The sequence below is a fragment of the Sceloporus occidentalis genome, unplaced genomic scaffold (assembly GCF_023333645.1).
Source record: "Sceloporus occidentalis isolate IW3139 unplaced genomic scaffold, rSceOcc1.0.p SCAF_4, whole genome shotgun sequence".
NCBI classification, from domain to species: Eukaryota; Metazoa; Chordata; class Lepidosauria; order Squamata; family Phrynosomatidae; genus Sceloporus; species Sceloporus occidentalis.
The window spans coordinates 197,887,524-198,098,487 of NW_028316984.1; the positions used below are offsets into that span (position 1 = coordinate 197,887,524).

At 42.8% G+C, this 210,964-nt stretch overlaps 1 protein-coding gene across 3 annotated transcripts; it reads right to left on the reverse strand.

Annotated features, from left to right (window-relative positions):
- Nucleotides 1-17,661: 17,661 nt before the first annotated feature.
- On the reverse strand, nt 17,662-188,721 carry SLC35F4 (solute carrier family 35 member F4). 3 transcript variants are annotated; one of them, XM_089523631.1, is made up of 8 exons: nt 188,586-188,721; nt 41,843-42,031; nt 34,065-34,362; nt 32,929-33,148; nt 22,434-22,559; nt 20,173-20,365; nt 18,791-18,880; nt 17,662-18,123 (listed from the first exon to the last, which is right to left on the reverse strand). In XM_089523631.1, the coding sequence occupies exons 1-8, from the start codon at nt 188,686-188,688 to the stop codon at nt 17,882-17,884; spliced, it is 1,461 nt and encodes a 486-aa protein (XP_089379757.1). In that variant the 5' UTR covers nt 188,689-188,721; the 3' UTR covers nt 17,662-17,881. The 3 variants fall into 3 exon arrangements, with proteins under 3 accessions (XP_089379757.1, XP_089379758.1, XP_089379759.1); XM_089523632.1 differs by lacking the exon at nt 188,586-188,721 and adding an exon at nt 61,382-61,741; XM_089523633.1 differs by lacking the exon at nt 41,843-42,031.
- Between the last annotated feature and the right edge of the window lie 22,243 nt (nt 188,722-210,964).

Genomic DNA, 210,964 nt, shown 5'->3' on the forward strand with positions numbered 1-210,964 from the left:
GGCGCTAAACATTAAACTGGTCCGAAACATCCTGGGAGGCCAGTGTTCAGTATCAAAAGCACAAGAGAAAAGCTGCTGCCCCACTCCAGAATTAATGTAGTTTGACACTGCTTTAACTGTCATGGCTCCATTTTATAATCCTGGGACTAATAATCCACCAGAGTTCTCTGACAGAGAAGGGTAAATATCTCACAAAACTACAAATCCCAGAATTTCATAGGATTGGGCCATGGCCATTAAAGCGGTGTCAAACTGCATTCATTCTGCAGTGCAGATGCAGCCCAAGAGGACACAAGCATACCTTAGTTAGCCTATGATGAAGATGCTCCTTTTTATATAGTCTTTTTATGCCTGCCCAGTCACAACATTGGGATTGGGAGGATGGTGAAGGAGGGCTGGAGAAACACAGATTTTCAGTGTGAGGTTGCAGTAGCATGCTTGAATTAAACAATGCAATGAAGCTAAAGATGGGGAAAGTGGAGTTTTAATCTAGGCAATCCTAATGTAGCTGTGTGTGCCTGCTTACAGCAGGGAAGGTGAAGAACAGCTCCCTCCAGAATCTCTTATTGAGAATTCAGGAAATCCAGCAGAACAGGTAAGCCTGCCTTAACAGCAAAGCTCAGCATGCTTTGAAAGAAAAATAGCATAGATCAGTAAGTTTGGCCACAAAAAAGGAAAGCATCAGAAGGGGGAGGCTGGTGAAAGAATTATCCCTGGATGCATTTTGGGACAAGCCTTCAAGAGGTGGACATATTTTTGTTCACTTATATGCAAAGCTGACAACAGTGTCAGAATGATATCCAGGAACTTTATCGCACCTGTTTTTTTCTCCATTTCAGGTACGGAAAGAGGGCGCTTGTGTGCGCGCGTGACCTGAAAAAAACACATTTTATCGCACACAAAAACATCCTCCAAAAGGCCCCGATCCGTCCCCTGGCGCCCAGCCATCCCCGTCCAGTGCTGAGGCGCATGAAATCTCCTGGTCGGAAGTCCTCTTTCCATACCTGAAACGGAGAAAAAAACAGGTGCGATAAAGTCCCTGGAGAAGAGGTGGTTAGGAGGTGATATAATAGCCCTGTTTAAGTATTTGAAGAGGTGTCATGATGAGGATGGAGGAAGGTTGTTTTCTGCTGCTCCAGAGAATAGGACCCGGAACAATGGATGCAAGCTCCAGAAAAAAGGTTCCACCTCAACAGCAGGAATAACAGTAAGAGCACACTCCCTCAAAGTGTGGTGGAGTCTCCTTTTTTGGAGGTTTTTGAACAGAGGTTGTATGACCACATGTTGGGGATGCTATTATTCTCTCTTCCTTCATGGCAGAATGGGGTTAGACTGCATGGCCCTTGGGGTCTCTTCCAACTCTGTAATTCTGTGTTTTTTTTTGTGGGTTATTCGGGCTATGTGGCCATGTTCTAGAAAATTTTCTTCCTGATGTTTAGCCAGCATCTGTGGCTGGCATCTTCAGAGAATGCTTGCCTGGAAAAAGTGGGTCTATATATACTGTGTGAGCCTGGGAATGCAGGAGTGATTTGCATGTGTCTTGTCCTGTGCTGATGGCAGGCCTCAGGCTGGAAGGCTAATGCAAACGAGGATTAATATCTGCTAATTGGTGATCATTATCTGCTGGGAAATCCCCTGACTCTGAGTGGTTTCCTATTTGCATTTGCTGCGTCCTTATTTTGCTATTCCTCAGGACTGGTAGCCAAATTTTGTTCACTTTAAGGGTTTCTTCTTTCCGGTTGAAATTATCCAGATGTTTGTGGATTTCAATGGCTTCCCTGTGCATCCTGACATGGTAGTGGTTGGCATGGTCCAGAATTTCAGTGTTTTCAAACAGTATTTTATGCCCAGGATGGTTTGTGGCATGTTCTGTAAGTCTGTTCTTCTAAATGAGAAGGCATTTCTCCCCCATTCCTGGACTCCAGTTGCTAACGTTTTCATTTCTGCAGCACTGTGGTGCACCTTCTCCCCTGGATTTCTGATGTAAATGATTGTTAGAAGAGCAACTTGTGAGCCTGAAATGAACATTTTACCATTGCTGCATAATGCCATAATGAAATGTATGTCTGCAAGCAACATCCTCCAGCACAGGTTATTTACTCGCACAAAAACTCTGTTCATGCTTCATCAATTTAATGTTTATCCCACTGAGCATTTAGTGCATGGATAGCTCTCCTTCTCAAGCAAATGAAAATCGCTTCTGGGAGGAAGGTGGGCTAGCTAATTGGCAATGGAAAGGAAAAGTGAAGTTCAATTTGGAATCATTTTTGCCTTCAACAAAAGTTTCAATGGAGCCTCTTGTCAGCCCCACTGACAGGGGGCTCTGGGAGCTGCAGTCCAAAAAAGTAACTGTAGTCACTTGGGTTTCTGATACTAGGCAAATGGGTTTTAGAGTCCTTGCTGGCAACATGGCCAAATGTAAACAGCTGCCTGATAGCATGAAAAGATTGATTTATATTGGTGACCTTGTTTTTGCATTTGCTTTGCAGTTTGTGGTTGGGTATTTTCCCTTGTTATTAACCTACTTTTGCAGGTGTCACAGCTATTGGAGGTGAGAGGGGACACACTTGCAAACTTTGATTTTGTTTGCTTCAGCTTTGGGAATCCTTCCACCTCCTTGGGAATCCATCTTCCATTGGCCTTATGTCATCCAGCCTTTTCCCACCAGAACCAGGGATTGGGCCCTCCATTGTCTGGACTGATCATGGTGAGGATGAGAGGAGACTATGGCCCGAGACAGATGGCCAAAAGCACTGTCGTGGGGCCCATTTTAGGGCTCTGGAGGGCTGGGCATCCATATGCGCCCAGCCCTTCTCACAGGACCTGTGCAATATCTTGCCGATGCCCCACCCACACAGGGCGGCAACGATGACACACAGGCATCCGCATGCTCAAACAGAAGCAGCAGTGGCAGCAATGCACACGAACGCCAGTATGGTGCTTCTAAAAAGAAGCTGGTCTAGGTGACTTCTTTTTGGGGCATGCATTGGTGCTGTGCTGTGGGGTTGGCATGGCACCAACGAGGGGCAGAAATGGATACCATGGAGGCAGCTGTCTCTACCGCCTCAAAATTATTTGGCCCATGCAAATACAACCTGAGTAGCATTTGTTGGGGGTCCCCCATTCTAGCATGTTAGGGGATGCTGGATGCCATCAGCTAAGTGGCTAAAATGCTTCTCTGCTGTTCCATCAGTTGCATCATTTACCACCAATAAAGCCAGTGTGGTGTAGTGAAGCATTGGCCCCAGACTCTGGGAGACCAGGGTTCAGTTCCCTACTCAACCATGGAAACTCACTGGGTGACCTTGGCCCAGTCACACTCTTCACACTTGTGGAAGGCAATGACAGCCTTACTCTGGACAAACTTTGGCAAGAAAACCCCATGATAGGGTCCCTTAGGATCACCATAATTTGGAAACAACTTGAAGGTAAACAACAACAACCAAACCTGTGTACAAGGCATCAGCCACCCCAGCTTGGAAGTGTAATCTGTTTTGTTCCTTCTTTTGCCGATTTATTTCAGTTAATTTTGTTGGTTTCTTCTTTTACAGTGGTGGTCATAGACCATAATAAAGATGGAATAGGGCCTCTTTACTCTGCTTTGGTCAGACCTCACTTGGATTCCTGTGTCCAGTTCTGGGCACCGCAATTCAGAAAGGATATTGAGAACCTGGAGCATGTCCAAAGGAGGGTGACTAAAATGGTGAAGGGCCTGGAAGCCATGCCTTATGAGGAGTGAGGGAGCTGGGTATGTTTAGCCTGGAGAAGAGAAGGTTAAGAGATATGATAGCCCTGTTTAAATATTTGAAGGGTGTCCTACTGAGGATAAAAGAAGCTTGTTTTCTACTGCTCCAGATAATAAGACACCAAGCAACGGATTCAAACTACAGGAAAAGAGATTTCAGCTCAACATTAGGAAGATCTTCCTGGCAGTAATAGCTGTTTGACAGTGGGACACACTTCCTCGGAGGGTGGCGAAGTCTCCTTTTGAGGTTTCTCAACAGAGGCTGGATGGCCATCTCTCAGGGGTGCTTTGATTGTGAGTTCCTGCATGGCAGGGAGTTGGACTGGATGGTCCTTGTGTCTCTTCCAACCCTATGATTCTATGACACAATAGCAGCAACAAAACTTATGCTGTAGAAGTAATGTGTGTCAGTTTTCAGCACTGAATGACCTCCTGGGAAAGCCTAGGACTTTTTATAATCAGTCATCAAGAAATTCTAATGTTTATGGAGAGGTGTTGTGCATTGTCCCTCTGCGAGTCTGCATGCTTACAGAGATCTTCAAGTTAGTGTGAAAGAGTTAACAATTAAATTAATCCCTAACAAGATTTTTTAAAACCCTAATTCAATTGCATTTACACTGAAGATTTACTTGAAGAGGGATTGTTTTTAATGATTAAGTTAATTTTAGATTGGTGTTTAATTTATGATGTCTAGGATCTTACATTAAGGAATCAAACTTTAACCTTATGCTCATGGAACTCTGCACAACAGAATATATAAACAAAGGTGAAATTCATAATTGGCATGTGCAGCGCACAACTTACAAAGGGGATCTGCAGGTGCAATGCTCAGTGGCCTCATGTGCTCAACTCTGTTTTCACAACCTTAAACTAAATAGAAGAGGCCCATATTATCCAAAATCATCAAACCACTTCTCATAGAATCATGGAGTTGGAAGAGGACAGGTAGCTTTCCAGCCTCTTTTTCAAGACATCTAGAGAAGGTGACTCCACCATCTCCCTAGGAAATTGGCAGTGATGTAGACTTGAGTCAATTGATTCAGACGTGACTTGGACTCAGGTTGTTCCAATGGCTTGACTTGGACTCACTTTGGCAATAAATGGTGTATTGAGTCTACTGAATTTGAGATGTGTATTTTTTAACAACCTACTTGCTGGCCTAACTTCATACAGAAACAGCAAGTGCATTAAGCAATGGGCTTGAGGCAAGGGTTGATGTCTACTCAGCAGCCTCTCCCTTTTGCACATTAGAGGAGATGCTCAAGCTTTTGAAAATATTTAATAGGATCCTACTGCCTCCAGTCTGTTGCCTAACACATTTGCTATTCTCCTTTGAGAATCTTCCCCCTAACTTTGTGCACATCTTCTTGATTTTCTAATTATTGAAATCAACCCACTCCCACACACATACACCACCTCCTTTTTTCTGTTAAAGTTGGCTCCCAGACTTGAGACTTGGTTTAAAACTTGACTTGAAAGTATCTTGCAAGGACATGAGGCTCAACTTGGGACTTGATGGTTCAGACTTGAGACTTGACTGGAGGCTTGGAGTAAAAGGCTTGAATACGTCACTGGAAATTGGTTCCACTGCTGAACCGCTCTCAAAGTTTCATCTAATGTTCAAATAAAATCTACTCTCTTGCAACCTAAAATGACTAGACCTAGTTCTACCCTCTGAGACAACAGAGAACTACCCTGTCCCCTCCTCTTTGTGGCAGCCTTTGAGATATTTAAACAGTGTGATCATGTCACTCTTCAGTCATCTTTTCACCAAGCTGAACAAGGCTAACTCCTTCAGCCTCTCCTCTTATGTTTTGTTCTCCATGCCTCTTATCATCCTTGTTGCCTTTCTCTGAACTCACTCCAGCTTGCCTATATCTTTCTTAAAATGAGGCGCCCAGAACTGAACACTGTACTCCAGATGAGGCATAATCTGCACAGAATATATCAAGACTATTCTTTCCCTCGATTTGGAAACTGTGCTGCTATTCTATTTTAATATAAGCTGCTTCGAATTTTAATATAAGCCACATTGATCGTTTAGAGGAGTGGGATATAAATAAAATTTATTATTATTATTATTATTATTATTATTATTATTATTATTGCAGGCTAAGATAGCGTTTTTCTTCTTTCCTGCAGCATCACACTGTCGGCTCATATTATCTCATGATCAACAATAATCCAAGGTCCTTTTAACATGTAGTACTACATTTGTGCATTCAGTTTTTGTAGCCTAAATCTAGAATTTTGCATTTGTCTCTATTGAATTTTGTTTAATTTCAGCCCAGTTTTCTACTTTATCAAGGTCCTTTTGAGTTCTGTTCCTGTCTTCCAGTCTGTTAGCTACCCCTCCCAGTTTTGTATCTTCCACAAATCTAAAGACACTCTCCGCCCAAACATCTAAGTCACTGATAAAAAATATTTCAGTCACGGTCACAGGGCAGAACCCTGTGACACCCCACTTGAGACCTTTTCCCATCTGAAGCACAGCCACTGATGACAACTTTCTGAACATGGTTTTCCAATCAATTATAGATCCACCTGATGATGTTTTTATCTATTCTGTATTTGGTCAGTTTGCTAATTAAAATATCATGGGGGAAATCTTATCAAATACTTTGATGTAATCCAAATAAATGATAGCCACAGCATTCCCACCATCCACTAAACTAGTGTCCCAATTTTTAAAACAAGATATAAACTTAGTTTAGCAAGATTTACTCTTGATACTTGCAAACAGACTCCTGTTTATTCCCTTCTAATATTTTTTCTGAGGTCAGGCTGACTGGACCATCTTTATTTGCCCCTTTTTAAAGAGAGGGACAATGTCGTCTCATCTCCAGACCTCTGGAACCTCACCCATTCTCCAAGATTTCTAAAGAATGATAGGAAGTGGCTCTGCAAGTACTGAGCAGTTGTGCCTTTTCACTATGATCTCTTAGCATTTTACCATCCATGCTGAGCAGCAGCTCCACTATTTCCTTCATCATTCTCTTGCTTTGAACGTATTTGAGAACCTACGTATGTATGAGTCACTAACAGAATGCTACACATTCTAAAACCTTTCCCAAAATTAAGAATGGAAAATTCCACCTATAATTTCACTCCTCCCCATGTTCTTATTTCAAGTTTAGGAAAGAAGGAAAGAACTATGGTCCAAAACACACTGCAGAAACAATCCAGTTTGAGACTGCTTTAACTGCCCTGGTTCAGTGCTAGGGAATCCTGGGAACTATCATTTATTGTGGCACCAGAGCTCTCTAACAGAGAAGGCTAAATGTGTCACAAAACTATAGTTCCAAGAATTCCCTAATATTGAGCCAATGTAGTTAAAGCAACCTCAAACTGGATTATTTCTGCAGTGTGTTTTGGACTTATTGAAAAGCCACATTTCTGACAGCCGGTGTCATGTAGTGGTCTGAGTTATGTGTGGTGTAGTGGTCTGGCTACAACTCAGGAGACCAGGGTTCGATTTCCATTTGGCCATGAAACCCTCTGGGTGACCTTAAACAAGTCACACTCTCTCAGCCTCAGGAGAAGGTAATGTCAAATCATCTCTGTATAAATTTTGCCAAGACAACCCCATTATAAGTTTGCTTTAGAGTCACCATAAGTCAGAAATGACTTGAAAGCACACAGCACACACACATACCCATTTCTCACACACCCCACACAAACGCTTGCTTTTGCATTTCCTTGCTTTTTCTCGTATATTGCAACATGACGTAAACAAATGTGACAAGTGCACTGATACATGATGTGCATTGCACAGAGGTGTGCAACAATGCAGAATGTAGAATGGACAACAGAGTGGGCGTTGCACAATTATGTGAAATAGCATAACTCTGCCTTTGTAACCTTCAACTGAATGTGGCCATTATGCATTTCCCAAAATACAGTCGGCCCTTCTTATACAGGGATTTTTTATACACGGATTCAAGCATACACAGTTTGAAAATGTTCCAAAAAAGTATAAATTTACCTTGATGTTCCATTTTTTATTAGGGACACCATTTTGCTATGTCATTATATTTAATGGGACTTGAGCATACACGGATTTTGTTATACACAGGGGATCTTGGAACCAAACCCCAGCGTATAACAAGGGTCCACTGTATGTAGAGTCTAAGACACTATGCTAAGACATCAACATGATGCCTGATCTTACCATTTCTTTTCAGTTTAGTAATTCTCCTGTAGATTCCAGCAAGTCCCAGGAAGAAGAGCTTCAGAATTCAAATTCCTTGGGGCTTGTAAATGCACTGCCCAATACAGAACACACAAGAACCAACTGGATGCAAAGAAGATCTTGCCACTTTCTAATCTGCCTTTACTACTTGCAAATTAAATGTTCTACAGCATTTTGGCTTTTTAAAAAGAAGAAGAGAAGGAAGAGGAGCAGAGGAGATATTTTTGCAAAGAGAGTGAGACTTTGGCTAAAGAACTGATTAAGATTAAGCTGAAATGTATTGGCTCTTTAACACTGTGTCTCAATTAATTCATATCTTAATTCTGTAGAAAGGTTAATGCTAAAATTCCAAGTTAAATCAATTGGTTCCACTTTTAAAAAAAATTAATTAAGTTGGCCCTTTCCTTGGCCAATTTCCAACATAATTGATAAGGTAATTGTCTTTAAGTCATTCGTTTTTATCACTGCACTTTTGTTCTTTTCAGGACTAGGCACAGACATTATGCTCTCTGAGATAAAGGACAAGACAGTGGCTCATTCTGTGCTATGAATAGACACTGTGTGCACACCCTCCAGCTGTCCCACTTTGGTTGGGAAAGTCTTCATTAATCCTCTTCAGTCCCACTTTTTCAGTTGCTTTTAAAAGTCCCCAGTTTCTCTCTCCTCCTCCCACTTTCACCCTTTGTCCTCAGCTTCCGTCAATTGCTGCAAACTGAGCACTCGGTTAACTTATCAAGGACAGAAGTGTGTTGGGATCTTGCCATTTCCATTTTGTTATTATTTTTGTGTGTCTTCAAGTCATTTCTGACGTATGGCGACCCTAAGGCAAACCTATCACAGGATTTTATGGGGCTGAGAGTGTGTGATTCACCAGCAGTCACCCAGGGGGTTTCCATGGCCAAGCACGGAATCAAACCCTGGTCTCCAGAGTTGTAGTCCAACGCTCAAACTACTGCACCACACTGGCTCTCTTCCTTCCCAGTAGGCTCAGGCAAAGGCAAATAGTGGCAGCCTCTGGCTTGTGTATTAATAGCCTTTGCCATCTTGACCAGTCTGCTATTGTTTGGCCACAAGTGTTCCAGTTTTCATCTATGAAATGGTACAAAGTATGTGGGGGCCACATGGAGTCCACAGAGTACACTTTCCTTGGCCTTGTTTTAAATATGGGAACCTTACCATTCATGTATTAAGCCACATTAAGTCCCTATACAGGGAGGAAGATGGGGTTATAAAAGGATGATGATGATGATGATGATGATGATGATGATGATGATGATGATGATGATGATGATGATGTAGCAAAGAGGAGAGAGAGGAGAAGATTTATTCCTAGCCTCAATTCATCATCTGCAACAGCCTGTCACAAGACTTTCAGTCTTCAAGCAACAATGAGTCTGCATCAAAACCTTCTCATTGCATCAGTCTGGAGCCTAGACATTGCAAAACACAGCAGAGCACACTCTTCTCTCATAGGTCTGCTACCTCCATCTGTCTTTATCCCTTCCCTCCCTCCCTCCCTCCCTCCCTCTCTCCTTTCCCTTTCCCTTTCCCTTTCCCTTTCTCTTTCTCTTTCTCTTTCTCTTTCTCTTTCTCTTTCTCTTTCTCTTCTTTCTTTCATTCTTGCATCTGCCTCTGCATCTAGCAGGTAGAAAATAAGCAGGCAATGACTTTGTTGTTGTTTTTCCTCCCCTCTCCATCCCAGAAGTATCTTCATGATTTCTGTTTGCTGAGTCCAGCTATTCACCTGTGCATGATATGAAGCCCTGAGGAGATAACTGACAATAGTGAGGATCAGCTGTTCTGCAAGAAGAGGAGGGGGAAGTTAAGGTCTGGGTACAAGCGACCCCTGAAATTCTCGAGAATATTTGCAGACAATGTTGCTTAATGGGTCTGATATCAGTGGACAATGACTCCATTCTGGATTTTAGTTTGAACTTTAAAGGAGCTGCCCAATATGGAAACAGTTGGAAGGGACCCCCAAGGGCCATCCAGTCCAACTATGTTCTGCCATGCAGGAAGACACAATAAAAGCGCCCCCAACAGATGGCCATCCAGCCTCTTTTTAAAAACCTCCAAAGAAGGAGATTCCACCACGTTCTGAGGCAGCACTGTCAAACAGCTATCGCCATCAGGAAGTTCTTCCTAATGTTGAGGTACAACCTCTTTTTCTGTCGTTTGTATCCATTGCCTGTGTCTTAGGGTGACTACACTGGCCAACTCCTCTGGACTGTTCCCATAATATTCTGGCCCCAAAGCTGTCCTGAATTCCACCTGGTACCTGGGTACTCCACAGCAATGCCCAGTGGCTGCCTACATGGGCATCACGCTGGCACCACTGCCATGGGCATAAATTGCTCTTTCTGAGGTCAAAAATGAGGCACCCAATGCCTGTTGTTGTTATTGTATGCATTCAAGTTGTTTCTGACTTATGGCAACCCTATCATGAACCTATCATGGGCTTTTTTTTTTTTTTTTTGAATGGTTTGTTCAGATGAGGTTTGCCATTACCTTCCCCTGAGGACAAGTGAGTGAGACTTGCCCAAGGTCACCCAGTGGGTTTTATGGACAAACAACAAATTGAAGCCTAGTCATAGAATCCTAGAATCCTAAAATCCTAGATTTGGAAGAGACCACAAGGGCCACCCAGTCCAACCCCATTCTGCCATGCAGGAACTCACAATCAAAGCATCCCCAACAGATGGCCATCCAGCCTCTGTTTCAAGACCTTTAAGGAAGGAGACTCTACTACACTCCGATGAAGGAGTGTGTTCCACTGTCGGACAGCTCTTACTGTCAGGAAGTTGCTCCTAATGTTGAGCTGGAATCTCTTTTCCTGTAGCTTTCATCCATTGTTCCAGGTCCTATTCTCTGGAGCAGCAGAATACAAGCTTGTTCCCTCCTCAATAAGACATCCCTTCATATATTTAAACAGGGCTATCATATCACCTCTTAACCTTCTCCAGAGTCATAGTCTAGTGCTCAAACCTACCTTCAAATCCAGTCAGTTATCCTGAGCAATGGAGCTCTGGGTCACTGGCAAGTGGGGTATTACAGGATGCCATGACCAGCTCCCTTCTGCCATTGAGGACAGGACAGGGGTTTTATCACAACTGTCCATCACACATTTGCTCACTGCATTGCTTGCTCACCAGTGAAGCAGGATTTCATTGCTCAGACCAGCTGACTAGCTTTTAAAGTGAGTTTCAGGGTTTAGAGCAAATGGCAGGCCATAGCCACAGTACTGTAGCTACACTTCTGATCCAGGATCTCAAACAGCGTGTCTAGCAATATATTTTGTGTGTATGGCTCAAACCCATTTTTATTCAGACAGGCTTTTAAAACAGAAAGTTTTTAAAGAACGGGCTAAGGGATGCTGTAATGTTTAAACAACTACTTTTATCTTTTTTAAAATAGCATTTTATTCTTTTATTGTGTGATTTGTTTTAGCACTATGATATTTTAATTCTGTTTTAATGCTTGCTTTTTGTATTTTTTTTTCCATTGCATTGTTCATTTAAAATGTAGGAGATCAGGGTCCAATTCTCTGCTCAAGCATAAAAACCTGGTGGGTGACAAGTCACACTCTCTCAACCTGAGAGGATGATAGGTTTGCCTTAGTGTCGCCATAAAGTAAAAAATGACTTGGAGTCACACAACAACAACAACAACAACAACAATGTATAACATATAATATACGATATTCTATATACAGTAGTATATTATGTATTATATATAGAATATTATAATGATAATAAAAGCAATTCCAGTATCTTGCTGGGTGTTGTGGGTTTCACTGATTTGTTCCCATAAACCCAAGCTGTATCAACAAGTTTGCAGGGCAGAGGCAGGTCAATTTAAACAACAATAAATTCTTGCACAGACACTGCTGTGAAAGGCCGTCTGTGTTGTCAGAGCTTCCTTCCTGGGTGCTCGGAAATGCATTATGTTCTGGGACAGTTCCCAAGCTGGCGTTATGCGCCACACGTTTTGTTTTCCTGCCAGAGACAGTCTTGATTGCCCCTTACGTGCTGAAGAATGTAATCTCACAGCTGCCTCATTTCTCACATTGTATTTTCTCTGTCTCTGTCTCTCTCTTTTTCCTTTTCTCTTTTAGCCAAGAGCCTAAAGGCAGTTCGTGTCTGACACAAAAATTAAGTTACCAGACTGCTTTCCTTCCAAAAGTCTGAGGACTGTCTGCAAAGGAGGAATCATGCTGTAGCTTTGCACAAGAGTAAACGTTTGTTTGGGTTGGACTGCTTTGGGCTACAGGAGAAGTTCTGCAGAACAAAATCTCTCCTTCACTGACATCCAAAGTCATCTGTGAAGGATTTTCCTGTGATCTTAGTCTCTCTGCCACGGTAGGTGAGTGTCTTTTCCCTAGCCTCCATTTGACAATCTTTCTAGCAAGAGGTTTGTGAAGGAACAGAGGTGGGACCAAACCCCTAAGCCAGGATCCTGTCCAAGATGGTGGTGGTGGTGGTGATGGTGGCAGGAATCCACTAGGTTATGAATGCATAAGTTAGAGTTACACATTTGTGAATGTTTAAGTGACACATAGGGACCGTGACAGTCCCCCAGTCCCCACTTTCAGGGAAACAGATGCTGCAATCAATGGGTGTCTGTTCCCCTGTTGATAACAGAACCATAGGACCATAGGACCTTACCGCACAGGCTCCAGGCATGGGACGAGAACAGTCCAAAAGGGTCCGGGAAGGGAAAGGAACGAGGGGGGAATGCATTTTACTGCACACAGAAGTCCCCGTTCCATACCCTTCCCTTCCCAAACTGTCCCAGAGGAGACAATTTTTAAGAACTGTTCTGAACAGTTCTTAAGCACTCCTGAGAGATGACCATCCATATCATATTAGGAAATTTGGATGGCTCAGCATGGGGGAAGCCAAGGTACTTATCCGTGATGGGATCGCCCAAGATCAGAATCAGCATAATCCCTTCACCAAGGAATGTGACGGTGGATGCTGGACCTGGTGGCTGTTTGCAGATAAAGGGAGTTTCTTTCTGGGAATTAAACTCTTTTTGTGAAGTTGAAGGCTTTCATGACTGGCATCCATATATTTTTGTGGGTTTTTTGGACTATGTGGCCATGTTCCAGAAGAGAACATGGCTACATAGCCTTAAAACCCCACAAAAATCTATGAAACTCTTTTTGTTTGAGGACATACATGCTGATTCTCTGGTTGTTCTCTCATGTCTAATTCTATTCTTCCCTCCTGTGAAAGTCATTTAACTCCTAATAAACCATTTAATTTCTGAAACACTGCCCCAGGACCCATTTCTTGCTATAAATACAGGAGTCTAGATAACAGCAATTCAGTCTAGTTTGAAGTTGCACAGAATCTCTGTTCGATTTCAACAGTTCACCACTTTAGCCAGCCACCCTATGTGTCACAGGTGACTCCTGAGCCATCTCCATTCCGGTAAACCCACAACTGGAGCTAGGCTTCAGGATCAGTTTAGTAGTGCTTCTTTACAACCCTGCAGCTCGCTGTCTTGTACTGCCTTTGAATCATGAGCTCTTGTGTGTATGAGAGAGAATGTGATTAGTATGTGTGTTTATTCCCCCTTTATAAATAAACTAATTTGGAACCTGCTTCTGTGGGTTTGGAACCGATATACAAAGGCTTAAGATCTCAGCTTTACATTACCAAAACCCTCTAGTAGCTTCCTATTGAGCTAAATTAATTTCCCCATTGAATGCAATTTTTGGGTGCCCTTTAGGGACCCCCTGCAATTTAGGTAACATTATGTATTTGTAACTGCCCAAGTGAATTCCAGCTGATATTTATATCCCACCCTTTTCCCAGTTCAAGACTCATATCTAACATTCACTAAGTTATGAATGCATAAGTTAGTTACACATTACACATTACACGTAGAGTTACACACATCTAAAAATTCACAGCTCACAAAAGTTAAATATGCAATTAAACTACCAAAAAATTAAAAGCTGTTAAAACATAAGCAGTGAAAAGCAAATTGGAAAATGGAAAATCCAGCACATTATGCAAAGTCCTTTTGCCTTGAGATATCAGTCTTCCAAGATCTGCCAAAACAAACAACAAACAAAAAATCATTAACTGCCTGTGGAAAGATAGCAATGAGGTTTATCCACCCTCAGCAGGGAGTGTCAGAGCTTGGGACTGTCCTAGGCAGTGTCTGATGAGTTGAATGGCTTATCCTTCTTTCCCAAGGGAGAAGAATGGGGTGTGATATGTGGTAATGGATGGATTTGTCCTCGGACAAAGGGTGACCCAATCTCTGAAGGAAGCTTCCTCTATCTGGGGTACACAAACAAGTGGTACATCCACTTTTCCTCTATCACTCTCTTCTGTGAAGGGATTATGATTCTGAGAGATTCTGGCTAAGTGCTTTCAGCTTCCCACATGCTGAGCCACTTGGATGCCCACATATAGTGTGGCTACTTTCCTTCGCTGGGGAGCCTCTTGTGCTCTCTTGCCTAAACTTTTGAAATTATTTTGATTTCATGGTTATAGAGAAGTGACTGAGGGCTGGTTCTTGGGCTACAGTGGTCCTTCAAATAACTTGGAAGTGAGCCATTTAGGACTTTATAATTCATAACTAGCCTTTGAATTGTGCTGGGAAACTGACCAGCAGCTGGTGAAGCTGTTGCAACAAGGGAGCAGTGTACTCCTTATAGTCAGCTCCAATTAACAATCTGGTTGCAGTTCTTTAGACCAACTGACGTTTCCATATACTATTCAAAGTAACCCCTACATAGCTTCTGCATCAGGAAATGTACATTTTTCACAGAGATGCACCTCCATAGCTACATCTCCCAATGTTGTCCCTTCTTAAACTCACCTTGTAAGCAGCACAGCCCTCTCAACATGGTAATTTACATGTTATTTGGGTGGAAGGAGCGCTTTATAAATAAAGGTTAATAATAATAATAATAATAATAATAATAATAATAATAATGATAATAAGCATGTGTCCTGCTATTTTTCCATATCTGGACACACTGCAAGAGTCATCTACAGAAACCTCCAGGGGTACAATTTCCTTTCCTATCTCAATATGAATTTCCTAAGACCATCGAGGAATTGTCTTCTTCTCTAACTTACAAATACATCCTGAACAATTTATTCCTTTTTCCACCATAATGTCATATCACATTAGCTTGGCTTAATATAAATACTAAATATCCCAGCACCAATAGCCACTTCCCTCACTCCACTGCCAATGCATGATGGTGATCTTGTCTCATCTTTACTGGGGGGAAATCTGGAACCCTTCTTGTTTCTCCAAACCAGACATTTATAACTGAAGAATATTTTGTATGTCACCAACCCTAGCAACCAATGCAAGAGTAACAAACTTTATTAGAGCAAAAAAGCAGATTCAAAATGTCGTGAAGGGTCAGTGGCAATGGTTATTTGTGTTGTCTTGTGCCTTTATATCAATTCTAGGACAGGAGACCCTATCCTAGGGTTTTCTTGGCAAGGTTTCTTCAGAGGGGGTTTGACATTGCCTTTCTCTGAGGCTGAGAGAAAGTGACTTATCCAATGTCACCCAGTGGGTTTCCATGGCCAAAATGGGATTTGAACTGGTGTCCCTGAATCCTAGTCCAACATTCAAACCACCAAAAGAAAACAGAGTTCTCTATAACATTTATAGAAGCGCATTCATTACTGTAATTAAAATGGAATCATAATGCATTTCACCACACTGAGTAAGTGAAGAGTGTCCTGCTTGATCCATCTGTTGATCAGGGCCCAGATCAGTTGGATGGTTAATCTAGCCCAGGTTTGAGTCTGTCCAAATTGCTCAATCCTTTTCCAGGTTCAGAACATTGGATAGCTCCTTTGATTAAAACTGGAAATTTTGGATGAAAATTGAAAGTGGAGTCATCATTTCCTTCCTCCCAACATGGGAGCTGCCAGTGGGCACAATAATTAAATGAATAGCTGGCATTCTGCTTGGAATCTCCATCTTCGTACATGGCCTTATATGTGTGCAATATTTATTTGAGCACTTTTGCAATGCCCATATTCATCTAGGGACTGCTGTGGATTTACAATGTGTGGGCATCCATTGTGCATTAGTGAAGTGACTGACGTGCTATGGCCTGATGCACCATGAACACCAATTTACATCCAGGTGCTCCCTGTTGTGCATTTGGACAGCAGCTGCTGGCGCACAACAGATGTGCCCAATACACATCAGAAGTGTCCAGTTTGCACTGGAACACTTTGGCCAGTGCCTGGATGCCCATCATCATAAATCATTAACATTTCTGCAAAGTAGGTAGAGATTTATAAAGTTAAAGAATGTAGACTGTGATGTAGGATCTCAGCCAATGTTATTAAACAAATACATACATATGTACATACACACAAACATGTAATATACCAGAGCAAAGAAGACTGTCTGTGGAATTTGAACTATAAACCACAGACACAGTGCAGACCATAGCTGAGCACTCACACATGCGTTTATCCAGCAGTAAGTCTCATGGAGGAGAGTTCTGTGGATACTGTGGACTGCCAAAAAAACCCAAATCAGTGGGACCTAGTGGGTATCAAGCCTGAACTCTCCCTAGAAGCCAGGATGTCTAAACTAAGGCTGCTATAGGTTGAGCATATTATGAGAAGTCATGACTCCCTAGAAAAGACAATAATGTTTGGTAAGCTAGAAGACAGTAGGAAAAGAGGGAAACTTCTTTCCAGATGGATAGACTCAATCTAAGAAGCCATGGCTCTGAGCTACAATACCTGATCAGGACAGTTGATGATAAGAGGACTTGGAGGTCTTTCATGTCAAGGAAATGCAACATGGGACATGCAGTTATAGAAATAAAATATGTATGTGAGAGTCAGAATGACTAAGCATGAACAATTAAGAAATCACACAGGTGTAAAGGATGATATAATTTAGAAGTCTTGGGAGCCAAGGACAAAATTATGGAATGTACATTGGTAACACCTGAGACTTGTTACATGTTCAAGGTGATCAGATGATGTTCATGGGTTAGACTTGAGTATGGGATGAACAAAAGTCAACCAATCATTGTGATTGTACACACCCACTGGGTGGTAACTGTCTAGTGGGTGGTAACAAACATTTGCTATAATAATTGCCAGTTTTGCTAATGTAACTTGTGGATAGTTGTGGAGTATTGGTAGAGTGTAGAGATATTGTGGATTGTTGGGCATATAGAGATAGTAACTGTATATAGTAGAATAAAGTAGATCTTTTATCTAAGACTACTGAGTTGTGTTGGTGTCTTGAGTGAAGATACAAGAACCAGCAGAATCCTGATGGTGTTTGGAGACATCTGAAGAGGAAGAAGAGAAGGCTTGGAGAAGTTTGTCAGGGTCTTCAGCCTATTCTCAGAAAACTCTGCTGCTTTGAGATAAAGCAATAACCATTGGCCAAAGCTGGTCAGCTCAGCTTCCTTAACAAGGTGGTGAGTTACAGCCTGAGGTGAAGAGCAACAACTCCCATCATCCCTGACATTTCATTCATGGGGTCACCATAAGTTGGAGTCAACTTGATGGCAGTTAACAGCAAAGTTTCACAGCTTCAGTGGGTTTACTCTTCTTAGGATAAGCATGCCCACAATTTGTCAAAATCTGTGAGATGTAAATGTTCTCTTACATTCCACTCTTACACTCCATTTCTTTTTCCCCTAATAAATTACTCAAAAAAGCTGTATCGTTTTCTTTTTTAAAAAGCAGTTTATTGTGGTTTAATTGCACCGCCTCTTGGTTCCGTGTACAAATGTAAACAGAGGTTCTTTTTGTTTATGTATTAATGTATTTAGCGTTAAATGTACATTCCATCCCCCGTTTTTAAAATAATGACAGTCATTTTTAGCATACAGGTGGGGTGAGAAAAAAATTATTAAATCATATTCACAGAATATACATGGCCGTGCAGTTAAGCAGTCACACCAGCTCTATCTAAGCCAGTGGTATAGAAACAGGCCCATTTGCTCTACTTCTGCTCCGGAAGTGAACACTGGAATCTGTCATGTCTTCAGCATGATCCTCATTTTTCTTTTCTTTTAAGCTGTTGATGAACCTCAGAGTGATTTCATCCCATTCTTCTGGAAGGAGAAGCAGCAGGAAACCAAGGCAGATGATTATGGTTGCCCCCAACCTGACAACGCTGAAGATCACCTCACGTTTCAGAAGATCAACAGCTGCATGGAGGGGGAAAGAAAAGAAAAGAGGAATTTAGAAGGATAAGAGTTGGAGGGACCTCATGGGCCATTAACCCCATGCTCAATGCAGGACAATTCCCAAACTTTGGTCTTGTAGATGTTTTTCACTTCAGCTCCCAGAATTCTTGACTGTTGGCCAAGATGTCTGGAGCTTCTGGGAGTTGAAGTCCAAAACAGCTGGAGGACTAATGTTTAGGAACCACTGAGCTAAAGCAGCTCCAGCAGTTGGGTGTCCAGCCTCTTTTTGGAGATGTTTTGGACTCCAGCTCCCAGAATTTCTGACTGTTGGCCAAGGTGGCTTGGGCTTCTGAGAGCTGAGGTCCAAAACATCTGGAGGACCAGATGTAAACCATCATTTACAGAAGCTACATTTGGATGACATGCTGACTTGAGACTTTTAAGATCTGTGGTCAAAAAGTAGCTTCCACAAGCTGTGGAACAGGGATGGATAGGATATCAGAGCATAGGAGTTACTTTTTAGACTGCAAGTCACAGAATCCTCAAAATCCCCAGCCAGCATTACAACCACAGCAGATTCTAGGTGTAGTAATCCAAGGCTATATTTTCCCAAGCTCTATATGATGGCTTGCTGGTTTCATGAGCAGATGAATCAGTAGACAGACAGACATGTTTGTATTATATATACCTGCATTGCCAGGAACACTGAGCACCGTCCCAATAGATATTAAGATGGGGTATGTAAGTACGACACCAACATTCACCAAAATGTTAAAAGCTAGAAAACAAAAAGAAAAAGTATGAGGTCATAGAAACGGCTCTTCCTGTCTACCTGGATCAGAATCTGCAAGGAAATATAGATCTTTAAATTTAATCTGAGGTATACTGCCTCTGACTGTGCGCCTTCCATTTAGCCATCCTGCCTAGTAGTGGTTGGCTGCCCTTTCTCAGCAACCAGCACATTGGACAGCAGCAAGAAAGAAATGGGTCTGAAAGCAAATCAGGGCTGAACTCCTACTAGAAGCCAGAATGTGCATCAGGCTCTACCAATGTGTACTGAATTCCCTAGTTTAGTGGTTCTGGACCTTTGGTCCTCGAGATGTTTTGGACTTCAGCTCTCATAATCCCTGACTGTTGGCCAAGTTGGTTGGAGCTTCTGGGAGCTGAAGTCCAAAACAAAAGGAGGACCAAAGGTTGGGAATCACTGCTCTAGCTGGTGTCTCAGTGCACAGTGGGATCCATGTGCACCAGTCTTGTTGTGTTTCACTATCCACTGTGCATTAATCCCAATATGACTGTGCATCAGACTCAATGCTCATGGGTCATTTTGCCAGCTTCCCTATGTAGTATGTATGTATGTATTTCTTTGATAATTTTCTCCCAAAAAGGGAACCCAAGGTGGCCCACAAATAAAACCATTTAAAAATTTTACAATAAAAAAATCTAAAAGCCAATCAACTAGCTAAAAACAGTATAAAATTACATAAACATACAAAAGTTAAAAATGCAACTAAAGCACACATCCCGTATAAAAACTTTCCTGACATGATTATATGTTAAAAACCAATTAATGTACCAACAACCTCCTGTTGGGTATGGATGTTACAGAATTGCAGAACTCTAACTACTGCAGAAGTAAGTCCCCAACAGGACTCCAACCATAGCTTTTAATAAACAGGAAGGGATTCATGCTTCTCAGATTTCCTCCTATAAATGCCAGATAAGAAGAAAATACACTGGAGAAATGTCACATCCAACAAAAAGACAAGGCGAGTTCCTTCTTGGGTTGCATCCACACTACAAAAATAATTTGGTATGACACCACTTTAACTGCCATGGCTTAGTGCTATGGAATTCTGGGAATTGTAGTTTAATGTGGCCCCAGAGCTTTGTACAACAAACTACCATTGCCAGAATTGAGCCATGACAGTTAAAGTGGTGTCAAACCAGATTATTTCTGTAGTGTGGATGCAGCTTTAGACAGGAATCTGGGATGGGTAAAGGCCAGATGCTTCTGCTACTAAGTTCAAAGATGCAATAGAACAGTGAACTGTTTCCTTGCAAACATACCCAGCCAGAGTCCTGCAATTCCACACAGATAACCCCAGGGCACCGCTGAGAAGGGAGACCAGTATTCCACCTTGGTGAAATACAGGATCACGGGAGTAAAAGAAAGGAAGAACAAGTTGAAGAAGCCAAGGGTGGAGATGAAGTGGGCAGCTTCTCCAAAGTTGGCACTTCCAAGGAACATCTTAAACAAAACCTGAGGAGAGAAAGAAGAAGACAACTGAGGATGGTTATGGAGGAAAAAACTCCCTGAAGTTTAATTCCCCACTTAGGAAGTTTGCGACAACAATTTCTTTGCCTATTTATGTACAGCCAGCCCTCCATATCCAGAGATTCAATCATCCATAGCTTGAAAATATTTTTAAAAATATATAAATTCCAATAAGCAAACCTTGATTTTATGAAAGGGACATCATTTTACTATGCCATTGTATTTAATGGGACTTGCACATCCATGTATTTTGGTATCCATGGGGGATCCTGGAACCAAAGGCCCACTGTATTTAACTTATATCCCATTATTTCTTCCGAATGAGATTCACCCATGAATTAGAACAAGGGACATGAATTTAAAATTAGTAATAAAAACATTTTTACTGGCTGTTTAATCGATACCAAATCATTCAAAACTATGACAAGAACAATTAAAATTGAAGCATGCACAGACTATTGAAGACCTTTCCACATAGTCACTTAGGGCCAAAGCATGCGGCAGAAATAATCCAGTTTCAGACCACTTTAACTGTCCTGGCTTGATGCTAGGGAATTCTGAGAACTGTAGTTTTGTGAGACATTTAGCCTTCTCTATCAGAGAGCTCTGGTGCCACAACAAACTAAAATTCCCAGGATTCTGTAGGACTGAGCCAGGACACTTAAAGCAGTCTCAAACTGGATTATTTCTGCAGTGTGTTTTGGCCCTTAGTCCCCAAATGCTTGTTCAAATAGTAAAACCTTTACCTGCTGCAAGAAAGAGAGCAGGGAGAGGGCCAGCCTTGTCTCCTGTGGCAGAGAGTTCCATAGCCTGAGAGCACCCTTCCAAAAAGCTCTTGAAGGTGGAGGGATAATAGAATCATAGAGTTGGAAGAGACAGCAAGGGCCATCCAGTCCAACCCCATTCTGCCATGCAGGAACCCCCAATCAAAGCACCCCCAACAGATGGCCATTCAGCCTCTGCTTAAAGACCTCCAAGGAAGGAGACTCCACTACACTCCAGGGAAGTGTGTTCCACTGTCGAACAGCTCTTGCTGTTAGGAGGTTCCTCCTAATGTTGAGGTGGAATCTCATTTTCTGTAGCTTGCATCCATTGCCCCATGTCCTATTCTCTGGAGCAGCAGAAAACAAGCTTTCTCCATCCTCAATATGACATCCCTCTAAATATTTAAACAGGGCTATCATATCACCTCTTAACCGTCTCTTCTCCAGGCTAATACCCAGCTCCCTAAGTCTTTCTTCATAAGGTATGGTTTCCAGGACCTTCACTATTTTGGTGGCCCTCCTTCCAACATTCTCCAGCTTGTCAACATCCTTTTTGAATTGTAGTGCCTGGAACTGGACATAGTATTCCAGGTGTGGCCTGACAAGCAGAGTATAGTGGCACTATGACTTCCCTTGATCTTGATGAAGAGAAAGATCCCTCCTGAGTTTCTTAAAACTGAGGATCATAGGGCAAGATATGGTATTTCAGATAGTTTGTACCCAATTGTCACCAAGAGAATGGTAGAACTGTGTGTCAAATCACCTGTGGATGTACTGCACATAATAGGGACCCTATGAATTTCACAGGGTTTTCTTAGGCCAGAAATACTCAGAGGTGGTTGGCCACTGCCTTCCCTTGAAATACAGCCTACAGCCCTGGTGTTCCTTGACAGTCTCCCATCCCAGTACTAACTAGAGCTAACCCTGGTTAGCTTCCATGGGATCTTTGGGGTATTTTAGCTCTCTATGTTTCTCTGTTGTGGCTGTGCACAGCAGATCTCACTCAAACCACGCCAATAAGCGCCAATGCAGACAGTGTAGAAGAACTCATCAATGTTAATCTCTCTGTCCTGAAATAATAGAGTTTTCATTAAGACTTGATAAAGGGAAGTCAAACTGAATCCTTGGTGGCTGCAAACTAATTATCTTGTTGGTTCTAAAGTTGTGCCGATGCCACTGGCTCAGAATGTAAATGAGGCAACCCCATCATTTCAGACCAATCTTGCTTTGTTCTTGCATTTGTGTGTATTGTGAAGTGTTATAAGAGGTAAGGAAACACAAGAACCTACTTTATAGAGTGCAGAGGTTGACGCAGATCCAACAGCATATGCAACACCGATAATTGAGTCGCCATGGACCCCATCTGCATAAGCCATCATAACAATTCCGGTGATGGCCATTATTGCTGCAACTATCTGTGAAAACCAGAAGGAAAGAAATTTATATGGCTTTATGATCTGGAAAGAGATGTGATGCAATTGAGGTGTACGTGTTTCTTTTACCTTTTAATCTTCCCAAGTTTCCTATTAAAAAGGCAATTTGAAGACACAGAATGGGAATAAAGCCTTGTAATAGAAGCACAGACTATGCACTTCCTCACAGAACCACAGAATTGCAGTGCTATTATTTCACTTTAATTGTCATGGCAACATCCTTTTGAATCCTGGGATTTGCAGTCTACAGAGGGCTATTTAGAATTCTTTACTACTCTAGTGCCTCATCAGATTACAAATCCCAGGATTCCATAGGATCAGAGATGGCCAAAATCCTGCATTGAGCCATAGCAGTTAATGTGGTATCAAACTGCATTATTTCTGCAGTGTGGATGCAACCTACAATGAATAACTTTACAAAGGTGTAACTATACTACAGACATGACATACAACCATGATAGTGAATTGCAAAAATGCACAATAAGGCATTGTGTAAGATGTTTTGTTGTGCAAGGTGAAATTCCTGCATGCATTGAAAAACATTGTGCACTGGGACACATCATGCGTCAGGACCATTACACAATGGCAATACTGCCAGCTCTACTTGAGCAATGGTCTCTATGGAATAACAACAACTCCTCTCCTGAGAATATGAACTTTACACAATGGCGCAATTCAATTTTATGCTATTATAAATCAATTTACAATATAATCTCCCAACAGGAGATTATGCCAGACCTCATATATATCATAACCTTTCCCCAAAAGTAAGAATCAAGGCAACTGGTATGCAGCCATGGCAGTTAAAGAAGAATCATAGTGCTATCACATAGCATGAAAGGGCCCTATATTATCGAGACAGGATCTTTGGGTGCATCCACATTGGAGAAATAAAGCAGTTTGACACCACTTTAACTGTCATGATTCAATGCTATGGAATTCTTGGATTGGTAGTTTTGTGAGATATTTGGCCTTCGCTGTCAGAGTGCTCTGGTGCCACACCAAACTACAAATCCCAAAAGCCCACAGCATTAAGCCATGGAAGTTAATGTGGGGTCAAAATACTTCATTTCTGCAATGTGAAAGCAGCTCCCGTTGTCATCTACATTCTCTTCTTGTGAAACTCTTGTTACTGTTATTATTACAATTCCTTTAAAATGAGATTGCTCCAAGATCAGAAGCTGTGGTTTGCAAACCTTCTGAGGGCAGCCTCAGAAAGGATAGCTCCAAAAAAGAGGAGAGAGAGGAATGAGATCAGAACTGGGGAAAGTTATGTCCTAGAATCCTTCAGCCAGTAAGACCAATGGGATTCTGGGAAAGATGGTCTAAAAGAGTAATGGTCAGCACTCCTATTGGTGTCTTATGGTTGCATAAGGGCTTGGACGTATTTGCCCAATGCAGACTGATCATATTTCATTCACCATTGTGGAACTGCATTGTGCAGCTCCATTTGCACATTCCAATTCACGAATGAGGTGGATTTTATGCACCAGCATAAAATTATACTTTTTCTCCTCAGCCAAAGCTTCGGAAGCCAGCCCTGACACCAGAAAATTACAGCTCAATGGGAACCTCACCTTGCGCAACAAAACATCTTGCACAATGCCTCATTGTGCATTTTTGCAATTCACTAGCATGGTTCAAACTAAAACCCAGAGCACAGTCACTAAACTAATGATATGGATTCCAGCAGGCACGACTGGGACAAGCAACCTCCTGTTGTGGTGGATTAAAAAGAAAAAAGGTCAGGTATTAAATATCAAGGAAAGTGAATTTTAGGACTGAGCAAAGTACAGTCCAGATGGTGCTGGACTGTAACTCCCATTAGCCCTAGCTAGAACGCCCAATATCAAGGAACGCTGGGAATCCCACTATCCAACAGGAGTCATACTCTTTCCATCCCTGCCTTAAGCAGACTTTACTGCTATAAGATCTGAAGGGGAGAGGACAAGTTTCATGAAATGTTATCTATCAAAGCACTGGATAATAGGGAACCCCTTCAGTGTGATCATCAAGAAGTGACCAAAGGCATGAACAACAAAACAGAGAGAGAGAAATGAGAGCAGATACACCTGCCTTACTAGCTTCATGTTTAAAAGCATAGATCTCTAAGCTTGGCCACTGGAGGCTGGTGAAAGAAAAGGTCATCCGTAGGAGACATTTTGGAGGAAACCTTCATCTGGTCCCTAAAAAGTTCAATGTGTTTTTATTTACTTATGCAAGATTTACCTGACTTGGGTGATTCCATCTCTCGGCTTAAACTAAATGCAGTTTATCATTCTATCTAAACTGGGAACTGCAGTTATTTAAGCCAGCCTACCACAATTTAGCTCCCTCCACATGCATTGAATTACAACTCCCACCATCTTCAAACTGTGGCCTGAATTCGGTTGTTAGTTTCAACTAGTGTAGACCCATTGAATCAATGGGAATACATCAACATATCGACTCATCACCAAGAACAGACATTATTCCATTTGAACTGCTACAATCCACACACGCAGAATAAACAGAATAATTAAAATCTGCCAACAAATATGGAAAATGAAACAGCGGTCAACAGATTGGAAATGATCAATATCTATCCCCATCCTCAAAGCGAGGAGACACAAAAGATTTCCGCAACTACAGGACAATTGCATTATTTTCCCAGGAATTATTCTGCAACCATGTATAGAACAAGAAATCTGAGATGTTCAAGTGGGTTCAGGAAAGGAAGAGACACTAGGAACCACACTGCAAACATACAATGGATAATGGAACACACTAGGTAATCCAGAAGAAACTCACCACCTGCTTTAAAGATTATTGCAAGCTTTTGACTGATCACAACAAGCTATGGCTTGCTTTTTAAAAAATGGCCACGGCACGAAATCTGATAGTCCTGATAAGAAATCTGTACTTAGGACAAGAGGCAACTGTTAGAAGATAATATGAAGAAAAAGAATGGTTTCTAGACAAGGCTACATTCTATTTGTTCAACTTGTATGCAGAAAATATCATACACAGAGCAGGTTTAGACACAGAAGGAGTGAAGAGGAGTGAAGATAGAAGGAAAAAACATCAGGGCCGTGTTCCCACTACATTTAAATCCAGATCGTGACCTGGGTTAAATGGGCATGGTTCCCACTGAATCCAATTTCAGAAATTAATTCAGAAAGGAGAGGCATGCTTTTTGCCCATTTTTGCCCATTTAACCTGCGTCAAAAAGACGCTGGGAAAATGGGGTATTTTTTGGGCTGAATCCAGTTATTTAGAAATAAATCGATTCAGCCCAAGTAATAACCAGACGGATTCAAATCGGAATCACATCTGCCCTGGTTCCCACTGGCAGCCCAGCCCAGGGGAGGAGGCAGCTGGCATGGCCAAGCCTCTCCTGGCCCCCAAATCCCCGGCCCAGCCTCCTTACCGGCTTCTTTGGCTGCTGACCGGGTTCCTTGGACTTTTTAAAAAATTTCCCTCGGCTGGGAAGGCCAGAAGGAGGTTGCAGAGATGCCAGAACCCTTGCAACCTCCTTCCCAACTTTCCCCTGGCTTCTCTGCGACCTCCTTCCAGCCTCCCCGGCTGCAGGACATTTAAAAAAAAATGATTCCTGAAACCAGTGCAAACATAGTGGGAAGGGACATAGCCAAGGGGGGGGGGGTCCGTGGGGTCCAGATCCCCCCTTCCGCCTGGACGGCCACCATGAGGAAGAGTGGGTGGGTGGGTGGGAGAGAGTGCCTAAGGTGGTGGCACTTCATCTGGACCCCCCTTCCCAAAATCCTGTTACATCCCTGTGGGAACTATGTTTTTTCAGAACCGGTTTCAGGAATTGGTTGAGGAAACAGATTTTCCGGTAAGTGGGAATGGGCCCCAGCAATCTAAGATATGCAGACTGCACCATACTGGTAGGAGAAACATCACAGACCTGGAACAATTACTAAGTAAAGTTAAAGAAGAAGTGTTAAACATAGCCCTGGGGTGATGAAAAGGCCCAAATTTGGCCTGAAACATCTTCTCTGTCATTTGGACAGCTCACTGTGAAAACTAGGTGAAACTGTTTTATTTGGCCCATGCAGACACACCCCTAGTTGCTTAATTTCACATGTGCATAATGTTACTTTTGAGTAAAAAATTTAGAGAAACATGCCAAACTACTCTTCATTCTGCCTCTTGTACCAAAGTGTCTGTTAAAAATGTAATGTCCAGGAATACACTGACTGAGGTATACCAAAACAATTGAATCCCTAATGACTTTTCCCCAGGTAAAGCAACAGGAGATGTGACTAAGGCGTTTATCAGACGGGGTCTTTGCAGCTCAGATCTGGGGCATTTGCAGATCGGGCCATTCACACTGACATGATAACGAGATTGTTTTTTCATACCTGGTCGCCCTTCCGTTGCTCTTCCGAACTGAGGGGGAATCGAATCGAAGGAAGTCACGTGATGCGGATTCAGGCAAAGAGGAGTGAGTGCAAATTGTATTTCCACACCAGTGCAGACCATGGGGGATTCAACAATTTGAATTGGAACCTTTGCACATGCTCAGTGGGGCCCTGAAGGCATCCTGAACCTTTGCACTTCCGGGGCTAAGAAGGGAGCCTGGCTCCACTTTCATGCGAATGCTAGCCTCACCTGAATGACAGCTGCCCTTTTTTTCTTCCTCCCTTCTAGTTTCCCTTCCCTGGCAGCCAAATTCTAGGGGTTCTCCGTGTCAGAGCCTCGATCCATTTCATCCACATCTACATCTATCCCAGTGGTCCCCAAACTGTGCCCTTTAAAGGATCCTGGACTTCAGCTCCCAGAAGCCTCAGCCATGTTGGCCAATAGCCTGGGATTCTGGGAGCTGAAGTCCAAAAGCCCTTAAAGAGCTATATCTATATCTCTATATATCTACATCCATCCTCCTGTCATTCAGTTGCCTTCTCTTAGGTTGCATCCACACTGGGGAGATAATCCAGTTTAACTCCAGTTTAACTGTCCTGGCTCAGTGCTATGGAATTCTGGGAACTGTAGTGTCCAGAGAATCATAGAGTTGGAAGAGACTGCACGGGCCATCCAGTCCAACCCCCTGCCATATAGGAAATCCAAATCAAAGCATCCCCGACAGATGGCCATCCAGCCTCTGCCTAAAGACCTCCAAGGAAGGAGATTCCACTACACTCCAAGGAAGGAGTGTGTTCGACTGTCGAACAGCCCTTACTGTCAGGAAGTTCTTCCTAATGTTGAGGTGGAATCTCTTTTCCTGTAGCTTGCATCCATTGTTCCGGGTCCTGTTCTCTGGAGCAGCAGAAAGCAAGCTTGTTCCCTCCTTAATATGACATCCTTTCAAATATTTAAACAGGGCTATCATATCACCTCTTAACCTTCTCTTCTCCAGGCTAAATATTCCCAGCTCCCTGAGCCGTTCCTCATCGGACATGGTTTCCAGACCTTTCACCATTTTAGTCGCCCTCCTTTGGACATGCTTCAGTTTCTCAATGTCCTTTTTGAATTGTGGTGCCCAGAACTGGACACAATATTCTAGGTGGGGCCTGACCAGAGCAGAATACAGTGGCACTGATACTTCTCTTGATCTAGACACTATACTTTTATTGATGCAGCCTAAAATTGCATTGGCCTTTTTAGCTGCCGCATCGCACTGTTGACTCATGTTCAACTTATGGTCTACTTGGACTCCTAGATCCCTTTCACATGTAGTTTCATTCAGCAATGTGTCTCCCATCCTATATCTGTGCATTTTATTTTTCCGCCCTAAGTGCAGTACCTTACATTTCTCTGTGTTTAATTTCATTTTGTTAGCTTTGGCCCAGCTTTCTAGTCTATTCAGATCATTTTGAACGTTCATCCTGTCCTCTGGAGTATTAGCTATTCCTCCTAATTTGGTGTCATCTGCAAATTTGATAAGTATGCTCCCAATTCTGTCATCCAGGTCATTGATAAAGATGTTGAATAGCACTGGGTCCAGGACAGAGCCCTGTGGGACCCCACTGGTCACTTCTCTCCAGGATGAAAAGGAGCCATTGTTGAGCACCCTTTGGGTTCGGCCGGTCAACCAATTACAGATCCATTTAACAGTTCCTTTGTCTAGCCCACATTTTACAAGCTTATTTGCAAGAATATCATGGGAAACCTTGTCAAAGGCCTTACTGAAATCAAGATATACTATATCCACAGCATTCCCTTCATCTACCAAGCTGGTAATTTTATCAAAGAAAGAGATCAGATTTGTCTGGCATGACTTGTTTCTCTGAAACCCATGTTGACTTTTTGTGATCATGGCATTGCCTTCTAGATGTTCACAGACATTGAGCCTTCTCTGCCAGAGAGCTCTGGTGTGTGTGTGTATACATGTGAGTGTGTATATATGAGATAGATGAGGAGATTGACAGGAGGATGGATGTAGATGTGCATGAAATGGATGGGGGCTCTGACACTGAGGATCCCTTTGCATTTGGCTGCCAGGGATATGTGTGTGTGTATGTGAGGGAGAGAGAGAGGCAGGGAGGGAGAAAGCGCTGCTGGCCAGGCTGCCCTGCCGAAATTGCAGCAGGGAAGAGGAGGGAAGCAGAGAGAGAGCTCCAATGGAGCGATAATCGCTCCCCAGCCCTGGTTGCCCTGAAAGTGAAAAGAGCCACCGGAAGAAAATGGGGCAAATTGCAGCAGGGCATCATGGGAGATTTGCAACCGGGGTCTTGCGATGGTGGTCAGGAGCACAAGCAAATTGGGATTCCACACCAGACCAATTTGCAGTGAGATCGAACAGAACCCCAATGCGAATCGCATCAATCCACTTATTTAGCGCACTTGCCAAAACACGCCAAAATGAGGAGCCAGTAAGGATTCAGTTCGGAAGTCCCGCGGAAGGGGCTCACATTTAAAGCTAACAGGTATGAAAATACATTCTTGTTATCACATGAATGCGAATTTCCCAATCTGCAGATGCCCCAGATCTGAGCTGCAAAGACCCCGTCTGATAAACGCCTTAGAAATTAAGAGGGGGATGGTGCAACCCATAGATCTTGGGAAACTCAGGAAATTGGAGGAATTTGGCTTTTCAACCCCACTGAGATGCAGAGGGTGAAATCCTTATTCGTGGGGACCTCATGGTCCCAGCCAACATTTTGTCAGCCACCATCTTGTTCCAGAAGGCCTGGGAAAGCATTTTCTCCATCTCTTATTGCACTACAACCCATTAAACCCATTTCATGAAGGCGAACGATGGGAAATTCAGGACAGTTAAAAGAAAGCATTTCTTCATACAGCACATAGATTGATGGTAGCATTGACTGCCGTTGGATGTAGCAATATCCTACAAGGCAGAGATGGCTGTAAATACCAGTAATAGGAGAACTACTGAAAAATATAGCAACAACAAAAACAAAGTGGCCAGAAGCCCACAAATAATAATAATAATAATAATAATTTATTTATTTATTTATTTATTTATACCCCGCTCTTCAGCCAAGGCTATCAAATGATTCTCAAAAATGAATTCTTTAAAAAGACATTAAACAGTACAGTAGAGAAGCCTTGCAGTTTACTCAAGAACTAAATCGTTGCACATATAACTTTCCGGGAGCAACAATTCACCTTTTTCTTTGGCCAGGAAAAGATCAGTCCAGAATTCTGGAGGTGTCATGAGCCACAAAAACATCTTTGAGGGCTTCACATGATCCTATGCTCACACTTTGCCCACCCAGGTGTCTTCCAGACAGAGCATGGATCAGTAGACCCCACTGAATCAATAGGATTGATTTATTGACTCGCCAACAAGAATTGATTGAATGGATCTACTTTAGTTGGGACTAACCAGCAGAAATTAGGCCTGTGTTCTTCAAGTATTAACCTTAACTTTTTTAAAAAAACTAAAGATGGCCCCAAATGGCCAGTACTCATGAATTTCCCCTCTCCAGTAATGTTTCTGTAATAATTAGTAGATGCTACTTGTTATGCAAACACAGTACCATTTTTGTTGTTGTCTTTAGAATGACCCTCCTCTCTCAAATACACAAGGTGTTACCCCATTTGAATAATGAGTAACTTGAGTAGCAAATAACAGCCTTTTAATTCCAAGGCACTGAGTAGTAATAGTGCCCTGTTTTGAATATTAAAAAAACAACACAAACCTTAATAAGAACCAATGAGATGCATGGCTACCCCTCCACATCTGCATTGCAGAAAAAATGCCATTTGACAATACTTTAATTGCCATGACTCCATCCTATGGAATCCTGGGATTCGTAGTGTGTTGTAGCACCAAAGCTCTTTGACAGAGAAGGCTAAAAATCTCTCAAAACTACAGATCCCAGAATTCCATAGCACTGAGCCATGGCGGGGTCAAACTGCATTATTTCTGCAATGCAGATACAGCCTACGCTTTGTTTCTTGTTGTTAGTGTGTAGTAGTCTTCACAAACATACAACCTCTGCATAGTTTTGCTGTTGTATTTGTTGTTATTAGCCATCACATTGGCTTCATTTTATGGCAGCCTTATGAATGGTAGCCCTCCAAGAGCCCTGGCCATCAATTCCCCTGCTCAGGTCTTGCAAATTCAAGGCTGTGGCTTCCTTGATTCAACCCACTGGTACAGTGGTCTCCCTCTTTTCGTGCTGTATTCTATTTTTACTAGTATCATCATCTTTTTCTATGAATTATGTTCTCTCATGATATGTACAAAGTACAGCAGCCTCAGTTTAGTCATTTTGGCTTCTAGTGCCTAATTTCCTCTCTATTTATGGTGCACCCTGGCAGGGACGTAGCCAAGGGGGGGTTCTTGGGGTCCGGACCCCCCCCTTCCATTAGAAAAATGAATGGTGTGTGCTGCTGCGCCACTGCACCCAAGCGCCATTATAATGGTGGCACTTAGTCTGGACCCCCCCCCTTCCTAAAATCCTGGCTACGTCCCTGACCCTGGTTTGCTTTCTCTGCCCTGTTTGGGATTAACAACAGGCTTTAGGCCATTGCTGTACTTGTTGTTGATAAGTAACAAGTAACATTAAGTAATTTGCTGTTGTTGTGTGCCTCCAAGTTATTTTCAACTAAGACAAATCTATCCTGGGGTTTTCTTGGCAAGTTTCTTCAGGGGAGGGGGGTTGCTATTGCCATCCTCTGAGGCTGAGCGTGTATGACTTACCCAAGGTCATCCAGTGGGTTTTATGATCAAGTGGGAAATCAAACCCTGATCTTCAGGGTAGTAATCCAACACTCAAACCGCTACACCTTGCAACTTGTAGGAAATACCAACAAATGAGTGACATATTACCTTTATGACCAATGTTTCCCAGTTTTATCACCCCCATGGTAGGTTCACCCTTGAACCTTGGGATAATTTTGTGCCCTCTGGAATGATCTCAAATGAAGGTGGGTTGAGATATGCCATCATCCCTGACCTGCTACATCTAACCTGGAAATCACTGCATGAGAACACTAAATTCAGGACTATTTCAAAGTAATGAGTAGACACCACATGTATATCCTTGTGAGGAAAAGTTAAGTTGGTTAGGTTTCTTTTATTTGGGAAGCTTTTGAACTGGGAGAATGGCATGGCCTTCTCTCACGGCAGGGAATTAAACCCAATGTCTTTCTGGCCCTTTTAAAGACTGCTGATGATGGATCTGTCTACTCCATGAATGTTTGGCTATGCAAGCAGAGTCCACAAAGCCAAGATATTGGCCTCATTCCCACTTGATTCGGTTTCCACTGATTCAGGCAACCAATCTGAAGGTGTTATTTCATGGAAGGAACTGGCAAAACCACCTCTGAGTACAGTGGGCCCTTGGTATCCACTGGGGTTTGGTTCCAGGATATTATGCTCAAGTGCTATTATATAAAATGGCAAAATCAAGATTTGGGTTTTTTTGAAATGTTTGCATTTTAAAAATGTTTTCCATGGAGGTTGCTTGAATCCATGGATAAAAAAAAATCCGTGGATATGGAGTGCTGACAATGTGGCTTATGACTGACATTGTCATAGTTTTCTTCCTCCAGTATGATTTTTAACATCTTTGCCTGAGAAAGAAGCCAGTGGTGCTTCAAAAGCTTGTAACATGCTCTTTGTGCATTTTGGTTGGACAATAAAGGTATCATTGTTTTGTGGATTTTGGATGTTATTGTGCTTTACATTATAGGTGGATAAAGTCAATCAAGGAACTGAGTCTGCAGAACCTGAGCAGGGCTGCCAATAACAGGATGTCTTGGAAATCTCTCTTTCATAAGATTAACAAAACTGAAAAACAACCTGAGGGAAAAAACAATAGCAAAGCCATAGAAGAGGCAAGAAGGTAAAGAGAACCCTGCTGGTTTGGAGAAAAGGATAGAGAGTGGATGGAGAGTGAAAAGATGAATGAGAAAGAACTAGGGAAGTCATTACCCTTACACCCATGAACCTGTCTTTCAAGACAATCCAGGAGAGGAGGAAGACAAAGGCTTTGTTACAGCAGAACAGCGCAGAGACATCCGTGGCTGTCAGTTTCTTCAAAGCCAGCAGGTAAAGGTAATTGCTCAGAGTCCAGAGAATAGAAAAGGGGGCTGTCCTTTTAAGAAAGAGTTTCAGCGTCAGACCATCTTCACCAAAAATCCGACTGCATTCCCTGTAAAAAGGGAGAAAGAGATGGATAAGTCACAGTACGGACGAATGTATTATCATAAATTTTTTAAAAACAAAATGTCATAATGCCTTCTTTTTCTTTGCTCATTAGGGAGGAATGAGGAATTCCTCCTAACTTTGCAGTTTGCACGACAGGGATGCCGTCTGTCAAACCAACTGGCACTTTTGCTTTAGAAGGCCTGATAATCTTTTATTTTTATAACACTCTTACAGCCAGTGGTAGCCACATGCTCAAATGCATATACAGTGGGGCCACTCTGTCAGCAGCCTAGCCACCCACAGATTGGAGCTCCCATAGAACATCCCACCTCATAATAGTAAATGATAAAGCACCGACATGGGTATGCTCACATCACCGCCCATTGACTAATATGGGCTTGAGCTCCCATGTTTAAACTGCTGCAAATGAGCAGCCCTTTAAGATTTCTAGCAGAAACTTTTGTCACCACCATCCATGCTAGTCTCCTGCCAATGCTACTTTTTCGCAAGAGATGCCAGGAGACTTGAACCTGAGGCCTTCTTCATGCAGGTTCTACCACTGAGCAGTGATATTCTTCCTTCAAAGGTATGCTTTCCAGATACCAAGAGGAAGGTGAATGCTCATGCACAAGTTCTTTCAGCTATTTTTTTAACTTATATTGCAAAGCGCTTTGGGTCCCATATCAGAAAAAAGGAAAAGTATAAATAAATTAATCAATTAAACATTTTTAGAAGGTATTGTAAACACTAAAGCGAGGCAGTGGGTTATGCAGAGCAAAAACCAGAAAACAGTAGCCAAAGAAACATTAAATATGACATGACCCATATTGCAACTCTAGAAACTTGAGCATGTTTTCAGGAGAGAAGAGTATTGTTAGAAATATGTCAAAAGGCACTGTCAGTATCATTAAAAGGCCTACCTGAATTTTTTGATTGGCGATTGCTTTTCTTGTGCAGTTGCAAGGTGCCCCGAGTAATAAACAGGAAAAAACATAATGTTCCAGTTTGTGGAAAACCAAGTCATGAATAGCGGACAGTCAAAGTTCTTGTATGTGATTTTGACAATCTGCGTTGTTCCAACCCAGGAGGATGACACGGACAAAATAATCAGAAATCCCCAGACGATCTTGAGAAACGTGGACGTACAAGACTCACACCTGGTCTGCGGGTGGTTCTCTTGGCTGGCGTTTTCACCGTGACCTTGAGTCCCTTCTTCTCCTACAATGAAAGGCATCAGAGTCTGTTAACAGAACCAAGACCAACATGGACACAGGCATAACTCAGTAAATCATGTAGGTGTGTTCCTACACATTATCTTTTTAATGGAAACTTTGCTACAAGAAATAACATGGAAAGATGAGCCTATAGGAATAGCAATTTTGTAGTTCCTATACCACAAAAACAAGAGCACTTCAACATGTTTCAGCAAACTTTTTATCCCTAACAATGTGTATATAGCAAATGAAAGAAGCAGGTCAGAAGACCATAGAATCATAGAGTTGTACGAGACCCCAAGGGCTATCCATTTTGGGAATCCCATTTTGGGAGAAAGGCGGGATGTGAAATCCCTAAATAAATAACTAAATCCAACCTTATTCTGCCATGCGGAAGACATAATCAAAGCATTCCTGACTGATGGCCATCTAGCCTCTGTTTAAAAACCTCCAAAGAAAAGACTCCACCACAATTCAAGGAAGCATCTTCCACTGTTCAACAGCTCTTACTGTCAAGAAGTTCTTTCTAAAGTTTAGGTGGAATCTCTTTTCCTGTAGCTTGAATCTATTGCTCCATGCCCTAGTCTCTGGAGCAGCAGAAAACAAGCTTGCTCCATCCTCAATATGACATCCTTTCAAATATTTAAACATGGCTTTCATGTCACCTCTTAACTTTCTCTTCTCCAGGCTAAACATATCCAATTCACTTGACAACTTCTTTCAAAATGTATCCAGGGATGACTTTTCCTTTCCCAGGCCTCCACTGTGTGGTTTCTATTTTGATGGCCAAATCTATAGATCAATGCTTTTTTAACATGCTGGATGGGGAGGGAGGTGTACCTGCTGCAGGGTCAGGATCAGCTAGAGTAGAGAGAAGGCATGCTTTATTAGAAAAGATAAATGCTAGGAAAGGTGGAGGAAAACAGAAAGAGAGGAAGGCCACATGCTAGATGGATAGACTCTATTAAGGAGGCCACAGGTGTGAATTTACAGGACTTAAGCAGAGCAGTGCAGGTCAGGCAGTCTTGGAGATGTCTCATCCACAGGGTCGCTGATGAGCTGGTGAGTTGATGTGAGTTGATGTGTATCAAATTGCTTAGTATTCAAAATGTAAGAAAGCTTTGTAAAATTGTATACCATATACTAAAGTCTTTCTTTGGGTGGAGAAGCCTCTCAATTGATTGAAGCTGCATAAGATCATATAAGGAACCTCTGAGATTCATGACATAAGTGTTACAAAAGAGGGGAGGATCATTTTTCCAGGTCCTCCTCTCCCCTTAGCAATTGGAACTATTAAGTCACTAGGAATAAATTCCAGTATTCTACATCAGCTAGACAGTTAAATATGCAAAACTGAGCAGCATTTCTTGGCACAATCCCCATACTGGCCCATCTTAAGAGCCAAAAGCAGCATCAGATGAAGGAGCTGCAAGGAACAACTTCGTTGTTACGCCGGATTATTAATACATCTTTGAGGGAGGGCCAATTTCCATCAGAACTCAAATTGGCCATTGTAAAACCTATTCTGAAAAAGCCCTCCCTCGACCCCCTGGTATATAATAATTATCGGCCAGTTTCGCTGCTGCCATTTTTGGGGAAGGTGATCGAGAGGGCGGTTGCAATCCAACTTCAGACGGTCTTGGATGAAACGGATTATCTAGACCCATTTCAAACTGGCTTCCGGGCGGGTTACGGGGTTGAGACGGCCATGGTCGCCTTGGTCGATGATCTCCGTCTGGGTATCGACAGGGGAAGCGTGTCCCTGCTGGTGCTCTTGGACATCTCAGCGGCTTTCGATACCATAGACCATGGTATCCTTCTGGGGCGCCTAGCGGAGGTGGGAATCGGGGGCACTGCGCTCCAGTGGTTCCGGTCCTACCTCTCTGGGAGGTCCCAGATGGTGCAGCTGGGAGACGTATGCTCCGACGAGAGGCCCCTTAAAACCGGGGTCCCTCAAGGGGCCATTCTGTCTCCCATGCTATTTAACATTTACATGAAACCGCTGGGAGAGGTCATCCGGAGACATGGGGCGCGGGGTTATCAGTACGCTGATGACACCCAAATTATTTTCTCTATGTCTCCGACTGATGCAGTGACTGGGGATGGTGTCTCTCCTCTTGTGGCCTGTCTGGAGTCAGTAATGGGCTGGATGAGGGAAAACCGACTCAAGCTGAATCCAGAGAAAACGGAGGTACTAGTGATAGGTTCCCCTGGTCCAGGAATGGTGGTGGTTCCACCTGTCCTGAACGGGGTCACGCTCCCTGTGAAGGACTCCGTGCGCAGTCTGGGGGTGCTTCTGGATTCGTCGCTTCACCTGACTGCTCAGGTGAGTGCGACGGTCAGGAGCACATGTTATCAGCTTCGGCTGATTCGCCAGCTGCACCCATACCTGGCCCAGAGGGACCTTGAAACGATCGTACATGCTCTGGTAACCTCAAGATTGGATTTTTGCAATGTACTCTACATGGGGCAACCCTTATACCAAACTCGGAAGCTACAATTGGTGCAGAATATGGCAGCCCGGCTGGTCACTGGTGCTCCCAGGACCAGCCATATAACACCGATTTTAAAAGATCTTCACTGGCTGCCTATTCGCTTCCGAGCTCAATATAAGGCGTTGGTAATTACCTATAAAGCCCTAAATGGCTTGGGTCCAGGATACCTGAAGGACCGCCTCTCCCCATATATTCCGTCCCGCACCCTCAGAACATCTGGGCAGCAACTCCTGAAGGTGCCAGGGGCTAGGCTTTCTTCCGTCACTAAGCGGACGTTTTCCATCGCCGCCCCGGCCCTCTGGAATACGCTGCCCGCTGAGCTCCGCTCGACTACCTCCCTGGCCCAATTTAAGAAGGATTTAAAGACCTTCTTATTTCATCAAGCATTCCCCCCATGAACATCTTTTTAGGGCCTCCCTCCTCTTCCGTGGCCATGAGGAAGGGCTAATTGGGGTTTTATCCTTTTTATTGTTTTTATTGTTTCTTTGATGCACTGTTTGCGCGCGATTTGTTGATTTATGTATTTTTCACTGTTGTAAACCGCCCTGATCTATGGAAGGTTGCGGTATATAAATAAAACTTTTATTATTTATTTTTATTAAGATTACGTTTCCACATCCACTTTTACCAGGGATTAAGGCTGTGACAAAGACTTGCAACAATAGTACGGCTATTGAGGGTCACAGCCTCACTTGCTGGTAGGAGGGAGCTGGAAACATCCTCCTTCTTGAATCCCAATTAGAACCTGAACTGAACATCTTCACTCAGTTTTTAAGTGAAGTGGTTTTTAAGAGGGGCTGGAGCAGCATTTAGGCAGATTTACGGTAGGGCTACTGTAAGTTGCTGAAAACAAACCAGTGAGTCTCAGTTCAAAGGTGCTACAAGATCTCTCTACATACTAATTCTACAAACTAACACTGCTATATCTTTGACTTCTGAAAACAAACCAGTTACAGAACCGTAACTCTAGGGGCTTGTCCCCACTATGATGTAAAGCAAATTGCAGATTGATTTATATGCTCCCTTGCAGCGACACCTTTGGCATTACCCAAGATGTTACACTGCTGGCAAAGCTTCTAACCCCACTTCCCCATGCTATATATACTACAGGAAGATCCCATCTTGATTGGATCCAGCCTACTCCCAACTATGATTTAAAGTGAATTGCTGATCAGGTTATATGACCATCGTTTCCATTTAAAACCAGTTCCGACCCTACTTTGATCAATTTCTGTCACAATAATGTGAGGCAAATGCAATAAATCTGTTTTTTCCAGACACTAGTTTCCTAGCAGTTCTTTTGAAAAGAATAAATTTTGAAACCTGCTGAACAAACAAGTGGGAACGATGGATCTGAATCTCATCATTCTGGAGGGGAGGGACTAATGGTAGAGGGGTGTTTATCATCTCTGCTCAGTTTGTGGTAGATCCACCATCCCCCTCCCCTCAGAGTTGTCTTTGTGCTTGTGGTGTGACCTATGGGCACATGAATTTTTTAAAGATTCAATTCAATGATTTTGCAACTACTTGCAATCAGTGAGGCGAGTAGTTGCAAAACCACTGAATCGAATCTTCCATCAATTTATTTTAAATATATATGGCCCGGTACAGACAGTGCACCCATGATGTGCTAGGGTTGCTCAAGGGCAGGGCGTGCACACGCCCCACAACCCTAGCACATCACGGGTGCGCCACAGCTGCGCAGTGCTGTACAGAGGTTGCGCACAGCAATGATGTTGCAGCTGTGCCACATCCAAACAACGTGGCACAGCTGCGAAGTCACCACAATGTCTCTGGCATTTTGTGACATTGCAGTGGCGCTGCAAAAAGTAGTTGCTTCCGGGCGCTCCTTTTTTGCTGCACAGCAGTGCCAAGCAATTTGGTTGTTACAGTGCTGCTGCGGAGCAAAGAGAGGCACCTCCCCAGTACCTCTTTTTGGTGCACTGTACTACATCTATAGTTCCTAAGACAGGTTGCCCGGGCTGCCGCTTATGTCACTGATGATGCACAGATGATTGGCATACATTTTTAAGCGGTGCAAAATAGTTGGGATGACAATCATGCCAAAAAAGAAGTGATTACAAGGGGATAATGAAAAGATCTGCTTTCATAGTGGGAATGACGGACCTTTTGGAATTGATTTACCAACACGGAGCGAAGGCGAATCAGAAACCAGTTTAAATGTAAGTGGGAATGAGCCCCTGGTTACAAATCTATAACTGCAGTACTGAATGTTATCCAGGGACTTTATCCTCCCTACGTCAATTGGCTTGGAGAGCCAATTTCTTCAGCTTGCTAGAATTTTCCAAGACAATCATTGCTTCCCCTCTTCCACCCCCTTTTCACTACTAAGAAAAATACTTAAAGGGATGGGTTATTTCTGTCATGATTTTCCACCTTTATTTTTATTCCAAGACAATGACTTGAAAAGTTACTTTGTTGGATTAGAACTCTCACAGTCTGCTAGTCAGAATGGCCTCTCTTTTAAAGTTACAACAATACAATATAGCAAAGAATGACTGAATTTGACTGCCAGCCCCAACCAGAACAGACATTAGTGCAGTGGGATTTACCTATGTACTGACTCATTGTTCAGTAACACACCTAATGTATCTACTCTAGAAGGAACTAACCAAGGGGATTCATGCCTGTATCCACACACAGCCTGCAGAAAATATCTCCTCTGCATCCTACTAGTAGAGTGCATGGAAGGGTCTTCTTGGTTGCTGCACCTAAACATAAATCATATGTATCATATGATCATATAAATAAAGTAAATAAATAAAAATAAGTTTAAGCACTCAGGTCTGTGACTCAGGTCTGTCCCATGCCTTCTTTTGTTAGCCTGCCTGTTCCGACAGGCATTTGATCTCTCCATCTGCCAAATTTTAAATCTGATTATGTTTTAATCTCCTTGTAATTTAGCTGAATGTGCAAATATTTTATCTTTTCATTGCTGGAATAGGTTTGTGTATTTTATTCTGCCATTTTGGAAGCTGCCTTCAGACAAAATAACCAAAGAAGGAGCCAGCTGCAAGATTCAGGTACTTCAGTAAATTGTTTTCTAGAAAACCGTGATGGGTCTCTTCAGCATGCCAGTGAAGCGATTCAAGTAGTTTTGACTGTCTCCATACTATGTAATTCAAACAGAATTAGTGCTCATCCCCTCTTCTGAGTGAACCCCAATGTGGATAGTAGTAATCTGAATGAAGAGGAAGTAGGAATCATTATCAGAGTGTTCTTTAAGGGAATCCACGATAGCCAAATAGGTTTAAAATTTAAGTGTGAATCAAGGGCACAGCTATGGTGGGGACAAAATGAGGGCATTCCCCTCCAAATAAGAATTTTGCTCTCCCCCTATGACATTTTCCTTCAGTCCTCCTATTTCTAGCATTACAATTGGGATGAGCAAGCTAAAGTGGAAAGGAATGGGGCATTTTGAGTCAGATAATTATACAGTGTTTTACTCAGGAAATAAAAACACTAAGAAGAAATGGGGTAGCATTAATAGTGAGGAAAGTGTAGCAAAATCAGTCAAGGGATATAATGCAAAGTCTGATCAAATCGTATCAACAGACCTCAGAGAAAACCCACAACCATAATCCAAGTTTATGCTCCAACCACAGAGGCAGAAGAGGAAGAAACTGAAAGATTCTGTACTGGAGTCCAGGAGGACATTGATCACACAGCAAAATAGGACATGGTGATCATCATACATCATTGGAACACAAAAGTAAGAACCAGACCAGACACAGACACTGTAGCAGAATTTGGCCTAGGTTCAAGAAAAGAAGTAGGAGAGTGACTGCTTGAATTGCAAGGTCAACAGTTTGTTCGTTGCAAGCATATTCTTCTGGCAACCAAATAGGCAACTGTATACATGGACATCACCTGTCTATAAGTGATATGTTTTAATAATGTAATAGTTTAATTCCATTTTAGTGCTCACTTTTGAATGTTTTATTTGTATTGTTCTTTTAAATGGTAAGCCACTTTGAGTCCCAATTTTGGGGGGAAAGTGGGATATAAATATAATCATCATCATCAACTTAAGACTTCAGTTGAACATTTAGAAATACAGTTTAGGCATCCAAAGAAAAGGGGCAGACAAAGTGACCAGGGAATGTGAACACAGCCAATATAGGTTTTTCAAGGTCTCATTTTCTAGAATATTAGAAATTTGAGGAATGAAGGAAAGTGTCATGGAGGGCAGAATTCTTATTTGGAGTGGCAATAACCTCATCTCTCCCTGCCCCCAATAGCTATCCTCCTAGTATAGATGAGGTCCGAAACCCCATCTAAAGTCACATCAACACTAACATAAATTACAGATTGTTTCAGTTTTCCAGAAAGTCACCTTTGAATCTACTGATCTTAGGAGCATGTGGTTCTCTGAAGACTAATTTCTTGGATTCTTTCTGGGGACAAACTACTCTAAATCTCCACTGCCATGATGTTCTTCAGGATCTCCACTTGGGCTGTTCTCCTCCCATCTACAATTCAGAGGCGATCCCTTGGAGTTCTACAGAAGACAGAAGAAGAGAAGCAATCTTGTTTCTTCAGCTGTGACACCAGCTGTGACTTTTATAGGGAAAGGGAGTGAGGGTGGAAATCATGTTTGAAGAAAGGTTTTTACACCTTCCTTAGCGTATTCCTGGTCATCCAGATTTGACTTTTTGTGAGCATCAGTGAGTGGCTCTTCTGCCAGTGTTTTCTGTTCTTCCTCTTTAATTCATGGCTTGAATGAAATGAAGGACTGATGTTTTTGACAACCCATGGTTTTCTGTGGGGTTTTCAGGCTACAGTTGCCAGCCACAGTTGCAGGCAAAACATCAAAAATAAATTCTTCCAGAAAGTAGCTACATAGCCCCAAAACCCCACAGAAAACTATATCATTCATTGTTTGGCAGAACATTGGAAAGCCTTTGGCTTCAGCTGAGGCTCAAAGGGGAATCATGACACCTAGGAAGCCCGCTATCATATGCCTACCTGATCTGTTCTGCCTCTCTCCTCTGCCGTGCCGACAAAATCCAGAGGGACTCCGACTCTGCAGCTCTAGAATGGGAGCAGCAGAATCTTCAGCAGCGGAGAAAGGGGAATGCTGCCTGCGGATGCCACGCTGCGTACCGGGGCAGTTGGCTCCTGGCTTGCATCGGACGACAGAGGATTGGGAGGCACCTAAGGAGAAAGAGGTTGCATCAGTTTGGTGGGTATTTGTTTATTCAATTTGGAGGGGGCTGAATCATATTTTTGGATTGCAACCAGTGAGAGATGGCAGCTTCCAAGTCAGTGGGGCATTTAAGTCACTTTGGTTTTTATAAAAGAGTTCTCCAGGATGCTGAATTTATGCAGCACCTTGGACAGCTCTTTCATAAACCTGAATGTGGATCAGCCATTCCACTGGCATGGAAGCCACCAGCCATTACTGACTGCCATTCCCCAAAACTTCCAGCCAATATGGGCAACAGCCACATGTTATTACTGAGTTTCTCTGCAACCTGGGCTTCTTCAGTACAAGATCCGTTCAGCCAAATAATTTGATTTGCTAAGCCCAATGGCCATTTTGGCTAGGAAATTTTGGAAACAGTAGTCCAAAAATTTTTTCCCCCAAACTTTGGTGCTGGTGTATTAAAACATCCTGAAACTATGCATGTATGTATGTATTTGCAGCATCCACCTGAAAGTAAAACAATTTACTGGAGGAGAGTTGGGGGAGACAGAAAAAGCATGTTGCAGGAACTAAATGTCAAAAATTAAGTTCTTCATCTCAGCAATCAAAGTGTCATATTATGACCACTCAAGGTCCAAGGAACCACAATTTCAACAATCATGCTATCATTTGTCCTCTCTCTAACAATGGAGCAAAGCGGAGGTGAATCCCTGTAAATGCATGCAATTGTTACTATGTGACTGACCATACACACTAAAGCCTCTCTGCACATGTGCAGCCAGGGAACAAAAGAATGTGTTTCACAATAGCCCACTCAAGTGGTTTCTGAAGATCTTTCTAATTAGATAAGTAAATCTTGCTGTGGATATACTGATTACATTTCAGGAATGCATCCCAGCCAGGGTGCAATTTGAGCTCAAGACTAGGCATTTTATTTCAACATTAGGGATCAGTCTTGGAACATGTCACAGTAAAGCATAAAGTGCTCCTGAGCATGTGCAAACGTCCCTTCTCCTCATATCTGGGCAACCTCACACACATCTGAAATTTAGACTTCCATGAGGGAGTCTTAGCAATATATTCCGTGAAGCAGTAATGATCCACACTGGCACTCATATTGGCTCATGCCGCCTTATACAAAAGGAAGCAAGAATGACAAGACATGAATCCATGGTGGTTCAACTAGAAAACATCTTCCCATAATCTTCTCTTGGTCGCCATTTTGACTCATGCCTATTGTCCATGTTTCCACATGGAACAGGACTTCACAGAAGCCTTTGTCAGATTTGTGGCCTCTCTCTGAAACTGGTCTTACTATTTTCTTCCCTTGAAAACTAAATCCTTCAAGATGCATGCAGAGGCAGCCTAGGATTTCCTAATCTTCCATGGTGGTTGTCTTCTTATCTTAGCAAATGTGCTTCAAGCCTTGTGGAACGTGTCAGATCATAGTCCAGCTTGTATATGTAACCTGATTATGATCTCTTGCTTATGCAAACAGAAAGTCTGAAGCTGAGGAAAGCATCATCTCATTTTCCAAAGCAAAAAGTTGCAGAGGCAAAAGAAAAAACAGTAGACACCAGAGCACAATGACATATATCTGAAGCACACCAAATATCCAGTTCAGATCTCAACACATCTATCCAACAGAGCTTAGGAAAGTTCCTTCTTTAAACTACAACCCCCAGGATTCCCCAACCCAGCCTGGTCATTTGAATAATTCTGGGAGATGTTATCCAAAATAGTAACTGTCCCTAGCTCTGATATCTGTGCGTGCTAAGGAGGAGAAAGCCCCACTGAACACAGAAAACTTTATTTCTGCGTCTCCATGCTTGTAAACAGGTTATGGGCCCATAATACATAACATTTACATATTGAAAAAGATATATTTTTAGAATTTACACAGACAAATCAATGCCTACCAGCCAATCCATAAAATTAATAATATATTCAATACAGTCATCTCTCTCTCTGGCTTTGCTTCATGAACGAAGATTCAGGAAGGACTCATCCCGCGCTTTGTACAAGGGCGTTGGTGACTAAAAAACAGTCATATACAGATATTATAAAATCACCTAGAAATGACAGCTGACAATCCAAATTGCAATTATGGATTCATAACCTAGAGTACTCAGTAATTCCATGGCTTCCCAGTCATGGCACTGTTGCCACTGTAAGAGCCAACAGCCACACTGAGCAACGGAGGACTGTTCAGCTGGTGACTGAGGGCTGCAGGAGGATGGCGTTTCCAATCACAGAGGCTGAAGCAGAATTTCTCTCATAATTGTACCCTTTCTTGCTAGAAGGAGAGGGCTGGACATATCCTCCTGCCACTCTCCATATGTCAGTTGAACAGACCTCCATCACTTGATGCGACTGCTGCCTTATTGAGATAGGTTTAGGCTAGGAGATGCCACATTAGTTAGCTAAGTAGGCAATAATAGCTATCAGTAAATCAACAGCAATGGCAATAGCAGTTTCATTTATATACCACGTCATATCACACTAAGCAGTCTCTAAGCAGTTTACAACTGTAAGCTAATTGCTCCCAACAAACTGGGTATTCATTTTAGTGACCTCAGAAGGATGTAAGGCTGAGTCGACCCTGAGCCCCTGGCTGTCCGGGAAAGCAGCCAAAGGGCTGATAAGGCAGCTAGTTCTCAAACAAACAAACCCCCTCCCAGCACAGCAAAGTCAGTGTAAGCTACACAGTCCTGGAGATTCACAGTAGTTCTACCAAAAGGGATTACCAAGAGAATTGTCAGACGGTCTGAGGTTCAGGGTAACAGATAGGCAGGTCGATAAAGCAGTCCAAGGTCAAGGTTTCCGGGTAGTCAAGACAAGAAGCCAAAGGAGCCAGAGACAGAGTCTTTCCTCTAAAAGAGTCAGATATCCACTGGCAAAGAACCACACATGCTCCAGGTGCTTAATAATAATAATAATAAATAATAAAAATTTTATTTGTATACCGCCCTTCCAATGATCAGGGCGGTGAACAACAAGTTAATAATACAATATAATACAATACATATTAAAATACAATACACTAAACAACACTACTAAAAACAGTATTAAACCCCATCAGCCAGCAACCCTTGCTGTCGGAGGGGGGAGGGCTAGCTGGAACTTGATTCAGGGAATGCTAATTTGAATAGGAAGGTTTTTAGCTCCCTCCTAAACTGGGCCAGGGAGGTGGCCAAGCGGAGCTCTATGGGCAGCGTATTCCAGAGGGCCGGGGCGGCGATGGAGTATGACCTCCTCGTTGTGGAGGCTAGTCTAGCCCCTGGAACCCTCAGTAGTTGCTGCCCAGATGTTCTGAGGGTGCGGGGCGGAATGTATGGAGAGAGGCGGTTCTCCAGGTATCCTGGGCCCAAGCCATACAGGGCTTTATAGGTTATTACCAACACCTTGTATTGTGCCCGGAAGCGAATGGGCAGCCAGTGCAGCTCTTTAAGTGCTGGTGTAATATGACTGGCCCTGGAAGCACCAGTGACCAGTCTGGCTGCCATATTCTGTACCATCTGTAGCTTCCGGGTGTGGTACAAGGGTTGCCCCATGTAGAGCGCATTGCAGAAGTCCAATCGAGAGGTTACCAGAGCGTGTACCACCGTTTCAAGGTCTCCCTGGGCCAGGTATGGGCGCAGCTGGCGAATAAGCCGGAGCTGATAACAGGTGCTCTTGACCGTCGCATTCACCTGAGATGTAAGGTGAAGCGACGAGTCAAGAAGCACCCCCAGACTGCGCACGGAGTCCTTCACGGGAAGCGTGATCCCGTTCAGGACAGGTGGAACTACCGCCATTCCTGGGCCAGGGGAACCTATCACGAGTACCTCCGTTTTCTCTGGATTCAGCTTGAGTCGGTTTTCCCTCATCCAGCCCATTACTGACTCTAGACAGGCCACGAGAGGAGAGACGCCATCCTCGGTCACTGCATCAGTCGGAGACATAGAGTAAACTATTTGGGTGTCATCAGCGTACTGATAACCCCGCGCCCCATGTCTCCGGATGATCTCTCCCAGCGGTTTCATGTAAATGTTAAATAGCATGGGAGACAGAATGGCTCCTTGAGGGACCCCAGTTGTGAGGGCCCTCTTATCGGAGCACACGTCTCCCAGCTGCACCATCTGGAACCTCCCAGAGAGGTAGGACCGGAACCACTGGAGCGCAGTGCCCCCGATTCCCACCTCTGCCAGGCGCTCCAGAAGGATACCATGGTCTATGGTATCGAAAGCCGCTGAGATGTCCAAGAGCACCAGCAGGGACACGCTTCCCCTGTCGATGCCCAGACGGAGATCATCGACCAAGGCGACCATGGCCATCTCAACCCCGTAACCCGCCCGAAAGCCAGTTTGAAATGGGTCCAGATAATCCGTTTCATCCAAGATCGATCGAAGCTGGATTGCAACCGCCCTCTCGATCACCTTCCCCAGAAATGGCAGCAGCGAGACTGGCCGATAATTACTATGTACCAGGGGGTCGAGGGAGGGCTTTTTTAACAGCGGTTTTATGGTGGCCAATTTCAAGCTGGTTGGAAATTGCCCATCCCTCAGTGATGTATTTATAATCCGGTGTAACAACAAGGTTACAGCCGGTCCCCCCTGAGCCGCTAGCCATGAGGGACAGGGATCGAGAGAGCAGGTTGTCTTCCGAACACTTCCAAGGATCTTGTCCACATCATCGGTACTTACCAACTCAAACTGATCCAGTTTAATAGAGTCCACGGAGGCTCTGGATGCCTCTACCCTCGGTTCTGCACTAATGCCGGCGTTAAGATCTTCGCTTATCCGAGAGGTTTTATCCGCGAAGAAGTTGTTAAATTGGTCGCAGCAGGCCTTGGAAGGTTCAAGGATCTGGTTCGGGGCGGGAGGGAGCTGAGTTAGCTCCCTGACCACCCTGAACAACTCTGCTGGACGCGACTCCGCGGACGCGATACGAGCACCATAGAACGAATTCTTAGCTGCTCGTATCGCCTCTCCATAGTCCTCCAAAAGGCGGTCTAGGAGAGCCTTGTCGGCTAAGCGTAGGTGTTTCCGCCAGCGGTGCTCTAGCCGTCGCAGAACCCGCTTCCTCGCCCGGAGATCTTCCGTGTACCAAGGCTTACATTTGGAAGCAGGTCTGAGAGGGCGCTTGGGAGCGATACTGTGTATAGCCCTAGAGAGACCGGTATTCCAAATACCAGTCAGGGCATCAACAGAGTCGCCGTCATTTCCAACCATGTTCCCCTCTAAGGCTTCTTGGAACCTTTTGGGTTCCATCAGCCTTCGAGGGTGGACCATCCTAATAGGTCCACCACCCCCGGGGGGGATCTGGGTAGAAGCCTTGATTTTCACCTCCACGAGGAAATGATCCGTCCATGACAGGGGGGAAATATTAGTTATTTCCGCCCACGGATTTTCTGCATCCGTACAAAAAACCAAATCCAGTGTATTACCCGCAAAATGCGTTGGACCCGTAATCAGCTGGGACAGGCCCATGGCCGCCATGGTATCCATGAATTCCCGAGCCGCACCGGATGGAATATAGTTGGCCGCGAAGGGGATGTTGAAGTCGCCCAGGACTAACAGCCTGGGCGTTTCCAACATCAGCTCCGCAACCAGCTGTGTCAGCTCGTTAAGGGAGTCCGTTAGCGCACGGGGTGGCCGATACACCAACAGAATCCCCAGACTGTCCCTAGCCTTTAGGGTCAGGTAAATACACTCGATGAAAGAAGTTTGACGGATGTGGTTCCTGGTGAGAGACAAGGTGTTCTTGTGAACCAAGGCAACACCCCCCCCCCGCCCACCTAACCTGGGCTGGTCCTTGACCGAAAACCCGGCAGGGAGGGGCAAGGAGCCGGCCTTCCGCTGTGTCTGATTACGAACACGCTTCTGATAAAGCCTCCAAGATCTTCGAAGGCCCTCTCTTTCTGCTCGACGCTCCTTGAAGGTAGGCACACTGCCCCGATCCTCCTCCATGTCCACAGCCTCGGCACCAGGCAAACTTGACTGCTGAACCTCTGGAGGGGCCACAGACTCTGCTCCAGCAGAACTAGGGCCAGCCTCTGGCTCCTCCATTACAGGTTCAAGCCCCAGGGGCTCTGGCTCCTCCATTACAGGTTCAGGTCCCAGGGGCTCTAGCTCATCCTCTGAGTCCTCCAAGCCGTCCTCCAGGCTGGGCATGACACTGGCTGAGACTGAGCTCAAAACCTTGTGGTTTGTGAGTGAGTGGCTGCAGTACTGGCATTTAACCACTGTGCCACCAGGGTTCCTATTAATCTATCTACCCATCCATCCATCCATCTATCTAATCTATTCATAACTAATGTCTATTATTAGTTGCTCTATTTCTATAATACATTAATATCTCCATGATCCCCCTGTACACTCAGGTCCTCTGAGGGACATTGACTTCAACCATGTCAGGACTACACTGGCAATTGTCAGTCAAAGGATCTTTTCATCAGCTACCTCTAGACTGTGGAATGGCTTGCCAGGAGAGACTTGACAGCTAAGCATGCCGTGTGACTTAAAAACCTAGTATTAAAGACCGAATATAAAATATGGATTTTAAATTGGTATTTTTTCAATTTTCTGTTTGGATGGTTTTAACGTGTCCTATGTTTACGTGAGTTAGCATAGAATCGTAGAGTTGGAAGAGACCACAAGGGCCATCCAGTCCAACCCCCCTGCCATGCAGGAAATCACAATCAAAGCATCCCTGACAGACATATGTGTTTAAATGATTTTACGCGTTTTAATCTAAGTTGTAATCAACCTCAAGCTTTGGAGAGAGGATAATAATAATAATAATAATAATAATAATAATAATAATAATATCCACTACACCACAAATGCAGTTGATTAGTTGGAGGTCCATCTTTAACATTCAATTCTTGAAAATACAGTTACATTAGAAATGAGTTCCAAGTTTCTACACAGTTATTCTCTTTTCATTTCTCCTCTCACCATATGAAAACTGCTGGTTAATTCTTCTGCAAGAGCAACAGACCACAGTCTGTTCAGAGATCTGTCAAATGAAAGTCCTTGGGCAGTTTTCCAGGTTCTGGAAATCTCTGTTCTTGACATTTGGAACATGAATTTAATACCTTGCTGCCTTCTTCCTTCCTACCTTTCCCCCCACTTTTGACAGCTAAAACCAAGCACTTTCTTCCCTCTCCTCAAATTAAAATGGGAGACATGCTCAAAAAGACGCATGCTTAGAGCAGAGGTGGGTCACTACAACAGGTCCAGGGAGCAATGTCCTGGCTCTGGCACTGTTCAGGGAATACACACATTGCCAAGAGTGTCAAGAAGTGAAGAAAACAAAGCCAGAAATGTCCTGCCGTCCATTTCTGGTTTTCAAAAATTGATATTCACAGTGCAGGGGGCCCTTTTAATGTATTTAAATAGTGGGTTGCTTCTCCTGAATAAATCATAAAATCGTAAAGTTGGAAGAGACCCCGACAGCCATCCACTCCACCATCCAGGAACACACAATCAAAACACTCCAGACAGATGGCCATCCAGCCTCTGTTTAAAAACCTGCAAAGAAACAGAATTCACCACTCTCCAAGGCAGTGTATTCCAAGATGAGAAATTTGGTAAGAAGTCACCCAACAATCAGCCTCTTCTGAAGCCGGATAATCCCATTGATTTTTGGAAACACCAAACAACTGAACATTCACAATGCAAAGATTGAGTAGAACTAGCTAGCACTCTGTGGAGGCTGGCTGGGAGGAGACGAGGCAGAAATGCTACCTCACGACAGCAGTCTTCCAAGGAGATCCTTGATGTGGTTCCACATGAACCTGAAATCATCTCTAAGTCCACCAGGGACAGGGCTTAATATTGGCTCTCACTTGATTTGCAGCTTCCCCACATTCGCATGGGTTCTTCACCCCTAACCCCAGAGAATGTGGAGGAACCACTGTACATCTGTCAGGCTTTAACAGGTCTTTGCTGGTTTTCTTGTAAGAAGCTAACATGGCTACTTGGATGAATAATGCTATAAACAGGGTTGTTATAAAACTAAAACAGCACAACCCCATGTAGGCTACCTTGAGCTTTTTTGGAAGCTGGTAGAAAACAAATGGACTCCCATTCTTTGAAGGCTGGATGGGCATCTTTCAGAAGAGTTATATTTGGGTATTCCTTCATGGCAGATGATTGGGCCAGATAGGCCTTGCAGTCAATTCTATGATGATGATCATAGAATCATAGAATCATAGAATCGTAGAGTTGGAAGAGACCGCAAGGGCCATCCAGTCCAACCCCCTGCCATGCAGGAAATCCAAATCAAAGCATCCCTGACAGATGGCCATCCGGCCTCTGTTTAAAGACCTCCAAGGAAGGAGACTCTATCACCTTCCGAGGAAGTGCATTCCACTGTCGAACAGCCCTTACTGTCAGGAAGTTCCTCCTAATGTTCAGGTGGAATCTCTTTTCCTGTAGCTTGCATCCATTGTTCCGGGTCCTGTTCTCTGGAGCAGCAGAAAACAAGCTTGCTCCCTCCTCAATATGACATCCTTTCAAATATTTAAACAGGGCTATCATATCACCTCTTAACCTTCTTTTCTCCAGGCTAAACATCCCCAGCTCCCTAAGTCGTTCCTCATAGGGCATGGTCTCCAGACCCTTCACCATTTTTGTCGCCCTCCTTTGGACACGCTCCAGTTTCTCAATGTCCTTTCTGAATTGTGGCGCCCAGAACTGGACACAATATTCTAGGTGGGGCCTGACCAAAGCAGAATACAGTGGCACTATTACTTCTCTTGATCTAGACACTATACTTCTATTGATGCAGCCTAAAATTGCATTGGCCTTTTTAGCTGCCACATCACACTGTTCACTCATGTTCAACTTGTGGTCTACTTGGACTCCTAGATCCCTTTCACACGTAGTTTCATTCAGCCAGGTGTCACCCATCCTATATCTGTGCATTTTATTTTTCCACCCTAAGTGCAATACCTTACATTTCTCTGTGTTGAATTTCATTTTGTTAGCTTTGGCCCAGCTTTCTAGTCTATTCAGGTCATTTTGAATCTTGATCCTGTCCTCTGGGGTATTAGCTATTCCCCCTAATTTGGTGTCATCTGCAAATTTGATAAGTATGCTCCCAATTCTGTCATCCAGGTCATTGATAAAGATGTTGAATAGCACTGGGCCCAGGACAGAGCCCTGTGGGACCCCACTGGTCACTTCTCTCCAGGATGAAAAGGAGCCATTGTTGAGCACCCTTTGGGTTCGGCCGGTCAACCAATTACAGATCCATTTAACAGTTTCTTTGTCTAGCCCACATTTTACAAGCTTGTTTGCAAGAATGTCATGGGAAACCTTGTCAAAGGCCTTACTGAAATCAAGATATACTATATCCACAGCATTCCCTTCATCTACCAAGCTGGTTATTTTGTCAAAGAAAGAGATTAGATTTGTCTGGCATGACTTGTTTCTCTGAAACCCATGTTGACTTTTTGTGATTATGGCATTGCCTTCTAGATGTTCACAGACTCTCTGTTTAATGATCTGCTCCAGAATCTTTCCTAGAACTGATGTCAGACTAACTGGACGATAATTGTTGGGATCCTCTTTTTTCCCCTTTTTGAAGATGGGGACAACGTTTGCCCTTCGCCAGTCTGCTGGGATCTCTCCTGTTCTCCAGGAGTTTTCAAATATGATTGCCAATGGCTCCGATATTACTTTTGCCAGTTCTTTTAATACCCTTGGATGGAGTTCATCTGGTCCCGGAGACTTAAATTCATTTAGATTAACAAGGTGTTCCTCTACTATCTCTTTACTTATTCTGTGCTGAAATTCCCCTATTCTGTCCTCTGCTCCATTATCCTCAGGTTGAGCACCCTTTGCCTTTTCTGAGAAGACTGAGGCAAAGAAGGTGTTGAGTAATTCTGCCTTTTCTCTATCTCCTGTTAGCATTTTGCCAACTTCTCCACGCAGTGGCCCTACCGTTTCCTTCTTCTTCCTCTTGCTGCGGACATATCCAAAAAAGCCCTTTTTATTGTTCTTAACCTCTCTAGCAAGCCTGAGTTCATTCTGCGCTTTAGCTTTTCTGACTTTACCCCTACACATGCCTGCTATTTCTTTGAATTCCTTTTTTGTGATTTCCCCCTTTTTCCATTTCTTATACATGTTCCGTTTCAAACTTAGCTCGGTTGAAAGTTCCTTGGTCATCCATCCTGGTTTCTTGAGACACCTCCCGTTTTTCTTTCTCACTGGAACTGTTTGAAATTGTGCCTTCAGTATCTCCCTTTTGAGAAAGTCCCATCCGTCCTGAACTCCTTTATCTTTTAGTATTTCTGACCATGGAATCGCCCTCAATACTTCTCTAAGTTTACTGAAATCCGCTCTCCTAAAGTCTAGGATGCGTGTCTGACTCTGCCTGGCTTCTCCTTTCCACTGTATTACAAACTCCAGGAGAACATGGTCACTTCCACCTAATGATCCCACCACTTGCACCCCATTAACCAAGTCATCCTTGTTGGTTAGGATCAGATCTAAAATAGCTGACCCCCTTGTTGCCTCTTCCACCTTTTGGACCATGAAATTCTCTTCCAGGCAAGTGAGGAATTTGCTAGACCTTGAGGATTTGGCTGAGTTTGACTTCCAGCAAATATCAGGATAGTTGAAGTCACCCATCACTACTACATCTCTCTTTTCTGACTGTGTGGTCATCTGTTCTAGAAAGATATCATCCAATTCCTCAGTCTGACTTGGGGGTCTGTGGTAGACTCCCACCGTAACACCCTTGTTGTTTCCCTCCCCTTTGATTCTTATCCAGATGCTCTCCACCTGGCTTCCATGATTGATGTCCAGGATCTCCTCACTGGTGTAAATCTCTCTGACATATAGTGCTATTCCTCCTCCTTTCCTGTTTGGCCTATTTCTCTTAATAAGGTTATACCCCTTTATTTCCACATTCCAATCATGAGACTCATCCCACCAGGTTTCAGTGATGCCTATTATATCATATTTGCTTTGTTGTACTAGGAGTTCGAGTTCATCTTGCTTATTTCCCATGCTCTGTGCATTAGTGTAGAGACATCGCAGACCATGGTTCCCTTTTACTTGCTGCCTGTGCAAGTTTTTTTGCCTCCCACGGTTGGGTCCTTGCACTGTTTGCCTTGTTTCCTCTATGTCAGTTTGACTATTTTCGCCATCCCTTTCGCCTTCCTTAATATTGTCTCCCTTCCCCTCGGAACTCAGTTTAAAGCCCTCCTGATCAAGTTCTTGAGACTGTTGGCAAAAACATTTCTTCCAACTGGCGTGAGATGCAACCCATCTGTTGCAAGAAGTCCCTCCTCATGGAACCGCAGCCCATGATCGAAGAATCCAAATCCTTCTTGGCGGCACCATCTGCGAAGCCAGTTGTTCACATCCGCTATTTTCCTCTCCCTTCCTGGACCATGCCCTTCAACTGGCAGAAGAGATGAGATGACAACCTGTACATCCATTCCTTTCAGCTTCCTACCAAGCGCCTCGTAATCCCTTTTGATGTTCTGAATGCTGTGTCTTGCAGTATCATTAGTTCCCACGAGGACCAAAAGGAAAGGGTATTGGTCAGTAGGCTTGACCAGTCTTGTCAGCCTCTCTGTCACATCCCGGATCTTTGCACCTGGAAGACAACACACCTCTCGAGACATCTTGTCAGACCTACAAATCACTGCTTCTGTACCCCTCAGCAAGGAGTCCCCCACTACGACCACATGCCTCCTCCGAGGCTTAGCAGCGACTGTTCCCTCGGGTGGGACTCTCAGGCTCCCCTGCTCTGTCCCTGAAGTCTGTCCATGCTGCTCTTCTTCATCCTCCTTGATAAGGGAAAGAGCTTCGAATCGATTCTCTAGCTGCAAGCTCCCCGAACAATTCCTTCTTGGCTTACTTCTCTTTGTGACATTCCTCCAGCTGTCTGCCTCCTCTGTTTGGCAAGTGACCTCTTCCACCCTAGCATCTTCCTCTGCATGGTACTCATCCAAGATGGTTAGTTCTATTGTGTCCAGGAAATCCTCTTGTTCCCTAATATGCTGAAGTGTAGCTACTCTGGACTCCAGCTGCTGCACTTTCTCCTCCAAGAGTGCTACCAACTTGCACTTGGTGCATGTGAAGTTCTCCACTTCTGTAGGCAAGAAGAGAAACATCCCACAAGAGTTGCAGGTGACTGCGGCAGATCCCTCGTTGTCCATACTGCAAAGTCTTTAGTAATAAATATAACAGTCAATCTACTGGGAATACTTCTTTAAAGGTAAGTACTGACTGCTATCTTACACTTAAAGGGAAGGTTCTGTTTCAATATCTGATTCTAACCTGATGCCACTTGAGCAGAGTTATTGAGTTAAAGAAAATGAAAATTCGCGCGCGGCTCTGGAAGGTGGTATAAAAGCTAGTTTGCTAGCTCCGCCCCCTTGTGACTCACAGATGTGACTCACAGAAGCTCCGCCCCTTCAGCAACGAGCACACGGTCTCGAGCACACGGTCTCAAAATGGCTGCCAAGCAGCTCCTCTCCTTCTCCTCTCTCTGGCCGGACTGTTCTGGAAGGCTCTGGAAGGTGGTATAAAAGCTAGTCTGCTAGCTCCGCCCTCTTGTGACTCACAGATGTGACTCACAGAAGCTTCGCCCCTTCAGCAACGAGCACACGGTCTCGAGCACACGGTCTCAAAATGGCTGCCAAGCAGCTCCTCTCCTTCTCCTCTCTCTGGCTGGACTCAAATGATGATGATGATGATGATTTATATCCCGCCCCTTTGAGGTCAATCGGGGAGGCTAACAGTAATAAAATACAATACATTATACATCAAAATCTACTTCCCTCTCCCCTTAAAAAGTTATTAAATCAATTATAATTAAAACCAACAAATTAAAACAACATCAACGCACACATGTTATTACAAAACAAAACAGTGAACTGCAGTAGCATGCTACTTAAATTTCCAGGGAGGACCTTGGGGACTCTCATGAGAAGAGGGTTCCTGAGGCCGGGTTTATCTATCAGGAAAGGCCTGCCGGAAGAGATTCATCTTGACAGCCTTTTTAAAGCTGTCTAAAGATGTCAATTGATGGATCTCGTCCGGCAGGTCATTCCACAATCTGGGGGCGACAACAGAAAAAGCCCTCTGGGAGGTAGCCAAAAGCCTAGCTCTTTGAGGCTGCAGCAAATTCCTCCCAGAGGACCGGAGTGTGCGGGGAGGATTATATGGGAGGAGGCGGTCCCTGAGATAGTTTGGACCCAAGCCATTTAGGGCTTTAAAGGTGATAACGAACACCTTGTACTGGGCCTGGAAACTAATAGGCAGCCAGTGGAGGGACTTCAATACCGGAGTAATATGGTCCCTCCTCGATGTTCCTGACACTACTCTGGCCGCCATGTTCTGCACTAATTGCAGTTTCTGAATCAAGCACAAGGGTAGCCCCATGTAGAGCGCATTACAGAAATCTAGACGTGAGGTTACCAGCGCGTGTACAACAGTCTCGAGATCGCTTACTTCCAGAAAAGGGCGCAGTTGGCGTATCAGCCAAAGCTGATAACAGGCGCTCTTGACTGTTGCATTTACCTGATTTGTCATCAGGAGCGACGAGTCAAGGAGCACCCCCAGACTGTGAACACAGTCACTAGAGGAGAGTGTGACCCCATCCAGGACTGGAGGTTGCAACCCAATTCTTGGTTTTGGAGCCGCTACCGTGAGCACCTCTGTCTTGTCCGGATTCAGTTTCAATCTGTTTTTCCTCATCCAGCCCATTACTGACTGGAGACATTCATTGAGAGAGGAGATGATAAGGCCTATAGTGTTTCCCATGTCAATGAATTGGTGAATCCACTCTGAGTTTTACTCCAGCGTTTCAAACAGCTGTTCTAGGAGTTGAAATTATTTGGGAGGATGAGACTCGGGACCTCAGATAGTTCCTTTATAGTGGAGCATAGGGAGTGATGGAGATGGCTCATCCTAAGGTCTCCATGAGACAAGGTCAGCATCCACAGCAACAGGATAAAACATGCAGCATAACATATTTCAATGGCCTAAATACCCTAAAGGCATTAGATCCCATCTGGTTTTGGAAGCTAAGCAGGGTCACCTCTGGTTGGTCCTTGAATGGAAAACCACCAATGAATACTAGATGTTGCAGGCTAGACTTCAGAGGAAGGAACTCTGATTATTCCTTGGAAACCCTACAAGTAGTGGTTTGAGCATTGGACTATCACTCTGGAGACTAGAGTTCAAATCTCTACTTGGCCTTGGAAACCCATTGGGTAGCCTTGGGCAAATCACACTCTCTCAACCTCAGAGGATGGCAATGGCAAACTCCTGAAGAAACTTGCCAAGAAAGCCCTTTGATAGGTTCACCTTAGGATCACCATAAATTGGAAACGACTTGAAGGCACACAACAACAAACCATAAGTCAACAGACAACTTGAAGGTACACACACACATACAAACTTATCATATTTCAGGCTTGACCAGTGGCGTCCCTGTACTAAGTATCACTTGGTGCACAGGTCAGGGCTTCCGGAGAGCATTGGGGTGCTCCCTTGCTCTGTGCCACCCTAGCCTTTTCCTGATAACGAAAAGGACAGGATGGCATGGGGAATGGGAGCATGTGGGGGCAAGTGCAACGATGGCGCAGGATGGTGGGAGTGCACACAGGGACAGTGCATGGGGGGAGCAAAGGATGAGGGCCTGACCAGGTGTCATCCTCCCTTCTGGGGTGTCACTCAGTGGTGGGCCGCACCACCAAACCCCCTAATGATGCCACTAAGCTTGACCTAGATGTTATGAGGCATTGGCTGTCCACAACACTCCATCTCCTCTGTCACATCTCTGATGCTGTCAAACTTGCAATGACACCACCAAGCTTTATGTCTTCCTGTCCCTGACCCAGTTCACTGTTGCTGCCTGCAGGTCCACATCTCCACAATAACTCATTGGAGCCTGGCTGTGACAACATTCTGTAAATAGTACCTGTGCTCCTTCCTACCTTCACTGTCTCTCTCTTTCTCTCTCTTTTTTAAGGACAAATTTAAACTTGAACTCCAAATGGGCCTTTCACGTAACTGAATAAGACAGCTTGCATTTCAGCTGCAAATTACAGAGCTGGTGATATATATGCTGCTGCAGAATTCAACTCAGAAATAACTTGGAAGGGAAAGGTAAGACAACCCAGCTGCAGAACAGCCCAACCTGCTATTTATCCACATTTCTGAAACCCCAAATATTTAGAAACTCTGTAACAAAGGACTTGTCAGTCTTCCTTCCCACCCATCCCCTTACTTTTGCAATGAAGAGAAGGAAGGCACTTGCCCCCAATTTGCAGACCCTGTTTGATCCACCCAAATCTTCTTCCCTAGTGTTAAGGAGAACAACAGTACATCAATATTTCATCACAGTGGCTGCAAAGTCCAGGACAGTGTACTTTCAGAGTGCCACAGCTCAGCGCCTTGCTAGAATGTGCTCCAAACCGCAAAGCGACAGGGTGCACTCCAGCCAATATCTCTAAGACTTTTTGGCTTTTATGTATTCACCACTCACTCCAACAACCCACTGCAGATGCTCCTGGAGTCACTTGGCACTTTGTACAAACAAATGAGAGGGCAGCCAAGGCAAAGGAGGGCAGAAATCATTTCCTTTATTTTTGCAGTGCAGATGCTTCATGCATCAGATGCCTTGAAAGCTGCTTTATGTCTCTTCAGATAATTTCTCCAGTTTAGGACTATATTTCTGCTCCAACTTGCAGAGGCTCTCTTGAGATCTCTGAGAGTTGAAAGTCTTTCCCAAAAGAAAGTCTAGCAGATCCAAAATGCTACAGCTAGACCACTGACTAAGGATGCATCTGCATTGCAAAAATAAAGCAATTCGGTACCACTTTACCTTCCACACCTCAATGCTATGGAATCCTGGAATTTGCTGTTCGGTGGGGCACCAGAACTCTCTGATAGGGAAGGCTAAATATCTCATATAAAAACACTGCATCACCAGCTTCAAATTTTTTCTGCCATATGATGAAAAATCAATCAAACGCTTGCCTAAATAGAAAGATTTTAGCCCACTGGCAGAAAGCAGGGAGTGGGCTAACCACCAGAGTTCCACCACCTAGGACTAAGCATTACTGGTTGCAACGATGTGCCCCTGTTGAACTCATTTTCACACTTGCATTAAGAAAGGAATCTTTGGCATGACATTGGCGGCAAAAGAACTTGTGGGTTCCTGGTTCTACTGTAAAAAATATTCTTGTTATGAGCAATTCTATGGTTGCTGGTGCAGCTCAACCAGCCTTGAGCTTAGGTTTGTTTCTGATCTGGATTCCTGCCAGTTGACCACAAGTGGAAATATCAAGCTGAAGTAAAATTATCTTGGGCTGATATACCCCATCTAATAATGGATGCTGTACTGATTCCTGCTAGTCTAGCCATCAGACTAAGAAATTAGTCAAGTCTGCAATTCGACTAGCAGAATCATAGAATCATATAGTTGGAAGAGACCGCAAGGGCCATCCAATCCATCCCCCTGGCATGCAGGAACTCTCAATCAAAGCATCCCCAACAGATGGCCATCCAGCCTCTGTTTAAAGACTTCCAAGGAGGGAGATGTGCAAAATCATTGCAAAACAAACACACACATGTTCTGCATCTCCAGGCAAGACCCTACATTGACACAGAGTGCAACACTACACTCACAGAGTTAAGTGAACAATTGTGCAGTAGTGAATTACAACACAACTGAATGCACAATTGTAACACACAATGCACATCTGCACATGACATGAACAATGCCATCACATAGTGCTGCATATTCAGCACTGCTTCTTCAACCATGAACTGAATACAGACATTATGCCAAAAAAGGTAAAACCTCATATATAAAAGAACTTAAGCACTATGTTCAGTACTGGGCACCATAATTCAAAAAGGATATTGACAAACTGGAACATGTATAGAGAAGGGCAGCCAAAATGGTGAGAGGTCTGGAAACCATCAAGTCTGATGAGGAGAGACTTAAAGAACTGAGTATGTTTAGCTTGGAGAAGAGAAGGTGCAGTGATGATTTGATAGCCCTGTTTAAATATTTGAAGGAGTGCTATATTGAGGATGGAGCAAGCTTGTTTTCTGCTGCTCCAGCAACCAGGACACAGAGCAGTTGATTCAAACTATGTGAAAAGAGATTCCACCTAAATATTAAGAAGAACTTTGTCATACTAAAATCTGTTCAACAATGGAATAGGCTGCCTCAGATGGTGGTGTAGTCTCCTTTGGAGGTTTGTAACAGAGGCTGGATGTTCATCTGTTGGGGGTGCTTTACTGTGTATTCCTATATGGAAGGGAGTTGGACTGGATGGCCCTTGTGGTCTCTCCCAACGCTATGATTCCATGATTCTAAAACAATCTGCAAATCAAAACAAATGAACAAAACCAAATACAAGCAGCTGGCTTCAAACTATTCTAATCTAATTCACTTTAACTTCTTAATTTGTTGTCTTTGAACTGTTTTTAACTTATTTTCTAATTTAAAAACAGTCCAAAAGCAACAGTTTAACAAGTTAAAGTAAGTTAGCATAGTTTGAAGCCATGTACTTGTACAGAGTTGGATAAAATAATCATCCCTCCCCCAAAAGTTTTGATAAAAATGATCTTTTAACTTGGTACAAGAAGGAAGCCAGCATCAGAAACAAGTGGAGGACATTTCACACACCAAATGCCAAAGCAGAGAAGTCTCTCTTCCATGTCCTTCCACAGAGGAAGGGTCCTCCAACAGATCTGGATTCTTGGGCATGCACTCCTTGGAAGTATCAAAATCGCAAACCATTTAGGTTTTGAATGTCAACATGACAAAACCACACTACCAGTCAATGGACTTCCTAGACAGCCAGTGTCATTTTGTCTGTAAGATGTTCAACAGCAATCTAGATGCTGCACTGCAATACAGCTTCTGAGTCATCCTCAAGGGCAGGCCCACATAAAATGTATTGCAATAGTCTAATCAGGAAGTTACTGGTGCATGAATTATGTGGCTAGATTATCTCCAGGCAGGAAAATAATGACCAATTGCACAATGAGCAGACAAGAAACTGTTACTGCTAAATGTTGTGAAAACTGCTTTACAACATTATTTTCTGTACAGGAATGTCATTTTCTGTACAGAAAAAGATGTTTCCGGTACAAGGGAGGGGGGGAGCTGTTTCCTATGGAGGAAATGCTGTTTTCTGCACATATGCACAAATGTGCGAATTTTGTACACAATTCTTTGCAAAAAGGCTACGTGTGAAGTTAATGCAGAATACACTCTCAAACTGTAAAGATTCTCATCAGTCCAGGCTTCTCTTCATCAGCCCTCTTTGGCAGAGAAGGCTAAAGACCTTGTAAAACTATAAATCCCGGGAATCTATAGGATGGAGCTACAAGCACTTAAAGTGGTGTCAAACTGCATTATTTCCATAGTGTGGATACACTCATAGTCTTGCACTTGGAGCTCACCAAGCAAACTGCATCTGCAACTCATTGGCAACACCAGCCCTTGTCCAAGCTAGGAACCATATCGGAGGAAATGACCCAACACTGTCTCCGCCTGATCAATGGATTCTCGGTTGACTCGCTCACTCCGAAGTTGATCCAAACTGTCTCCAGATGGCAGACAGATGACTTTCCTCTTCCTTTTCTCTTCCTACTCCAGGGAAATACAAAGCTTCCTGGTAATAATGGTGGACATTATTTGGGAACATTTGGGAACACCTGGGATGACACCCAAAGTGCATGCAGGTTGAAATGTGAACAAAATTAAAAAGCATAACTCTGACTTAACATTCCAGACTGCACTGAAGTCACGCATGTCTGCACCGTCTTATAAAAACACCCCTTCAACTCCCCCTCTTCTTTCCTTTTCTTAATGCTGTTTTAACTTATGAGCCCTTCAAGGTAGACAGGTAATCTTTGCAGAGTGCCACAAGATAATACAACCTTTCAAACTGGGGAAACTAGGGAAAGAGAATGCACAACTTTGCAGTGCAATATGATCAAATGATAACAGCCAAACCAAAAGAGATGGTTCTGCAGCACACCAGGAACCCAAAATAAGAAAGATGAACAACTTTTCTCCTCCTCTGTTTGGTTTCTATCACCCCCACCTTCCTTCTCCCCTTCTCTCCAGAAACAATTCTTTTATACCCAGTCAAAGCCAGACATTTTGAGACTGCAAAGGAAAATGAAGAAATAAAAAGTCTGTTAAACACATCCAACGCTTTTAAACAAATGGCCCTTTTGTAACACAGAGATGGTGTCTTCCCCCACCTCTGCCCTCCCTCTCCCTTTTTATTTTAATTACTGTTTTCAGGAGAACACAGAATAAGATGGAAGCTTATTCCTTTCCTGAGGGAGGAAAAAAAAGACATTTACCGTCTGATCTAGGTGAATTTAATGTGGAAAGACAGAGAGGTTCTACCGGTGCCACTCTCGCAGTGTGCTTCTTCATTCTCTGGGATTGTTCGCTCTGTGATGCTACAATCTCTTCTTCGCCTTTTGCCGCCACATTGTTTTCAGTGCCCCCCTTTTCTCTCCAAAATATCACCACAAGGTACCTCTCTGCTGCTGTGTCTAAAGATAAGATGCTGTTCAGATGATGCCGCAGCAAGCTAGGAGGACAGTTCCCCTGTTTCCCGGGGAAACCATTTGCAATACATCCAAACAATGCTTGACCTCAGAAGCAACCTTTTTGCAGCGGCCCGGCAGGACCAGTGGTTCAGTAAGCAAGACCCTAATTATATCTTAGCCTACCTATCTCTGCATGTTGCCCAACCTACCCTCCTCCAACTTCGAAGATGGAGTAAGCCCATTCTGAATCAAAGCACCCGGTTTGCACAAAATAACATCCTTCCCAGCGTGCCCACGAATCAGGCGTGCGACGGCAAGGGAAGGAGGCAAGACAATTTGCTGGGGCTTCGTGCTACGAAAACGGATGAGAGGATATGGCAGCTGCAAAACCTGACAACCTTCTCTCCTTCTAAGGTCTAATATTTGGGAGGGGGGGGGGAGAGAACAAGGTTTCTTAGTTAAATAATTGACAGCTTTTCCTAACACCTTCCATATCTGAGCTCCCATCAACTCCAAAAGTAGTGCACCTGGTTTTTACCACTGCCCCAGTTTTATTCTCACAATAATCCTGAGAGGTAGCTCAAGCTTAGAGATAAATAGGGGCCCGCTGTCAAGAAATATTGGCCCAACGTTTGCCTAGTAAAACCCTCTGAAATTAATGAGCTCATCATAAGTCAACAGTCACTTGAAAGCACACAGAGAGAGGGGGGTTTGAACCCAGTCCAGTTGAGCATTGTAATCATCATGCCACAGTCTCCTACTTGTTTATTTATTGGTTTAATTAATATTTCTCCTTTCTCCCAGCAGAGAACGCAAGGTGGCTGGATCTTTGACCTGCTTAACTGTGGAAAAGCCTTCCCACATCAGGCACTTGACAGGCTCCTACATCAGAGTTGTGAAAAATCTCTGCATGCAGAGTTACACCTTAATGGTCCTGCATAACTTTTGTGTTCAATGGCGCAACCACACAACTGAACCAAGGCAGCAAGTTTGCATCCAAATGCACAACCACTGTCAGTCACACTCATTCACAATGTGCATCCATGTCTAATGTCTATCCATCCATAATGTGGATATGCACCCATCTCACAATGCACAGCCATCTGCAATGAGCACCCATGCACAATGGCAGAACAAGTTGAACCCTGCTTCCGCATCACTGGATTGAATATGGGCATTCTACATTAGACAAAAATGTCCAACCACTTCTGTAGGGGGATGTGCACATGCATAAGAGGATGAAATTGGCAAAACCACCTTTGAGTGCTCCTTGTCTATGAAATTAATGGGATAATCATTAAGTTGATAGGCAACTTGAAGGCACACACAGTCAGCCTTCCATATCCACAGATTCTTTATCCATGGATTCAACCAGTTATGGCTTGAAAACATTCAAAAAAATATAAATTCCAAAAAGCAAACCTTGATTTTGCCATTTTTATATAAGGAACACCATTTTACTATGCTACTGTATTTAGTTGGATTTGAACTTCAGTGGATTTTGGCATCTACAGGGGGTCCTGGAACAAACAGTGGATGCCAAGGGCACATTATAACACACAACACAAAAGAAACCAACATGATTCCAGATGGTGAATACTTACTTCACACCATCCAAAAAAGGGCCATACATACACATAACCTGGGTTTATATGTGCATAGGTTCCTATCCATAGAAATCCTTAGAAAAATGAGAAAGATTTATTCAATCTGATGAGAAACTAGAGTATTATTTAATGTCCTCTGCACTTCTCTGTTTAACTTAAACCCATGTCCAGCACAACAGGCTCAGTCTTCAGATAAGAATACAGAACAGACAGAATGAGAAATACTTGCAGAAGTGCATGAATGTCTTTGGGACCAATGGTTTCTAGCAGCTCAAACTAAGAGAATTTTCTAGTGCCTGGATTCCCTAAAGAAGGAACTCTATGGCCCCCATAACAATACTCCGGTCTTAACAGGTTTGAGATGGCGATTTTGACAGCTCCTGCTCCAGCTTCAGTACAACCTAGTCAACTTAACAATTTGATGGGCATAGGTTACTAACAGAATTCTGGCCTCTATGAGTATTTCATGAGCATATTCTTGCATTCCTGTCTCAAGTTGCCATACGTCAGAAACAACATGAAGGTATACAATTACAACAAGAAGCCACTAACAATATTTCAGCTGCAAATATTCTGGGATAAAGGAACTTCTTTCCCATCAAAGGGAGCTTCTGAAGAGCCCTTGAATTCCTCAGATACTCTCTTGCCATCCCTGAGTGATCTTATGAATACAGAAGTGCACTTGGTGCTAATGCTATTGTCTTTCAAGCACCATACATGCTTCTTCACAATAGTTTATTTTTAAAATATTCAAAGCATCCGACCCATCTCTGCATTTTTCTCTGCTGCCCTCCTCATGTTTGGATTGGATATTGTATTTTTAATTGGTTGTGTTGTTTTGATTGCTGCAAACCGTTGTGCAAGGCTTGCGATGAGAGGTGGCATATGAATAAATACCTACATGATGGCCACTTCCACTCCTCCACCTTTCAAAAATGTTGGCTTTTCATACAGAGTGCCTCTAAATGTGTGAAAAACAGAGCTTGGGAAATTGCTTTATAAAATGGAATCAATAGCCGTTAACATCCCAACCCTCTCTTCTCTAGGAGTTAGCAACTGGCACAATTTTAGAAAAATAACTGTAGTCCCAGGACTTTAAAATAACTATAGTTTAGCAAAAATAACCATGAGAGCTTATTGTAGTCACTTTAGGGAAAAAAAACATGTGGGGATCATCAATACTGTAAAAATAATGCATTTTGACACCACTTTAAATGCCATGACTCCCTCTTCCAGAGTCCTGGGATTTGTCATTTTCTGAAGAACCAGCACTCTTTGGCAATGAAGACAAAAGACCTTGTAAAACTATAAATCCCAGGAATCCAGATGTTGGAGCCATGGCAGTTAACATCGTGTCAAACAGCATTATTTCTACAGTGCAAATGCAGACTTTGGTTGGCCAATAAAAGTATCACTCTTTTGGGGATTTGGGGGCCAAAATTAGGGCTCGGGAGTGCGGAGTATCTGCACCCTCCCAAGCCCTAGCATGTGATGCCGGCGCCATCATGGTGCGACCCTGCCCACATGGGGGCCGTCATGATGACGCAAGTGCAGTGCAGCATCCACACGTTGCAGTGCTGTGCGTGTATCATCAATGCGTGACAGTGCACCAACAGTGTGCTCATTGCAGCAGCCGCGTGCGCCAAGAAGACACAGAGGGAGCTGCATGGTTTGGTTACTGCAGGCTCCCTCAGGAGCAAAAACAGGCAGCTCCAGCCCACTCTTTCGGGTCAGTCTGTTGAGCCCCAAACTGAGGCTGTCGTACTTTGGCCACATCATGAGAAGGTACAACTCACTGGAAAAAACAATAATGCTAGGTAAAGTGGAGAGAATTAGAAAGAGAGGAAGACCACATGTTAGGTGGATGGACTCAGTTAAGGAGGACAAGGGAACGAATCTGCAGAAACTTGGAAGAGTAGTGGAGGACAGGGGGTCTTGGAGATTTCTCATCCACAGGGTTGCCATGAGTCGAGATTGATTTGAAAGTGGTTAACAACAGAAGTATTATTATTATTATTATTATTATTATTATTATTAAAGTTAAAGGGCATTATGATGGCTTACCAAAAACTAACAGACAGTGCCCTGAAGATTTGCATCATTTTTTTCTGGAATGTTCTTTGTATTTGGACCTGAGAGCCCAATACCTTGACTCTCTTGTTGTACACATCAGAAATGCTGTTCCCTTAAAACAAGTGATATTATTACAGGCAGGAATTGATTACTATGTGTCCTATCAAATGGCCAAATATATTAAGTTAGCCCTGTCCAAAAGAGAAGCTTTTAAATTGTTTAGTGACAAGATATAATCTCAGTTTTATTTTGTATATTTTCCTACTGATTTAATTGTCCTATTTTAGGTTTAACATGGTATTGGATTGTTTTATGGTTGTATGCAATGTAAATAAATAAACTAGATGATGATGATGATGATGATGATGATGATGATGATGATGACGACGACGACAACACTTTTTTCCTGAAATTGGGGCATGAAGTGGCTTACAAATGAAAGGTTAAAAGTAAAGGTTTTCCCTTGACAAGATTGTCTAGTTTGGCATAGACAATTCCATGGCCATGTGGCTGGCCTGACTGCATGGATTAAAACAGTACAATTAAAAACATACAAGTGCACATAAGTAAATCATTTTAATCTGGTTTAATGGAGGGATGGGCCAGATTCAGTGAGGAACTGGCCTCATGTCCCAAAGGCGGTCAGCATTCAAACTGGGGCTTTGGACATTGCATCATGTAGACACAGTGCCATGAGGTTGGGTGGAAACTGGTTTGTTTTGGCCTGTGTAAACATCCCCTAAATGTGCCAAACAGCTACTGGGCAGCAGTTGTAGTGGAGGGTGTACTGGATGGTGGCACTGGTAGTGGATTTCTCAGGGACAACAGAAGTGGCACCATAGCTAATTCTAAAGGAGCTGGTACTGCACAAAAGAAGGCAATGGGAAATCACTCCTAAACATCTTCTGTCTTGAAAACCCTATGAGAGAGTGGGGAGAGCCCTGGTGGTGCAGTGATTAAATACCAAGACAGCAGCCACAACGCTGTGAGTTCGATCCTGAGGGGCTCCAAGGTTGACTCAGGCTTCCATCCTTTTGTAGGTTGGTAAAATGAATAGCCAGCTTGTTAGGGGCAATTGGCTTATAAATTGTGAACTGTTTAGGGACTGCTTAGTTCAGTATGAAGTGGTACAGAAATGTAAATGCTATTACTATTGTTGTGAGATTGACCCTGACTGCGCTCTGTTACTCTGCAGCCTCCAAGCATCTTGCGTAGGGTATCGCCTGTGCTTCCCAACTATGGCATCCTTAGCTTCATCTTTAATCCAGCCCTTTGTGAAATAACCTTTGCCAAGGCTCGCTGGGACTAACTGACTGGTCAGTCGGCAAGTGGGAAGAAAATTGCTCACGTTGGCTGTCACTTTGTTCAGAGCTTTTAAGGACAAGCAGTAGTCAGCAGATGACAAGCGACAGACCCATTACCAACTCATTTCACGGGGCTGGAATATTAATGTGATTTATGGGGCAAAATAGCCAAACAATGCAATCTCAGTCAGAAAGAGAGGCGTGAATGAGATACTAAGGAGATGGTGGGCACCTTTGCTCCACAGTAAACACACCCTGAGAGCAAGGCGACGTGGTTTTAAATTTCCATTTCAATCAACACGCTTATTTTATTTTGAAAAAAGAAGAATTCCTTAAAAAATCCCCTAAGGATTCTAGAAAAGAAGCGGATTAAGACTGATCATGCATTCAGTTGACAGATGTGTCAGATTTGATTTGATGTGTTGCACTAGAGATGGGGTCTACAGATACCATGGACTGCTAAAAAGAGAAATGAATGGCTCCTAGAGTAAATCAGGCCTGAACTCTCAGTAGAAGCAAAGATAACTAATTGAGGTGGTCATACTTTGGATATATCACAAAGCAACATGTCTCACTGGAAAAAACACCAATGCTTTCTAAAGTGAAAGGCAGCAGAACAACAACAAAAAAACTATTGGTGGATTTCTTCTTTCAAGGAAGCCACAGCCCTGAGTCTGCAAGACCTGAAGAGGTCAGTTGATAACTGGGGTTAGTTGGAGGTTTCACATTCATAGGGTTGTCATCAGTCGAAGTCGATTTGACAGTGAACAACAACAACCACAACAACATTAACACTAGTTTTCAGTCTATGAATTTTGACAAAAGCTTCCACCTCAACGTTAGGAAGAACGTCCTGACAGTAAGAGTTGTTTGACAATGGAATATGCTGCTTTGGAATATGGTGGAGTCTCCTTTGGAAGTTTTTAACCAGGCACCATCTGGCATTCAGTGCGCAGTTCAGTAGAAATGTTGTGTAAAAACAAATATTGTGTAAAGAGGTACTAGATAATTTCTTACGCAATGTCAGAAAAAGTAGTTATGCTGGCATAACACACGGTTACACTGGCCTAAATTGCCAAGAGGATTCCAGCATAGCAAAGCTAACCCTGATTTTTTTTAGTTTGTTTCTCTCTCATCTGTCCCTGACCCACATATCACACATGCTCACATGTACTGCAAATACTGCAAGGAGTGCATGCCTGATATGATTGAATGTATCGTTGCTACCAAGAATCTTCTTTTCTGCTGCTTTACCAGTGAGGAGGAGCCCATTTATGCCCAGTATAACACCGCACAAAAAGAAACATGATGCAACACTACGTATGGTCACATCAGTGGTACTTTTTCTGTACTGTATCCGCACACATACATTCCTTGGGAAAACTGAGGTGGAGAAGACTGAAATGAGTGGAAAGCTGTTATTTAGCTGATGAGGAAGCTTTGATTGGATTCCTGTGTATTAGCAATAGCAAGTACATTTCTATACCACTATCAGTACACTTAAGCACTCCCTAAGCAGTTTACAAAGTGTAAGCTAATTGCCCCCAACAATCTGGGTACTTGTTTTAGCAACCTCCTCAGAAGGATGCAAGCCTGAGTCGAGCTTCATCCCTTTTGCTGGTATTGAACTCACAACCTTATGGTTTGTGAGTGAGTAGCTGCAGTACAGGCATTTAACCACTGTGCCACCAGGGCTCTTGTTTAGCTGAATAGATTACCTGTGGATTCTTGTGCTGGCAACAATGCCAACTTGTATCTGTGTAACCTAATGTACAGTCTGCCCTTCTTATCCGCAGATTTTTTTTATCCAACAGATAACAAGGAGCCACTGTATTTGATTTGATTTTGTTCTGCTACATAAACTTTGTCGTTTCAAAATATTTTGGAGAGGATTGTTGGAACAATGTTCCTTTAAATTGTGGTGAAAATGTTTTGAGCAATCATGCTGAGTAGCACCAGGTGATGACACTTAGCCATCTCAGTATATAAGTGCACTGGGAGTCAGAGCACCTGTGGGTTGGTGTTATGTGGGTTAGATTGTTTGTGGATATTTGGAACACTGCACAGTTACTACAGACCGTGAATGTTGATGGGAGTCAGTGAGGAGAGCTTGTAAATATATCATAACTCAACATAAGGAATCTCCAAGGACTTGGAAGACATCAACTGTGTCTGTGAGTTTGTTTAAGTGTGGAATGTGATCAGTGCACTGCCAATACAGTACTTTAATCTGGACTGGTGTTTCCATACTCTGTATGGCCTCTCAAGTGGGCCAAAGAGTTTTGTTTTCATTACTGCAAAACCAGATGGATTGGAGAGAGCCAACATACACTGGGGTAGGGAAGGTGCAGATGGACCCAGTTTTGTGGTATGTGAAGTGCCTCTGCTACTGTCACAGTCAGCATTATTTTCAGCATACAGAGGGGTCTTGCAGCACCTTTGAGACCTTCTAGATTACCACACCACACTCTTATAGCGTTGCTATTCCATTTTAACTGCTATGGTTGCCTCCTGTTGCATTCTGGGATTTGCAGTTTAGGGAGGGGGCATTTAGAGTTCTCAGCTCTTAGGCCTCACTGACCTACAAACCCCAAAATTCAACAGGAGGCAGCCAGAGCAGTTAAAATGGAACAGTAGCACTATAAGAAGGTAGTGCAGTAATGTGGTAACTGTGAGAAAGAGGTTGTAGCATAAGCTTTTGCAGACTTGGTCTACAGATGAATGGTGTGCAGTGGTGCCCAGGAAGGACTGCACTTGTCCATCTTCTAATGTTATACAGTTGGCCCTTGGTATCAGCTGTGGTTTGGTTCCAGGACCCTCCATGGATACCAAAATCCATGGATGCTCAAGTCCCATTCATTATAGTAGCATAGTAAAATGGTGTCCCTTATATAAAAGGGCAAAATCAAGGTTTGCATATGGAAATTTGTATATTTTTAATGTATTTTCTAGCCATGGATGCTTGAACCCGCAAATTAAAAAAAAATCCATGGATAAGGAGGACTGACTGTATATGCCACAACAACACCCTTCAGCACTCTACATTGGGCAAACAGGCCAGTCTCTGTACCAGAGGATAAATGGACATAAATCAGATATTAGGAATGGGAAAACAAAAAACAAAAAAAAAACCTGGCTGCAGAACACTTAAAACAGCAAAATTGTAATATATTCACAAACTCCAATCCATCAACAGTGAGTTGGACAAAAACAATGGCATCCCGACACATTACACATATTATAACACTGGTTAACACTCCAGCCTCACCAGGATGCTATCACATCTCTTCTGGTTCCCAGCCTGCACACAACAGATTCCAAAATGCCCTCCATCATTCATATGGTCAGCCACCCACCTTGGCTTTAGGCAACATCCTTCCACCTGCCTTTGTCCCTCAGTGATTAAAGTTAAAACTGAACTTGTCCCCTCATCATCATCATACCCACAACTTTTGCATTTCTCTGGCTAGTCATACAATCTGATTATAAAGGACCTTCCTGAGCACCAGTTCATTCCAAGCATCTGAGGATGACATCATCTTCCAGGATTTCATCTGTCCCTGACCCACGTATCACCCACGCTCACATGCAAAAAGTGCAAGCTGGATATGATTGTATGTTTCATTGCTAGAGTCTTCTTTTCTGGTGTTTTACCAATGAGGAGGAGCCCATTTGTGGCACACCTATCATTCTGTGTTGAGGTACAGGAGAAATGCAGCCTTTCTGTGTCAGGCTGCAACAGTGTGTTTGCCATATACAACATAATAAAGCTTCAGTGAGGGAAAAACAGCATTCTCCGCTACCTGATCCTTTGTACCTATGTTCACCTGCATGCAACAGGTATACCCCCTCCCTGTGCATCATATAAGTATACCCTATACAACAGGTATACCCCCTCCCTGTCCCCCTTCCCTGTCCATCGAAAAGTATAGAAGTATGACCATCAAAATAGAAATCACAAGCGAAATAGAGGCTGGGAAAAGAAAAGAAAAATCCATCTGTGAGCTTTCAAGTAAGCTGGGTATGTTTACCCAGGACAAGAAAAGGTTAGGAGATTATGTGATAGTCCTGTTTAAGTATTTGAAGGGATGTCATATTGAGGATGGAGCAAGCTTGTTTTCTGTAGCTCCAGAGAATAAGATCCAGAATAATGGGTTCAAGCTACAGGAAAAGAGATTCCACCTCAACATTAGGAACTTCCCAACGGTAATAGCAGTTTGACAGTGGGATATGCTGCCTTGCAGTGGTGGACTCTCCTTCTTTAGGGTTTTTTAAACACAGGTTGGATGGCCATCTGTATTCCTGCATGTCTTCCTGCATGGCTGAATGGGGTTGGACTGGATAGCAACTGGGGTCTCTTCCAACTCTATGATTCGAAGACCCACAGAATCAACCAAATTCATCTACATGTGGATTCAGTGTTCAACAGTTGATTCGGTGGATTTACACTAGTTGGAACCAACAGAGAGGGTAGAAGTAAGAGAGTTTTTCTCTTTTTGTCTTGCAACAAAATTGCTTCAATTGGTTCAATGGGCCCACCACAGTCAGGACCAGTGAATTAGGCCACTATGTTCTATTGTTTCTGGACTAATAACAATTTACTATTTGAATATTTATCCATTAATTTATCCATTGTTTCTAGTTTTTGTTTTACTTTTCCAGACCACTGCATAACTGAAGTCCTCTGCGCATTGTGCAAATTAAAAACATAAAATAGAAAGTAGCATATTGCAATAATAAAACAAGTCAGATACAGGCAAGATAAAACTACCAGCAAGACACAATAAAAGGCAAAATAGGGATAAAACAGTGCCAAAATCTAAAAGTGCTTCTTAAAAAAAACAGTTCCTGGAATAGCTGGGAAAATTTTAAAAGGTCTTCTTCACCTAATGCTCAGGACAATAAATCTACTCCATAGTTAAAGTGTAATTTCTAGTGCAGTTTACAAAAACAAAGTGAGCTTTATAGAGAGCATAAATGATATGTTTAAAAATTCATTACTCATTAAACTACATTAAAAGGACAGGAGAAATAAATGTTTCTTTCGTATGGTGCTGGAAAGACAGCAACGCTGGCAGTAGGCAAGAAAATGCTCGGCGGGGGGGGTTATGTGAAATGATTTTGTGTGTTTATTGGTGGTGCAGAGTGTTGGACTACAACTCTGGAGACCAGGGTTCAATTCCCTGCTCATACATGAAACCCAATTGGTGACTTTGGACAAGTCACATGCTCTCAGCCACATGGGAAGAGAATCACAAACCTCCTCTGAACAAATCTTGCTAGGGAAACTCCATGATAGGTTGGCCTTAGTGTCACCATAAATCTGAAACAACTTGTAGGCACACAACAATAACAACATGGTTGCCTTCAGTGATCCTGAATCAAGGGTCCCTATATGTCAAAGAACTATAAATTCCATCATCCTCAGGCACTTGCCATGCTGGCTCTTGGGGGGAGTTGTAGTGCAAAAGAACCTGAGGCCCCAGGATTCTTTTCTTCTATAGCTTCATTCACACACCCTCCAGCTTGCCCCAGTTTGGCAGAGACAATCCCAATTAACCCTCTGCCAGCCCACTTTCTCAGCTGGTTTTCCAATGTCCCAGTTTTTCTCTCTTCCTCCCACTTTTCCCTTTTGTTCTCAGCTCACTTCAGTTGCTGCAAATTGAACTCAAAATGCAAAAGTAGTTTCTATTTAATTAACTCAGCAGGGAGCAAAGGAGAGGAATCTTGAATGAATGAATCATTTCAGTCACAGATCAGAATATGGTGGAATCTTGTCCTTTCCAGTAGGCTCAGGCAAAAGCAAACTGCAGCAGCCTTTCCTAGCATTTGTGTTCATCCTTGTTAATAATTTTTGCCATCTTCACCACATTCTGATGTGGTCAGCATCATACTCTCCAACATTTCACAGATGAAAACCTACCTTTAGAAGCACTACCAGCAAGAGAGCTGGGGTTACCTGTTTTGCCATTCCTCGGATGGTGCCCCTCTTTGCCTGCATTTATCTCTTAACTGGTTACAATCCAGGTCCCAGGCATGGACTCAAGGAGGGTCCCAGATCCACCGTACAATCCCATTTCCATTTAACCAGATGTGACGCGGACCACTTCTCTTGTTCCCGAGAGTGAAGGAACACTCCTCAAGTTGAGTGCTAATTCATGGTAAATAAAGCTAATCCACCTCTGTTGCCCAGGCTGATTAGAGCGAGTTTTTCTAGCCCCTCTTCCAGATTTTATATTGTAGTTACCCCATAATCCCCCTCCTATCCCTTCATGCAGTCCAGAAGGCTATGTGGTGTTATCTGCTTTGTACAATGTGCTGAGAGAAAGCAAGATTTCCAGTGAAGAGCATTAAGGGAGGATTATATGGAGATTAGACAAGAATTAGAATGAGGGAGGGAGGGGAACAAGGCTGTGTGTTGTTTGCAAAAGGAATTTGGAACTGCATCCTTTCCAAACCCTTGTTTTTGTCTGGTATGACTGCATTTCAGGCTTCCTAGTATGCTGAAGCCCCAAAAATAAAGAATTGTGGACACGAAAATGGTTACGCAGCAACTTACATCTTTCTCCCACCCTGGGATGCCAGGGCATACTCAAGCTCAGTCTTCCACACACCTACAGTTGGCCCTCTGTAGCCATGGATTCTTCATCCACTGATTCCACCGTCCATGGCTTGAAAACAGTTGTGTTTTTTTTAATTCCCAAAAGCAAACTTTGGCCTGTTACAGACTGCCAAAATAAAGCTGCTTCGGGTCTCTTTGGAGGTATGCTATTTAAATGATGCATGGGTCCTAAGAGTCCGGAGGTCGTGCCAAAGCCACACTCCATTCCTAAGCACTGGAGTGCAGCTTTGGTGCAGCTTCCAGATTCTTAGGATGCATGCATCCTTTAAATAGCATACCTCCAAAGAGACCCGAAGCAGCTTTATTTTGGCAGTCTGTAACAAGCCTTTGATTTTGTCATTTTTATATAAGGGACACTATTTTACTATGCCACTGTATATTATAAGACTTGAACATCCAAGGATTTTGGTATCCACAGAGGGTCTTAGAACGCAACCCCAGCGGATACCAAGGACCCATTGTACTTAAAAGAAAATCCCAGTCTCCATTCTAGGGTATAAAAATGCAAGCCAAAGGAATTAAAATTCTGCACTAAGAATTATGAAACCAGACAGGAAGAATTCTGCAGGGAATAGAAGGCTAAATTCCCACCATGGTTTAAACCGGATCGTGATTCCAAATGATTCAGTTTCAACCACCATGGTTCTCACTTAATTCAAATCGCTGAAGTGATTCAGAAATGGGGACCATGGTTTTTACCCATTTAAGCCGTGTCAAAAAGACGCGGGTAAAATTAGGTGTTTTGGGGGCTGAACTGATTTATTTAGGGCTCCTCCCTCCCCAACTGTCATCTTTCGGCCTCTGAGGGAGAGAGAAGGCTGGCCCAGTACCATCAGGGGCTAGCCTGAAGAAAGAGGCTCCTCCCTCCCCAACTGTCATCTTTCGGCCTCTGGGGGAGAGAGAAGGCTGGCCCAGTTCCATCAGGGGCTAGCCTGAAGAAGAAGAGCCCTCCCTCCGGTCCATCTGCCTTGGTCCAGGCCTCAGAGGGAGAGAAGAATGCTGGACCTGATTCCCTCCCTCCCTCACCATTCCCTTCTCCTTTTGTGTTGTGTCTTTTAGATTGTAAGCCTGTGGGCAGGGAACTGTCTGTTATCCCCTCTATTGTAAACCGCTCGGATTTCCAGTGACTGGGCGGTATATAAATAAAACCTATTATTATTATTATTATTATTATTATTATTATTATTATTACAGTATTCCAGATGGGGCCTGACCAAAGCAGAATAGAGTGGCACCGCTACTTCGCTCGATCTAGACATCACACCTCTACCGATGCAGAAAATTAATGTTTTCTTTCCTTTTAAAACTGAAATGGTAGTCTTCTACCCTCTGACATTTCACACATGAAAGCTGGGACACTTGCAGCCAAGCAACATCAGAATGTAGTCAAGATAACGTGAGTTATTGATGAGAAAGAACAGGTAAGCTAGGAGAGGCTACAACCATTTCTTTTGCCTGAGTCTACAGGGAAGGGCAAGATTCTGTTCTTGCCTCTCCTCTCCCATTGTTGAATTAACAGAGTGCAACTACTTTTCTACTTTGTATTCTGTTTGAAGCAATGGACGTAAACTGAGGAGGAAGCGGGAAAGTGGGAGGAAGAGAGAGAAACTGGGATGTTTTAAAAACAGTTGGAAAAGTGAGATGACAGAGGATTAACTGAGGGTGTTGCTGCCAAATTGGTATGGTTGGTGGGTGCGCTGTCTCTGCAGCAAGAGATTTTTCCAATTCTAGGCCATCAGCTGGAACTGAAAGATGCTGAGCCAAAGACATTGTGTTGAATTGTGTTGATTATATATGAGAGCAAGAGAGAGAGAAAGAGAGAGGTCACACTGCTGCCTTTGCTCTGTTCCCGCGAAAGAGGCTTCGCCATAGATATCCCATGATAAAGAGAAGACATTTCATAAGTGCAAAATTAGAAGACTTAAGGAGCTTTGTCATCCACCCTGGATTTGTTCATTAATAATTCTTTGACATCTAATTACAGCTAAATTATTCCTGTCACCTCTCACGAAAATAATAGAATCTTGTTGCCTTTAAATCTTTTATTATGTCCAGCAATGCAATATTACACACTTGAAATTAATAATACAAATTTATCCTCTGCTGATGGCACCAATCACTTTTCCCCTCAAAGGCAGTTTATTCACACCACGTGCCGTTGGCAGGGAACAGCTAAATTACTAGGTTGAGGGATGAAGAAACCCATAATCTCTCTTTCAACAAGAGGATGCATTGAGATGCCCCACTCCTCAAAACAAAAAGTATGTAAGAGGTGCCTACTTCATAAAGCAATGTCAGAAGGACTTGGGTGTTTGCTGAGTGGTGAACATTTTAAATCTTAAGGCTTCCTCTGTTCTTACTAAACTGGCATGAAAGGAGGCAGGAAAGAAATTTGAGTCAATTCTGCAAGATCAGGCCCGATAACACAATTAGTTTGTTGTTTGTTCATGTAGAGTGCGTCTACACTGTGGAAATGATGCAGTTTGACATTGCTTTAAGCTCAATGGTTCTCAAACAGTGGAATGGGACCCAAGGGGGGCATGAGAGTTGCTCAAGGGGGATGCACAAAATTTGGCAGTCCTGATCTTTTCCTTCTTCCTTTTTCCAAACTTTGTTACATGTAAAATTTACACATGCTGAATGCTGAATTTATTTAAATAAAACTGTTCTGTTTTGAATGGTATTTCCTTATATAATGTTAAAATATGAATATTAATGAATTTGAAAATAAAAATATACACACTAAATATACAAAATATTTGTATTCATATGCTACATTGAGTGGTGGAGGGTGTGATGTCATGTGAAGATGTAAAGGGGATCCCAAGAGTAAAACTGAAAACTAGTGTGATGTAGTGATTTGAGTTCTGGGCACCACAGTTCAAAAAGGACATTGAGAAACTTGAGCATGTCCAAAGGAGGGCAACTAAAATGGTGAAAGGTCTGGAAACCATGCCCTATGAGGAACGAATTAGGGAGCTGGGGATGTTTAGCCTGGAGAAGAGAAGGTTAAGAGGTGATATGATAGCCCTGTTTAAATATTTGAAGGGATGTCATATTGAGGAAGGAGTAAGCTTGTTTTCTGCTGCTGCAGAGAACAGGACCCGTAACAATGGATGCAAGCTACAGGAAAAGAGATTCCACCTCAACATTAGGAAGAACTTCCTGACAGTAAGGGCTGTTCAACAGTGGAACAAACTCCCTCGGAGTGTAGTAGAATCTCCTTCCTTGGAGGTCTTTAAACAGAGGCTGGATAGCCATCTGTCGGGGATGCTTTGATTGTGATTTCCTGCATGGCAGGGGGTTGGACTGGATGGCCCTTGCGGTCTCTTCCAACTCTACGATTCTATGAGTGTTGGCCTACATCTTTGGAGACCAGGGTTCAATTCCCAGCTCAGCCATGAAACCCATTGGGTGACTTTGGGCAAGTCACACTCTCTCAGCCTCAGGGGAAGGCAACGGCAAACCTCCTCTGAACAAATCCTACCAAGAAAACTCCATGATAGGTTTGCCTTAGGGTCACCATAAGTCTGGAATTACTCAAAGGCCCTATACAGACAGGCCAAAATAAAGCTGCTTCAGGTCACTTTGGAGGTATGGTGTTTCAATGATGCATGCGTCCTAAGAGTCTGGAAGCTGCAGCAAAGCTGCACTCCAGTCCTTGAAGCAGCTTTATTTTGGCCTGTCTGTATCAGGCCAATGACATTCTACAGCAAAAACAAGGGTAAAAAGTTTGAGAACCACTGCTGTAGCACCATCCTATGCAATCCTGGGATGTATAGTTTTACAGGGTATTTAGCCTTCTCTGCCAAAGGGTGCTGGTGCTTCCCAAAACTACAAATTCCAGGCTTCTGTTGGATGGAGCCATGGCAGTTAAAGTTGTGACGAACTGCACTATTTTGACAGTGCAGACACACCCTTAGTTACATTTATATCTTTCTTTTTTTACCGAAGAGCTCAAAAAGTTATAAGGGGTCTACTTTATCACATTCTCCTCACAACAACTCTATAAAGTGGGTCAGGCTGAGAGAGAGTGACCAGCCCAAGGTCTCCCAGTGAGTTTTATGGCTCAGGTGACCAGACCAAAAGAACAAGACAGGTTTCTTTAAAAAGAAAATGACACAAACCAGAAAGAAGAGGGATTGCATTTGGGAGAAAGATATAATATACTATAAAACACTATAAAGAGTGTATATAAAATTCATAGTAGCAATACAAATACTGTTAGTAAAGCCCCCCAGTGTCTCTCTGCTTTGACAAACACACAGTCGTCAGAAATGACTGTGAATGCAAGACGTATACATATATATAATGAATGTATTTGTGAGCTGCCTTGGGTCCCTTTCTGGGAGAAAGCCAGCATAGATAGATAGATAGATAGATAGATAGATAGATAGATAGATATGAATCTGAGATTAATAAGGCTGCATTCCAAAATCTGGAAAAATTATCTACAAAAACCTCAAAACAGCACAGAACAACAACCAGGACCTTCCAGATCCAAGCCCTACAGTGACCATTATACCACACTTTCTCTCTGTAGTTTGAGGGCCCCTGAGTTAGAGATTTCCCATAGCAATTATTACCAATTAGAGGTGACACTGTTTGGTGCATAGAAGTAATGCTTTGTCACTTCTGGCTACTATTTAAATAGAAAGTAAGGCTGTTGAAATAATCTCGCATGCATCTACGCTACAGAATTAATTCTGTCTGGCATGTTTTAATTGCCATGATTCGACACACTGGAATTCTGGGACTTGTAGTGTGGGAGCTATTCAGCCTTCTCTCTGAGAGAGATCTAGGCCTGTTACAGACTGCCAAAATAAAGCTGCTTCAGGACTCTTTGGAGGTATGCTATTTAAATGATGCATGCATCCTAAGAATCTGGAAGCTGCACCAAAGCTGCAGTCCAGTGCTTAGGAATGGAGTGTGGCTTTGGTGCGACCTCCGGACTCTTAGGACCCATGCATCATTTAAATAGCATACCTCCAAAGAGACCCGAAGCAGCTTTATTTTGGCAGTCTGTAACAGGCCCTAGTGTCAGGACAAACTACAAATCCCAGGATTCCATAGGAGGGAGCCATGATTTTTAAAACAGTGTCAAGCTGCATGAATTCTGCAGTGTGGCAACAGCCCTAATCTTTGCCCCCATGAATGAAGGAGTTGGGGGTCCCAAAATTGTGTTTTATGGGTGGAAACAAAATGGCAGGGATCCATAGGGCACCTGACCATTCCCAAAGGCCACATGTAAGCCTGTAAAAAATTGTACATGGTCTGCAGGCCACACAGTTCCTCCTTCCCCAGAAGAATAGGATTTTGACCACCATAGCCGACCAGTTGCCCATGGGCAACACACCAGTGGGCTGCGTGCCCAACTGAACTCTCCAAAAAAAAATTCAAGCTATAGCCAAGTTTCACCCAAACCACTTTTCCCTTCTAATACAGCTAAAACTTCAACCCGATTCCCCAGAGGAGCTGTAGCCCTCCCTCAAAGGGCTGCATCTGCACTGCAGAAATAATGCAGTTTGACACCACTTTAACTGCCATGGCAAAATGCTACAGAATTCTGAGATTTGTAGTTTTGTTAGATATTTTGTCTTCTCTGTCAGAGAGCTCTGGCAACAAACTGCAAATCCCAGGATTCTACAAGAGGAGGAGGATTAGTAGTAGTAGTAGTAGTAGTAGTAGTAGTAGTTGTAGTTGTTACCTGCCCCTCCCCATGGATCTAGATAGGGAACAACAACAATTAACAGACAAACATTGGTTTAAAAGACATTAATTAAAACACACATCAGTTAAAAGGACAAACAAGGTGTACACATCTTAAAACAATCTACAATTAAAATTCATAACGTAAAATGATGATGGACCCATGGCAGTTAAAGCGGTGTCAAACTGCATTAATTCAGCAGTGCAGATGCAGCCTGGGGCATTCTAACAGCTTTACTCTCTATTTAAATAGCAGCCAAAAGTGATGAAGCATCACTTCTGTGCTCCAAAATGGTGTCACCTCTAATTGCTAAGAACTGCTCTGGGGAATCTCTCTCTTTTCCCCCCTCTCCTGGCATTTTCTAAAGAGGATTGGTCCTTATAGAACCTACATCCCAAGATGCAGCCCAGATCACTTTTAGCAGCTTTTCCAAACTCTTAACCTTCTTCCATTGCTTCAGGCAACAACACATGAGTTTTAAATTGGGATTTGGCTGGCAGTGTTTCAGGCAGAATGAAAATAAGAAATGGTGGAGGCATACAGAGGCAGAGGACTTATGGCAACCCTAAGGCGATTCTCTCCAAGGGTTTTCTTGGCATGTTTCTTCGGAAGGGGGTTGCCATTGCTATCCTCTGTGTGACTTGCCCAAATTCACCCACTGGGTTTATGTAGCCAAGCTGGGAGTCAAACCCTAGGAGTTTATCAAACGGGAGGAAATTCTCCTAAATTCAAATGACAAGAAAGTGGGGCCAGAACGCATTTACATAAAGTTGCTAGTTTTGCGCAATTATGTGAATACGCATTGCATTCGAACTGGCTTCCCATTGCCCAAAAATAGCATGCCATTGCCCGAATTTGCATGTGGCAGTTTATCACGCAATAACGTGAAACCACATGATTGCATTCGGACTGACTTCGCATTGCCCAAATTTGCGTGTGGTGGTCTATCATGCAATAACGTTAAACCCCATCATTGAGTTCAGATTGCCATTGGATTATACTTCCAATTCCCCTTGTCTCATAAACTCCAACGTTTCCAGAGTCATAGTCCAACACTCAAACCACTACATCACGCTGGGTCTCTATTTTCTTGTTGCGTGCCTTCAAGTTGTTTTCCAACTTATGGCATTCCTAAGGCAAGCCTGGGTTTATTTGGTAAGTTTCTTCAATGGGGTTTGCCATTGTCATCTTCTGAAGCTGAGAGAGTGTGACTTAATACATAACTGTCTATTAGGTAATACATGTTACTTAATGTCATCTCCAAGGGCTCTCCCTTGATCTCAGGTTTTAGCTCATAAACCTCAGGGTCTGGGATGATTCTGAACTGGAAAGCCAAGACAGCTCATGGTTGCATAGCAGCACAATTGTGCATGCAGTACACATTTGGTTGTGCATTCAGCTACATCCTCCCTTGTGCATTTAATGGTGCAAGGTTCTTTTCATCATAAGGACCACATAGGAGAGAGTTACACTTGAGAACTCCTAAGTAGGATGAAACGTCAGGAATAAACCTTTCTAGAACACAGCCTCATAGCCTGAAAAACCCACAAAAGTGGGGCCTCTGCTAGATCATGGCATCCTGAGTTTTGCTCTCTATTTGAGTCAAAAGTAAGTGTTTGCACAGACCAGAGCTGGCAAAAGACCAAAGCTTGCGAACATTTGATTCTAGGCATTGTGGACCCCAAAGCAACTTTTCCAAGTTCTGATGCAGACATGCACCATCTGATCCCTCCACATCCACTGCACTGACAACTCTTGGCTCCCATGTCATTGCCGGAGTTAATCTGCTCAAGGTTTAAATCCCAACTTTAAACACACCATCCAAGGTGCTGAAGCTTATCCCCCAAACCGGTTCCACTGGCCATTTCTTTCCTCTGCAATTTCCTCTCTATTATCCCCTCTGTTGTAAGCCACCCAGATTCCCAGTGATTGGGCGGCATGTAAATAAATCCTCTCTGCACTTTTGGTGAGCAATGCTTCATGCTCTCTTTCAAGATCAGCTCTTCACCTTGGCAAGAGTGTGACTGTTCCTAAAACGAGGTCCATTTCTTTCTTTATTTTTGGACAGAGTGTAATACTGAGCTGAGCTCACTTGGACTTGGCAGTCATAAATCAGAAATATTCTGCAACAGGGCTCGATTCAATTAAATGGGAGGAGCGCATCCCTTTAAGAGAACAGCCTGTGTTTAAAAACACCGTGTCCCGGTGCAATACATTTTCCTGTCTGAACATTTTGGCTCTGACCTCCTCTGAAGTGATTAACACTTAGGAGAGTCATCATTCTTTTTCTAAAGATCAGGAGCAAATGCATTTGTTTTTTTTTTAAAAGGGGTCAGGAAAACGATATATACTCTTATATAAGGCTAGAAACATTAGTCAAAAAATGATCCCCAAATCCATAGGTCAATGTTAACTACTAATAACTATTATTATTATTATTATTATTATTGGGTAACTTTTGCGAGCAATGGCTAGCCCTCAGTGACTCAGCTAGAATATGCTTGATCAATTCCATATTTGAAAAAAGCCTCCCCACCCCAGGCCTTAAAAGAACCCAAGGTTATGAAAAACATTGTAAAATTGACTCCATGATCCCTAGAGAGCTTTTCTTTAAGGTTTTTTTTTTATTATTTAAAAAAATACATTTGGGGGCTTTCCCCTTCTCCCCAAATATTAAGACTTTAAGAGGCCGTAAAACAATGCTGGAGCTACATGGGGCCTGAGATAAAGATTTAAATCTTGAGTCAAGGATTTAAGTATAGTTGGCCCTCCACATTTGCAGCTTTGATTTTTGAGAATTTGGTTATTTGCAGATTTGATTGATATGTTTCCTCTAAGAATTTCTAGTCCTCCAGTGCAACTGTTCTGGAAATTGACTATGGAGTTGCTCTGGAGGACCTTGAGATTACTAGAAACGTTTTTCTAACCATTTGTAGGTCCTCCAGTGGGATTCTGTGGTTATCTTCTGGCAGATAGTGACACTATTGCCATGATCCTAACTCTTCCCTCTATTTCACTGGGCATCATGTGCATAGAGAGAAGGAGGTCCATTCTGCCAGTGATCAGAGCACAAGTGAATGACATTTCCATCATGTTTTAGGAGCTGTCAGGCCAGGTATTACATGTAAAATACTACCCTTAGGGTAAAAAAATGAAATGCATCGATATAGGATGGGGGACCCCTGGCTTGACAACAGTACATCCAAAAGGGATCTAGGAGTCCTACCAGACTGCAAGTTGAACATGAGCCAAAAATGGTAGAATTTAAAGATATAGCCATGTTAGTCTGTAGAATTAATATGTATAAAGATTTTGTAGCACCTTTGAGACTAACTGAAAAAAGAAGAAAAAAAGAAAAAGAAAGAAGTTTGTAGCTTGAGCTTTCACAGACGTTAGTCTACTTCTTCAGATGCTTATGGTGGAGTGGAAGCCAGGGACAGATAGGAGTGCAGGAGTTTAACTGAACAAAACTGAAAAGGAATGTTGGCTACTGCAGACCCATTCAGCATGAGTAGAACCCATGAGCTCTATATGATACAGAGTTTGCAAAGGGCTCCCACATATATGTCCTTAGGATTGAGAAAAATGGAATGTCATTCCTAAGGATCTATGTGCGGGAAGCCCTTTGCAAACTATGTATCATGAAGAGGTCATGGGTTCTACTTATGCTGAATGAGTCAAGCTCATGAGTTTAAAAAGCCAATGAGATTCTGGGCTGCATCAATACAAGTACAGTGTCTAGATCGAGAGAAGTAATAGTGCCACTCTATTCTGCTTTGGTCAGGTCTCACCTGGAATACTGTGTCCAGTTCTGGGCACCAAAATTCAAAAAGGATGTTGACAAGCTAGAGCATGTCCAGAGGAGAGCGACCAAAATGGTGAAGGGTCTGGAAACTATAAAGCCCTATGATGAGAGACTTATAGAATCATAGAATTGTAGAGTTGGAAGAGACCACAAGGGCCATCCAGTCCAACCCCCTGCTATGCAGGAAATCACAATCAAAGCATCCCTGACAGATGGCCATCCAGCCTCTTTTTAAAGACCTCCAAGGAAGGAGACCCTACGACACTCCGATGAAGTGTGTTCCACTGTCAAACAGCTCTTACTGTCAGAAAATCCTCCTACTGTTTAGGTGGAATCTCTGTTCCTGGAGCTTGCATCCATTGTTCCATATTCTAGTCTCTGGATGGGCAGAAAACAAACAAAACAATGTGACTTAGGACTTAGGGAACTAGATATGTTTAGCCTGGAGAAGAGAAGGTTACGAAGTGGTATGATAGCCCTGTTTAAGTATTTGAAAGGGTGTCATGTTGAGGATGGAGCAAGGTTGTTTTCTGCTGCTCGAGAGATTAGGACATGGAACAATGGATGCAAGTTACAGGAAAAGAGATTCCACCTGAACATTAGGAAGAACTTCCTGACAGTAAGGGCTGTTCAACCATGGAACACACTCCCTTGGAGTGTGGTGGAGTCTCCTTCCTTGGAGGTCTTTAAACAAAGGCTGGATGGCCATCTGTTGGGGATGCTTTGACATTTCCTGTATGGCAGGGGGTTGGACTGGATGAACCTTGTGGTCTCTTCCAGCTCTATAATTCTATGATTCTAAATAGCTGTGTAGAAGATTCAGCACTGTTTCCCCCCATCCCCAGATAAACATGGATAAATATTTGGAGAGAGTCACCTAAACAGTTTTGCAGTTTATACCATATAAGAGAAGAAAGCCCTCTGGTCTCTAACCCATGCTGAGACTGTGCAGAAGCTGATAGCTGCCTGGCAGACTAATCTGACATTCAATCACCTATTACAGGAGAGAACCGGGTGCCACTAGCTGGCAGTATTTGCTTCTCCTTCAGCACGTAGCCCCTGATTTTCTGGGTGCACACACCGCCTCCAGCAAAGACAGCGGACGGGCTGCAGTCTGAGAGAGCTGCCTCCAGAATTAAGTTAGGCCTGTGCGGTTGTGACCAGAATGCTGATGATGGAACCCAGCACTTGCAGAGAGTGGTGAAAGCAATGACCAGCAGCATTTACCTTCATCTTTGCAGTGAGCAACTAGCATGCACCAAGATGCACACAGGGTTAAACACACATGCAAAACAGCCATGGCAGTTAAAGTGGTGTCAAACCAGATTATTTCTGCAGTGTGGATGCAACCTACATCACATTTACTCCAAGGATTTCATATCCCCCCGCTCCCGGATTTTGGAATATTTGCTTATACATAATGTGAAACCTGAGTCTAAATATGAAGTTCATTGATGTTTCAAATACCCCTTATACACATAGTCTGTCAGTACCTTTCTACACAATATTTTTAATAATTTTGTACATGAAACAGTGAACCATCAGAAAGCAATGGCGTCACTATCTTAGCTATCATGTGGAAAATTTTGGATTTTGAAGTACAGTTGGCCCTCCACAGTTGCAGCTTTGATTTTTGTGGATTTGATTATTTGTGGTTTTGACTAATATGTTTTCTTTAGGAATCTCTAAGTCCTCCAGCGCACTTCGGCCAGAAGCTGGCCATAGAGTTGTGCTGGAGAACCTAGAAGTTCCTAGAGAAAACATTTCTCTCAACATTTGGAGGTCCTCCACCATGATTCTGTGATCCAACTTCTGGCAAATGTTGACCACTGAGTTGCACTGGAAGACCTAGAGATTCCTTGAGAGGTGTTCTCTTAGGTAAAAAGAATAGTGGTTTTTTTATTTGCAGTTTTTCCACATTCACAGGGGTCCTTCACCCCTAACCCCAGTGAATGTGGGGCGACCCTGTACTTCAGATTTTGGAATTCCAGATAAGGGGAACTCAACCTGTACAAATATACCTCCAGAGTATCATAGACAGTGTACGGATGAGAAGGTGGAGGAACGTTTTCCATGCACCTTATGATGACAATGACAAGTAGAAGAGCTGTCCAGTCAGAGAAGCGTCTCCATTCCTGCCATGGTGCTATTTCTCCCCCTGCCCCAAAAAAGTAAACACCCAAGCTTTTTACAAATTGCCAATCCTCTGAAGATACGGCAGTGACCACGAGCTTTGAAATCCTAGCTCCTTGGTACACCCCTTCCTAGCTTTTCTGTTAGCATTTTATCACTTTGTCACAGTAAATGGCCTTCCATGAATCAATGGGCAGCTTTTTGCAGGGAGAGGTTAATGGACTTTTATTCATTCCCCCATCTCTGTTCTTCACTGGAACAATACAAGAAACAAGGCTGAAATACCACAGGAATGCACATTTTTCGAGGGTCATGCAGGGCTGGCTCCTGCAAGTGTGATTCAGCAGAAGACAATCTCATCCCATAACAGTAAAATGCAAGATGCAAAGGGATCTTGTAGCACCTTTGAAAGTAACTATGCAAAAGAAATTGTAGCATAAGCTTTCACAGACTTGGTCTACTTCCTCAGATGTTGATCATTAAACAAAAAGCGGCAAAATAAGCCGCTTTTTTGCCCAGTGGGAATGGGACCAAATGTGAAAAATGCACCTACATATAAATGATCTGGTGCCAGCATAGGACTGAGGCAAAGCAAAAATGCAAAAGTACAACAAAAGGGCAGGTCACCAATAATGCAATATCTGTAATCACAACATACATAAACCAGGCAGTCCAACAGGGAAGCATGGGATAAAGCGGGGTGAAGGAGGCATGTATGCAGGGCCTCCATGATTGTGGTTTGCCGATGTATCACTTGTACATTGATGCACCAATGCACTGTACATGCAGTGCACCGCATGTGTGACTGTGCAGCTGATCAAAGGAACAGGCATCCAATGGGACAGCACTGGCAGAAAGTGGGAGATAATTGGAGATTGCAGGTGGTGCGTTCATGCAATGGTGCACATGCATGACAGGGAAATGACAAAAATAATAATGATGCAGCACAACATGATGCTGCGTCATGTGGACTGCCCATGCGTGTTCAGTCCACCTTGGGAACGGGCTGTGCAGATAGCAGGGTTTCGACCCACGTTCAGAAAACCCAGGATTGAGCCACTTTTTCCTGTCCATCTGCTACAGCCTTAGAATACATTTCACTGAAGGAAGATGAGGAATTGAGGTACCTTATGACCTCAGCCTTCAGCTCTGGACTCTTTTCCCCATCATCGCCTGGACCTACAAAACCATGACAGCAGCAAAGCCTAAACCAGTTTTTTGTCCCAAAAGCAAAGCACTCACTTGTCATTATGAAGCATCCCAGGACAGAGTCCCAACTGGGTGGGGGAACACCTGACCACAAATTGGAGCTGCATCTACACTGCAGAAGGAATGAAGTTTGACACTGCTTTAACCGTGGCTCAGTGTTATGAAATTCTGGGGCTTGTACTTTTGTGAGATATGTAGCCTTCTCTGTCAGAGAGTTCTGTTGCCACAACAAACTAAAAATCCCAGGATTCCATAGGATGGAACCATGACACTTAAAGCAGTGTCAAGCTGCATTCATAGTCAAGAACAGAGCTCCCACTACTTTGTTGTTATGAAGGAGAGGCGACCAAAAGCCCCAGACATCAACTACCCTGCTCAAGTCTTGGAAACTCCGAGGTAGTAACAGCTTCTTTGATTAAATCAATCCACCTGTAGCATGAGCTTCCTCTTGGTAAAGCCTCTAGCTTTACCAAACATGATCATCTTCTCCAATGAGTCCTGTCATCTCATGATATGTCCAAAGGACAGCAGCTTCAGTTTAGTCACCATTGCCTCTAGTGAGAGCTTTGCCTTGATTTGCTTTAGGGCCTATTTGTTTGTCTTCTGCGCTGTCCATGGTATCCATAGCTATCTCCTCCAGTTTTTGATGTTGTTGTGTGACTTCAAGTCGTTTGTATAGCAACCTTTAGGCAAACCTATCATTGGGTTTTCTTGGCAAGATTTGTTCAAAGAGGGTTTGCCATTGACAACATTTGAGGCTGAGAGAGTATGACTGGTCCAAGGTCACCCAGTGGGTTTACATAGCTGAGCTGGGATTCAAGTCATGGTCTCCAGAGTCATAGTCTAATGCTCAAAACAGCATCATACATCAAATTAATTGATTTCCCTCCTTCTAGCTTTCTTAAGTGTCTAGTTTTCACCAATCTCCAGGTTTCAGAACCATACAAAAATATCAGAAATTCTATGACCTGGATGACTCTGACTTTGGAGTTTAATGATATATATTCATACTTGAGGATGTTATTTAGCTCCTTCATGGTTGCCCCCCTAAGTCCTGGTCTTCTTCTGATTTTATTTAATTTATTTATTTTATTGCATTCTCTATTCTGATTAATGACTAAACCAAAGTATAGAATTTTTTTAAAAAAACTATTACAGTATCTTCATTGTCTATTTTAAGGTTATGTAAATCATCCGTGGTCAATATTTTTATTTCCTTGTAACCCTCCCTTTGCACTTTCTTCCTTCCCTTTTTCAACAGTCATTTCAAACATCTACTATTTTACAAGTAATCAGTATATCTTTAATTTTTCATGTTCCTTCCCCCAATTTTCATGCTTGCTTCCACTGAATCTAGCGCTGCTTTCCGTAGGATATGTTCTGCATATAAATTAAGTGGAATTAAATTAAGATAGGGTGATAAAATGCAGCCTTGTCTGACCACTTTGCCAATGAGGAACCATTCTATTTGTCTATATTGTGCCTTGACTGTAGCCTCTTGTTGAGAGTATATGTTACATGTTTGGAGAATCAGATATTGTGGCATTCTCATTTCTTTCAGAATGGAGGCTACTGATCTGCCTCCACTGACTCCAGGCTGCCCCACACAGCTCTCCAATATGTAAAGGTGGTGTGAGATTTTTAACCCCATCCAAACTGACAGGTATGTCTTCCCTCAGATAATTTAGACTCCAAGCATTCTAACTGCTTGGCTCACAAAGAGATGACACTTTTAGTTCAACCACTCAGATTCAGAAGTTCCATCCACCAAAAGCAGATTGCAGTATTGACAGGGTCACTGCATTCATTTCCCAAGCAAGCAAAATCATGCACAAAATTCTACAGCAAAGACGCCTACCATAAATGGATTGAGAAATCCCAAAGGCATAAACTGGGTTCAGGAAAGGAAGAGGCACTAGGGATCACACTGCAAACATACGATGGATATACCAGGGAATTCCAGAAGAAAACCTCCATGTGCTTCATTGCTTACAGCAAAGCCTTTGACTGCATAGATCATGAAAGGCTATGGCTTCTTCTTAAAGGAATGGAAGTGCCACTACATTTGACTGTCCCGATGAGTAATCTTTACTCAGGACAAGAAGCTGCTGTTAGCCCAGAATATAGAGAAACAGAATTATTTTCAGGCCCCATTCCCACTACCTCATTTGCCCTGGATAGATCCGGTCCGGATTCACTAAGCTGGTACCGAATCTCCCTGGAAAGAAGTTCAAACTACCTTTACCCCAATTGAAGCCCCTCAGTGCAATTTGCCCCACTGACGTTAACATTTGCAAAGGAGCGCTTTAAAATGGAGCCTCCTTGTTGTCAATCAAATGATTTCTAAATCACTTCCGCTCTTGTCATTGGTCACATGTCATGCAGCCATTCGCCAATGGCATGGGTGCTTCCCCCCTCCTTTTTTAAAAAAAAATCTGGCAGCAGTTCACATATTCTGTCAATTTGGCACATAAGAAAAGAGAGAGAGAGACGGAGAGCCTTGGCCATTGGGGCACCTTTGCCTTTAGTGCCTTTCAAAAATAGTGCCATTAGTGTCTTTTTTCAAAAAGATTCAGTGGCAACATTGGTTAATGGCATGAGTGCTTCCCTCACCCTTTTTTAAAAAATCTAGTGGCAATGTTCGCATAGTCTGTCAAATTGTGAAATTAACAACAACAAAAAACCCTCCCAAACGTCCTCCCTGGCAATGCCCAGGGTTAACCCCAAAACATCCCCCCTGGTGAAAGCAGAGCCAAAAGCACTGCTTTTATTTTGGCTGCCATGCCGGCAGCAAGCAAACAAAAGGGAAATGTAGCACAAGCATATACATTCTATCAATATGTATCAATCTGCAGCACAATCATTCACATAATCTGTCAAAAATAAAAATTACAAAAAAGACAGAGAAAGCTGCTTGCAAAGTGACCGGTGCAAGAGGGGAGGCATGTTCTGCCCACTGCCCACCCTCTGACCTAAATCCCTCCCCTGAACTTGACCCGATCATGACTGGAGCCAAGTTCACATTTGCCAGTAGCAGGGAAGAAATGGGTTTTCCAAAAAGAACCGTGAAATAATCCACTTTCGGAAAAACTACTCTATGGGGGATTTGCCCTGAATCAGGTGTGCAAACCCCTGATCCGGATGTGTTAAAACTGGCACCAGTGGGAACTTCCCACTTTTAATCTGGATTACAATTTGGTGCAAAAGGTAGTCTGAATGGCCCCTCAGTTGGCAAAGGGGTCTAGCAAGTCTGCAGTCATTCTACCTTTTCAACTTATATGCAGAAAATATCACGCATGTTTAGACTCAGAGGCAAAAGTAATGAAGATCGGAGAAAGGAACATTAACAATCTAAGATATACAGACAATACCACAACACCATACTACTATCAGAAAACCACAAAGACTTGGGTAGTTAAAGCTGACAATGCAAAGGCAGGCTTAACATTGAACATTAAAAAAACAAAAATAATGGCCACGGAAGATATACAAGAATTCATCCTAGATAATGAGGAAATCAAAATAGTCAGAGATTTCCCACACTTTGGATCAAACACTGATCAGAACAGGGACTGCAGTCAAGAAATCAGAAAAAGACTATGAAATAACTAGACAAGATACTAAAGTGTAAAGATATGAAACTGAACACTGAAGCTAGGGTTCAAAAATATAGCCATGTTAGTCTGTAGAATCAGTATGTAGAGAGAAATTAGGCTCATCCAAGCCATTGTATTCCCCATCACCATGTATGGATATGAGAGCTGGACAGTGAAGAAAGCAGATAGAAAGAAAATTAACTCATTTGAGATGTGGTGCTGGAGAAGAGTGCTGAGGATAAATACCATGGACAGCCAAAAAGACAAACAGATGGGTCCTTGAACAGATCAAGCCTGAAATCTCCCTGGAAGCTAAGATGATCCAACTGAGGTACTTTGGCCACATTGTGAGAAGCCGTAACTCATTTAGAAAAGACAATAATGCTAGGAAAGGTAGAAAGCAGCAAAAAGAGAGGAAGACTGCTTCCCAGATGGCTAGCGTCAATCGGAGAGGCCATAGTCTTGAATTTACAGGACCTAAGCCAAACAGCTGGGGATAGTGGAACTTAGGAGTTTATCACATGAAGGAGATTGGGAGTTTATCCATGAATATCCTGGAAAAATTGTGTAATTACACATAATGATTTCACATGACGTCGCACAAAACCCACCATTAAAGTGGTCACAAAGAAACATTAATGCGCATCTTTTCACTTTGGGGATTTCAGCAACAATGCATTTCCGATATCACTTTATTTGCACAATTGTGTGTGATAATCATTTGCGCAGTTACTCCCCATTTTTGCTTCATTTGTGGAATGCTTTAAATGCACTTTAATCTCTCTTTAATGTTGAAATCAGCCCCAGTGTGATAAACTCCTTAGATATGTGTTATTCACAGGGTCACCATGAGTTGAACTAAATCCAAGGGCTGTTAACGACAACAACAGCAATATTGACTTCCCCATATGCTTTTAAAATAAACACCCTCTATTTGTTTTGGCACCACTCAAGCTTTTGAAATTCATGGCTGCACATCATCAGGGCCAGGGGAAAGCATGAAATACACCCTTTGCACATTCCCAAAATTTCCCCCACTTCAGATTCAATGTTTTTCTCTCGTCGGCAAGATTAAAAAATCAAATGCCTCAGGGCAGCCTCATTGCCCAAGGTGGTGATACGCTAGCACCAAGCTAAGCAAAGAGACTGCTGTGTTGTGAGGACACCTCTGATTTGTGCATATTTTTATATTCTGGAATAAATTTCCATAAAGAGACAACGGTGATGGAGAACAACAGTTGCCTCCCCTGAGAAGGTGACAGTGCTCCAAATAATGTCCCAAACATGCTGAGAATATTGACTGTGTGTGTGTGTGTGTGTGTGTGTGATGAAAAAACTAAAGGATCTTCCTCAGCTAGGTTATGGTCTAAAATGTCTTAAGAGCAATGGGGGAAATCCCAAGACCTAGCTCCCAATACACACACTCCCAACAACCTACCATAAACAATCCCTCTCTTAGTTTTTGCAATGTGAAAAGGGCTTCCTGATTCCTTCCAAGAACTGTCAACCGCCTCAGCTTGATCCACATCAAGACTACGGGTGATGCTTTTAACACTCAGCCTTCTTTTACAACAAACATGTCAGCCTTCTGCATGCTCATATCTGTGTGGAGCAATCTAACACAATTTAAGGCTCTAAACATCTTGGGACATTGATACTTTGAGAGAGTGCCTCTCCCTATATATGCCTACTCAAGAATTGAGAGGTAACATGGTGTAGTGGTTTGAGTGTTGGACCAGGACTCTGGGAGACCAGGATTCAAAACCCCACTCAGCCATGGAAACCCACTGGGTGATCTTGGGCAAGTCACACTCTCTCAGCTTCAGAAGAAGGCAAACACAAACCCCTTCTGGGGGTTGGAAATTTTTCATCCAAAGGGTCGCCGTGAGTTGGAACCAACAAAAACAAAAACAAACAAGATAAATTTTATTTCTTACCCACCTCTACCCAAGGCTTGAGGCAGTGTACAACATATATTAAAACACATAAAACATTTAAACACATGTTAAAACACATAAACATACATTAAAATCATCCAACTTAAGATGAAAACTAAACCAATTTAAAATTCACAGTTTAAATCAACTGGGTAGGCCTGCCAGAAAAGATAGCTCTTTAATACTGTTTTAAATTAAGATAGCAAGTTTAGCTGCCGAATCTCTTCTGGCAGGTCATTCCACAGTTAGGGATGGCTGAAGAAAATGGGTGACAGTTGCAAACCTAGTCATAGCTGACTAGAGTAAATGTCCCCCAGAGGACCTGAATACATGGGACAGTTTATAGGGGGAAAGGCGATCCCATAGGTAATCTGGACCCAAACCACGTAGGGGTTTAAAACTCCAGAGATTAGGACACAGAGATTAGGACACCATGAGTTAACACACCAGGTGACACCAACCCTAGGGACACCACCTGGCTTGGACTGGATGACCCTTGGGGTCTCTTCCAACTCTAGGATTCTTGGATTCTATGAAGCATCTGATCTCCATCACTTGGGAGTAGTGAGGATGGACATACCGCTGCCTTAAGTACATTTTCAGCAACCCTGTATATTATTTAACTCTGGTCTGCCTGAAATTAAAAACTGTCCCCCTTTTAGTCTCTTAATATGCAAACACAGGGAACATCTTAAATCAGCACAGCTACACCGTGTAATTATGTGGAGGGAGAGAAAGAAAATCTGTACCAAGGCATGCAGTTAAAAAGCTGCTTTGGGGAGCACAACCTGACTTGCCTGCAATTAAAACCTATGCTTTGGGTTTGAATTAACATAACATTTGGGATTTAAAGGAGAGAAAGAGAGGAGGGAAACTTTCATTTTAACGAAAGCTGCAGTTCTTGGTGGACTCTCCACAGCCTGAGTAATTATTTATATTCTTTTCCACCTTTTGGAAAAATGTAAAGAGTAGTGTTTTGATCTTTTCTTTCTGCCCTCTTGCTTCCAATTACCCCTTTGGAAAGAGCATACAATACCAGTACCAGCAATCCTATAAAAATGCTTAATTAGTCTCATGTGATACGCAAAGCCCACTGTTGATTCAGCCCATGCTAATAATGAATGGCAAATTAAGTTACATCCAGGGTGGAATTTTCCTATGCAGCAGATTTGAACAATGGCTAGGAGCTTCCAAATCAGCGGGGCTGGGAATCCAGTCCACGTTTTAAGGAGCTGACCTCGGTAATGGACCCAAAGTGCTCAAGCATTTCTTAAAGCCTTTAAAATCCTATGTGGTTTGGAACAAGGTTATCTATGAGGACCTCCTTCTTCTGTATAATCTTCCCTGTAAAAACTAGGCTGATAACTGCTATCCAGAGGACAATTCCCTTGGGTCCACCCACCTTACACTGCGGAAGGACCTGATGGAAGAGATGCATCACCTTGATACACTGCAACTACAAATCCATGGCCTTACAGTCATCCCTGATAGATAAGCCCCCCCTGAAGTAACCTGGCCTGAATCATCTCTGACTCATTTCACAATGCTATGTCTCTCTCCATGTGACATACAGCCATCTGATTTCCCTTTTTAGAAAAGAAGAAATTTAAAAATATTTAACCTATGGATGAAAAATCTTGCTTAAGAATTTTGGGCTCAAATTAAGAGGCTGGGGAGTTCTAAGTGAAATCATAGCCTCCTAGAGTTGGAAGAGACCCCAAGGCCATCCAATCCAACCCCATTCTGTCAGACAGGAGCTCACAATCACAGCACTCCCCACCGTCTGGCCTCTGTTTAAAATCACTAAAGAAGGAGAATCCACCACACTCCAAGAGAGTGACTTCCACCATTGAACACCTCTTACCATCAGGAAGGTCTGCCTTATGTTCAGGTGGAATTTCTTTTCCTTATTTTGCATTCACTGTTCTGTGTTCTAGTTTCTGGAGCAGCAGGGGGGGAAAGCTTGCTCCCTCCTCAATATCACATCCCTTCAAATATTTAAACAAGGCTATCATATCACCCCTTCATCTTCTCTTCTCCAGGCTAAACATACCCAGTTCCCTAAACCTCACCTCATTGGGCTTTATAGTTTTCAGACCTTTCACCATTTTAGTTACCCTCTTCTGGACATGCTCCATCTTCTCCACATCCTTTTTGAATTGTGGTGCCCAGAACTGGACACAGGATTCCAAGTGAGGCCTGACCAAATCAGATTAGAGTGCCACTATTATTTCCCTTGACCTAAACACTATACTTCTATTGATGCAGCCTAGAATCACATTGTCCTTTTTAGCTGCCACATCACACTGTTGACACTGTAGGACTCCTAGGCGGGTTACACACCGCCATGAAAGTACGGAGTCAGTCCGTACCTTCCTAACCCTAGTACGGACTGAGTCCGTACAAAATGGCGGCCCCCCTTCCACATGGGGGCCGCCATGATGACATCATGACCGCGCCGCCTCTATACGGGGTGGCGCGGACGTGACATCGTCGGTCCGCGCCAGGACGCTTAGTGCGCCCTTTCCGCGGACCAGGAAGGAGCTCCGTTTCAGAGCTGCTTCCTGGTTTGCGGCGCCGCTTTGCCTCGCTGGGCGCAGCCTTCAGACGGCTGCGCCCAGCGAAGCAAGGGAGAAAGGGGCCAAGCGGCCCCTTTCTCCTTTTCCCCGCCACCGCAGGGTGTCCTTGGGGCTTGAAGCCCGTTTTGCCGCTTCCCCGCAGCCTGAAAAGCGGCGGATCGGGGCCTCAGCGGCTGCCATTCTGGCAGCTGAGGCCCCAATACACTGGGGAAAGGGGCGGGTGCAGCCCGCCCCAAATGGGCGGTCTATAACCCGCCCTAGATCCCTTTCACATGTACTGTTGTCAAGTCAGGTGGCCCCTGGAAAGGTGATATTGGCACTTTACAGAGCGCCCAAAAAGGGCACTCTGCCGGCGCCGGTGGTTGCTGCGTCAGGGAACCACAGCGGACAAACCACATGATTCCCAGATGCAGCAAAAAGAACCCGCAAAAAGTGGGTTCTTTTTGCGGCGCAGAAATGACGCCGCAAGGCGGCAATGGCGCACTCGTGGTGTCATTTCCGCTGCGCAACGTGCAGACGTTAAGCATCCACGACGTCAAAATGGCGGCACCCATGTAAAATGGGCACCACCATTTTGTACGTGCTTGGCACATACTAGGGTTAGGGGCGTCCGGAAAGGATGCCCCTTTCTAACCCTAGTATGTGCCAAGCATGTACTTTTTGCGCGTGTGGAATGCGCCATTGTTTATCTTTCATAGCCGCATCTGTCTGTCTGTCTGATTATCTATTTATTGCATCTATATATCTACCTGGTTGTCTATTTACATATTCTATCTATATGTCTGTTTGTCTATCCATCTATCTATCTCATTATTTATTACATGCATCTCTTCAGAATTAGAATTAACAGAATTTTACATGCATCTGAGGAAGTAGGCTCAGCTCTGCGAAAGCTCATGCTTCCAGCTTCTTCCTTTCAGTTAGCCTCAGAGGTGCTACAAGATCCCTTTGCATATGATATATCTATATATTTATCTACTGATCAATTCATCTATAAATCTATTTGTGTATTTATTTTATCTGTCTATCTGTCTATCTACAAATCTGTCCATCTGTCTATTGATTTTCTACTTCTGGCATTATGGTTTGGATGTTGGACTATGACTGTGGAAACCAGGGTTCAATTCCCAGCTTGGCCATGAAACCCACTGAGTGACCTTGGGCAAGTCACACTCTCTCACCCTCAGGGAAAAGCAATGACAAACCTCCTCTGAACAAATCTTGCCAAGAAAACTCCATAATATGGAGTTAGGGTCACCATATGTCAGAAATGACTTGAGGGCACATATCTCATCTAAAAATCAATCTATCTATCTATCTATCTATCTATCTATCTATCTATCTATCTATCTATTATCTATCTATCTATCTATCTATCTATCTATCTATCATCGAATTGTTTGCTGATTCATTTCATGTGGAACATAGGATTGTCAATCTTTTGGGAAATGTGGGCAGGTTCACTGGCTGGATATGGCCTACTGTAAATCCACAATCCTCCCCAATTTATATCCAACTGAGAACAGAGGCCTTGATTTAGTGGGCTATCCCTTTAAAAACATGCATTTTCATATTTTTTATATTATTCTTGAGTTTTGGTCTCACTTTTTAAAAAAAGAAGAGGAAAAAATCAAACACAAAACTGAGAGTTTTGTGCTTGACATTAGCTCAGAGCAAGAAGAGAAATCAGAGGGAATTTTAATGTAGTTACAAAAAGAAGGGTTTTGATGATGACATCCCTGTTTGACGGTGTTACTCAAACTCACTAAGAAGCACAGCTGTATTGCTAATCCCCAGGCTATGATACAAACTGACCTCTGCCGTGCAGCTAAATAAAAACTGCAGGGGAAGGTTGTGAAAGGTAAAAGTCCTCATTGATTTTTCAGTGTGTTTAAAGAGGCAGAGAACAGAAGACCGGGCTGCAGAAGGTTGACAGAAAGGGAAAGAAGAGAAAGAGGACTTTCTCTTTGTTCTGTAAAAAACAAACAGAAAAAAATATCTATATTTTTCTTGCATCTACTAATGCGCAGGTTGTGGAATTCTACACTGTGGTGTGCATTGCATAACTTTACACCGACTTAGTTATGCATCAGAAGTGCTACAAACTCTTCCCAGTGAATTGTGAAGACACATTAGTGCATTGGCAAGAGTGTCTCAATGCACACTGGGCTCTACTGCTGCACACTAGCACTCCTTGGCATGTCCAATGTACATGGGAGTCAGAACTGGCTAAATCCTGTAAATCGGTCTTCAGCAGGTGAAAAAGTAAGCTTTATTTCTGAAGCTGAAGAGATGCTACCAGTATAATATCTTGGTTAAGGTAATAAAGGCTAAGCCCACGTACGTCAAACAAAAGCATTCAAAACGCATTGGCCTCACCTCACAAAATTGGCAGGCTATAACTTTCCTCAGTTTCCATAACAACTAGTTCACTTTGCTTTGGGTTTTTAGAATCATAGAGTTGGAAGAGACTGCAAGGGCCATGAGTCCAACCCCATTCTGCCATGCAGGAACTCTCAATCAAAACATCCTTGGCAGATGGCCATCCAGCCTCTGTTTAAAGATCTCCAAAGAAGGAGACTCCATTCCACTCTGAGGGAGTTTGTTCCACTGGTGAACAGCTCTTACAGTCAGGAAGTTCTTCCTAATGTTGAGCTGGAATCTCCTTTCCTGTAGCTTGTATCCACTGTTCCATGTTCTAGTCTCTGGAGCAGCAGAAAACAAACTTGCTCCATCTTCAATGTGACACCTCTTCAAATACTTAAACAGGGCTATCGTATCATCTCGTAACCATCTCTTTTCCAGGCTAAACACACCCAGCTCCCTAAGTTTTTCCTCATAAGGCATGGTTTCCAGGCCCTTCACCATTTTGGTTGGCCTCCTTTGGACACACTCCAATTTGTCAACATCTTTTTTGAATTGTAGTGCCCAAATATAGACACAGTATTATTCCAGGTGAGGCCACTAAAGCAGAATAGAGTGAGACTATTACGTCCCTTGATCTAGACACTATACTTCTATTGATGCATCCTAAAATTGCATTGGCCTTTTTAGCTGCCGCATCGCACTGTTGACTCATGCTCAATGTGTGGTCTACTAGGACTCCTAAATACCTTTCACATGTAATCTCCTTAAGCCAGGTGTCACCTATCCTATATCTGTGCATTTCATTTTTTCTACCTAAGTGCAGTATCTTACATTCCTCCCTGTTGAAGTTCATTTTGTTAGTTTTGGCTCAGTTTTCTAATCTATTTGGGTCATTTTGAATTTTGATCCTGTCTTCTGGGGCATTAGCTATTTCCCCTAATTTGGTGTCATCTGCAAATATGATAAGTATACCCCCAATTCTGTCATTCAAGTCATTGATAAAGATGTTGAATAGCACTGGGCCCAGGACAGAGCCCCACTGGACATCTCACTGGTCACTTCTCTCCTGGATGAAAAGGAGCCATTGTTGAGCACCCTTTGGGTTCGGCTAGTCAACCTTGTTATACGCTGGGGTTTGGTTCCAAGATCCCCCGTGTATAACAAAATCTGTGTATGCTCAAGTCCCATTAAATATAACGACACAGCAAAATGGTGTCCCTAATAAAAAATGGAACATCAAGGTAAATTTATACTTTTTTGGAACATTTTCAAACCGTGTATGCTTGAATCCGTGTATAAAAAATCCGTGTATAAGAAGGGCCGACTGTACATATAATAGATACATATTAAAAGCACACACATATCAGCCAACACAAATTAAGGCAAAGAATTATGTGACCAGGCCTATAGCAAATACATATCAGTGTGCACACACATTGCAAAACCTTCTGTCATAGACTTTCTATATCACCCCTAGCCATGTAGAACTAAACATTACCTTTGGAATCAAGCTGGAATCATACATAGCATGGACCCACAGCACAATAATCATGGCAGGATTAACTCAATCCTGATACTGGGCCTCAGTGCATAATGGTCACTTTGTTGGCTTCCCTATGCTGCTCAATGTGGACATTGCAAAACTGCTAATTCTATTTCCCATACTGATTTCTAGCTGAAAATACTATATCCACAAAAATGTAGGCTCCACAAAGGGGCTAATATCAAATGCTTATTAATTGCTACTAGCCAAAATGACACTGGCCACCATCCCATAGAGGAGTTATGTAAACTAAATCTCAGCATACAGAGTTATAGGCAGCCTAAATAACCTAAAGGCACCAGATCCCATTGGACCTTGGAAGCTAAGCAGGGTCAGCCCTGGCCTGTTCTTGGAGGGGAGAGCTCCAATGAATACCAGATACTGCCAGCTATATGTCAGAGTAAGAAACTGGCAAGCCACCTCTTTAGTACTCCTTGCCTAAGAAAACTCTATGAAATCCATGAGGTCGCTAGAGGTTGACTGGTGGCTTGAAAGCACATACACACAGAGACTTACAGAACTGATTGTGCTATGGAAACTTTGTGTTGAATGGGAGAATTGTGCAGCTGAATGCACCAATGAATATGAATGAATGTGTCCATGTGCGCTTCTATGTGCACCTGAATGCACAATGGGCAGCACATATGCAGTACTGCTTCCACAACATTGAACTTGATAGAATCACAGAATCCTAGAGTTGCAAGGGTCATTCAGGCCAAGGGCCATCCAGACCAATCCCATTCTGCCTTGCAGGAAGACACAAACAAAAGAGATAACCATCCAGCCTCTGTTGAAAAACCTCCAAAGAAAGAAACTCTTCACCACACTCCAAGGCAGTATATTCCACTGTCAAACAGCACTTACTGTCAGGATGTTCTTCCTAAAGTTGAGGTGGAACCTCTTTTCCTGTAGTTGGAATCCATTGCTCTGTGACCTTTAGACCACCAGAAAACAATCTTGCTGCTCCATTTTCAATATGAAATCCCTTCAAATATTTAAACATGGCTATAATGTCACCCCTTAACCCTCTCTTCCCCAGGTTAAACATACCCTAAGCTGCTCCTAATAGGACATGGCTGCCAGATCTTTCACCATTTATTTGCCCTTGTCTGGACCTGCTGCAGCTTGTGAACATCCTTCTTGAATTGGGGTCTCCATAATTGGACACAGAATTTCAGGTTAGGTCTAACCCAGTGGTTAGGGATGCCATAACCCGGTGGCCCCCGTGACCAACCCGCTTTTGGGGGGCCCCTCCCGGTCCCGGTACGGTTTGGCCCCTAGCCCCCGGTTCGGGCTTCCCCTGCCTCCTCTCCGTCGTCCTGCGCGCGGCTGTGCGCCACTCTCCCCACCTGGCGCACTGGCGTAGCCTAGAGAGCAGCTCTTTAAAACATCTGCCACTCAGAGCTATTATATACCAAGTGAGCCCACTTGGTATATATACCCTCAGGAAGCCTTACTTTCCAGGTTACAGTGAGCAAAGAAAAAAAGGCCATAAATCGTTCATGTTTCACTGGGAGTTTAATTGCCTCATCTTTTAAATGTCTACTGCTTCAGTATTCTTGTAATTCTTTATCACAGTGTCATTTTTGAGGCCCTAAACACCTTTAATTGTAATATGCAAATTTATCCTGAAGCTGACCAATGGGAAAGAAGCAATCAGCCCTCCGCTTGGGTTGGTTTTCAATGGCTTGGTAAAGGAAGAGCTTTTGCCCTGCTTGTAAATAAGAAGGGCTTTGGGGTAGCAAAAGGCTCCCCTCTTAAACATCCATGGCTCAGTGCTATAGGATTCTGGGAAGTGTAGTTTCTTGTGGCACCAGAGCTCTTTTGACAAAAGGAGGCTGAATAGTCCACAGAGGAGGCGTTGCCTGAGGGCAGAGCGGTGGAAGAGAGGAGGCTGCTCCGGATGGTCCTGGCACTTCCCTTGGCTCCCTCCCTCCCTCCGCCTCCTCCTCCTCCTCCTCCTCCTCCTCCTCCTCCTCCTCCTCCTCCTCCTCCTCCTCCTCTCGGAGCAGCCCCACAGCCAAGCTCAGTCACACTCCCAGGCTTTTCTCTCCCCCCCCCCCCCACTGCACTTTGAGACCCCTTTAACTGCCAAAGCTCAATGCTCTGGAATTCTGGTGTCTGAGGCATTTGGCCTTCTCTGTCAGAGAGCTCTGGTGCCACAATAAACTACAATTCCCAGGATTCCCCAGCACTGAGCAGTCTCAAACTGGACCATTTCCTCAGTGTGGATGCACCTGGGGAGGAATTCTGGGCACTGCAGTTCAACTAATTTTGGAGAGTTATGGGGCTCCCTGTCAGAGATAGCACTGGGGCCACAGTGTACTACAATTCCCAGCATTCCCCAGCACTAACCCAGGACAGTTAAGTCACTCTCAAACTGGATTATTTCCTCAATGTGGATGCAGCTTTGGTGAAGAACTCTGGGCATTTCAGCCCAGCATTGTTTTATTTCTACAGTGTATTTTGGACCAGAGACAAGGTGACCAGGCATCCTCATCCTTTTCCAGGACATGTCCTCCATTTGGATCATGGCTAAGAAGCATGGATTTATAATTACATGGGTGTTTTTAGCTTTTATTTTGGGCAATGTCCTACATTTTTTTGCTTGGGTGCCCTACATTTTGGGGTGAGGGCATTGGTCACCTTGGTCAGATAGCTTTCCAGGGGTTTAACTGCCATTCTGCTGTGGTGCTGGAACAGACCACCATTCCCAGAATTCCATAGCATTCAGCCGAGGCAGTTAAAGTGGTCTCAAACCAGATGATTTCTCCAGTGTAGATGCAGCCCAAGCCTTTTGCCTCTCTTATGCCTGAGATTTCAAAGCCCAGCCCTGGCACCACAACAAACTACAAATCCCAGGATTCCGTAGGATGGAGTGATGAGAGTGAAAGCAGTGTGCAGCAGCCTAAGTTTGCTTAATGCAGTTCTTAACATGGTGCACCTCTTGCCTACAGAGTCTCCCAGGCCCCAGCGGGGCCCTAGAGTCCTCCAAGGCCTCGCTGGGGCTTGGGAGAGGCTGTCTCCCAGGCCCAGCGAGGCCTTGGAGAAGGTTTAATAATAATAATAATAATAATAATAATAATAAATTTTATTTATACCCCGCCTTTCCAAAAAAATGATCAAGGCGGCTTACAAATGTTAAAAACAGTTACAATAGGATTTACAATACAAATTAAATTACAATATAAAAGTTAAAACATTACTACAAAGAATAGGAACAGGAGTCAAATAATACACATATCAGGGTACAAACAATCAATCACAAATATTTCGGAGTCAAAGGAAGAAAACAAGGGCAGAGAAAAATCAATTAAACTAAAAATGTAGGACCTTTTTTTTTGGTTAATTTCCTGGCCAGGGAATTTTTAAAAAAATGTCCTACATTTTAAGCCTTGTCCTACATTTTTTCCCAGTTTTGAGGTCCCCCGGGATGGCAACCCTACCAGTGATCCCCAAACAGTGCCCTTTAAGAGATTTTGGACTTCAGCTCCCAGAGGCCTCAGCCATGTTGGCCAATTGTGTGGGATTCTGGGAGCTGAAGTCCAAAATCCTTTAAAGAGCACAGTTTGGGGACCAGTGGACCAAAGCAGAATGCAGTGATACTATTGCTTCCCACAATCTAAATTTAATACAGATGCTACAAACTGAACAAAAATATCTAGGGAAAGGAGTGCAATAACCTATATTTTACCACTAGTATCACTAAATCAGTAGCTCCAAGAGCAAATCAAACCTGAATTCTCACTAGATACCAAAGTTACTATAAGGAGGCTATTTTGAATATACCATGAGATGATGTGACTCACAGGAAAAGATTTGTTGTGGTCAGTTGTCAAGTCAGCTTCAACTTATAGTGACCCTATGAACAAGAGACCTACAGATCATCATATTTTCAGCCACCCTTCTCAGAGCTTGTAAACTCGGTGTTGTGGGTAATTTGACTGCGTGGACCCATGTGGTTTCCTTTTTGTCCTCCTGCCTTCCACTTTATTGAGCATTGTTGCCTTTTCTACTGAGTCTTGTCATCTCATAATAATGCAGATCAACATAAAGATTTTACCCCACCAAGCCCTCAGTTTCATGCTCTCTAGATGTTTGTCTGGGGTGTTTGTGGACCAAGAAATGGTATAATCTGTCTCATTTCAGTACTCGTAACAGCCCTTTTGTAATTCATGCAATCCAATGTAAATGTAAGAAATTACACGTTGGAAGAACATCAAGACCTATCAAGCAAATAATAGCAGAACATTTGTCCAATTTGAAAAATAAAAGAATAGGGGCACCTCTGGTTGGTCATTTTGAACCAATGAAATATTTAGCAACTGATATATTCTTTTGGGTACTGGAGACAATAAGTAACACAAATGAGAATTGTTTGAAGAGGAAAGAGAGAAGAGGAAAGCGAGAGAATGGATTTTGAAACTTGAAATGTTACCACCAGGAGTGTGAAGGAAGATTTGGAAATAATAATATTTAAAAATCCACAATAAATAGGTATAGACTGCATCAGCTAGGAAAAAGAGAGCTGAGTAACTCTAGGGACAGATTACATCATATGTCTTCTCACTGGTTCTAGACGGAGCCATGTTTAAAAATCCATAAATACAGTGTGCCCTCACCTTACATGGGAAAACTTAATCATTCTGCAAATGATTAAGCCCTGTTCATTTGAATGGGGCGCACTGCCGCAGAGCATGGTGTGGCATGCGCCATAGGCACGTGCCCCATTCAACATACTGTATTAGGGCTCAACATCTGTGTGACCTCAAGTCCGCATATGGCGAGCCCACATACGGCGCGGGTGCGATGTATGAATCCATTGGTAGATTTATTTCCTTTTGCCTACTAATCAATGATTCACTTCTATAGAGATTGCAGACTGCAACTCCATAAATTTCTTTGAATTGGTATATATATATAAAACACATTTACTTTGTATGTGATGTGTGAGACCACACATAAAAAAGCTCTTTAAAAATTCTTTAAAATTAAACCATTCTTTTTATATAAAATAAATGGTTTCACTTTTAAGAACTTCTCTGAAGATGCCAGCCACAGATGCTGGTGAAACGTCAGGAAGAAACTCTTCTAGAACATGGCAACATAGAATCATAGAATCCTAGAGTTGGAAGAGACCGCAAGGGCCATCTAGTCCAACCTCATTCTGCCATGCAGGAACTCTCAATCAAAGCATCCCCATTGACAGATGGCCATCCAGCCTCTGTTTAAAGACCTCCAAAGAAGGAGACTCCACCACACTCCGAGGGAGGAGTGTGTTCCGCTGTCGAACAGCTCTTAGTGTCAGGAAGTTGCTCCTAATGTTGAGGTAAATGTGTTTTTGTTTATTTTAGAATAACCCCTCATGTAGGTCAGCTGGTGATAAGGTCCAAACTTGGGCTTTTTAAGAAATGGAAGTTGTTTCTTACCATTGTACAGTGAATATGTGTTTTTAGGGGGGTTTTTTCTTTTTGTTTTGATAATTGTAGTCCAATGCATCTGGTGAGCACCAGGCTGGAGAAAGCTAAAGGATCAAGTTTTCTCCATCTCCAAGTAGAAGTCTATCTGCTGAAAAAACATGTCATGAAGAAATTGGGACTTTCTGTTACCTGGAGCCATCTGCTTCCCCTGAAGAAGAAAAATCTATTTCTGGGTGAGCGAATAATAGAGCGTGCACCAGTCTCTCCCAGGACGATAAGGATGAGACGGGGGAATATAAGACTCCGCTCAGAGATTGAGGATGGTGTGGTTTTTCTGCAGGGTGGGGAGGAACAGCTAATTTGCAAGTGAAGGTCCCAGGGCATTAACTGCAGCATAGCTTTATGGCCAACAAGCACTGGCTGCAGTGCACCTTTTAATGTACATAGGGTTGCCATAAGTCAGGACCTCCAAACAGGGACAAATGTAGGGCAAATGTAGGACAACCTTTTCAAATGTAGGGCACATTTTATAAAAATGGAGGACATGCGGAAAAAATTGATGCTTTTTAAAAATGTTAATATAAATGCATGTTTCTTAGGCATGATCAAAATGGAGGACATTTGGGCATTATTCCTAGTCAGATGGCAGAAATGGACTTCCTTTTCTGCCCAAACCACCCCCCTCCATTCCAAAACACACACAACAGCACATTTGGGCACTTCCCGTGGCTTTACTTAACATGGCCTCTTGCATAGTTCAGAGGCTTATTCCATAATCAAACCCCTTGAGTTTAACACTTAGCATGGTTTAACATGGCTATGCATATTGAACATGTCAAGGTGGTTTCACAAGAAGTGGATTTGCCGTTTCAGGTTTCTTGCACCAACTCTACTTCTCAGAAGTGTGTACTTAGTCAAGGGACTTTGATTTTTTTTCACTGCACATGAGTTTGTAAAAATCAGAGCAGCTAACATTGGCCATGCCTGAGAGGCTTGCTGATATCAATATCACCATCACCATCATCACCATCATTGTCACAACAAGGGAGACTTGTTAGCATTAAAAGCACAAAAAATACACCAAAACCACACTTTGGAAGGTGACACTCTCTCAACTTCAGAAGCTGACTCAAATCACATCATCACCACACTATCCTTGTTGAAGCAAGGGACAATTGTTAGCATTAAAAGCATCAAAAATACACAGAAAAGGCACATTAAAATGCACTTTAAAAATACAGTTTAAAAAATACAGCTTAAAAATGCACTTTAAAAATACAGTTTAAAAATACACCTTAAAAATGCACTTTAAAAATACAGCTTTAAAATGCACTTTAAAATACAGTTTAAAAAATACAGCTTAAAATGCACTTTAAAAATACAGTTTAAAAATACAGCTTAAAATGCACTTTAAAAATACAGTTTAAAAATACAGCTTAAAATGCACTTTAAAATACAGTTTAAAAATACAGCTTAAAAATGCACTTTAAAAATACAGTTTAAAAAATACAGCTTAAAATGCACTTTAAAATACAGTTTAAAAATACAGCTTAAAAATGCACTTTAAAAATACAGTTTAAAAATACAGCTTAAAATGCACTTTAAAATACAGTTTAAAAATACAGCTTAAAAATGCACTTTAAAAATACAGTTTAAAAATACAGCTTAAAATGCACTTTAAAATACAGTTTAAAAATACAGCTTAAAAATGCACTTTAAAAATACAGTTTAAAAAATACAGCTTAAAATGCACTTTAAAATACAGTTTAAAAATACACCTTAAAAATGCACTTTAAAAATACAGCTTTAAAATGCACTTTAAAATACAGTTTAAAAAATACAGCTTAAAATGCACTTTAAAATACAGTTTAAAAAACACATACAGTACTTCCTCCTTCTCCTTCTCCTTCTCTTCCTCTTCATCCTCCTCCTCCTCCTCCTCCCTGGCACCAAAAAAGGGCAAAGGAAATGGCCCTTTCCTTTCCCCTCTGGCTGCAGCCCAGCCCAACAGAGGAGGAACTCCTCCTCCTGAGTCTGGCTGGCCAATGGGGGCAGACTGGGGCTGGAACAGCCCCGCCCCCTGCCAGCCCTCACAGGCTGAGGCCTGGAGAACCCAGCCTCAGGAGGAGGAAGTCCTCCTCATTAGCCCTGCGTGCAGCTCTGCAAGGGCCAGCAAAGGCAACCTCATCCACCCGGGACAAGGAGGAAACCGTGCAGGGACACCCCCTAGTGGTCAAAACCCGGGATTGTCCCGCCCCCAGCCGGCTTATGGCAACCCTAAATGTACATGACAATACAATATCCACACTTGGAGATGTTTGCCTTCTGTACATGTGGCTGAATGACACACAGTGCATGCTACAAGTACAATAAGTGTCAAGTGCAGATGCTGAATTCCATGAGAGCCTCTGGGCTGCTTGCATGTCATTGTCAATAATTATGCATCATGGTTTTTATTACTGATATACTACCATTTTATAGTACATGGTGATTTACAAAGCAGGGTATCACACATATGCAAGTATACCCAAATTCCAGAATCAACATCCCTGCTTCTCAATAATGTACAGTTTACAGTCCAGAAAGTGGGGAAACAGCAAAAATGAAAATGAGCAGAGGCCAAAACTGTCTCTCCAAAAAGTTCCTCAGAAATTTGGGGAAATAATCTCCATTGGCAACAGCCAGCATGGCAAATGGTGAAGGATGATAGGAGCTGTAGTTCAATAGATATGGTGAGTAGCACTCTATGAAAGGTAGGAGATGCCAAGAATTACATACCCAAAATGTTACTTTCACACTACACAGTTATAGTACTTTGATACCACTAACTGCCATGGCTCCTTCCCATGAGGTCTTAGGATTTGCAGTTTAGGGAGGAGTACTTAGAATCCTCTACCAGAGAGCTCTAGTGCCTCCTCAAACTACATGAGTCCTTTAGAAACAGCTATAGCAGAATCAAAGTGCTATTTCTGTTTCCTGTGAAAGGGACCATAATGAACCACCCACACTGGTACAAGAGTTATCATCAGTGCTGAACCAATTTGGGGAATATTGTTCAGCACCTTGAGCAGCTGCCACAATACATTCCTGTAAAACCTGGAGCCTAAATACCTAAAGGCATCAGATTTTGTCTGATTTTGGAAGCTAAGCAGGTTTGGCCCTGGTTAGTACTTGCATAGGAGACAACCAATGAATAGCAAATTATATAGTCTATGTTTCAGAGGAAGGAACTGGTAAAATTATCTCTGAGTATTCTTAGCCTAAGAAAGCCCTGTGAAATTCATGGAGTTACCGTTAAGTTGACAGGCAACTTGAAGACACATACACATCTCCTGGGAAATCCAGCACAGTTTCACTAACCTGAAACAATTAAGCCACCAGCTGCTGTTACTCCTCAGTTCCTCCCATGATGCTGTTACACTTAGCTTTCATAAGACATGGAAAGTGCAAGTCTAACGGAAGGAAAGCTAAAGGTCTTCTTTGCCCATCTCTCTACGTATGATACGTTGGTATGTAACCACTACGACCACCACACACATTTAGGGACTCATAGAAATGGATGCATGCATCCACGTTGTTGTTGTGTACCTTCAAGTCATTTCTGACATATGGTGAACCTAAAGCAAACCTACCATTGAGTTTTCTTGGCAAGATTTGTTCATAGGTTGTTTGCCTTTGCTTTCCTCTGAGGCTGAGAAAGTGTCGTTCGCTCAAGGTCACCCAGTGGTTTTCCATAGCAGAGCAGGGATTCCAACCCAGCTCTCCAGGGTCCTAGTTCAATGCTCAAGCCACTACAACATGGTGGCTTTCATGCACCCACATTATGTTCTTTTACTTCATGTGGGTACTTTAGTTTGAGGAATGCTTGTTGTGATTCCTTGAGTTTGGCATCCCTCTCTTGTGGGTCTGAGCACATGTGGTTGTGTTGGAGGGCTTGACTGTAGACTATGGATCTGGTGGTGTGTTCAGGGTGGAAACTGGACGCATGTAAGTGCATGTAGTGGATTGTTGGTTTGAGATATAGTGTGGTGCTTAGACATCCATTTTGTAGCTGTACTGTGGTGTCCAGAAAATGAACTTGTTCTCTTCCAGGCTGAGGTTGATAGTGGGGTGGAAGTTGTTGAAACGCTGGTGAAATGTCTTGAGTGAGTCCTCTACATGAGTCCAAATTATGAAGATATCATCATTGTACCTCAGGTAGAGGAGCGGTTTCTGGGTGCAAGAATAACTCTGTGGAATGCCTTGGAAGAGGAAGTTCTGCAACTGGTTTTTGTGTATTCCCATTCCTAATGTCTGATTTATATCCACTTATCCTCCTGCACACAGACTGGTTTGTTTGCCCAATGTAGAGTGCTGAAGGCCATCCTGTGTCAGTACAATTACAGTACTTCACCTCTATTACTCCCATTAGTCTCCTATTGTCCTGAATCTGCTACTGTTGCTAGTTAGCGTCACCCACTACTTCCATTCCAGGTTTTATTCCAAAATTTAAGGGAGCTATCCAAGTATCTGAACCCCACACCACCCCAAACAGGTTAGCATCTTACCTAGATCCTTTAAAGTTTGGACTAAAATCCAGAATAGATTCATTCTCCCACTGAAATGGGAGCAAGCAACCATCCCACTGATAATCAGGTCTTTTGAATTTGCAGGCTGGCCATTGTAAGAACTGTTTTAATTTCAAGTAGTTCCATACGCAGTTAATTCCTCTCTACAAATAGTTTGGAATCATTATCCTTAATGTTGGTTCATAGTGCTGATTCCCGGAAATTGTTATTATTCCTTGATTCTGGTTTTTTTTATATATACCATTTGAGCTGTATCGTTTTTAAGCACTGCTTTCTATGGTAAAATGACAGCTAAAAACCAGACACAAAGAGTAAACAACAATGAAATCTTGTGCACGTTTCCTCCAAAGTAACTCCTGCTATATTCAATGGGCTTTCTTCCAGGTCAGTGTGCACAGGATTGCTGTTCAAAGAGTATTTTAAATGATGGGAGGGTGGGAAAGAAGCAACTCTGCTTGCACTGATTGTATCATTCTGCATTTGAAACATTCACATTTTGGCCCATAAATAATTCATTGCCAGGAATTTGCCAATACAAGAACAGCCAGGCTCTGCCAAGCACTCTTAACTAACACGTTTAGCCCATTTATTTAACCCATACTGATGCAAAATGGAGGGTGCGCTTATTTTTAAGCTCCTAAGCAATGACCTAAAAGCACCAGATGCTGTCCGATCTTGGAAGCTAAGCAGGGTCAGCCATGATTAGTACTTGGATGGGAGACAAACAACAAATCCAAGGTATTATAGGCTATATTTCAGAGGAGGGAACTAACAAAACCACCTGTGAGTATTCCTTGCCTAAGAAAACTCTATGAAATTCATGGGGCTGCCATGGGTCAACAGGTGACTTCAATGCACATATCCAAACACGTCACTATCAGGATGCCAGCCCTAGTCCAAATAAGAAAGGTTTCCAAATTCTGTCCATGCATATACATCTTGTTTTAACACCGAAACTCTTTTTCTGAAACTGGGAAGTGACCTTCCAGTTACTTCTAGTTTTATCAGAAAGACATACAGCCCACATGGATTTAGAGTGCATAGGAGATGAAGCAGAGATTCCCATGGCTATCCATCCCTACAATAAGGGATCAGATGCTGGTAACTGTTAATGCAATTATTCTCCAGGCATCAGATCTGTCTGATCTTGGAAGTTAAGCAGGTTTAGCACCAGTTAGTACCTGGATGGGAGACTGCCAACGAATACCAGGCTCTGTTTCAAAGGAACAGACTAGCAAAACCACCTGTGAGTATTCCTGGACTAAGAAAATCCTAGGAAATTCGTGGGGTTGCCATAAGTCTACAGGCAACTTGAGGGCACATGCACACCCAAGCAATAAAACTTGAACCCAACAGGAGAACAAATAGGCCCTTGATTTAGCAGCCAGCCATCCCCACTCCACTGAAGCTGAGCTGTGGAAATGCTTTGCCTGTCGCAGTGAATTGACTAGCCATTGTTTAGACTTCTTCTAATGATCTTTCCCCCTTAACACAGGCATTTTGAGCATAACATATGGCAAACTGCAAGCTCAGTCCTGATGAGTCAATTGAAAGTGCTGGCGGGGGGGGGGGGGGTTGGCTGACACATTGTTTTTGCTGAGTGTGGTCAAAAAAGGAAAAAAAATATGAAGGAGGCTTCAACAATAAGGCCAACGGTAATTTTGTTCAAGAGCTACATGTTTGGGATAGATCCAAATCAAAGCTCAGAAGAGTTACTTTTTGGACTACAATTCCCAGAGGCTTCCAACCAGCAGAGCTTAGAAATGTTGCTTTTTAGATGAAAACTTCTCAAATGTATACACTGTACAAGTGGTTAAAGTGTCCAAAGGAGGCGACTAAAATGGTGAAGGGTCTGGAAACCATGCCCGATGAGGAATGACTTAGGGAGCTGGGGATGTTTAGCTTGGAGAAGAGAAGGTTAAGGGGTAATATGATAGCCCTGTTTAAATACTTGAAGGGATGTCATATTGAGGAGGGAGCAAGCTTGTTTTCTGCTGCTCCAGAGACTAGGACCTGGAGCAAGCTGCAGGAAAAGAGATTCCACCTCAACATTAGGAGGAACTTCCTAACAGTAAGGGCTGTTCGACAGTGGAACAAACTCCCTCGGAGTGTAGTGGAGTCTCCTTCCTTGGAGGTCTTCAAACAGAGGCTGGATGGTCATCTGTTGGGGATGGTTTGATTTTGATTTCCTGCATGGCAGAATTTTCCTCCAGTATCACCTAAACTGAGAGCAGGCACATCTTGACAAAATGCAGGCTTGTGACAAATATTGTCATTTTTTTTTCGCCTACATGATTTTTAACACTTTTGCCTGATGAAGAAGCCAGTGGAGCTTCAAAAGCAGGGGTCGGCAACCTCCACCCCGCGGAGGGCTTTCAGCTGGCCCCTGCAAACTCCTGCCGCCGCCACGGATTGTGGCTTTTCGCCGCTCTGGATGCCGCCATTTTGTTTCTCAAAATGGAGGCGAAGTCTCGCGCAACCTTTCCTTTCAAAATTGGCGGTGGCCTCTAGGTGGCCCGTTGTGGTCACCAGGGCCCTGCTGCAGGGCTCCGACAGTGGCAGTGGGCCTCTGGGAGGCCCGTTGCGGTGGCCAGGGCCCTGCTATAGGGCTCCGCCGGCGGCAGCGGGCCTCTGGGAGGCCCGTTGCGGTGTCCGGGGTCCTCCAACAGGGCTCCAGCGGCGGCAGAAGGCCCGTTGCTGTCACTGGAGCCCTCCAACAGGGCTCCGGCAGCGGCAGCGGGCCTCTAGGGCTTTTTTGCCGGCCTCTGACGGGGCCTGGGGCCCCGTCAGGGGCTGGCAAAGAGGAGGAGGCCTCCAGCGCTGGCGGTCCCCGCCGGCTTTTTTGCCAGAGGAGTCCTCCAGCACTGGCGGCCCCCACTGGCTTTTTTGCCGGCCTCTGACGGGGCCTGGGGCCCCGTCAGGGGCCAGCAAAGAGGAGGAGGCCTGCCCCCGGAGGGTGGAAGCTCCGCCCCCCCGGCATGTGGCTCCACCCCCGGAGGGTGGAAGCTCCACCCCCGGCACGCGGCCCCGCAGGGTGGAAGCTCCACCCCCCCAGCTTCGGCCCCCCCAGTTGTCTGAGGGACAGCAACCCGGCCTCCGGCTCAAAAAGGTTGCCTACCCCTGTTCAAAAGCATGCAAGATGTTGTTTTGTGCATTTCAGTTGGCCCAATAATGGCATTAGTGTTTTGTGGATTTTGGTGGATGTTATTGTACTTTGTTTATATGGTCAACCCATTTATATATTAACAAAATTAAAGGCAGTTAAAAGCATAACCAAGTATAAATAACACAACATATTAAACACTTTTTTCCTCCTGAGCAGTCAGCCCTCAAAGGCCTACCAATACAAAAAAGTCTTCTGATGCCTATGAAAGAATAGCAAGGAATGCACAAGTCTAACCTCTCTAGGAGGGAGTTCCAGAGCCTGGGAGCAGCCACCAAGAAGGCCCTCTTCTATGTTTTCGCCAGATGCACCTATGAAGGTGTCAAGCCACAGAGCAAAGCCTCATCAGAAGATCTCAAAACACGGGCAGGCTCTACGGGAGCATATGGTTCTTCAGATACCATAAACCAGAGCTGTATAGGGCCGTCTGTTGAAAAGCAGTGTTGTGCAACTGAATGCACAGCTAAATATGCAATTAAATGTACAACCAAATGTTCAGGAACAACTGAATGTATATGCACACATACGCATGTATGCTTCTCAGTCATAAGGGTGTGTGTGTGTGTGTGTGTGCCTTCAACTTGCCTGTCAATTTATGGTGACCCTATGAATTTCATCGGGTTTCTTAGGCAAGGAATAATCAAGAGGTGGTTTTGCCAGTTCCTTCCTCTGAACTGTAGCCTACAGCACCTGAGATTTGCTGGCAGTCTCCCATCTGAATACTAACCAGAGCTGGCTCTCCTTAGCTTCTAAGATCAGATGGTATCTGGTGCCTTTAAGGTATTCACAATGGCTCATTGTTGTATGTCTCCGTGCTGTTTCCAACTTATGGTGATCCTAAGGTGAACCAATCATAGGGTTTTCTCAGTAACTCACACAAAATCCTGCAACCTGGAATAGGATACAGATGCTCTGCATCAGAAAACTGTCCAACTGCTTCCAGAGGGGAAATTACACATGAGTAAGAAACCAACAGGATTTCAGCCCAGGTCATTGTGAAATTAAAATGCACTGGTCCCAATACAAATCCTTGGGAGCACCCATTCCTCATACCCCCTCCGTTGTGAAAAATCTCCATTTATCCCTACTCTCTGTTTCATGTTCTAGAACCAGTTCTCTTTCCACAAGAGGGCCAAATATTCCAATCCAGAGATCAAAAACACATGTGAAACATGTTATCGTATCTCTCAGTCCCTTGTTAACACATTGCATCTGCTCGTACTAAGCAATTTAATATGTTTGTAATCACTGTCATTGCAGAAGCGTTATTAGCTACTCTAATGATCTAAAACAGCTCAGATCATTTTCATCAGCAGGTGTAGCTAAGCACCTGCTCCTGTGATTTTTCTAAGCATCGGCAATTTCTTTTTAATGTAAGCAAATTGTAAAATTGCTCAACAGATCTTAAGATGAATCACTACAACAGCAGGAAGCAACTATGACTTCAATCTCAAGAGAACGTGTTATGTTTTTAAGTTTTGTATGTTTTTATGTTAACTTTATATTGTTTTAAATAGAAGGTTTTGTTTTTAAATTTTTACTGTGAAGTTTTTGAAATGTTATTATCTTGTAGGCCACCTTGGGTCCCTTTCTGGGAGAAAAGCAGCATAGATATGAACTAAATATACTCGTCCCTCACATTTGCTGAGGTTAAGGGCACGGGACCCCTGTGAATGTGGAAAAACTGCAAATAATAAAAACACTATGTTTTTACCTGAGAGGACACCTCTCTAGCAATCTCTAGGTCAGCCAGACATAGAATTGCACTCAAGGAGCTACAAATGCCTAGTAGAGTTTTCGCTCTAGGAATCTCTAGGTCCTTCAGTGCGACTTTTGGTAAACATTGAGCACCGAGTTGCGCTGGAGGACCTAGATATTCCTAGAGATAACATATTTATAAAATCCATGAATAATCAGATCCACCAAAGTCAAAGCCGCAAATGTGGAGGAACAAGTATAAACAAATAAACAAACTTATCTGTACTTTGTGGACCACCTTTTCTTCTATATGCTCCCCCAGCCACAACCTTCAACTTGTGCTGTTCTATTATAAGCTCCCTTGCCAAATGAGATTGGGTCGGCGAGTATAGGAAGCAGAGTGTGTATGTATGTGTGTGTGTATATTTATTTTCATTGATACATAACACAAAGCACATGACATCCACAATCAAATACAGTGGGTCCTCTCTTTACGTGGGGGATCTGCGCAGGCACAAGCATCATTGTTTCCTATGGGCTGTGGCTTCCGCATAAGCAGGAAGCTGCGTATAGTGCGCCCACGTATGGTGCAAGCACACTGTATATCCACCCAAACTCATACAATACAAACATTACTTTACATTACATACATTACATTATATACACCACAGACATTGCCAGCATTACAAAAATAACAAATACCGTTTCAAATACAACTTAAACACACATACCTAACCCTACAACCTAGACATTTTAAAAGACTTCCCGAGACTCACAATATTCTGGTGTACTTTTCCTAGCAAAGCCCACGTGGGGTGCATAAGAGGCTGCCTTTCACAGTGTTATCAACTGCATCACCCAGTAACACTAGAATGAGAGTTGCAGCCCAACAACACCTTGACAGTTGCATGATTTTCACCACAGTTATAGTGTGTCTTCAACACCAAGTGCCTTCTTGTCTCCGTTATGTGTAGTCACAGAACATTAATGGTAATAATCAAATGATAGAATCCTAGAGTTGGAAGAGATCCAACTCCAGTCCAACTCCCTTCTGCCATGCAAGAAGACACAATCAAAGTAGATGGCCATCCTGTCTCTGTCTGAAAACCTCCAAAGAAGGAGACTCCACTACTCTCCAAGGCAAGGTCTTCCACTGTCAAACAGCTTGCCATCAAGATGTTCTTCCTAATGTTGAGGTGGAAACTTTTTCCTGTAGCTCTTAAAGCTTGAGGTAGATTGTATAGGGGAAAAGGTCAGACCTCGCCTAGAATACTGTGTCCAGTTCTGGACACCACAATTCAAAAAGGTTATTGACAAGCTGGAGTGTGTCCAGAGGAAGGTGACCAAAATAGTAAATGGTCTGGAAATCACCAAACCCTATGAAAAGTGGCTTAGGAAGCTGGTTATGTTTAACTTGGAGAAGAGAAAGTTAAGAGCTGACATGATAGCCATTTTTACATATTTGAAGGGATGTCAGTTTGAGGATGGAACAAGCTTGCTTTCTGCTGCTTCAAATACTAGGACACAGAACAACGGATTCAAGCTACAGGAAAAGAGATTCCACCTAAACATTAGGAAGAACTTCCTGACAGTAAGAGCTGTTTGACAATGGAACATTTTGCCTTGGAGCATGGTGTCGCTTTCTCTGGAGGCTTTTAAGCAGAGGCTGGATGGCCATCTGTCAGAAGTGCTTTGATTGTGTCTTCCTGCAAGACAGAAATGGGTTGGACTGGTTAGGTATCTTCCAACTCTATAATTCTATGATTATAAAGGTAAAGGTTGTCAAGTCATGTCCGATTGTAGGATCAGTGCTCATCTCTGCTAATAAGCCAAGGAGCCAGTGTTGTCCGAAGACAATGCTGGTGGTCATGTGGCCAGCATGACTGCACAAAACACTGTTACCTTCCCACTGAAGTGATACCTATGTATCACTACTTGCACTTTTAAATGCTTTTGAACTGCTAGGTTGGCAGAAGCCAGGACTAGTGATATCTGCTCACTCAGTCACGCAACGCTTGGACCTTGATCTGCCAACCTGCCGATCTTGCAGTCATAGTCAGGATCTTAACAGCTGAGCCGCTGTATCCCTTATTATGATTCTAAGGGATACTGTGATTGCTAAACCATTGCTGGGCCCAGGCTATGCAAGAAGCATACACCCATTATCTCTCAGAGCAATAATTTGCCTGGCTGTTCATTATCTTAATGAACTGCTTGAGCCAAGGAAGGTGGGGGAGGGGAGTTCCTTTTTAAATGTTTATGCTGTCGCATTGCTCACTTTATGATGTCTGCCGTATGTGCTGGAGCTGCTCTGCTCAACAAAACATACGTTCTGTTCCCTTGTTATTGGGCTTGCCATGCTTCCTTTTTAAAAGAACAGTAAACTGAACACAAACATCGAGGGAGGGGTGATTTTGCAGACATGCTTGTCTGCAAAAAGGCTTGCATTTTTTGTAGAGATCCTGGAACTGGCACAAGCTCTTGCCAGTGTTCACAACACAGTCAATAGTATTTCCAAAGGAGCTATGCTGTCTTGAGACTATAGGGGTTGAACAGACCGCCCCTAAGGGTGGCCTGCAGCTTCCTCTTTCGTTGTCAGACGGGGGCCGCAGCAACTACACACCACACCCCTGATCTGGCATTTCCACAGGGCTAAAAGGAGCCACAAAAAGACACGGTGCTAAAAGGAGCCACTTGGTCAGTTTACAGACCAACCAAGAAAATCCTTTGTTGCGGTGGTGGCACATTTTGCTGCTCCTTTTGGCACTGCGTCATCTGGACGCAGCACCAAAGGAGCGCTGCCACACTGCCTACCATGTGGTTGGGCACACGCCATGACAGCGGCATCAGGGCAGCATCAGGGTGTGCATTGTGTGAATGTCATGTCCCTACTTGGCCCTGAGGCCAGTGTATAACGTTGTTTCAGTTTGTGGATGACTAGGACATTCTTGGATGTCCTAGTCATCCGCAAACTGAACCAACATTTGGGTCGCACAATACACAGAAAACGTACACATATGGACAGATACCTGTACAAGAACTCCAACCATCACTCAGGACAAAAAAGAAGCACAATAAAACACTGGTAGACCAGGCAAAACGCATTTGAGAACTCTACTTCTTGGAAGATGAATTGAAGCACCTAGACCCGGCTCTATAGGCTAATGGTTATTCCAGCTCAGACATCAGAAGGGCTGCCACAGCCTGAAAAAATCAACACAGGGGTGAAGACAAACAACCACCCAAAGGGAAGGTATTTTTACAATTCATCACAGGAGTCACAGACAGAATAAGGAAAGTGGTGAGGAAAAAACAATTGCCAAATGGTTTACAGACCAACAAAGAAAATCCAGCAAATGCTTCGCTCAGCCAAGGACCAGAGAGACCCCCTCACAGCCGCAGGAGTTTACCGCATACCATGCAGCTGCAGACAAGTCTACATAGGGACCACCAAACGCAGTGTGCAAACAAGAATCAAGAAACACAAGAGACACTGCAGACTGGGTCAGCCAGAAAAATCAGCAGTAGCAGAACACGTTATAAACCATGCAGGGCAAATGCTGTTTGAAAATACTGAAATTCTTGACCATGCCAACAACTATCACGTCAAAATGCACAGGGAAGCCATTAAACTCTACAAACACTTGGACAACTTCAACAGGAAAGAAGAAGCCCTTAAAGTAAACAAAGTTTGGCTACCAGTCCTGAAAAACACCAAAATCAGGACTCAGCAAATGCAAATGAGAAACCACTCCAGGTTAGGGGTTTTCCCAGCAGATAATGATCACTAATTAAGAAGATGCTAATCGCCTTTGCATATCCTCCCACCCTGAGGCCCTGCCATCAATAACAGAACAATACACAGATTAACATGGGAACCACTCCTCCATACCCAGGGTCACACAGTATATATATAACCACTCTCTTCCATGCCAGTATTCTCTGAAAATGCCAGCCATGAATTCTGGCAAAACGTCAGGAATAAACTCTTCTAGAACATGGCCACATAGTCCGAAAAACCCACAAAAAACTGTGGATGCCGGACATACTACTATGGATGCCAGCCATCTGGGTAGTTCAGACTTTACAGGATATGTCCAAGCTGCTAAACTATCAATAGGGATGTAGCATCTAGATCGAGGGAAGTAATAGTACCACTCTGCTTTGATCAGACCTCATCTGAAATATTGTGTCCAGTTCTGAACTTCAAAAGGGAAGTTGACATGCTGGAGCATGTCCAGAGGAGGGCAACCATAATAATGAAAGGTTTAGAAACCATCAAACCCTACAAGGGGCAAATTAGGGATCTGGGTAAGTTTGGCCTGGAGAAGGGCAAGTAAAGAGAGGACATGATAGCCATGTTTAAATATTTGAAGGGATGCCATGTAGAAGATGGAGCAAGCTTGCATTCTGCTGCTTCAGAGACTAGGAGACAGAGCAATGGATTCAAACTAGAGGAAAAGAGATTCCACCTCAGCATTAGGAAGAACATCCTGATAGTAAATGCTGTTAAACAGTAGAAGATGCTGCCTCGGAGTGCCTCCTTCTTTGGAGGTTTTAAAATAGAGGCTGGATCTGTGACAGGGAGTGCTTGGATTGGGTATCCTGCATAGCAAAGGGTTGGACTGGGTAGCCCTTTGGGTTTCTTCCAATTCTACAGTTCTATGATTCTGATATTCACCGTGCTGATTGGGTCTCTGAAACTTTAGACTGAAACCCAGAGTGGATGCACAATTCCACTGACATAGACGCCACTACTGGTGCAATCCAACAGTTATGATGGTACAAGGGCTCTCTAGCTAGGAGATAGATATTTCTTTGAGGAGAAACAAATCCATTACATTGCAGCATCTGAGCCTTTGCCAGTTCCCGCTAATAGATAGGGACAGGCAATTTACTGTAAGGGCAACAGAATCTCATGCAAAATGCTCCCTGACATAAAAGATCATGTCGTCTCTGCCTGTGATTGGAATACTGGAAGTGTATTTGAAATCCCAAAAGTAATGTTCTTTTCCTGAGCAATGTTCTTGTTGTAGAAAAGGAGAGCTCTTCTCCATAGTTATGGCAGCATGCAGCCAGGGAGCAGGAAAAAAGGCTGGGGAATTGGAGTCGGAGTTGTACTCACACCACTGTTGTTTTCAAAGGCATAGACATGTTAGTCTGGATCAGTACACAAAGGGATCTTGTAGCACCTTTAAGGCTAACAGAAGGAAAGATGTTTGTAGCATAAGTTTACCTAAGCTGCATCTGCACTGCTGAAATAGTGCAGTTTGACACTGCTTTATCTGCCCTGTCTCAGTGCTGTGGAATCGTGGGATTTGTAGTTTGTTGCGGCACCAGAACTTTCTGACAGAGAAGGCTAAATATCTTACAAAACTACATACTGTATATCAGAATTCCATAGCATTGAGCCCTGGCAGTTAAAACGGGTTCAAGCGGCATTATTTCTGCAGTGTGGATGCAACACTGTTCATCAAAAAACAGAAAACAGCCTGAAAAGAGAAGAGTTTGATACCGCCAAGATGACAGCAAAACTGCAAGAAGGCACAAGAAAAGAAGAGACTTTGGCTGTGCTCTGCTCTGCAGACTTTTAAAACCAATCTATAATTCATATGTAACATAATTAAACACTTTTCGTTGGCCACATAAGCATTTCTCACTTTCGCCCCAAGCTCCACAAATGCTTGTCAAATGGTTCGTGAAATGTGTCCGAAATACCACTGCCTGCTTGCAAAGAGAGGGAAAGGTTCATTCCCAAAGGGTAGATTGAGCAGCTTAAAATATGGGACATTTTGGATGAAGTCACCATCCCAGGTTCCACAAAACTCTGCCACTTTGCCGTAATATAATTTAAAAGCAATGCAATCGTGAGACAATGTTGTGTAGTGGTTTGAGTGTTGGACTAGATTGCTGGGAGACCAGGGTTCGAATCCCTTCTCAGCAAGTCAAATCGTACTCTGTCAGAGGAAAGCAATGGCAAACCTTCTCTGAAGAAATTTTGCCATAAAAACAGGTTTGCCATAAGTCAGAGTCAAATCAGAGGCACAAAACGACAATAGTTTAAAAGAGCTGGTAGTGGTTTGGGTGTTGGACTAGGACTTCAGGAGACCAGGGTTCAAATTCAGCATTCATAGACTGGATTCACAAAGCATTATAGTAAACCAGTATGCATCTGTGCCAGACTTGTTTTATGTAAACCCTGAAAATTCTGAGGATTCATCTACGGTACATTGTAGAAAATATGCAGTTTGACAACACTTTAACTCCATCCTATGGAATCCTGGGATTTGTAGTTTTACAAGATCTTTAAATCATATCTGCCAAAACTACCAGTCCCATGAGTCTGTACGATGGAGCCGTGGCAGGTAATGTGGTGTAAAACTGCACAATTTTTACAGTAGGTGCACCCTGAGTTGAGCACACATAACCACATAACACGCAGATAACAGCAACAAAAACCTTCTGTGGTGTACAGAAACTCAGCACTACAGCGCACACTCACAGACACGCACAATTTCCACACCTTTCAAATCACGGCTCCTTCAGGTTCCCCCAGCAAGACGCTGTGAATGATTTCATTTCACTAAAATAGGTACATCAAACTCAAAGCTCACCCAGGATTTCTAAGAATACCTCTTTGATTTCCAGATCATGAAACTGCTGGGAATTCATATATACTCATTTGTGGAGAGGTCTGTAGTTCTCCCCGATTTAAGTCACAAATGGTTGAAAGTGAAAAAGCTGAGCAGCAGAAGGCTGGGAGGCATTGCCATTATTAGCCCTCTACTGGCTCGCTCCACTTAAAGCTATTATTACAGCTTCACAAAGTCTGCTTTTGTTCCCTGGGAATATTTTCTTCTCTTCTCAGGGGAGTTCCATCAGCCTTGGAGAATTCTGCTTCCAAACTTGGAGCTAAAAGCTGACATAAGAGCTGTGCATCACTCTAAGTCTGCATCCGCACTGCAGAAATAATCCAGTTTAACACCACTTTACAGCTGTGACTGTATGCAATGGAATTCTAGGAACTGTAGTTTTGTGAGACATTTAGATTTCTCTGTCAAAGAGTTCTGGGGTCGCAACAAACTACAGTTCCCAGAATTTCACAACACTGAGCCATGGCAGTTAAAATGATGTCAACCCTGGATTATTTCTGCAGCACAGATGCAGCCTAAGTGGTGTACTTAGAAAGTGCTCCCAATACTAATTGCTCTCCTTGAGATCACAGATTCCTCAGAGTGTGTCCCAACCATAGTTTGCAGCGCCAGAATCAGACCATGGGAGTGTTGCTTTTGGCACCAATGCACCAATTCACAGAGATACTCCCCATGCTAGTTAGGGCAGGTCAATGGAGGGGTGACACAATAAGAGGCCAATTGGGGGGGGGGGGGTTACTGCACCAGGTGTCACCACTCCTCTATGATTCTATGAATTTGCTGTCATATTTATCTATACACTGCCTTTTGTTTCCAAAACCTGGAGTCCTTTCACAATACACAATTACAGTACTGTGTTCCCACTTTAACTGCCATTATTCCATCCTATGGAATCCTTGGATTGCTAGTTTAGGGAGGGGTATTTAGAATTCTTGGCCAGAGAGCTCCTCAAACTATAAATCCCAGGATCCATATGATGAAATTATAGTGCTTACAATGGAGCCATAGCGGTGTCATTGTGTAGAATGAAAGGGCTCCGGATTCAAGGTGGCTTCCTAGTCCACTTGGCTTTTCTGCATGGAACAGAGGTGGCAATAGCGGCTTGTCTTTTGCCTGATCTGCACAGCAGAATTGATGCAGTTTGATGCCACTTTAAGTGCCATGGATCCATGCTATGGAACCCTGGTATCCGTAATCTGTTGTGGTACCAGAAAGCTAAATAGCTCATCAAACTACCATTCTTAGAATTGTAGGATGGAGCCAGAGCAGTTAAAGTGGTGTCAAACTGGATTATTTTTGCAGTGCAGATTAGTCCTCAGGCAGAAAACTGTCTTGGGGCAGCCCCATCACCTATCACTCACACACAGACACACACACACATTTGTTGTTGTTGTTGTTGTTGTGTGCTTTCCAATTTATAGAGATCCTAAGGAAAACCTATTGGGGGGGGGGATTGGCAAGTTACTTCAGAGGAGATTTGCCATTGCCTTCCTCTGAGGCTGAGAGAGTGTGAGTTGCCAAATGTCAACCAGTGGATTTCCATGGTTGAGCTGGGATTTGAACCCTGGTCTCCAGAGTCATAGTCCAATGTGCAAATCACTACATCATGCTGGCTCTCCCTCACACATTTAGGATACATTTTAATAAAATAAATGAAAAAATACTCAGAAAAGGCAGCTGCCTTGTGGGATGGTGGGCCTTTCACTGAGCATGGCAGACATGGCAACATTCACCAAGGTAGTCTGCAGAAACCGAACTGGGGCGGGGGGGGGGGGGGAGGAGGCTAAAGAGAATTCCAGCTCTGAGGACTCAGGGACCTGAAGCAGAACGGCTCCGGCTTTCATTTCACACAAGAGCGCACGACACCCCCTTTAGCTGTCAAGTTGCTTTGTGCCGAAGAAATGGTGCCGCACCTGGCCACGGCATCTATTTGCAACATGATTTCTGCTTATATTGAGGTTAAAAGCAAGGATTCTGGGGAAAGAGAGGACAATTTATGTAAGAAGCGAGTGTTGTTGTCTGGAAAATTCCTCTGGTTCGAAACCTGTCTCTGCCACGAATTCACCAGTGGCCTGCACCAAAGCAGCCAGAATCCTCTTGGTAACTTGTGCCAACATGACGCCAGTCTAAAGTGCACAGCAACCACAGGGGGCAGGGGAAAAAACTTTTTGGCTACCAGAGACCCCCCCCCCCCAGGATGAGCCATCTCCCTTGACAAACACAACTTTCTATGCTCTGTGTGTGTGTGTTTGTGTAATCCAGCGTTCTGTATCCATGAATTCTTTATCCACAGATTCAACTATCCATGGCTTGACACTATTCCCAAAAATACAGTCAGCCCTCCGTATCCAAAGATTTAAGCAGCCAGGGTTAGAAAATATTTTTAAAATGCGTACATTCCAAAAAGCAAACCTTGATTTTGCCATTTTATTTAAGACGTGTCTTTTTGCTGTGCCGCTGTATTTAATGGGATTTGAGCATCCATGGATTTTGGTATCCACGGGGGACCCTGGAACCAAACTCAGAGGATAACAAGGGCCCATTGTATATAAATTCCAAATAGCAAACCTTAATACTGCCATTTTATATAAGGGACACCATTTTACTCTGCCACTGTATTTAATGGGACTTGAGCATCCATGGATTTTGGTTACCTGGAACTCATGGTATGTTGTTTCATGTTGCCTGTCGACTTATGGCGACAGTTTGGATTTCATAGGTTTTTTGTAGGCAAGGAATACCTGGGAAACAGTTTTGCCAGTCCTTCCTCAGAAAAAGAGCCCTGATATTCATTGGCAGTCTCTCATCCATGTACTAATTAGGGCTGACCCTGTTTAGCTTCCAAGATCCAAGAAGTAGATTCCAAGAACAGCTAGTAAGAGCTGTTTGACACTGGAATATGCTCCCTCAAAGTGTGGTGGAGTCTTCTTCTTTGGAGGTTTTTAAACAGAGACTGGATGGCCATCTGTCAGGGGTGCTTTGATTGTGAGTTCCTGCATGGCAGGGCATTGGACTGGATGGCCCTTGAGGTCTCTCCCAACTCTTTGATTCTATGATCCAACAGGATCTGTGCCCTTAACCCAGAGCTAAGGTGGCTACTGTTGTACTGCACTTGTACTGTTAATCACTGTCACCTACACTGCCATAGTTATTCTAGCCAACAGGATTATGGTCTTCATTGGTAATATTAGGATGTAACCATGGCTAAAGGGTGGAAGATGTTACATATTACCAAAGTCCAGCGATCCAGAAGGGGCCAAGTACATAACTTCCAACTATCCTGATTTGCCAGGGGCAATCTCAAGTACTGTAATCCTCTGCCATCCCACTTTTTCAGCGGCTTTCAAATTGTCCCAGTTACTCTCTTCTCCTCCCACTTTCCCTCTTTGTCCTTAAGTGTCCTTACTTCAATTCCTGCAAAATGAGTTCAGAGTGAAGAGGTGACACGATCTCCATTTTTGCATTTTTGAAAGGATATCCTATGGAAGAAGGAGCAAACCTGTTTTCTGCTGCTCCAGAGATTAGGATTCAGAGAAAGGGATTCAAGCTACAGGAAAAGAGATTCTACCTAAACGTTAGGAAAACAGTAAGAACAGTTCAACAGTGAAAGGTGCTGCCTCGGAGTGTGGTGGAGTTTTGGAGGCTTGTAAAGAGAGTGCTGGATGGTCATCTTTCAAGAGTGATTGTGTCTTCCTGCATGGCAGGGAGTTGGACTGGATGATCCTTGGGATCCCTTCCAAGTCTAGTAGCCTATAATTGTATGAACACTTGAAAAAAAATGCAAAATAGTTTGCACTCCATTACCCATCCTTGCATAGGAAGGCACAAATCTGGGATGGCAAAGCACCCAAGGTGGCAGTTCACACACCTGTCTCTTTTGCTTTTATTCGTGTTCCTTTTTGAATTCTGTCTCATTTACGAATATATTTGCAACCTGTGGTGAGCTCTTATTCAAAGAAAGCAAAATGCTTGCTCATCCTTAAATCAACCTTTCTAGTTATTTTTGAGACTATGTAGTGGCCGAGAATGTGGTCAGCTTGTCGAGTTGGACAACTACACCTTTCAGGAAGCAGGCAGAAGTTCAACAGATGTAATCTCTGTCTTTCCTTGGCAAGTGACATTGTGGGGATTAGTTTTTGCTTATTGTGACACTTTAGAAATGCACAAGAGCCCTGGCAGGGGAAAAAATAAAGTTGGCAAATCCACTAGAGAGCCCAAAATACGACAGGAATTTATTGACAGAAATGCTTAGCTAGTGAACCATCAAAAATAAAATGCAACCAGAGAACAAGAGGGCAGCCTGCCAGTCTAAATTGTAATGGATGAGAGCTAGGCTTAGCCAAAACACTGGAGCTTTTCCATTGCTGTGGCACCTCATAGCAAGACAACACTGCCCTTCTACTGGCAAGCCAAGACCTTTTTATTTAGCAATTGACCAGCTGTTGCAGAAGAAGGATTTGCCAAATGGTAGATTGTTTTACTGATGGGTTCTTAAATGTCTCTCAGTTAAATTGTTCTATAACTGTTTAAACTGGTTTAGGTGTTTTAACTGATGTTATATGTTTTTAATCTCTTGCTGTTCACCGCCTCTATCCATAGGCAAAGGCGCGGGTAAGAAATAAACATAAAAATCATCATCAGCATTGTTGTTCTTGTAATTTAATGACTGGAATCCTGGCCATGTCATACACCTGTGTAAGTTTTCTGGGTTGCCAGATCTCAGGGCCTGGCCTTGAGTCCCCAGTTTTTGTGCATCATCTCCAGGCAAGAGATTCTCTTGGATCATTTCCAAGTAAGAGGAAAGGGCTATCTGAAAAATTCCAACTCACACACTAGAGCACTAGCTTCCTACCATTTGCACAGTTTTACTGATTTCTTGCTGCAGTGTGCAAAGACTCTCCAGGGGCTGTCTATATTTACTTAGGTTCCTCTTTACCATGTCATCATTGTGGTGCCAGGGCTGACCCTCCACTCTGCTCTGCATCCACCTTCTGGCTAGAAGCACATAGGATAGATTAGATGTTCCTTCTCCCATCTTCCCTAAATAAGCTAGAAGGCACAACTGCTCACTTCACCTTGATTTGGGAACATCCCCTTTAGCTAACATTTCTGTCTCTGAGTGTTTGAATAACAAGCAATTGTGGTTGATACTTAATACACTCAGTGGCATATCAGATCTCATATTTTGGCCTGGGAACCTCGTGGGACATTGCTGTGATGGGTTAGACAGTAGAAATGGCTATTGCTCAGACACAGGGTGCCGAGATAATACTGGAAGGGAGGCAAGCCTGAGCCAAGCTGTGCAGGATCATTTCTGTGAAAGAATCTAGCTGTAACAACAAAAAATGGAGTGGTGTGGGAAAGAGAGGAGAAGTGTGTTTATTAACCTGGAATCTGAAATTGTGTGCAATGCAATTAGAGAATGTTAATGTTTGTTGGTCAGTTCTGTCAATGAACTACAAGGCACCAACACAATTCTGGTCTTTATGTATCTTCTTCTTCTATTACTACTACCACTGCCATCATCATCATCATCATCATGATTAGCATCATCATCAGTTGCAGTCCTAAGGGAAACGTGGAATGAAAATCAAATAAACAAGAAAAATAAAGAAATTATAAAGTTTAAAATAAAGGAACAGAAGAAATCTCTCTAGAACAGGAACTGTGAACACTCTTCTATGCATTATTGATGGGGGGGAGTCAATGTTCTTTTTCATTTTCTTTTCAGATCCTTTGGCAATTGGGAATTCAGCCTCTTCTGGAAGAGGCTGTCTTCTTCATAAAACTGCAGGTACATAGTCTGGGAATACTCTGTGGTAGCAGCGGTGGGCACTGGTGGAAAATCTTTCACACCACAAATGATCACACTCTGACACCACTTTAACTGCTGGAGACGAAACTCCTGCAGTTTCTCAAGGTATTTAGAATTCTCATCCATGGAGCTCTAGCGCCTGACAAAGCTACATAGTCCAGGATTCTGTAGGATGCAGCTATGGGAGTAGTATCCTACGTGCTATAAATGCATAGTGGGAAAGAGGCAAAAGGATGGTTTTGCAAAAGTGTACTTTATAGGCCAGCTATGGGCTTCTTGAGCTGGCTTGATTTTTTTTTTTTTTATTGGGATTTCAAAATGCAATATAAAGAAAGGGAAAAGGAAAAAAAGAGTCAAACACAAGGACATAAGATATGAACAGTGGATAAGCATAATCAGCCGTATGAACCAGCCATAGATCCAGAAATTGTTGGCATCTGTAAAATATACATTTATGCATAACTAAAGCAGCAGTCATCTGATGACTTAACAGCAGATGGTGAATGTTTGACAGAAATCCTGATAATGCCTTAAGGCATGCATAAAAGCCAGAATGGCATCATGATTTGAGTGTTGGATGGCAGCTCTGGAGATCAGAGTTCAAATCCCATCTTGGCCATGAAACCCACTGGGTGACCTTAGGTAAGTCACACTTTCTCAGCCTCAGAGGATGGCGATGGCAAAATCCCTCTGAAGAAATTTGCCAAGAAAACCCCATGACAGGTTTGCCTTAGGGTTGCCATAAGTTGGAAATGACTTGAAAGCAGGCGACAACAAAGCTCCCCTGCAGAAGCAGTTGGACACTTTTGTCTCGGAAATGGATGCATTCAGTTCAAAACTGCACTCCAAAGTTCCACCTGTGGTGAAATAGTACATGGATGTGTCACACCCGTTGTACTCTGCACATTCAAAGGTGCCTGCATGTTTCGTCGCACTACACCACAGTTCACTAACCAGGCAGCATCACAAAACCACCACATAATTCCAGGAGTGTAAAGATTTTGATCTTGTCTTTCCAACCTTCTAGCGGAAGTCTTTTAGTAACAGTAAAAGCTTGCCAGATCCAGCCACATCAGCATCTGTTAAATTCCAAGTCACAGGGATATAATTTAATGCTACCTGTGTGTCTCCAAATGTCCAAGATTTTTCTAATACAACATAATATGCAGAAAGATCTCCAACCAGAAAGAACTGGCTATTGAGTACATCCATATTACATGCTGCAAGAAAGCATTATCTGCATCATATCACCAACATTTAGCCGAAGTATATTATTTCTTTCTAGAAGGGCTTAGTGGTGCCCAGTATATTCCAAACTTCCGTTTTTGCTTCACCAGTTGCAGTTCTAAGCCTGAAAAGATTTTAGATTTAATAGACAAGTTCAACTAATTGTATATATGTGTGTGTGTGTGTGTGTGTGTGTGTGTGTGTACCTACACCCAAACAAACATGTTCTATATTTAGACAAAACCATACAATATCATTGGTAGAATTCAGTATTCAAATCCTGTTCAACCTTCTTGAAATCCCTCTTTATTTTGAGTTTACATCGATTCAACATATTTATAAAAATTCTGATTGTTTCATTGGAGTTTATTACACTGGGGCTAATTTTGGCATTAAAGAGAGATTAAAGCACATTTAAAGCATCCCGCAAATAAAGCGAAAATGGCAAGTAATTGTGCAAATTATTATCACATGCAATTGTGAATATAAAGTGATTTCGGAAATGCATTGCCTCTGAAATCCCATAAGTAAAAAGATGTGAGTTAATGCTTCTTTGTGACCACTTTAATGGCGAGTTTTGTGCGACATCGTGTTGAATCATTTCACGTAATTACGTGATTTTTCCAGGATAAACATCCAATCTCCTTCATGTGATAAACCCCATTTTTTTTAAACTTTTGTATTTTGTGGATTTTTAGCAATGGTTTTAATCGTTCTAAGTAGCCCTCTTCTGTACAAATCTTGCCACGAAATTGTTAGAAACCTCAAGGCACACAACAATAACAGCAGCAGCAGCAGCAACAACAACAACAACAACAACAACTACTGAGCTTATTTGAGCTCCAGTCTAGGGGAAAAGCAGTATATAAATCAATGTAATGAATTAATTAAGGGACATGAAATTCCCTTGGATTCTCCTACTTTCCTGGGTGTTCAAGAGCAGTCAGAGATCATCCAGGTATACCAATGCAGGAGGCAGCTGATCAATGGCCAGGGAAGCACCTATGCCTAGGAGCCATCCAATGGCCACTGCCATTGCTCACTCAGCACCAAGTTATTGCGCTAAGAAATAATGAATATCTTTTTGTGAAGCACCCAAGTAAGTACTTTTTCTGGCATAACTGGGGGCCAGCACAAATCCCAGCACAAACCCCAAACAAGATGCTTGCCAAAGCCTGTCAAATTTCTACCTACTATGTGCTGCTCTTCACAATCTCTGGTGCACTTCTTGGAAAGAAGTGGAGGAAAGAAAACCAGAATTTAGAAAGTTGCTTGCTTGCTTGCTTGCTTGCTTGCTTGCTTGCTTGCTTGCTTGCTTGCTTGCTTGCTTGCTTGCTTGCTTGCTTGCTTGCTTGCCTGCCTTCCTTCCTTCCTTCCTTCCTTCTTTCTGAGTACAACTCCCAGGATTCCTCAGCCAACATGGCCACTCCCTGAAGGGTTCTAAGAGTTATAATGTTTTTGTGGTGTGCCTTCGGGTCATTTCCAACTTATGGTAACCTTAAGGCAAACACATCACAGGGTTTCCATGGCAAGATTTGTTCCCAGGAGATTTTCCACCATTGCATTCCTCTGAAGCTGAGAGAGTATGACTTGCTCAAGGTCACCCAGCAGGTTTTCTTTTCTGAACAAGGATTCTAACCCTGGTCTCCCAGAGTCCTAGTCCAACACTCAAACCATTGCACCGTACAAGCTCTTTAAGTTAAAATGCAGATATATATTTGTTGATAAATATACAGTTTCATTATATTATTTATAAATAATAAAAAGTAACTTTTTGCTGCCCTGAGCCCGTCTATTGGGGAAAAGGCAGGATATAAGAAAATAAAATTATTATTATTATTATTATTATTATTATTATTATTTCTGGGTGGAAAGACAGGTGGCAAATTAATTTTGAAAGGGATATAGTTTGGGTGCAAAATGGTCTGACTTCTGGCCCAGTATCTCTATCTAAAGGTAATCCAGCTAACAGGGCTGTGAAAGGACCATTCTAAACCATGCATACATAGAATCATAGAGATGGAAGAGACCGCAAGGGCCATCCAGTCATACCCCATTCTGCCATGCAGGAAATCTCAATCAAAACAACCCCGACAGATGGCCATCCAGGTCTGTTTAAAGATCTCCAAAGAGGGAGACTCTACCACACTTGTAGGAAGCGTGTTCCACTGTCAAACAGCCCTTACTGTCAGGAAGTTCCTCCTAATGTTGAGGTGGAATCTCTTTTCCTTCAGCTTGCATCCATTGTTCCGTGTCCTGTTCTCTGGAGCAGCAGAAAAGAAGCTTGCTCCCTCCTCAACATGACATCCCTTCAAGTATTTAAACAGGGCTATCATATCACCTCTTAACCTTCTCTTCTCCAGGCTAAACATCCCCAATTCCCTCAGTCATTCCTCATAGGACATAGTTTCCTTCACCATTTTAGTCGCCCTCCTTTAGACATGCTCCAGTTTTTCAACATCCTTTTTGAACTGTGGTGCCCAGAACTGGACACAGTATTCCAGGTGGGGCCTGATCAGAGCAGAATAGAGTGGAACTATTACTTCCCCTGATCTAAACACTGTACTTCTATTGATGCAGCCTAAAATCGCATTGGCCTTGCTAGCTGCTGCATGGCTCTGTTGACTCATGTTCAACTTGTGGTCTACTTGGACTCCGAGATCCCTTTCACACGTAGTTTCATTCAGCCAGGTGTCCCCCATAATCCTATATCTGTTCATGTCATTTTTCCTCCCTAAGTGCAGTACTTTGCATTTCTCCGTGTTGAAATTCATTTTGTTAGCTTTGGCCCAGTTTTCTAGTCTGTTCAGGACATTTTGAATTTTGATCCTGTCCTCTGGGTTATTAGCTATTCCTCCTAATTTGGTGTCATCTGCAAATTTGATAAGTATGCTCCCAATCCTGTCATCCAAGTTATTGATAAAGATGTTGAATAGCCCTGGGCCAGGACAGAACCCTGTGGGACCCCACTGGTGACTTACATGGAGAGGTTAACTAGATCTGATGGACTACTGTTCTGATCCAAAAGATATTGACACTGCAAAGTTATAAGGAGTTTGACACTATTTTAAATGTCATGGTTCCATCCCATGAAATCCTGGGAAAGTTCTTCTGAATAGAACTCACTGGCAAAGAATTCTAAGTATCTCATCAAACTGCAGAAGCCAGGAACCTGTAGGAAAGAGTCATAGCAGTTAAAGTGGGATTGGAGGGATTGCATGTAGAAGATGGAGTAAGTTTGTTTTCTGCTGCTCCAGAGATTAGTACACAAACCAATGAATTCAAATTACAAGAAAAGAGAATCTACCTAAACATTAGAAATAACTTTTTTGCTGCAAAAATTGTTTTAACGGTGAAATAGGCTGCCTCAGAGGGTGGTGGAGACTCCTTCTTTGGAGGTCTTGAAACAGAGGTTAGATGGCCACCTTTCCTGGGTACTTTGATTGTGTATTGGCAGGGGGTTGCACTGGATGACCCTTGTGGTCCCTTCCACCTCAAAGGTTTTATAATTCCATGAACTTATATAACGATGTAGTTCTAGCTCTCCCTGTGTCTAGGCAACTTTATGCTTTAATTTGGCTTTCTATCGAAGCAACACTGCCATGAAGGGACTCAGCAGTAGCAATAGCAGCAGCATATAATTTACTGCAAATTAAGGTAAGTGCAGCAGGCCTCCCAAACCATTTACTCCCTTTTGACTCTGGTTGCCCATGCCACCCATTAGGCATCTCTCTCTGCTTCAGCAGACCTTCAGAACCAAGCTAAGATTTGCCAGTCATGCCTTCCTTGAAATATTCCCCCTGGGAAATTTAGCTCTGCAACTCTCTTATAAGTCAGCCATTTAAATATAGAATGAGGATAGTGACCTACATTACATGTAAACAAGCTCCTCTGCACAATTCTGGCATGCTGCAATATTATTAACATCTTCATATGCAGCTCCTGGGCCCATGGGGTGTTGTTTCTTTTTGGTATGGTTTGGCTTTGATCTGGAAATTGGACACTCTGAGCTTTGCTGAGACAAATTCCAGAGGAACAGCCACATTAATCTGGTGTAGCAAAAGCAATGTAGGGTTTTGTGGTACCTCAAAGAAGGACCGGGCAGAAGGTAGATCTGGACCAACTGGTACAGCTTGGGTGGGGACACTTGGTGGCTTCATGTCACTGGGGAGTGAATCTACTCCAGGTTTAATCTGAACTTTACAACTTTTTGTTGGAAGGTTTGGGGGCCAGTATGGCATAGTGGTTTGAGTGTTGGATTACAACTCTGGAGACCAAGATTTGATTCCCAACCTAGCCATAAAACCCATTGGGTCACCTTGCTCTCAGCCTCAGATGCCCAAATGCTCTCAGGCCTCAGAGGAAGCAAAGGCAAAACTCCTCTAAACAAATCTTTCCAAGAAAACCCATAATAGCGACACCATGTTGGAAATGACTTGAAAGCACACAACAATAACAACAAGACTTCAGGTCATTTTGAGACCTAAGGTGATCCTATCATGGGGTTTTCTGAGGCTGACAGTATGTGACTTGTCCAGGGTCACCCAGTGAGTTTCCATGGCTAAGCAGAGATTTCAACCCTGGTCTCCAGAATCATGGTCTAATTAATGCTCAAACCACTATGCCACGCTGACCCCAAACCTATCTACTTACCTACATACCAGCTGCCAGGTATTGGAGGAGATCTATGCGATCTATAGTCCTAAATACCTGAATGTTCGTCTTCTTAGCTGGGACTTAGGAGGACTGGTGTACATGACCTTTGGAGGTACCCAGATTTTTCCTCCATGGGTCAGGGTCCTCTTGTTGCTAGCTGATTTGTTTTGTATCACAGGAAGGTACAGAGAGGCCTTTTGTTATTGCTTACCGGAGGAGGACATGCACCTCCAGGCAGGGTTTCAATAATGAAAACAACTGCTTTCCTCCTCTCACTCATTAGACAGTATTTTATGGCTGGTGCTTCATTGCCAATGAAAATGCCCAGAGGATGCTTGTAAGTGAGGGTATGAACCTGCCAAAGTTGAACATTTTCCCACCCCAAAGCTTAAAGTGTGCCTGAGGAGTTAATTCGTATGACAAAATTAGCTCCTAAACAATGGCTTACATGGAGAAAATAGATAAATATTTTCTTCTCTCTCTTTTGACACTAGAACCTGGGGTCTCATCCACTGAAACTGGCAGCAATGAAATAATCACATGAACCTAACAAAACAAAACAATGCACATACTGTATTTTGGAGTAAATTGGGATGAGGAAAGTTCTTAACCACCCGAGGTTTCCTAGAACACACCAAAGGGGGATTTAAAAAAAAAGAAGCAAAAAGCAAATGGTGAAAGATCTGGAAACCATGCCCTAGGACGAAAGGCTTAGGGAGCTGGGTATGTTCAGCCTGGGGGAGAGAAGGTTATCTGATGGGATGGGATGTAGAAGATGGAGTGAGCTTGGTTTCTGCTGCTCCAGAGACTAAGACATGGAACAATGGGTTCAAACTACTGGAAAAGAGATCACACCTAAACATTAGGAAGAACTTCTTCACTGTAAGAGCTGGACTCTCCTGTATTCAAGGTCTTTAAACAGAGATTGGATGGCCATCTTTTGGGAATGCTTTTACTGTGTATTCCTGCATGGCAGGGGGTTGGATTACACGGCTTTTGTGATCCCTACCAATTATATGAATCTACGAAAAAATACATGAAAACTGTTCATACAACTGCCAAACAACCTGACCCTCCCTGAATCCTCCCAGAACGGGGGGGGGGGGGGGGAATGGCCCAAAGTGACCAAAAATAAATCAAAACAGGAAGGGACTTCCAGTCATCCTAACTTTGCTGAAAACACAGTTGTGCAGTTCACCAGATGCTCACTGGCAAAACTTTATCACTGTCCCATGCAGTTGCCTACCCCTAATGTTACTTTATTACCTAAAGATCCAGATTCCACGGAAACAACAGCCCACTCATTTCAATTCTGCCTTATTCCAAACTGTACTATGGTTTCTCTAATATTGCCTGTTCTCACTCAGTTCAGTGCAGTTATCCTTTGTGTGTTTTCACTCCTGGCATCCTCTCATCACTCTGCAGAACATCATTGCCTCTGCACCAGCCAATGATGAAGCATTCTGCCCATTAAAAGGGCTCCAGGAACAATTAACAATCATGATAGTTCTTTGCATCAAGTTGAATGTGTCTCTTTATTACTCAGCCAGAATGTTTGTCTCAATAATTGCCATCAAGGGATTCCTAAATGTCTTTGTTGTCAAAACACAACACAACAAAACAACATAAAAATTGAAAGGGAAGGGGAAAACAGCACAAATGAAGGCGGACACCTTGCAACAGCTTGCCAGATCCCTTGATTCATGTGTTTATTATGTCAGTGCCAGATGGGAGCAAGGTTTAGGAAAGACAAAGTTTAAGTAGCTAGGCAGTAGGGAAGGCAAGGTAGTCCGCATTCCCCAGTGAGATGAGGTTGATCAACTCCCAGTTGTTGTTGTTAACTGTCATCACATCAACTTGACTTTATGGCAACGCCATGAATGAGAGTCCTCCAAGTCACCCTGCCATCAGCTGCCCTGTTCAGGTCTTGCAGACACAGGGCTGTGGCTTCTTTGTTTGAGTTCCTCCATCTGGAACACAGTCTTCCTCTTTCCTTCTACCTTACCAAGCATTGTCATCTTTTCTAGTGAGTCATGTGTTCTCTAGAAGCCAAGATGACAAAAATGAGGCTGTTGTACTTTGGCCACATCATGAGAAGGCATGACTCATTAGAAAAGACAATAAGGAAATGTGGAAGGTACTAGAAAGAGAGGAAGACCACATGCCAGATAGCTGGAGTCAATTAAGGAGGTCACGAGTTTGTATCTGCAGGGCAGTGAAGGCCAAGTGGTTCTAGAGATATCTCATCCACAGGGTCATCAAAAGTTGAGGTCGATTCAAAGGCAGTTAACAACAACAGGTTTTCTCATGATACGGCCAAAGTACAACAGCCGCAGTATAATCATCTCAGCTTCTAGGCAGTGGTGTTCCCACACCGGGAACTTCTGGGAGGCAGGACTTCCGGGCTGGGACAACCAATGGGGTTTCCAGAGGCAGGGCACATGGGACAGAATTTGCATGTGCAGACCCGAGCTGTGCATGTGGAGGAAGGACCGGGACACAGAGAGACAAGAGCACCCTGTGCACACTGACCAGAGCCATATGGAGGGGCATATGTGCACACAGACCAGAATACCATGCGGGAGGCGTGGAGCAGCACACACATGCATAGGTGTAGTGGCCCATGCAAATGATGCATGGGGGCTGACCAGGTGTTACTTCCCCTTCTGGGGTGCCACCTAGTGCATTCCGCTCCCATTGCATTCCCCCCCGCCCCCGGCTGATGCTACTGCTTCTAGGAAAATTCAGACTTGATTTGTTCTAGGACAGTTTTTAAAACACTGTGATTAGCCATCATGTTTGTTTTTTTAAAAAAAAATACTTCTGCACAACCGATTAATTACCAAATGCCTGTTAAAAAAATTTTAAAGTCTTTATCTGCCAGGAAAAGGAAAATAGGGAGGATATTCTTATGGTGAATAAGAGTGGGTCTTGTGACCTGCTGATGTAGAGTCTACAGGCAGCCAGGATAACAAAACTAAGAACATGGTGCTGCTACCAAAGGTGAGAATCCCATCGGGCATTTTTCTTCAACTTTCCCATAGCCTGTACTAATGGAAATGTAGACATTAGGCTATCAGGTTGTCCCTCCACAATTGTCAAGTCCTGCAAGATACTAAGTTCAGAAAATTAGGCTTCAGTAGTTAAAACTCAGAAAATCTGTATTTAAGAAACAATAGATCCAGTCCAGTCACGTTCAACATCAGAACTGCAAATGTTAAAGCTGCCTAATTAAACTACACAAAATTTCAAACTTCAGCCAGGATTAATTCTTCTTTGTTATAATTAATAAACACACTTCTCCTCTCTTTCTCATAACTGGTAGGTGACAACCAGATTCACAGAAACAACCGTGAATGGGCTTAGCTTATGCTTGCCTCCCTTCTAGCATTATCTGAGACCACCACAATTTAATAATACCACTTCTACTGTATCACACTTCATTCCCCACAATTTATGGCAGGCAAGGTGTCTATGCACCTCCTGACAACTCCACATCTAGCGGCTGCTGGAAGAAAGAAATCCTACAACTTGAAAAGGTCCCTTTCGTGGACTATAACTCCCAGAATCACGTAGCAGGGAGTTCTGAGAATTATAATCCAAAGAAAGAAAGAAAGAAAGAAAGAATTTTCTACACTTGGAGGAATTCACAATATGATGCTGCAACATCATGCATTTCTACTTTGACACATTTCACGGAACACAAGTCAGAAGTCAGCAAGGAGTTGGAGGAACCTGGAGTTGTGAAGGACCACAGCTGTGAATCAACAACTAGAAAACTGGGGGATCAAACAAAGAAATCATGAATATAATGCTAAATAATGCAATCAAAATGTGCAAAACTCAAAAGAGTCATCCCAAACAGTGTAAAAAACCAGCTGTATAGTGTACAATAATTTAACCACATACAATGTAATAAAGGAAGCTAGATTGTCAATAAAAGTTCAAATGTCAATGCAGAAGTCCATGATAACCAAAGAAGACATAAACACATTACAGTCCATTTTGTACCTATAAACAGAAAGGCCAACTGTTACTGTTTATCACGCAGCTGCCTTGTTATATTGTTAGGAATTCATCTTTGAGTTTTGCAGTTTCATTACATTGTTTAGCATTATATTCATAATTTATTTGTTTGTCATCCCCCTCCGCCGCCCTTTTCCCAAACGTTTCTGCTTGCTGCTTTGCTTGTTTTGAGACCCCACTGTGTTTTCTGTGTTAGAACCACAGCTGTAAATGTGTGCATAGCTTTCATGCAATAAATTGATGAATATTAAAATTCCATGTTCAAACTTCAGGATCTCTATGTAAAACAGAAAAATTCCAAGCTAAAACAATATGAGGGAGTAAAATGGGATAAAACTCCTGTTCTTTTCAGAATCATAGAGTTGGAAGATCCCCCAAGGGCCATCTAGTCCAACCCCCTGCCATGCAGGAACTCACGATCAAAGCAGCCCTGACAGATGGCCATCTACCCTCCATGGACTCTCAAAGATTGGGACCACTAGAAAAAATTCATGAATTCCACCAGCAGATTAAGACTGATCTGTTCACACAGGATTTTAAGGAATTGCTATAAGGACAGCTGATAGTTTGTTTTTTATATATATAATTTTATCTTTTTAAAATGTGTTTTATTGTTTGAATAACTATCTGTTTTAATATTGTAATAATTTAATTCCTTTTTAATGTACTTATTCTATGTTTTTAATTGTATTGTTTTAAAATGTTGTGAGTCCCAGTTCAGGAAAAAGAGTGGGATACAAATAAATATAATAAACAAACATACAAATAATGCTATATCTGGTCCCTGTCACTACTGGATAAGCCTGTGACCAGGGACCTATGTACATAGGAAACCAAGATGCTTGCTTGTCTTAGGTGGAGTCTACAGCTGGCCAGATGCTGTCTTCCATTCTGTGTTCAAAGCTGGCCAGATTCTGGGGTGAAATAGATCAGCAGAATAGATCAGCTTCCAAAGCTGGATTGGGCCACAGCAACCACATGCCATGGCCCCAATCTGCCTTGAAGCCACCTGAAAAAGGAGCAGCAAATAGCCGCTCCTTTTTGGTGTGTCAAAAAGCCATCATTTCCACCTGCGCTGTGGCTGGAAGCTGGCTTCATGATGCTCCAGTAGCATGAGGTGTATAAACGCTGCACGACCAGAGTGTCATGACACCACTGCCGTGTAAATGGCCGGGTGGCTTCCAGGTGACTTGGGAGTATTTGGCATGTAAATGTCACGCTTCAAAACCACCTGGAAGGCAGTGCAAAGGGGCGGTTTGTTTCACCCCTTTGTCTTCCATTCTGTGTTCAGAAAAGACCAGATGCTATCTTCTGTTCAGAGCTGGCCAGATTTTGTCTCCCATTCTGTGAATTCTGTTCAGCTGAACAAACTGGATGTTGAACAGAAAATCATGAGGAGAATCATTTCCTCTTTTTTACCTGAAGGCATCAACACAGGTGAGGGAGCACAGGGACAAGCTTTGCTGCACTTACAGCTCTGAATCGTATGAGTAATCCCAAACAGAACAGATCCACAGAGTAAGTCATTAAATGGTGAATCAACAATTATGTAAATCCCATTGAGTCAAGACATCTATTTCAGTTGGGGCTAGCAATAGGATTCTGGCCTCCGACATCTCATTTTTGTTCTATGCTCTCCTGGCATCTGCTGCCTGGCTTTGTCAAAAATGACTTTGTCAAAAGTAAGGACCAGCCTCTTAGGAGAGGACTCACCAGTGATGGCTCCCTTGTCAGCAGAGTGGCTAAACTCACTCTGAATCTTATGGAGCTATCCATGGTGCTGAACCTGCTTTGGCAAAAAAGTACAGTATTCTGGACAGCTCCTTTAACATTTGAACAAACACAGAATTGAAATTAGAACTCCTTTTTGAATTAAAAGCCATCGCTGGGACTCACTCAAAGTCACTTCCCCTGATGCCCTGGAATCCAGGGAGGAAACTGGTGCTGAATTCAGGAATGCTACTCCAAACCTGACATGAACCACATGCAGTTGAAATCTCCCCAAGTCCTGGGCCTTTCAGTCAATGCCAGCTGGTGCCTGCTACTTTTTGAGCAGCTGTGATGAAACCTATTCCTTAAATTGTGGGCAGCTTCTATACAGCTCAGGGGAAAACCCAGCACACTGACATGAACATCACCAGCCTTCAACATACCATAGCAGGGGAGAGGGAAAAGATTGCCAGGAACATCTGCATATCTAAAGCATACAAGCTATATTTACTAGTACAAGAACCAGGATGAATGTTACCATTCACTGCAGGAGTTGACTATTTCCAGCTGATAGTCTATTCTTGCCCTACCCATGGTAAATTATTTGTGAAGTGTGTCTGAATAGCATTAAGTGCTAACTTCATAATATGCTTTTTTTCCCCCCTCCACCCATCAAACAAATACTTCTGAGGCTTCGGAGCATGAAATAAGCAAGCTCCACCGAGAGTGCGGTATTTTTAGCTTCTTCAGGCATGTGATGAGGCTGCAGCTTCTGTTGGGATCATCAGTATCACAAATTTAAAATTGATTGAAGCAATAGGAGCACTTCCAACACACATACAAACAGAGATGGTGCAGGCTAAAATGAATAAAGGTTCCCAACACTTTTAATCATGTAGTAAGCCCAGCTAAGCAAGACACAGACGTGGCAAGACGATTCTTATTTTCTCTGTTCTGTGCAGCAGCTGAGACAACAGAGGATAAAGCATAGAAAACAGGCTGGCCATACATTCCTTCCACCACCACCTCTGATCTTTTATCTCCTAGTACCTTTCCTTGCTAAATCAGCTGTTACCATATCAACAGACTCCTTCCTTCCAGAGGTTTTACTGTACATAGAAAAGCCTGGCAAAGTTATTTTTTGACTATAACTCCTAGAATTTCCTCAGTGACTTAGTTGGCTAGGGGATTCTGAACTGTCGAGGCTCTGGATGAAAAGAAGAGGGGTGACACGGTTGCATGCTTTAAATATCACAAGGACTATCACAGAGAGGAGGGTGCAAGCCTAGTCTCTGTTAAAGGGGAGGGAAAAGTCTAATGGTTTCAAGGTGTACATGTTCAAGGTCCCAGCCACCAAAAGAAAGGAAATCTAGCTGTTTATCATTATTTATGAATTTTAAGTATGTTTTAATTTTAATCTGTTTAATTGTATTTTAAGGGGGTGGGAATGATTGTTTGGGAATGTATATTTTAATGTTGTAAGCCGCCTCGATTGCATTTCATAGAGGGATGGGAGATAAATAAATTATTATTATTATTATTATTATTACTACTACTACTACTACTACTACTATTGGAGGGTAGATTTCAATTGAACATTAGAAGGAACTTCTTGAGAATAAGAGGAGTACGAACAACTGGAACCAATTACCAAGAGAGGAGGTGGGAATGCTGTGGTCATGCTCTTAACTGCGAACAAGGTTCTCTTGGAAAATTTCAGCATTCTCTCTTCCCTCCCTCTTTGCTATTTTAGAGCAAGTGGGATTTCAGCAGCAGAGTATTTCCTTCGTGTAAAACTCATTTCTTTCCTCATTTTAAAACCTCCCATTTGCTCCCTTAGCATTGAATTACATGGTAATAAATACCTTTTGTAACTCAGTAAAGAAACCAGGTGATTCAAGTCACCTCCTTTTCAGAAGTTACTCACACAAAAGAGATTTTTCTCTCTGTGTCAGATCACCATCTCTTCCCTCCCACACATCTTCCTCCAAAAGATAGTAAGCCCTAAAGCTTTCTTCTTTTACCTGATCTTTCATTAGGTAGTTAGGATGTAGACTCCCCATAAATATGTAGATTCAAGCCATTAGAAAACTTTTCATTAATTGCAAGCTACCAGTCTTGTTTGTTTCTGAGTCCCTTTCAGTTCTCAGAGGAGCATAGTCAGACTGTTACTCTGCAAATGAAAGTTAATCTCTAGTAGTCTCAGCTTTAATATTTTGACATTTAAATAGTTTGTTTCCTAAACAAAGGCTGAAACCTTAGGAAAAGTGAATTGCCCAATAGGTTCAGGGGTCCAGAGTCAGTAAGTCATGGTCAATCAGAAACCAAGAACCAGTAACCATTGTCAGAAATGAAAAGTATCTGGTGGTCAAAAAGTCCAGGATCAAAAATGCTGTATATCAGTGTCAGGATACCAGGAAGCAGTGGCAGCCAAGTCCTTAAACAGTTCAGGGATCACAAACCTCTTAGATGCACTTTCACAAGCCAAGCTACCAAGAAGAAGACTGAAGTTGTACACAGAGAGCTAGCTGGTACCTTCCTTTTATAGGCAGCATGTTCAGCCAATGCCCAGATCCAATGCAATATTTAGGGAGACCATTCCACAGCTGTCCTCCTCCTGATGCTTTCATTGCAGCCTCTTGGTTCATCTGTGGAGAACTGACTGGGCCTGATGCCTGAACTTCCACCTCTCATCCTGCTCTGAACCCAACCTGATCTGCTAAACAGAAGGAGGACTTAGCTGGCTATCAGGCATCTGTTCTGGCATCTCCAGTAGTAAGTCTGGTTAATGTTCCAATGAAGATGAACTCTCAAGGGGGTAAGGCATGACAGGAGTCTCCATCTCAGGACCTCTTCAGAAAAGCTGGTCAGCTACCTGCTGGGGTTGCTTTAGTTGGAGATCCTGGTGGCTGCAGCCGCTCACTCACAAACCACAAGGTTGTAAATTCAATCCCAGCCAGTGGCTCAGGGTCGACTCAGCCTGGCATCCTTCTGAGGTTGCTAAAATGAGTACCCAACTTGTTGGTGGCAATTGGCTTACACACTGAAAACCACTTAGGGGGTGCTTAAGTGCACTGATAAGCAGTATAGAAATGTACTTACTATTGCTACATTGAACAAGAACTCAATGGACTCAATGGCCCATGAGAGACCTGTCCAGTTCTGTGATTCTATAGATAAGCAATTGGCAGCCCTTGGACTCAGTCTGACTCCCAACTGTATTCCCATTTTTATTTCAAAACAACTAGAAACCCTTGATGTACTCTTCTATATTATTATGTGCCTTCCTTTCCACCCCACAGGAGCTGACATGAAGGTCAGGGACTCTTTCATCCTCCATCATCATCTCTTGCTGCCAGCTTTGCTGCCTTGTTTTTGGAAGCACAGCTCAGAAATAACATGTTGATACTGTTGTAATAATCATGCTTTAAACAGAGCAAAGGAAAATATTTTGAGTGACATGCAACATGTAGTGATATGTATTCTATGCGACCACCGCAGACAGCTGAGTCTTGACTGCATGGCATAGGGCAAAGTTAAAGCAAGCTTGCATCATGCTGTGTGACGCAGAGTGAGCCATCCACTTATATAAGTGGGCCAAGAGACTGGTCATTTGTAGAGTATTAGTTGGAGTCACTGTTGGAGATAGTTGGAGTAATAGTTGAAGTAGGTGGTTGAAAATTGGTGGAGTCGGTGTGTGTGTATGTATGTATGTATATTTATATGTTGTATTGTACACAGCATAACTGAAGATAAAGCTTCCAGAACATTTGGATGAACCACTACATCTGTGAGTCTTCTTTTGTGTGTGAGAACCGGTCAGAACATTGCCAGTACCGATAGCTGGGTTTTTGATTTTGTTTTTCTGCTGCCACAGTATTGTTTGGCTGCATCTGAGTTGACTTGCCCCCAGACTGTGTCGGTAGTTGGCTTTTCCCCTCGCCAAGTACCATGTAATATGTGCCTTTTGGAAGTAATGGCACACTATTTTTATGAAGTAAGACAAAGACAGATAAGAATATTGATTTTTTTTAAATGAAACAAGTATGCTATCTTGTTACTCCTAAAATGATGCCTTTATAAGTCCGTTTGGGAGATATGGGCACTCTTTTTTTTTAATTTTTAAAGGACATTTTTCTCAAATAAATAGTAAACAAGTACAGTGGGCCCTTGGTATCTGCTTGGGTTTAGTTCCAGGACCCCCCATGGATGCCAAAATCCATGGAAGCTCAAGTCTCATTAAATACCTTGGCATAGTGAAACTGTGTCCCTTATATAAAATAGTAAAATCAAGGTTTGCTTTCTGGAATTTATATATTTTTAAATATTTTCAAGCCATGGATGATTAAATACATAGATAAAGAATCTGTGGATATGAATATGAAGAGCTAACTGTAATGCATTAGTAACTAGCATATTGTTGCTTTACTCTGGACTTCTCTGCCTTGTGACAATGCTTAAGTTGACAGAGTGTGACTTGCCCAATATTACCAAGAGTCCTAGTCAAACACTACTACACCACACTGGTTCTATGCTTACTAATGTACCGTTTTTGTTGTTATTATTGTTATTGTTGTGTGCCTTCAAGTCATCTCTTACTTAAGGTGACCCTAAGGGAAACCTGTTGTGGTCTTTTCAGGGGCTGAGAGTGTGTGATTCCACCAAGGTCACCCAGTGAGTTTTCATGGCCAAGCAGAGAATCCAACACTCAGCCCACTAAACCACATTGGCTCTCTTTTTGACACCAGGTGCAATATATAACCATCATGTTTTGCCATGAGCTTTCATGATTTATATAATTCTCTTCCTTAGATGCATGTCTAAGTACAATATACAAACCTTAGCTACAGAGGAGCAATGATATGGGCCTCTTATTAGTCCTAACTAATGTAGAGCCATCTATTAGATTTATTTATATGTGGACTCATTAGTCCACAGTTGATCCACGGGTCTCTATGGGTCTGTTCTACTGGGGACTAACCATCGACTTTATTACACAAGACTAAAAAGCAAAATTTTGACAGAATAAAAGCATTGATTGTGGTAACAAAAAGCGGGATATAAATTTTAAAAAATTTAAAAGTTTTATTCATTTTTGCTCAGTACACTTATCACACGATGTTGTGTCCATCCTACTGCTGCCTTGCATTCCATTAGTTACTGTAGTGCACCTTTTCAGTGTTAAGCAAAACCTGTCAATAGGCTCTCCATTTGCTCTTATTCCAGTACTGCCTTGGTGCGACAGATCCTTTCCACTGCAGTTCCACTTCTTAGACAGTCACACGGTGTGAGTGGGTATGATTCTGCTCCTCTCCCCTCTCCCAGCGATAGCAGCTGCCAATGCCATCCCAAAACTAGCTGCTGTGTGCACATACACACAGCAGCCTGCTTCAGGAAGGTGTTGGCAGCTGGAATTGCTTGTCTCCCAGCTTCTTCCTGGGGCATGGGGCTGCTGTGTAAATGTGCACACGGCAGCACTGAGCTTTAAGAGCAGGGAGGACGAGTGCCCCCAGCTACCAATACCTTCCTAAAGCAGGCTGCTGTATGCACAATCACACAGCACCTGGCTTCACAATCGCTTGTCCCTCCCTTTTCATCCAGAAGCTTGACACTGCTGTGTGTCCATTCACACAACATCCCTGCGCTTTGGGAAGAAGGAGGGGAAAAAGTGATCCTGGCTGTCAACACCTTCCCGAAGCTTGCTGCTGTGTCCATATTCATATGGCAGCCAGCTTCAGGAAGTGGTTGGCTTTTGTAACCACTCATCCCACCTTTCCTCCTGAAAGACAGCATTTGGCAGTGCAGAAAACAGAACACACGACCATGGATGGCCAAAGCACTATCATGGGAGAAAGTGCGATAAGAAATGATGCCAAACCCGTATGCTTCCATTCTTAAAACTAGCAGGATTGTGGTGGGACAACAGACTGGTGTGATAAAATCCCATAATTGTGGGTTGCAGGGGTGGCATCTGTGTGAAATGGGATCCAGAAAAGCACAACATATATTAGTCACACTGGTCATACACCTTCAGAGTCAAGACGGATACAGAAAATGACAATTGCATTATTAACACTGGTTATAAACCTTCAAAGGGCTGGTTGGAATAAACATCTTGGCATCTGTAAATTAGATGCAGAGGCTGGTAGGCTGCTAATTGCCTCTGAAGTATTAGGGCAATATATCCTACTTTCAGATTTATTCTCTTGAAACAGAGACCTTTCTTTTAAGAAGAAGAAAGAAAGAGGCAATGAATAGCCTAGCAGTCATGTGTTAGTTTACAGATGCCACAATTATTTATGCTAAACCATCTATTTGAAGCTTTATGGCCAGTGTTAATAATGCAATGGCCATTTTCTGCATCCCACTTGATTCTGATCTCACCCTCACAAACAATGCTGCAGTACATATTTATCTGAAATACTCCATCAGTGCCTTAACAAAGTGGAATGTAATCCATGGAAGCTCATACTAAATAAATCTTACAAGGGGCTTCAAGATTCCCTTTTCCCATTTACACACTGAAAGAGACTAACATGACTACCTCTCCAGAAAATGGCTACATGGTCATCTGTCGGGGATGCTTTGATTGAGAGTTCCTGCATGGCAGGGGGTTGGACTGGATGGTCCTTGTGGTCTCTTCCAACTCTATGATTCTAACCACTTATAGCCTCTCTTGCCCTCCCTTCACCCTAGTTGGTTATTCTTGGTATCCTCACATATGACATACTTTAACTTTGCCCAATGCCATGCACTCAAGACTCAGCTGTCTGTGGTGGTCACTACATATCACTGCATGTTGCATGTCATTCAAAATATTTCCCTTTGCTCTGTTTAAAACATTAAAAACCAAAAATAATGACCACAGAAGATCTACAAGAATTCATCCTAGACAACGAGAAAAACTGAAATAGTCAAAGAATTCCCATACCTTGGATTAAATATTGATCAAAATGGAGACTGCAGTCAGGAAATCAGAAGACTGGGATTAGGAAGGGCAACCATGAAAGAACTGAACAAGATCTTAAAGTGTAACACTAAAGTAAGGATCATTCAAGCCATTGCATTCTCCATCGTTATGTATTGAAGTGAGAGCTGGACAGTGAAAAAAGCAGAGGAAGAAAATCAATGCGTTTGAGATGTGGAACTGGAGAAGAAAGCTGAGGACACTGTGGGCAGCCAAGAAGACAAATAAATGGATACTTGAACAGGTCAAGCCTGATCTCATTCTGGAAGCCAAGATGACTAAATCGAGGCTGTCATACTTTTGCCACATCATGAGGAAAAAATGAATCATTAGAAATGACAGTAATGCTAGGAAAGGTGGAAGGCAGTAGAAAGAGAGGAAGACCACACACCAGATGGTTAGACTCGATCAGGGAGGTCACAGCTCTGGGCCTGCAGGACCTGAGCAAGAGGGTGAGGCTTGGAGATGCTTCATCCACAGGGTCACCATGAGTGGAAGTCGACTCAAGGGCAGCTAACAGTAATATTTTCCATCTATCTGTATATTTTTATTTGCAACTTTTTTTATTTTGCAAGCTGTTCTGAGTCCCATGTCAAGAGACTCTGGATGTTTGTGTGTCTTCCAGTGCTTACAAAGAAGCTTTTGTGCCTCTTTGATTAGCCTAATAAAGATATCACCACAATGTGGACTTTAACATCTCCAGCTCCAATAAGACTAAATCACATTGGGCTTCCATATGGTCCCTTAAAGAAGTCCATCTAGGAAGGCTTTTGTTCTCTTTGTTGAAGCCAACCTGGTTTTTCCGTGGTGATTCCCCAGGTAACTTTCTAGCCAATTTGTGATTTTAAGCCGCAGACCTATGCAGACCTACCCACACATATGCTAAGACTTCAAAATCTTCTATACCTCAGCTCCATCATTAGTCAAAATGGAGGCTGCAATCTAGAAATAATACTTTGAAAGAACTAGGTAAGATCCTCTAGGGTAATGATATCTCATTAAATACCAACGTCAGGATCGTCCATGCCATCATATTTCCAGTTTTTATGTATGGTTGTGAAAACTGGACAGTGAAAAACCAGATAAGGAGAAAATTAACTCATTTTAAATGTGGTGCTGAAGAAAAATTCTACAGATACTGTGTACTGCTAAAAAGACAAATAAATGGCTCCTAGAGTAAATCAAGGCTGAACTCTCCCTAGAAGCCAAGGTGATTAAACTGACTATATATCCAAGGGTGGCCAGGTTGGCTGCAAAGCAAAGTGCAATCTGGATCTCAAAGGAGCCTGTTATGTTACTAAGAGAATTTAACATTTATTTCCTCAACTTTGTCTCCCAGAGACCACATGGTTGGAGGGACTAGTGGCCGGCCTGCATGAATATCCCTCCATATCATCTTTTAAAAAAAGTTTTGAGTTTAACTCACATAAATAAATAAAGTCATGAAATTTCTGACAAGTACAAACAAATAAACAAACACACAAACAAAAACAACTTCGTCAATAATTATCTTTCTGTACCATTCTTAATTACATTGTACAAAATGTAATGTATACTCTCATATTATATTTTCCCAATGTGCAATCTTCTATACATTCATTCCACATCATTCATTTGACTTCCTAGTTTTCATTACCTGAGTTATACAGTGGGTCCTTGTTATACGTTGGGGTTTGGTTCCAAGATTGCCCATGGATAACAAAATCCGTGGATGCTCAAGTCCCATTAAATATAATAATAATAAATAATAAAAATTTTATTTATACCCCGCCCTTCCAAACGATCAGGGTGGCTTACAAGAGCACCAGAGTGCAAACATCATACAAAGTTAAAAACAGCCAAGACCAAAAACATAATAACAATCCTTAAAAACAATAAAAAGCCCCTTAGCCCAACCTCTCGGCCACGAGAGAGGAGGGAGGCCCGTAGGATATTTAGTCGGGGAATGCCTGATTAAATAGGAAGGTTTTAAGACCCTTCCTGAATTGGGCCAGGGTGGTAGATGAGCGGAGCTCCATGGGCAGCATATTCCAAAGGGCTGGGGCAGCTGTGGAAAAGGATCTTCTGGCAGTAACAGCCAACCTGGCCCCAGGCACCTTCAGGAGTTGCTGCCCAGATGTTCTGAGGGTGCGAGGCGGAATGTACGGGGAGAGGCGGTCCTTCAGGAAACCTGGGCCCAAGCCATTTAGGGCTTTATAGGTAATAACCAACGCCTTATATTGAGCTCGGAAGCGGATGGGCAGCCAATGGAGATCTTTAAGCACAGGTGTTATATGGCTGGTCCTGGGGACACCAGTGACCAGCCGCGCTGCCATGTTCTGCACCATTTGCAGCTTCCGAGTTTGGTATAAGGGTTGCCCCATGTAGAGTACATTGCAGAAATCCAATCTCGAAGTTACCAGAGCATGTACGATGGTTTCAAGGTCCCTCTGGGCCAGGTATGGGCGCAGCTGGCGAATCAGCCGAAGCTGATAACAGGTACTCCTGACCGTCGCATTCACCTGAGCAGTCAGGTGGAGGGACGAGTCAAGAAGCACCCCCAGACTGCGCACGGAGTCCTTCACGGGGAGCGTGACCCCGTTCAGGACAGGTGGAACCACCACCATTCCTGGACCAGGGGAACCTATCACCAGTACCTCCGTTTTCTCTGGATTAAGTTTGAGTCGGTTTTCCCTCATCCAGCCCATTACTGACTCTAGACAGGCCACGAGAGGAGAGACGCCATCCCTGGTCACTGCATCAGTCGGAGACATAGAGAAAATAATTTGGGTGTCATCAGCGTACTGATAACCCCGCGCCCCATATCTCCGGATGATCTCTCCCAGCGGTTTCATGTAAATGTTAAATAGCATGGGAGACAGAATGGCTCCTTGAGGGACCCCGGTTTTAAGGGCCCGCTCGCTGGAGCACACGTCTCCCAGCTGCACCATCTGGGACCTCCCAGAGAGGTAGGAGCGGAACCACTGGAGCGCAGTGCCCCCGATTCCCACCTCAGCCAGGCGCCCCAGAAGGATACCATGGTCTATGGTATCGAAAGCCGCTGAGATGTCCAAGAGCACCAACAGGGACACGCTTCCCCCGTCAATGCTCAGACGGAGATCATCGACCAAGGCGACCATGGCCGTCTCAACCCCGTGACCCGCCCGGAAGCCAGTTTGAAATGGGTCCAGATAATCCGTTTCATCCAAGACCGCCTGAAGCTGGATCGCAACCGCCCTCTCGATCACCTTTCCCAAAAATGGTAGCAGCGAAACAGGCCGATAATTATTATGAACCAGGGGGTCGAGGGAGGGCTTTTTTAGGATCGGTCTTACTATGGCCAATTTAAGATCCGATGGAAATCGCCCATCCCTGAGAGATGTATTAATTATCCGGCGTAGCAAAGACGTTACCGCCGGTCCCCCCTGGGCCGCTAACCATGAGGGACAGGGATCGAGGGAGCAGGTCGTCTTCCGAACACTTCCGAGGATCTTGTCCACATCCTCGGTACTCACCAACTCAAACTGATCCAGTTTAACATAGTCCACGGAGGCTCTGGACACTTCTACCCTAGGTTCTGCCAAAACGTCGGCGTTCAGACCTTCGCTTATACGAGAAGTTTTATCCACGAAAAAGTCGTTAAACAAGTCACAGCAGGCCTTAGAAGGTTCAAGGATCTGGTTCAGGGTGGGAGGGAGCTGAGTTAGCTCCCTAACCACCCTGAACAACTCTGCCGGACGCGACTCCGCGGACGCAATACGAGCACCATAGAACGAATTCTTTGTTGCTCGTATTGCCTCTCCGTAGTCCTTTAATAGTCGGTCTAGGAGAGTCTTGTCGTCGAAGCAAAGGTGTTTCCGCCAACGGTACTCTAGCCGTCGCAGGACCCGCTTCCTGGCCCGGAGATCTTCCGTATACCAGGGCTTACGTTTGGAAGCGGGCCTGAGAGGGCGCTTGGGAGCGATTCTGTGTATAGCCCCCGAAAGACCGGTATTCCAGATACCGGTAAGGGCATCAACAGAGTCGCCATCATTTCCAACCGTGAGCCCCTCTAAGGCTTCTTGGAATCTCCCAGGTTCCATCAGCCTTCGAGGGTGGACCATCCGAATAGGTCCACCACCCCCGGGGGGGATCTGGGTAGAGGCCTTGATTTTCACCTCTACCAGGAAATGATCCGTCCATGACAAGGGGGAAATATTGGCTATTTCCACCCACGGATTTTCCGCCTCCGAACAGAAGACCAAATCGAGAGTATTACCCGCACAATGCGTAGGACCCTGTATCAGCTGGGACAGGCCCATGGCCGCCATGGTCTCCATGAATCCCCGAGCCGCACCAGATGGAACAAAGCTGGCCGTGAGGGAGATGTTGAAGTCACCCAGGACAAGAAGCCTGGGCGTCTCCAACATCAGCTCAGCAACCAGCTGTGTCAGCTCGTTAAGGGAGTCCGCTAATGCACGGGGTGGCCGATACACTAACAGAATCCCTAGACTGTCCCTAGCCTTTAGGGTCAGGTAAATACACTCGATATAGGTGGTCTGTCGGAGGTGGTTCCTGGTGAGGGACACGGTGTTCCTATGTACCAAGGCGACTCCCCCCCCCCGCCCACCTAACCTGCGCTGGTCCTTCACCGAGTACCCGGCAGGCAGGGCCTGAGCCCACACAGCATCCCCTTCAGGCCCCAGCCAGGTCTCGGTAATGCAAGCCAGGTCGCACTTAGAATCCTCCAGGAAGTCCTGGATGATGTGGGTCTTGTTATTAATGGACCTGGCATTGCACAGGAGCAGCGACAGGGTTTGTGGCACGGTTGGAGAGACCCTCAGGTCCTTCCGGTTGGGAGGGGGACAGGAAGGCGAGATAGATAAGATGCATCTATCCCGCCTTCCCCTGGAACGGAAGTCCCTTCTCCCACCGCCATATATAATGACATAGCAAAATGGTGTCCCTTATAAACAATAGAAAATCAAGGTTTGATATTTGAAATTTATACCTTTTTTTGAACATTTTCAAACCGTGGATGCTTGAATCCATATATAAAAAATCCATGTATAAGAAGGACACACTGTACTTTGATATTGGGGCTGTACAGATTGGGCTGAAGGGACAGCAGGACGCTGCTCTTTTCACCCCGGATTGGGTCCACAGCAACCGCATACCGCAGCATTGATCCAGCCTCTAGAGGAAGCTAGAAAAAACGGCTCCTTTTTGCATGCTCTAAAGGGTGTCATAGCCATGACGAGGCGGTATAATGATGTCCTTTCACCGCTGCACTGTTTGAGCACAACACTGGAGGTGCATCATCATGGAGTGCACCATGTAGACTGGTGTGCACCAAAATGGTATCCTGGCAGCGGTGTAAGGACGTCAAGCATGAGGACACTCAGCCCTGATTCTGCCCACAGGCCCACACTTTTTGCCGGTCTGTACAGGGCCATAGTTCCTATTGTCAGTGTTTCTGGATTTCTTTCACATGACCAACCCTAAAATAGTTAAGTGAGTAATATTCGATAAAGAAGATATATATATTTATATACACACTCGTATCTATGTATATATATATGTATGTGTGTGTGTATAATTACAAGTAAGAGAAAAAATAACCTACAATAATATCCTTATCTTTTTATTTCCTTGTTCTTTTACATACTTATATTCTTTCCAATATCTTTCCCCTGGTAAATTATATTTTCTTATTCCATCTGCTTTGAACTTCTTTTTTCCTATTTTTATCCTATAGTTTCCCATAGGATGGATACTTTCTTCCATTCGTTTTCATAGAATTGTGTTGACATATTACTTATTACTATTTGTGTTGACTTACTACTTATTACTAATTACTATACCATCTTAAGTGAGAGCGACAACTACAGCAGCAGCAATGTCTTGTCAAAATGCAGGCCTGTGACTAACATCGCTATATTGTTCTTTCTCCCAATATGATTTTTAACCCCTTTGCCTGATGGGAAAAGCCAATGGAGCTCTGATCTGGTGGCTCCGCTTTGGGGCCACCACAAACTACAATTCCCAGAATTCCATAGCACTGAGCCAGGGCAGTTAAAGAAATGTCAAACTGGATTATTTTTGCATTGTGAATGCAGCCATTTGCTATGAGATTGGTGGACTGAGAGTCAACATAATTGTATTATGCCCCCAATAAACCCCATGGGGCATATATATGTAATATAGGTTGAGTATCCCTTATATCCAGAATTTCAAAATCCAAAATACTCCAAAAAGCAACACTTTTTTCATGGGTGGCTGAGACAGTGACACCTTTGCTTTCTGATGGCCACATCATGAGAAGGCATGATCCATGTCCACCGTTTCCATAGAAGTCTCCTCCAGCACCAAATTTCAAAGAGTTGATTCTCTTCCTGTCAATTTATTTCCACCTATTCAGCTTTCACACCCATACAGAGAATTGAGAAATCCCTTGGCCTTGATTATTCTGACATTGGTATTTAATGGTACATGTTGAGTCTCCCTTAGCCGGAATCCCAAAATCTGAAATATTCCAAAATCCAAAATGGTCCACACGGGTGGCTGAGATAGTGACACCTTTGCTTTCTGATAGTTCAGTGCACACAAACTTTGTTTTTAAGAGCCGGGTCCCATCTTCAAGATATTTCATTTTGTACATATTTGTAAATGCAAGCATTCCAAAATCCAATAAAATCTGAAATCCAAAACACCAAGCATTTGGGATAAGAGAGATTCATCCTGTGTAGTATAGATATGTACAGGTCTGCAATTGTTTTTCTTGGAGCCAGGACTCTCACAGGGTCAAATTGCCAAGATGTCTTGAACAGCAGGGACAATGGCAGCACCTGCCATTCCCCCTTAGGCTTCTCTCTTACTTCTAAGTTCAGGTGCAATTTTCACCGTAGAAGGAAGGGTGAGATGCAACCTTTCCTTGCAATAATTTTTCTTGTAGTATCCTGTTACTATGTAAACATTTTAGGTAGCCTGGCCTAGAATAGTTAAGACCCGTGAACTTTACAAAACACTTGCCCAGTGGAGCTGAAAGGTTTGTTAACATTAAATAGTTTGTTAATACGAATCAACACAATTGCTTACATTTTTGGACTCTCGGGGTGAGGCTCATCTAAGGGAATACCACAATAACTCCCTGTGCTTCAAACTTTTATCTCTACACCGCTGAGCATTTCACTGATAGGTGTGATAGAAGGGGAACTAAATGAGTTTCTTTGACTACTATTTTTAACCTTTACAGCTGCTTTCCTTAAGTGTTATCTCTTGACTTTATCTGTGCCTTGTTCCATGGTGATCATTTGCTTCTGCTGCAAGTTTTTAATAGTGTTTTTTTTAATGGTATTGTGTTATTAGTCATGTGAACCTTTAGGAAAGGTAGTTGCGGCAATGAATGACTCCCTTATGAGTGGGCTGTTGCATCTGCTTTGGGTTTTAGACTGAATTTTAAAGGCGCTATCCAAGGTGATAAGGGTTCAGCCCTCTCGGATGGCTCCTCTTAAGTTCCAAAAATCAATTACAAAGTCACCTTGTTGTCTCCGGTTGTAATAATCACCCGCGCTCCTCTAATAGTCGAGTTTCTACCTGGGAAGCAGCCGTATTATTCCTGCAGCAAATCCCCGTGAGCGAAGGTGACCATTTTTAGCCTTCTGTGAGAACAGAAAAAGCAAGCAGTGAACTCAGGCTAAACAATGCCTACACGCATTATGAACAACCCAGTTCCCCTCTGTTGCTTTCAATTTTTGCAAATGAGGCCTTGCAGAGGTAATTACCCAACAAGGAAAGAAAATCAATTATAGCCCAGAACTCTGATGGACAGATACCTGCAAACAAGCGTCAGCTGAGTTCGGAATTAACTCCCTTTATGCACCAGCAAGTTTAGTCTATTTAGAAGAGGCCTCTCAAATTAAACAAATTGCAGCAAAAAAAGAAGAGCAGGCAAGGAAAGGAGGGTGAGGAGAAGGCAACTTTGCCCGGCAAAGTCCTGAGTTAGGCAAATCTTCCATTGATTTCAGCTGCAAATTTTGCTGGTGTCAGGAGAGAAATTTGAAAGTTTAATTAGAGCTGAGCAAACAGTTCCCAAAAGAGCTGGTTTCTTCTGCAGTCGCTGTCCCACCCTGCCGCCGTTCTCCCCTTCCACCTTCAGAAAGTGACTCCTTTTTTTCCCTCCCCGCCACACTTGGAATTATTTTTAGATTGAAAAAGGATGCTAGACAGGCAAAAAGCACATGTTCCAGCCCTAGTTATCAGCTAAAGCCCCCATTTTCAGATCCTTGGTAATTCAGCATCCAAGGTCCCAAAGGGAAAAAGTCACCCAGCATACCTAGGCAAAGAGTCAAAAGCGGTATAACCTAGTTGCCATGGTCAAGGGGCATCATTAGTGGTGTGTAGTGTGTGTTGACCACACCGGGTGGCACCCAAAGTGAGTGATGCCACTGCTTTCTGAACATCTGCCCTCTGGCATAAATGGGCTGTGGCATTTGCCTGCATTCCTTTAAAACAATAAAGAGATGGTGTGAATGGGGTGAGGCTCAGCTGGAAGAGAAAAGAGAGGCTCCAGGTTTTTTAAAAAAAGTAATAATAATACAATTTAAATTTTTTAAAAAGAACGTAAAAATTTAAAATTTTGTTCTTTTAAATTTTTCTTTAATACATCACATTTTATAGATGGCTCTCCATATCTATGGATTCTTTATCCAAGCATCCATGGTTTGAAAATATTCAAACAATACTGTATATACATCCCAAAAAGCAAGCCTTGATTTTGCCAGTTTTATATTAAGAGACACCATTTTAGTATGCCATTGCATTGAATGGGACTTGAGCATCCACAGATTTTGCTATCTGGACCGTGTGGGGTCCTGCAACAAAACCTCAGCAGATTCCAAGGTCCCACTGTACAAAATTTTCACTTTAATCACATGAAACTATGTACATATAAATACATCTAGACTGTGTGTATGATATTATAAAGGAAAAGTATAATTTTAATTTTGCTAGTTGTTTATATCACAGATATTGCCATTGTGTGTGTGCATGTGCATGCGTGCATGTGTATGTGCACCTTCAACGCATGGTGACCCTAAGGTGGCCCTATCATGGGGTTTTCCTGGCAAGATTTGTGCAGAAGAGGTTTGCCATTGCCTTCCCTGAGGCTGAAAGCATGTGACTTTCCCAAGGCCACCCAGTGGGTTTCATGGCTGAGCAGGAATCGAACCCTGATCTTTTGAGTTGTAATCCAATGCTCAAACCACTACACCTGCTGACTCTTTGAATTACATATAATTGCCATTGCATTCAGAGATATATTGGAATTATGATTTGTGAGTAATATTAGTAAAAAAAATAGCACTAAGCATTCTGTAGGGTGTGGTTTGGGAGGACATCAATGGGAGGAATGACTACATAAGTTACCAAATCCCCTCACACTCCTAGTAATGCCCTGTCTCAGAGGATAGTGGAGTCTCCTCCTTTAAAGGTATTTAAATAGGGGTTGGATGAGCATCTCTCAGGAGGGCTTTAGTTGTGTATTCCTGCATGGCAAAGGATTGAATTAGATGGTCTTTGTGGCACCTTCCAACTCTATGATTCAATGATTCACCATAAACACATGCAGATGGCTGATGTTGACTCTCACCATTAAACCCATAAATGGCAGAAGGCAGATGTTATGTCTACTGACTGATAGAAATTTAGGTGATCTGCTATGCAGAAAACTGGTAAGAATTTCTGTGCACTCTTTCTCTGAACTTGGAAAAGTTACTTTTTTAATTCCACCTCCCCAAATCCCCTAGCCAGCATGGCCACTGGGAATTGTTATTTTTCCTCCAGAGTCGGCAGAGGTGGTCCTCTTTGGAAGGCTTCCATTTTCCACTGCAACCCTTGGTATCTGCTGGGGTTTGGATCCAGGACCCATTGTGGATACCAAAATTCATGGATGCTCAAGTCCTACTGGTGTAGTAAACATCCCAAACATCAAGGTTTGCTTTTTAGAATTTGTATATATTTTTAATATTTTCAGTCCGTGGATGGATGAACTGTGACTAAGGACTCCATGGATATGAAGGGCCGATTGTATTCACCAACCAAATCTTAAGTTGATGCAGCACATGTTGCTTGCTTGCTAAGGCGGCAAGGAAGAGATGGATTGATTTGCTGTAATCTGATCTGAAAAGCATCTCAGCAAATTTAGCACAAGCTGAGAACAAACCAAAGTGGAAATACAAAGCCAAGGCAAGGAATAGGAGGGGGGAAAGCCGTCTCAAACCAAAATAGCAACCTTCTTCAAAGGGATGTCAGACTTTGCACCGCTTTGTTGAACAGTCACTAAAAAGGTTTCTTGCTCTTGTTCTGTGTTGATACAGACTAAAATCATCATCCAAGGAGTAGTGATGGGAAGGTGGTTCAAGAGAGGAGAGGAGGACATAAATAGAATATATTAAAATATAGTCCCCCAAAAACTTTGAAGTGCAAACAAAGAAGACTCAGTTTAGACATGCTGGGGCAAAAGGAGTCTGGTGGGAATTCACCAGACGAATACTGTGTGTCAATTGTTCTACTATGCTGATCACTTTCATAGAGTCATAGTATCCTAGAGTTGGAAGAGACTCCAAGGGCCATCCAATTGAACCTCCTTCCAAGCAGGATCAAACACTCCCGACAGAATGTGAAAGAAGAGATGGAGAGAAGGAAAGAAATCAATGGAAAAATTAGAAGAGATTACATGAAGGAGAATAAGAAAGACTAGGGAAGGAAGAGAATGAGAAGGGGAAAGGAGAAGTAGAGAAGGTAAGAGAAAGAGAATAAGAAGAGTAAGAGAAGATATAAGATTGAGTTGGAAGAAACAGAAGTTTAGGGTAGGTAAGAAACATCTTAGAGTACACTGAAAACATGGTAAGATTCATAAAAATAAAATGATTGTGTGGATGGGGATGTTTGTAATAATGTACAGAGCATCCACGTCATATGCGGGCGCGATATAGGCAGCTTTCAGCCGGAATAAGCCATGGCACACCCCAGAAGAAGCAATGGGGTGTGTGCCCATGGCGCGCGTGCCATGCCGCGCCACAGGCATAAGCCTCATTATTTTTAATGGGGCTCTAGCATACGTGGGACACCACCAGTCATCATCTTAGGACATAATTATCCTGGGCTGCTCAAGAACAGTGAATTCATTTTCTTTTTAAGCATGTGAAAGCTGAAAGAAGTAAGAAGAAAGAAAAGAAAGGAAGCCCTTTTGTTTTTGATTCTCAAGAGGCACCAACCTATTTGTGTGCGTAATAACATCTTTGCATAAACTTAAGGTATGATTGTCTTTCAGAAGCCCAGACAAATGAATGGTAAGTTAATAAGCAAACTGTTGGACATGGGGGGAAATTTGATGTGGGATTTATTATTTCAAAGAAGTACCAATGAGCCTCATGAATACAATTGCAATGTGCATTGTGCAATGGTGTGCTTCGTCTCTCTGAGGAACTCTAATGCTCAGAGAGCTTACAAAACCTACAGAACCACACAGGGTCCTGGAGTGTATCCACACAATCTAATTATAGCACTTTAATCCCCCTTTAACTGTCATGGCTCCATTTGAGGGAATCGTTGGAGCTAGAGTTGGGTGAGGCGTATTTAGAATTCTCTCTCAGGGTGAATCTGCATTGTAGAAATCATGCACTTTAGCACTACTTTAACTGCCATGTCTCCATCCTACAGAACCCTGGCATTTGTAGTTTTGTGAGGCACCAGCACTCTTTGGCAGAGAAGGCTAAAGATCTTGTAAAACTACAAATCCCAGTTGGTATAGTTCAGGGACGTATGAATGAGAGGAACTCTCTGGCAGGGAATTTGCCTCAAAACTACGAATCCCAGGACCCCGCAGGATGAAGCTATGGCAGTTTAAAAGTGGATCACAGTGCTATAATTGAGCTGTGTGGATACAGCCCTGGGCAAAGGTTTTGCTGTTCTGAATGTGAACCTGACCCTGAATAGAAAATGGTTAGAGGGCAGCCTGGGCAGCGTAATGGTTTGAGTGTTGGTCTAGGACTCAGAGTTGATGGTTGGTAACTCAAGTTGACCTCAACTCATGGCAACCCCTCATCACTCTCCACCAGTCACATGGGTACATGGTGATGGGCAATACAATGGCTTAGATGATTCCAACTTTAGTGCTCAGATGTATATCTTTGCATTTTAGGATCTTATCCAGTTCTGTCATGGCTACCCTTCCCATTCTGATTTCTTGACTGCAATCTCCATTCCAATCAGATCCAAGGTATGGAAACCCTTTGACTTTTCACGTTTCTCCTTATCTAAGATAAATTCTTGTAGATCTTCCATGGTCATTATTTTTGTTTTCTTTTATAAAAAGCCTCATGTGGCGAGATCCAAAGGGATGTATGAGGGGAACATCTTCCCTTATATATTTTCCAGATTTTCAACAAGGATCTTCTTATATAATGATTTTTTAAAATTTTTCTTTACCTTCTCTTTATTAAACCAAAGATAAGCATGCCACCCAAATCTGATTTCTTCTCCCTCCAAGTTTAATAAACTAGTATTTTGTGACAATACTCAGTTTCTGATCCATACCAGATATGCTGCTCGATAATACCATTTAAAATTAGAATGTCCCAAGCCTCCCCTTTTCTTATTTCTTATTATTTTGGTTTTCTTGATATTCAACATTAAGCTATTTTCGTGCTTTCCTCCTTGACCTTCTTCAGTAATTGCTCCAGGTCTTTATTGGTTTCTGCTAACAGTATAGCAAATAAATTGATTCAGCCCAAAAAAACACCCCATTTTACCAGCGTCTTTTTGATGTGGGTTAAATGGGTAAAAACCATGCCCCCCCCTTTCTGAATTGCTTTGGTGATTCGAATTAAGTGAGAACCATGGTGGCTTAAACCAGATCTTTTCGAATCACGATCTGGTTTAAACCATAGTGGGAATGAGGCCAACCTGCAAGCATGCAACAAGAACGGCCTTCTGGTAGCTGTAGTCTAAAAGAGGTAATTTTTCCAGGCCCCAAAGTGGGCTCTGCCATGTTCTCCTCTTGACATGGGGCTGCTATGTTCTCAACTGGGGTCTCAAGGAATTAAGTGAAACACCAGCAATTCCCTTATATCCCCCAGATGAGGTTTTAGAGTTCTCATCACGCCCAAGTCTCTTAAGTGTATTCCAATGTCTTTAGAGTTATTCATGTCAGAAATTGATGCATGGACTAAGAACAGTTATTTTTAAGTTCAGAAGCATTTACTGATTAATAAATGAATGCCTTCCATACATAAACAACTTCCTGAAATCACACTTTACCTGCCCCAGCCTCCCCCAAGCCAGCACTCTGTCAGATTATCAAGAGGGCAATTTGAGAGCTGGTGGAGCATGTACCTACAAATTAGAAGGTATGCCATTTGAATCATACCGCTTGGAAATGTTACATTTCTGAATGACAACTCCCTGAATCTCACAGCCGTAAGCACTGAATAAGTCCTCAGTACATCCTTTCAACTATTTCAGTGGACTCTAAAATGCATTCTTAGTTCATTTGGATGCCAAGTCAGAGGCAGTGCACAGTGACTGCAACATTGCCAACCCCCTATATACTGAGAATAATATAATCTTAGAGCTGGAAGGGACCACAAGGGTCACATAGTCCAACCCCCTGCCATGCAAGAATACACAGTTAAAACATTGCTGAAAAATGACCATCTAACCTCTGCTGAAAAACCTTCAAAGATGGTGAGTCCACCACCCTATAAGGCAGTCTATTCCATGCTCAAACAGCTCTTACAGTAAAGAGTTCTTCCTAATGTTTAGTTGGAATCTTTCTCTCTCTTCTTCTTCTTTTTTTGTAATTTGAACTCAGTGGTTTGTGAGTTCTCTCATCTCTGAAGTAGCAGAAAACAAGCTCACTACATCTTTTCCATGACATCCCTTCAATATTTAAAGATGGCTATCTCACCTCTCCGTCTTTTCTTCCACAAGCTTAAGAGGGCCCACTAGATGCTAAAATCCACCTCATACCCAAATGCTGTATATGTCTATAGGAGACAAAGAAATTATTGTTATCTAATACTGGAAAGATATTCAGGGGTAGACACAATCCACAAAAAAGCAATACCTTTATTGGCCAACCAAAGTGCAGAATATATATCATGCAAGCTTGCGAAGCTTCACTGGCTGCTTCATCAGGCAAAGATGTTTAAAGTCATACAGAATAAGAAAAGTGATAATGTTAGAATCACAGGCCTATATTTTGTCTCAGATGTTACTAATGGAGTTGAAATGTTATTGTGTTTGTGTGTTGTGTGCTTTCAATTCATTTCTCACTTATGCTGATCCTAAGGCAAACCTATCATGGGGTTTTCTTGGCAAGTTTCTTCGGAGGGGATTTGTTATTGCCATCTTCTGAGGCTGAGAAAGTGTGACATACCCAAGGTCACCCAGTATGTTTCATGGCTGAGCAGGAACACAACCCTGGTCTTCAGAGTTGTACTCCCATACTCAAATCACTATACCACATTAGCTCTCTGAAATTTTATAACCTGTCTTTTATTGTCTTTTGTCCCTGGTCCCCACTTGGCCAAGAAGGAGTGATCTCTGCTTGCACAAAGGTCCCTCTAGATCATCTTGACTGACAACAGAAGCAACACATAAGATAAATGCAGATCTGCGACTCTTATCATCATCACTTTTCTTCTACTGAATGATTTTTAACATCTTTGCCTGAAGAAGAAGCCAGTCGAGCTTCAAAGGCTTGCATGATATATTTTCTGCCTTTTGATTGCCCTTTTATAGATTGTGGATTTTGTTGTTCTCTAACACTGTAATAATGTAGTCTTCCATACAAATCTTTATACTAAAGGGACCCTGCAGTTGTGTTGTTTCAGGGTGGTAAACTCACATAAGCCATACTGTGTTTCACAGAAGTTTTACCAGAGTTGACCATGGTGCTGAAACCTATTCCAAAATGAAAGCCAGCACCTTGGATAGCTTCTTTGAAAATCAGCATGGATGCAAACAGCCCAAAGCAACAGAACTAAGAGTCCCTTGTTTTTCATAATATGCAGTTCCTGGAATTCTGACTCCGTAACATCTAGGATCCTTTCACACTACATAATTATAAAATCATAGAATTCTAAAATCTTAGAGCTGGAAGAGACTCCAAAGGCTATCCAGTCCAACTCCCTTCTGCCATGCAGGAATACACAATCAAAGCCCTCCCAACAGATGGCCATCCAACCTCTGTTTAAAAAACCCCAAAAAAATGAGACTCCAAGGCAGCATATTCCACTGTTGAACAGCTCTTGCTGTCAAGAAGTTCTTCCTCATATTTAGGTAGAATCTCTTTTCCTGTAGTTTTCATCCATTATTCCGTGTCCTGGTCTCTGGAGCTGCAAAAAACAAGCTGGCTCCATCCAAAAGAGGGCAGCTAAAATGGCAAAGGATCTAGAAACCATGCCCTATGAGGAACGACTTAAGGAGTTGGGTATGTTTAACCTGGAGAAGAGAAGTTTAAGAGGTGATAGAGCTGAAGGATTGTGTTTGCAGCTTGGGAGTGCTCCTGAATCCGTCTCTCCAAATGTCAGCCCAGGTAGATACGATGGTTAGGAGTTGATACACCAGCTGCGCCCCTTCTTAGATCTGGAGGACCTAAACATAGCGATGCAAACACTGGTAACCTCAAGGTAGGATTTCTGAAATGCGCTTTACATTAGGCTACCTTTGTGCCAAGTTCAGAAACTTCAGTTGGTTCAAAATATGGCAGCCAGGTTGGTTACAGGAACATCCAGGAGTGAACATATTACACCCATACTCAAGTCACTCCATTGGCTGCCAATTAGTTTCTGGGCAAAGTACAAAGTGTTGGTTTTGATATTTAAAGCACTACATGCTTTGGGTCCAGGTTATCTACAGGACTGCCCTCTCCCGTACAATCCGCCCCGAACATTGAGGTCTTCTGGGGGCAACTGCTACAGTCTGCAAGAACCCGACTGGCAGCCATTACCCAAAGGACCTTCTCATCGGCTGCCCTAAGACTCTGGAATGGCCAGCCAGAAGAGATCCGACAGCTAAACCAGCTGTCAGAATATAAAACACATTTGAAGACCTATCTCTTCCGGCAGACCTATCCAGGCAGTTTTTAATCATGAATTTTATATTTAATTATTGTCCTACATATTGTAATATAAATATTGCATAAAGATGCAGCTTAATATGTATATTTTATGTAATTTTAACTATGTTGTGTTTTAAACACAACAATTGTGTTTTAACTATGTTGTAACCCGCCTTGAGGTGCATAAGAATTATTATTATTATTATTATTATTATTATTATTATTATTATTATTAGATAGCTCTGTTTAAGTATTTGAAGGTATGTCATATTGAGGAGTGAGCAAGCTTGTTTTCTGCTGCTCCAGAGACTAAAACCTGGAGCAATGGATGCAAGCTACAGGAAAAGAGATTCCACCTCAACATTAGGAGGAATTGCCTGATAGTAAGGGCTGTTCAACAGTGGAACATGCTTCCTCCAAGTGTGGTAGAGTCTCCTCCTTTGGAGTTCTTTAAACAGAGGCTGGATGGTCATCTATCAGGGATGCTTTGATTGAGAGTTCCTTCATGGCAGGAGGTTGGAATGGATGGCCCTTGGGGGTCTCTTCCAACTCTATGACTTCATGATTCTATGACCCTCAATATGACATCCCTTCAAATATTTAAGCTATATAACTCCTAAACTAAGGGCTATCATATCACCCCTCTACCTTATCTTCTCCAAAGTAAACATACCCAGCTCCCTGGATATGTTTTTTTACCATTTTGGTCACCTTCCTCTGGACACCCTCCAGCTTGTCAACATCCTTCGTGAATTTTGGGGCCGAGAACTGGATGTAATACTCCAGGTGAATCGTAGTAGAATGTTTCCAGTCTTACTGTCATAGATTCATCCTATTGAATTCTAGGATTTGTAGTTTAGGGTGTGTTATTTGGAATACTCAGGCATCAAGCTCTAGGGCCTCCCCACATTGCAAACCCCAGAAGTTTATGTGACTGTGGCAGTTAAAGCAGAACCACAATGTTACTACTATGTAGTGTGAAGGGGCCGCTGATCTCAAAAAGCATTTCATGCTTTCTAAAAAAGTAAACATTTTATTAGAAGTTCCTCCACCCAGAAAAAATGTGTAAAAACTCCCCCCACAATCTACCCCATGAGCCTTTACATCTCTAAACCTGCCTTTCGTCCAATTAAAGTGGCATATATCACTCTATTTTTCTTCACTATAACCCTGTGAGGTAGATCAGGTAGAGAGAAAAGGAGACTTTCAAAGTCATGAAACTGGCTCAAGGTCACAGCTCAGTATGGCCCAGGAGCAAGCAGAAGCTTCTGTGTCCAGTGAATCTGTTCCACCTTTTATTCCAGACTTTGGAAGACCTTTGTCTCTAAAATAGGTTCAGAACCTTGGAGATCTCCTTTGTAACCTGGAATAATAAAGTCTGACCACGCTATGGACATAAAATCCATCAGGTGTCTCAGAGGGGATTAAGATGTTCTCGAAATCTCAGTCTAACTATAACTACTACACCAGGTTGGCTGTCATTTAAGTTCACTTCCATTGCCTACTGTCTCTTCCCCTATTTGTGTCAGCATCACCAACCCACATTAAGAATCTGAAGAACTTAGAAAAGAAATTAGCCATTTAGGTACCTGTTCTGGATCACACTCGCAATCTGGTTTGAGACTTTGCCCATCTGTTTTTCCTCCCAAATTAAAGTGACCAATTTAAGCATGCTGTCTAAAAACCCTTGTTTAGTATAAAGTATAATTATAGTTTAGTATACTATAATTCTACAGGCCTTGGAACAGAACAAAACCTGGTCAATTCAGTGATTGGATACACTGGTCAATCTCCCGCATCACGGAGATTCAGAGCGTTATGCAACAATCATACATTAATGAAATGTAGCACTAGCAAACCGAACGTACACATAAATGTACCATGCATCATTGCAAGGCACAAGGCATACCTACATGTGCTACACACAAGGCACACATGAAAGGCACAACAGCACCACATGTCCAATGGCATTGCATGTTCAACTCTGCTTCTGCAACTTTCTACTGAATATAGTCATTAGCTCATTGTCAAAAAGTACAAGCACATGTATAAGGGAAGCTATGCATGTTTATCACCATATTCTACTTTGGTCAGATCTCACCTGGAATACTATGTCCTTTCTGGGCATCACAATTCAAGAGGGATGTTGACAAACTGGAACATGTCCAGAGGAGGTTGACTCAAATCTTGAAAGGTCTGGAATCCATAATGCCCTATGAGGAGTGGATTAAGGAGCTGGACAAGAGAGTTAAAAGGTGACATGATAGTTTAAATAAGGGATGTCATTGAGAATGGAGAAAGCTTGTTTTCTGCAGCTCCAGAGATGGGCACACAGAGCAATGGATTCCAACTATAGGATAAAAGATTCCACCTAAACGTTAGGAAGAGCCTGGCGGTAAGAGCTGTTCAACAGCGGAATACGCTACTGCTTTGAAAGGTGAAGGAGTCTTCTTCTTTGGAGGTTTATAGAAAGGCTGGATGGCCATCTGTCAGGGGTGCTTTGATTGTGTATTCCTGCATGGCAGAATGGGATTAGACTGGATGACTCTTGGGGTTTCTTCCAACTCTAGAATTTGATGATTCTACAATTCTATGTCTAACACAATGCTAGCCAGTAACTGCAGCATCCTCTCTTGTCTACTCCTTCATTCCCACTATTTGTACTATGCTGTGGGGACTGACTAGTCAGCAAACAAGCCCCAGGCTTCAGCATAAGCAGTAACTAGAGTGCTCCAAGATTTGGAAGGCAATGCAAGACACAAAGCTTCTTCCTATTGAGTAAAGGCTTCAACATCATCTATTAAGGGATCCCGAACTGTACAGAATTATGTGGCTCTCACAAACACCCCACCCCCAAATAGTCCCTTCTGTTCCTTCCAGATCCTAACAGCTTGAAGCAAAATGTCATGAATTATATAGTACAAATGAGATCAAACTGTATTCTCCAAGAGAAGGAAGCTAGAGAAAGTTATTGTGATGGCTTTTTCCTGGGACTATGCAGAGGCAGAACTTCTGCTCATTGCTAGGGGAAAGGAAGAAGAGAGGGAAAGCCCCTGATACATGAAAAGATGTGTATGTTCTGTGTTTAGAACTGAAAGCTGCATGCTGCAAAGTTGTGAAAGGAGAGTGGCACATGGAGGGGATTTATCAGTAAAATGGAATGTGTTGATACTAAGCAAGATCCTACATCAGGTTTGCATAGAATAAATATTGCATAATATTACACATTAATGGTGCTGTGCAACTCTTGTGTGGAATGGCAACCCTATGCAAGTTAACAAAAACTCCAAATGTGTAGAATGTCCCAGTCCATGGACATCTGTGCACAATGAATGGCCATGCCCAATGTACAAAGAGTATCTATGCACAATGGCACCACAGCCACAGCTCTGCCTCTTGTACAAAATGCAGACTTTCCAAATCAGATAAAAATGCCCAACTGCACCTCTAGGAGAACTTACATATGTGTAATACTCCATTAGGATTCTGGCCATTGGCTTAATACAATGCTTCCCAAAGTTTGGTCTAGGTGTTTTGGACATCAGCTCTCTGAACATCAGCCGAACTGGTTGGAGCTTCTAGGAGATAAAGTCCAAAACACCTGGAGGCCCAAAGTAGTGGAAGCTGGTGGCTTCAGGTCACTGGAGCAGTGAATTTGCTCTGCATTTTAGTATAAACTTGACAGGAACTATTTGAGGAGCTGAACTCTCCTTTCCCAGAACAGATTCATCAAACTGGAAATCTCCTTTACCAAAACCCAGGTGCTATTCACCATCCCATGGAAATGAGAGCCACTGCCCATTGCTGAATGGGAGTCTTGGGCTCTGACTTAGGGAACCTAAAGAAGCACACAACACATGCCCAGAGGCAGATTTTGATTTGATTGTAGGAACAGAGTATGCAAATAGAACTTTTAGCACTTTGGATACTAACTGCAAGAAAAGAAGTTTAGCATAAGCTTTTGTAGACTTAGGGTGCACCTACACTATAGGAATTTGACACCAATTTTAAATTCTGTCACTCCATCCTATGAAATCCTGGAATTTGTAGTTTAACAAAGTCTTTAGCTTTCTCTGCCAAAGAGAACTGGTGCCTCACAAAGCTACAAATCCCAGGAATCTGTAGGATGGAGCCATGGTATTAAAGAGGTGTCAAACTGGATTATTTCTACAGTGTGGATGCACTCTTGGTCTACTATGCTCAGTTACTCTTAAGAATGCTACAAGACTCTTTTGCATACTGATACTCCAGACTAACATGGCTGTGTCTCTGAACTCTACCCCTGTAGGAAAATAGAAAGAAAGAAAGAAAGAAAGAAAGAAAGAAAGAAAGAAAGTCAACAGTTTAACGTATTAACAATTTCATGCATAATTCTTTCCAGCCTCTCCCCTGCAGCCACATCTGTCCATCCACCGTTCAAAAATACTACTAACCATTCTGGCCAATAATATGCTGGAGAAGAAGGGGAGAAGTAATCTTGGGAGGGAGTTTTCCATTGTTTCATGTGTTTTGGAGCCATTTGGTTTGGCTTGGCTTGGCTTGGCTTGTGGAGAAATAACCCAAAAGTCACACACCCCAAAGAGAAATAATTGTGCGGTCTGAGTGGTTGTGAATGCCCCTAAAGTGGGATTTGGAGGCCATTGGCTTAATAGAAGCAGTGTCTTCCATGGGGCATTTTCCTCACCTGTGCTAGTGTGCATCTACACTGTAGAAACAATGTGATTTGATGCCACTTTAAGTGCTGTAGCTCCATCCTACGGAGTCCTAGGATTCGTGATTTTACAAGGTCTTTAGCCTTCTCTACCTAAGATACTTCACAAAATTATAACTCCCAGAGTTTTGTATCATGGAGCCATGGCAGTTAACATGGTGTCTAACTGTAATATTTCTACAGTGCAGATCACTCTTATACAGGCAAACATAACTCTACGCTCCACTCAGGTGGCTACTGCCATCTTAGGCTCAGCCCCCCCCCCCCCTCCCCAATTACTACAGCCGTTAAAGGATGCCATACTTATCCTGTAGCCATTTCAATTTTGCAGTCACCAACTATTTCTTGTATTTCGTGGCATTTTGGCCTCTCAGTTGGTTTTTTTTATTATCCATGTACAAACATATTTTGTGGTGCTGATGAAGTGGAATATAGATCACAAAAGTTCTTGCCACGTTGAATCACAATGCTAATTCTTTTAAGGCAAGATGTATGACACCTTGCCATTGCTGCTGGTTTGTAACCCAGAGGTCTGGCTTTTCTGTTTTTATTTCCACCGCATTTCAAGAGCGGATATCTTTTCTCCAAGCACAGGTGCAAAATGCCCTCCTTTTGGACTGACTGTCACGAACTGTAACCATAGGAAGCATGATTAAAGATAGGTCTGCTGACTCATGGACAAGCAATATTGTGGATTTCAAGAATTCATCTGCACTCAGTCACAAAAGAGTCATACCAAGATGCTTGTATATACATTCCAGCTGGGCAATTCTAGGATTGGTAGCTCAAAAATATAACTGATCCATGCTCTGAGCAAGATATGAATACAACCAATCCATCCATCAAGGAAAGTAGGTAGGTAAGTATGAAAGGTAAGCCAGGTTTGGTTTCCCACTTGTTCCTCATTTCCAGTCCCCAGATTTAAACTTTTCAAGTGGGAATGACCAACTTCTATATTAATGTTCTCCTTTTTATTTTAGATTAGTGGCCAGGTTAACTACACAGTTGTATCAGAAGGAAGGAAAATATGTGTGTGCCTTCAGGTCACCTGTCCACTTATGGCAACTCCATGAATATCATAGGGTTTCCTTAGGCAATAAATATCCTGAAGTGGTTTGCAATTTTGTTCGTCTAAAATATGGCCTACAGCAACTGGCATCCCTTGACAGTTTGCTATCCAAGTACTAACCAGCGGTGATGTATTCAAGTCTTTTAGTCCAAGCCTTTAAGAGAAATAGGCCAAACATTATAATAGCATTATAAATCAGGGATGTTTATACCTGTGATGAGATACAGGACTTAAATCCTGGAAATCGTGGAGAGCAACTGGATAAAAATTAATGGGAAAGAAACAACAGGGATGTTATGGTGGGAGTCTACTACAGACTCTCAAGTCAGACTGAGGAACTGGATGATGTCTTTCTAGAACAGATGACTACAAACTCAGAAATGAGAGATGTAGTAGTGATGGATGACTTCAACTATCCTGATATTTGCTGGAAGTCAAACTCAGCCAAAACCGCAAGGTCTAGCAAATTTCTCACTTGCCTGGAAGACAATTTCATGGCCCAAAAGGTGGAAGAGGCAACAAGGGGATCAGCTATTTTAGATTTGATCCTAACCAACAGGGGTGACCTGGTTAATGGGGTGCAAATGGTGGGATCCTTAGGTGGCAGTGACCATGTTCTCCTGGAGTTTGTTATACAGTGGAAAGGAGAAGCCAGGCATAGTCAAACACGCATTCTAGACTTTAGGAGAGCGAATTTCAGTAAACTTAGGGAAATACTGGGGGTGGTCAGGAATACTAAAAGAAAAGGGAGTTCAGGACAGGTGGGAGTTTCTCAAAAGGGAGATATTGATGCACAATCTCAAACTGTTCCAAAGAGGAGGAAAAATCGGAGGTGCCTCAAAAACCAGGATGGATGACTAAAGAACTTTCAACTGAAATAGGTTTTAAATGGGATAAGAAATGAAAATGTATAAGAAATGGGAAAAGAGGAAAATCACCAAAGAGGAATTCAAACAAATTGCTAGCACATGCAGGGGCAAAGTCAGAAAAGCTAAAGCACAAAATGAGCAAGATTTGTTCAGAGGAGGTTTGCCATTGCCTTCCCCTGTGGCTGAGAGAGTGTGACTTGTCCAAGGTCACCCAACGGGTTTCATGGCCAAGCTGGGAATCGACCCCTAGTCTCCAGAGTTGTAGTCCAACACTCAAAGCACTATGCTAAGTTGGCTCTAATTCATGCCAAATTTGAAGGACACCATGTTTTTTAAATGAAAGCACCAAATAAAATATCCACATGATTTTCATCTCATCTTCAGCCCGTGAAAACAACATGGCTAGTCTCAAATTCAGAACACGGAGAATAATTATTTACAGTCCTGTGTAAACTAAGAACGCACAGAAGTCCTACGTCTTGCCAAACTAAACAGCTACTCCTAAAGGATGCTACCTGGAATGCAAAGTGCAGCATTTAGGCAGTGGAATGATTATTAATTTATACAGCGCTATCAATATACATAGTGCACAGCCAGAGAGATTATGTAATACCTTTTTGCCATGAATGTCATGTACTAACAGTTTACTTCCAAACTAAATTCAAAGTGCTGGGTTTAACTTCTCTCTCTCTCTCTCTCTCTCTCTCTCTCTCTCTCTCTCTCTCTGTGTGTGTGTGTGTGTGTGTATTAAAGGAATGCATTCTATAAATGGATTATCTCTACATCATTTATATATATTTATTTATATTTTTATATACTGCTGATTTCACCAGCAGACCAGAAAAAAATAACCTCTGTGAGGCTGCATCCGCACTGCAGAGATAATGCTATGTGACACCACTTTAACTGCCATGGTTCAGTGCTGGGAACTTTAGTTTTGTGAGACATTTATCCTTCTCCAAAAGAGAGCTCAGGTGCCACAACAAACTACAGCAAACTACAATTCTCAGAATACCATCGCATTGAGCCATGCCAGTTAAAGTGGTGTCAAACTGGATGATTTCTGCAGTGCGGATGCAGCCTTAGAAGCAGTTCCTTTGACACCTATACTGTGAAATCCCAAACCTAAGGAAACTGACAACACCTCTTCCCCTGTGTTTGTATGCTGTTTGTTCACAAAATCTGGCAACACATCTTTATGCTGTCTATCACTCTGCTGCCAAGAAAGGAGAACTAGCTGCCAACGCCTGTATATTTCAGCTTTTTTTTAAAAAAATCTTTTTACAATATTGATTTCCAATACCAGGTACAGTACTATCTCTTTGGTGGTATACATTTTTCAATACACCCTTGGGAGTCTTTACATTAAAATTTCTACATTAGTGAGTTAGTTAATATTCTAAAAAAAAATACTTACAGTTTACAGCCAACCCTCCGTATCCATAGGGATTTTATCCATGGATTTAAGCATCCCATTGTATTTGAATGGCACTGCTGCCACACTGCTGAATTAATGCAGCTTGACACCACTTTAACTGTCATAGCACCATCCTATGGAATCCTGGGACTGTGGTTTCTTGAGGCAACGGAGCTCTCTGACAGGGAAGGCTAAATATCTCACAAAACTACAAATCCCAAAATTCCATAGCATTGAGCCATGACAATTAAAGCACTGTCAAGCTGCCTTAATTCTGCCGATGAAGCCTGACACAAGCTAAAGATGACCCTTTGACATTATCTTCCTTTATAGAGAGATGTTATCTTGGGTGGTTTTATGGTTTAAGGCTAGCCGTGACTAAATTTGGATCCCACCAAATGTGCAGTCTTTCACAGAATTACAAAATCATAGCTTAAGATCCTACACTAAGCCAAATCTCTGTATGTGGAGTTATGCATGGACTGAACTGCACAACACTTGCATTGAACAACAAAGCAACACAACTGAATGCACACACGTTGACACATGCATCTGAATGTGTGTCAACATACACACCTACATGCACAATAGGACTACATGCACAACTTTGCTTCTTGAACCTTCTACAGGTTCAACCTTCTACATTTAACAAAAATGTCCAGCCAGAGGAACTGATCTGCACATAAGACACCAACCTGGTCCTGGCCTTTGAATTAGAGACTTGGAAGAGTACCCAGGGCCATCTACTCCAGCCCCTGCTAATGCACATATTTCAAAGCAGTGCTTGGTCCATCCTGCTGAATTTAAGGGCCCTTTTGCTCATTCTGGCAAGTGGAGCACTAACCATCTGGCCCAGAGTCTCACCTTTATGGTGCCATTTTCCTGGAAGCATTATAGTTGGTGATGGGAGACACCTGTTCAAATAGCTAAAACTTTGGTCTGATTTAGCAGAGGTCCTTCCATATCCTCATGCAAAGACTTCAGTTGCTAAAGCTAAGATTGCCAAAGTATCTGAGCCGACAGGCTGACACTTGGGTTTGAAACCTCTTAGTAGCACTTTGGCTCCGTGAACAACTGCAGATATGTGCCTCGCCTCTGCATTGGAGTGCCTGGGTTGGCAGTGTTCCAGTTCAGACAAAGCAAAGGATTCACAAGCCAAAAGCCTTCTGCAGTGTTGCCTGCATGCTCCACACTGGGCAGCGCAATCTGCTAACTAAACATTTGTTCCTACAGGCAACTTGACAAAACAGCAAGGTTCCTTAACCACAAGGTAGGACAGAAACCACAGCATTTTCTGTGGCTCACCTTGAACAGGAACGTATCATGCACATAAAAATAGCTCTTACAGTGAATACTTCTTTGCATTTATTCATGCCACCATTATCTACTGAAGGGCTGTAATGATATTTGCCAGAGATAGCAAAATACAGTGTTTTGTTGTGCGAGGATTAAGGGAGACCAGGGTTCAAATACCTGCTCAGCTTTGGAAACCCACTGGTGACTGTGGGTAAGCCACACTCTCTCAGCCTTGCAGGACAGCAATGGCAAACCTCCTTGGAAGAAATCCTGCCAAGAAAACCCTAGGACTAAATTGCCATAAGTCAGAGGTAAATGTACACACACAACCTGACAGCACATAACAACAAACATGCAATTGGTGTTTACTAATTTAAATCCTAACTTCTTAGATTTATTAAATTTTAGGCTAACAAGGTAATGTAAAACAAATGCATTTCCAAGCTACCTAATGGGTAGCAGAGCTTGGAAAAGTTACTTTTTTGATAACGGTTTCCTGAATCTTTCAGCTTATTTGGTTTGCGTTTTTTTGGAGTTGTCATCCAAAAAGGCGACTCTGTGTGATATTATATATTAATACCTATATTTGCAAACAGCCACTAGCCGCACTAATTCTGAGGTTCTGGGAGCAGAAGCCCACAAAAAGCAACTATTCCAGGTTCTGCCAGGTAATTCATGTTAATATATTTGTTGTCCAATGAGCTGGCACACCTCCAAAATCTTATCCAGATGATCCTTCGATCACCCAGCTTCCGAGAGAGGATGCTAATAGCTGTGGGAAGAGAAGAGATCAATTTTCCATGGCAGACACAATTCCAGCGACAGCAGAGAGGCATGCTTGGCTTTCACCCAATGTCCATTTCATTGCTGGGTTTTGTGTCCAGACTCCAGAACCTACAGAAGTGACTTCTTTTTCAACAAGCCATGTTGGCTGTGTGATTCTCCAAATTTCAAGCAAAAAAAACCCCCACTTTTCCAAAATGAGTAATACAATTGATAAGAATTCTGTATAAAACTTACAATCATAAAATCATAGAACTGGAAGGGACCTCTTCAAGTCCAACCCTCTGCCATATAGGAATACTCAACCTTTTCTGAAAAATGGCCATCCAACCTCTGTTTAAAGAGAGTCCACCACCCTCTGAGGCAGTCTATTACACTGTCAAACAGCTCTTGCGATAGAAAAGTTATTTCCAAATTTTAGGTATTTTGAATACATTGGTTCATATTCTAATAATAATAATAATAATAATAATAATAATAATAATAATACTGTTTATTTATAGCCCGCTTTTCCAAAGAGATCAAAGCGGGTTACAACAAGGGTACTAAACAATGTACAATTTACAACAGTATCTACATTATAAAATTACATAACAATACATCAAATTTTAAAAACAAGATTAAAAATTACAAACATTAAAAACCAAAACAAAACTAGCTGGAAGACAACTTATATGATGGGGAGAGAGCAGATATCACGACACATGGGGGAAAGCCTGTTGGAAGAGATAGGTCTTGAGCTTCTTCCTAAACAGATCAAGGGAGGTGACAGAGCGGAGCTCCCTGGGAAGGGAGTTCCAAGGCTGCGGGGCCGAGTTGGAAAACGCCCTCTGTGCAGTCAAGGTGTACTTCGACTTAGGAACCCTCAACAATTGCTTCCCGGCCAATCTGAGAGTGCGGGGCGGATTATATGGGGAGAGGCGGTCCTCCAAGTACCCTGGGCCCAAGCCATTTAGGGCTTTATAGGTAATAACCAACACCTTGTATTGTGCCCAGAAGCAAACAGGCAGCCAATGAAGATCTTGCAAAATAGGTGTTATGTGGCTAGTCCTGGGACATCCAGTGACTAACCTTGCTGCCATGTTCTGTACTAATTGAAGCTTCCAGGTTTGGTACAAGGGTTGCCCCATGTAGAGCGCATTACAGAAATCCAACCGACAAGTTATCAGAGCATGCACCACCGTTTCAAGGTCCCCCCGGCCTAGGAAGGGTCGCAGCTGGCAAATCAGCCGAAGATGATAACAGGTGCTCCTGACTGTCGCATCCACCTGAGATGTGAGGTGGAGCGACAAGTCCAGAAGCACCCCCAGACTGCGAACTGAGTCCTTCAGGGGGAGCGTGATCCCATTCAGGACAGGTGGAGAAATCTCCTTTCCCGGGCCAGGAGAACCTATCACGAGTACTTCCGTTTTCTCTGGATTCAAGCTGAGTCTGTTTTCCCTCATCCAGCCCATTACCGACTCCAGACAGGCGTCTAGAGGAGAGACGCCATCCCTGGTCACTGCATCAGTCAGAGACACAGAGAAACATATTTGTGTGTCATCAGCGTACTGATAACACCGCGCCCCGTGTCTCCGGATGATCTCACCCAGCGGTTTCATGTAAATGTTAAATAGCATGGGGGACAGAATGGCTCCTTGAGGGACACCAGATGTAAGCGCCCTCTTATCAGAGCAGATGTCCCCCAGCTGCACCATCTGGAATCTACCCAAGAGGTAGGAACGGAACCACTGGAGCGCAGTGCCCCCGATACCTAACTCCCTCAGGCGAAGGAGGATACCAGGGTCAATGGTATCGAAAGCCGTTGAGATGTCTAAGAGCACTAACAGGGACACACTACCCCTGACCATGACCAGACGGAGATCATCGACCAGGGCGACCATGGCAGTCTCAACTCCATAGTATTCTAGTCTTTGGAGCATCAGAAAAGAGGCTTAATCCATCTCCTACACAACACCCTTTCAGAAATTTAAAGATAGCTATCTTGTCACCTTTCAGTCCTCCCCAAGTTAAACATACCCAGCTCCTTCAGCAGTTCTTCATAAAGCTTGGCTTCCATACCTTTGATCATCTTCATAGAATCATAGAGTTGGAGGAGACCACAAGGGCCATTCAGTCCAACCCCCTGCCATGCAGGAACTCTCAATCAAAGCATACCCAACAGATGGCCATCATCTTGGTCGTCCTTCCCTAGACATGCTCCACCTTGTCAATATCCTTCTTGAATTGTGGTGCCCAAAAAAGGGCACAGAATTCCAGATAAGGTCTGATCAAAGCAGAATAAAGTGGTACTATTATTTCCCTCAATCTGGACACTACATTCCTATTGATGCAGTCTATGATCATATTGGCTTTTTTAGTTGCTGCCTCAAGCTGCTGACACATGTTTAACTTATGAGCCCTAGATCCCCAGATCTATATACTGTATTAACTCTCCCTACCAACATGGAATTTAGTACTATGGTTACATGTACTAGGAAGCAAGCCATATTGGATCCAATAGGATTGATCTCATGAGAGCCAGTGTGTTGTAGTGGTTCAAGCACTGGAGTACAACTCTGGAGACTAGGGTTCAGTTCCCTGCATGGTCATGGAAACCCACTGGGTGACCTCAGGCAATTCATACAATCTCAGCCCCAGAAAACCCCATGATAGATTCACCTTAGAGTCACCATAAGTAAGAAACAATTTGAAAGTACACAACACAAAACATGAATAGATTTGTGAGATACTTGCAGCAGGAAGGGACTCTTATACTAACTTTGCTGAGATCCAGTTTGCCTATGAATTATGCCACTGAAATTGTCTATTTCATAGCTTGCAAGCAGTTTGCTATTGCTGCTGTGTGCCTTCAAGTCATTTCCGACTTATGACAACCCTAAGACAATCCTATCATGAGGTTTTCTTGGCAAGTTTCTTCAGAGGGCGTGTGCCACTGCCATCTTCTGAGGCTGAGAGAGTGTGACTTGCCCAAGGCTGAGCTGGGGTTTGAACCCTGGTCTCCGGAGTCCCAGTCCAATGCTCAAACCACTACACCATGCTGGCTCAGTACTAATAAGTTTTTAAAACTTCCAAATCCACCTCCGCAGCAAGTGGTTACAAGATTAAGTAGCATACGGTATCTTTGCTTCTAGATATCACTGATTTAAAATAAAACAAACCAACCCTGAAGGCATGACAAATGGAAATTTACAGCAGGATTTGTCTAGCATTCATATTGCATAACATGGAAAGGGGGGGGGGAGCCAAAGAAGCTGGTGGGAAAAAAATGCTTATTGAGAGGCTTTTCTCAAACAACAACAGAAGCTTACCAAACTTGGGGTCTTTTTGCAGAAATAAAGCACCATTATAAATAAAACGCTTTGGTCCATTTGAGCTTCTGGCTTCTTCAAAGACACAAAGAGAAGCAAGTTCAGCTGAGTGATGGGAAATGCTTAGCATATATTTTTTTTCATTGCACAACAAAACACCTCATCCTTTAAAAAGTAAATAAACCCTTGGCAAGTTATACCAAGTAGCATTATCAGTTTAATTCAATTCTAAAGCAGAAGAGGCTGAACCAATTGCACGGAAATTTTACAAGAGGGAAACTTTTTGACTAACTGAGTCAGCAATGGGAAAGAAAGAGAGAAAGAAAGAGAAAAGGGGGTGTGCAGACAAATGCCAGTACAGCCATTTCACAAATGAGTTTTCATTACTCACAGGATGACCCTTGTCAGCTAGTCAGTGTGAGCATCACAACTAGGACCAGAGCTGTGTTGCTCGATAGCATCTCAGACCCAGAATTTGAGAAGCAAAGAAAGTGGGGAAGAGAGTTTTACGGCACTTTTAAGACTGTTTTATTTTAGCTAACATATTCAGGGGTAACCAAGTTGACCATGCAACAAAATACAACAAAATCCAAAATCCACAAAACAGTGCTACATTTATTGGCCAACCAAAAGGCAGAAAATACATCGTGCAAAATTTCAAAGCTTCACTGGCTTCTTCATCAGGCAGAGATGTTAAAATTCATGAGCGAAGAAACGTGATGATGTCATAGTCAGAGGCCAACATTTTGTCTCAGATATTATTTCTGTTCATAGAATTATAGAATCATAGAGTTGGAAGAGATCCCAAGGGCCATCCACAGATTGGTTGTCCAATGAGATGGCCATGCAGGAACACACAATCCAAGAACTCTGTTTAAAAACTCCAAAACTTCTGTTTAAAAACCACCAAAGAAGGAGACTCCAACAGTTCATACTGTCAGAAGATTCTTCCTAATGTAGTTTGCCTCCATTGCTCCACATCCTGTTCTCTGGAGCAGCAGAAAACAAGCTTGTTCCATCCTCAATATGATACCCCTTCAAATATTTAACACTATTAACCTTCTCTTCTCCAGGTTAAACATACCCAGCTCCCTAAATTGCTCCTCATAGGACATAGCTTCCACCATTTTGGTTGCCCTCCTCTGGACACATTCCAACTTCTCAACATCTTTTTTGAATTGTGGTGCCCAGAACTGGACATAGTATTCCACAGAGATTCAACCCAGATTATTTGCACTGTCTGAATAATCCCTTACTTAGACAGTTCCCTTACAGTTCAAATGAAAATCAAATGTACTATTCTTAGACACACACACACTGGCATGGGCACCACCAGCTGCCAATGAATCTTCTTGAGTTCAGCAGGGCCTACTCATGAGTTTGGTGGGTCTAAAACTTGTATGGGTCACAAACCAACCTTTTCAGCATGCCCAGTGTTTTCAGTATACACTCCTGTTTGGGAATAAATCTCACACTCAGATCAGTGGTGCTTACTTCTGAGTAAATACATCTAAAATCCATCAAACTGTGATACCTTTATTGGGACAACCAAAATGCACTACATACAGGTTGCAAGCTTTCCAAGCTCCACTGAGTATGGTTTCTGAGTCAATGTGTACCCGTTAGGGCTGAATGCATGATCTCCAACCTTTCACAGATGAAAACTGGGACAATGTTCGAAGGATGAAGGGGAATCATCCTCTTAAGAAGTGTCTCATCCACCCCTTACCTTTAGGCAGGGGTGGCAATGGAAATGTAGCCGGGTCCCAGCTTGGCACCTACCTGATGCCCATGGGGGGAGCCCTGGACTTGCACTTGTTTGCTCACTTCTGCAACTCCATGCGTCTCTCTGTGTGTGTGGTTCCCGATTTAGTATCGCCGCGGAGGCTGGAGCAGTGGCAAAGGAGTCATGCTTTTCCTGGCAACCGACTACTGTACTTTCAAATAATTATGCATGAGTCATGTCACCTTCAGTGAACTGCACTCATGACCCCTATAATAATTTATTATTGTTTCCAATTCACTTGGGCTGTAAAACACTTAGCTCGCTAGAATTTAGCTGGGATCTCTCATTTTTGGTTCCCAAGTGGTTCGGCAAGCCTGACAAATTTTAACAACCAGTTTAGGCACAGTGGTGCAAACTGGCTGAATGGTACCCAGTGCTATACAACTGTAGTCTATGATCTCCCATTGTCTTTCTGTGGCTGAGATGAAGTGAGAGCTTGGAAACCTTACTTTTTTGAACTGGGACTCCCAGGGTTCCTCTGCCGGCAGGGCTGTGTGGGCTGGAGGTTTTGAGAGCTGTAGTCCAGAATAAGTGACTTTTGTCAAACTCTAGCTCTGACTCAGATCAATTCTACAGAGGATCTGTGTTCCAAAGTGACCATCAGCACATGCAGAGACATGCACTTTGAGTTCCATATATAAGCCAAATTCCAATTACAGAAAGCACCCCAAATAGTAATAACGGCCTGGACCTTTAAAAAGAAAAATCAGCAGGAGTGTCACTAAAAGAACCAAAGCCTGTACTTTATAAAAGATTAAGTGTAACATTTTCTAAATTACTCAAATGACTTTAAAAGCCTATGTACCTTTTTTCATTCCTTTCTCTTTGTCCTCCTCCCAAATAGACAATGCAAAACCAAACCACTATGTGATATGTACACAGTGTGGTATAGTGTTCTGAGCGCTAGACTAGGACTCTGGAGAGCAGGGTTGGAGTCCCCACTCAGCCATGTGTCGCCTTGGGCAAGTCGCACTCTCTCAGCCTCAGAGGAAGGCAAAAGCAAATCCCTCTCTGAACAAACCTGGTCAAGAAAACCACATGACAGAGTCACCATCGGGTTGCCATAAGTCAGAAACTACTTGAAAGTGCATAACAACAACAAATACACTATTGGAAATTAATTGTGCAAATCCTAACCTTTTCCCCATACACTATGGCAAAGTTCATAGATTCAAAAATATGGGGAGGAGGTATTGATTCTGTATTTAAAGGCTGCTTTCCTGCTCTTTGACCAAATAATGGAGCCAAAGCATTGGCAGCTTGGGGCTTCCATGTTTGTAGGATGGCAAACATCCCCTGATTTTACTTTGAACTGTAATGATTTCTAGAGAGCCACTGTGACATAGTGGTTTGAGTGTTAGATTGAGATTCTGGAGACCAGGGTTCAATTCCCAGCTCGGCAGTGAAACCCACTGGGTGACCTTGGGCAGGTCACATGCTCTCAGCCTCAGAGGAAGGCAATAGCAAACCTCCTCTGAACAAACCTTGGCAAGAAAACCACATTGTAGCTTTGCCTTAGGATCACCATAAGGTGGAAACAACTTGAAGGCATACAATAACAACAAATAAAGTTTTCTAAGGCATAATGTTCAGCATCTTGGATGAAAGTTCATATTAAAACCTAGAGTAGGATTCACCTACCCCACTGGCATGGAATTAAAGGGACCTCCAATGCTACTGAAACTAGAGATGTACAATTTTTTGCTGGCCTTCATAGCCAATCACACATCTTTTTTGTTTGTCTCACACGTCGTTTGTTTGTTTGTTTGTTTGCATGATGATGTGAATCATCTCACTCACACATTCCAAGTTTGTTATTCACACTATGGAAACGCATCGCTCCACGTCTCTGTGAGTTCAGTTGCTCACATGTGCAAGCATTTGAATAAAGATGGAGCCGACAATGCGAATCCATTCGGAAGCACTTTTTTGGTATGCAGCATTTTATCCCCAGTCTATTAGCATCGGTTATTCACACTACTGACAATGCAGATCTTTTTAAAAAACTCGGGGGAAAACTCCATATCGATTATCCTGGATTAAGTGGGGGTTTTGGCACCCCCCCCCCCAAAAAAAAAAAACCTTAATCGGGTGCATTTGGGAACCATGTGAACCATGGAGATTTAACCCAGTTTCATCCTGGATTACTTTCACAATATGAATAACCCCAAAGTTTGTGTTTGCCACACTCTACTGCCCCTTCACCTCACCCAGAAGGAGGTTTAAAGTCACGTTGCACTCAAGGTCCACAGTGACCACAAGGTGGGGAAAACGCCCTCACCTTCCCATTGAGTTGACTCAGAAGGACTGGATCTACTATTAGGCAGAGTAAAGCAGAGAGTGTCAGGACCTGAAGTCCTGCCACTAGCCATATGTTTTGCATACTTTTTATAATACTGGATGATGAGTTATGCGGTACTAATGGTGATGCTGGGTGGAGAGCTTGTTCTTCTTTTGGGAAGCTGGCTAATGAGCAGATGGGAGTGATATATAAAAACAGATGAAACACAAAAATAGTTAAAGCGGCTTTAAAGGCATTAAAGCTGCTTTAAAAGCTTCGTTTAAGCCGCTTTAAAACCAAATGCATCTGAGGAAGTACACTTACTGTAAGTCTACAAAAGCTCACGCTGCCAACTTCTTTCTTTTTTTTTAAACTTCCATTTTTATTAACAAATCAAATCCAATAATCCATAGCACATGCAATACATATTAATATTAGATACAGTGAATTCAACAGATTCTGATCTTAAATAAATTGCAACCATATATATTATTTCACAGATCCATGAATTTGGTATATATGCATAGGTTGCTGTGCCTGCGAATTATGTATCTTATTAGACTTCTCTAGTCTCTCCAATGTGTGACTTGTACTTAAATTATTTTCTACTTCAGTTTCTAGTTCATTTATTCAGTTACTTCAATATAAGCCCAGATTTTTACATTTTCCTGACTTTCAATTATTATAATTGTTTGCTTTTTGTTTCTTGTTTTGTCTCGTTCAACTCCATTTGTTTTTATTGTAATCAAAGATACACTCCATTCTTTTTCTGTTTTTTCAATTTCTAAAATGTCTATCGTTTTAATTAACCAATCCTCTACAGTTGGAATATTTTTCAATTTCCAATTTTGAGCCAGAAATAGTCTGGCAGCTGAAATCATGTATGACAATTTCCTCCAGTTCGTTTTTACAGTTTGATTTTCTATTTTATTTGTCATATTTAATAAGTATATTTCTGGACGTTTGTGATAGTTTGCTTTTAATCTTTCACAGTTTGTTCAATGGATTTGTGACAAAAATCTTTTAATTTGTGGGCACATCCACCATAAATTATACCAGGAGCCTTTTCACATTTTCAGCATTTGGTTTGATCTGTCTTGTATATTTTAGCTATTTTAACCAGTGTTAAATGTCATCTGCATTCCACTTAAAACTGGTACGTATTATATGTTGTCTATTTCGGTGCTCCTGGTTCAGCAAGGATCCATCCCTTTTGACCAGGACTGATTTATTGCAGTCCTTAATCAATCCAAAGCCTTCCTTCCTCCATCATCATCAAAGAAATGTATCTCGGTGGGCTTTCAACCTCCTTCCTAACAACTTAAATTTGACTGCCAGGACCTCAGAACTATGTCTTCCCATGTACTGATGCCAACATTCACCACAACTGATGCCTGCCAAGCATCATTTACCAAGCTACGGACATCAGTGCTGCCCAATATGGTGGTCTATAGAGTGGTGCCACAAGCCATCAGCTGCTGGTCCATGGTGCATTTTCAGGGAGTTCAGCTAATATGAGGGAGCCAGCGTGGTGTAATGTTTTGAGCGTTTGACTAGGACTTCAGGAGACCAGGGTTCAAATCCCTTCTCAGCCAAAGAAACCCATTGGGTGACCTTCAGCAAGTCACTGTCTCTCATCCTAAGAGAGAACCCTGCCAAATAAGAGCATTTTAGCCAGAGATTATCAAGGATGGAACTTGTGACTTCTTGCATGTTAACTACCATCAACTCCTTGACCCTACATGTTTGTTAAGGAGTCCAAAAGCCTACCATTGGACTAGGATTCTGGAGGCCAGGGTTCAAACCCCAGCTCAAGCATACAAACCCACTGGATGGCCTTGGGCAGGTCACACTGTCTCAGCCTCAGAGGACGGCAATGGCAAATCCACTTTGAAGAAACTTGCCAAGAAAACCCCATGATAGATTTGTTGACGGTACACAACAGCAACAAATCATACACAGGGCAACCTCTGAAAGGTTTCGAGAGAAGTTTAAACAAAACTCTGAAAAATTATTTTGGGGCACTGCAGTCCAAAAAAGGAACTTTTTGACATTCTGGACTTGCAGCACTTGGCGGGTGTTGTGCACACATTTAAACACTTCCAGGCTACAATGTCCTCCACTTTTTCGTTTGTTCTTAAAAAATGGCATCCTCTTTGCTTCATCCCCTTCGCAGGCCCACAGCTGGCAGAAGACAAATCGGCAGAGGAGACCAGCCGACGCATCCTGCAAACAATCATCTTACATAATCATCTCTCCCAGATTTTTTTTCCTGCCAGTTTGCTGCAGAAAGGGTACAGTTATTTGATGCCAGCTTATCTTCCCTTTCATCAGCAGCAAACAGGGCTTAGGAAGGAGGGTATCTTATCTTGTCCTTCTTTCATTTACTGCTGATTATCTGCACTGCTCCTTTGGGAAACAGTTTCCCCTTGCCTTCTTTTCTTTCTTTCCTTTTTTTTCCAGCTAAGACTTCTAATAACCAATTTTTATAAGAAGGAGCCAAGCAATTCTAGTCCTTTCACAGCTGCAACTATTGCCCTGGACATCTTTTGAATCTCCATCTTTCCATCGAACCTCATCCACAACTGTCCCAGTAGAAATCACTCAAAAAATGAACAAGATATTGGGTCATTTCCCAGTGGGTTGTGTACAAAAATGAACCATTTCTTATTAGGCACATGCAGCCGCATCTCCAGCTTACAGAAACAAACAGTGCCAGGTCATTTCCAGTTGTGTGGAAATTTAAAATACTGCCTCCACTCTCAATTTCTCATGCGCACGCACACACACACACATACATTCACACCTGCCCACACAATCTGCTGCTGGTCACACACTGTTCTGAATTGAAAACTTCCAACGCAGAGGTATTCGATCGTCCTGGCTCTTAAAAACTGACAGCTCTTCTAGCTGGAGAAGTTCTGCATGGAGGCAGTACAAAGAAAACTCATTCAGTCATTCATCACTGCAGAGTAATCCTACTCCAGTTAATTTAAGCCTTGGGTGGGAAATAAATAATGCAGCTCCAAGGCTTGAAACAAAACGACAAGAAGCGGAACTTTTTTGCTTCAGCCTCGTTCAAATATCAGAAGAGGCTTTTCCCTGTGTCAGGTTGTCGTTCCACTTTGCTCAGCATTGTCTATGTTATGTAGCAGATCCTCACCAGGATGTGAATTGCTCAGCCAGGCTGCACCTGCACTGCAGAAATAATGCTATGGACTTCTGGGAACTATAGGCTTTTTTGTGGCACCAGAGCTCTCTGACAGCGAAGGCTAATGGTCTCAGAAAACTACAATCCTCAGAATTTTATAGCATCGAGCCATGGCAGTTAGTGGATTATTTCTGCAGCATGGATGCAGCCTCAGAGGCCCCATTCACACTATGAAAATAATGAACCTGGATTATTTCCTTAGTGGTCACATTCATCCTGAATGTACTTAACCCAGGATATTCAATGCTGGGTTTTTTTCCTGAGTTTTCCTGAAAGATTCACGTTGATCCACATCTTCGGAAGTGTAAATACACTTCCAAATAGATTCAGATCACTCTGCATCATTCAAGGGAATGGAAGCGGCTCCATTTCATCCCAAAATGATGGCATGTGTAAATAACACTAGGGTTAAAATGACTCAGAGAGATTTGTGGACCCAAAACATAATGAGAACAATGCTCCCGATATGCACCAGTGTGGCGATCTGCATCTTCTCAGAACAAAAAACTGAGTGTGAATGCCTCTCGGTGACTGAACCTGAGACCTTCTGTGTGCAAAGCGGACACCCTCCTATTTTGCTGCAGCCTTCCTGCAACTGAGCATGGTGTCCTATAAGGGATGGACCTAGTCTTCACATTGATGCAGCTTTCCCACAACCTAGGATCCGCCAGCTTCAAAGTTAGTGGGGCAGTAAATCCATTATGGGGTTTTGTATGGAATTTGAAGGAACTATCCAATGTTTTTCACGTATTGAGTCCTTTGAAGTTCTCACTAAAAGGATTCACTGCCCCACCAACATGGAAGCCACTCGCTTACACATGCTCCAAATTTTCTGAATTACAACTCCCATCATGCAGCCTCAGTAACTGAACCTGAGACCTAGGCTTAAAGCCTTATCAGATTAAAGGAATCCCATTCAGAAATGGGATTTTAAAAGTAGAAAAAACTGTAAGGACCTTATTACACTAGATGAATCCCGTTCAGAAACGGGATTTAAAAGCAGAAAAAACCTGCAAATAAGGGATGTTTTTAGACACATTTGTACCAAACAGCAATAATGCGAAAATAAAGTGAACAGAAAGTCAACAAAAATGACACCTTTTTACTTTCAGGAAGTTCCCGAAAGTAAAAAGGTGTCGTTTTTGTCGACTTACTGTTTGCTTTATTTTCACGTTACTGCTGTTTGGAAGAAATGTCGTCTGAAAAACCTCCCGCATTTGCGGTTTTTTCCTGCTTTTAAATCCCGTTTCTGAGCAGGATTCATCAAGTGTAATAAGGTCCTTAGAGTTTAGGCAGGGTGACCAGATGTCCTCCTTTTCCAGGACATGTCCAACATTTCCACCTTCTGTCCTGGAGGAAATGAAAACTAAGGAACTAAGTACTGCACCTCTATATCCCTCTTGACTGCATTCTGAGAACACATCATCAGAAGTATTTATGAAACGTATACTAACCTACAGTGATATTCTTGTACAGGTTGAGTCTCCCTTATCCAGAATTTCCGAAACCCAGAATACTCCAAAATCCAAAACTGCCCACATGAGTGGCTGAGACAGTGACACCTTTGCTTTCGGATGGTTCAGTTTACACAAACTCGGTTGTGTGCACAAAATTATTAAAAATGTTGTGCATAAAATTATCTTCAGGGTTTTTGTATCAGGGGAGTCAATGTGGCGTAAAGTTTTGAGTGTTGGACTACAATTCTGGAGACCAGGGTTCGAATCCCCACTTAGCCATGAAACCCACTCTCAGTCACATACTCTCAGCCTAAGGGGAATGCAATAGCAAACCTTCTCTGAAGAAAACTGCCAATAAAACCCCATGATAGGATCATAGGATCACACTATAGCATCACCATAAGTCAGAAGTGACTTCAAGGAGGCACATAACAACTACATCGATAAAGTGTATATGAAACATAAATGAATTTCATGTCTAGACATGGGCTAAGATATCTCAAAATCAAAACATTTCAAAATCTCGGGAGGGGAATCCAAAACACATCTGCTCCTAAGCATTCTGGCTAAGGGATACTCAACCTGTATCACCATGAATCCCTAATGGCACGTTCCCCATAGGCACTCACAGTGTGTGTCTGTCTATTTGTCTGTGTAAATTAACAACTTGGCGGTCCTCAACCACAGTTACAGGGCCTTGTCATACTCTTAAACACACTGTTGGATGCTTCCAGTTGGAACTGGTGAGAAGCAGAGGCACTCCATCTGAATTTCCATTAACAGTGAGTGAGGATGCCAAGACCTGTCAGTTAGAAGATTTAGCCACAATCTTATTGTGCCAGCGACAAAACACTTTTCTTCCTCAGCAGAAATGACAAAATTCTGGTATATTTAGATTGCATTGGTCGTTCATAAATGTGATTTCTTTCTGCAGTGGGAATCAAAGCCATGACAAACTTTCCAGACCCTTCCTTACCTCTTGGAGTAGGGCTGCCAACTTTTTTTTCCTGGCACAGTTCCTGCAACTTTGAGAACTGTGGAAGAAGCAGCAATGTGAGATTCCTTTTCTTTCTTGGCATGAAGATAAAGGAACTGGAAGAAGTTATCATGCTCAAATTTTGCTTATGAAGCTGCCGAAACACAGCACCACTGAAAGATAAACTTTATTCTCTAATGTCATTGCTCAATGTGCTGAAGGCATTGCTTTGGGGTTGGCAAAAATGATAATGCTGCTTAATATCATCATCATCATCATCATCATCATCATCATCATCATCATCTATGTGTCTTATTATATAGTTTTTTGTGGGTTTTTCAGGCTATGTGGCCATGTTCTAGAAGATTATTATTGTCTTATTATTTATCTATTTCTAATCTGGGACACACACAGTGCCTTAAAAACAGTTAAAGAAGACATGGGGTGCATCTTTTGTTGTTGTGTGGCTTAAAGTTGTTTCCGACTTATGATGACCCTAAAACAAACCTTTCACAGGGTTTTCTTGGTACTTTTCAAAGGCCTAATGTCAATTATCTTCTGACAGAGAAGTGAGGTAAAAATAAAGTTTATTATTATTATTATTATTATTATTGAAATTTTCAAAAGTCTTAACCAGCCTGCAGAAAGATAGGTATCAATCTAACCTCTTTTGGGGTCCATTGTGATGGGTTAAAATGACCCCAAAAGGCCCAGGTTTTGTTCCTGTTCTTTTTTATTTTATTTTGGAGATCCATACATGTTTATTTATATTTCCAGAATATTTTCTGTCAGCTCCCAGTACAATCAGAAACTTTTCATACCACCTCCCTATGTCAAGTTTCTTTTAATCCATCATAAAACTGGAAATGAGAGCCAGCATGGTATAGTGGTTTGATAGGTTTGCCTGAGCATCTCCATAAGTCGGAAACAACTTGAAGGCACACAACAGCCATGTGTGTTTATGGTGGTGTGCTGTATTATTTAAATATCTAATCTTTCAATGAAATTATATTGGAAACATATTTCAAGTGTTTTTAATTGTTTTTATTTTTGTTTTTTAGTAAAGCTGTTATATAATTAACTTTTTTTAAAAAAAATCTAATCCATGTTTTAACTGTTACTGTTATTTAAACTATTGGAATCCATCTTGAATCCCATTTATGGGAGAAAAGCAGACAATTTGTTCAATAAATATGTAAATAATAGCATTATAGGGTCAAATCCAGCAGCATCTGCCTGCCAGTCGAAGGAGATAGAAAAGCCACTATTAGCAAAAGATGCATCTACACTGCAGAAATAATAGTTTGACACCACTTCAACTGCCATGACTATCTCCTGTACAATCCTGGGATTTGTGGTTTGTATTCAGCCTGATCTATTGGAGAGCTCTGGTGCCTTGCCAAACTACAAATCCCAAGATTGTACAGGCGAGAGTCCTGGCAGTTAAAGTGGTGTCAAAATGCTTTAATTCTACATTGTGTGGATACACTCAGGGTGGGGTTTTCTACCCCAGCCTGTAGTACACCTCCCCAAAAATCTCTCCTTCTGGAAAGAAAGATATGGGGAAACAGAATGCAAAAAAATCTAACAATATATGAATCAAGGCATTTTTCCATTTCTTTTGCTGAATGCTTTCTGCAGAACTGAGCTAGAGGTGCCTAAAATCAATGCATCTTGAAACTTTTCTATCTGTAAACTGAGGAACCAGGACAGAGGGGGCAAAAGTAGTTTTGGCCACTTGGACACCGTATTAAAAACAACTTCCAGCACAACCCCATCAGCAGAGGATGGCCAAGTTATTTATTCGCCAGGGGATTCTGGGCAATGTAGTCCCAAACATGACCATTCCTGACTTTTGCTGACAATCACTCCTAATCCTACACTTTGCCACATCTGTGCCTTTGCCAAACTCAGGGAGGGCACTTGTTGTCACTCTCCAAATGTCAGTAGACTGCAACTCCCACCCTCTCGCATCATTGGCTGTGCTGGCTGGATCTGATGGGAGTTGTAGTATCCCACCTGTGCGCCAACCCTCTTTAAAACCATAGAACCTACTGCCTATTGGAAATGAGAGGTTTCTTCCTTGGCTCTCTTCTGAATCTCTCACCAATTGATTTTATTTTGTGTCCCACTAAACCATATCTTATCTGATATGATAAGATTATCATCATCATTATGATTATGATTATTTCCTATATCAAAATTCATGGGTGGGTGGGACATGGAATAAAAGTGATTGGTTAAAGATTCAGAAGAGAGGAGAGGAGGAAATCTTTCATTAAACAAATGTTGTTGTTGTTGTTGTTGTTGTTGTTGTTGTTACTTCACTTTTCCCCAAAAAATTGGGACACAAAGTGGCTTACAAGTATTTTTTTTTAAAATATAATTAAAATATGAAATGGAGGGGGAACAGCCCTAAATCCAGGATGGGCTTCAGGCCACCCTTCCTGATGCTCAAGGACTACAACTCCCATCACCCCAAGACAGCCCAAACAATGGTGAGGCATGCTGGGATTTGCAACCCAACAGGGAGGACTGTAGGATTGCCACACTACCCAGTGGCCTATTCTTGGCTCCAAATATGAGCAGCCCAAGTGGGACCTTGGGAACTTGTCATCCCAACATTTGTGCAAATTATGCAAGTTCAGTTAATGCTATGGGTCTACTCTAGTTGGGCCTAACAATGGCCAGGATCCACTTTCTCAACCTTTTAATCTCCTGCTACATCTGAATTTACACTGTTGAAATAATGCAGTTTGAACTTGAACTGCCACAGCTCCATCTTACACAATCCTGGGATTTATAGCTTGGTGAGGCACCAGCTCTTTTTGGCAGAGAGGGATAAAAAAGCCTAGTAAAACTACAAAGCCCAGAGTGGAACTAGAACTCTCAAAGTGGTGTCAGACTGCATTATTGCTACAGAGCAGATGCACCCTGAGAATCCAGCGCAACACCTGAAAATGCTCCAAAATGATACACGTATTACACTTTCAACCCAAAAGAAATCCTTTGGAAAATGCTGATCCATATTCTGGGATGCAAGATACAACATGCCCACATTCAAGAAAGATGCTCCCATTCCCACTCTAAGGTTGTATCCACACTGCAGTAACAAAGCACTTTGACACCACTTTAACTGCCATGGCTCTATCCTACAGACTCCTGGGATGTGTACCTTGGCGAGCTCTCTGGCAAACCAGGCTGAATACCTCACCAAACTACAAGTCTCATGATTTCACAGGATGGAGTCCTGACAGTTCAAAGTGCTGTCAAACTGCTTTATTTCTGCAGTGTGGATGAGCTCTAAGGCTGCAGAATTAATACAGTTTGACACCACTTGAACTGCCGTGGCTCCAACATACACCATCTGGCATGTGTAGTTTTTGGTGAGGACTCCATACTCTTTCTGGAGAGAAGGCTAAAGACTTTGCGAAACTACAGATCCCGGGATGCTATAGGGTGGCGCTACAGCATTTAAAGCGGCATCAAAGTGCATTATTTCTGCAGTGTAGATGTTCCCATCATCATCCCAGGAGAGATTATGATGATGCTTACAGATGTCCAAATACTAAGAAGAGTCCATTCTCATGTGCAAATCTCTGCTCCCCCTATTACTCTCCAGCTCGATGAAGCATCCCTTTCCCAAAACTACATCTCCCAGGATGGTGCAATATCCTAGGATGGTGCCCAGAATTTATATATATTTCTTTCCTTTATTTCAAGGATTATATACCCCACCTTTCTCACACAGTGGGATTCAAGGCGGGTTACAACAGTTGAAAAAGACACAAGTTAAAAAGTTAATTACCAAAGTTTAAAAAAAAATAATTAAACATAATTAATAGTAAAACATAAGTTAAAACAGACAGGTAAAAAGTCCATAGCCTGGAACCATGGCCGTCAAAGCAGTGCCAAGCCAGATTCATAACTGCAGTGTGAATGCAGCTCGACACAGTCTTTGGGAAAGGACTCTGGTTCCTGGGATGTGTAGTTTGGCGAGGCCCCATCATGCCAGAGCAGAGAAGGTTGGCAAAACTACACATCCCAGGATTGCTTGAAACCAGGGCAGGCTCAAGTGGTATCAACCCACATTATTATATATGTGGGCACAACTTAAAAGGATGCCCAAGAAGGATGCAGAAGGATGCAAAATGTTGAAAAGAGAGGAGAAAGAGGGGGACAGGAGAAAGATCCCCATTTCTTCCTCCACAAATGCCCCTTTTCTTCCAAAATACACACACACAGTGCCTGCGACACACAAAATAAGGAGGAAAAAAGGAAGATGCTAGGGATGAAGAAGAGGAAAGGAAAGAAGGAGTTGGGACCTACTAAAACAAATGACAGCACTTCCCCATAGGAAAGCCATATTTGCCCATAGTAAAACATAGGAGAATACTTGCCCTATGGAATCACTTATGGATTCCTTTTTTGGTGTTGAATGTTTTATATTCTATATTCTCTATGGGCAAGTATTCTCCAATGATTCCTTATGGGCAAGTATCCTCCAATTATTCTTTATGAGCAAGTATTCTCCTCTTATTCTCTATGGGCAAGTATTCCCCTATTACTTTCTATGAGCAAGAATCCCACTATTCTCTATGGGCAAGTATTCTATTATTTTCTATGAGCAAGAATCCCATTATTCTCTATGGGCAAGTATTCTATTATTCCCAATGGGCAAATATCCTCACTGATTCTGTATGGGCAAGAATCCTATTATTTTCTATGGGCAAGAATCCTATTAGTCTCTATAGGCAAGTAGTCTCCATTGCTTCCCTATGGGCAAGTATCCTCTTATTCTTCTCTATGGACAAGAGTCCTATTATTCTCTATTGGCAAGTATCCTCCTATTATCCTCTATGGACAAGTTTTCTCCAATGATTCAGTATGGGCAAGTATCTTCGTATTGTCCTCTACTGGCAAGTACAGCATCCTATTATTCCCTATGCTAGTATTCTCCTATTATTCCCTATGGTCAAGTATCCTGCAATGATTCCCTATGGGCAAGCGTCCTCCTACTATCCTCTATGGGAAAGAATCCTATTATTCCCTATGGGCAAGTATCCTCCTATTCTTCTCTATGGGAAAGAATCCTATTATTCCCTATGGGCAAGTTTTCTCCAGTGATTCTCTGTGGGCAAGTGTGGTCTCCCTCTCATTTCTTTGAGTCCATCCCCTCTCAAGACTGTCGGGTTGCATCCGCACTGCAGATATAACCCGGTTTGGAAGCGCTCCTAAACCGGGTTATATCTGCAGTGCGAATGCACCATGTCCAGCAAGACCCTCCGATCTGAAGGCAGAGCAGTCCTGTGTGCAAGCCAAGCCCTCCATCCCACCCAGAACCCAGTGGTGCATGCATGCATGCCTTACTTTTCTGGCTGGAGTAGCCCGGGTAGTAGCCATAGTAGCCGGTGATGCGGAGGATGCGGTCCTCGATGGTGGCCACCCCGTTGGGCGCCGCCTTGACCTCCATCGAAGAAGGAAGGAGCCCAGCGCTGCAGCAGCTGCCTCCTTCCTCCTCCTCCTCCTCTGCCCTCCGCGGCGCCTCTTCCTCTGATGCTGATGCTGATGCTGCTGATGCTGCTCCTCCTCTTGGTCCAAAGGGAGGCAGGACCAGGCTGCGGCCGCCCAGCTCTGCCTGCCTCCTTGGCCCCCAGTGGGCTTCTGAGATGCTCTAGAGAAGGAGAGAGGAAACTTTCCTGGCAGGTTTGGGGATCCCCCCCCCCCCCAGTGTTATGCCAGGTTTTGGAACCAGCAAGAAAAGGGACCTTCCAAATTCCTGCATGCAGCATCCCAGGTGAGGTCTGACCAAGGCAGACTATGAGTTTCCCAGATCCAGACATTATGCTTCTATTGATGCAGCCTAGAATTGCCTTGGCTTTGTTAGCTGCTGCATCACAGTCTTGGCTCATGTTCACCCTGTGGTCTGCTAGGACTCCAGGATCCCTTGAACACAGCCTGACTAAAGCAGACTACACTATTACATCCCTTGATCTCTAGACACTATATTTCTATTGATGCAGCCTTGAATCACATTGGCCTTTTTAGCTGCTGCATCATGCTGTTAACTCATGTTCAACTTGTGGTCTACTAGGACTCCTAGATCCCTTGCACATGACCTGACTAAAGCAAAATAGAGGAGTACTATGACTTCCCTCTGTCCAGACACTATAACTTGTCTCTCCATATTCACTAGGGTTAGGGGCACAAGACCCCCGTGAATATGGAAAAACCGCACATAACAAAAACACCATGTTTTTACCTGAGATGACACTGCTAGGAATCTCTAAATCCTCCAGTGCACCTCTGTGGTCAACGTCCGACAGACACTGACCATAGAGTTGCACTGGAGGAGCTACAAAGGTCTAGTAGAGTATTCTCTCTAGAAATCTCTAGATCTTTCAGTGCAACTTTTAGTTTAAGTTGACCATAGAGTTGCGCTGAATGACCTAGATATTCCTAGAGAGAACATGTTAATCAAATCCGTGAATAATCAAATCCGCAAATATCAAAGCCACAAATATAGAGGGATGAGTGTACTTTTATTGATGCAGCCTTGAATCGCATTGGCTTTGTTAGCTGCTGCATCACACTCTTGGCTCATGTTCAATTTGTGGTCCACTAGGACTCCTGTATCCCTTGCACACAGTCTGACTAAAGAAGAATAGAGGGGTACTATGACTTCCCTCTATCCAGAGACTATACTTCTGTTGATGCAGCCTTGAATCACATTGGTCATTTTAGCCACCGCATCACACTCTTGGCTCATGTTCAACTTGTGGTCTACTGGGACTCCTAGATCCCTTGCACGTGGCCTGACTAAAGCAGACTAGAATGGCACTATTACTTCCCTCAATCTAGACACTTACTCCTATTGATGCTGCCTAGAATCGCGTTGGCCTTTTTAGCCACCGCATCACACTGTTGACTCATGTTCAACTTGTGGTCTACAAGGATTCCTTGCACATGGCTTGCCTAAAGTAAAATAGAGGGGTACTATGACTTCCCTCTGTCCAGACACTATTTTACTATTAATGCAGACTAGAATCACATTGGCCTTTTTAGCTGCCGCATCACACTCTTGGCTCATGTTCAACTTGTGGTTTACTAGGACTCCTAGATCCCTTGCACGTGGCCTGTCTAAAAAGATTAAAAATTGTCAGCTCTGCATGGACCCAACAATATATCTATTAGGAATGGTAAATGAAGAGTTAGGGGGGGAAATCAGGGAGGATTATGTTTTACATGATTGCTGCGGTAAGATCTGTTTTTGCAAAAAGTCAATAAGAACTATAAATTCAGGAATGGTTAATGAAACTACAAGAAATAGGGTTTAAAAAGTACAATAGCTTTAGAGGATTAAAACTAAAAATGGTCTATATATCTGCGTAATAATGAGATGTATATATATTTGAAGTAGACATCCAATACTATAAAATGTTGGGATATGACAAAACAAGGGTGGAATCAAGTCAGAAGAGGAACAAAGGGTTCATAATGAACAAATCAAAAGCAGAATTCAGACAAATAAATATCTGCTACAAATATCGGTTATAAATATTTGTTATACTTAAAAAAGTGTGAACTACAGAAATGGAAGGAACTCATAAAAGAAACTGTGCTCCAGGCAGCCAAATATTTGGCTGGCTCTAGCGGGAGAAAAACTTATACATATATGCAGAGAGCTTTTTTCCTGTTCCAGTTTTGACTTGGGTGTCAACAGCAGGGGATCCATGACACCCCCATCTCAGGATCATCCTCCCTAGAGACACTTGCCTGGGGTCCACATTATTTTCTTTTAAGCTCCAGTCGAAATCCTTTTTTCATTCTCCCAGGCTTTGGAAGTCTTCCAAGCGCTAAACCTCCTGCTAATTGCTCTGTTGGTATCTGCAACTGATGTGCCAATTCTGCAAACTAGGATTCTGGCACTGATGTGTTCATTATGCAAACCAGCCGGGACCCTAGAGTCGCCTGTGATCTGAGCAAAATAGCAAGTCGAGGTTCCCCACCACTACCATCATAAGACTATGGAGTTTATCACACGGAGGGCAAATTGGCAAAATCCCGTGCAGAAACAGGATTTTAAAATCCAGGGGTTGTTTCTTGGATGCATTGGCATGAAAGAGAAATAACGCAAAAATAATCCAAACGGGAAGCTCCTTTGTACTTTCGGAATTTAGCAAAAGTAAAAAGGATTTGGTTTTGATGACATTGCATTTGGGTTGTTTTCGCCTCATTGCTCTTTCATGCAAATGTCGTCTGAAAAACATCCCGCAAATGCAATTTTTTCAACTTTCCCTTCAGGTCAACTCCGAATATTATCTGAAAAACACCTGCAGGTTGTTTTCAGTTTAAATTTAGCTTCTCTGTGTGATAAACTCCTATGCGTATACCAGCATACAAAACTCAGCTTACGCTGGCCATTCGTGGCTTCCCTGTTAGTGATGTTGGGAAAATTCCAACATTCTCAATCCCATCTCTCTTCCTGTTTAGACTAACTGGGATTTAGACAGGATAGCATTTTTTGCATGTGAAATCCTTCTGTTTTTCCTCATCTAAATCTTTCCATTCACTCCTAATATCCTTTGAAGTGCATGGTTATAAATACTTTTTTGTAACCAAGCAAATAGGCCATTTGCAAAGCAAATGCGTCAATAGAAGTGGTCCAGGACACTTCCTTTGGGATGTTTATCACATAGACTTCCCTCTTCTCAGTCTCTCCCCGTTCTTCTGTTTGTGTCTTGTATGCCTTCAAGTCAGTCCTGACTTATGGCAACTCTAAGGTGAACCTATCATGGGGTTTTCTTGGTAAGATTTGTACAGAGGATGTTTGTCATTGCTGTTCCTTGAGGCTGAGAGTGTGTGACTTGCCCAAGGCCATCTAGTAGATTCCATGGCCAAGTTGGGAGTCAAACCCTGGTTTCCAGTTCATAGTTCATAGTCCAACACTCAAACCACCATGCCACACTGATCAGGCAAGAACACCTAGTTTTGGTGGTGGGCCTTCAAGTTGTTTCCAACTTATGGCAACCCTATGGGGTTTTCTTGGCCAGATTTGTTCAAAGGAGCATTGCCATTGCCCCTAAGGCAGAGAGTATATAATAATAATAATAACAACAATAATAATAATAAATTAATAATAATAATAATAAATTTTATTTATGTTTCCCCGCCTCTCCCATAGGATCAAAGCGGGGTTACAGACTATTAAAAACCATTACAAACAATCTCATAAATAAAATCCAATAGTATAAAAACTCTTAAAACAATCATACAACATGCATATCCAGGGTAGGCAGAGGATCGATGGCATCAGAGATACAAACTTCATTCTTCAGGGGGGAAGAAGGGAAGGAGGGGAGATGATAGCCCTGTTTAAATATCTGAAGGGATTTCATATTCAGAATGAAGCAAGCTTGTTTTTTGCACCTCTAGAGACTAAGATCCGGAACAATGGATGCAAGCTACAGGAAAAGAGATTCGGCCTAAACATTAGGAAGAACTTCCTGATAGTGAGAGCTGTTCAATAGTGGAATATGCTGCCTGATCTGGAAGAGTGGTAGGAGTTTATCAAACGGGAGGAATTTCTTTTAAATTCGAATGAAAAGAAAGTGGGGCCAGAACGCATTCACTTAAACTCGCTAGTTTAGCGCAATTACTCCTTTTCTGTCTCTGTGGACAACATTTCTATTCAACCAGTCCAGCAAGCCCGCAGTCTTGGTTTTATCTTTGACTCTTCTCTGTCGTGTATCCCTCAGATCCAGACCACAGCCAAGGCTTTTAGATTCTTTTTGTACAATATTGCCAAAATCTGACCATATCTCTCCGCCTCTACTGCCAAGATCCTGGTCCATGCCCTAGTGATCTCCCGACTTGATTACTGTAACATCCTCCTGGCTGGGCTTCCTCTTTCTCACCTCCGTCCTTTAATTTCTGTCCAGCATTCAGCTGCACGCATTATCACATCCGCCCACTGCTCTGACCATATCTCTCCTGTGTTGGCATCCCTTCACAGGCTCCCCCTCCCTTTCCGCATTCAGTATAAGCTCCTGCTGTCAACATTTAAAGCCCTCCATGGACTGGCCCCTCTTTACTTATCAGACCTTCTTTCTCCTCACCTTCCCACTAGGGCCCTCCGTTCTGGTAGTCAAGGTCTGCTGTCCCAGCCCAGGATTTCCTCTGCCCCATCCCGGATTCGCCCCTTTTCACTTGCTGCCCCTCACTCCTGGAACCTTCTTCCCCCGCAAGCAAGAGCCATCACTTCTTTAACCAGCTTCAAAACGGAGTTGAAGACCATCCTGTTCAGAGAAGCGTTCCCAGGCCTTGCTTAATTGTCACTTGCTATTTGATGTTCTTTTGTTGTCTGTTTTATTGAATCATTTCCTGTATTGCTATGTATTTTATATGTATTATCCTATTATTTCTTAGATTGCACGCCATAGGCAGGTTTACTCTTTTATATTTATTGTTTTATGTACAGTGCTGTGCAAATCTACAGTGCTATATAAATAATAATAATAATAATAATAATAATAATAATAATAACGTGAATACGCATTGCATTCAAACTGGCTCCCCACTGCCCGAAAATAGCATGCCATTGCCCGAATTTGCGTGTGGCAGTCTATCACGCAATAATGTGAAACCACATGATTGCGTTCAGACTGACTTCCCATTGCCCAAATTTGCGTGTAGTGGGTTATCACGCAATAACATTTAAACCCCACGATTGCATTCAGATTGCCATCGGATTATACTTCCAATTCCCCTTGTCTAATAAACTCCGTAGAGTCTCCTTCTTTGGAGATATTTAAACAGAGGCTGGATGGCCATCTGTGCTTTTTGTGTGTGGCAGAACTGGGTTGGACTGAATGACCCTTGTTGTCTCTTCCAACTCTAGGATTCTGGGATTCTGTGTAGAATTGCATTCAATTGCCTATGCCAATGCAAAGCCATTAGTAAATTTTTCAAAGTTTGTAATCTGAAACTGCCTGCCTTATTTATTTTGAGTCAGTTCCAGTTTTTGTTTGCTCCACTGCTAAAGAAGGGTTCCTTTATTGGGCCAACCAAAATGCACAAACTATATGCTGGAAGCATTTCAGTTGTTCCAATAAAGGTATCACCGCTTTGTGGATTTTGGATGTTATCGTGCTTCACTACATGGCTACCCCTGGATAGGTTTGCTAAAGAATTCCTAACAGTTTTAGCTTTGATATTTGTAATATTTTCTTTCCCAAACAAGGGCTGACACCCTAAGACCCTTTAATTTCCAACTAGTGGATTGGAGGGCTCCTCTTGGGATTTAGTCCAGTTTAAAAGAGCTGCAAAGTGGCACCTTGGATGGTAGCACCTTTAAAATGCATAATAAACCCTGAGCAGATTCACTGCCCATCTGGCAGGAAGCCATCAGCTGACATAGAAAATCTTTCCTCTCATTTTGGTGCTCTCATGAAACAGGCATGTGGCCATTATCTGTATTTATTTATTTGTTTGTTTGTTATATTAATTTGTGTCCCATTTTATTGGAAAACCCCATGCAAATAACAGGCTTGTTCTGAGTTAACTTTTGGAAGAAAATCCAGGCAGGAAAAGCTTACAGGAAGAGAAGGTGCTGGCTTCTTCTTCATTGGAGATTTTTGAACAGAGGTTGGATGGCCACCTGTCAGAGGGTCAGCTAGCTGACCCTTTGGATCCCTTCCAACTCTGTGTTTCTATGTGAAGTCAAAGGCTTTCACAGCCGGCATCCATAGTTTTTTGTGGGTTTTTTGGGCTATGTGGCCATGTTCTAGAAGAGCTTATTCCTGACGTTTCGCCAGCATCTGTGGCTGGCATCTTCTCGGAAGGCGCCGGTGAAATGTCTGCAATAAACTCTTCTAGAACATGGCCACATAGCCTGAAAAACCCACAAAGAAACTATGTCTGTGTTTCTATGTTTGCAATCCAGTGCCCTCCAGCTCAGGTAGACTACAGCACACATCCTCCCCAGCCAACATGCATTGATGGGTGTTGCAGTCTAACCCACCTGGAAGGGGAACGGGTAGGGAAAAGACTGCTGTCATAAAGTCTATGATTTCATTCATTGGTTTGTGTTTGCACAAGCCTTTGCTTCTGTTTGCGACGTCTAAGCACGCAGGAGCCATTTGGGACCTAATGATTTGCACCTCAGGTCCTAAGTGCTGTTTTGATCTTAATTGTTTTCCTTTCCTTGCGCTGACAGGGACAGATTGCTGATCAAATCTGGTGCTCCTCCAAAGGGAAGAGAAAGTTCCTTTGCCTGTCAGTGGGAGGCAAACCAGATCTCTGATTTCCATTAATTCATTGGCGAAGGCTTTAATTGCAGATTAACCCCACAAGCACCAGGTTGATAAATCTGCGAAGTTGGCAACAGGAAAAGTCTGTAAGGGTTTTAAAAACTCACTCACAGTATGGTCCTCTCGCCCTTCAGACTGGATGAAAAACGAATGGGCAGGTCATAGTCCAAAAAAAGAACCAGAACTTGGACAAAATTCTTTTTCAGATGATCACTCTCAGAATCCCCCAGTCAGCATGGAAACTGGCCATGGTGGAAACTGGCCATCCACACCATGGCTGGTGGATTCTGGGAGCTAGAGTTCAAAAAGGTAACTAGGTAGAGTGCATGCTTTCCATGCAAGTGGTCACCAGTGTTATTTCCAGCATCTCCAGTTAAATAGACCAGACAACAAGTCATGTCCTACCCAGTGGTTGAAACTTAAGTGTGTATGCCTTAAAGTTGCCTGTCAATGTATGACAACCCCTTGAATTTCATAGGGGTTTCTTATTCAAGGAATACTCAGAGATGGTTTTGCCAGTTCCTTCCTCTGAAATATAGTCTTGCAGCACCTGGTATTTGTTGATGACCTCTCATCCAAGTACTAACCAGGCCTGACCATACTTAGCTTCCAAGATCGGGTATGATCTGGGGGGTTTAGGGTATTTAGCCCCAGCTTGAATGTAAATTGTTACAAGTAAGACATTACTCTCAATTAATTGCTATCTGCAATGGTGAGAGCACAACTAAGCTACAATATGCTTTTAAGAGGGCAGAATTCAGAGACATAGGTCCAGTCCACATTGCTGAAATAATCCAGTTTGATACTGCTTTAATTGCCCTGGCTTAATGGTAGTGAATTCTGGGAATTATAGTTTTGTGAGACATTGAGCTTTCTCTGTCGGAGAGCTCTGGTGCCACACACTTCCCAGGACTCCATAGGATGGAGCCACAATAGTTAAAGCAGTGTCAAACAGGATTACTTCTGCAGTGTAGATTGGATCATACTCATACTACCTTTGAGACAGAGAAAACAAAAGTTTTGACATAAGCTTTCGTTGACTTAGTCTACTTCCTCAGATGCACGCTTATCAGATTTGCAGAGGGATAGCCAATACCCCAGAAGACAGGATCAGATTTCAGAATTACCTAAACAGATTAGAAAGTTGAACCAAAAAATAAAATCAATTTCAAGAAATGTAAAGTACTACATTTAGGCAGGGGAAAAAATGAAAGGCTCAGATATAGCCTGGGGCCACTATGCAAAAGTATCTAGGACCACAAGCAGAACATGAGTGAACAATATGATGCAGCAGTTAAAAATTCAATGTTATTCTAGGCTGCACCAATAGGAGTACAGTGTCCATATCAAGGGCAGTAATGGGACCAATCTATTCTGCTTTAGTTTGACCTCACCTGGAATGTTGTGTCCAGTTCTGGGCAACACAATTCAAAAAAGGATGTTGACAAGCTGGAGCATGTCCAGGAGAGCGACTAAAATGGTGAAGGGTCTGGAAACCATGAAGCCCTGTGAGAAACAACGTAGGGAGCTGGGTATGTTTAGCCTGGGAAAAAGAAGGTTAAGAGGTGCTATGATAGCTCTGTTTAGATATTTGAAGGGGTGTCATGGTGAGGATGGAGCAAGCTTGTTTTCTGCTGCTCCAGAGACTAGGACACAGAGCAATGGATTCAAAAGGCACAAAAACAGATTTGTTCATGATGTTCTGTGTGTTTGCAAAGCGTCCTTCCTCCCAGTGGTGGGTGATGGCTCCCATGTTGGTGGAACAGTGAAACCTCTCTGGGGTTTTAAAAAAGCTCTCCAAGGTCCTATTTGAGAGATAGGTTTCAACACCATGGAATTCTGGGTGCTGTAGTTTGGGGAGATATTTAGCCTGTCAGAGAGCTCTGGTGCCACAACAAACTGCAGTTCCCAGAATTCCATAGCACTGAGCCATGGCAATTAAAGTGGCATCAAACTGGATAATGGCTGCCATGCAAATGCAGCCAAGGAAAAAATGCTGGACTCAAGGTCCAGATGGAATCAAGTCTGTTGCTATTGTTGTTGCTGCTGTTGTATGCTTTCAAGTCATTTCCAACTTATCGCAAGCTTGAACCTATTATTGAATTTCGGAGGGCTGAGAATGTGTGACTTGTCCAAGGTCACCCAGTGGGGCTTCCATAGCCAAGCAGGGAATCTTATAGCAGCCTTAAAGTAACCCTAGCAAGGGAGTTTCTTGGCAAGATTTGTTCAGAGGATGTTTACCTCTGCCTTCCTCTGAGGCTGAGAGCATGTCCAAGGTCGTCCAGTGGGTTTCCACGGCCAAGCGGGGGTTCAAATCCTGGTCTCCAGAGTCATAGACCAACCATGCCATGCTGACTCCCATAGAATAGAGTGTACGAGAACATTATCCACATTGATCTCAGCTTCAAAGTAAAAATCCGAGGTCAGGGGGAAAAAACTTTGTTGGAGGAAGAGAGAAAACAGTGGCATCGATTTGCCTCCTCTGAAGGTTAAAACTAATAAAGCAAGGAGTGAGCCGCAAAGCTCGGGTTGGTTTCTTGACCCTTCCATTTGAAGATCTTTCCTTGGTCTTCCATGGGCATGCTGTGCATATATAAATACCTCTGATCATAATGTAAAGGAAAGATTTCCTGCAGAATTGATGCCATGGTTAAAGTTACAGCCCCCGCCAAGCAAGCAAGACTATTGATGCCAAGGTACAAGAGCCTCTCTGCAAGAGTTGGAGGCTCTAGGTTAATTTCAGCACAATCTTGGTTGTCAAGGCCAAGCCCCTGACATTTTGTTGCCTGAGGCAGCGCAGCAAATGGCATTAACTCACCCCAAACAAAGCCTGTTATGGTTGCTTCCATGTTAGAGGAGTGGCGAATACTTGTGAAATCTCTCCTTTGGGTTATGATCAAAGATATTTATATATGCGCAGCAGGCCCATGAAAAACAAAGGAAAGATCTTCAAATGGAAGGGTCAAGAAACCAACTCGAGCTTTGTGGTTTGCTGTAGGTTTTAAGGTTTTTAATAACTTGGGCTTCTCTCAAGTTATGGAACTTCATTCCCCAGGAGGTCCAGGTGAGCCCTTCACTACTGCTTTTTCCATCAGCAGGTAAAGATCTTTTTATTTAAGAAAGCATTTGATTTTTATCCAAACACATCTGAGGAAGTAGACTTAAGTCTACAAAGACTGGTGCTGCCACTTCTTTCTTTCAGTCAGTCTCAAAGGTGCTGCAACATCTCTCCATATTTGATTTTTAGTGAGTTGTGACAGATGATGCTTTTTATGGCGGGATATAGTGCTTTTATTATGTTTTAAGCATTTTAGTACTATTTTAACTTGTTTTTAAATGCTGCTTTTAACTTGTTTTTAACTTGTGCATTTAAATATAAATATTCAGTTTAACTGTGTATTAACTTTTGTACTGAGAGTTTTTTTAATTGTATTGTGCATTTCAAACATTGTAAGCTGGGTTGCCATAAGTCAAAAATGATTTGGAAGCACCCAACAACGACAAATGCTGCCTTGGATCCCAAGCTGGGAGAAAAGCAAACTATGAAATTAATTAATAAATATTCAAATCCCTCCTGGCCATGAAAAACCACTGGGTGACCTTGGGCAAGTCACACTCTCTCAGCCTCAAAGGAAGGCAACACCTCTGAGCAAATCTTGCCAATAAACCCCATGATAGGTTTGTCTTACAGTTTCCGTATGTCAAAAATGGCTTCAAGGCATGCAAGAGCACAGTTTTGTATGAATGTCATGGTCCTGGTATGATCGGTATGTCTGTATTTTGCTCAGTTATTATCGTATACACTTTTTATCTTACTCACTTTTATCAAAACCATTGGGAACCTTTGGAATCTGGTACCCAATCTGAAGAATGCAATACAAATTGCTAAAATACTGAAGCACACATCTACCTGTACATACATATCTCCCAAAACAAACTGTGTAGTCACTATCGGGAATTTGACACATTCAGGTTTCTGCTGATACAGTCATTTCCGCTGCTTTTTCTTTGCTTGGTGCATCTTCCGAAAAATGATATGCCTTCCGACATCGCACTTCTGCCTTCAAAACGTAAAGGACAAAACCGCCCTAACAGGATGGGACTTGGTTTCTCTTGTCCCTTTGTTTTTGTTTGTTTGTTTTGTTTTGTTTTGTTATCTAGAAATTAGTAGAAATACTGCCTGGTGGTGGAACTTGCAGCTATGCTAAATTACTACCTTCAGGGCAACCAAATGATATGCATTAACTGGGATGAAGTTTAAATGTAGCCAGGAACACTCTCTCAGCCTCAGGGGAAGACAATGGCAAACCCCCACTGAACAAATCTTAACAAGAAAACACAGTAATATAGGTTCACCTTGTTGCTGTGTGCCTTCAAATCATTTGTGATTTATGGCAACCCAAAGGCAAACCTTTCCTAGGAGTTTATCACACTGGGGCTAATTTTGGCATTAAAGAGGGATTAAAGCTCATTTAAAGCATTCTGCAAATAAAGCAAAAATGGTGAGTAATTGCACAAATAATTATCACACGCAATTGTGCAAATAAAATGATATCAGAATGCAATGTCTTTGAAATCCCAAAAGTAAAAGGATGTGTGTTAATGCTTCTTTGTGACCACTTTAATGGTGGGTTTTGTGCAACATTGTGTGAAATCGTTTAGTGTTGTTATGCAATTTTCCCAGGATATTCATGGGATAAACTCCCAATCTCCTTCTTGGCAAGTTTCTTCAGAGGGGGTTTGCCATTGCCATCCTCTAAGGCTGAGAGAGTGTGACTTGGTCAAGGTCAGCCAATGGGTTTCCATGGCCAAGTTGGGATTCGAACCCTGGTCTCCCAGTGTCCTAGCCTAATGCTCAAACCACTGCACCACACTGGACCTTAGGTTCACCTTAAGGGTTGCCGTGAATTGGAAATTACTTGGAGGTTCTTCTTGTGTTTAATCCATTAATCATCATCCACAGTTGCAAGCTTATTCACAAGTGTTTCTCTTCTCTAACTCTCTAGTTCTCTCTCCTATACACACACACACACACACACACACACTGGGGATGGAAAGAATATTCACAAGTATTCAAACAATACAGTGGTACCCCGGGATACGAATGCGCCGCCTTACGAAATTCCCGGGTTACGAAAAAAAATTATTTAAAAAAACTGTTCCGCGTTACGAAAGTTTTTTCGGGTTACGAAAAAACTTTTGGTGCTTTTCGGCGCGATTTCACACCAAATCGCGGCTTTTCCCCATTAGCGCCTATGGCAATTCGGCTTGCGAAAGTCTTCCGGGTTACGAAAAGGGCAGCGGAACGAATTAATTTCGTAACCCGGGGGACCACTGTATGTGAATATAAATGAGGGGGGGGGGCTTTGTGAATGCACACCCCAAAATGGATACATGCAAAACAAAATTAAAAACACACGGTGATCTTTTGCAATGAAAATGGCCCTTTTTTGCCCAGGATTGTTTTCTGCAGAGAAAACACGTTTTTCACCCAGGATACAGATTTCCTTTGCAGAAAGCATGACTTTCCTCGTGGAAAAAGACATTCCTGTGAGGAAAAAGCTGTTTTCTGTTCAAAAGCCAACTTATTGGGAATAACACCCAAACTGCAAATAATGCTCAAAGGCTGTGAAGGACTTTCTTGCAGTAGGGATAAAACTGATGACATTATTCATTCTTTCCTAAGAGAATGAAATTAATGAGGATTTACAACCCGAACACAGAGAGAGTCTATTATCTCCTAACTCTGACATGAGGTTGCAGACTTCTTGATCTTTTCTGTGGCTAAATCTAATTTGAAGACAGGGTTCAAAATCTCATCTAGGCCTTTTTTAAAAGTTCTAATTGAAACCTAAAGCAAATGACGCACACACAACTTTTGATGGAGAAACAACCGTCAGCCACCTCTGAATGAAATTCATGACAAGTGCAATTCCATGGCATTCAGCCATGGAAGTTAAGCCAGTGTCAAATGGCTTTATTTCTGCAGTGTGGCAGAAGCCTTGAGGGCATACACACAAAACTGTACTGTATTCACAACTGCAACTTATATGCTGCTATTGTGATGCCCTCTCCCAAACAACTTTTCATGGAGAAAAGGAGACCCATTCTGCTGGCAATCAGATCACGGCTGAATATTTCCATGAGGTTTGGGGAGGTAGTGATTGGGTCAGGACTGGAGAAGCCAGTCAGTCAATGCATCTACACTGCAGAAATAATGCAATTGGACACCATTTTAAGTGCTGTAGTTCTATCCTATGGAATCCTGGGATTTGTGATTTTGCAAGGTTTTGAGCCATCTCTGCCAGAGACTACTAATGCCTCTCAAAAGTACAGATCCTAAGATTCTGTCAGATGGAGCCATGGCAGTTAAAGTGGTGTCAAGCTGCATGATTATTATTATTATTATTATTATTATTATTATTTAAAGTTAAATCATAATAACTGAAGAAGATGAAGTTAAATAATAATTAAAGTTAATTAATAGTTAAAGTGGTGTCAAACTTCATTATTATTAGGGGGCATCTACAGTGTCGATGCACCCTAAGTAGCTGATGCAAAATCCAGGCCCAAGATACTTGGGGCCATTTTAAAAGATGGTGTGAGTGCATGCATATACACATGCAATTTAAAATTCAGGACTTGACTGTAGCCCTTATTGTAACAGGAATTGCTTTTAAAAATGCTATATTTTAATGTCAACATAGGATCCCATTCCTCAAGGAGGAAATTTACATAATAATTGGCTGGATGCCCTGAGTGAAATAGCAAGGAAGGGTCGATTCACTCTTCTTGGGACACTCTTCTGCACAAAGAACAACAATCCTGTTGGCTCAGGATGATAGGAGCTGCGATCCACCACATTCAGAAGGTACCAAGTTAGGCATGGCTCTCCTAGCCCAGCAGCTTCACAAGCTGCTAAATCCCAGCCTTGCAAAAAATGCATGATCTGGTACCTAAGTCTTTGGTCAAACACCTGCCATGAACAGAGAGGAGAAAGTTGCACTGTAGCAATTAAATAAAATCATTGAAATCCCATCTGTGCTGGCATGGCCAAGAAGGATCTCCCTCTGCTGGTGATTTAAAGCTTTCTGGGGCTGCCGGGTTTATTTTTTCCCCCTGTGGAGACATTTTAATCAAGATTCCTCTTACCGTAATCTCTCTGCAGAAAAAACTGTGTTCTCTGCTCTTTGAGGGGACAGCTTTGTTGTTGTAAATCACCGGGCAATAACTCAATTATATCACTGTTGACACAGTGGAGCCAATAATAAATTATCAGCCTACCAGGGATTTAATTGTGGCATAAATCATCAGTGGAGTCCTTCCACAAGTCAGAAAGAGAGAGAGAGATTGGGAATCAAAGCCAGGTTGGTGTAGACACAGAGCTTGGGAAAATTACTTTGGGGACTGCAGCCCCCAAAATCCCCTGTAGAAAGATTCTGAGAGTTGTAGTCCCCAAAGTAACTTTCTCAAGCTCTGGGTGTCATGGGTTTGAGAGGTCTCTAACTGGCCAACAAGTTACACCACACATTCATTGTCCTGGATCCTCAGTTACTTTTCTGTTCCTTTTGGGGTGGTGGAGTGGGATAGATATTTTGGGGAAATGCCTCACCAGACCATATCTCACGCTGCTCCTAAGAACACCTAGTTGTTGTTTTGTTGTTCGTGTGTGCCTGCAAGTCATTTCTGAGTTATGGCGACCCTAAGGCAAATCTATCATGAGGTTTTCTTGGTGAGAGAAGAAAGGAGAGGCCCAGATTTTAAATTTTAATTTAAAAATAAAATATTTTTTAAAAAAATCTTTAAAAAATCACATTTTACCAAATTTTTATTTCAACCCCATGAAACTATGTATATGTAAATACATTTAAGCTGTGCATGTGATATCGTAATTTAAAGATATAATTTTAATTATGTCACAACTATTACCATTACATTCAGTAATATATGGGAATTACCATTAATGAGTAACATTAGTATAAAAAACATTACTAAGGATTAAGGTCAGTGAGGGGGTGACAGTATGAGTTACCACACCAGGTGACACCAAACCTAGTGACGCCACTGCCTGGAGACACTGTCAAAGAAACATAGGCCAAGATCCTACAGTGTGACTAGGGCACTCTACAGACAAGACACTGCCACTTTCAGCTCCATAGCAGGGCCAGGGCAAACACATGCCTTGGTCCCAATCTGGCACTTTCCTGGCTCTAAAAGAAACAGCAAATGCTCCTTTTAGAGCCAGCAAAAAAGGCACCTTTGCCACCGTCATGGCACTTTTTGGTGCTACTTTCAGCATGCATCATATAAATGCCGCACCAAAGGAGTGCCATCATGCCGCCCACTGGGCGGGTGGCATGATGCCAGTGTGGGGGTGCCATCAGAGCATATGTCATCAAATTGCCATGCCACCCCCACGCCGGCACTTCAAGCCGGTCTATACAGACCCTAGAACTCTGGGAGACCAGGATTTGGATTGCCACTCAGGCACACAAATCCACTCAGTGACCTTGGGCAAATCACAGTGTGAGCCTCAGAGCATTGGACTCAAGGACGTAGCCGGGGGGGGGGGTTGGGGGGTCGGAACCCCCCCATCAGGCCCTGGGGGTGTTCAAGCTCCTTCCTCCCCCCTCCCCTCCATTAAAACCACGCCGAGGGAACAGAGAAAACACAAAACAAAAGTTCCCCTTTTCCCTCTGCTCCGTGGCTTTAATGAGGGAGGAGGGAGGAGGAAGGAGCTTGAACGCCAGTTGCAAGCTCAGAGAGAGAGGGGGGAAAGAGAGAGAGAGAGAGAGAGAGAGTCCCTGTGACTCCTTTCGCTTTTGTTTCCTTCAGAGTCTGGCTTCCACTCCTCCTCCTCCGCCTCCCCCTTCCTCCCTTGTGGAGAAGGAAGAAGAAGGGAAGGAAGGGAAAAAAAGAAAGGAAGAATAAGAGGGAGAGAGAACTGAAGAAAAGGAAAAGAAAGGGAGGAAGAGGAAGGGGAGAAAGGAAGAAAGAAAAAAGGAAGGAAGGAAGCTTCTAAAAGGAAATATAAAAGAAAGAAAAGGTGACTTCTAACTTTTAGCTGTTATATCCATGTACAATATAGTATAATAATAATAATAATATCCCTTACCCAAAATGCTGAGGATTAGATGTATTTTGGATTTTGGAGTTTTTCAGAGTTTGGTATATTTATATACAGTATTATGTCTAATGGGATATTATACTGGGAGATGGGATCCATGTATGTCTCATATGCATCTCATAGACATAGACTGAAGGTAATTTAATGCACAATATTTTTAAAATAATGTTGTGCTTCTGCACACTGAGCTTCAGCAAAACCCTGAGACCACTATGCCTTGTATAATTCAATAATTCAGTAACTGATCTAAACCTTCAGGATTTCCAAGTTTCCTTGAGTTGGGGGTCAGACCAGATGCTCTCAGGGTCAGTTTGGGGTTTTGGAAGTCCAGAGAAAGGAGACTCAGACTCTACTCTGGACATTTCTCCTGAGAATGGACTCATGTTTTCAAAAACTTTCTGGATTTTTGCAACAACAAAAAAGATGCAAATCTGTGATGCAAAAAGGCAAGAGGCTTCCTTCCAGCCTTGTTTTTTCTCTTTTTTAAAAGACAAATAGAATAAAATACAGTTAGCTGGCCCTTTTTCAGCATGTCAATGGGGATGCTTTGATGGAGAGTTCCTGCATGGCAGAATGGGGTTGGACTGGATGGCCCTTCGTGGGGTCTCTTCTAACTCTATGTTTTTATGATTAATTAATTAATATATGGAATCAATCTAAGATGATGAATCGTGGCTGTGGAGTCCTATGGCCCTGCTCCAGGCAATGCTAGACTGCAGGCCCCATCATCCAGCAGCACCACAGACTGATGGGAACTGCAGTTTAATAAGGCTGCACACTGCAGAAATAATCCAGTTCGACACTGCTTTAATGCTATGGAAAATCCTGCGATTTGTAGTATGTTGTGCCACCAGAGCTCTCTGACAAAGAAGGCTAAATGTCTCACAAAACTACAATACCCAGATATTGTTGTTGTTGTTATTTTCTTATATCCCGCCTTTCTCCCAATATACAGACTCAAGGTGGTGATTTTCCATAGCATTAATCTATAGTATATCTTTCTACAATGTAGATGGACACCTCCATTACATAATTTGTTGAGGATGCTTTGACTGGGAGTTCCTGCATGGCAGAATGGGGTTGGACTGGATGGCCCTTCTAGGGATCTCTTCTAACTCTATGATTCCATGATTCTGTAGCACTCTGAGCCTACTGTGATTTCAATAGTTTTTAAATGTATAAAGGTATAAAGTCTTATAATGTAAGCCATGCACTGATGGACTATTGCACTATAATTTTTTATTGATTGATTTTATACTCTGCCTTTCTCCCAAAATAGGATTCTCTTAAAGGGGTTTGTTTAATATAAAAAGATAGGAACCTATAATGGCTTGAAATTAATATGGTAGATAGATAGATAGATAGATAGATAGATAGATAGATAGATAGATAGGTCGGTCAGTCTTGGAATTAAAAGGTGTGTGTGTGTGTGTGTGTCTGTGTGTGTCTGTGTGTGTCTGTGTCTCAAAATTAAAAATCCCTCTTGGAAGTGGGAATGAAATGTGTGGATGCAGCCTGGGTTCGTAGCTCAGCTCAGATGTTGGAATACAGTGTCTCAAAGCATGAGCAGAGTGTCTCTGATCATGAACAGAGTGGCTGCCGCTCATTGCTCGAGCAGCTGCACTTTGCTTTATCGAGCTGAATTTATCTGATGTAAACACCTTCAGAGGAAGGACTCAGTTTGCATCTGCACTGAAAAAATAATCCAGTTTGATGCCACTTTAACTGCCCTTGGCTCCATGTTGTGAAATGCTGGGATTTGTAGTTTGTTGTGGCACCTGACAGATGACTCAACTACAGTTCCCAAGATTCCATTGCACGAAGCCATAACGGAAGTTAAAGTGGTGCCATCAAGGTGTCGAGGGTAAATGCTCGACCCTCTTTTTGTGTCTTGGGGGGGGGGCTCTTAGCCTCTCAAAATGGTGGCACTTAGTCTTGACCCCCCCCCTTCCCAAAATCCTGGCTACGTCCTTGTTGGACTATGACTCTGCAGACCAAGGTTCGAATCCCAGCTCAGCCAAGTAAATCCACGTAAACCACTGAGAGCAAGTCACACACTCTCAGCCTCAGAGGCAGCAATGGCAAACTCCCTCTGAAGAAACTTGCCAAGAAACCCCTGTTAGGTTCCCATTAGGGTTGCCGTAAGTCAGAAATAACTTCAAAGTACACAATAACCACAAACGCAACACACATAGAGTTCCTCTCATTTCTCTTGGGGGCCCTAACCTCTATAAATTATCTGTCCCTGCTGTATATGATTGATAGTAAGAGCTGAGCTGCTTAATCCAAGATATTGTTGTTTCCCAGGGAGTCTTTTGTTAGAATATGAGCAGCAAATTGACAGTGTGTGTTATTTGGCATATTATTTAATACATTAATGAAATAGTGATATGGAGAACCTTGCTTTGTAGGCAGTTCTGTCAGGAGAGCCATAAAGCAGAACTATGCTTTACAACAATATATGGGATGATGATCAATTTCGGAACCATCGATTTTGGTGAAACTTTTCAGAATTACTCCCAAATCTCAGATCCAACTCATTGGCCTGTTACAGACTGCCAAAATAAAGCTGCTTCGGGTCTCTTTGGAGGTATGCTGTTTAAATGATGCATGCACCCTAAGAATCCGGAAGCTGCACCAAAGCTGCACTCCAGTGCTTAGGAATGGAGTGTGGCTTTGGCACAACCTCCGGACTCTTAGGACCCATGCATCATTTAAATAGCATACCTCCAAAGAGAGCCAAAGCAGCTTTATTTTGGCAGTCTGTAACAGGCCATTGTATTTTTACCATCAGGGAGGGATTTCCTGCCCTTCAGGTGTCCACATAACTTGGTTAACTTTCAGTGCTATTCACCTGAATTCGGAAGGCACAGGAGAGAAGTACTAGTTGCTCATACTCATCAGTACTTCCCAGATAAGAACCAAGACACATGATTGAGGTCAAGATGGCAAAAATTATTAATGAAAAATATACACACTAGAAGAAGCTGCAACGGTTTGCTTTTGCCTGAGCCTAGTGGGAAGGACACAATTCTGGTCTTCCTCACCTCTCCCCCTTGCTGATTTGATCAAGTGCAAACTCCTTTTGCACTCTGAATTAAATTTGCAGCAACTGAAGTAAGTTGAGGGGACGGGGGAAAGTGGAAGGAGGAGAGAGAAACTGGGACATTCTAAAAGCACCTGGAAAAGTGGGATGACATGGGATTAATTGGGACTATCCCTGCAAAATCAGGACAGTTAAGTGGTAGGACTGAGGCTCTCAGACAGTCATATTTTTTGGGCTGGCTGTGTGCAGAAGATTTTGTTGTTAGGCACTCTTTAAAACCTAGGTGCTACTCTTACTCAAAGTGTAGCCAGATAATCAAAAATGTTTTCTCATTGCCTTCTTGAAATTCAGTCATGGAATATCAATATGCTGTATCTGTAAGTGGAATTTTATTAATTACTTTGTTTGCATTCCATTAGCACAGTGCTTTGTATGGAGGCTGAAAATAAATCATATGTACTAATAGCAATCTCAGCTCTCCAAGTATTTGTCCTATTATTGCCAGACTAACAGCACATATGCTCAGAAAGGAGATACTAGAAGGTTCAGAGGAATCTGACTTTTTCAGAACTGGGGAGAGACATTGAGCTTGGTGAGCACCATTACCACTGAGCATGCTAATAGAACATTTGGGATGATGATGGGAAACTAGCAAAGTAGGGAGGGGAATGAAGTGTCCTAGGAGAGGATACAGCTGAATGGAAACGCTTAGTACTGAAATATTTTAATGCAGTTTCTATTTATAAACAACAAATGGAAATTGGATTTGAAGGGTTGCACATTTGGGGTCCCACCTGGATGCCTTTCTCCCAGTCAACTGAATGGCTGAGTGAGAATTTTAATCTGGGTTTCCCAAGATATGTCTCCTCTCTATCATTGTGAGAAGAGACCAATGGGGTGCCTCAGGCTTCTGTTCTAGGCCCAGTGCTATTCAGCATCTTTATCAACGACTTGGATAAAAGACTAGAGGGCATGTTTAGCAAAATTTGCAGATAACACCAAATTAGGAGGAGTTGCAAATATCCCAGAGAGGATCAGAATTCAAAAAGGACATATTAGATTAGAGAGTTTGGACAAAACTAACAACATGAATTTCAACAGGGAGAAATGTAAGGTATTACACCTAGGCAGAAAAAAATGAATGATTCATATATAGAATGGGGGACACTTGGCTTGACAACAGTACCTGTGAAAGGGATCTGGAAGTCTTAGTAGACCACAAGCTGAACATGATGCATCAGCTAAAAAAAGCCAACATGATTCTAGGCTGCATCAGTAGAAGTATAGTGTCTAGATCAAGGGCAATAAAAGTACCATGCTAGTCTGCTTTGCTCAGGCCTCACCTGGAATACTGCGTCCAGTTCTGGGCACCTCAGTTCAAAAAGGATGTTGAGAAGCTGGAGCCTAATCTTCACCAAAATGTTGAAAGGTCTGGAAACCATGCCCTGTAAGGAGAGACTTAGGGAGCTGGGTATCAGGAACATAGCCAAGTGGGGAGGAGGGTCTGTGGGGACCACCCCCCTTCCATTAGATACAATGAATGGTGTGTGCCGCCACGCCACTGTACCCCTGCACCCAAGCCCCATTATTAGTCTGGATCCCCCCTTCTCAAAATCCTGGCTACATCCCTGTGGGGAGTTTTAGTCTGGGGAAGAGAAGGTTAAGGGGTGACATGATAACCCTGTTTATATATTTGAAGGGGTGTCATGTTGAGGATGGAGCAAGCTTGTTTTCTGCTGCTCCAGAGAATAGGACCCGGAGCAATGGATTAAAACTACAGAAAAAGAAATTCCACCTAAACATTAGGAGGAATTTCCTGCAGTAAGAGCTGTTCAACAGTGGAACACAATCCTTCGGAGAGTGGTGGACTCTCCTTCTTTGGTGGTCTTGAAACAGAGGCTGGATGGCCATCTGTCTAGGGTACATTGATTGAGAGTTCCTGCATAGCAGCAGGGAGTTGGACTGGATGGCCCTTGCAGTCTCTTCCAATGTTGTGATTCTACACGCACAATACAGGATCTCAGCCATGATTTGCAGTTTTGCTCCTGTCTTGTAGATGCTGCAGAAACTTGGCAGCAAAGAGGAGAATTCTACCTTCTGAAGGCAATTAACCTTTGAAGGGCCTTTTAGACAGGAAAGGGAGGATGAAAGCTCTTGGTGTCTTTTTCTCAAAAGTCCTTGTGGCCTAATTGTGGACATTTGTCAGAGTCAAAAAGGAAGTTAATCTGAAGTCAGGGAAACAAGCAATAATCTCCACTGAGTGGAGAACATCCCCTCTCCCTTGCTAATCTGGGCTCTAGTTTACACCCCAACCCTAAAGCTGAACCATCTGCGAGGCCTGCAGACTTTTGTAACCAAAATAAAACAAGTAGTTTGATCCACATTGACAAATATAGAGAGAAAGCAAATGTTTTTAAACAGAGACTGGATGGCCATCTGTTGAGTGTGCCTTGATTGTGTCTTCCTGCATGGCAGGGAGTTGGACTGGATGGCCCTTGAGGTCATCTTCCAATTCTGTTATTCTAATGTAAGAATCATAGAATCGTAGAGTTGGAAGAGACCACTAGGGCCATCCAGTCCAACACCCTGCCATGCAGGAAGACACAATCAATTCTTTAACAAGAATGTTAAAGAAAATCCATTGAGGCAGATAAAAGAGGTAGAGCAGCCTGACCAAAAGACAAACAACAACTCTGCAATCTGAATAACAATAATTGACAAAGCAGATGACACCATGCTACTAACAGAAAACATTAGAGACCTAGAGCAACTACTAAGGAAGATCAAGGAAGAAAGTTCAAAGGCAGGCTGGAACATAAGGAAAACAAAAATAATGACCACAGAGAATTTACACAAATTCATCCTAGACAGTGTTACCAGCATCGGAGCCTTAAAATCCTAAATGTGGACGACTTTTCTTCTGATGACCCCTATGCAGAGTGCCTGATGGGATACATGACCTAGAGTTCTCCATCACTGCAAGGCGGGCAGGTCACCAAGATCAAAGAGGCCCAGATAGGAGCTGCCAACAGGAAGAGTCCTTCGCACCTTTGGGACAGATTAATGGCCAGGATGTTTTTGCCAGATCAGACCCCTCCTCATCTTGGATGACCATTAGAACCTTGAAGACTGTCTATAGATCAAGCAGTCTTTAATATGTAGATTTGGTTTTGCTTTGAAGTGTAGTAAACAACTCTTCTCCTGAGGCAAGATTTTGCCTTATTTAAGGTCCTTCAAATCTTTTGTCAGTGTTCTGTGTCAGAAT

Bases quoted from the DNA above. Each gene is read 5' to 3' on its own strand.
- SLC35F4 (XM_089523631.1), bottom strand. From the start codon at position 188,688: ATGGAGGTCAAGGCGGCGCCCAACGGGGTGGCCACCATCGAGGACCGC. The intron at 34,363-41,842 runs GTAGGCATATGA...CTTTCATTGTAG, and splicing joins AGAGAGGCAGAACAGATCAG to GAGAAGAAGGGACTCAAGGT. The intron at 18,124-18,790 runs GTATATATAATA...CCCTCCATGCAG, and splicing joins CAGTGTTCCTGGCAATGCAG to CTGTTGATCTTCTGAAACGT.